The sequence below is a fragment of the Phalangium opilio genome, unplaced genomic scaffold (assembly GCF_054372755.1).
Source record: "Phalangium opilio isolate 3A_F unplaced genomic scaffold, DU_Popi_V2 ptg000037l_1, whole genome shotgun sequence".
Lineage (NCBI taxonomy): Eukaryota > Metazoa > Arthropoda > Arachnida > Opiliones > Phalangiidae > Phalangium > Phalangium opilio.
In genome coordinates, this window is record NW_028324160.1 from 1,403,014 (window position 1) to 1,691,371 (window position 288,358).

The 288,358-nt window shown below is 40.5% G+C and overlaps 1 protein-coding gene and 40 non-coding genes across 41 annotated transcripts; 17 read left to right on the top strand and 24 right to left on the bottom strand.

Moving 5' to 3' along the window:
• The first annotated feature begins 51,900 nt into the window (after window positions 1–51,900).
• Window positions 51,901–54,018, top strand: LOC149682876 (zinc finger MYM-type protein 1-like). Its single transcript, XM_089871187.1, has one exon. The coding sequence runs from the start codon at window positions 51,901–51,903 to the stop codon at window positions 54,016–54,018; it is 2,118 nt and encodes a 705-aa protein (XP_089727313.1).
• A 19,303-nt stretch (window positions 54,019–73,321) lies between these two features.
• TRNAG-GCC (transfer RNA glycine (anticodon GCC)) lies at window positions 73,322–73,394 on the bottom strand. The gene has a single exon. It is a non-coding gene; the product is annotated as a tRNA-Gly (tRNA).
• A 4,041-nt stretch (window positions 73,395–77,435) lies between these two features.
• Window positions 77,436–77,508, bottom strand: TRNAD-GUC (transfer RNA aspartic acid (anticodon GUC)). Its single transcript has one exon. It is a non-coding gene; the product is annotated as a tRNA-Asp (tRNA).
• Window positions 77,509–78,610: 1,102 nt separating this feature from the next.
• Window positions 78,611–78,683, bottom strand: TRNAD-GUC (transfer RNA aspartic acid (anticodon GUC)). Its single transcript has one exon. It is a non-coding gene; the product is annotated as a tRNA-Asp (tRNA).
• A 14,462-nt stretch (window positions 78,684–93,145) lies between these two features.
• Window positions 93,146–93,218, bottom strand: TRNAD-GUC (transfer RNA aspartic acid (anticodon GUC)). The gene has a single exon. It is a non-coding gene; the product is annotated as a tRNA-Asp (tRNA).
• Window positions 93,219–102,401: 9,183 nt separating this feature from the next.
• Window positions 102,402–102,474, bottom strand: TRNAD-GUC (transfer RNA aspartic acid (anticodon GUC)). Its single transcript has one exon. It is a non-coding gene; the product is annotated as a tRNA-Asp (tRNA).
• Window positions 102,475–105,487: 3,013 nt separating this feature from the next.
• On the bottom strand, window positions 105,488–105,560 carry TRNAD-GUC (transfer RNA aspartic acid (anticodon GUC)). Its single transcript has one exon. It is a non-coding gene; the product is annotated as a tRNA-Asp (tRNA).
• A 16,907-nt stretch (window positions 105,561–122,467) lies between these two features.
• TRNAT-GGU (transfer RNA threonine (anticodon GGU)) lies at window positions 122,468–122,540 on the bottom strand. Its single transcript has one exon. It is a non-coding gene; the product is annotated as a tRNA-Thr (tRNA).
• A 1,690-nt stretch (window positions 122,541–124,230) lies between these two features.
• On the bottom strand, window positions 124,231–124,303 carry TRNAT-GGU (transfer RNA threonine (anticodon GGU)). The gene has a single exon. It is a non-coding gene; the product is annotated as a tRNA-Thr (tRNA).
• Window positions 124,304–126,876: 2,573 nt separating this feature from the next.
• TRNAT-GGU (transfer RNA threonine (anticodon GGU)) lies at window positions 126,877–126,949 on the bottom strand. Its single transcript has one exon. It is a non-coding gene; the product is annotated as a tRNA-Thr (tRNA).
• Window positions 126,950–128,639: 1,690 nt separating this feature from the next.
• Window positions 128,640–128,712, bottom strand: TRNAT-GGU (transfer RNA threonine (anticodon GGU)). Its single transcript has one exon. It is a non-coding gene; the product is annotated as a tRNA-Thr (tRNA).
• A 1,395-nt stretch (window positions 128,713–130,107) lies between these two features.
• Window positions 130,108–130,180, bottom strand: TRNAT-GGU (transfer RNA threonine (anticodon GGU)). The gene has a single exon. It is a non-coding gene; the product is annotated as a tRNA-Thr (tRNA).
• Window positions 130,181–132,310: 2,130 nt separating this feature from the next.
• Window positions 132,311–132,383, bottom strand: TRNAT-GGU (transfer RNA threonine (anticodon GGU)). Its single transcript has one exon. It is a non-coding gene; the product is annotated as a tRNA-Thr (tRNA).
• Window positions 132,384–134,513: 2,130 nt separating this feature from the next.
• TRNAA-GGC (transfer RNA alanine (anticodon GGC)) lies at window positions 134,514–134,586 on the bottom strand. The gene has a single exon. It is a non-coding gene; the product is annotated as a tRNA-Ala (tRNA).
• A 2,120-nt stretch (window positions 134,587–136,706) lies between these two features.
• TRNAT-GGU (transfer RNA threonine (anticodon GGU)) lies at window positions 136,707–136,779 on the bottom strand. The gene has a single exon. It is a non-coding gene; the product is annotated as a tRNA-Thr (tRNA).
• A 1,397-nt stretch (window positions 136,780–138,176) lies between these two features.
• On the bottom strand, window positions 138,177–138,249 carry TRNAT-GGU (transfer RNA threonine (anticodon GGU)). The gene has a single exon. It is a non-coding gene; the product is annotated as a tRNA-Thr (tRNA).
• Window positions 138,250–139,340: 1,091 nt separating this feature from the next.
• TRNAT-GGU (transfer RNA threonine (anticodon GGU)) lies at window positions 139,341–139,413 on the bottom strand. The gene has a single exon. It is a non-coding gene; the product is annotated as a tRNA-Thr (tRNA).
• A 1,103-nt stretch (window positions 139,414–140,516) lies between these two features.
• On the bottom strand, window positions 140,517–140,589 carry TRNAT-GGU (transfer RNA threonine (anticodon GGU)). Its single transcript has one exon. It is a non-coding gene; the product is annotated as a tRNA-Thr (tRNA).
• Window positions 140,590–141,692: 1,103 nt separating this feature from the next.
• On the bottom strand, window positions 141,693–141,765 carry TRNAT-GGU (transfer RNA threonine (anticodon GGU)). The gene has a single exon. It is a non-coding gene; the product is annotated as a tRNA-Thr (tRNA).
• Window positions 141,766–142,574: 809 nt separating this feature from the next.
• On the bottom strand, window positions 142,575–142,647 carry TRNAT-GGU (transfer RNA threonine (anticodon GGU)). The gene has a single exon. It is a non-coding gene; the product is annotated as a tRNA-Thr (tRNA).
• A 1,544-nt stretch (window positions 142,648–144,191) lies between these two features.
• On the bottom strand, window positions 144,192–144,264 carry TRNAT-GGU (transfer RNA threonine (anticodon GGU)). Its single transcript has one exon. It is a non-coding gene; the product is annotated as a tRNA-Thr (tRNA).
• Window positions 144,265–145,073: 809 nt separating this feature from the next.
• TRNAT-GGU (transfer RNA threonine (anticodon GGU)) lies at window positions 145,074–145,146 on the bottom strand. Its single transcript has one exon. It is a non-coding gene; the product is annotated as a tRNA-Thr (tRNA).
• A 1,218-nt stretch (window positions 145,147–146,364) lies between these two features.
• TRNAD-GUC (transfer RNA aspartic acid (anticodon GUC)) lies at window positions 146,365–146,437 on the top strand. The gene has a single exon. It is a non-coding gene; the product is annotated as a tRNA-Asp (tRNA).
• A 6,972-nt stretch (window positions 146,438–153,409) lies between these two features.
• TRNAD-GUC (transfer RNA aspartic acid (anticodon GUC)) lies at window positions 153,410–153,482 on the bottom strand. Its single transcript has one exon. It is a non-coding gene; the product is annotated as a tRNA-Asp (tRNA).
• Window positions 153,483–157,819: 4,337 nt separating this feature from the next.
• On the bottom strand, window positions 157,820–157,892 carry TRNAD-GUC (transfer RNA aspartic acid (anticodon GUC)). Its single transcript has one exon. It is a non-coding gene; the product is annotated as a tRNA-Asp (tRNA).
• A 6,758-nt stretch (window positions 157,893–164,650) lies between these two features.
• On the top strand, window positions 164,651–164,723 carry TRNAD-GUC (transfer RNA aspartic acid (anticodon GUC)). Its single transcript has one exon. It is a non-coding gene; the product is annotated as a tRNA-Asp (tRNA).
• A 5,442-nt stretch (window positions 164,724–170,165) lies between these two features.
• TRNAD-GUC (transfer RNA aspartic acid (anticodon GUC)) lies at window positions 170,166–170,238 on the top strand. The gene has a single exon. It is a non-coding gene; the product is annotated as a tRNA-Asp (tRNA).
• A 957-nt stretch (window positions 170,239–171,195) lies between these two features.
• Window positions 171,196–171,268, top strand: TRNAD-GUC (transfer RNA aspartic acid (anticodon GUC)). Its single transcript has one exon. It is a non-coding gene; the product is annotated as a tRNA-Asp (tRNA).
• Window positions 171,269–172,666: 1,398 nt separating this feature from the next.
• TRNAT-GGU (transfer RNA threonine (anticodon GGU)) lies at window positions 172,667–172,739 on the top strand. The gene has a single exon. It is a non-coding gene; the product is annotated as a tRNA-Thr (tRNA).
• A 1,250-nt stretch (window positions 172,740–173,989) lies between these two features.
• TRNAD-GUC (transfer RNA aspartic acid (anticodon GUC)) lies at window positions 173,990–174,062 on the top strand. Its single transcript has one exon. It is a non-coding gene; the product is annotated as a tRNA-Asp (tRNA).
• A 1,839-nt stretch (window positions 174,063–175,901) lies between these two features.
• TRNAT-GGU (transfer RNA threonine (anticodon GGU)) lies at window positions 175,902–175,974 on the top strand. The gene has a single exon. It is a non-coding gene; the product is annotated as a tRNA-Thr (tRNA).
• A 1,250-nt stretch (window positions 175,975–177,224) lies between these two features.
• Window positions 177,225–177,297, top strand: TRNAD-GUC (transfer RNA aspartic acid (anticodon GUC)). The gene has a single exon. It is a non-coding gene; the product is annotated as a tRNA-Asp (tRNA).
• A 957-nt stretch (window positions 177,298–178,254) lies between these two features.
• TRNAD-GUC (transfer RNA aspartic acid (anticodon GUC)) lies at window positions 178,255–178,327 on the top strand. The gene has a single exon. It is a non-coding gene; the product is annotated as a tRNA-Asp (tRNA).
• Window positions 178,328–179,725: 1,398 nt separating this feature from the next.
• On the top strand, window positions 179,726–179,798 carry TRNAT-GGU (transfer RNA threonine (anticodon GGU)). The gene has a single exon. It is a non-coding gene; the product is annotated as a tRNA-Thr (tRNA).
• A 1,689-nt stretch (window positions 179,799–181,487) lies between these two features.
• On the top strand, window positions 181,488–181,560 carry TRNAT-GGU (transfer RNA threonine (anticodon GGU)). Its single transcript has one exon. It is a non-coding gene; the product is annotated as a tRNA-Thr (tRNA).
• Window positions 181,561–183,253: 1,693 nt separating this feature from the next.
• TRNAT-GGU (transfer RNA threonine (anticodon GGU)) lies at window positions 183,254–183,326 on the top strand. The gene has a single exon. It is a non-coding gene; the product is annotated as a tRNA-Thr (tRNA).
• Window positions 183,327–184,575: 1,249 nt separating this feature from the next.
• TRNAT-GGU (transfer RNA threonine (anticodon GGU)) lies at window positions 184,576–184,648 on the top strand. The gene has a single exon. It is a non-coding gene; the product is annotated as a tRNA-Thr (tRNA).
• Window positions 184,649–186,632: 1,984 nt separating this feature from the next.
• Window positions 186,633–186,705, top strand: TRNAT-GGU (transfer RNA threonine (anticodon GGU)). Its single transcript has one exon. It is a non-coding gene; the product is annotated as a tRNA-Thr (tRNA).
• Window positions 186,706–188,248: 1,543 nt separating this feature from the next.
• Window positions 188,249–188,321, top strand: TRNAT-GGU (transfer RNA threonine (anticodon GGU)). The gene has a single exon. It is a non-coding gene; the product is annotated as a tRNA-Thr (tRNA).
• A 515-nt stretch (window positions 188,322–188,836) lies between these two features.
• Window positions 188,837–188,909, top strand: TRNAH-GUG (transfer RNA histidin (anticodon GUG)). The gene has a single exon. It is a non-coding gene; the product is annotated as a tRNA-His (tRNA).
• Window positions 188,910–201,552: 12,643 nt separating this feature from the next.
• TRNAD-GUC (transfer RNA aspartic acid (anticodon GUC)) lies at window positions 201,553–201,625 on the bottom strand. Its single transcript has one exon. It is a non-coding gene; the product is annotated as a tRNA-Asp (tRNA).
• Between the last annotated feature and the right edge of the window lie 86,733 nt (window positions 201,626–288,358).

Here is a 288,358-nt window from a genome sequence, read left to right on the forward strand (position 1 = left end):
AATTAAATTTTCGTCAGGTATTGTGGAAAAACTTTGAATTTTTACGTTACATTTGAGATTTCACAACACCGCTCGGGGTTAGGCTCGAACCGAGGGGGTAATTACTTGTTTAATCTGGTGTACACTCGTTGAGTAATCCCGAATAAAATTCAGTAATCCAAGATAATTTTAATAATCTCAAGAAAAATCTGCAATTTCAAAATAATCTCCTTAATACTAAAAATTTAGGTTAATACCGTATAAATCTCCCTTAATACTTGAAAATTGCCGTTAATCACAAGAAAAACCACAATATTTCGTGAATCCCAGAAAAATTTTGATAATCCTTACTATTTTTATAATCATAAATTAATAGCAAATAATCCCCCTTAATCCATGAAAAATGTCGTTAATCCCAAATAAAACCGATGGATTCTTATTTTAATACCAGTGAATCCCTCCCAAAAATCGTAATACCGGTGAATCCCTCCCAAAAAACGTAATACCGGTGAATCCCTCCCAAAAAACGTAATACCTGTGAATCGCTGTGAATCTCTCTTTAAAAACGTAATAAACCCTTGAATCCCTCCCAAAAAAGCGTAATACCAGTGAATCCCTCCCAAAAAGCGTAATACCAGTCAATCCCTCCCAAAAAACGTAATACCGGTGAATCCCTCCCAAAAAACGTAATACCAGTGAATCGCTGTGAATCTCTCTTTAAAAACGTAATAAACCCCTGAATCCCTCCCAAAAAAGCGTAATACCAGTGAATCCCTTCCAAAAAGCGTAATACCAGTGAATCCCAGCTTGAAAATTTAATCCGATTTAATCTTACATAAACCTTATTAATCCTAATGAATCTTCGAATTAAAAGTGTAATCCCATTTAATCTTGCCTAATATCAAATTAACCGCCAAGAGATTACTTCGTCATTATTAATCCCACTTTTTGTTGAATAATCCCAAAATTTTTTTTAATACTTTGTAATATTTAATCCGGTGTACACCTTTTCAGGGAGTTATTTCCCCCTCGGCTCGAACCACCAACCTTTCGATTAACAGCCGAACGCGCTAACCATTGAGCCATGGAAGCTCAGAAAACATATGGTCGTGAGGTATTGTGGAAAAACTTTTGATTTTTACGTTACATATGAGATCTCACAACACCGCTCCCGAGTGGGCTCGAACCACCAACCTTTCTATTAACAGCTGAACGCGCTAACCATTGCGCAACGGAACCAAAAAATTAAATGTTCGTCAGGTATTGTGGAAATACTCTGACATTTTGCGTTACATCTGAGACCTCACAACACCGCTCCCGGATGGGCTCGAACCACCAACCTTTCGGTTAACACCCGAACGCGCTAACCATTGCGCAATGGAAGCCCAAAAATTAAATGTTCGTCAGGTATTGTGGAAAAACTTTCAATTTTTACGTTACATTTGAGATCTCACAACACCGCTCCCGGTTGGGCTCGAACCACCAACCTTCCGATTAACAGCCGAACGCGCTAACCATTGAGCCAAGGAAGCTCAGAAAATAAATGGTCGTCAGGTATTGTGGAAAAACTCTGACATTTTACGTTACATCTGAGACCTCACAACACCGCTCCCGGATGGGCTCGAAACACCAACCTTTCGGTTAACAGCCGAACGCGCAGACTATTGCACAACGGAAGCCCAAAAATTAAATGTTCGTCAGGTATTGTGGAAAAACTTTGACTTTTTACGTTACATTTGAGATCTCACAACACCGCTCCCGGGTGGGCTCGAACCACCAACCTTTCGGTTAACAGCCGAACGCGCTAACCTTTGCGCAAAAGAAGCCCAAAAATTAAATGTTCGACAGGTATTGTGGAAAAATTTTTGATTTTTACGTTACATTTGAGATCTCACAACACCGCTCCCGAGTGGGCTCGAACCACCAACCTTTCTATTAACAGCTGAACGCGCTAACCATTGCGCAACGGAACCAAAAAATTAAATGTTCGTCAGGTATTGTGGAAATACTCTGACATTTTACGTTACATCTGAGACCTCACAACACCGCTCCCGGATGGGCTCGAACCACCAACCTTTCGGTTAACACCCGAACGCGCTAACCATTGCGCAATGGAAGCCCAAAAATTAAATGTTCGTCAGGTATTGTGGAAAAACTTTGGATTTTTACGTTACATTTGAGATCTCACAACACCGCTCCCGAGTGGGCTCGAACCACCAAACTTTCTTTTAACAGCTGAACGCGCTAACCATTGCGCAACGGAAGCCCAAAAATTAAATTTTCGTCAGGTATTGTGGAAAAACTTTGAATTTTTACGTTACATTTGAGATCTCACAACACCGCTCGGGGTTGGGCTCGAACCACCAACCTTTCGAATAACAGCCGCACGCGCTAACCATTGAGCCATGGAAGCTCAGAAAACATATGGTCGTCAGGTATTGTGGAAAAACTTTTGATTTTTACGTTACATTTGAGATCTCACAACACCGCTCCCGAGTGGGCTCGAACCACCAACCTTTCTATTAACAGCTGAACGCGCTAACCATTGCGCAACGGAACCAAAAAATTAAATGTTCGTCAGGTATTGTGGAAATACTCTGACATTTTACGTTACATCTGAGACCTCACAACACCGCTCCCGGATGGGCTCGAACCACCAACCTTTCGGTTAACACCCGAACGCGCTAACCATTGCGCAATGGAAGCCCAAAAATTAAATGTTCGTCAGGTATTGTGGAAAAACTTTCAATTTTTACGTTACATTTGAGATCTCACAACACCGCTCCCGGTTGGGCTCGAACCACCAACCTTCCGATTAACAGCCGAACGCGCTAACCATTGAGCCATGGAAGCTCAGAAAATAAATGGTCGTCCGGTATTGTGGAAATACTCTGACATTTTACGTTACATCTGAGACCTCACAACACCGCTCCCGGATGGGCTCGAACCACCAACCTTTCGGTTAACAGCCGAACGCGCTAACAATCGCGCCACGAAAGCCCAAAAATTAAATGGTCGTCAGGTATTGTGGAAAAACTTTGAATTTTTACGTTACATTTGAGATCTCACAACACCGCTCGGGGTTGGGCTCGAACCACCAACCTTTCGATTTACAGCCGAACGCGCTAACCATTGAGCCATGGAAGCTCAGAAAACATATGGTCGTCAGGTATTGTGGAAAAACTTTTGATTTTTTCGTTACATTTGAGATCTCACAACACCGCTCCCGAGTGGGCTCGAACCACCAACCTTTCTATTAACAGCTGAACGCGCTAACCATTGCGCAACGGAACCCCAAAAATTAAATGTTCGTCAGGTATTGTGGAAAAACTTTGACTTTTTACGTCACATCTGAGACCTAACAACACCGCTCCCGGGTGGGCTCGAACCACCAACCTTTCGATTAACAGCTGAACGCGCTAACCATTGCAACACGGAAGCCCAAAATTAAATATTCGTCAGGTATTGTGGAAAAACTTTGGCTTTTTACGTTACATTTGAAACTTCACAACACCGCACCCGGGTGGGCCTGAACCACCAACCTTTTCTTTAACATCCGAACGGGCTAACCATGGAGCCAAAGAAGCCCAAAAATTAAATTGTCGTCAGGTGTTGTGGAAAAACTTTGAATTTTTACGTTACATCTGAGATCTCTCAACACCGCTCCCGGATGGGCTCGAACACCAAACCTTTCGATTGACAGCCGAACTCGCTAACCATTAAGCCATGGAAGCTCAGAAAATAAATGGTCGTCCGGTATTGTGGAAATACTCTGACATTTTACGTTACATCTGAGACCTCACAACACCGCTCCCGGATGGGCTCGAACCACCAACCTTTCGGTTAACACCCAAACGCGCTAACCATTGCGCAATGGAAGCCCAAAAATTAAATGTTCGTCAGGTATTGTGGAAAAACTTTGAATTTTTACGTTACATTTGAGATCTCACAACACCGCTCCCGGTTGGGCTCGAACCACCAACCTTCCGATTAACAGCCGAACGCGCTAACCATTGAGCCGTGGAAGCTCAGAAAATAAATGGTCGTCCGGTATTGTGGAAATACTCTGACATTTTACGTTACATCTGAGACCTCACAACACCGCTCCCGGATGGGCTCGAACCACCAACCTTTCGGTTAACACCCGAACGCGCTAACCATTGCGCAATGGAAGCCCAAAAATTAAATGTTCGTCAGGTATTGTGGAAAAACTTTGGATTTTTACGTTACATTTGAGATCTCACAACACCGCTCCCGAGTGGGCTCGAACCACCAAACTTTCTTTTAACAGCTGAACGCGCTAACCATTGCGCAACGGAAGCCCAAAAATTAAATTTTCGTCAGGTATTGTGGAAAAACTTTGAATTTTTACGTTACATTTGAGATCTCACAACACCGCTCGGGGTTAGGCTCGAACCACCAACCTTTCGATTAACAGCCGAACGCGCTAACCATTGAGCCATGGAAGCTCAGAAAACATATGGTCGTGAGGTATTGTGGAAAAACTTTTGATTTTTACGTTACATTTGAGATCTCACAACACCGCTCCCGAGTGGGCTCGAACCACCAACCTTTCTATTAACAGCTGAACGCGCTAACCATTGCGCAACGGAACCAAAAAATTAAATGTTCGTCAGGTATTGTGGAAATACTCTGACATTTTACGTTACATCTGAGACCTCACAACACCGCTCCCGGATGGGCTCGAACCACCAACCTTTCGGTTAACACCCGAACGCGCTAACCATTGCGCAATGGAAGCCCAAAAATTAAATGTTCGTCAGGTATTGTGGAAAAACTTTCAATTTTTACGTTACATTTGAGATCTCACAACACCGCTCCCGGTTGGGCTCGAACCACCAACCTTCCGATTAACAGCTGAACGCGCTAACCATTGAGCCATGGAAGCTCAGAAAATAAATGGTCGTCCGGTATTGTGGAAATACTCTGACATTTTACGTTACATCTGAGACCTCACAACACCGCTCCCGGATGGGCTTGAACCACCAACCTTTCGGTTAACAGCCGAACGCGCTAACAATCGCGCCACGAAAGCCCAAAAATTAAATGGTCGTCAGGTATTGTGGAAAAACTTTGAATTTTTACGTTACATTTGAGATCTCACAACACCGCTCGGGGTTGGGCTCGAACCACCAACCTTTCTATTAACAGCTGAACGCGCTAACCATTGCGCAACGGAACCCCAAAAATTAAATGTTCGTCAGGTATTGTGGAAAAACTTTGAATTTTTACGTTACATTTGAGATCTCACAACACCGCTCCCGGTTGGGCTCGAACCACCAACCTTCCGATTAACAGCCGAACGCGCTAACCATTGAGCCATGGAAGCTCAGAAAATAAATGGTCGTCCGGTATTGTGGAAATACTCTGACATTTTACGTTACATCTGAGACCTCACAACACCGCTCCCGGATGGGCTCGAACCGCCAACCTTTCGGTTAACACCCGAACGCGCTAACCATTGCGCAATGGAAGCCCAAAAATTAAATGTTCGTCAGGTATTGTGGAAAAACTTTGGTTTTTTACGTTACATTTGAGATCTCACAACACCGCTCCCGAGTGGGCTCGAACCACCAAACTTTCTTTTAACAGCTGAACGCGCTAACCATTGCGCAACGGAAGCCCAAAAATTAAATGTTCGTCAGGTATTGTGGAAATACTCTGACATTTTACGTTACATCTGAGACCTCACAACACCGCTCCCGGATGGGCTCGAACCACCAACCTTTCGGTTAACACCCGAACGCGCTAACCATTGCGCAATGGAAGCCCAAAAATTAAATGTTCGTCAGGTATTGTGGAAAAACTTTGAATTTTTACGTTACATTTGAGATCTCACAACACCGCTCCCGGTTGGGCTCGAACCACCAACCTTCCGATTAACAGCCGAACGCGCTAACCATTGAGCCATGGAAGCTCAGAAAATAAATGGTCGTCCGGTATTGTGGAAATACTCTGACATTTTACGTTACATCTGAGACCTCACAACACCGCTCCCGGATGGGCTCGAACCGCCAACCTTTCGGTTAACACCCGAACGCGCTAACCATTGCGCAATGGAAGACCAAAAATTAAATGTTCGTCAGGTATTGTGGAAAAACTTTGGTTTTTTACGTTACATTTGAGATCTCACAACACCGCTCCCGAGTGGGCTCGAACCACCAAACTTTCTTTTAACAGCTGAACGCGCTAACCATTGCGCAACGGAAGCCCAAAAATTAAATGTTCGTCAGGTATTGTGGAAAAACTTTGAATTTTTACGTTACATTTGAGATCTCACAACACCGCTCGGGGTTGGGCTCGAACCACCAACCTTTCGATTAACAGCCGAACGCGCTAACCATTGAGCCATGGAAGCTCAGAAAACATATGGTCGTCAGGTATTGTGGAAAAACTTTTGATTTTTACGTTACATTTGAGATCTCACAACACCGCTCCCGAGTGGGCTCGAACCACCAACCTTTCTATTAACAGCTGAACGCACTAACCATTGCGCAACGGAACCCCAAAAATTAAATGTTCGTCAGGTATTGTGGAAATACTCTGACATTTTACGTTACATCTGAGACCTCACAACACCGCTCCCGGATGGGCTCGAACCACCAACCTTTCGGTTAACACCCGAACGCGCTAACCATTGCGCAATGGAAGCCCAAAAATTAAATGTTCGTCAGGTATTGTGGAAAAACTTTGAATTTTTACGTTACATTTGAGATCTCACAACACCGCTCCCGAGTGGGCTCGAACCACCAAACTTTCTTTTAACAGCTGAACGCGCTAACCATTGCGCAACGGAAGCCCAAAAATTAAATGTTCGTCAGGTATTGTGGAAAAACTTTGAATTTTTACGTTACATTTGAGATCTCACAACACCGCTCGGGGTTGGGCTCGAACCACCAACCTTTCGATTAACAGCCGAACGCGCTAACCATTGAGCCATGGAAGCTCAGAAAACATATGGTCGTCAGGTATTGTGGAAAAACTTTTGATTTTTACGTTACATTTGAGATCTCACAACACCGCTCCCGAGTGGGCTCGAACCACCAACCTTTCTATTAACAGCTGAACGCGCTAACCATTGCGCAACGGAACCCCAAAAATTAAATGTTCGTCAGGTATTGTGGAAAAACTTTGAATTTTTACGTTACATTTGAGATCTCACAACACCGCTCCCGGTTGGGCTCGAACCACCAACCTTCCGATTAACAGCCGAACGCGCTAACCATTGAGCCATGGAAGCTCAGAAAATAAATGGTCGTCCGGTATTGTGGAAATACTCTGACATTTTACGTTACTTCTGAGACCTCACAACACCGCTCCCGGATGGGCTCGAACCACCAACCTTTCGGTTAACACCCGAACGCGCTAACCATTGCGCAATGGAAGCCCAAAAATTAAATGTTCGTCAGGTATTGTGGAAAAACTTTGGATTTTTACGTTACATTTGAGATCTCACAACACCGCTCCCGAGTGGGCTCGAACCACCAACCTTTCTATTAACAGCTGAACGCGCTAACCATTGCGCAATGGAACCCCAAAAATTAAATGTTCGTCAGGTATTGTGGAAAAACTTTGAATTTTTACGTTACATTTGAGATCTCACAACACCGCTCCCGGGTGGGCTCGAACCACCAACCTTTCGGTTAACAGCCGAACGCGCTAACCATTGAGCCATGGAAGCTCAGATAATAAATGGTCGTCAGGTATTGTGGAAAAACTTTGACTTTTTACGTCACATCTGAGACCTAACAACACCGCTCCCGGGTGGGCTCGAACCACCAACCTTTCGATTAACAGCTGAACGCGCTAACCATTGCAACACGGAAGCCCAAAAATTAAATGTTCGTCAGGTATTGTGGAAAAACTTTGGCTTTTTACGTTACATTTGAAACTTCACAACACCGCACCCGGGTGGGCCTGAACCACCAACCTTTTCTTTAACATCCGAACGGGCTAACCATAGAGCCAAAGAAGCCCAAAAATTAAATGGTCGTCAGGTGTTGTGGAAAACTTTGAATTTTTACGTTACATCTGAGATCTCTCAACACCGCTCCCCGATGGGCTCGAACACCAAACCTTTCGGTTAACACCCGAACCCGCTAACCATTGCGCAATGGAAGCCCAAAAATTAAATGTTCGTCAGGTATTGTGGAAAAACTTTGGATTTTTACGTTACATTTGAGATCTCACAACACCGCTCCCGGTTGGGCTCGAACCACCAACCTTCCGATTAACAGCCGAACGCGCTAACCATTGAGCCATGGAAGCTCAGAAAATAAATGGTCGTCCGGTATTGTGGAAATACTCTGACATTTTACGTTACATCTGAGACCTCACAACACCGCTCCCGGATGGGCTCGAACCGCCAACCTTTCGGTTAACACCCGAACGCGCTAACCATTGCGCAATGGAAGCCCAAAAATTAAATGTTCGTCAGGTATTGTGGAAAAACTTTGGATTTTTACGTTACATTTGAGATCTCACAACACCGCTCCCGAGTGGGCTCGAACCACCAAACTTTCTTTTAACAGCTGAACGCGCTAACCATTGCGCAACGGAAGCCCAAAAATTAAATGTTCGTCAGGTATTGTGGAAAAACTTTGAATTTTTACGTTACATTTGAGATCTCACAACACCGCTCGGGGTTGGGCTCGAACCACCAACCTTTCGATTAACAGCCGAACGCGCTAACCATTGAGCCATGGAAGCTCAGAAAACATATGGTCGTCAGGTATTGTGGAAAAACTTTTGATTTTTACGTTACATTTGAGATCTCACAACACCGCTCCCGAGTGGGCTCGAACCACCAACCTTTCTATTAACAGCTGAACGCGCTAACCATTGCGCAACGGAACCCCAAAAATTAAATGTTCGTCAGGTATTGTGGAAATACTCTGACATTTTACGTTACATCTGAGACCTCACAACACCGCTCCCGGATGGGCTCGAACCACCAACCTTTCGGTTAACACCCGAACGCGCTAACCATTGCGCAATGGAAGCCCAAAAATTAAATGTTCGTCAGGTATTGTGGAAAAACTTTGGATTTTTACGTTACATTTGAGATCTCACAACACCGCTCCCGAGTGGGCTCGAGCCACCAACCTTTCGATTAACAGCCAAACGCGCTAACCATTGAGCCATGGAAGCTCAGAAAACTTATGGTCGTCAGGTATTGTGGAAAAACTTTTGATTTTTACGTTACATTTGAGATCTCACAACACCGCTCCCGAGTGGGCTCGAACCACCAACCTTTGTATTAACAGCTGAACGCGCTAACCATTGCGCAACGGAACCCCAAAAATTAAATGTTCGTCAGGTATTGTGGAAAAACTTTGAATTTTTACGTTACATTTGAGATCTCACAACACCGCTCCCGGTTGGGCTCGAACCACCAACCTTTCGATTAACAGCCGAACGCGCTAACCATTGAGCCATGGAAGCTCAGAAAATAATTGGTCGTCCGGTATTGTGGAAATACTCTGACATTTTACGTTACATCTGAGACCTCACAACACCGCTCCCGGATGGGCTCGAACCTCCAACCTTTCGGTTAACACCCGAACGCGCTAACCATTGCGCAATGGAAGCCCAAAAATTAAATATTCGTCAGGTATTGTGGAAAAACTTTGGATTTTTACGTTACATTTGAGATCTCACAACACCGCTCCCGAGTGGGCTCGAACCACCAAACTTTCTTTTAACAGCTGAACGCGCTAACCATTGCGCAACGGAAGCCCAAAAATTAAACGTTCGTCAGGTATTGTGGAAAAACTTTGAATTTTTACGTTACATTTGAGATCTCACAACACCGCTCGGGGTTGGGCTCGAACCACCAACCTTTCTATTAACAGCTGAACGCGCTAACCATTGCGCAACGGAACCCCAAAAATTAAATGTTCGTCAGGTATTGTGGAAAAACTTTGGCTTTTTACGTTACATTTGAAACTTCACAACACCGCACCCGGGTGGGCCTGAACCACCAACCTTTTCTTTAACATCCGAACGGGCTAACCATGGAGCCAAAGAAGCCCAAAAATTAAATGGTCGTCAGGTGTTGTGGAAAAACTTTGAATTTTTACGTTACATCTGAGATCTCTCAACACCGCTCCCGGATGGGCTCGAACACCAAACCTTTCGATTGACAGCCGAACGCGCTAACCATTAAGCCATGGAAGCTCAGAAAATAAATGGTCGCCCGGTATTGTGGAAATACTCTGACATTTTACGTTACATCTGAGACCTCACAACACCGCTCCCGGATGGGCTCGAACCACCAACCTTTCGGTTAACACCCGAACGCGCTAACCATTGCGCAATGGAAGCCCAAAAATTAAATGTTCGTCAGGTATTGTGGAAAAACTTTGGATTTTTACGTTACATTTGAGATCTCACAACACCGCTCCCGAGTGGGCTCGAGCCACCAACCTTTCGATTAACAGCCAAACGCGCTAACCATTGAGCCATGGAAGCTTAGAAAACTTATGGTCGTCAGGTATTGTGGAAAAACTTTTGATTTTTACGTTACATTTGAGATCTCACAACACCGCTCCCGAGTGGGCTCGAACCACCAACCTTTCTATTAACAGCTGAACGCGCTAACCATTGCGCAACGGAACCCCAAAAATTAAATGTTCGTCAGGTATTGTGGAACAACTTTGAATTTTTACGTTACATTTGAGATCTCACAACACCGCTCCCGGTTGGGCTCGAACCACCAACCTTTCGATTAACAGCCGAACGCGCTAACCATTGAGCCATGGAAGCTCAGAAAATAATTGGTCGTCCGGTATTGTGGAAATACTCTGACATTTTACGTTACATCTGAGACCTCACAACACCGCTCCCGGATGGGCTCGAACCACCAACCTTTCGGCTAACACCCGAACGCGCTAACCATTGCGCAATGGAAGCCCAAAAATTAAATGTTCGTCAGGTATTGTGGAAAAACTTTGGATTTTTACGTTACATTTGAGATCTCACAACACCGCTCCCGAGTGGGCTCGAACCACCAAACTTTCTTTTAACAGCTGAACGCGCTAACCATTGCGCAACGGAAGCCCAAAAATTAAATGTTCGTCAGGTATTGTGGAAAAACTTTGAATTTTTACGTTACTTTTGAGATCTCGCAAAACCGCTCGGGGTTGGGCTCGAACCACCAACCTTTCGATTAACAGCCGAACGCGCTAACCATTGAGCCATGGAAGCTCAGAAAACATATGGTCGTCAGGTATTGTGGAAAAACTTTTGATTTTTACGTTACATTTGAGATCTCACAACACCGCTCCCGAGTGGGCTCGAACCACCAACCTTTCTGTTAACAGCTGAACGCGCTAACCATTGCGCAACGGAACCCCAAAAATTAAATGTTCGTCAGGTATTGTGGAAATACTCTGACATTTTACGTTACATCTGAGACCTCACGACACCGCTCCCGGATGGGCTCGAACCACCAACCTTTCGGTTAACACCCGAACGCGCTAACCATTGCGCAATGGAAGCCCAAAAATTAAATGTTCGTCAGGTATTGTGGAAAAACTTTCAATTTTTACGTTACATTTGAGATCTCACAACACCGCTCCCGGTTGGGCTCGAACCACCAACCTTCCGATTAACAGCCGAACGCGCTAACCATTGAGCCATGGAAGCTCAGAAAACATATGGTCGTCAGGTATTGTGGAAATACTCTGACATTTTACGTTACATCTGAGACCTCACAACACCGCTCCCGGATGGGCTCGAACCACCAACCTTTCGGTTAACACCCGAACGCGCTAGCCATTGCGCAATGGAAGCCCAAAAATTAAATGTTCGTCAGGTATTGTGGAAAAACTTTGGATTTTTACGTTACATTTGAGATCTCACAACACCGCTCCCGAGTGGGCTCGAACCACCAAACTTTCTTTTAACAGCTGAACGCGCTAACCATTGCGCAACGGAAGCCCAAAAATTAAATGTTCGTCAGGTATTGTGGAAAAACTTTGAATTTTTACGTTACTTTTGAGATCTCGCAAAACCGCTCGGGGTTGGGCTCGAACCACCAACCTTTCGATTAACAGCCGAACGCGCTAACCATTGAGCCATGGAAGCTCAGAAAACATATGGTCGTCAGGTATTGTGGAAAAACTTTTGATTTTTTCGTTACATTTGAGATCTCACAACACCGCTCCCGAGTGGGCTCGAACCACCAACCTTCCGATTAACAGCCGAACGCGCTAACCATTGAGCCATGGAAGCTCAGAAAATAAATGGTCGTCCGGTATTGTGGAAATACTCTGACATTTTACGTTACATCTGAGACCTCACAACACCGCTCCCGGATGGGCTCGAACCACCAACCTTTCGGTTAACACCCGAACGCGCTAACCATTGCGCAATGGAAGCCCAAAAATTAAATGTTCGTCAGGTATTGTGGAAAAACTTTAAATTTTTACGTTACATTTGAGATCTCACAACACCGCTCCCGAGTGGGCTCGAACCACCAACCTTTCTATTAACAGCTGAACGCGCTAACCATTGCGCAACGGAACCCCAAAAATTAAATGTTCGTCAGGTATTGTGGAAAAACTTTGAATTTTTACGTTACATTTGAGATCTCACAACACCGCTCCCGGTTGGGCTCGAACCACCAACCTTCCGATTAACAGCCGAACGCGCTAACCATTGAGCCATGGAAGCTCAAAAATTAAATGGTCGTCCGGTATTGTGGAAATACTCTGACATTTTAACTTACATCTGAGACCTCACAACACCGCTCCCGGATGGGCTCCAACCACCAGCCTTTCGGTTAACACCCGAACGCGCTAACCATTGCGCAATGGAAGCCCAAAAATTAAATGTTCGTCAGGTATTGTGGAAAAACTTTGGATTTTTACGTTACGTTTGAGATCTCACAACACCGCTCCCGGTTGGGCTCGAACCACCAACCTTTCGGTTAACACCCGAACGCGCTAACCATTGCGCAATGGAAGCCCAAAAATTAAATGTTCGTCAGGTATTGTGGAAAAACTTTAAATTTTTACGTTACATTTGAGATCTCACAACACCGCTCCCGAGTGGGCTCGAACCACCAACCTTTCTATTAACAGCTGAACGCGCTAACCATTGCGCAACGGAACCCCAAAAATTAAATTTTCGTCAGGTATTGTGGAAAAACTTTGAATTTTTACGTTACATTTGAGATCTCACAACACCGCTCGGGGTTGGGCTCGAACCACCAACCTTTCGATTAACAGCCGAACGCGCTAACCATTGAGCCATGGAAGCTCAGAAAACATATGGTCGTCAGGTATTGTGGAAAAACTTTTGATTTTTACGTTACATTTGAGATCTCACAACACCGCTCCCGAGTGGGCTCGAACCACCAACCTTTCGATTAACAGCCGAACGCGCTAACCATTGAGCCATGGAAGCTCAGAAAATAATTGGTCGTCCGGTATTGTGGAAATACTCTGACATTTTACGTTACATCTGAGACCTCACAACACCGCTCCCGGATGGGCTCGAACCACCAACCTTTCGGCTAACACCCGAACGCGCTAACCATTGCGCAATGGAAGCCCAAAAATTAAATGTTCGTCAGGTATTGTGGAAAAACTTTGGATTTTTACGTTACATTTGAGATCTCACAACACCGCTCCCGAGTGGGCTCGAACCACCAAACTTTCTTTTAACAGCTGAACGCGCTAACCATTGCGCAACGGAAGCCCAAAAATTAAATGTTCGTCAGGTATTGTGGAAAAACTTTGAATTTTTACGTTACTTTTGAGATCTCGCAAAACCGCTCGGGGTTGGGCTCGAACCACCAACCTTTCGATTAACAGCCGAACGCGCTAACCATTGAGCCATGGAAGCTCAGAAAACATATGGTCGTCAGGTATTGTGGAAAAACTTTTGATTTTTACGTTACATTTGAGATCTCACAACACCGCTCCCGAGTGGGCTCGAACCACCAACCTTTCTGTTAACAGCTGAACGCGCTAACCATTGCGCAACGGAACCCCAAAAATTAAATGTTCGTCAGGTATTGTGGAAATACTCTGACATTTTACGTTACATCTGAGACCTCACGACACCGCTCCCGGATGGGCTCGAACCACCAACCTTTCGGTTAACACCCGAACGCGCTAACCATTGCGCAATGGAAGCCCAAAAATTAAATGTTCGTCAGGTATTGTGGAAAAACTTTCAATTTTTACGTTACATTTGAGATCTCACAACACCGCTCCCGGTTGGGCTCGAACCACCAACCTTCCGATTAACAGCCGAACGCGCTAACCATTGAGCCATGGAAGCTCAGAAAACATATGGTCGTCAGGTATTGTGGAAATACTCTGACATTTTACGTTACATCTGAGACCTCACAACACCGCTCCCGGATGGGCTCGAACCACCAACCTTTCGGTTAACACCCGAACGCGCTAGCCATTGCGCAATGGAAGCCCAAAAATTAAATGTTCGTCAGGTATTGTGGAAAAACTTTGGATTTTTACGTTACATTTGAGATCTCACAACACCGCTCCCGAGTGGGCTCGAACCACCAAACTTTCTTTTAACAGCTGAACGCGCTAACCATTGCGCAACGGAAGCCCAAAAATTAAATGTTCGTCAGGTATTGTGGAAAAACTTTGAATTTTTACGTTACTTTTGAGATCTCGCAAAACCGCTCGGGGTTGGGCTCGAACCACCAACCTTTCGATTAACAGCCGAACGCGCTAACCATTGAGCCATGGAAGCTCAGAAAACATATTGTCGTCAGGTATTGTGGAAAAACTTTTGATTTTTTCGTTACATTTGAGATCTCACAACACCGCTCCCGAGTGGGCTCGAACCACCAACCTTCCGATTAACAGCCGAACGCGCTAACCATTGAGCCATGGAAGCTCAGAAAATAAATGGTCGTCCGGTATTGTGGAAATACTCTGACATTTTACGTTACATCTGAGACCTCACAACACCGCTCCCGGATGGGCTCGAACCACCAACCTTTCGGTTAACACCCGAACGCGCTAACCATTGCGCAATGGAAGCCCAAAAATTAAATGTTCGTCAGGTATTGTGGAAAAACTTTAAATTTTTACGTTACATTTGAGATCTCACAACACCGCTCCCGAGTGGGCTCGAACCACCAACCTTTCTATTAACAGCTGAACGCGCTAACCATTGCGCAACGGAACCCCAAAAATTAAATGTTCGTCAGGTATTGTGGAAAAACTTTGAATTTTTACGTTACATTTGAGATCTCACAACACCGCTCCCGGTTGGGCTCGAACCACCAACCTTCCGATTAACAGCCGAACGCGCTAACCATTGAGCCATGGAAGCTCAAAAATTAAATGGTCGTCCGGTATTGTGGAAATACTCTGACATTTTAACTTACATCTGAGACCTCACAACACCGCTCCCGGATGGGCTCCAACCACCAGCCTTTCGGTTAACACCCGAACGCGCTAACCATTGCGCAATGGAAGCCCAAAAATTAAATGTTCGTCAGGTATTGTGGAAAAACTTTGGATTTTTACGTTACGTTTGAGATCTCACAACACCGCTCCCGGTTGGGCTCGAACCACCAACCTTTCGGTTAACACCCGAACGCGCTAACCATTGCGCAATGGAAGCCCAAAAATTAAATGTTCGTCAGGTATTGTGGAAAAACTTTAAATTTTTACGTTACATTTGAGATCTCACAACACCGCTCCCGAGTGGGCTCGAACCACCAACCTTTCTATTAACAGCTGAACGCGCTAACCATTGCGCAACGGAACCCCAAAAATTAAATTTTCGTCAGGTATTGTGGAAAAACTTTGAATTTTTACGTTACATTTGAGATCTCACAACACCGCTCGGGGTTGGGCTCGAACCACCAACCTTTCGATTAACAGCCGAACGCGCTAACCATTGAGCCATGGAAGCTCAGAAAACATATGGTCGTCAGGTATTGTGGAAAAACTTTTGATTTTTACGTTACATTTGAGATCTCACAACACCGCTCCCGAGTGGGCTCGAACCACCAACCTTTCTATTAACAGCTGAACGCGCTAACCATTGCGCAACGGAACCCCAAAAATTAAATGTTCGTCAGGTATTGTGGAAATACTCTGACATTTTACGTTACATCTGAGACCTCACAACACCGCTCCCGGATGGGCTCGAACCACCAACCTTTCGGTTAACACCCGAACGCGCTAACCATTGCGCAATGGAAGCCCAAAAATTAAATGTTCGTCAGGTATTGTGGAAAAACTTTGGATTTTTACGTTACATTTGAGATCTCACAACACCGCTCCCGAGTGGGCTCGAGCCACCAACCTTTCGATTAACAGCCAAACGCGCTAACCATTGAGCCATGGAAGCTCAGAAAACTTATGGTCGTCAGGTATTGTGGAAAAACTTTTGATTTTTACGTTACATTTGAGATCTCACAACACCGCTCCCGAGTGGGCTCGAACCACCAACCTTTGTATTAACAGCTGAACGCGCTAACCATTGCGCAACGGAACCCCAAAAATTAAATGTTCGTCAGGTATTGTGGAAAAACTTTGAATTTTTACGTTACATTTGAGATCTCACAACACCGCTCCCGGTTGGGCTCGAACCACCAACCTTTCGATTAACAGCCGAACGCGCTAACCATTGAGCCATGGAAGCTCAGAAAATAATTGGTCGTCCGGTATTGTGGAAATACTCTGACATTTTACGTTACATCTGAGACCTCACAACACCGCTCCCGGATGGGCTCGAACCTCCAACCTTTCGGTTAACACCCGAACGCGCTAACCATTGCGCAATGGAAGCCCAAAAATTAAATATTCGTCAGGTATTGTGGAAAAACTTTGGATTTTTACGTTACATTTGAGATCTCACAACACCGCTCCCGAGTGGGCTCGAACCACCAAACTTTCTTTTAACAGCTGAACGCGCTAACCATTGCGCAACGGAAGCCCAAAAATTAAACGTTCGTCAGGTATTGTGGAAAAACTTTGAATTTTTACGTTACATTTGAGATCTCACAACACCGCTCGGGGTTGGGCTCGAACCACCAACCTTTCTATTAACAGCTGAACGCGCTAACCATTGCGCAACGGAACCCCAAAAATTAAATGTTCGTCAGGTATTGTGGAAAAACTTTGGCTTTTTACGTTACATTTGAAACTTCACAACACCGCACCCGGGTGGGCCTGAACCACCAACCTTTTCTTTAACATCCGAACGGGCTAACCATGGAGCCAAAGAAGCCCAAAAATTAAATGGTCGTCAGGTGTTGTGGAAAAACTTTGAATTTTTACGTTACATCTGAGATCTCTCAACACCGCTCCCGGATGGGCTCGAACACCAAACCTTTCGATTGACAGCCGAACGCGCTAACCATTAAGCCATGGAAGCTCAGAAAATAAATGGTCGCCCGGTATTGTGGAAATACTCTGACATTTTACGTTACATCTGAGACCTCACAACACCGCTCCCGGATGGGCTCGAACCACCAACCTTTCGGTTAACACCCGAACGCGCTAACCATTGCGCAATGGAAGCCCAAAAATTAAATGTTCGTCAGGTATTGTGGAAAAACTTTGGATTTTTACGTTACATTTGAGATCTCACAACACCGCTCCCGAGTGGGCTCGAGCCACCAACCTTTCGATTAACAGCCAAACGCGCTAACCATTGAGCCATGGAAGCTTAGAAAACTTATGGTCGTCAGGTATTGTGGAAAAACTTTTGATTTTTACGTTACATTTGAGATCTCACAACACCGCTCCCGAGTGGGCTCGAACCACCAACCTTTCTATTAACAGCTGAACGCGCTAACCATTGCGCAACGGAACCCCAAAAATTAAATGTTCGTCAGGTATTGTGGAACAACTTTGAATTTTTACGTTACATTTGAGATCTCACAACACCGCTCCCGGTTGGGCTCGAACCACCAACCTTTCGATTAACAGCCGAACGCGCTAACCATTGAGCCATGGAAGCTCAGAAAATAATTGGTCGTCCGGTATTGTGGAAATACTCTGACATTTTACGTTACATCTGAGACCTCACAACACCGCTCCCGGATGGGCTCGAACCACCAACCTTTCGGCTAACACCCGAACGCGCTAACCATTGCGCAATGGAAGCCCAAAAATTAAATGTTCGTCAGGTATTGTGGAAAAACTTTGGATTTTTACGTTACATTTGAGATCTCACAACACCGCTCCCGAGTGGGCTCGAACCACCAAACTTTCTTTTAACAGCTGAACGCGCTAACCATTGCGCAACGGAAGCCCAAAAATTAAATGTTCGTCAGGTATTGTGGAAAAACTTTGAATTTTTACGTTACTTTTGAGATCTCGCAAAACCGCTCGGGGTTGGGCTCGAACCACCAACCTTTCGATTAACAGCCGAACGCGCTAACCATTGAGCCATGGAAGCTCAGAAAACATATGGTCGTCAGGTATTGTGGAAAAACTTTTGATTTTTACGTTACATTTGAGATCTCACAACACCGCTCCCGAGTGGGCTCGAACCACCAACCTTTCTGTTAACAGCTGAACGCGCTAACCATTGCGCAACGGAACCCCAAAAATTAAATGTTCGTCAGGTATTGTGGAAATACTCTGACATTTTACGTTACATCTGAGACCTCACGACACCGCTCCCGGATGGGCTCGAACCACCAACCTTTCGGTTAACACCCGAACGCGCTAACCATTGCGCAATGGAAGCCCAAAAATTAAATGTTCGTCAGGTATTGTGGAAAAACTTTCAATTTTTACGTTACATTTGAGATCTCACAACACCGCTCCCGGTTGGGCTCGAACCACCAACCTTCCGATTAACAGCCGAACGCGCTAACCATTGAGCCATGGAAGCTCAGAAAACATATGGTCGTCAGGTATTGTGGAAATACTCTGACATTTTACGTTACATCTGAGACCTCACAACACCGCTCCCGGATGGGCTCGAACCACCAACCTTTCGGTTAACACCCGAACGCGCTAGCCATTGCGCAATGGAAGCCCAAAAATTAAATGTTCGTCAGGTATTGTGGAAAAACTTTGGATTTTTACGTTACATTTGAGATCTCACAACACCGCTCCCGAGTGGGCTCGAACCACCAAACTTTCTTTTAACAGCTGAACGCGCTAACCATTGCGCAACGGAAGCCCAAAAATTAAATGTTCGTCAGGTATTGTGGAAAAACTTTGAATTTTTACGTTACTTTTGAGATCTCGCAAAACCGCTCGGGGTTGGGCTCGAACCACCAACCTTTCGATTAACAGCCGAACGCGCTAACCATTGAGCCATGGAAGCTCAGAAAACATATGGTCGTCAGGTATTGTGGAAAAACTTTTGATTTTTTCGTTACATTTGAGATCTCACAACACCGCTCCCGAGTGGGCTCGAACCACCAACCTTCCGATTAACAGCCGAACGCGCTAACCATTGAGCCATGGAAGCTCAGAAAATAAATGGTCGTCCGGTATTGTGGAAATACTCTGACATTTTACGTTACATCTGAGACCTCACAACACCGCTCCCGGATGGGCTCGAACCACCAACCTTTCGGTTAACACCCGAACGCGCTAACCATTGCGCAATGGAAGCCCAAAAATTAAATGTTCGTCAGGTATTGTGGAAAAACTTTAAATTTTTACGTTACATTTGAGATCTCACAACACCGCTCCCGAGTGGGCTCGAACCACCAACCTTTCTATTAACAGCTGAACGCGCTAACCATTGCGCAACGGAACCCCAAAAATTAAATGTTCGTCAGGTATTGTGGAAAAACTTTGAATTTTTACGTTACATTTGAGATCTCACAACACCGCTCCCGGTTGGGCTCGAACCACCAACCTTCCGATTAACAGCCGAACGCGCTAACCATTGAGCCATGGAAACTCAGAAAATAAATGGTCGTCCGGTATTGTGGAAATACTCTGACATTTTACGTTACATCTGAGACCTCACAACACCGCTCCCGGATGGGCTCGAACCACCAACCTTTCGGTTAACACCCGAACGCGCTAACCATTGCGCAATGGAAGCCCAAAAATTAAATGTTCGTCAGGTATTGTGGAAAAACTTTAAATTTTTACGTTACATTTGAGATCTCACAACACCGCTCCCGAGTGGGCTCGAACCACCAACCTTTCTATTAACAGCTGAACGCGCTAACCATTGCGCAACGGAACCCCAAAAATTAAATGTTCGTCAGGTATTGTGGAAAAACTTTGAATTTTTACGTTACATTTGAGATCTCACAACACCGCTCCCGGTTGGGCTCGAACCACCAACCTTCCGATTAACAGCCGAACGCGCTAACCATTGAGCCATGGAAGCTCAAAAATTTAATGGTCGTCCGGTATTGTGGAAATACTCTGACATTTTACGTTACATCTGAGACCTCACAACACCGCTCCCGGATGGGCTCCAACCACCAGCCTTTCGGTTAACACCCGAACGCGCTAACCATTGCGCAATGGAAGCCCAAAAATTAAATGTTCGTCAGGTATTGTGGAAAAACTTTGGATTTTTACGTTACATTTGAGATCTCACAACACCGCTCCCGGTTGGGCTCGAACCACCAACCTTTCGGTTAACACCCGAACGCGCTTACCATTGCGCAATGGAAGCCCAAAAATTAAATGTTCGTCAGGTATTGTGGAAAAACTTTAAATTTTTACGTTACATTTGAGATCTCACAACACCGCTCCCGAGTGGGCTCGAACCACCAACCTTTCTATTAAGAGCTGAACGCGCTAACCATTGCGCAACGGAACCCCAAAAATTAAATGTTCGTCAGGTATTGTGGAAAAACTTTGAATTTTTACGTTACATTTGAGATCTCACAACACCGCTCCCGGTTGGGCTCGAACCACCAACCTTCCGATTAACAGCCGAACGCGCTAACCATTGAGCCATGGAAGCTCAGAAAATAAATGGTCGTCCGGTATTGTGGAAATACTCTGACATTTTACGTTACATCTGAGACCTCACAACACCGCTCCCGGATGGGCTCGAACCACCAACCTTTCGGTTAACACCCGAACGCGCTAACCATTGCGCAATGGAAGCCCAAAAATTAAATGTTCGTCAGGTATTGTGGAAAAACTTTGAATTTTTACGTTATATTTGAGATCTCACAACACCGCTCCCAAGTGGGCTCGAACCACCAAACTTTCTTTTAACAGCTGAACGCGCTAACCATTGCGCAACGGAAGCCCAAAATTTAAATGTTCGTCAGGTATTGTGGAAAAACTTTGAATTTTTACGTTACATTTGAGATCTCACAACACCGCTCCCGGTTGGGCTCGAACCACCAACCTTTCGATTAACAGCCAAACGCGCTAACCATTGAGCCATGGAAGCTCAGAAAACATATGGTCGTCAGGTATTGTGGAAAAACTTTTGATTTTTACGTTACATTTGAGATCTCACAACACCGCTCCCGAGTGGGCTCGAACCACCAACCTTTCTATTAACAGCTGAACGCGCTAACCATTGCGCAACGGAACCCCAAAAATTAAATGTTCGTCAGGTATTGTGGAAATACTCTGACATTTTACGTTACATCTGAGACCTCACAACACCGCTCCCGGATGGGCTCGAACCACCAACCTTTCGGTTAACACCCGAACGCGCTAACCATTGCGCAATGGAAGCCCAAAAATTAAATGTTCGTCAGGTATTGTGGAAAAACTTTGGATTTTTACGTTACATTTGAGATCTCACAACACCGCTCCCGAGTGGGCTCGAGCCACCAACCTTTCGATTAACAGCCAAACGCGCTAACCATTGAGCCATGGAAGCTCAGAAAACTTATGGTCGTCAGGTATTGTGGAAAAACTTTTGATTTTTACGTTACATTTGAGATCTCACAACACCGCTCCCGAGTGGGCTCGAACCACCAACCTTTGTATTAACAGCTGAACGCGCTAACCATTGCGCAACGGAACCCCAAAAATTAAATGTTCGTCAGGTATTGTGGAAAAACTTTGAATTTTTACGTTACATTTGAGATCTCACAACACCGCTCCCGGTTGGGCTCGAACCACCAACCTTTCGATTAACAGCCGAACGCGCTAACCATTGAGCCATGGAAGCTCAGAAAATAATTGGTCGTCCGGTATTGTGGAAATACTCTGACATTTTACGTTACATCTGAGACCTCACAACACCGCTCCCGGATGGGCTCGAACCTCCAACCTTTCGGTTAACACCCGAACGCGCTAACCATTGCGCAATGGAAGCCCAAAAATTAAATATTCGTCAGGTATTGTGGAAAAACTTTGGATTTTTACGTTACATTTGAGATCTCACAACACCGCTCCCGAGTGGGCTCGAACCACCAAACTTTCTTTTAACAGCTGAACGCGCTAACCATTGCGCAACGGAAGCCCAAAAATTAAACGTTCGTCAGGTATTGTGGAAAAACTTTGAATTTTTACGTTACATTTGAGATCTCACAACACCGCTCGGGGTTGGGCTCGAACCACCAACCTTTCTATTAACAGCTGAACGCGCTAACCATTGCGCAACGGAACCCCAAAAATTAAATGTTCGTCAGGTATTGTGGAAAAACTTTGGCTTTTTACGTTACATTTGAAACTTCACAACACCGCACCCGGGTGGGCCTGAACCACCAACCTTTTCTTTAACATCCGAACGGGCTAACCATGGAGCCAAAGAAGCCCAAAAATTAAATGGTCGTCAGGTGTTGTGGAAAAACTTTGAATTTTTACGTTACATCTGAGATCTCTCAACACCGCTCCCGGATGGGCTCGAACACCAAACCTTTCGATTGACAGCCGAACGCGCTAACCATTAAGCCATGGAAGCTCAGAAAATAAATGGTCGCCCGGTATTGTGGAAATACTCTGACATTTTACGTTACATCTGAGACCTCACAACACCGCTCCCGGATGGGCTCGAACCACCAACCTTTCGGTTAACACCCGAACGCGCTAACCATTGCGCAATGGAAGCCCAAAAATTAAATGTTCGTCAGGTATTGTGGAAAAACTTTGGATTTTTACGTTACATTTGAGATCTCACAACACCGCTCCCGAGTGAGCTCGAGCCACCAACCTTTCGATTAACAGCCAAACGCGCTAACCATTGAGCCATGGAAGCTTAGAAAACTTATGGTCGTCAGGTATTGTGGAAAAACTTTTGATTTTTACGTTACATTTGAGATCTCACAACACCGCTCCCGAGTGGGCTCGAACCACCAACCTTTCTATTAACAGCTGAACGCGCTAACCATTGCGCAACGGAACCCCAAAAATTAAATGTTCGTCAGGTATTGTGGAACAACTTTGAATTTTTACGTTACATTTGAGATCTCACAACACCGCTCCCGGTTGGGCTCGAACCACCAACCTTTCGATTAACAGCCGAACGCGCTAACCATTGAGCCATGGAAGCTCAGAAAATAATTGGTCGTCCGGTATTGTGGAAATACTCTGACATTTTACGTTACATCTGAGACCTCACAACACCGCTCCCGGATGGGCTCGAACCACCAACCTTTCGGCTAACACCCGAACGCGCTAACCATTGCGCAATGGAAGCCCAAAAATTAAATGTTCGTCAGGTATTGTGGAAAAACTTTGGATTTTTACGTTACATTTGAGATCTCACAACACCGCTCCCGAGTGGGCTCGAACCACCAAACTTTCTTTTAACAGCTGAACGCGCTAACCATTGCGCAACGGAAGCCCAAAAATTAAATGTTCGTCAGGTATTGTGGAAAAACTTTGAATTTTTACGTTACTTTTGAGATCTCGCAAAACCGCTCGGGGTTGGGCTCGAACCACCAACCTTTCGATTAACAGCCAAACGCGCTAACCATTGAGCCATGGAAGCTCAGAAAACATATGGTCGTCAGGTATTGTGGAAAAACTTTTGATTTTTACGTTACATTTGAGATCTCACAACACCGCTCCCGAGTGGGCTCGAACCACCAACCTTTCTATTAACAGCTGAACGCGCTAACCATTGCGCAACGGAACCCCAAAAATTAAATGTTCGTCAGGTATTGTGGAAATACTCTGACATTTTACGTTACATCTGAGACCTCACAACACCGCTCCCGGATGGGCTCGAACCACCAACCTTTCGGTTAACACCCGAACGCGCTAACCATTGCGCAATGGAAGCCCAAAAATTAAATGTTCGTCAGGTATTGTGGAAAAACTTTGGATTTTTACGTTACATTTGAGATCTCACAACACCGCTCCCGAGTGGGCTCGAGCCACCAACCTTTCGATTAACAGCCAAACGCGCTAACCATTGAGCCATGGAAGCTCAGAAAACTTATGGTCGTCAGGTATTGTGGAAAAACTTTTGATTTTTACGTTACATTTGAGATCTCACAACACCGCTCCCGAGTGGGCTCGAACCACCAACCTTTGTATTAACAGCTGAACGCGCTAACCATTGCGCAACGGAACCCCAAAAATTAAATGTTCGTCAGGTATTGTGGAAAAACTTTGAATTTTTACGTTACATTTGAGATCTCACAACACCGCTCCCGGTTGGGCTCGAACCACCAACCTTTCGATTAACAGCCGAACGCGCTAACCATTGAGCCATGGAAGCTCAGAAAATAATTGGTCGTCCGGTATTGTGGAAATACTCTGACATTTTACGTTACATCTGAGACCTCACAACACCGCTCCCGGATGGGCTCGAACCTCCAACCTTTCGGTTAACACCCGAACGCGCTAACCATTGCGCAATGGAAGCCCAAAAATTAAATATTCGTCAGGTATTGTGGAAAAACTTTGGATTTTTACGTTACATTTGAGATCTCACAACACCGCTCCCGAGTGGGCTCGAACCACCAAACTTTCTTTTAACAGCTGAACGCGCTAACCATTGCGCAACGGAAGCCCAAAAATTAAACGTTCGTCAGGTATTGTGGAAAAACTTTGAATTTTTACGTTACATTTGAGATCTCACAACACCGCTCGGGGTTGGGCTCGAACCACCAACCTTTCTATTAACAGCTGAACGCGCTAACCATTGCGCAACGGAACCCCAAAAATTAAATGTTCGTCAGGTATTGTGGAAAAACTTTGGCTTTTTACGTTACATTTGAAACTTCACAACACCGCACCCGGGTGGGCCTGAACCACCAACCTTTTCTTTAACATCCGAACGGGCTAACCATGGAGCCAAAGAAGCCCAAAAATTAAATGGTCGTCAGGTGTTGTGGAAAAACTTTGAATTTTTACGTTACATCTGAGATCTCTCAACACCGCTCCCGGATGGGCTCGAACACCAAACCTTTCGATTGACAGCCGAACGCGCTAACCATTAAGCCATGGAAGCTCAGAAAATAAATGGTCGCCCGGTATTGTGGAAATACTCTGACATTTTACGTTACATCTGAGACCTCACAACACCGCTCCCGGATGGGCTCGAACCACCAACCTTTCGGTTAACACCCGAACGCGCTAACCATTGCGCAATGGAAGCCCAAAAATTAAATGTTCGTCAGGTATTGTGGAAAAACTTTGGATTTTTACGTTACATTTGAGATCTCACAACACCGCTCCCGAGTGAGCTCGAGCCACCAACCTTTCGATTAACAGCCAAACGCGCTAACCATTGAGCCATGGAAGCTTAGAAAACTTATGGTCGTCAGGTATTGTGGAAAAACTTTTGATTTTTACGTTACATTTGAGATCTCACAACACCGCTCCCGAGTGGGCTCGAACCACCAACCTTTCTATTAACAGCTGAACGCGCTAACCATTGCGCAACGGAACCCCAAAAATTAAATGTTCGTCAGGTATTGTGGAACAACTTTGAATTTTTACGTTACATTTGAGATCTCACAACACCGCTCCCGGTTGGGCTCGAACCACCAACCTTTCGATTAACAGCCGAACGCGCTAACCATTGAGCCATGGAAGCTCAGAAAATAATTGGTCGTCCGGTATTGTGGAAATACTCTGACATTTTACGTTACATCTGAGACCTCACAACACCGCTCCCGGATGGGCTCGAACCACCAACCTTTCGGCTAACACCCGAACGCGCTAACCATTGCGCAATGGAAGCCCAAAAATTAAATGTTCGTCAGGTATTGTGGAAAAACTTTGGATTTTTACGTTACATTTGAGATCTCACAACACCGCTCCCGAGTGGGCTCGAACCACCAAACTTTCTTTTAACAGCTGAACGCGCTAACCATTGCGCAACGGAAGCCCAAAAATTAAATGTTCGTCAGGTATTGTGGAAAAACTTTGAATTTTTACGTTACTTTTGAGATCTCGCAAAACCGCTCGGGGTTGGGCTCGAACCACCAACCTTTCGATTAACAGCCGAACGCGCTAACCATTGAGCCATGGAAGCTCAGAAAACATATGGTCGTCAGGTATTGTGGAAAAACTTTTGATTTTTACGTTACATTTGAGATCTCACAACACCGCTCCCGAGTGGGCTCGAACCACCAACCTTTCTGTTAACAGCTGAACGCGCTAACCATTGCGCAACGGAACCCCAAAAATTAAATGTTCGTCAGGTATTGTGGAAATACTCTGACATTTTACGTTACATCTGAGACCTCACGACACCGCTCCCGGATGGGCTCGAACCACCAACCTTTCGGTTAACACCCGAACGCGCTAACCATTGCGCAATGGAAGCCCAAAAATTAAATGTTCGTCAGGTATTGTGGAAAAACTTTCAATTTTTACGTTACATTTGAGATCTCACAACACCGCTCCCGGTTGGGCTCGAACCACCAACCTTCCGATTAACAGCCGAACGCGCTAACCATTGAGCCATGGAAGCTCAGAAAACATATGGTCGTCAGGTATTGTGGAAATACTCTGACATTTTACGTTACATCTGAGACCTCACAACACCGCTCCCGGATGGGCTCGAACCACCAACCTTTCGGTTAACACCCGAACGCGCTAGCCATTGCGCAATGGAAGCCCAAAAATTAAATGTTCGTCAGGTATTGTGGAAAAACTTTGGATTTTTACGTTACATTTGAGATCTCACAACACCGCTCCCGAGTGGGCTCGAACCACCAAACTTTCTTTTAACAGCTGAACGCGCTAACCATTGCGCAACGGAAGCCCAAAAATTAAATGTTCGTCAGGTATTGTGGAAAAACTTTGAATTTTTACGTTACTTTTGAGATCTCGCAAAACCGCTCGGGGTTGGGCTCGAACCACCAACCTTTCGATTAACAGCCGAACGCGCTAACCATTGAGCCATGGAAGCTCAGAAAACATATGGTCGTCAGGTATTGTGGAAAAACTTTTGATTTTTTCGTTACATTTGAGATCTCACAACACCGCTCCCGAGTGGGCTCGAACCACCAACCTTCCGATTAACAGCCGAACGCGCTAACCATTGAGCCATGGAAGCTCAGAAAATAAATGGTCGTCCGGTATTGTGGAAATACTCTGACATTTTACGTTACATCTGAGACCTCACAACACCGCTCCCGGATGGGCTCGAACCACCAACCTTTCGGTTAACACCCGAACGCGCTAACCATTGCGCAATGGAAGCCCAAAAATTAAATGTTCGTCAGGTATTGTGGAAAAACTTTAAATTTTTACGTTACATTTGAGATCTCACAACACCGCTCCCGAGTGGGCTCGAACCACCAACCTTTCTATTAACAGCTGAACGCGCTAACCATTGCGCAACGGAACCCCAAAAATTAAATGTTCGTCAGGTATTGTGGAAAAACTTTGAATTTTTACGTTACATTTGAGATCTCACAACACCGCTCCCGGTTGGGCTCGAACCACCAACCTTCCGATTAACAGCCGAACGCGCTAACCATTGAGCCATGGAAGCTCAAAAATTAAATGGTCGTCCGGTATTGTGGAAATACTCTGACATTTTAACTTACATCTGAGACCTCACAACACCGCTCCCGGATGGGCTCCAACCACCAGCCTTTCGGTTAACACCCGAACGCGCTAACCATTGCGCAATGGAAGCCCAAAAATTAAATGTTCGTCAGGTATTGTGGAAAAACTTTGGATTTTTACGTTACGTTTGAGATCTCACAACACCGCTCCCGGTTGGGCTCGAACCACCAACCTTTCGGTTAACACCCGAACGCGCTAACCATTGCGCAATGGAAGCCCAAAAATTAAATGTTCGTCAGGTATTGTGGAAAAACTTTAAATTTTTACGTTACATTTGAGATCTCACAACACCGCTCCCGAGTGGGCTCGAACCACCAACCTTTCTATTAACAGCTGAACGCGCTAACCATTGCGCAACGGAACCCCAAAAATTAAATTTTCGTCAGGTATTGTGGAAAAACTTTGAATTTTTACGTTACATTTGAGATCTCACAACACCGCTCGGGGTTGGGCTCGAACCACCAACCTTTCGATTAACAGCCGAACGCGCTAACCATTGAGCCATGGAAGCTCAGAAAACATATGGTCGTCAGGTATTGTGGAAAAACTTTTGATTTTTACGTTACATTTGAGATCTCACAACACCGCTCCCGAGTGGGCTCGAACCACCAACCTTTCTATTAACAGCTGAACGCGCTAACCATTGCGCAACGGAACCCCAAAAATTAAATGTTCGTCAGGTATTGTGGAAATACTCTGACATTTTACGTTACATCTGAGACCTCACAACACCGCTCCCGGATGGGCTCGAACCACCAACCTTTCGGTTAACACCCGAACGCGCTAACCATTGCGCAATGGAAGCCCAAAAATTAAATGTTCGTCAGGTATTGTGGAAAAACTTTGGATTTTTACGTTACATTTGAGATCTCACAACACCGCTCCCGAGTGGGCTCGAGCCACCAACCTTTCGATTAACAGCCAAACGCGCTAACCATTGAGCCATGGAAGCTCAGAAAACTTATGGTCGTCAGGTATTGTGGAAAAACTTTTGATTTTTACGTTACATTTGAGATCTCACAACACCGCTCCCGAGTGGGCTCGAACCACCAACCTTTGTATTAACAGCTGAACGCGCTAACCATTGCGCAACGGAACCCCAAAAATTAAATGTTCGTCAGGTATTGTGGAAAAACTTTGAATTTTTACGTTACATTTGAGATCTCACAACACCGCTCCCGGTTGGGCTCGAACCACCAACCTTTCGATTAACAGCCGAACGCGCTAACCATTGAGCCATGGAAGCTCAGAAAATAATTGGTCGTCCGGTATTGTGGAAATACTCTGACATTTTACGTTACATCTGAGACCTCACAACACCGCTCCCGGATGGGCTCGAACCTCCAACCTTTCGGTTAACACCCGAACGCGCTAACCATTGCGCAATGGAAGCCCAAAAATTAAATATTCGTCAGGTATTGTGGAAAAACTTTGGATTTTTACGTTACATTTGAGATCTCACAACACCGCTCCCGAGTGGGCTCGAACCACCAAACTTTCTTTTAACAGCTGAACGCGCTAACCATTGCGCAACGGAAGCCCAAAAATTAAACGTTCGTCAGGTATTGTGGAAAAACTTTGAATTTTTACGTTACATTTGAGATCTCACAACACCGCTCGGGGTTGGGCTCGAACCACCAACCTTTCTATTAATAGCTGAACGCGCTAACCATTGCGCAACGGAACCCCAAAAATTAAATGTTCGTCAGGTATTGTGGAAAAACTTTGGCTTTTTACGTTACATTTGAAACTTCACAACACCGCACCCGGGTGGGCCTGAACCACCAACCTTTTCTTTAACATCCGAACGGGCTAACCATGGAGCCAAAGAAGCCCAAAAATTAAATGGTCGTCAGGTGTTGTGGAAAAACTTTGAATTTTTACGTTACATCTGAGATCTCTCAACACCGCTCCCGGATGGGCTCGAACACCAAACCTTTCGATTGACAGCCGAACGCGCTAACCATTAAGCCATGGAAGCTCAGAAAATAAATGGTCGCCCGGTATTGTGGAAATACTCTGACATTTTACGTTACATCTGAGACCTCACAACACCGCTCCCGGATGGGCTCGAACCACCAACCTTTCGGTTAACACCCGAACGCGCTAACCATTGCGCAATGGAAGCCCAAAAATTAAATGTTCGTCAGGTATTGTGGAAAAACTTTGGATTTTTACGTTACATTTGAGATCTCACAACACCGCTCCCGAGTGGGCTCGAGCCACCAACCTTTCGATTAACAGCCAAACGCGCTAACCATTGAGCCATGGAAGCTTAGAAAACTTATGGTCGTCAGGTATTGTGGAAAAACTTTTGATTTTTACGTTACATTTGAGATCTCACAACACCGCTCCCGAGTGGGCTCGAACCACCAACCTTTCTATTAACAGCTGAACGCGCTAACCATTGCGCAACGGAACCCCAAAAATTAAATGTTCGTCAGGTATTGTGGAACAACTTTGAATTTTTACGTTACATTTGAGATCTCACAACACCGCTCCCGGTTGGGCTCGAACCACCAACCTTTCGATTAACAGCCGAACGCGCTAACCATTGAGCCATGGAAGCTCAGAAAATAATTGGTCGTCCGGTATTGTGGAAATACTCTGACATTTTACGTTACATCTGAGACCTCACAACACCGCTCCCGGATGGGCTCGAACCACCAACCTTTCGGCTAACACCCGAACGCGCTAACCATTGCGCAATGGAAGCCCAAAAATTAAATGTTCGTCAGGTATTGTGGAAAAACTTTGGATTTTTACGTTACATTTGAGATCTCACAACACCGCTCCCGAGTGGGCTCGAACCACCAAACTTTCTTTTAACAGCTGAACGCGCTAACCATTGCGCAACGGAAGCCCAAAAATTAAATGTTCGTCAGGTATTGTGGAAAAACTTTGAATTTTTACGTTACTTTTGAGATCTCGCAAAACCGCTCGGGGTTGGGCTCGAACCACCAACCTTTCGATTAACAGCCGATCGCGCTAACCATTGAGCCATGGAAGCTCAGAAAACATATGGTCGTCAGGTATTGTGGAAAAACTTTTGATTTTTACGTTACATTTGAGATCTCACAACACCGCTCCCGAGTGGGCTCGAACCACCAACCTTTCTGTTAACAGCTGAACGCGCTAACCATTGCGCAACGGAACCCCAAAAATTAAATGTTCGTCAGGTATTGTGGAAATACTCTGACATTTTACGTTACATCTGAGACCTCACGACACCGCTCCCGGATGGGCTCGAACCACCAACCTTTCGGTTAACACCCGAACGCGCTAACCATTGCGCAATGGAAGCCCAAAAATTAAATGTTCGTCAGGTATTGTGGAAAAACTTTCAATTTTTACGTTACATTTGAGATCTCACAACACCGCTCCCGGTTGGGCTCGAACCACCAACCTTCCGATTAACAGCCGAACGCGCTAACCATTGAGCCATGGAAGCTCAGAAAACATATGGTCGTCAGGTATTGTGGAAATACTCTGACATTTTACGTTACATCTGAGACCTCACAACACCGCTCCCGGATGGGCTCGAACCACCAACCTTTCGGTTAACACCCGAACGCGCTAGCCATTGCGCAATGGAAGCCCAAAAATTAAATGTTCGTCAGGTATTGTGGAAAAACTTTGGATTTTTACGTTACATTTGAGATCTCACAACACCGCTCCCGAGTGGGCTCGAACCACCAAACTTTCTTTTAACAGCTGAACGCGCTAACCATTGCGCAACGGAAGCCCAAAAATTAAATGTTCGTCAGGTATTGTGGAAAAACTTTGAATTTTTACGTTACTTTTGAGATCTCGCAAAACCGCTCGGGGTTGGGCTCGAACCACCAACCTTTCGATTAACAGCCGAACGCGCTAACCATTGAGCCATGGAAGCTCAGAAAACATATGGTCGTCAGGTATTGTGGAAAAACTTTTGATTTTTTCGTTACATTTGAGATCTCACAACACCGCTCCCGAGTGGGCTCGAACCACCAACCTTCCGATTAACAGCCGAACGCGCTAACCATTGAGCCATGGAAGCTCAGAAAATAAATGGTCGTCCGGTATTGTGGAAATACTCTGACATTTTACGTTACATCTGAGACCTCACAACACCGCTCCCGGATGGGCTCGAACCACCAACCTTTCGGTTAACACCCGAACGCGCTAACCATTGCGCAATGGAAGCCCAAAAATTAAATGTTCGTCAGGTATTGTGGAAAAACTTTAAATTTTTACGTTACATTTGAGATCTCACAACACCGCTCCCGAGTGGGCTCGAACCACCAACCTTTCTATTAACAGCTGAACGCGCTAACCATTGCGCAACGGAACCCCAAAAATTAAATGTTCGTCAGGTATTGTGGAAAAACTTTGAATTTTTACGTTACATTTGAGATCTCACAACACCGCTCCCGGTTGGGCTCGAACCACCAACCTTCCGATTAACAGCCGAACGCGCTAACCATTGAGCCATGGAAGCTCAAAAATTAAATGGTCGTCCGGTATTGTGGAAATACTCTGACATTTTAACTTACATCTGAGACCTCACAACACCGCTCCCGGATGGGCTCCAACCACCAGCCTTTCGGTTAACACCCGAACGCGCTAACCATTGCGCAATGGAAGCCCAAAAATTAAATGTTCGTCAGGTATTGTGGAAAAACTTTGGATTTTTACGTTACGTTTGAGATCTCACAACACCGCTCCCGGTTGGGCTCGAACCACCAACCTTTCGGTTAACACCCGAACGCGCTAACCATTGCGCAATGGAAGCCCAAAAATTAAATGTTCGTCAGGTATTGTGGAAAAACTTTAAATTTTTACGTTACATTTGAGATCTCACAACACCGCTCCCGAGTGGGCTCGAACCACCAACCTTTCTATTAACAGCTGAACGCGCTAACCATTGCGCAACGGAACCCCAAAAATTAAATTTTCGTCAGGTATTGTGGAAAAACTTTGAATTTTTACGTTACATTTGAGATCTCACAACACCGCTCCCGGTTGGGCTCGAACCACCAACCTTCCGATTAACAGCCGAACGCGCTAACCATTGAGCCATGGAAGCTCAGAAAATAAATGGTCGTCCGGTATTGTGGAAATACTCTCACATTTTACGTTACATCTGAGACCTCACAACACCGCTCCCGGATGGGCTCGAACCACCAACCTTTCGGTTAACACCCGAACGCGCTAACCATTGCGCAATGGAAGTCCAAAAATTAAATGTTCGTCAGGTATTGTGGAAAAACTTTAAATTTTTACGTTACATTTGAGATCTCACAACACCGCTCCCGAGTGGGCTCGAACCACCAACCTTTCTATTAACAGCTGAACGCGCTAACCATTGCGCAACGGAACCCCAAAAATTAAATGTTCGTCAGGTATTGTGGAAAAACTTTGAATTTTTACGTTACATTTGAGATCTCACAACACCGCTCCCGGTTGGGCTCGAACCACCAACCTTCCGATTAACAGCCGAACGCGCTAACCATTGAGCCATGGAAACTCAGAAAATAAATGGTCGTCCGGTATTGTGGAAATACTCTGACATTTTACGTTACATCTGAGACCTCACAACACCGCTCCCGGATGGGCTCGAACCACCAACCTTTCGGTTAACACCCGAACGCGCTAACCATTGCGCAATGGAAGCCCAAAAATTAAATGTTCGTCAGGTATTGTGGAAAAACTTTAAATTTTTACGTTACATTTGAGATCTCACAACACCGCTCCCGAGTGGGCTCGAACCACCAACCTTTCTATTAACAGCTGAACGCGCTAACCATTGCGCAACGGAACCCCAAAAATTAAATGTTCGTCAGGTATTGTGGAAAAACTTTGAATTTTTACGTTACATTTGAGATCTCACAACACCGCTCCCGGTTGGGCTCGAACCACCAACCTTCCGATTAACAGCCGAACGCGCTAACCATTGAGCCATGGAAGCTCAAAAATTTAATGGTCGTCCGGTATTGTGGAAATACTCTGACATTTTACGTTACATCTGAGACCTCACAACACCGCTCCCGGATGGGCTCCAACCACCAGCCTTTCGGTTAACACCCGAACGCGCTAACCATTGCGCAATGGAAGCCCAAAAATTAAATGTTCGTCAGGTATTGTGGAAAAACTTTGGATTTTTACGTTACATTTGAGATCTCACAACACCGCTCCCGGTTGGGCTCGAACCACCAACCTTTCGGTTAACACCCGAACGCGCTTACCATTGCGCAATGGAAGCCCAAAAATTAAATGTTCGTCAGGTATTGTGGAAAAACTTTAAATTTTTACGTTACATTTGAGATCTCACAACACCGCTCCCGAGTGGGCTCGAACCACCAACCTTTCTATTAAGAGCTGAACGCGCTAACCATTGCGCAACGGAACCCCAAAAATTAAATGTTCGTCAGGTATTGTGGAAAAACTTTGAATTTTTACGTTACATTTGAGATCTCACAACACCGCTCCCGGTTGGGCTCGAACCACCAACCTTCCGATTAACAGCCGAACGCGCTAACCATTGAGCCATGGAAGCTCAGAAAATAAATGATCGTCCGGTATTGTGGAAATACTCTGACATTTTACGTTACATCTGAGACCTCACAACACCGCTCCCGGATGGGCTCGAACCACCAACCTTTCGGTTAACACCCGAACGCGCTAACCATTGCGCAATGGAAGCCCAAAAATTAAATGTTCGTCAGGTATTGTGGAAAGACTTTAAATTTTTACGTTACATTTGAGATCTCACAACACCGCTCCCGAGTGGGCTCGAACCACCAACCTTTCTATTAACAGCTGAACGCGCTAACCATTGCGCAACGGAACCCCAAAAATTAAATGTTCGTCAGGTATTGTGGAAAAACTTTGAATTTTTACGTTACATTTGAGATCTCACAACACCGCTCCCGGTTGGGCTCGAACCACCAACCTTCCGGTTAACAGCCGAACGCGCTAACCATTGAGCCATGTAAGCTCAGAAAATAAATGGTCGTCCGGTATTGTGGAAATACTCTGACATTTTACGTTACATCTGAGACCTCACAACACCGCTCCCGGATGGGCTCGAACCACCAACCTTTCGGTTAACACCCGAACGCGCTAACCATTGCGCAATGGAAGCCCAAAAATTAAATGTTCGTCAGGTATTGTGGAAAAACTTTGAATTTTTACGTTAAATTTGAGATCTCACAACACCGCTCCCGGTTGGGCTCGAACCACCAACCTTTCGATTAACAGCCAAACGCGCTAACCATTGAGCCATGGAAGCTCAGAAAACATGGTCGTCGGGTATTGTGGAAAAACTTTTGATTTTCACGTTACATTTGAGATCTCACAACACCGCTCCCGAGTGGGCTCGAACCACCAACCTTTCTATTAACAGCTGAACGCGCTAACCATTGCGAGACGGAACCCCAAAAATTAAATGTTCGTCAGGTATTGTGGAAATACTCTGACATTTTACGTTACATCTGAGACCTCACAACACCGCTCCCGGATAGGCTCGAACCACCAACCTTTCGGTTAACACCCGAACGCGCTATCCATTGCGCAATGGAAGCCCAAAAATTAAATGTTCGTCAGGTATTGTGGAAAAACTTTGGATTTTTACGTTACATTTGAGATCTCACAACACCGCTCCCGAGTGGGCTCGAACCACCAAACTTTCTTTTAACAGCTGATCGCGCTAACCATTGCGCAACGGAAGCCCAAAAATTAAATGTTCGTCAGGTATTGTGGAAAAACTTTGAATTTTTACGTTACATTTGAGATCTCACAACACCGCTCCCGGTTGGGCTCGAACCACCAACCTTCCGATTAACAGCCGAACGCGCTAGCCATTGAGCCATGGAAGCTCAGAAAATAAATGTTCGTCCGGTATTGTGGAAATACTCTGACATTTTACGTTACATTTGAGATCTCACAACACCGCTCCCGAGTGGGCTCGAACCACCAACCTTTCTATTAACAGCTGAACGCGCTAACCATTGCGAGACGGAACCCCAAAAATTAAATGTTCGTCAGGTATTGTGGAAATACTCTGACATTTTACGTTACATCTGAGACCTCACAACACCGCTCCCGGATAGGCTCGAACCACCAACCTTTCGGTTAACACCCGAACGCGCTAACCATTGCGCAATGGAAGCCCAAAAATTAAATGTTCGTCAGGTATTGTGGAAAAACTTTGGATTTTTACGTTACATTTGAGATCTCACAACACCGCTCCCGAGTGGGCTCGAACCACCAAACTTTCTTTTAACAGCTGAACGCGCTAACCATTGCGCAACGGAAGCCCAAAAATTAAATGTTCGTCAGGTATTGTGGAAAAACTTTGAATTTTTACGTTACATTTGAGATCTCACAACACCGCTCCCGGTTGGGCTCGAACCACCAACCTTCCGATTAACAGCCGAACGCGCTAGCCATTGAGCCATGGAAGCTCAGAAAATAAATGTTCGTCCGGTATTGTGGAAATACTCTGACATTTTACGTTACATCTGAGACCTCACAACACCGCTCCTGGATGGGCTCGAACCTCCAACCTTTCGGTTAACACCCGAACGCGCTAACCATTGCGCAATGGAAGCCCAAAAATTAAATGTTCGTCAGGTATTGTGGAAAAACTTTGGATTTTTACGTTACATTTGAGATCTCACAACACCGCTCCCGAGTGGGCTCGAACCACCAAACTTTCTTTTAACAGCTGAACGCGCTAACCATTGCGCAACGGAAGCCCAAAAATTAAATGTTCGTCAGGTATTGTGGAAAAACTTTGAATTTTTACGTTAAATTTGAGATCTCACAACACCGCTCCCGGTTGGGCTCGAACCACCAACCTTTCGATTAACAGCCAAACGCGCTAACCATTGAGCCATGGAAGCTCAGAAAACATATGGTCGCCGGGTATTGTGGAAAAACTTTTGATTTTCACGTTACATTTGAGATCTCACAACACCGCTCCCGAGTGGGCTCGAACCACCAACCTTTCTATTAACAGCTGAACGCGCTAACCATTGCGCAACGGAACCCCAAAAATTAAATGTTCGTCAGGTATTGTGGAAATACTCTGACATTTTACGTTACATCTGAGACCTCACAACACCGCTCCCGGATAGGCTCGAACCACCAACCTTTCGGTTAACACCCGAACGCGCTAACCATTGCGGAATGAAAGCCCAAAAATTAAATGTTCGTCAGGTATTGTGGAAAAACTTTGGATTTTTACGTTACATTTGAGATCTCACAACACCGCTCCCGAGTGGGCTCGAACCACCAAACTTTCTTTTAACAGCTGAACGCGCTAACCATTGCGCAACGGAAGCCCAAAAATTAAATGTTCGTCAGGTATTGTGGAAAAACTTTGAATTTTTACGTTACATTTGAGATCTCACAACACCGCTCCCGGTTGGGCTCGAACCACCAACCTTCCGATTAACAGCCGAACGCGCTAACCATTGAGCCATGGAAGCTCAGAAAATAAATGTTCGTCCGGTATTGTGGAAATACTCTGACATTTTACGTTACATCTGAGACCTCACAACACCGCTCCTGGATGGGCTCGAACCTCCAACCTTTCGGTTAACACCCGAACGCGCTAACCATTGCGCAATGGAAGCCCAAAAATTAAATGTTCGTCAGGTATTGTGGAAAAACTTTGGATTTTTACGTTACATTTGAGATCTCACAACACCGCTCCCGAGTGGGCTCGAACCACCAAACTTTCTTTTAACAGCTGAACGCGCTAACCATTGCGCAACGGAAGCCCAAAAATTAAATGTTCGTCAGGTATTGTGGAAAAACTTTGAATTTTTACGTTACATTTGAGATCTCACAACACCGCTCGGGGTTGGGCTCGAACCACCAACCTTTCGATTAACAGCCGAACGCGCTAACCATTGAGCCATGGAAGCTCAGAAAACATGGTCGTCAGGTATTGTGGAAAAACTTTTAATTTTTACGTTACATTTGAGATCTCACAACACCGCTCCCGGTTGGGCTCGAACCACAAACCTTCCGAATAACAGCCGAACGCGCTAACCATTGAGCCATGGAAGCTCAGAAAATAAATGGTCGTCCGGTATGGTTTAAATACTCTGACATTTTACGTTACATCTGAGACCTCACAACACCGCTCCCGAGTGGGCTCGAACCACCAAACTTTCTTTTAACAGCTGAACGCGCTAACCATTGCGCAACGGAAGCCCAAAAATTAAATGTTCGTCAGGTATTGTGGAAAAACTTTGAATTTTTACGTTACATTTGAGATCTCACAACACCGCTCGGGGTTGGGCTCGAACCACCAACCTTTCGATTAACAGCCGAACGCGCTAACCATTGAGCCATGGAAGCTCAGAAAACATATGGTCGTCAGGTATTGTGGAAAAACTTTCAATTTTTACGTTACATTTGAGATCTCACAACACCGCTCCCGGGTGGGCTCGAACCACCAACCTTTCGGTTAACAGCCGAACGCACTAACCATTGAGCCATGGAAGCTCAGAAAACATAGGGTCGTCAGGTATTGTGGAAAAACTTTTGATTTTTACGTTACATTTGAGATCTCACAACACCGCTCCCGAGTGGGCTCGAACCACCAACCTTTCTATTAACAGCTGAACGCGCTAACCATTGCGCAACGGAACCAAAAAATTAAATGTTCGTCAGGTATTGTGGAAATACTCTGACATTTTACGTTACATCTGAGACCTCACAACACCGCTCCCGGATGGGCTCGAACCACCAACCTTTCGGTTAACACCCGAACGCGCTAACCATTGCGCAATGGAAGCCCAAAAATTAAATGTTCGTCAGGTATTGTGGAAAAACTTTGGATTTTTACGTTACATTTGAGATCTCACAACACCGCTCCCGAGTGGGCTCGAACCACCAAACTTTCTTTTAACAGCTGAACGCGCTAACCATTGCGCAACGGAAGCCCAAAATTTAAATGTTCGTCAGGTATTGTGGAAAAACTTTGAATTTTTACGTTAAATTTGAGATCTCACAACACCGCTCCCGGTTGGGCTCGAACCACCAACCTTTCGATTAACAGCCAAACGCGCTAACCATTGAGCCATGGAAGCTCAGAAAACATACGGTCGTCGGGTATTGTGGAAAAACTTTTGATTTTCACTTTACATTTGAGATCTCACAACACCGCTCCCGAGTGGGCTCGAACCACCAACCTTTCTATTAACAGCTGAACGCGCTAACCATTGCGCAACGGAACCCCAAAAATTAAATGTTCGTCAGGTATTGTGGAAATACTCTGACATTTTACGTTACATCTGAGACCTCACAACACCGCTCCCGGATAGGCTCGAACCACCAACCTTTCGGTTAACACCCGAACGCGCTAACCATTGCGCAATGGAAGCCCAAAAATTAAATGTTCGTCAGGTATTGTGGAAAAACTTTGGATTTTTACGTTACATTTGAGATCTCACAACACCGCTCCCGAGTGGGCTCGAACCACCAAACTTTCTTTTAACAGCTGAACGCGCTAACCATTGCGCAACGGAAGCCCAAAAATTAAATGTTCGTCAGGTATTGTGGAAAAACTTTGAATTTTTACGTTACATTTGAGATCTCACAACACCGCTCCCGAGTGGGCTCGAACCACCAAACTTTCTTTTAACAGCTGAACGCGCTAACCATTGCGCAACGGAAGCCCAAAATTTAAATGTTCGTCAGGTATTGTGGAAAAACTTTGAATTTTTACGTTAAATTTGAGATCTCACAACACCGCTCCCGGTTGGGCTCGAACCACCAACCTTTCGATTAACAGCCAAACGCGCTAACCATTGAGCCATGGAAGCTCAGAAAACATACGGTCGTCGGGTATTGTGGAAAAACTTTTGATTTTCACGTTACATTTGAGATCTCACAACACCGCTCCCGAGTGGGCTCGAACCACCAACCTTTCTATTAACAGCTGAACGCGCTAACCATTGCGCAACGGAACCCCAAAAATTAAATGTTCGTCAGGTATTGTGGAAATACTCTGACATTTTACGTTACATTTGAGATCTCACAACACCGCTCCCGAGTGGGCTCGAACCACCAAACTTTCTTTTAACAGCTGAACGCGCTAACCATTGCGCAACGGAAGCCCAAAAATTAAATGTTCGTCAGATATTGTGGAAAAACTTTGAATTTTTACGTTACATTTGAGATCTCACAACACCGCTCCCGGTTGGGCTCGAACCACCAACCTTCCGATTAACAGCCGAACGCGCTAACCATTGAGCCATGGAAGCTCAGAAAATAAATGTTCGTCCGGTATTGTGGAAATACTCTGACATTTTACGTTACATCTGAGACCTCACAACACCGCTCCTGGATGGGCTCGAACCTCCAACCTTTCGGTTAACACCCGAACGCGCTAACCATTGCGCAATGGAAGCCCAAAAATTAAATGTTCGTCAGGTATTGTGGAAAAACTTTGGATTTTTACGTTACATTTGAGATCTCACAACACCGCTCCCGAGTGGGCTCGAACCACCAAACTTTCTTTTAACAGCTGAACGCGCTAACCATTGCGCAACGGAAGCCCAAAAATTAAATGTTCGTCAGGTATTGTGGAAAAACTTTGAATTTTTACGTTAAATTTGAGATCTCACAACACCGCTCCCGGTTGGGCTCGAACCACCAACCTTTCGATTAACAGCCAAACGCGCTAACCATTGAGCCATGGAAGCTCAGAAAACATGGTCGTCGGGTATTGTGGAAAAACTTTTGATTTTCACGTTACATTTGAGATCTCACAACACCGCTCCCGAGTGGGCTCGAACCACCAACCTTTCTATTAACAGCTGAACGCGCTAACCATTGCGAGACGGAACCCCAAAAATTAAATGTTCGTCAGGTATTGTGGAAATACTCTGACATTTTACGTTACATCTGAGACCTCACAACACCGCTCCCGGATAGGCTCGAACCACCAACCTTTCGGTTAACACCCGAACGCGCTATCCATTGCGCAATGGAAGCCCAAAAATTAAATGTTCGTCAGGTATTGTGGAAAAACTTTGGATTTTTACGTTACATTTGAGATCTCACAACACCGCTCCCGAGTGGGCTCGAACCACCAAACTTTCTTTTAACAGCTGAACGCGCTAACCATTGCGCAACGGAAGCCCAAAAATTAAATGTTCGTCAGGTATTGTGGAAAAACTTTGAATTTTTACGTTACATTTGAGATCTCACAACACCGCTCCCGGTTGGGCTCGAACCACCAACCTTCCGATTAACAGCCGAACGCGCTAGCCATTGAGCCATGGAAGCTCAGAAAATAAATGTTCGTCCGGTATTGTGGAAATACTCTGACATTTTACGTTACATTTGAGATCTCACAACACCGCTCCCGAGTGGGCTCGAACCACCAACCTTTCTATTAACAGCTGAACGCGCTAACCATTGCGAGACGGAACCCCAAAAATTAAATGTTCGTCAGGTATTGTGGAAATACTCTGACATTTTACGTTACATCTGAGACCTCACAACACCGCTCCCGGATAGGCTCGAACCACCAACCTTTCGGTTAACACCCGAACGCGCTAACCATTGCGCAATGGAAGCCCAAAAATTAAATGTTCGTCAGGTATTGTGGAAAAACTTTGGATTTTTACGTTACATTTGAGATCTCACAACACCGCTCCCGAGTGGGCTCGAACCACCAAACTTTCTTTTAACAGCTGAACGCGCTAACCATTGCGCAACGGAAGCCCAAAAATTAAATGTTCGTCAGGTATTGTGGAAAAACTTTGAATTTTTACGTTACATTTGAGATCTCACAACACCGCTCCCGGTTGGGCTCGAACCACCAACCTTCCGATTAACAGCCGAACGCGCTAGCCATTGAGCCATGGAAGCTCAGAAAATAAATGTTCGTCCGGTATTGTGGAAATACTCTGACATTTTACGTTACATCTGAGACCTCACAACACCGCTCCTGGATGGGCTCGAACCTCCAACCTTTCGGTTAACACCCGAACGCGCTAACCATTGCGCAATGGAAGCCCAAAAATTAAATGTTCGTCAGGTATTGTGGAAAAACTTTGGATTTTTACGTTACATTTGAGATCTCACAACACCGCTCCCGAGTGGGCTCGAACCACCAAACTTTCTTTTAACAGCTGAACGCGCTAACCATTGCGCAACGGAAGCCCAAAAATTAAATGTTCGTCAGGTATTGTGGAAAAACTTTGAATTTTTACGTTAAATTTGAGATCTCACAACACCGCTCCCGGTTGGGCTCGAACCACCAACCTTTCGATTAACAGCCAAACGCGCTAACCATTGAGCCATGGAAGCTCAGAAAACATATGGTCGTCGGGTATTGTGGAAAAACTTTTGATTTTCACGTTACATTTGAGATCTCACAACACCGCTCCCGAGTGGGCTCGAACCACCAACCTTTCAATTAACAGCTGAACGCGCTAACCATTGCGCAACGGAACCCCAAAAATTAAATGTTCGTCAGGTATTGTGGAAATACTCTGACATTTTACGTTACATCTGAGACCTCACAACACCGCTCCCGGATAGGCTCGAACCACCAACCTTTCGGTTAACACCCGAACGCGCTAACCATTGCGGAATGAAAGCCCAAAAATTAAATGTTCGTCAGGTATTGTGGAAAAACTTTGGATTTTTACGTTACATTTGAGATCTCACAACACCGCTCCCGAGTGGGCTCGAACCACCAAACTTTCTTTTAACAGCTGAACGCGCTAACCATTGCGCAACGGAAGCCCAAAAATTAAATGTTCGTCAGGTATTGTGGAAAAACTTTGAATTTTTACGTTACATTTGAGATCTCACAACACCGCTCCCGGTTGGGCTCGAACCACCAACCTTCCGATTAACAGCCGAACGCGCTAACCATTGAGCCATGGAAGCTCAGAAAATAAATGTTCGTCCGGTATTGTGGAAATACTCTGACATTTTACGTTACATCTGAGACCTCACAACACCGCTCCTGGATGGGCTCGAACCTCCAACCTTTCGGTTAACACCCGAACGCGCTAACCATTGCGCAATGGAAGCCCAAAAATTAAATGTTCGTCAGGTATTGTGGAAAAACTTTGGATTTTTACGTTACATTTGAGATCTCACAACACCGCTCCCGAGTGGGCTCGAACCACCAAACTTTCTTTTAACAGCTGAACGCGCTAACCATTGCGCAACGGAAGCCCAAAAATTAAATGTTCGTCAGGTATTGTGGAAAAACTTTGAATTTTTACGTTACATTTGAGATCTCACAACACCGCTCGGGGTTGGGCTCGAACCACCAACCTTTCGATTAACAGCCGAACGCGCTAACCATTGAGCCATGGAAGCTCAGAAAACATGGTCGTCAGGTATTGTGGAAAAACTTTTAATTTTTACGTTACATTTGAGATCTCACAACACCGCTCCCGGTTGGGCTCGAACCACAAACCTTCCGAATAACAGCCGAACGCGCTAACCATTGAGCCATGGAAGCTCAGAAAATAAATGGTCGTCCGGTATGGTTTAAATACTCTGACATTTTACGTTACATCTGAGACCTCACAACACCGCTCCCGAGTGGGCTCGAACCACCAAACTTTCTTTTAACAGCTGAACGCGCTAACCATTGCGCAACGGAAGCCCAAAAATTAAATGTTCGTCAGGTATTGTGGAAAAACTTTGAATTTTTACGTTACATTTGAGATCTCACAACACCGCTCGGGGTTGGGCTCGAACCACCAACCTTTCGATTAACAGCCGAACGCGCTAACCATTGAGCCATGGAAGCTCAGAAAACATATGGTCGTCAGGTATTGTGGAAAAACTTTCAATTTTTACGTTACATTTGAGATCTCACAACACCGCTCCCGGGTGGGCTCGAACCACCAACCTTTCGGTTAACAGCCGAACGCACTAACCATTGAGCCATGGAAGCTCAGAAAACATAGGGTCGTCAGGTATTGTGGAAAAACTTTTGATTTTTACGTTACATTTGAGATCTCACAACACCGCTCCCGAGTGGGCTCGAACCACCAACCTTTCTATTAACAGCTGAACGCGCTAACCATTGCGCAACGGAACCAAAAAATTAAATGTTCGTCAGGTATTGTGGAAATACTCTGACATTTTACGTTACATCTGAGACCTCACAACACCGCTCCCGGATGGGCTCGAACCACCAACCTTTCGGTTAACACCCGAACGCGCTAACCATTGCGCAATGGAAGCCCAAAAATTAAATGTTCGTCAGGTATTGTGGAAAAACTTTGGATTTTTACGTTACATTTGAGATCTCACAACACCGCTCCCGAGTGGGCTCGAACCACCAACCTTTCTATTAACAGCTGAACGCGCTAACCATTGCGCAATGGAACCCCAAAAATTAAATGTTCGTCAGGTATTGTGGAAAAACTTTGAATTTTTACGTTACATTTGAGATCTCACAACACCGCTCCCGGGTGGGCTCGAACCACCAACCTTTCGGTTAACAGCCGAACGCGCTAACCATTGAGCCATGGAAGCTCAGAAAATAAATGGTCGTCAGGTATTGTGGAAAAACTTTTACTTTTTACGTCACATCTGAGACCTAACAACACCGCTCCCGGGTGGGCTCGAACCACCAACCTTTCGATTAACAGCTGAACGCGCTAACCATTGCAACACGGAAGCCCAAAAATTAAATGTTCGTCAGGTATTGTGGAAAAACTTTGGCTTTTTACGTTACATTTGAAACTTCACAACACCGCACCCGGGTGGGCCTGAACCACCAACCTTTTCTTTAACATCCGAACGGGCTAACCATAGAGCCAAAGAAGCCCAAAAATTAAATGGTCGTCAGGTGTTGTGGAAAACTTTGAATTTTTACGTTACATCTGAGATCTCACAACACCGCTCCCGGTTGGGCTCGAACCACCAACCTTCCGATTAACAGCCGAACGCGCTAACCATTGCGCAACGGAACCCCAAAAATTAAATGTTCGTCAGGTATTGTGGAAATACTCTGACATTTTACGTTACATTTGAGATCTCACAACACCGCTCCCGAGTGGGCTCGAACCACCAAACTTTCTTTTAACAGCTGAACGCGCTAACCATTGCGCAACGGAAGCCCAAAAATTAAATGTTCGTCAGGTATTGTGGAAAAACTTTGGCTTTTTACGTTACATTTGAAACTTCACAACACCGCACCCGGGTGGGCTCGAACCACCAACCTTCCGATTAACAGCCGAACGCGCTAACCATTGAGCCATGGAAGCTCAGAAAATAAATGTTCGTCCGGTATTGTGGAAATACTCTGACATTTTACGTTACATCTGAGACCTCCCAACACCGCTCCTGGATGGGCTCGAACCTCCAACCTTTCGGTTAACACCCGAACACGCTAACCATTGCGCAATGGAAGCCCAAAAATTAAATGTTCGTCAGGTATTGTGGAAAAACTTTGGATTTTTACGTTACATTTGAGATCTCACAACACCGCTCCCGAGTGGGCTCGAACCACCAAACTTTCTTTTAACAGCTGAACGCGCTAACCATTGCGCAACGGAAGCCCAAAAATTAAATGTTCGTCAGGTATTGTGGAAAAACTTTGAATTTTTACGTTAAATTTGAGATCTCACAACACCGCTCCCGGTTGGGCTCGAACCACCAACCTTTCGATTAACAGCCAAACGCGCTAACCATTGAGCCATGGAAGCTCAGAAAACATATGGTCGTCGGGTATTGTGGAAAAACTTTTGATTTTCACGTTACATTTGAGATCTCACAACACCGCTCCCGAGTGGGCTCGAACCACCAACCTTTCAATTAACAGCTGAACGCGCTAACCATTGCGCAACGGAACCCCAAAAATTAAATGTTCGTCAGGTATTGTGGAAATACTCTGACATTTTACGTTACATCTGAGACCTCACAACACCGCTCCCGGATAGGCTCGAACCACCAACCTTTCGGTTAACACCCGAACGCGCTAACCATTGCGGAATGAAAGCCCAAAAATTAAATGTTCGTCAGGTATTGTGGAAAAACTTTGGATTTTTACGTTACATTTGAGATCTCACAACACCGCTCCCGAGTGGGCTCGAACCACCAAACTTTCTTTTAACAGCTGAACGCGCTAACCATTGCGCAACGGAAGCCCAAAAATTAAATGTTCGTCAGGTATTGTGGAAAAACTTTGAATTTTTACGTTACATTTGAGATCTCACAACACCGCTCCCGGTTGGGCTCGAACCACCAACCTTCCGATTAACAGCCGAACGCGCTAACCATTGAGCCATGGAAGCTCAGAAAATAAATGTTCGTCCGGTATTGTGGAAATACTCTGACATTTTACGTTACATCTGAGACCTCACAACACCGATCCTGGATGGGCTCGAACCTCCAACCTTTCGGTTAACACCCGAACGCGCTAACCATTGCGCAATGGAAGCCCAAAAATTAAATGTTCGTCAGGTATTGTGGAAAAACTTTGGATTTTTACGTTACATTTGAGATCTCACAACACCGCTCCCGAGTGGGCTCGAACCACCAAACTTTCTTTTAACAGCTGAACGCGCTAACCATTGCGCAACGGAAGCCCAAAAATTAAATGTTCGTCAGGTATTGTGGAAAAACTTTGAATTTTTACGTTACATTTGAGATCTCACAACACCGCTCGGGGTTGGGCTCGAACCACCAACCTTTCGATTAACAGCCGAACGCGCTAACCATTGAGCCATGTAAGCTCAGAAAACATATGGTCGTCAGGTATTGTGGAAAAACTTTCAATTTTTACGTTACATTTGAGATCTCACAACACCGCTCCCGGGTGGGCTCGAACCACCAACCTTTCGGTTAACAGCTGAACGCGCTAACCATTGCGCAACGGAACCCCAAAAATTAAATGTTCGTCAGGTATTGTGGAAATACTCTGACATTTTACGTTACATCTGAGACCTCACAACACCGCTCCCGGATAGGCTCGAACCACCAACCTTTCGGTTAACACCCGAACGCGCTAACCATTGCGCAATGGAAGCCCAAAAATTAAATGTTCGTCAGGTATTGTGGAAAAACTTTGGATTTTTACGTTACATTTGAGATCTCACAACACCGCTCCCGAGTGGGCTCGAACCACCAAACTTTCTTTTAACAGCTGAACGCGCTAACCATTGCGCAACGGAAGCCCAAAAATTAAATGTTCGTCAGGTATTGTGGAAAAACTCTGACATTTTACGTTACATCTGAGACCTCACAACACCGCTCCCGGATAGGCTCGAACCACCAACCTTTCGGTTAACACCCGAACGCGCTAACCATTGCGCAATGGAAGCCCAAAAATTAAATGTTCGTCAGGTATTGTGGAAAAACTTTGGATTTTTACGTTACATTTGAGATCTCACAACACCGCTCCCGAGTGGGCTCGAACCACCAAACTTTCTTTTAACAGCTGAACGCGCTAACCATTGCGCAACGGAAGCCCAAAAATTAAATGTTCGTCAGGTATTGTGGAAAAACTTTGAATTTTTACGTTACATTTGAGATCTCACAACACCGCTCCCGGTTGGGCTCGAACCACCAACCTTCCGATTAACAGCCGAACGCGCTAACCATTGAGCCATGGAAGCTCAGAAAATAAATGTTCGTCCGGTATTGTGGAAATACTCTGACATTTTACGTTACATCTGAGACCTCACAACACCGATCCTGGATGGGCTCGAACCTCCAACCTTTCGGTTAACACCCGAACGCGCTAACCATTGCGCAATGGAAGCCCAAAAATTAAATGTTCGTCAGGTATTGTGGAAAAACTTTGGATTTTTACGTTACATTTGAGATCTCACAACACCGCTCCCGAGTGGGCTCGAACCACCAAACTTTCTTTTAACAGCTGAACGCGCTAACCATTGCGCAACGGAAGCCCAAAAATTAAATGTTCGTCAGGTATTGTGGAAAAACTTTGAATTTTTACGTTACATTTGAGATCTCACAACACCGCTCGGGGTTGGGCTCGAACCACCAACCTTTCGATTAACAGCCGAACGCGCTAACCATTGAGCCATGGAAGCTCAGAAAACATATGGTCGTCAGGTATTGTGGAAAAACTTTCAATTTTTACGTTACATTTGAGATCTCACAACACCGCTCCCGGGTGGGCTCGAACCACCAACCTTTCGGTTAACAGCTGAACGCGCTAACCATTGCGCAACGGAACCCCAAAAATTAAATGTTCGTCAGGTATTGTGGAAATACTCTGACATTTTACGTTACATCTGAGACCTCACAACACCGCTCCCGGATAGGCTCGAACCACCAACCTTTCGGTTAACACCCGAACGCGCTAACCATTGCGCAATGGAAGCCCAAAAATTAAATGTTCGTCAGGTATTGTGGAAAAACTTTGGATTTTTACGTTACATTTGAGATCTCACAACACCGCTCCCGAGTGGGCTCGAACCACCAAACTTTCTTTTAACAGCTGAACGCGCTAACCATTGCGCAACGGAAGCCCAAAAATTAAATGTTCGTCAGGTATTGTGGAAAAACTTTGAATTTTTACGTTACATTTGAGATCTCACAACACCGCTCCCGGTTGGGCTCGAACCACCAACCTTCCGATTAACAGCCGAACGCGCTAACCATTGAGCCATGGAAGCTCAGAAAATAAATGTTCGTCCGGTATTGTGGAAATACTCTGACATTTTACGTTACATCTGAGACCTCACAACACCGCTCCTGGATGGGCTCGAACCTCCAACCTTTCGGTTAACACCCGAACGCGCTAACCATTGCGCAATGGAAGCCCAAAAATTAAATGTTCGTCAGGTATTGTGGAAAAACTTTGGATTTTTACGTTACATTTGAGATCTCACAACACCGCTCCCGAGTGGGCTCGAACCACCAAACTTTCTTTTAACAGCTGAACGCGCTAACCATTGCGCAACGGAAGCCCAAAAATTAAATGTTCGTCAGGTATTGTGGAAAAACTTTGAATTTTTACGTTACATTTGAGATCTCACAACACCGCTCGGGGTTGGGCTCGAACCACCAACCTTTCGATTAACAGCCGAACGCGCTAACCATTGAGCCATGGAAGCTCAGAAAACATATGGTCGTCAGGTATTGTGGAAAAACTTTCAATTTTTACGTTACATTTGAGATCTCACAACACCGCTCCCGGGTGGGCTCGAACCACCAACCTTTCGGTTAACAGCCGAACGCGCTAACCATTGAGCCATGGAAGCTCAGAAAATAAATAGTCGTCAGGTATTGTGGAAAAACTTTGACTTTTTACGTCACATCTGAGACCTAACAACACCGCTCCCGGGTGGGCTCGAACCACCAACCTTTCGATTAACAGCTGAACGCGCTAACCATTGCAACACGGAAGCCCAAAAATTAAATGTTCGTCAGGTATTGTGGAAAAACTTTGGCTTTTTACGTTACATTTGAAACTTCACAACACCGCACCCGGGTGGGCCTGAACCACCAACCTTTTCTTTAACATCCGAACGGGCTAACCATAGAGCCAAAGAAGCCCAAAAATTAAATGGTCGTCAGGTGTTGTGGAAAACTTTGAATTTTTACGTTACATCTGAGATCTCTCAACACCGCTCCCCGATGGGCTCGAACACCAAACCTTTCGGTTAACACCCGAACGCGCTAACCATTGCGCAATGGAAGCCCAAAAATTAAATGTTCGTCAGGTATTGTGGAAAAACTTTGGATTTTTACGTTACATTTGAGATCTCACAACACCGCTCCCGAGTGGGCTCGAACCACCAAACTTTCTTTTAACAGCTGAACGCGCTAACCATTGCGCAACGGAAGCCCAAAAATTAAATGTTCGTCAGGTATTGTGGAAAAACTTTGAATTTTTACGTTACATTTGAGATCTCACAACACCGCTCGGGGTTGGGCTCGAACCACCAACCTTTCGATTAACAGCCGAACGCGCTAACCATTGAGCCATGGAAGCTCAGAAAACATATGGTCGTCAGGTATTGTGGAAAAACTTTTGATTTTTACGTTACATTTGAGATCTCACAACACCGCTCCCGAGTGGGCTCGAACCACCAACCTTTCTATTAACAGCTGAACGCGCTAACCATTGCGCAACGGAACCCCAAAAATTAAATGTTCGTCAGGTATTGTGGAAATACTCTGACATTTTACGTTACATCTGAGACCTCACAACACCGCTCCCGGATGGGCTCGAACCACCAACCTTTCGGTTAACACCCGAACGCGCTAACCATTGCGCAATGGAAGCCCAAAAATTAAATGTTCGTCAGGTATTGTGGAAAAACTTTGAATTTTTACGTTACATTTGAGATCTCACAACACCGCTCCCGGTTGGGCTCGAACCACCAACCTTCCGATGAACAGCCGAACGCGCTAACCATTGAGCCATGGAAGCTCAGAAAATAAATGGTCGTCCGGTATTGTGGAAATACTCTGACATTTTACGTTACTTCTGAGACCTCACAACACCGCTCCCGGATGGGCTCGAACCACCAACCTTTCGGTTAACACCCGAACGCGCTAACCATTGCGCAATGGAAGCCCAAAAATTAAATGTTCGTCAGGTATTGTGGAAAAACTTTGGATTTTTACGTTACATTTGAGATCTCACAACACCGCTCCCGAGTGGGCTCGAACCACCAACCTTTCTATTAACAGCTGAACGCGCTAACCATTGCGCAATGGAACCCCAAAAATTAAATGTTCGTCAGGTATTGTGGAAAAACTTTGAATTTTTACGTTACATTTGAGATCTCACAACACCGCTCCCGGGTGGGCTCGAACCACCAACCTTTCGGTTAACAGCCGAACGCGCTAACCATTGAGCCATGGAAGCTCAGAAAATAAATGGTCGTCAGGTATTGTGGAAAAACTTTGACTTTTTACGTCACATCTGAGACCTAACAACACCGCTCCCGGGTGGGCTCGAACCACCAACCTTTCGATTAACAGCTGAACGCGCTAACCATTGCAACACGGAAGCCCTAAAATTAAATGTTCGTCAGGTATTGTGGAAAAACTTTGGCTTTTTACGTTACATTTGAAACTTCACAACACCGCACCCGGGTGGGCCTGAACCACCAACCTTTTCTTTAACATCCGAACGGGCTAACCATAGAGCGAAAGAAGCCCAAAAATTAAATGGTCGTCAGGTGTTGTGGAAAACTTTGAATTTTTACGTTACATCTGAGATCTCTCAACACCGCTCCCCGATGGGCTCGAACACCAAACCTTTCGGTTAACACCCGAACGCGCTAACCATTGCGCAATGGAAGCCCAAAAATTAAATGTTCGTCAGGTATTGTGGAAAAACTTTGGATTTTTACGTTACATTTGAGATCTCACAACACCGCTCCCGAGTGGGCTCGAACCACCAACCTTTCGATTAACAGCCGAACGCGCTAACCATTGAGCCATGGAAGCTCAGAAAACTTATGGTCGTCAGGTATTGTGGAAAAACTTTTGATTTTTACGTTACATTTGAGATCTCACAACACCGCTCCCGAGTGGGCTCGAACCACCAACCTTTCTATTAACAGCTGAACGCGCTAAGTTCCAGTGGCGTCGCTAGACCTTTTTTGGGGGGGCTATAGCCCCCCCCCCAAATTTCAATCTTAGCCCCCCCAAAATAATCTGAAAACCCTGCCAAAAAATGCTTGTAGCCCCACCAAATATTTGAAAGCAATATATAAAATATTATATTGATAGATTCGTTAAGTTTCATCTATGAAGAGATGAACTTCAATCTCAAACATTATAATTTTGAAGGGAAAAATCCCTCTACTATCCGCGAATGAACAAAAAACAAATAAAAAGAGCAGAACATTCAACAGATGGAGACATGTATCACGTCTTTCGAAAGGAGTCCCGGTAGTGGTGACTTAGCAAGCAAACCGAAACTAAAACTTAAAACAAAAACAACCCTATTCACTCACAAACTAGCATTGTAGAATCCAACGAATACAAAGTATAGATTAGCCATCTAGTTTTTTTCGCCATGGATAAGTTCGTGATCAGGAAAAAACATACAGACTCCTCAGATGGTCAAAATGCTTCTACTAGCGCAGTTGCTGCTAATCTTGCAAAATGTCAATGTGAAATACTGCAAGATTTTAATGATCCTTCTACCGAGGATATTACACTTACAGACGATCAAGACAAATCGGATATCGGTGCTTCAACGTCAAGGCAGAGTGCTCTTAGCAGAGAACCGATTTTGAAGCATTTGAATGTGAATGATTTAAGTAAGTCCCCAAATGATGACCCTCGGCAACCGATTCTTTTCAAATTCCCATCGAGAGAATTTGGAAAACAAAAGAGATCTTTTCTTGCATCGTGGTATAAAACTTTCAAGTGGTTGGAATATAGCAAAAGTCAAGATGCAGCGTTTTGTTACGCATGCAGACACTTTAAGACGAATACCGGAAAACAAGAAGACACCTTTGTATCAACTGGAATGAAAAACTGGAAACGCGGGCCTGAAAAATTCAAGGAACATGAAATTACACAGGTACATAAAACTGCGCTCGAAAAATGGACTGGATTCCAAGCTACTCAAAAGTCAGGATCAGTAGCGACTCTAACTGCAACTGCAAATATGGAACAGGTTATTAAAAGTCGTTCCTACCTTCGGCGGCTATGCGAAGTGTTATTACTTTCTGCCAGACAAGGTATTGCTCAACGTGGGCACGATGAATCAAAAGACTCTTTAAATAAAGGGAATTTTGTGGAGATTTTGAAGACCCTATCGAAATTTGATACAGTTTTTGGCGAGGCTCTTTTAGACTACATGCCAGGAAACGCTTCATATCTATCTCCTTCTTCTCAAAACGAAATAATTGAAATTTCCGCGAACATTGTACGCAATCAGATTATTGCCAAAGTTAAAGAAGCGGAGTTCTATTCAATAATGTGCGATGACACTAGGGATGTTAGTAAAATTGAGCAAATGAGCATTTGCATTCGCTTTTTTTCAAATAAAAATATAAACGAGCGATTTCTCTGCTTTCAAGATGTTCGAGACTTATCAGCAGCTGGTTTAAAAAAATCCATTTGTGATAAAATTTCAGAGTTCGGTCTTGATGCCGCCATTTGTGTTGGTCAGGGATATGATGGTGCTAATGTGATGAGTGGTAATTGCAGAGGAGTACAAACCCTATTTAAAGAAGATCATCCAATGGCAATTTATGTTCATTGTTTAGCTCATAGACTGAATTTGTTTCTAGTCGACACCTGCAGAGATATACAAGAAGCGAAGGATTTTTTCGATATTCTCAAGAGCTTGCACTCGTATTTCTCCATGTCTGGCATAGCACATCGAAACTTTCAAGAAATCCAGAAAGACTTAAACTTGGTACACACGGAACTTCAGGGTCTTAGCGACACACGCTGGGCTTGTCAAATTAGATCGATAAAAGCGGTGAAAAAAACTTACGCGGCTTTATTGCAATATTTGGAAAATCCCCAAGATGGTTCTGATCGATGCAAGGCACTAGGATTGTACACATTTTTGAGGAAGTTTTCAACTGTCGTTACTATGCTAGTTTTTCATAAAATCCTTTCTGTCACCGAATTATTAAATAATCAGCTTCAGTCAACCAACCTCGATTTATCTCAGGCTACAATGGCGGTACAAGCAGTTATTAATACTCTGAAAGAGTTCAGAAGTGAGAGCGCCTATAATTCTATTCTTGATGAAGCCAAAAAATTGGCAGGTGATCTTGACATTCCAGTAGAGTCTGAATTAACTGCAGTAGCCACGGGTTCCAACGCGGAGCCTGCTGCAAAGCGAGGTCGTCCAAAACGAAAAACAGCTTTACCGAAAGCAATGAGAAGTTTCGTAATTACCGAAAAAACCGGACAAAGAATAGACGAATCCAGCTCATCTTTAAAGTCCGGAATTTACTACGCCACATTGGATAGAATGATTAATGAAATGGAAGTGCGATTTATTAGCGGAAACAACACTGAAGTTCTCGAAGCTATAAGTGCAATGTCCCCTTTACTAATGACTAAAGACATTGACAGTTTTTTGTCTTCTGAACGACTGGGTGGATTTTGCTCGCAGTACAATATTGAAGTTCCTATAGCTGAAATACTAGTTGCTAAAAACTAATTGCGAAACCTAAAAGAAGATGAACGTCCAGGTTCCTTATTAGGTTTATTAAATACTTTACCAAGAAATGTTTTTCCAGGATTATGCAAAATGTTACAAATTGCTGTAACCCTCCCAGTCTCATCCGTTGTATGTGAACGCTCATTTTCTTTACTGAAGCGAATTAAAACTTACTTAAGAAATGCTATGGGTCAGGTGCGACTTTCATCATTAGCTATCCTAGCAATTGAAAGAGAAATATCGCAAAACATTTGTATTGATTGCATTATTGACCAGTTTGCGTCCACGACAGATCACTCAAGACGAGTAAAATTCCTTCACTCATTATTGCACCATAGTCATTAAATTCGGTTCCTTACTCTTTGTCAATAAAAGTTTGTATATCTTTAAAATGCGAATTATTTCACATTGACACCAAATTTCGGATAGTTATAAACATCTGCACATATTCCCACGAACAAATTATGCAAAATTGAGTAATACATTTCATATAATAACTTTCAAATAGTTTGCCCAGATTAGCCCCCCCAAATTTCAAACCCTAGCGACGCTACTGGCGCTAACCATTGCGCAACGGAACCCCAAAAATTAAATGTTCGTCAGGTATTGTGGAAAAACTTTGAATTTTTACGTTACATTTGAGATCTCAAAACACCGCTCCCGGTTGGGCTCGAACCACCAACCTTTCGATCAACTGCCGAACGCGCTAACCATTGAGCCATGGAAGCTCAGAAAACATATGGTCGTCAGGTATTGTGGAAAAACTTTTGATTTTTACGTTACATTTGAGATCTCACAACACCGCTCCCGAGTGGGCTCGAACCACCAACCTTTCTATTAACAGCTGAACGCGCTAACCATTGCGCAACGGAACCAAAAAATTAAATGTTCGTCAGGTATTGTGGAAATACTCTGACATTTTACGTTACATCTGAGACCTCACAACACCGCTCCCGGATGGGCTCGAACCACCAACCTTTCGGTAAACACCCGAACGCGCTAACCATTGCGCAATGGAAGCCCAAAAATTAAATGTTCGTCAGGTATTGTGGAAAAACTTTGGATTTTTACGTTACATTTGAGATCTCACAACACCGCTCCCGAGTGGGCTCGAACCACCAAACTTTCTTTTAACAGCTGACCGCGCTAACCATTGCGCAACGGAAGCCCAAAAATTAAATTTTCGTCAGGTATTGTGGAAAAACTTTGAATTTTTACGTTACATTTGAGATCTCACAACACCGCTCGGGGTTGGGCTCGAACCACCAACCTTTCGATTAACAGCCGAACGCGCTAACCATTGCGCAACGGAACCCCAAAAATTAAATGTTCGTCAGGTATTGTGGAAAAACTTTGACTTTTTACGTCACATCTGAGACCTAACAACACCGCTCCCGGGTGGGCTCGAACCACCAACCTTTCGATTAACAGCTGAACGCGCTAACCATTGCAACACGGAAGCCCAAAATTAAATGTTCGTCAGGTATTGTGGAAAAACTTTGGCTTTTTACGTTACATTTGAAACTTCACAACACCGCACCCGGGTGGGCCTGAACCACCAACCTTTTCTTTAACATCCGAACGGGCTAACCATGGAGCCAAAGAAGCCCAAAAATTAAATTGTCGTCAGGTGTTGTGGAAAAACTTTGAATTTTTACGTTACATCTGAGATCTCTCAACACCGCTCCCGGATGGGCTCGAACACCAAACCTATGAATTGACAGCCGAACTCGCTAACCATTAAGCCATGGAAGCTCAGAAAATAAATGGTCGTCCGGTATTGTGGAAATACTCTGACATTTTACGTTACATCTGAGACCTCACAACACCGCTCCCGGATGGGCTCGAACCACCAACCTTTCGGTTAACACCCAAACGCGCTAACCATTGCGCAATGGAAGCCCAAAAATTAAATGTTCGTCAGGTATTGTGGAAAAACTTCGAATTTTTACGTTACATTTGAGATCTCACAACACCGCTCCCGGTTGGGCTCGAACCACCAACCTTCCGATTAACAGCCGAACGCGCTAACCATTGAGCCATGGAAGCTCAGAAAATAAATGGTCGTCCGGTATTGTGGAAATACTCTGACATTTTACGTTACATCTGAGACCTCACAACACCGCTCCCGGATGGGCTCGAACCACCAACCTTTCGGTTAACACCCGAACGCGCTAACCATTGCGCAATGGAAGCCCAAAAATTAAATGTTCGTCAGGTATTGTGGAAAAACTTTGGATTTTTACGTTACATTTGAGATCTCACAACGCCGCTCCCGAGTGGGCTCGAACCACCAAACTTTCTTTTAACAGCTGAACGCGCTAACCATTGCGCAACGGAAGCCCAAAAATTAAATTTTCGTCAGGTATTGTGGAAAAACTTTGAATTTTTACGTTACATTTGAGATCTCACAACACCGCTCGGGGTTGGGCTCGAACCACCAACCTTTCGATTAACAGCCGAACGCGCTAACCATTGAGCCATGGAAGCTCAGAAAACATATGGTCGTCAGGTATTGTGGAAAAACTTTTGATTTTTACGTTACATTTGAGATCTCACAACACCGCTCCCGAGTGGGCTCGAACCACCAACCTTTCTATTAACAGCTGAACGCGCTAACCATTGCGCAACGGAACCAAAAAATTAAATGTTCGTCAGGTATTGTGGAAATACTCTGACATTTTACGTTATATCTGAGACCTCACAACACCGCTCCCGGATGGGCTCGAACCACCAACCTTTCGGTTAACACCCGAACGCGCTAACCATTGCGCAATGGAAGCCCAAAAATTAAATGTTCGTCAGGTATTGTGGAAAAACTTTCAATTTTTACGTTACATTTGAGATCTCACAACACCGCTCCCGGTTGGGCTCGAACCACCAACCTTCCGATTAACAGCCGAACGCGCTAACCATTGAGCCATGGAAGCTCAGAAAATAAATGGTCGTCCGGTATTGTGGAAATACTCTGACATTTTACGTTACATCTGAGACCTCACAACACCGCTCCCGGATGGGCTCGAACCACCAACCTTTCGGTTAACAGCCGAACGCGCTAACAATCGCGCCACGAAAGCCCAAAAATTAAATGGTCGTCAGGTATTGTGGAAAAACTTTGAATTTTTACGTTACATTTGAGATCTCACAACACCGCTTGGGGTTGGGCTCGAACCACCAACCTTTCGATTTACAGCCGAACGCGCTAACCATTGAGCCATGGAAGCTCAGAAAACATATGGTCGTCAGGTATTGTGGAAAAACTTTTGATTTTTACGTTACATTTGAGATCTCACAACACCGCTCCCGAGTGGGCTCGAACCACCAACCTTTCTATTAACAGCTGAACGCGCTAACCATTGCGCAACGGAACCCCAAAAATTAAATGTTCGTCAGGTATTGTGGAAAAACTTTGACTTTTTACGTCACATCTGAGACCTAACAACACCGCTCCCGGGTGGGCTCGAACCACCAACCTTTCGATTAACAGCTGAACGCGCTAACCATTGCAACACGGAAGCCCAAAATTAAATGTTCGTCAGGTATTGTGGAAAAACTTTGGCTTTTTACGTTACATTTGAAACTTCACAACACCGCACCCGGGTGGGCCTGAACCACCAACCTTTTCTTTAACATCCGAACGGGCTAACCATGGAGCCAAAGAAGCCCAAAAATTAAATTGTCGTCAGGTGTTGTGGAAAAACTTTGAATTTTTACGTTACATCTGAGATCTCTCAACACCGCTCCCGGATGGGCTCGAACCACCAACCTTCCGATTAACAGCCGAACGCGCTAACCATTGCGCAATGGAAGCCCAAAAATTAAATGTTCGTCAGGTATTGTGGAAATACTCTGACATTTTACGTTATATCTGAGACCTCACAACACCGCTCCCGGATGGGCTCGAACCACCAACCTTTCGGTTAACACCCGAACGCGCTAACCATTGCGCAATGGAAGCCCAAAAATTAAATGTTCGTCAGGTATTGTGGAAAAACTTTCAATTTTTACGTTACATTTGAGATCTCACAACACCGCTCCCGGTTGGGCTCGAACCACCAACCTTCCGATTAACAGCCGAACGCGCTAACCATTGAGCCATGGAAGCTCAGAAAATAAATGGTCGTCCGGTATTGTGGAAATACTCTGACATTTTACGTTACATCTGAGACCTCACAACACCGCTCCCGGATGGGCTCGAACCACCAACCTTTCGGTTAACACCCGAACGCGCTAACCATTGCGCAATGGAAGCCCAAAAATTAAATGTTCGTCAGGTATTGTGGAAAAACTTTGGATTTTTACGTTACATTTGAGATCTCACAACGCCGCTCCCGAGTGGGCTCGAACCACCAAACTTTCTTTTAACAGCTGAACGCGCTAACCATTGCGCAACGGAAGCCCAAAAATTAAATTTTCGTCAGGTATTGTGGAAAAACTTTGAATTTTTACGTTACATTTGAGATCTCACAACACCGCTCGGGGTTGGGCTCGAACCACCAACCTTTCGATTAACAGCCGAACGCGCTAACCATTGAGCCATGGAAGCTCAGAAAACATATGGTCGTCAGGTATTGTGGAAAAACTTTTGATTTTTACGTTACATTTGAGATCTCACAACACCGCTCCCGAGTGGGCTCGAACCACCAACCTTTCTATTAACAGCTGAACGCGCTAACCATTGCGCAACGGAACCAAAAAATTAAATGTTCGTCAGGTATTGTGGAAATACTCTGACATTTTACGTTATATCTGAGACCTCACAACACCGCTCCCGGATGGGCTCGAACCACCAACCTTTCGGTTAACACCCGAACGCGCTAACCATTGCGCAATGGAAGCCCAAAAATTAAATGTTCGTCAGGTATTGTGGAAAAACTTTCAATTTTTACGTTACATTTGAGATCTCACAACACCGCTCCCGGTTGGGCTCGAACCACCAACCTTCCGATTAACAGCCGAACGCGCTAACCATTGAGCCATGGAAGCTCAGAAAATAAATGGTCGTCCGGTATTGTGGAAATACTCTGACATTTTACGTTACATCTGAGACCTCACAACACCGCTCCCGGATGGGCTCGAACCACCAACCTTTCGGTTAACAGCCGAACGCGCTAACAATCGCGCCACGAAAGCCCAAAAATTAAATGGTCGTCAGGTATTGTGGAAAAACTTTGAATTTTTACGTTACATTTGAGATCTCACAACACCGCTTGGGGTTGGGCTCGAACCACCAACCTTTCGATTTACAGCCGAACGCGCTAACCATTGAGCCATGGAAGCTCAGAAAACATATGGTCGTCAGGTATTGTGGAAAAACTTTTGATTTTTACGTTACATTTGAGATCTCACAACACCGCTCCCGAGTGGGCTCGAACCACCAACCTTTCTATTAACAGCTGAACGCGCTAACCATTGCGCAACGGAACCCCAAAAATTAAATGTTCGTCAGGTATTGTGGAAAAACTTTGACTTTTTACGTCACATCTGAGACCTAACAACACCGCTCCCGGGTGGGCTCGAACCACCAACCTTTCGATTAACAGCTGAACGCGCTAACCATTGCAACACGGAAGCCCAAAATTAAATGTTCGTCAGGTATTGTGGAAAAACTTTGGCTTTTTACGTTACATTTGAAACTTCACAACACCGCACCCGGGTGGGCCTGAACCACCAACCTTTTCTTTAACATCCGAACGGGCTAACCATGGAGCCAAAGAAGCCCAAAAATTAAATTGTCGTCAGGTGTTGTGGAAAAACTTTGAATTTTTACGTTACATCTGAGATCTCTCAACACCGCTCCCGGATGGGCTCGAACCACCAACCTTCCGATTAACAGCCGAACGCGCTAACCATTGCGCAATGGAAGCCCAAAAATTAAATGTTCGTCAGGTATTGTGGAAATACTCTGACATTTTACGTTATATCTGAGACCTCACAACACCGCTCCCGGATGGGCTCGAACCACCAACCTTTCGGTTAACACCCGAACGCGCTAACCATTGCGCAATGGAAGCCCAAAAATTAAATGTTCGTCAGGTATTGTGGAAAAACTTTCAATTTTTACGTTACATTTGAGATCTCACAACACCGCTCCCGGTTGGGCTCGAACCACCAACCTTCCGATTAACAGCCGAACGCGCTAACCATTGAGCCATGGAAGCTCAGAAAATAAATGGTCGTCCGGTATTGTGGAAATACTCTGACATTTTACGTTACATCTGAGACCTCACAACACCGCTCCCGGATGGGCTCGAACCACCAACCTTTCGGTTAACACCCGAACGCGCTAACCATTGCGCAATGGAAGCCCAAAAATTAAATGTTCGTCAGGTATTGTGGAAAAACTTTGACTTTTTACGTCACATCTGAGACCTAACAACACCGCTCCCGGGTGGGCTCGAACCACCAACCTTTCTATTAACAGCTGAACGCGCTAACCATTGCGCAACGGAACCCCAAAAATTAAATGTTCGTCAGGTATTGTGGAAAAACTTTGACTTTTTACGTCACATCTGAGACCTAACAACACCGCTCCCGGGTGGGCTCGAACCACCAACCTTTCGATTAACAGCTGAACGCGCTAACCATTGCAACACGGAAGCCTAAAATTAAATGTTCGTCAGGTATTGTGGAAAAACTTTGGCTTTTTACGTTACATTTGAAACTTCACAACACCGCACCCGGGTGGGCCTGAACCACCAACCTTTTCTTTAACATCCGAACGGGCTAACCATGGAGCCAAAGAAGCCCAAAAATTAAATTGTCGTCAGGTGTTGTGGAAAAACTTTGAATTTTTACGTTACATCTGAGATCTCTCAACACCGCTCCCGGATGGGCTCGACCACCAAACCTTTCGATTGACAGCCGAACTCGCTAACCATTAAGCCATGGAAGCTCAGAAAATAAATGGTCGTCCGGTATTGTGGAAATACTCTGACATTTTACGTTACATCTGAGACCTCACAACACCGCTCCCGGATGGGCTCGAACCACCAACCTTTCGGTTAACACCCAAACGCGCTAACCATTGCGCAATGGAAGCCCAAAAATTAAATGTTCGTCAGGTATTGTGGAAAAACTTTGGATTTTTACGTTACATTTGAGATCTCACAACACCGCTCCCGAGTGGGCTCGAACCACCAACCTTTCTATTAACAGCTGAACGCGCTAACCATTGCGCAACGGAACCCCAAAAATTAAATGTTCGTCAGGTATTGTGGAAAAACTTTGGCTTTTTACGTTACATTTGAAACTTCACAACACCGCACCCGGGTGGGCCTGAACCACCAACCTTTTCTTTAACATCCGAACGGGCTAACCATGGAGCCAAAGAAGCCCAAAAATTAAATTGTCTTCAGGTGTTATGGAAAAACTTTGAATTTTTACGTTACATCTGAGATCTCTTAACACCGCTCCCTGATGGGCTCGAACACCAAACCTTTCGATTGACAGCCGTACTCGCTAACCATTAAGCCATGGAAGCTCAGAAAATAAATGGTCGTCCGGTATTGTGGAAATACTCTGACATTTTACGTTACATCTGAGACCTCACAACACCGCTCCCGGTTGGGCTCGAACCACCAACCTTCCGATTAACAGCCGAACGCGCTAACCATTGAGCCTTGGAAGCTCAGAAAATAAATGGTCGTCCGGTATTGTGGAAATACTCTGACATTTTACGTTACATCTGAGACCTCACAACACCGCTCCCGGATGGGCTCGAACCACCAACCTTTCGGTTAACACCCGAACGCGCTAACCATTGCGCAATGGAAGCCCAAAAATTAAATGTTCGTCAGGTATTGTGGAAAAACTTTGGATTTTTACGTTACATTTGAGATCTCACAACACCGCTCCCGAGTGGGCTCGAACCACCAACCTTTCTATTAACAGCTGAACGCGCTAACCATTGCGCAACGGAACCCCAAAAATTAAATGTTCGTCAGGTATTGTGGAAAAACTTTGAATTTTTACGTTACATTTGAGATCTCACAACACCGCTCCCTGGTGGGCTCGAACCACCAACCTTTCTATTAACAGCTGAACGCGCTAACCATTGCGCAACGGAACCCCAAAAATTAAATGTTCGTCAGGTATTGTGGAAAAACTTTGACTTTTTACGTCACATCTGAAACCTAACAACACCGCTCCCGGGTGGGCTCGAACCACCAACCTTTCGATTAACAGCTGAACGCGCTAACCATTGCAACACGGAAGCCCAAAATTAAATGTTCGTCAGGTATTGTGGAAAAACTTTGGCTTTTTACGTTACATTTGAAACTTCACAACACCGCACCCGGGTGGGCCTGAACCACCAACCTTTTCTTTAACATCCGAACGGGCTAACCATGGAGCCAAAGAAGCCCAAAAATTAAATTGTCGTCAGGTGTTGTGGAAAAACTTTGAATTTTTACGTTACATCTGAGATCTCTCAACACCGCTCCCGGATGGGCTCGAACACCAAACCTTTCGATTGACAGCCGAACTCGCTAACCATTAAGCCATGGAAGCTCAGAAAATAAATGGTCGTCCGGTATTGTGGAAATACTCTGACATTTTACGTTACATCTGAGACCTCACAACACCGCTCCCGGTTGGGCTCGAACCACAAACCTTCCGATTAACAGCCGAACGCGCTAACCATTGAGCCATGGAAGCTCAGAAAATAAATGGTCGTCCGGTATTGTGGAAATACTCTGACATTTTACGTTACATCTGAGACCTCACAACACCGCTCCCGGATGGGCTCGAACCACCAACCTTTCGGTTAACACCCGAACGCGCTAACCATTGCGCAATGGAAGCCCAAAAATTAAATGTTCGTCAGGTATTGTGGAAAAACTTTGAATTTTTACGTTACATTTGAGATCTCACAACACCGCTCGGGGTTGGGCTCGAACCACCAACCTTTCGATTAACAGCCGAACGCGCTAACCATTGAGCCATGGAAGCTCAGAAAACATATGGTCGTCAGGTATTGTGGAAAAACTTTTGATTTTTACGTTACATTTGAGATCTCACAACACCGCTCCCGAGTGGGCTCGAACCACCAACCTTTCTATTAACAGCTGAACGCGCTAACCATTGCGCAACGGAACCCCAAAAATTAAATGTTCGTTGGTATTGTGGAAATACTCTGACATTTTACGTTACATCTGAGACCTCACAACACCGCTCCCGGATGGGCTCGAACCACCAACCTTTCGGTTAACACCCGAACGCGCTAACCATTGCGCAATGGAAGCCCAAAAATTAAATGTTCGTCAGGTATTGTGGAAAAACTTTCAATTTTTACGTTACATTTGAGACCTCACAACACCGCTCCCGGTTGGGCTCGAACCACCAACCTTCCGATTAACAGCCGAACGCGCTAACCATTGAGCCTTGGAAGCTCAGAAAATAAATGGTCGTCCGGTATTGTGGAAATACTCTGACATTTTACGTTACATCTGAGACCTCACAACACCGCTCCCGGATGGGCTCGAACCACCAACCTTTCGGTTAACACCCGAACGCGCTAACCATTGCGCAATGGAAGCCCAAAAATTAAATGTTCGTCAGGTATTGTGGAAAAACTTTGGATTTTTACGTTACATTTGAGATCTCACAACACCGCTCCCGAGTGGGCTCGAACCACCAACCTTTCTATTAACAGCTGAACGCGCTAACCATTGCGCAACGGAACCCCAAAAATTAAATGTTCGTCAGGTATTGTGGAAAAACTTTGAATTTTTACGTTACATTTGAGATCTCACAACACCGCTCCCTGGTGGGCTCGAACCACCAACCTTTCTATTAACAGCTGAACGCGCTAACCATTGCGCAACGGAACCCCAAAAATTAAATGTTCGTCAGGTATTGTGGAAAAACTTTGACTTTTTACGTCACATCTGAAACCTAACAACACCGCTCCCGGGTGGGCTCGAACCACCAACCTTTCGATTAACAGCTGAACGCGCTAACCATTGCAACACGGAAGCCCAAAATTAAATGTTCGTCAGGTATTGTGGAAAAACTTTGGCTTTTTACGTTACATTTGAAACTTCACAACACCGCACCCGGGTGGGCCTGAACCACCAACCTTTTCTTTAACATCCGAACGGGCTAACCATGGAGCCAAAGAAGCCCAAAAATTAAATTGTCGTCAGGTGTTGTGGAAAAACTTTGAATTTTTACGTTACATCTGAGATCTCTCAACACCGCTCCCGGATGGGCTCGAACACCAAACCTTTCGATTGACAGCCGAACTCGCTAACCATTAAGCCATGAAAGCTCAGAAAATAAATGGTCGTCCGGTATTGTGGAAATACTCTGACATTTTACGTTACATCTGAGACCTCACAACACCGCTCCCGGTTGGGCTCGAACCACAAACCTTCCGATTAACAGCCGAACGCGCTAACCATTGAGCCATGGAAGCTCAGAAAATAAATGGTCGTCCGGTATTGTGGAAATACTCTGACATTTTACGTTACATCTGAGACCTCACAACACCGCTCCCGGATGGGCTCGAACCACCAACCTTTCGGTTAACACCCGAACGCGCTAACCATTGCGCAATGGAAGCCCAAAAATTAAATGTTCGTCAGGTATTGTGGAAAAACTTTGAATTTTTACGTTACATTTGAGATCTCACAACACCGCTCGGGGTTGGGCTCGAACCACCAACCTTTCGATTAACAGCCGAACGCGCTAACCATTGAGCCATGGAAGCTCAGAAAACATATGGTCGTCAGGTATTGTGGAAAAACTTTTGATTTTTACGTTACATTTGAGATCTCACAACACCGCTCCCGAGTGGGCTCGAACCACCAACCTTTCTATTAACAGCTGAACGCGCTAACCATTGCGCAACGGAACCCCAAAAATTAAATGTTCGTTGGTATTGTGGAAATACTCTGACATTTTACGTTACATCTGAGACCTCACAACACCGCTCCCGGATGGGCTCGAACCACCAACCTTTCGGTTAACACCCGAACGCGCTAACCATTGCGCAATGGAAGAACAAAAATTAAATGTTCGTCAGGTATTGTGGAAAAACTTTCAATTTTTACGTTACATTTGAGATCTCACAACACCGCTCCCGGTTGGGCTCGAACCACCAACCTTCCGATTAACAGCCGAACGCGCTAACCATTGAGCCATGGAAGCTCAGAAAATAAATGGTCGTCCGGTATTGTGGAAATACTCTGACATTTTACGTTACATCTGAGACCTCACAACACTGCTCCCGGATGGGCTCGAACCACCAACCTTTCGGTTAACAGCCGAACGCGCTAACAATCGCGCCACGAAAGCCCAAAAATTAAATGGTCGTCAGGTATTGTGGAAAAACTTTGAATTTTTACGTTACATTTGAGATCTCACAACACCGCTCCCGAGTGGGCTCGAACCACCAACCTTTCTATTAACAGCTGAACACGCTAACCATTTCGCAACGGAACCCCAAAAATTAAATGTTCGTCAGGTATTGTGGAAAAACTTTGACTTTTTACGTCACATCTGAGACCTAACAACACCACTCCCGGGTGGGCTCGAACCACCAACCTTTCGATTAACAGCTGAACGCGCTAACCATTGCAACACGGAAGCCCAAAATTAAATGTTCGTCAGGTATTGTGGAAAAACTTTGGCTTTTTACGTTACATTTGAAACTTCACAACACCGCACCCGGGTGGGCCTGAACCACCAACCTTTTCTTTAACATCCGAACGGGCTAACCATGGAGCCAAAGAAGCCCAAAAATTAAATTGTCGTCAGGTGTTGTGGAAAAACTTTGAATTTTTACGTTACATCTGAGATCTCTCAACACCGCTCCCGGATGGGCTCGAACACCAAACCTTTCGATTGACAGCCGAACTCGCTAACCATTAAGCCATGGAAGCTCAGAAAATAAATGGTCGTCCGGTATTGTGGAAATACTCTGACATTTTACGTTACATCTGAGACCTCACAACACCGCTCCCGGATGGGCTCGAACCACCAACCTTTCGGTTAACACCCAAACGCGCTAACCATTGCGCAATGGAAGCCCAAAAACTAAATGTTCGTCAGTTATTGTGGAAAAACTTTGAATTTTTACGTTACATTTGAGATCTCACAACACCGCTCCCGGTTGGGCTCGAACCACCAACCTTCCGATTAACAGCCGAACGCGCTAACCATTGAGCCATGGAAGCTCAGAAAATAAATGGTCGTCCGGTATTGTGGAAATACTCTGACATTTTACGTTACATCTGAGACCTCACAACACCGCTCCCGGATGGGCTCGAACCACCAACCTTTCGGTTAACACCCGAACGCGCTAACCATTGCGCAATGGAAGCCCAAAAATTAAATGTTCGTCAGGTATTGTGGAAAAACTTTGGATTTTTACGTTACATTTGAGATCTCACAACACCGCTCCCGAGTGGGCTCGAACCACCAACCTTTCTATTAACAGCTGAACGCGCTAACCATTGCGCAACGGAACCCCAAAAATTAAATGTTCGTCAGGTATTGTGGAAAAACTTTGAATTTTTACGTTACATCTGAGATCTCTCAACACCGCTCCCGGATGGGCTCGAACACCAAACCTTTCGATTGACAGCCGAACTCGCTAACCATTAAGCCATGGAAGCTCAGAAAATAAATGGTCGTCCGGTATTGTGGAAATACTCTGACATTTTACGTTACATCTGAGACCTCACAACACCGCTCCCGGATGGGCTCGAACCACCAACCTTTCGGTTAACACCCAAACGCGCTAACCATTGCGCAATGGAAGCCCAAAAACTAAATGTTCGTCAGTTATTGTGGAAAAACTTTGAATTTTTACGTTACATTTGAGATCTCACAACACCGCTCCCGGTTGGGCTCGAACCACCAACCTTTCTATTAACAGCTGAACGCGCTAACCATTGCGCAACGGAACCCCGAAAATTAAATGTTCGTCAGGTATTGTGGAAAAACTTTGAATTTTTACGTTACATTTGAGATCTCACAACACCGCTCCCTGGTGGGCTCGAACCACCAACCTTTCTATTAACAGCTGAACGCGCTAACCATTGCGCAACGGAACCCCAAAAATTAAATGTTCGTCAGGTATTGTGGAAAAACTTTGACTTTTTACGTCACATCTGAGACCTAACAACACCGCTCCCGGGTGGGCTCGAACCACCAACCTTTCGATTAACAGCTGAACGCGCTAACCATTGCAACACGGAAGCCCAAAATTAAATGTTCGTCAGGTATTGTGGAAAAACTTTGGCTTTTTACGTTACATTTGAAACTTCACAACACCGCACCCGGGTGGGCCTGAACCACCAACCTTTTCTTTAACATCCGAACGGGCTAACCATGGAGCCAAAGAAGCCCAAAAATTAAATGGTCGTCAGGTGTTGTGGAAAAACTTTGAATTTTTACGTTAAATCTGAGATCTCACAACACCGCTCCCTGGTGGGCTCGAACCACCAACCTTTCTATTAACAGCTGAACGCGCTAACCATTGCGCAACGGAACCCCAAAAATTAAATGTTCGTCAGGTATTGTGGAAAAACTTTGACTTTTTACGTCACATCTGAGACCTAACAACACCGCTCCCGGGTGGGCTCGAACCACCAACCTTTCGATTAACAGCTGAACGCGCTAACCATTGCAACACGGAAGCCCAAAATTAAATGTTCGTCAGGTATTGTGGAAAAACTTTGGCTTTTTACGTTACATTTGAAACTTCACAACACCGCACCCGGGTGGGCCTGAACCAACAACCTTTTCTTTAACATCCGAACGGGCTAACCATGGAGCCAAAGAAGCCCAAAAATTAAATGGTCGTCAGGTGTTGTGGAAAAACTTTGAATTTTTACGTTACATCTGAGATCTCTCAACACCGCTCCCGGATGGGCTCGAACACCAAACCTTTCGATTGACAGCCGAACGCGCTAACCATTAAGCCATGGAAGCTCAGAATATAAATGGTCGTCCGGTATTGTGGAAATACTCTGACATTTTACGTTACATCTGAGACCTCACAACACCGCTCCCGGATGGGCTCGAACCACCAACCTTTCAATCAACAGCCGAACGCGCTAACCATTGCGCAATGGAAGCCCAAAAATTAAATGTTCGTCAGGTATTGTGGAAAAACTTTGAATTTTTTCGTTACATTTGAGATCTCACAACACCGCTCCCGGTTGGGCTCGAACCACCAACCTTTCAATCAACAGCCGAACGCGCTAACCATTGAGCCATGGAAGCTCAGAAAACATATGGTCGTCCGGTATTGTGGAAATACTCTGACATTTTACGTTACATCTGAGACCTCACAACACCGCTCCCGGATGGGCTCGAACCACCAACCTTTCGGTTAACACCCAAACGCGCCAACCATTGCGCAATGGAAGCCCAAAAACTAAATGTTCGTCAGTTATTGTGGAAAAACTTTGAATTTTTACGTTACATTTGAGATCTCACAACACCGCTCCCGGTTGGGCTCGAACCACCAACCTTTCTATTAACAGCTGAACGCGCTAACCATTGCGCAACGGAACCCCAAAAATTAAATGTTCGTCAGGTATTGTGGAAAAACTTTGAATTTTTACGTTACATTTGAGATCTCACAACACCGCTCCCTGGTGGGCTCGAACCACCAACCTTTCTATTAACAGCTGAACGCGCTAACCATTGCGCAACGGAACCCCAAAAATTAAATGTTCGTCAGGTATTGTGGAAAAACTTTGACTTTTTACGTCACATCTGAGACCTAACAACACCGCTCCCGGGTGGGCTCGAACCACCAACCTTTCGATTAACAGCTGAACGCGCTAACCATTGCAACACGGAAGCCCAAAATTAAATGTTCGTCAGGTATTGTGGAAAAACTTTGGCTTTTTACGTTACATTTGAAACTTCACAACACCGCACCCGGGTGGGCCTGAACCACCAACCTTTTCTTTAACATCCGAACGGGCTAACCATGGAGCCAAAGAAGCCCAAAAATTAAATGGTCGTCAGGTGTTGTGGAAAAACTTTGAATTTTTACGTTAAATCTGAGATCTCACAACACCGCTCCCTGGTGGGCTCGAACCACCAACCTTTCTATTAACAGCTGAACGCGCTAACCATTGCGCAACGGAACCCCAAAAATTAAATGTTCGTCAGGTATTGTGGAAAAACTTTGACTTTTTACGTCACATCTGAGACCTAACAACACCGCTCCCGGGTGGGCTCGAACCACCAACCTTTCGATTAACAGCTGAACGCGCTAACCATTGCAACACGGAAGCCCAAAATTAAATGTTCGTCAGGTATTGTGGAAAAACTTTGGCTTTTTACGTTACATTTGAAACTTCACAACACCGCACCCGGGTGGGCCTGAACCAACAACCTTTTCTTTAACATCCGAACGGGCTAACCATGGAGCCAAAGAAGCCCAAAAATTAAATGGTCGTCAGGTGTTGTGGAAAAACTTTGAATTTTTACGTTACATCTGAGATCTCTCAACACCGCTCCCGGATGGGCTCGAACACCAAACCTTTCGATTGACAGCCGAACGCGCTAACCATTAAGCCATGGAAGCTCAGAATATAAATGGTCGTCCGGTATTGTGGAAATACTCTGACATTTTACGTTACATCTGAGACCTCACAACACCGCTCCCGGATGGGCTCGAACCACCAACCTTTCAATCAACAGCCGAACGCGCTAACCATTGCGCAATGGAAGCCCAAAAATTAAATGTTCGTCAGGTATTGTGGAAAAACTTTGAATTTTTTCGTTACATTTGAGATCTCACAACACCGCTCCCGGTTGGGCTCGAACCACCAACCTTTCAATCAACAGCCGAACGCGCTAACCATTGAGCCATGGAAGCTCAGAAAACATATGGTCGTCAGGTATTGTGGAAATACTCTGACATTTTACGTTACATCTGAGACCTCACAACACCGCTCCCGGATGGGCTCGAACCACCAACCTTTCGGTTAACACCCGAACGCGCTAACCATTGCGCAATGGAAGCCCAAAAATTAAATGTTCGTCAGGTATTGTGGAAAAACTTTGGATTTTTACGTTACATTTGAGATCTCACAACACCGCTCCCGAGTGGGCTCGAACCACCAACCTTTCTATTAACAGCTGAACGCGCTAACCATTGCGCAACGGAACCCCAAAAATTAAATGTTCGTCAGGTATTGTGGAAAAACTTTGAATTTTTACGTTACATTTGAGATCTCACAACACCGCTCGGGGTTGGGCTCGAACCACCAACCTTCCGATTAACAGCCGAACGCGCTAACCATTGAGCCATGGAAGCTCAGAAAACATATGGTCGTCAGGTATTGTGGAAAAACTTTTGATTTTTACGTTACATTTGAGATCTCACAACACCGCTCCCGTTGGGCTCGAACCACCAACCTTTCTATTAACAGCTGAACGCGCTAACCATTGCGCAACGGAACCCCAAAAATTAAATGTTCGTCAGGTATTGTGGAAATACTCTGACATTTTACGTTACATCTGAGACCTCACAACACCGCTCCCGGATGGGCTCGAACCACCAACCTTTCGGTTAACACCCGAACGCGCTAACCATTGCGCAATGGAAGCCCAAAAATTAAATGTTCGTCAGGTATTGTGGAAAAACTTTAAATTTTTACGTTACATTTGAGATCTCACAACACCGCTCCCGAGTGGGCTCGAACCACCAACCTTTCTATTAACAGCTGAACGCGCTAACCATTGCGCAACGGAACCCCAAAAATTAAATGTTCGTCAGGTATTGTGGAAAAACTTTGGATTTTTACGTTACATTTGAGATCTCACAACACCGCTCCCGAGTGGGCTCGAACAACCAAACTTTCTTTTAACAGCTGAACGCGCTAACCATTGCGCATCGGAAGCCCAAAAATTAAATGTTCGTCAGGTATTGTGGAAAAACTTTGAATTTTTACATTACATTTGAGATCTCACAACACCGCTCGGGGTTGGGCTCGAACCACCAACCTTTCGATTAACAGCCGAACGCGCTAACCATTGAGCCATGGTAGCTCAGAAAACATATGGTCGTCAGGTATTGTGGAAAAACTTTCAATTTTTACGTTACATTTGAGATCTCACAACACCGCTCCCGAGTGGGCTCGAACCACCAACCTTTCTATTAACAGCTGAACGCGCTAACCATTGCGCAACGGAACCCCAAAAATTAAATGTTCGTCAGGTATTGTGGAAAAACTTTGGATTTTTACGTTACATTTGAGATCTCACAACACCGCTCCCGAGTGGGCTCGAACCACCAACCTTTCGGTTAACACCCGAACGCGCTAACCATTGCGCAATGGAAGCCCAAAAATTAAATGTTCGTCAGGTATTGTGGAAAAACTTTGGCTTTTTAAGTTACATTTGAAACTTCACAACACCGCACCCGGGTGGGCCCGAACCACCAACCTTTTGTTTAACATCCGAACGCGCTAACCATGAAGCCAAAGAAGCCCAAAAATTAAATGGTCGTCAGGTATTGTGGAAAAACTTTGACGTTTTACGTTACATCTGAGATCTCACAACACCGCTCCCGGTTGGGCTCGAACCACCAACCTTTCGATTAACAGCAGAACGCGCTAACCATTGAGCCATGGAAGCTCAGAAAACATATGGTCGTCAGGTATTGTGGAAAAACTTTCGATTTTTACATTACATTTGAGATCTCACAACACCGCTCCCGAGTGGGCTCGAACCACCAACCTTTCTGTTAACAGCTGAACGCGCTAACCATTGCGCAACGGAACCCCAAAAATTAAATGTTGTCAGGTATTGTGGAAAAACTTTGAATTTTTACGTTACATTTGAGATCTCACAACACCGCTCCCGGTTGGGCTCGAACCACCAACCTTTCGATTAACAGCCGAACGCGCTGACCATTGCGCAACGGAAGCCCAAAAATTAAATGTTCGTCAGGTATTGTGGAAAAATTTTGGATTTTTACGTTACATTTGAGATATCACAACACCGTCCCGGGTGGGCTCGAACCACCAAACTTTCGGTTAACAGCCGAACGCGCTAACTATTGCGCAACGGAAGACGAAAATTTAAATGTTCGTCAGGTATTGTGGAAAATCTTTGGCTTTTTACGTTACATTTGAAACTTCACAACACCGCACCCGGGTGGGCCCGAACCACCAACCTTTTGTTTAACATCCGAACGCGCTAACCATGAAGCCAAAGAAGCCCAAAAATTAAATGTTCGTCAGGTATTGTGGAAAAACTTTGAATTTTTACGTTACATTTGAGATCTCACAACACCGCTCCCGGTTGGGCTCGAACCACCAACCTTTCGATTAACAGCCGAACGCGCTGACCATTGCGCAACGGAAGCCCAAAAATTAAATGTTCGTCAGGTATTGTGGAAAAATTTTGGATTTTTACGTTACATTTGAGATCTCACAACACCGTCCCGGGTGGGCTCGAACCACCAAACTTTCGGTTAACAGCCGAACGCGCTAACCATTGCGCAACGGAAGACGAAAAATTAAATGTTCGTCAGGTATTGTGGAAAAACTTTGAATTTTTACGTTACATTTGAGATCTCACAACACCGCTCCCGGTTGGGCTCAAACCACCAACCTTTCGATTAACAGGCCGAACGCGCTAACCATTGAGCCATGGAAGCTCAGAAAACATATGGTCGTCAGGTATTGTGGAAAAACTTTCGATTTTTACATTACATTTGAGATCTCACAACACCGCTCCCGAGTGGGCTCGAACCACCAACCTTTCTGTTAACAGCTGAACGCGCTAACCATTGCGCAACGGAACCCCAAAAATTAAATGTTGTCAGGTATTGTGGAAAAACTTTGAATTTTTACGTTACATTTGAGATCTCACAACACCGCTCCCGGTTGGGCTCGAACCACCAACCTTTCGATTAACAGCCGAACGCGCTGACCATTGCGCAACGGAAGCCCAAAAATTAAATGTTCGTCAGGTATTGTGGAAAAATTTTGGATTTTTACGTTACATTTGAGATATCACAACACCGTCCCGGGTGGGCTCGAACCACCAAACTTTCGGTTAACAGCCGAACGCGCTAACTATTGCGCAACGGAAGACGAAAATTTAAATGTTCGTCAGGTATTGTGGAAAATCTTTGGCTTTTTACGTTACATTTGAAACTTCACAACACCGCACCCGGGTGGGCCCGAACCACCAACCTTTTGTTTAACATCCGAACGCGCTAACCATGAAGCCAAAGAAGCCCAAAAATTAAATGGTCGTCAGGTATTGTGGAAAAACTTTGACGTTTTACGTTACATCTGAGATCTCACAACACCGCTCCCGGATGGGCTCGAACCACCAACCTTTCGATTGGCAGCCGAACGCGCTAACCATTGAGCCATGGAAGCTCAGAAAATAAATGGCCGTCAGGTATTGTGGAAAAACTTTGGATTTTTACGTTACATTTGAGATCTCACAACACCGCTCCCGAGTGGGCTCGAACCACCAACCTTTCTATTAACAGCTGAACGCGCTAACCATTGCGCAACGGAACCCCAAAAATTAAATGTTCGTCAGGTATTGTGGAAATACTCTGACATTTTACGTTACATCTGAGACCTCACAACACCGCTCCCGGATGGGCTCGAACCACCAACCTTTCGGTTAACACCCGAACGCGCTAACCATTGCGCAATGGAAGCCCAAAAATTAAATGTTCGTCAGGTATTGTGGAAAAACTTTGGATTTTTACGTTACATTTGAGATCTCACAACACCGCTCCCGAGTGGGCTCGAACCACCAGACTTTCTTTTAACAGCTGAACGCGCTAACCATTGCGCAACGGAAGCCCAAAAATTAAATGTTCGTCAGGTATTGTGGAAAAACTTTGAATTTTTACGTTACATTTGAGATCTCACAACACCGCTCCCGGTTGGGCTCGAACCACCAGCCTTTCGATTAACAGCCGAACGCGCTAACCATTGAGCCATGGAAGCTCAGAAAACATATGGTCGTCAGGTATTGTGGAAAAACTTTTGATTTTTACGTTACATTTGAGATCTCACAACATCGCTCCCGGGTGGGCTCGAACCACCAACCTTTCGGTTAACACCCGAACGCGCTAACCATTGCGCAATGGAAGCCCAAAAATTAAATGTTCGTCAGGTATTGTGGAAAAACTTTTGATTTTTACGTTACATTTGAGATCTCACAACACCGCTCCCGAGTGGGCTCGAACCACCAACCTTTCTATTAACAGCTGAACGCGCTAACCATTGCGAAACGGAACCCCAAAAATTAAATGTTCGTCAGGTATTGTGGAAAAACTTTGAATTTTTACGTTACATTTGAGATCTCACAACACCGCTCCCGGTTGGGCTCGAACCACCAACCTTCCGATTAACAGCCGAACGCGCTAACCATTGAGCCATGGAAGCTCAGAAAATAAATGGTCGTCCGGTATTGTGGAAATACTCTGACATTTTACGTTACATCTGAGACCTCACAACACCGCTCCCGGATGGGCTCGAACCACCAACCTTTCGGTTAACACCCGAACGCGCTAACCATTGCGCAATGGAAGCCCAAAAATTAAATGTTCGTCAGGTATTGTGGAAAAACTTTGGATTTTTACGTTACATTTGAGATCTCACAACACCGCTCCCGAGTGGGCTCGAACCACCAAACTTTCTTTTAACAGCTGAACGCGCTAAACATTGCGCAACGGAAGCCCAAAAATTAAATGTTCGTCAGGTATTGTGGAAATACTTTGAATTTTTACGTTACATTTGAGATCTCACAACACAGCTCCCGGTTGGGCTCGAACCACCAACCTTTCGATTAACAGCCGAACGCGCAAACCATTGAGCCATGGAAGCTCAGAAAACATATGGTCGTCAGGTATTGTGGAAAAACTTTTGATTTTTACGTTACATTTGAGATATCACAACACCGCTCCCGAGTGGGCTCGAACCACCAACCTTTCTATTAACAGCTGAACGCGCTAACCATTGCGCAACGGAACCCCAAAAATTAAATGTTCGTCAGGTATTGTGGAAAAACTTTGAATTTTTACGTTACATTTGAGATCTCACAACACCGCTCCCGGTTGGGCTCGAACCACCAACCTTTCGATTAACAGCCGAACGCGCTGACCATTGCGCAACGGAAGCCCAAAAATTAAATGTTCGTCAGGTATTGTGGAAAAATTTTGGATTTTTACGTTACATTTGAGATCTCACAACACCGTCCCGGGTGGGCTCGAACCACCAAACTTTCGGTTAACAGCCGAACGCGCTAACCATTGCGCAACGGAAGACGAAAAATTAAATGTTCGTCAGGTATTGTGGAAAAACTTTGGCTTTTTACGTTACATTTGAAACTTCACAACACCGCACCCGGGTGGGCCCGAACCACCAACCTTTTGTTTAACATCCGAACGCGCTAACCATGAAGCCAAAGAAGCCCAAAAATTAAATGGTCGTCAGGTATTGTGGAAAAACTTTGACTTTTTACGTTACATCTGAGATCTCACAACACCGCTCCCGGATGGGCTCGAACCACCAACCTTTCTTTTAACAGCTGAACGCGCTAACCATTGCGCAACGGAAGCCCAAAAATTAAATGTTCGTCAGGTATTGTGGAAAAACTTTGAATTTTTACGTTACATTTGAGATCTCACAACACCGCTCCCGGTTGGGCTCGAACCACCAACCTTTCGATTAACAGCCGAACGCGCTAACCATTGAGCCATGGAAGCTCTGAAAACATATGGTCGTCAGGTATTGTGGAAAAACTTTTGGTTTTTACGTTACATTTGAGATCTCACAACACCGCTCCCGAGTGGACTCGAACCACCAACCTTTCTATTAACAGCTGAACGCGCTAACCATTGCGCAACGGAACCCCAAAAATTAAATGTTCGTCAGGTATTGTGGAAAAACTTTGAATTTTTACGTTACATTGGAGATCTCACAACACCGCTCCCGGTTGGGCTCGAACCACCAACCTTCCGATTAACAGCCGAACGCGCTAACCATTGAGCCATGGAAGCTCAGAAAATAAATGGTCGTCCGGTATTGTGGAAATACTCTGACATTTTACGTTACATCTGAGACCTCACAACACCGCTCCCGGATGGGCTCGAACCACCAACCTTTCGGTTAACACCCGAACGCGCTAACCATTGCGCAATGGAAGCCCAAAAATTAAATGTTCGTCAGGTATTGTGGAAAAACTTTGGATTTTTACGTTACATTTGAGATCTCACAACACCGCTCCCGAGTGGGCTCGAACCACCAACCTTTCTATTAACAGCTGAACGCGCTAACCATTGCGCAACGGAACCCCAAAAATTAAATGTTCGTCAGGTATTGTGGAAAAACTTTGAATTTTTACGTTACATTTGAGATCTCACAACACCGCTCCCGGTTGGGCTCGAACCACCAACCTTTCGATTAACAGCCGAACGCGCTGACCATTGCGGCACGGAAGCCCAAAAATTAAATGTTCGTCAGGTATTGTGGAAAAATTTTGGATTTTTACGTTACATTTGAGATCTCACAACACCGTCCCGGGTGGGCTCGAACCACCAAACTTTCGGTTAACAGCCGAACGCGCTAACCATTGCGCAACGGAAGACGAAAAATTAAATGTTCGTCAGGTATTGTGGAAAAACTTTGAATTTTTACGTTACATTTGAGATCTCACAACACCGCTCCCGGTTGGGCTCAAACCACCAACCTTTCGATTAACAGGCCGAACGCGCTAACCATTGAGCCATGGAAGCTCAGAAAACATATGGTCGTCAGGTATTGTGGAAAAACTTTCGATTTTTACATTACATTTGAGATCTCACAACACCGCTCCCGAGTGGGCTCGAACCACCAACCTTTCTATTAACAGCTGAACGCGCTAACCATTGCGCAACGGAACCCCAAAAATTAAATGTTCGTCAGGTATTGTGGAAAAACTTTGAATTTTTACGTTACATTTGAGTACTCACAACACCGCTCCCGGTTGGGCTCGAACCACCAACCTTTCGATTAACAGCCGAACGCGCTGACCATTGCGCAACGGAAGCCCAAAAATTAAATGTTCGTCAGGTATTGTGGAAAAATTTTGGATTTTTACGTTACATTTGAGATATCACAACACCGTCCCGGGTGGGCTCGAACCACCAAACTTTCGGTTAACAGCCGAACGCGCTAACTATTGCGCAACGGAAGACGAAAATTTAAATGTTCGTCAGGTATTGTGGAAAATCTTTGGCTTTTTACGTTACATTTGAAACTTCACAACACCGCACCCGGGTGGGCCCGAACCACCAACCTTTTGTTTAACATCCGAACGCGCTAACCATGAAGCCAAAGAAGCCCAAAAATTAAATGGTCGTCAGGTATTGTGGAAAAACTTTGACGTTTTACGTTACATCTGAGATCTCACAACACCGCTCCCGGATGGGCTCGAACCACCAACCTTTCGATTGACAGCCGAACGCGCTAACCATTGAGCCATGGAAGCTCAGAAAATAAATGGCCGTCAGGTATTGTGGAAAAACTTTGGATTTTTACGTTACATTTGAGATCTCACAACACCGCTCCCGAGTAAGCTCGAACCACCAAACTTTCTTTTAACAGCTGAACGCGCTAACCATTGCGCAACGGAAGCCCAAAATTTAAATGTTCGTCAGGTATTGTGGAAAAACTTTGAATTTTTACGTTACATTTGAGATCTCACAACACCGCTCCCGGTTGGGCTCGAACCACCAACCTTTCGATTAACAGCCGAACGCGCTAACCATTGAGCCATGGAAGCTCAGAAAACATATGGTCGTCGGGTATTGTGGAAAAACTTTTGATTTTTACGTTACATTTGAGATCTCACAACACCGCTCCCGAGTGGGCTCGAACCACCAACCTTTCTATTAACAGCTGAACGCGCTAACCATTGCGCAACGGAACCCCAAAAAGTAAATGTTCGTCAGGTATTGTGGAAAAACTTTGAATTTTTACGTTACATTTGAGATCTCACAACACCGCTCCCGGTTGGGCTCGAACCACCAACCTTTCGATTAACAGCCGAACGCGCTAACCATTGAGCCATGGAAGCTCAGAAAATAAATTGTCGTCAGGTATTGTGGAAAAACTTTGAATTTTTACGTTACATTTGAGATCTCACAACACCGCTCCCGGTTGGGCTCGAACCACCAACCTTTCGATTAACAGCCGAACGCGCTGACCATTGCGCAACGGAAGCCCAAAAATTAAATGTTCGTCAGGTATTGTGGAAAAATTTTGGATTTTTACGTTACATTTGAGATATCACAACACCGTCCCGGGTGGGCTCGAACCACCAAACTTTCGGTTAACAGCCGAACGCGCTAACTATTGCGCAACGGAAAACGAAAATTTAAATGTTCGTCAGGTATTGTGGAAAATCTTTGGCTTTTTACGTTACATTTGAAACTTCACAACACCGCACCCGGGTGGGCCCGAACCACCAACCTTTTGTTTAACATCCGAACGCGCTAACCATGAAGCCAAAGAAGCCCAAAAATTAAATGGTCGTCAGGTATTGTGGAAAAACTTTGACGTTTTACGTTACATCTGAGATCTCACAACACCGCTCCCGGATGGGCTCGAACCACCAACCTTTCGATTGACAGCCGAACGCGCTAACCATTGAGCCATGGAAGCTCAGAAAATAAATGGCCGTCAGGTATTGTGGAAAAACTTTGGATTTTTACGTTACATTTGAGATCTCACAACACCGCTCCCGATTGGGCTCAAACCACCAACCTTCCGATTAACAGCCGATCGCGCTAACCATTGCGCAATGGAAGCCCAAAAATTAAATGTTCGTCAGGTATTGTGGAAAAACTTTGGATTTTTACGTTACATTTGAGATCTCACAACACCGCTCCCGAGTGGGCTCGAACCACCAACCTTTCTATTAACAGCTGAACGCGCTAGCCATTGCGCAACGGAACCCCAAAAATTGAATGTTCGTCAGGTATTGTGGAAAAACTTTGAATTTTTACGTTACATTTGAGATCTCACAACACCGCTCCCGGTTGGGCTCGAACCACCAACCTTTCGATTAACAGCCGAACGCGCTAACCATTGAGCCATGGAAGCTCAGAAAATAAATTGTCGTCAGGTATTGTGGAAAAACTTTGGATTTTTACGTTACATTTGAGATCTCACAACATCGCTCCCGGGTGGGCTCGAACCACCAACCTTTCGGTTAACAACCGAACGCGCTAACCATTGCGCAATGGAAGCCCAAAAATTAAATGTTCGTCAGGTATTGTGGAAAAACTTTGGATTTTTACGTTACATTTGAGATCTCACAACACCGCTCCCGGTTGGGCTCGAACCACCAACCTTTCGATTAACAGCCGAACGCGCTAACCATTGAGCCATGGAAGCTCAGAAAATAAATTGTCGTCAGGTATTGTGGAAAAACTTTGGATTTTTACGTTACATTTGAGATCTCACAACATCGCTCCCGGGTGGGCTCGAACCACCAACCTTTCGGTTAACAACCGAACGCGCTAACCATTGCGCAATGGTAGCCCAAAAATTAAATGTTCGTCAGGTATTGTGGAAAAACTTTGGATTTTTACGTTACATTTGAGATCTCACAACACCGCTCCCGAGTGGGCTCGAACCACCAACCTTTCTATTAACAGCTGAACGCGCTAACCATTGCGCAACGGAACCCCAAAAATTGAATGTTCGTCAGGTATTGTGGAAAAACTTTGAATTTTTATGTTACATTTGAGATCTCACAACACCGCTCCCGGTTGGGCTCGAACCACCAACTTTTCGATTAACAGCCGAACGCGCTAACCATTGAGCCATGGAAGCTCAGAAAATAAATTGTCGTCAGGTATTGTGGAAAAACTTTGGATTTTTACGTTACATTTGAGATCTCACAACATCGCTCCCGGGTGGGCTCGAACCACCAACCTTTCGGTTAACAACCGAACGCGCTAACCATTGCGCAACGGAACCCCAAAAATTGAATGTTCGTCAGGTATTGTGGAAAAACTTTGGATTTTTACGTAACATTTGAGATCTCACAACACCGCTCCCGAGTGGGCTCGAACCACCAACCTTTCTATTAACAGCTGAACGCGCTAACCATTGCGCAACGGAACCCCAAAAATTGAATGTTCGTCAGGTATTGTGGAAAAACTTTGAATTTTTACGTTACATTTGAGATCTCACAACACCGCTCTCGGTTGGGCTCGAACCACCAACCTTCCGATTAACAGCCGAACGCGCTAACCATTGAGCCATGGAAGCTCAGAAAATGAATGGTCGTCCGGTATTCTGGAAATACTCTGACATTTTACGTTACATCTGAGACCTCACAACACCGCTCCCGGATGGGCTCGAACCACCAACCTTTCGGTTAACACCCGAACGCGCTAACCATTGCGCAATGGAAGCCCAAAAATTAAATGTTCGTCAGGTATTGTGGAAAAACTTTGGATTTTTACGTTACATTTGAGATCTCACAACACCGCTCCCGAGTGGGCTCGAACCACCAAACTTTCTTTTAACAGCTGAACGCGCTAACCATTGCGCAACGGAAGCCCAAAAATTAAATGTTCCACAGGTATTGTGGAAATACTTTGAATTTTTACGTTACATTTGAGATCTCACAACACCGCTCCCGGTTGGGCTCGAACCACCAACCTTTCGATTAACAGCCGAACGCGCTAACCATTGAGCCATGGAAGCTCAGAAAACATATGGTCGTCAGGTATTGTGGAAAAACTTTTGATTTTTACGTTACATTTGAGATCTCACAACACCGCTCCCGAGTGGGCTCGAACCACCAACCTTTCTATTAACAGCTGAACGCGCTAACCATTGCGCAACGAAACCCCAAAAATTAAATGTTCGTCAGGTATTGTGGAAAAACTTTGAATTTTTACGTTACATTTGAGATCTTAAAACACCGCTCCCGGGTGGGCTCGAACCACCAGTCTTTTGAATAACAGCTGAACGTGCTAACCATTGCGCCACGGAAGCCCAAAAATTAAATGGTCGTCAGGTATTCTGGAAAAACTTTGGCTTTTTACGTTACATTTGAGACTTCACAACACCGCTCCCGGGTGGGCTCGAACCACCACCCTTTTGGTTAACATCCGAACGCGCTAACCATGGAGCCAAGGAAGCTCAGGAATGAAATGAACGTCAGGTATTGTGGAAAAACTTTGACTTTTTACGTCACATCTGAGACCTCACAACACTGCTCCCGGATGGGCTCGAACCACCATCCTTTCGGTTAACAGCCGAACGCGCTAACCATTGAGCCATGGAAGCTCAGAAAATAAATGGCCGTCAGGTATTGTGGAAAAACTCTGACATTTTACGTTACATCTGAGACCTCACAACACCGCTCCCGGATGGGCTCGAACCACCAACCTTTCTGTTAACAGCCGAACGCGCTAAACATTGCGTAATGGAAGCCCAAAAATTAAATGGTCGTCAGGTATTGTGGAAAAACTTTGGATTTTTACGTTACATTTGAGATCTCACAACACCGCTGCCGAGTGGGCTCGAACCACCAACCTTTCGGTTAACAGCCGAACGTGCTAACCATTGCGCCACGGAAGCCCAAAAAGTAAATGGTAGTCAGGTATTGTGGAAAAACTTTGGCTTTTTACGTTACATTTGAAACTTCACAACACCGCACCCGGGTGGAATCGAACCACCAACCTTTCGGTTAACATCCGAACGCGCTAACCATGGAGCCAAGGAAGCTTAGGAATGAAATGGTCGTAAGGTATTGTGGAAAAACTTTGGCTTTTTACGTTACATTTGAGACTTCACAACACCGCTCCCGGGTGGGCTAGAACCACCAACCTTTTGGTTAACATCCGAACGCGCTAACCATGGAGCCAAGGAAGCTCAGGAGTGAAATGGTCGTCAGGTATTGTGGAAAAAATTTGGCTTTTTACGTTACATTTGAGACTTCACAACACCGCTCTCGGGTGGTCTCGAACCACCAACCTTTCGATTAACAGCCGAACGCGCTAACCATTGAGCCATGGAAGCTCAGAAAACATATGGTCGTCAGGTATTGTGGAAAAACTTTTGATTTTTACGTTACATTTGAGATCTCACAACACCGCTCCCGGTTGGGCTCGAACCACCAACCTTTCGATTAACAGCCGAACGCGCTAACCATTGAGCCATGGAAGCTCAGAAAATAAATTGTAGTCAGGTATTGTGGAAAAACTTTGGATTTTTGCGTTACATTTGAGATCTCACAACATCGCTCCCGGGTGGGCTCGAACCACCAACCTTTCGGTTAACACCCGAACGCGCTAACCATTGCGCAATGGAAGCCCAAAAATTAAATGTTCGTCAGGTATTGTGGAAAAACTTTGAATTTTTCCGTTACATTTGAGATCTCACAACACCGCTCCCGGTTGGGCTCGAACCACCAACCTTTCGATTAACAGCCGAACGCGCTAACCATTGAGCCATGGAAGCTCGGAAAACATATGGTCGTCAGGTATTGTGGAAAAACTTTTGATTTTTACGTTACATTTGAGATCTCACAACACCGCTCCCGAGTGGGCTCGAACCACCAACCTTTCTATTAACAGCTGAACGCGCTAACCATTGCGCAACGGAACCCCAAAAATTAAATGTTCGTCAGGTATTGTGGAAAAACTTTGAATTTTTACGTTAAATTTGAGATCTCACAACACCGCTCCCGGTTGGGCTCGAACCACCAACCTTTCGATTAACAGCCGAACGCGCTAACCATTGAGCCATGGAAGCTCAGAAAAAAAATTGTCGTCAGGTATTGTGGAAAAACTTTGGATTTTTACGTTACATTTGAGATCTCACAACATCGCTCCCGGGTGGGCTCGAACCACCAACCTTTGGGTTAACACCCGAACGCGCTAACCATTGCGCAATGGAAGCCCAAAAATTAAATGTTCGTCAGGTATTGTGGAAAAACTTTTGATTTTTACGTTACATTTGAGATCTCACAACACCGCTCCCGAGTGGGCTCGAACCACCAACCTTTCTATTAACAACTGAACGAGCTAACCATTGCGCAACGGAACCCCAAAAATTAAATGTTCGTCAGGTATTGTGGAAAAATTTTGAATTTTTACGTTACATTTGAGATCTCACAACACCGCTCCCGGTTGGGCTCGAACCACCAACCTTCCGATTAACAGCCGAACGCGCTAACCATTGAGCCATGGAAGCTCAGAAAATAGATGGTCGTCCGGTATTGTGGAAATACTCTGACATTTTACGTTACATCTGAGACCTCACAACACCGCTCCCGGATGGGCTCGAACCACCAACCTTTCGGTTAACAGCCGAACGCGCTAACCATTGAGCCATGGAAGCTCAGAAAATAAATTGTAGTCAGGTATTGTGGAAAAACTTTGGATTTTTGCGTTACATTTGAGATCTCACAACATCGCTCCCGGGTGGGCTCGAACCACCAACCTTTCGGTTAACACCCGAACGCGCTAACCATTGCGCAATGGAAGCCCAAAAATTAAATGTTCGTCAGGTATTGTGGAAAAACTTTGAATTTTTCCGTTACATTTGAGATCTCACAACACCGCTCCCGGTTGGGCTCGAACCACCAACCTTTCGATTAACAGCCGAACGCGCTAACCATTGAGCCATGGAAGCTCGGAAAACATATGGTCGTCAGGTATTGTGGAAAAACTTTTGATTTTTACGTTACATTTGAGATCTCACAACACCGCTCCCGAGTGGGCTCGAACCACCAACCTTTCTATTAACAGCTGAACGCGCTAACCATTGCGCAACGGAACCCCAAAAATTAAATGTTCGTCAGGTATTGTGGAAAAACTTTGAATTTTTACGTTAAATTTGAGATCTCACAACACCGCTCCCGGTTGGGTTCGAACCACCAACCTTTCGATTAACAGCCGAACGCGCTAACCATTGAGCCATGGAAGCTCAGAAAAAAAATTGTCGTCAGGTATTGTGGAAAAACTTTGGATTTTTACGTTACATTTGAGATCTCACAACATCGCTCCCGGGTGGGCTCGAACCACCAACCTTTGGGTTAACACCCGAACGCGCTAACCATTGCGCAATGGAAGCCCAAAAATTAAATGTTCGTCAGGTATTGTGGAAAAACTTTTGATTTTTACGTTACATTTGAGATCTCACAACACCGCTCCCGAGTGGGCTCGAACCACCAACCTTTCTATTAACAACTGAACGAGCTAACCATTGCGCAACGGAACCCCAAAAATTAAATGTTCGTCAGGTATTGTGGAAAAATTTTGAATTTTTACGTTACATTTGAGATCTCACAACACCGCTCCCGGTTGGGCTCGAACCACCAACCTTCCGATTAACAGCCGAACGCGCTAACCATTGAGCCATGGAAGCTCAGAAAATAGATGGTCGTCCGGTATTGTGGAAATACTCTGACATTTTACGTTACATCTGAGACCTCACAACACCGCTCCCGGATGGGCTCGAACCACCAACCTTTCGGTTAACACCCGAACGCGCTAACCATTGCGCAATGGAAGCCCAAAAATTAAATGTTCGTCAGGTATTGTGGAAAAACTTTGAATTTTTACGTTACATTGAGATCTCACAACACCGCTCCCGGTTGGGCTCGAACCACCAACCTTTCGATTAACAGCCGAACGCGCTAACCATTGAGCCATGGAAGCTCAGAAAACATATGGTCGTCAGGTATTGTGGAAAAACTTTTGATTTTTACGTTACATTTGAGATCTCACAACACCGCTCCCGAGTTTGCTCGAACCACCAACCTTTCTATTAACAGCTGAACGCGCTAACCATTGCGCAACGGAACCCCAAAAATTAAATGTTCGTCAGGTATTGTGGAAAAACTTTGAATTTTTACGTTACATTTGAGATCTCACAACACCGCTCCCGGTTGGGCTCGAACCACCAACCTTTCGATTAACAGCCGAACGCGCTGACCATTGCGCAACGGAAGCCCAAAAATTAAATGTTCGTCAGGTATTGTTGAAAAATTTTGGATTTTTACGTTACATTTCAGATCTCACAACACCGTCCCGGGTGGGCTCGAACCTCCAAACTTTCGGTTAACAGCCGAACGCGCTAACCATTGCGCAACGGAAGACGAAAAAATAAATGTTCGTCAGGTATTGTGGAAAAACTTTGGCTTTTTACGTTACATTTGAAACTTCACAACACCGCACCCGGGTGGGCCCGAACCACCAACCTTTTGTTTAACATCCGAACGCGCTAACCATGAAGCCAAAGAAGCCCAAAAATTAAATGGTCGTCAGGTATTGTGGAAAAACTTTGACGTTTTACGCTACATCTGAGATCTCACAACACCGCTCCCGGATGGGCTCGAACCACCAACCTTTCTTTTAACAGCTGAACGCGCTAACCATTGCGCAACGGAAGCCCAAAAATTAAATGTTCGTCAGGTATTGTGGAAAAACTTTTGATTTTTACGTTACATTTGAGATCTCACAACACCGCTCCCGAGTGGGCTCGAACCACCAACCTTTCTATTAACAGCTGAACGCGCTAACCATTGCGCAACGGAACCCCAAAAATTAAATGTTCGTCAGGTATTGTGGAAATACTCTGACATTTTACGTTACTTCTGAGACCTCACAACACCGCTCCCGGATGGGCTCGAACCACCAACCTTTCGGTTAACACCCGAACGCGCTAACCATTGCGCAATGGAAGCCCAAAAATTAAATGTTCGTCAGGTATTGTGGAAAAACTTTGGATTCTTACGTTACATTTGAGATCTCACAACACCGCTCCCGGTTGGGCTCGAACCACCAACCTTTCGATTAACAGCCGAACGCGCTAACCATTGAGCCATGGAAGCTCAGAAAACATATGGTCGTCAGGTATTGTGGAAAAACTTTTGATTTTTACGTTACATTTGAGATCTCACAACACCGCTCCCGAGTGGGCTCGAACCACCAACCTTTCTATTAACAGCTGAACGCGCTAACCATTGCGCAACGGAACCCCAAAAATTAAATGTTCGTCAGGTATTGTGGAAAAACTTTGAATTTTTACGTTAAATTTGAGATCTCACAACACCGCTCCCGGTTGGGCTCGAACCACCAACCTTCCGATTAACAGCCGAACGCGCTAACCATTGAGCCATGGAAGCTCAGAAAATAAATGGTCGTCCGGTATTGTGGAAATACTCTGACATTTTACGTTACATCTGAGACCTCACAACACCGCTCCCGGATGGGCTCGAACCACCAAACTTTCTTTTAACAGCTGAACGCGCTAAACATTGCGCAACGGAAGCCCAAAAATTAAATGTTCGTCAGGTATTGTGGAAATACTTTGAATTTTTACGTTACATTTGAGATCTCACAACACCGCTCCCGGTTGGGCTCGAACCACCAACCTTTCGATTAACAGCCGAACGCGCTAACCATTGAGCCATGGAAGCTCAGAAAACATATGGTCGTCAGGTATTGTGGAAAAACTTTTGATTTTTACGTTACATTTGAGATCTCACAACACCGCTCCCGAGTGGGCTCGAACCACCAACCTTTCTATTAACAGCTGAACGCGCTAACCATTGCGCAACGGAACCCCAAAAATTAAATGTTCGTCAGGTATTGTGGAAATACTCTGACATTTTACGTTACATCTGAGACCTCACAACACCGCTCCCGGATGGGCTCGAACCACCAACCTTTCGGTTAACACCCGAACGCGCTAACCATTGCGCAATGGAAGCCCAAAAATTAAATGTTCGTCAGGTATTGTGGAAAAACTTTGGCTTTTTACGTTACATTTGAGATCTCACAACACCGCTCCCGGTTGGGCCCGAACCACCAACCTTTTGTTTAACATCCGAACGCGCTAACCATGAAGCCAAAGAAGCCCAAAAATTAAATGGTCGTCAGGTATTGTGGAAAAACTTTGACGTTTTACGTTACATCTGAGATCTCACAACACCGCTCCCGGATGGGCTCGAACCACCAACCTTTCTTTTAACAGCTGAACGCGCTAACCATTGCGCAACGGAAGCCCAAAAATTAAATGTTCGTCAGGTATTGTGGAAAAACTTTGAATTTTTACGTTACATTTGAGATCTCACAACACCGCTCCCGGTTGGGCTCGAACCACCAACCTTTCGATTAACAGCCGAACGCGCTAACCATTGAGCCATGGAAGCTCTGAAAACATATGGTCGTCAGGTATTGTGGAAAAACTTTTGATTTTTACGTTACATTTGAGATCTCACAACACCGCTCCCGAGTGGGCTCGAACCACCAACCTTTCTATTAACAGCTGAACGCGCTAACCATTGCGCAACGGAACCCCAAAAATTAAATGTTCGTCAGGTATTGTGGAAAAACTTTGAATTTTTACGTTACATTTGAGATCTCACAACACCGCTCCCGGTTGGGCTCGAACCACCAACCTTTCGATTAACAGCCGAACGCGCTGACCATTGCGCAACGGAAGCCCAAAAATTAAATGTTCGTCAGGTATTGTGGAAAAATTTTGGATTTTTACGTTACATTTGAGATATCACAACACCGTCCCGGGTGGGCTCGAACCACCAAACTTTCGGTTAACAGCCGAACGCGCTAACTATTGCGCAACGGAAGACGAAAATTTAAATGTTCGTCAGGTATCTTTGGCTTTTTACGTTACATTTGAAACTTCACAACACCGCACCCGGGTGGGCCCGAACCACCAACCTTTTGTTTAACATCCGAACGCGCTAACCATGAAGCCAAAGAAGGCCAAAAATTAAATGGTCGTCAGGTATTGTGGAAAAACTTTGAATTTTTACGTTACATTTGAGATCTCACAACACCGCTCCCGGTTGGGCTCGAACCACCAACCTTTCGATTAACAGCCGAACGCGCTAACCATTGAGCCATGGAAGCTCAGAAAACATATGGTCGTCGGGTATTGTGGAAAAACTTTTGATTTTTACGTTACATTTGAGATCTCACAACACCGCTCCCGAGTGGGCTCGAACCACCAACCTTTCTATTAACAGCTGAACGCGCTAACCATTGCGCAACGGAACCCCAAAAATTAAATGTTCGTCAGGTATTGTGGAAATACTCTGACATTTTACGTTACATCTGAGACCTCACAACACCGCTCCCGGATGGGCTCGAACCACCAACCTTTCGGTTAACACCCGAACGCGCTAACCATTGCGCAATGGAAGCCCAAAAATTAAATGTTCGTCAGGTATTGTGGAAAAACTTTGGATTTTTACGTTACATTTGAGATCTCACAACACCGCTCCCGGTTGGGCTCGAACCACCAACCTTTCGATTAACAGCCGAACGCGCTAACCAATGAGCCATGGAAGCTCAGAAAACATATGGTCGTCGGGTATTGTGGAAAAACTTTTGATTTTTACGTTACATTTGAGATCTCACAACACCGCTCCCGAGTGGGCTCGAACCACCAACCTTTATATTAACAGCTGAACGCGCTAACCATTGCGCAACGGAACCCCAAAAATTAAATGTTCGTCAGGTATTGTGGAAAAACTTTGGATTTTTACGTTACATTTGAGATTTCACAACATCGCTCCCGGGTGGGCTCGAACCACCAACCTTTCGGTTAACATCCGAACGCGCTAACCATTGCGCAATGGAAGCCCAAAATATAAATGTTCGTCAGGTATTGTGGAAAAACTTTGGATTTTTACGTTACATTTGAGATCTCACAACACCGCTCCCGAGTGGGCTCGAACCACCAACCTTTCTATTAACAGCTGAACGCGCTAACCATTGCGCAACGGAACCCCAAAAATTGAATGTTCGTCAGGTATTGTGGAAAAACTTTGAATTTTTACGTTACATTTGAGATCTCACAACACCGCTCCCGGTTGGGCTCGAACCACCAACCTTTCGATTAACAGCCGAACGCGCTAACCATTGAGCCATGGAAGCTCAGAAAATAAATTGTCGTCAGGTATTGTGGAAAAACTTTGGATTTTTACGTTACATTTGAGATCTCACAACATCGCTCCCGGGTGGGCTCGAACCACCAACCTTTCGGTTAACAACCGAACGCGCTAACCATTGCGCAATGGAAGCCCAAAAATTAAATGTTCGTCAGGTATTGTGGAAAAACTTTGGATTTTTACGTTACATTTGAGATCTCACAACACCGCTCCCGAGTGGGCTCGAACCACCAAACTTTCTTTTAACAGCTGAACGCGCTAACCATTGCGCAACGGAAGCCCAAAAATTAAATGTTCGTCAGGTATTGTGGAAATACTTTGAATTTTTACGTTACATTTGAGATCTCACAACACCGCTCCCGGTTGGGCTCGAACCACCAACCTTTCGATTAACAGCCGAACGCGCTAACCATTAAGCCATGGAAGCTCAGAAAACATATGGTCGTCAGGTATTGTGGAAAAACTTTTGATTTTTACGTTACATTTGAGATCTCACAACACCGCTCCCGAGTGGGCTCGAACCACCAACCTTTCTATTAACAGCTGAACGCGCTAACAATTGCGCAACGGAACCCCAAAAATTAAATGTTCGTCAGGTATTGTGGAAAAACTTTGAATTTTTACGTTACATTTGAGATCTTAAAACACCGCTCCCGGGTGGGCTCGAACCACCAGTCTTTTGAATAACAGCTGAACGTGCTAACCATTGCGCCACGGAAGCCCAAAAATTAAATGGTCGTCAGGTATTCTGGAAAAACTTTGGCTTTTTACGTTACATTTGAGACTTCACAACACCGCTCCCGGGTGGGCTCGAACCACCACCCTTTTGGTTAACATCCGAACGCGCTAACCATGGAGCCAAGGAAGCTCAGGAATGAAATGAACGTCAGGTATTGTGGAAAAACTTTGACTTTTTACGTCACATCTGAGACCTCACAACACTGCTCCCGGATGGGCTCGAACCACCATCCTTTCGGTTAACAGCCGAACGCGCTAACAATCGCGCCACGAAAGCCCAAAAATTAAATGGTCGTCAGGTATTGTGGAAAAACTCTGACATTTTACGTTACATTTGAAACTTCACAACACCGCCCCCGGGTGGGCCCGAACCACCAACCTTTTGTTTAACATCCGAAAGCGCTAACCATGTAGCCAAAGAAGCAAAAAATTAAATGGTCGTCAGGTATTATGGAAAAACTTTGACTTTTTACGTTACATCTGAGATCACACAACACCGCTCCCGGATGGGCTCGAACCACCAACCTTTCGATTAACAGCCGAACGCGCTAACCATTGAGCCATGTAAGCTCAGAAAATAAATGGCCGTCAGGTATTGTGGAAAAACTCTGACATTTTACGTTACATCTGAGACCTCACAACACCGCTCCCGGATGGGCTCGAACCACCAACCTTTCTGTTAACAGCCGAACGCGCTAACCATTGCGTAATGGAAGCCCAAAAATTAAATGGTCGTCAGGTATTGTGGAAAAACTTTGGATTTTTACGTTACATTTGAGATCTCACAACACCGCTGCCGAGTGGGCTCGAACCACCAACCTTTCGGTTAACAGCCGAACGTGCTAACCATTGCGCCACGGAAGCCCAAAAAGTAAATGGTAGTCAGGTATTGTGGAAAAACTTTGGCTTTTTACGTTACATTTGAAACTTCACAACACCGCACCCGGGTGGAATCGAACCACCAACCTTTCGGTTAACATTCGAACGCGCTAACCATGGAGCCAAGGAAGCTCAGGAATGAAATGGTCGTAAGGTATTGCGGAAAAACTTTGGCTTTTTACGTTACATTTGAGACTTCACAACACCGCTCCCGGGTGGGCTAGAACCACCAACCTTTTGGTTAACATCCGAACGCGCTAACCATGGAGCCAAGGAAGCTCAGGAGTGAAATGGTCGTCAGGTATTGTGGAAAAACTTTGGCTTTTTACGTTACATTTGAGACTTCACAACACCGCTCTCGGGTGGGCTCGAACCACCAACCTTTTGGTTAACATACGAACGCGCTGACCATGGAGCCACGGAAGCCCAAAAATTACATGGTCGTCAAGTATTGTGGAAAAACTTTGGCTTTTTACGTTACATTTAAGATCTTAAAACACCGCACCCGGGTGGGCCTGAACCACCAACCTTTTCTTTAACATCCGAACGCGCTAACCATGGAGCCAAAGAAGCCCAAAAATTAAATGGTCGTCAGGTGTTGTGGAAAAACTTTGACTTTTTACGTTACATCTGAGATCTCACAACACCGCTCCCGGATGGGCTCGGACCACCAACCTTTCGATTGACAGCCGAAGGAGCTAACCATTAAGCCATGGAAGCTCAGAAAATAAATGGTCATCCGGTATTGTGGAAAAACTCTGACAATTTACGTTACATCTGAGACCTCACAACACCGCTCCCGGATGGGCTCGAACCACCAACCTTTCTGTTAACAGCCGAACGCGCTAACCATTGCGCAATGGAAGCCCAAAAATTAAATGGTCGTCAGGTATTGTGGAAAAACTTTGGATTTTTACGTTACATTTGAGATCTCACAACACCGCTCCCGGGTGGGCTCGAACCACTAACCTTTCGATTAACAGCTGAAGGCGCTAACCATTGCAACACGGAAGCCCAAAAATTAAATGTTCGTCAGGTATTGTGGAAAAACTTTGGCTTTTTACGTTACATTTGAAACTTCACAACACCGCACCCGGGTGGGCCCGAACCACCAACCTTTTGTTTAACATCCGAACGCGCTAACCATGGAGCCAAAGAAGCAAAAAATTAAATGGTCGTCAGGTATTGTGGAAAAACTTTGACTTTTTACGTTACATCTGAGATCACACAACACCGCTCCCGGATGGGCTCGAACCACCAACCTTTCGATTAACAGCCGAACGCGCTAACCATTGAGCCATGGAAGCTCAGAAAATAAACGGCCGTCAGGTATTGTGGAAAAACTTTGGATTTTTACGTTACATTTGAGATCTCACAAAACCACTCCCGAGTGGGCTCGAACCACCAACCTTCTTTTAACAGCTGAACAAGCTAACCATTGCGCAACGGAAGCCCAAAAATTAAATGTTCGTCAGGTATTGTGGAAAAATTTTGGATTTTTACGTTACATTTGAGATCTCACAACACCGCTGCCGAGTGGGCTCGAACCACCAACCTTTCGGTTAACAGCCGAACGTGCTAACCATTGCGCCATGGAAGCCCAAAAAGTAAATGGTAGTCAGGTATTGTGGAAAAACTTTGGCTTTTTACGTTACATTTGAAACTTCACAACACCGCACCCGGGTGGAATCGAACCACCAACCTTTCGGTTAACATCCGAACGCGCTAACCATGGAGCCAAGGAAGCTCAGGAATGAAATGGTCGTAAGGTATTGTGGAAAAACTTTGGCTTTTTACGTTACATTTGAGACTTCACAACACCGCTCCCAGGTGGGCTCGAACCACCAAACTTTCGGTTAACAGCCGAACGCGCTAACCATTGCGCAACGGAAGACGAAAAATTAAATGTTCGTCAGGTACTGTGGAAAAACTTTGGATTTTTACGTTACATTTGAGATCTCACAACACCGCTCCCGGGTGGGCTCGAACCACCAACCTTTCGGTTACAGCCGAACACGCTAACCATTGAGCCATGGAAGCTCAGAAAATAAATGGTCGTCAGGTATTGTGGAAAAACTTTGACTTTTACGTCACATCTGAGACCTAACAACACCGCTCCCGGGTGGGCTCGAACCACCAACCTTTCGATTAACAGCTGAACGCGCTAACCATTGCAACACGGAAGCCCAAAAATTAAATGTTCGTCAGGTATTGTGGAAAAACTTTGGATTTTTACGTTACATCTGAGATCTCACAACACCGCTCCCGGGTGGGCTCGAACCACCAACCTTTCGATTAACAGCTGAACGCGCTAACCATTGCAACACGGAAGCCCAAAAATTAAATGTTCGTCAGGTATTGTGGAAAAACTTTGGCTTTTTACGTTACATTTGAAACTTCACAACACCGCACCCGGGTGGGCCTGAACCACCAACCTTTTCTTTAACTTCCGAACGCGCTAACCATGGGGCCAAAGAAGCCCAAAAATTAAATGTTCGTCAGGTATTGTGGAAAAACTTTGACGTTTTACGTTACATTTGAGATCTCACAACACCGCTCCCGGATGGGCTCGAACCACCAACCTTTCGATTGACAGCCGAACGCGCTAACCATTGAGCCATGGAAGCTCAGAAAATAAATGGCCGTCAGGTATTGTGGAAAAACTTTGGATTTTTACGTTACATTTGAGATCTCACAACACCGCTCCCGAGTGTGCTCGAACCACCAACCTTTCTTTTAACAGCTGAACGCGCTAACCATTGCGCAACGGAAGCCCCAAAAATTAAATGTTCGTCAGGTATTGTGGAAAAACTTTGGATTTTTACGTTACATTTGAGATCTCACAACACCGCTCCCGGGTGGGCTCGAACCACCAACCTTTCTCTTAACAGCTGAACGCGCTAACCATTGCGCAACGGAAGCCCAAAAATTATATGTTCGTCAGGTATTGTGGAAAAACTTTGGATTTTTACGTTACATTTGAGATCTCACAACACCGCTCCCGGGTGGGCTCGAACCACCAACCTTTCGGTTAACAGCCGAACGCGCTAACCATTGACCCATGGAAGCTCAGAAAGTAAATGGTCGTCAGGTATTGTGGAAAAACTTTGACTTTTTACGTCACATCTGAGACCTCACAACACCGCTCCCGGGTGGGCTCGAACCACCAACCTTTCGATTAACAGCTGAACGCGCTAACCATTGCAACACGGAAGCCCAAAAATTAAATGTTCGTCAGGTATTGTGGAAAAACTTTGGATTTTTACAATACATCTGAGATCTCACAACACCGCTCCCGGGTGAGCTCGAACCACCAACCTTTCGATTAACAGCTGAACGCGCTAACCATTGCAACACGGAAGCCCAAAAATTAAATGTTCGTCAGGTATTGTGGAAAAACTTTGGCTTTTAACGTTACATTTGAAACTTCACAACACCGCACCCGGGTGGGCCCGAACCACCAACCTTTTGTTTAACATCCGAACGCGCTAACCATGGAGCCAAGGAAGCTCAGGAGTGAAATGGTCGTCAGGTATTGTGGAAAAATTTTGGCTTTTTACGTTACATTTGAGACTTCACAACACCGCTCTCGGGTGGGCTCGAACCACCAACCTTTTGGTTAACATACGAACGCGCTAACCATGGAGCCAAGGAGGCTCAGAAATGAAATGGACGTCAGGTATTGTGGAAAAACCTTGACTTTTTTCGTCACATCTGAGACCTCACAACACCGCTCCCGGATGGGCTTGAACCACCAACCTTTCGGTTAACAGCCGAATGCGCTAACCATTGCGCCACGGAAGCCCAAAAATTAAATGGTCGTCCAGTATTGTGGAAAAACTTTGGCTTCTTACGTTACATTTGAGATCTTAAAACACCGCTCCCGCGTGGGCTCGAACCACCAACCTTTCGGTTAACAGCCGAATGCGCTAACCATTGCGCCACGGAAGCCCAAAAATTAAATGGTCGTCCAGTATTGTGGAAAAACTTTGGCTTTTTACGTTACATTTGAGATCTTAAAACACCGCTCCCGGGTGGGCTCGAACCACCAGGTTTTTGAATAAAAGCTGAACGCGCTAACCATTGCGCCACGGAAGCCCAAAAATTAAATAGTCGTCAGGTATTGTGGAAAAACTTTGGCTTTTTACGTTACATTTGAGACTTCACAACACCGCTCCCGGGTGGGCTCGAACCACCACCCTTTTGGTTAACATCCGAACGCGCTAACCATGGAGCCAAGGAAGCTCAGGAATGAAATGGTCGTCAGGTATTGTGGAAAAACTTTGACTTTTTACGTCACATCTGAGGCCTCACAACACTGCTCCCGGGTGGGCTCGAACCACCAACCTTTCAGTTAACAGCCGAACGCGCTAACCATTGAGCCACGGAAGCTAAGGATTTAAATGGTCGTCAAGTATTGTGGAAAAACTTTGGCTTTTTTACGTTACATTTGAGATCTTAAAACACCGCTCCCGGGTGGGCTCGAACCACCAGTCTTTTGGATAACAGCTGAACGCGCTAACCATTGCGCCACGGAAGCCCAAAAATTAAACGGTCGTCAGGTATTGTGGAAAAACTTTGGCTTTTTACGTTACATTTGAGACTTCACAACACCGCTCCCGGGTGGGCTCGAACCACCAACCTTTTGGTTAACATCCGAACGCGCTAACCATGGAGACAAGGAAGCTCAGGAATGAAATGGTCGTCAGGTATTGTGGAAAACTTTGTTTTTTACATCACATCTGAGACCTCACAACACCGCTCCCGGATGGGTTCGAACCACCAACCTTTCGTTTAACAGCCGAACGCGCTAACCATTGAGCCATGGAAGCTCTGAAAATAAATGGCCGTCAGGTATTGTGGAAAAACTTTGGATTTTTACGTTACATTTGAGATCTCACAACATCGCTCCCGAGTGGGCTCGAACCACCAACCTTTCTTTCAACATCTGAACGCGCTAACCATTGCGCAACGGAAGCCCAAAAATTAAATGGTCGTCAGGTATTGTGGAAAAACTTTGGCTTTTTACGTTACATTTGAGACTTCACAACACCGCTCCCGGGTGGGCTCGAACCACCAACCTTTTGGTTAACATCCGAACGCGCTAACCATGGAGCCAAGGAAGCTCAGGAGTGAAATGGTCGTCAGGTATTGTGGAAAAATTTTGGCTTTTTACGTTACATTTGAGACTTCACAACACCGCTCTCGGGTGGGCTCGAACCACCAACCTTTTGGTTAACATACGAACGCGCTAACCATGGAGCCAAGGAGGCTCAGAAATTAAATGGACGTCAGGTATTGTGGAAAAACCTTGACTTTTTTCGTCACATCTGAGACCTCACAACACCGCTCCCGGATGGGCTCGAACCACCAACCTTTCGGTTAACAGCCGAATGCGCTAACCATTGCGCCACGGAAGCCCAAAAATTAAATGGTCGTCCAGTATTGTGGAAAAACTTTGGCTTCTTACGTTACATTTGAGATCTTAAAACACCGCTCCCGGGTGGGCTCGAACCACCAGGTTTTTGAATAACAGCTGAACGCGCTAACCATTGCGCCACGGAAGCCCAAAAATTAAATGGTCGTCAGGTTTGTGGAAAAACTTTGGCTTTTTACGTTACATTTGAGACTTCACAACACCGCTCCCGGGTGGGCTCGAACCACCACCCTTTTGGTTAACATCCGAACGCGCTAACCATGGAGCCAAGGAAGCTCAGGAATGAAATGGTCGTCAGGTATTGTGGAAAAACTTTGACTTTTTACGTCACATCTGAGACCTCACAACACTGCTCCCGGATGGGCTCGAACCACCAACCTTTCGGTTAACAGCCGAACGCGCTAACAATCGCGCCACGAAAGCCAAAAAATTAAATGGTCGTCAGGTATTGTGGAAAAACTTTGGCTTTTTACGTTACATTTGAGATTACACAACACCGCTCCAGGGTGGGCTCGAACCACCAACCTTTTGGTTAACATCCGAACGCGCTAACCATGGAGCCAAGGAAGCTCAGGAATGAAATGGTCGTCAGGTATTGTGGAAAAACTTTGACTTTTTACGTCACATCTGAGACCTCACAACACTGCTCCCGGATGGGCTCGAACCACCAACCTTTCGGTTAACAGCCGAACGCGCTAACAATCGCGCCACGAAAGCCCAAAAATTAAATGGTCGTCAGGTATTGTGGAAAAACTTTGGCTTTTTACGTTACATTTGAGATTCCACAACACCGCTCCCAGATGGGCTCGAACCACCAACCTTTCGGTTAACAGCCGAATGCGCTAACCATTGCGCCACGGAAGCCCAAAAATTAAATGGTCGTCCAGTATTGTGGAAAAACTTTGGCTTTTTACGTTACATTTGAGATCTTAAAACACCGCTCCCGGGTGGGCTCGAACCACCAGGTTTTTGAATAAAAGCTGAACGCGCTAACCATTGCGCCACGGAAGCCCAAAAATTAAATAGTCGTCAGGTATTGTGGAAAAATTTTGGCTTTTTACGTTACATTTGAGACTTCACAACACCGCTCCCGGGTGGGCTCGAACCACCACCCTTTTGGTTAACATCCGAACGCGCTAACCATGGAGCCAAGGAAGCTCAGGAATGAAATGGTCGTCAGGTATTGTGGAAAAACTTTGACTTTTTACGTCACATCTGAGGCCTCACAACACTGCTCCCGGGTGGGCTCGAACCACCAACCTTTCAGTTAACAGCCGAACGCGCTAACCATTGAGCCACGGAAGCTAAGGATTTAAATGGTCGTCAAGTATTGTGGAAAAACTTTGGCTTTTTTACGTTACATTTGAGATCTTAAAACACCGCTCCCGGGTGGGCTCGAACCACCAGTCTTTTGGATAACAGCTGAACGCGCTAACCATTGCGCCACGGAAGCCCAAAAATTAAACGGTCGTCAGGTATTGTGGAAAAACTTTGGCTTTTTACGTTACATTTGAGACTTCACAACACCGCTCCCGGGTGGGCTCGAACCACCAACCTTTTGGTTAACATCCGAACGCGCTAACCATGGAGACAAGGAAGCTCAGGAATGAAATGGTCGTCAGGTATTGTGGAAAACTTTGTTTTTTACATCACATCTGAGACCTCACAACACCGCTCACGGATGGGTTCGAACCACCAACCTTTCGGTCAACAGCCGAACGCGCTAACCATTGAGCCATGGAAGCTCTGAAAATAAATGGCCGTCAGGTATTGTGGAAAAACTTTGGATTTTTACGTTACATTTGAGATCTCACAACACCGCTCCCGGGTGGGCTCGAACCACCAACCTTTCGGTTAACAGCCGAACGCGCTAACCATTGACCCATGGAAGCTCAGAAAGTAAATGGTCGTCAGGTATTGTGGAAAAACTTTGACTTTTTACGTCACATCTGAGACCTCACAACACCGCTCCCGGGTGGGCTCGAACCACCAACCTTTCGATTAACAGCTGAACGCGCTAACCATTGCAACACGGAAGCCCAAAAATTAAATGTTCGTCAGGTATTGTGGAAAAACTTTGGATTTTTACAATACATCTGAGATCTCACAACACCGCTCCCGGGTGAGCTCGAACCACCAACCTTTCGATTAACAGCTGAACGCGCTAACCATTGCAACACGGAAGCCCAAAAATTAAATGTTCGTCAGGTATTGTGGAAAAACTTTGGCTTTTAACGTTACATTTGAAACTTCACAACACCGCACCCGGGTGGGCCCGAACCACCAACCTTTTGTTTAACATCCGAACGCGCTAACCATGGAGCCAAGGAAGCTCAGGAGTGAAATGGTCGTCAGGTATTGTGGAAAAATTTTGGCTTTTTACGTTACATTTGAGACTTCACAACACCGCTCTCGGGTGGGCTCGAACCACCAACCTTTTGGTTAACATACGAACGCGCTAACCATGGAGCCAAGGAGGCTCAGAAATGAAATGGACGTCAGGTATTGTGGAAAAACCTTGACTTTTTTCGTCACATCTGAGACCTCACAACACCGCTCCCGGATGGGCTTGAACCACCAACCTTTCGGTTAACAGCCGAATGCGCTAACCATTGCGCCACGGAAGCCCAAAAATTAAATGGTCGTCCAGTATTGTGGAAAAACTTTGGCTTCTTACGTTACATTTGAGATCTTAAAACACCGCTCCCGCGTGGGCTCGAACCACCAACCTTTCGGTTAACAGCCGAATGCGCTAACCATTGCGCCACGGAAGCCCAAAAATTAAATGGTCGTCCAGTATTGTGGAAAAACTTTGGCTTTTTACGTTACATTTGAGATCTTAAAACACCGCTCCCGGGTGGGCTCGAACCACCAGGTTTTTGAATAAAAGCTGAACGCGCTAACCATTGCGCCACGGAAGCCCAAAAATTAAATAGTCGTCAGGTATTGTGGAAAAACTTTGGCTTTTTACGTTACATTTGAGACTTCACAACACCGCTCCCGGGTGGGCTCGAACCACCACCCTTTTGGTTAACATCCGAACGCGCTAACCATGGAGCCAAGGAAGCTCAGGAATGAAATGGTCGTCAGGTATTGTGGAAAAACTTTGACTTTTTACGTCACATCTGAGGCCTCACAACACTGCTCCCGGGTGGGCTCGAACCACCAACCTTTCAGTTAACAGCCGAACGCGCTAACCATTGAGCCACGGAAGCTAAGGATTTAAATGGTCGTCAAGTATTGTGGAAAAACTTTGGCTTTTTTACGTTACATTTGAGATCTTAAAACACCGCTCCCGGGTGGGCTCGAACCACCAGTCTTTTGGATAACAGCTGAACGCGCTAACCATTGCGCCACGGAAGCCCAAAAATTAAACGGTCGTCAGGTATTGTGGAAAAACTTTGGCTTTTTACGTTACATTTGAGACTTCACAACACCGCTCCCGGGTGGGCTCGAACCACCAACCTTTTGGTTAACATCCGAACGCGCTAACCATGGAGACAAGGAAGCTCAGGAATGAAATGGTCGTCAGGTATTGTGGAAAACTTTGTTTTTTACATCACATCTGAGACCTCACAACACCGCTCCCGGATGGGTTCGAACCACCAACCTTTCGTTTAACAGCCGAACGCGCTAACCATTGAGCCATGGAAGCTCTGAAAATAAATGGCCGTCAGGTATTGTGGAAAAACTTTGGATTTTTACGTTACATTTGAGATCTCACAACATCGCTCCCGAGTGGGCTCGAACCACCAACCTTTCTTTCAACATCTGAACGCGCTAACCATTGCGCAACGGAAGCCCAAAAATTAAATGGTCGTCAGGTATTGTGGAAAAACTTTGGCTTTTTACGTTACATTTGAGACTTCACAACACCGCTCCCGGGTGGGCTCGAACCACCAACCTTTTGGTTAACATCCGAACGCGCTAACCATGGAGCCAAGGAAGCTCAGGAGTGAAATGGTCGTCAGGTATTGTGGAAAAATTTTGGCTTTTTACGTTACATTTGAGACTTCACAACACCGCTCTCGGGTGGGCTCGAACCACCAACCTTTTGGTTAACATACGAACGCGCTAACCATGGAGCCAAGGAGGCTCAGAAATTAAATGGACGTCAGGTATTGTGGAAAAACCTTGACTTTTTTCGTCACATCTGAGACCTCACAACACCGCTCCCGGATGGGCTCGAACCACCAACCTTTCGGTTAACAGCCGAATGCGCTAACCATTGCGCCACGGAAGCCCAAAAATTAAATGGTCGTCCAGTATTGTGGAAAAACTTTGGCTTCTTACGTTACATTTGAGATCTTAAAACACCGCTCCCGGGTGGGCTCGAACCACCAGGTTTTTGAATAACAGCTGAACGCGCTAACCATTGCGCCACGGAAGCCCAAAAATTAAATGGTCGTCAGGTTTGTGGAAAAACTTTGGCTTTTTACGTTACATTTGAGACTTCACAACACCGCTCCCGGGTGGGCTCGAACCACCACCCTTTTGGTTAACATCCGAACGCGCTAACCATGGAGCCAAGGAAGCTCAGGAATGAAATGGTCGTCAGGTATTGTGGAAAAACTTTGACTTTTTACGTCACATCTGAGACCTCACAACACTGCTCCCGGATGGGCTCGAACCACCAACCTTTCGGTTAACAGCCGAACGCGCTAACAATCGCGCCACGAAAGCCAAAAAATTAAATGGTCGTCAGGTATTGTGGAAAAACTTTGGCTTTTTACGTTACATTTGAGATTACACAACACCGCTCCAGGGTGGGCTCGAACCACCAACCTTTTGGTTAACATCCGAACGCGCTAACCATGGAGCCAAGGAAGCTCAGGAATGAAATGGTCGTCAGGTATTGTGGAAAAACTTTGACTTTTTACGTCACATCTGAGACCTCACAACACTGCTCCCGGATGGGCTCGAACCACCAACCTTTCGGTTAACAGCCGAACGCGCTAACAATCGCGCCACGAAAGCCCAAAAATTAAATGGTCGTCAGGTATTGTGGAAAAACTTTGGCTTTTTACGTTACATTTGAGATTCCACAACACCGCTCCCAGATGGGCTCGAACCACCAACCTTTCGGTTAACAGCCGAATGCGCTAACCATTGCGCCACGGAAGCCCAAAAATTAAATGGTCGTCCAGTATTGTGGAAAAACTTTGGCTTTTTACGTTACATTTGAGATCTTAAAACACCGCTCCCGGGTGGGCTCGAACCACCAGGTTTTTGAATAAAAGCTGAACGCGCTAACCATTGCGCCACGGAAGCCCAAAAATTAAATAGTCGTCAGGTATTGTGGAAAAATTTTGGCTTTTTACGTTACATTTGAGACTTCACAACACCGCTCCCGGGTGGGCTCGAACCACCACCCTTTTGGTTAACATCCGAACGCGCTAACCATGGAGCCAAGGAAGCTCAGGAATGAAATGGTCGTCAGGTATTGTGGAAAAACTTTGACTTTTTACGTCACATCTGAGGCCTCACAACACTGCTCCCGGGTGGGCTCGAACCACCAACCTTTCAGTTAACAGCCGAACGCGCTAACCATTGAGCCACGGAAGCTAAGGATTTAAATGGTCGTCAAGTATTGTGGAAAAACTTTGGCTTTTTTACGTTACATTTGAGATCTTAAAACACCGCTCCCGGGTGGGCTCGAACCACCAGTCTTTTGGATAACAGCTGAACGCGCTAACCATTGCGCCACGGAAGCCCAAAAATTAAACGGTCGTCAGGTATTGTGGAAAAACTTTGGCTTTTTACGTTACATTTGAGACTTCACAACACCGCTCCCGGGTGGGCTCGAACCACCAACCTTTTGGTTAACATCCGAACGCGCTAACCATGGAGACAAGGAAGCTCAGGAATGAAATGGTCGTCAGGTATTGTGGAAAACTTTGTTTTTTACATCACATCTGAGACCTCACAACACCGCTCACGGATGGGTTCGAACCACCAACCTTTCGGTCAACAGCCGAACGCGCTAACCATTGAGCCATGGAAGCTCTGAAAATAAATGGCCGTCAGGTATTGTGGAAAAACTTTGGATTTTTACGTTACATTTGAGATCTCACAACATCGCTCCCGAGTGGGCTCGAACCACCAACCTTTCTTTCAACATCTGAACGCGCTAACCATTGCGCAACGGAAGCCCAAAAATTAAATGGTCGTCAGGTATTGTGGAAAAACTTTGGCTTTTTACGTTACATTTGAGACTTCACAACACCGCTCCCGGGTGGGCTCGAACCACCAACCTTTTGGTTAACATCCGAACGCGCTAACCATGGAGCCAAGGAAGCTCAGGAGTGAAATGGTCGTCAGGTATTGTGGAAAAATTTTGGCTTTTTACGTTACATTTGAGATCTCACAACACCGCTCCCGGATGGGCTCGAACCACCAACCTTTCGATTGACAGCCGAACGCGCTAACCATTGAGCCATGGAAGCTCAGAAAATAAATGGCCGTCAGGTATTGTGGAAAAACTTTGGATTTTTACGTTACATTTGAGATCTCACAACACCGCTCCCGAGTGTGCTCGAACCACCAACCTTTCTTTTAACAGCTGAACGCGCTAACCATTGCGCAACGGAAGCCCCAAAAATTAAATGTTCGTCAGGTATTGTGGAAAAACTTTGGATTTTTACGTTACATTTGAGATCTCACAACACCGCTCCCGGGTGGGCTCGAACCACCAACCTTTCTCTTAACAGCTGAACGCGCTAACCATTGCGCAACGGAAGCCCAAAAATTATATGTTCGTCAGGTATTGTGGAAAAACTTTGGATTTTTACGTTACATTTGAGATCTCACAACACCGCTCCCGGGTGGGCTCGAACCACCAACCTTTCGGTTAACAGCCGAACGCGCTAACCATTGACCCATGGAAGCTCAGAAAGTAAATGGTCGTCAGGTATTGTGGAAAAACTTTGACTTTTTACGTCACATCTGAGACCTCACAACACCGCTCCCGGGTGGGCTCGAACCACCAACCTTTCGATTAACAGCTGAACGCGCTAACCATTGCAACACGGAAGCCCAAAAATTAAATGTTCGTCAGGTATTGTGGAAAAACTTTGGATTTTTACAATACATCTGAGATCTCACAACACCGCTCCCGGGTGAGCTCGAACCACCAACCTTTCGATTAACAGCTGAACGCGCTAACCATTGCAACACGGAAGCCCAAAAATTAAATGTTCGTCAGGTATTGTGGAAAAACTTTGGCTTTTAACGTTACATTTGAAACTTCACAACACCGCACCCGGGTGGGCCCGAACCACCAACCTTTTGTTTAACATCCGAACGCGCTAACCATGGAGCCAAGGAGGCTCAGAAATGAAATGGACGTCAGGTATTGTGGAAAAACCTTGACTTTTTTCGTCACATCTGAGACCTCACAACACCGCTCCCGGATGGGCTTGAACCACCAACCTTTCGGTTAACAGCCGAATGCGCTAACCATTGCGCCACGGAAGCCCAAAAATTAAATGGTCGTCCAGTATTGTGGAAAAACTTTGGCTTCTTACGTTACATTTGAGATCTTAAAACACCGCTCCCGCGTGGGCTCGAACCACCAACCTTTCGGTTAACAGCCGAATGCGCTAACCATTGCGCCACGGAAGCCCAAAAATTAAATGGTCGTCCAGTATTGTGGAAAAACTTTGGCTTTTTACGTTACATTTGAGATCTTAAAACACCGCTCCCGGGTGGGCTCGAACCACCAGGTTTTTGAATAAAAGCTGAACGCGCTAACCATTGCGCCACGGAAGCCCAAAAATTAAATAGTCGTCAGGTATTGTGGAAAAACTTTGGCTTTTTACGTTACATTTGAGACTTCACAACACCGCTCCCGGGTGGGCTCGAACCACCACCCTTTTGGTTAACATCCGAACGCGCTAACCATGGAGCCAAGGAAGCTCAGGAATGAAATGGTCGTCAGGTATTGTGGAAAAACTTTGACTTTTTACGTCACATCTGAGGCCTCACAACACTGCTCCCGGGTGGGCTCGAACCACCAACCTTTCAGTTAACAGCCGAACGCGCTAACCATTGAGCCACGGAAGCTAAGGATTTAAATGGTCGTCAAGTATTGTGGAAAAACTTTGGCTTTTTTACGTTACATTTGAGATCTTAAAACACCGCTCCCGGGTGGGCTCGAACCACCAGTCTTTTGGATAACAGCTGAACGCGCTAACCATTGCGCCACGGAAGCCCAAAAATTAAACGGTCGTCAGGTATTGTGGAAAAACTTTGGCTTTTTACGTTACATTTGAGACTTCACAACACCGCTCCCGGGTGGGCTCGAACCACCAACCTTTTGGTTAACATCCGAACGCGCTAACCATGGAGACAAGGAAGCTCAGGAATGAAATGGTCGTCAGGTATTGTGGAAAACTTTGTTTTTTACATCACATCTGAGACCTCACAACACCGCTCACGGATGGGTTCGAACCACCACCCTTTTGGTTAACATCCGAACGCGCTAACCATGGAGCCAAGGAAGCTCAGGAATGAAATGGTCGTCAGGTATTGTGGAAAAACTTTGACTTTTTACGTCACATCTGAGGCCTCACAACACTGCTCCCGGGTGGGCTCGAACCACCAACCTTTCAGTTAACAGCCGAACGCGCTAACCATTGAGCCACGGAAGCTAAGGATTTAAATGGTCGTCAAGTATTGTGGAAAAACTTTGGCTTTTTTACGTTACATTTGAGATCTTAAAACACCGCTCCCGGGTGGGCTCGAACCACCAGTCTTTTGGATAACAGCTGAACGCGCTAACCATTGCGCCACGGAAGCCCAAAAATTAAACGGTCGTCAGGTATTGTGGAAAAACTTTGGCTTTTTACGTTACATTTGAGACTTCACAACACCGCTCCCGGGTGGGCTCGAACCACCAACCTTTTGGTTAACATCCGAACGCGCTAACCATGGAGACAAGGAAGCTCAGGAATGAAATGGTCGTCAGGTATTGTGGAAAACTTTGTTTTTTACATCACATCTGAGACCTCACAACACCGCTCACGGATGGGTTCGAACCACCAACCTTTCGGTCAACAGCCGAACGCGCTAACCATTGAGCCATGGAAGCTCTGAAAATAAATGGCCGTCAGGTATTGTGGAAAAACTTTGGATTTTTACGTTACATTTGAGATCTCACAACATCGCTCCCGAGTGGGCTCGAACCACCAACCTTTCTTTCAACATCTGAACGCGCTAACCATTGCGCAACGGAAGCCCAAAAATTAAATGGTCGTCAGGTATTGTGGAAAAACTTTGGCTTTTTACGTTACATTTGAGACTTCACAACACCGCTCCCGGGTGGGCTCGAACCACCAACCTTTTGGTTAACATCCGAACGCGCTAACCATGGAGCCAAGGAAGCTCAGGAGTGAAATGGTCGTCAGGTATTGTGGAAAAATTTTGGCTTTTTACGTTACATTTGAGATCTCACAACACCGCTCCCGGATGGGCTCGAACCACCAACCTTTCGATTGACAGCCGAACGCGCTAACCATTGAGCCATGGAAGCTCAGAAAATAAATGGCCGTCAGGTATTGTGGAAAAACTTTGGATTTTTACGTTACATTTGAGATCTCACAACACCGCTCCCGAGTGTGCTCGAACCACCAACCTTTCTTTTAACAGCTGAACGCGCTAACCATTGCGCAACGGAAGCCCCAAAAATTAAATGTTCGTCAGGTATTGTGGAAAAACTTTGGATTTTTACGTTACATTTGAGATCTCACAACACCGCTCCCGGGTGGGCTCGAACCACCAACCTTTCTCTTAACAGCTGAACGCGCTAACCATTGCGCAACGGAAGCCCAAAAATTATATGTTCGTCAGGTATTGTGGAAAAACTTTGGATTTTTACGTTACATTTGAGATCTCACAACACCGCTCCCGGGTGGGCTCGAACCACCAACCTTTCGGTTAACAGCCGAACGCGCTAACCATTGACCCATGGAAGCTCAGAAAGTAAATGGTCGTCAGGTATTGTGGAAAAACTTTGACTTTTTACGTCACATCTGAGACCTCACAACACCGCTCCCGGGTGGGCTCGAACCACCAACCTTTCGATTAACAGCTGAACGCGCTAACCATTGCAACACGGAAGCCCAAAAATTAAATGTTCGTCAGGTATTGTGGAAAAACTTTGGATTTTTACAATACATCTGAGATCTCACAACACCGCTCCCGGGTGAGCTCGAACCACCAACCTTTCGATTAACAGCTGAACGCGCTAACCATTGCAACACGGAAGCCCAAAAATTAAATGTTCGTCAGGTATTGTGGAAAAACTTTGGCTTTTAACGTTACATTTGAAACTTCACAACACCGCACCCGGGTGGGCCCGAACCACCAACCTTTTGTTTAACATCCGAACGCGCTAACCATGGAGCCAAGGAGGCTCAGAAATGAAATGGACGTCAGGTATTGTGGAAAAACCTTGACTTTTTTCGTCACATCTGAGACCTCACAACACCGCTCCCGGATGGGCTTGAACCACCAACCTTTCGGTTAACAGCCGAATGCGCTAACCATTGCGCCACGGAAGCCCAAAAATTAAATGGTCGTCCAGTATTGTGGAAAAACTTTGGCTTCTTACGTTACATTTGAGATCTTAAAACACCGCTCCCGCGTGGGCTCGAACCACCAACCTTTCGGTTAACAGCCGAATGCGCTAACCATTGCGCCACGGAAGCCCAAAAATTAAATGGTCGTCCAGTATTGTGGAAAAACTTTGGCTTTTTACGTTACATTTGAGATCTTAAAACACCGCTCCCGGGTGGGCTCGAACCACCAGGTTTTTGAATAAAAGCTGAACGCGCTAACCATTGCGCCACGGAAGCCCAAAAATTAAATAGTCGTCAGGTATTGTGGAAAAACTTTGGCTTTTTACGTTACATTTGAGACTTCACAACACCGCTCCCGGGTGGGCTCGAACCACCACCCTTTTGGTTAACATCCGAACGCGCTAACCATGGAGCCAAGGAAGCTCAGGAATGAAATGGTCGTCAGGTATTGTGGAAAAACTTTGACTTTTTACGTCACATCTGAGGCCTCACAACACTGCTCCCGGGTGGGCTCGAACCACCAACCTTTCAGTTAACAGCCGAACGCGCTAACCATTGAGCCACGGAAGCTAAGGATTTAAATGGTCGTCAAGTATTGTGGAAAAACTTTGGCTTTTTTACGTTACATTTGAGATCTTAAAACACCGCTCCCGGGTGGGCTCGAACCACCAGTCTTTTGGATAACAGCTGAACGCGCTAACCATTGCGCCACGGAAGCCCAAAAATTAAACGGTCGTCAGGTATTGTGGAAAAACTTTGGCTTTTTACGTTACATTTGAGACTTCACAACACCGCTCCCGGGTGGGCTCGAACCACCAACCTTTTGGTTAACATCCGAACGCGCTAACCATGGAGACAAGGAAGCTCAGGAATGAAATGGTCGTCAGGTATTGTGGAAAACTTTGTTTTTTACATCACATCTGAGACCTCACAACACCGCTCACGGATGGGTTCGAACCACCAACCTTTCGGTTAACAGCCGAACGCGCTAACCATTGAGCCATGGAAGCTCTGAAAATAAATGGCCGTCAGGTATTGTGGAAAAACTTTGGATTTTTACGTTACATTTGAGATCTCACAACATCGCTCCCGAGTGGGCTCGAACCACCAACCTTTCTTTCAACATCTGAACGCGCTAACCATTGCGCAACGGAAGCCCAAAAATTAAATGGTCGTCAGGTATTGTGGAAAAACTTTGGCTTTTTACGTTACATTTGAGACTTCACAACACCGCTCCCGGGTGGGCTCGAACCACCAACCTTTTGGTTAACATCCGAACGCGCTAACCATGGAGCCAAGGAAGCTCAGGAGTGAAATGGTCGTCAGGTATTGTGGAAAAATTTTGGCTTTTTACGTTACATTTGAGACTTCACAACACCGCTCTCGGGTGGGCTCGAACCACCAACCTTTTGGTTAACATACGAACGCGCTAACCATGGAGCCAAGGAGGCTCAGAAATTAAATGGACGTCAGGTATTGTGGAAAAACCTTGACTTTTTTCGTCACATCTGAGACCTCACAACACCGCTCCCGGATGGGCTCGAACCACCAACCTTTCGGTTAACAGCCGAATGCGCTAACCATTGCGCCACGGAAGCCCAAAAATTAAATGGTCGTCCAGTATTGTGGAAAAACTTTGGCTTCTTACGTTACATTTGAGATCTTAAAACACCGCTCCCGGGTGGGCTCGAACCACCAGGTTTTTGAATAACAGCTGAACGCGCTAACCATTGCGCCACGGAAGCCCAAAAATTAAATGGTCGTCAGGTTTGTGGAAAAACTTTGGCTTTTTACGTTACATTTGAGACTTCACAACACCGCTCCCGGGTGGGCTCGAACCACCACCCTTTTGGTTAACATCCGAACGCGCTAACCATGGAGCCAAGGAAGCTCAGGAATGAAATGGTCGTCAGGTATTGTGGAAAAACTTTGACTTTTTACGTCACATCTGAGACCTCACAACACTGCTCCCGGATGGGCTCGAACCACCAACCTTTCGGTTAACAGCCGAACACGCTAACAATCGCGCCACGAAAGCCAAAAAATTAAATGGTCGTCAGGTATTGTGGAAAAACTTTGGCTTTTTACGTTACATTTGAGATTACACAACACCGCTCCAGGGTGGGCTCGAACCACCAACCTTTTGGTTAACATCCGAACGCGCTAACCATGGAGCCAAGGAAGATCAGGAATGAAATGGTCGTCAGGTATTGTGGAAAAACTTTGACTTTTTACGTCACATCTGAGACCTCACAACACTGCTCCCGGATGGGCTCGAACCACCAACCTTTCGGTTAACAGCCGAACGCGCTAACAATCGCGCCACGAAAGCCCAAAAATTAAATGGTCGTCAGGTATTGTGGAAAAACTTTGGCTTTTTACGTTACATTTGAGATTCCACAACACCGCTCCCGGATGGGCTCGAACCACCAACCTTTCGGTTAACAGCCGAATGCGCTAACCATTGCGCCACGGAAGCCCAAAAATTAAATGGTCGTCCAGTATTGTGGAAAAACTTTGGCTTTTTACGTTACATTTGAGATCTTAAAACACCGCTCCCGGGTGGGCTCGAACCACCAGGTTTTTGAATAAAAGCTGAACGCGCTAACCATTGCGCCACGGAAGCCCAAAAATTAAATAGTCGTCAGGTATTGTGGAAAAACTTTGGCTTTTTACGTTACATTTGAGACTTCACAACACCGCTCCCGGGTGGGCTCGAACCACCACCCTTTTGGTTAACATCCGAACGCGCTAACCATGGAGCCAAGGAAGCTCAGGAATGAAATGGTCGTCAGGTATTGTGGAAAAACTTTGACTTTTTACGTCACATCTGAGGCCTCACAACACTGCTCCCGGGTGGGCTCGAACCACCAACCTTTCAGTTAACAGCCGAACGCGCTAACCATTGAGCCATGGAAGCTCTGAAAATAAATGGCCGTCAGGTATTGTGGAAAAACTTTGGATTTTTACGTTACATTTGAGATCTCACAACACCGCTCCCGAGTGGGCTCGAACCACCAACCTTTCTTTCAACATCTGAACGCGCTAACCATTGCGCAACGGAAGCCCAAAAATTAAATGGTCGTCAGGTATTGTGGAAAAACTTTGGCTTTTTACGTTACATTTGAGATTCCACAACACCGCTCCCGGGTGGGCTTGAACCACCAACCTTTTGGTTAACATCCGAACGCGCTAACCATGGAGCCAAGGAAGCTCAGGAATGAAATGGTCGTCAGGTATTGTGGAAAAACTTTGACTTTTTACGTCACATCTGAGACCTCACAACACTGCTCCCGGGTGGGCTCGAACCACCAACCTTTCAGTTAACAGCCGAACGCGCTAACCATTGAGCCACGGAAGCTCAGGAATTAAATGGTCGTCAAGTATTGTGGAAAAACTTTGGTTTTTACGTTACATTTGAGATCTTAAAACACCGCTCCCGGGTGGGCTCGAACCACCAGTCTTTTGAATAACAGCTGAACGCGCTAACCATTGCGCCACGGAAGCCCAAAAATTAAACGGTCGTCAGGTATTGTGGAAAAACTTTGGCTTTTTACGTTACATTTGAGGCTTCACAACACCGCTCCCGGGTGGGCTCGAACCACCAACCTTTTGGTTAACATCCGAACGCGCTAACCATGGAGCCAAGGAAGCTCAGGAATGAAATGGTCGTCAGGTATTGTGGAAAAACTTTGACTTTTTACATCACATCTGAGACCTCACAACACCGCTCACGGATGGGTTCGAACCACCAAGCTTTCTTTTAACAGCTGAACGCGCTAACCATTGCACAACGGAAGCCCAAAAACTAAATGTTCGTCAGGTATTGTGGAAAAACTTTGAATTTTTACGTTACATTTGAGATCTCACAACACCGCTCCCGGGTGGGCTCGAACCACCAACCTTTCGGTTAACAGCCGAACGCGCTAACCATTGAGCCATGGAAGCTCAGAAAATAAATGGTCGTCAGGTATTGTGGAAAAACTTTGACTTTTTACGTCACATCTGAGACCTCACAACACCGCTCACGGATGGGTTCGAACCACCAACCTTTCGGTTAACAGCCGAACGCGCTAACCATTGAGCCATGGAAGCTCATAAAACAAATGGCCGTCAGGTATTGTGGAAAAACTTTGGATTTTTACGTTACATTCGAGATCTCACAACACCGCTCCCGAGTGGGCTCGAACCACCAACCTTTCTTGTAACAGCTGAACGCGCTAACCATTGCGCAACGGAAGCCCAAAAATTAAATGTTCGTCAGGTATTGTGGAAAAACTTTGGCTTTTTACGTTACATTTGAGATCTTAAAACACCGCTCTCGGGTGGGCTCGAACCACCAGGTTTTTGAATAACAGCTGAACGCGATAACAATGGAGCCAAGGAAGCTCAGGAATGAAATGGTCGTCAGGTTTGTGGAAAAACTTTGGCTTTTTACGTTACATCTGAGACTTCACAACACCGCTCCCGGGTGGGCTCGAACCACCACCCTTTTGGTTAACATCCGAACGCGCTAACCATGGAGCCAAGGAAGCTCAGGAATGAAATGGTCGTCAGGTATTGTGGAAAAACTTTGGCTTTTTACGTTACATTTGAGACTTCACAACACCGCTCTCGGGTGGGCTCGAACCACCAACCTTTTGGTTAACATCCGAACGCGCTAACCATGGAGCCAAGGAAGCTCAGGAATGAAATGGTCGTCAGGTATTGTGGAAAAACTTTGACTTTTTACGTCACATCTGAGACCTCACAACACTGCTCCCGGGTGGGCTCGAACCACCAACCTTTCAGTTAACAGCCGAACGCGCTAACCATTGAGCCACGGAAGCTCAGGAATTAAATGGTCGTCAAGTATTGTGGAAAAACTTTGGCTTTTTACGTTACATTTGAGATCTTAAAACACCGCTCCCGGGTGGGCTCGAACCACCAGTCTTTTGAATAACAGCTGAACGCGCTAACCATTGCGCCACGGAAGCCCAAAAATTAAACGGTCGTCAGGTATTGTGGAAAAACTTTGGCTTTTTACGTTACATTTGAGATCTCACAACACCGCTCCCGGGTGGGCTCGAACCACCAACCTTTCGGTTAACAGCCGAACGCGCTAACCATTGAGCCATGGAAGCTCAGAAAATAAATGGTCGTCAGGTATTGTGGAAAAACTTTGACTTTTTACGTCACATCTGAGACCTCACAACACCGCTCACGGATGGGTTCGAACCACCAACCTTTCGGTTAACAGCCGAACGCGCTAACCATTGAGCCATGGAATCTCATAAAACAAATGGCCGTCAGGTATTGTGGAAAAACTTTGGATTTTTACGTTACATTTGAGATCTCACAACACCGCTCCCGAGTGGGCTCGAACCACCAACCTTTCTTGTAACAGCTGAACGCGCTAACCATTGCGCAACGGAAGCCCAAAAATTAAATGTTCGTCAGGTATTGTGGAAAAACTTTGGCTTTTTACGTTACATTTGAGATTCCACAACACCGCTCCCGGGTGGGCTTGAACTACCAACCTTTTGGTTAACATCCGAACGCGCTAACCATGGAGCCAAGGAAGCTCAGGAATGAAATGGTCGTCAGGTATTGTGGAAACACTTTGGCTTTTTACGTTACATTTGAGATCTTAAAACACCGCTCCCGGGTGGGCTCGAACAACCAGGTTTTTGAATAACAGCTGAACGCGCTAACACGTTACATTTGAGATCTTAAAACACCGCTCCCGGGTGGGCTCAAACCACCAGGTTTTTGAATAACAGCTGAACGCGCTAACCATTGCGCCACGGAGGCCCAAAAATTAAATAGTCGTCAGGTAATGTGGAAAAACCTTGACTTTTTTCGTCACATCTGAGACCTCACAACACCGCTCCCGGATGGGCTCGAACCACCAACCTTTTGGTTAACATCCGAACGCGCTAACCATGGAGCCAAGGAAGCTCAGGAATGAAATGGTCGTCAGGTATTGTGGAAAAACCTTGACTTTTTTCGTCACATCTGAGACCTCACAACACCGCTCCCGGATGGGCTCGAACCACCAACCTTTCGGTTAACAGCCGAATGCGCTAACCATTGCGCCACGGAAGCCCAAAAATTAAATGGTCGTCCAGTATTGTGGAAAAACTTTGGCTTTTTACGTTACATTTGAGATCTTAAAACACCGCTCCCGGGTGGGCTCGAACCACCAGGTTTTTGAATAACAGCTGAACGCGCTAACAATGGAGCCAAGGAAGCTCAGGAATGAAATGGTCGTCAGGTTTGTGGAAAAACTTTGGCTTTTTACGTTACATCTCAGACTTCACAACACCGCTCCCGGGTGGGCTCGAACCACCACCCTTTTGGTTAACATCCGAACGCGCTAACCATGGAGCCAAGGAAGCTCAGGAATGAAATGGTCGTCAGGTATTGTGGAAAAACTTTGGCTTTTTACGTTACATTTGAGATCTTAAAACACCGCTCCCGGGTGGGCTCGAACCACCAGGTTTTTGAATAACAGCTGAACGCGCTAACACGTTACATTTGAGATCTTAAAACACCGCTCCCGGGTGGGCTCGAACCACCAGGTTTTTGAATAACAGCTGAACGCGCTAACCATTGCGCCACGGAGGCCCAAAAATTAAATAGTCGTCAGGTAATGTGGAAAAACCTTGACTTTTTTCGTCACATCTGAGACCTCACAACACCGCTCCCGGATGGGCTCGAACCACCACCCTTTTGGTTAACATCCGAACGCGCTAACCATGGAGCCAAGGAAGCTCAGGAATGAAATGGTCGTCAGGTATTGTGGAAAAACTTTGACTTTTTACGTCACATCTGAGACCTCACAACACTGCTCCCGGATGGGCTCGAACCACCAACCTTTCGGTTAACAGCCGAACGCGCTAACAATCGCGCCACGAAAGCCCAAAAATTAAATGGTCGTCAGGTATTGTGGGAAAACTTTGGCTTTTTACGTCACATCTGAGACCTCACAACACTGCTCCCGGGTGGGCTCGAACCACCAACCTTTCAGTTAACAGCCGAACGCGCTAACCATTGAGCCACGGAAGCTCAGGAATTAAATGGTCGTCAAGTAGTGTGGAAAAACTTTGGCTTTTTACGTTACATTTGAGATCTTAAAACACCGCTCCCGGGTGGGCTCGAACCACCAGTCTTTTGGATAACAGCTGAACGCGCTAACCATTGCGCCACGGAAGCCCAAAAATTAAACGGTCGTCAGGTATTGTGGAAAAAATTTGGCTTTTTACGTTACATTTGAGACTTCACAACACCGCTCCCGGGTGGGCTCGAACCACCAACCTTTCGGTTAACAGCCGATCGCGCTAACCATTGAGCCATGGAAGCTCATAAAACAAATGGCCGTCAGGTATTGTGGAAAAACTTTGGATTTTTACGTTACATTTGAGATCTCACAACACCGCTCCCGAGTGGGCTCGAACCACCAACCTTTCTTGTAACAGCTGAACGCGCTAACCATTGCGCAACGGAAGCCCAAAAATTAAATGTTCGTCAGGTATTGTGGAAAAACTTTGGCTTTTTACGTTACATTTGAGATTCCACAACACCGCTCCCGGGTGGGCTTGAACCACCAACCTTTTGGTTAACATCCGAACGCGCTAACCATGGAGCCAAGGAAGCTCAGGAATGAAATGGTCGTCAGGTATTGTGGAAAAACTTTGGCTTTTTACGTTACATTTGAGATCTTAAAACACCGCTCCCGGGTGGGCTCGAACCACCAGGTTTTTGAATAACAGCTGAACGCGCTAACCATTGCGCCACGGAGGCCCAAAAATTAAATAGTCGTCAGGTATTGTGGAAAAACCTTGACTTTTTTCGTCACATCTGAGACCTCACAACACCGCTCCCGGATGGGCTCGAACCACCAACCTTTTGGTTAACATCCGAACGCGCTAACCATGGAGCCAAGGAAGCTCAGGAATGAAATGGTCGTCAGGTATTGTGGAAAAACCTTGACTTTTTTCGTCACATCTGAGACCTCACAACACCGCTCCCGGATGGGCTCGAACCACCAACCTTTCGGTTAACAGCCGAATGCGCTAACCATTGCGCCACGGAAGCCCAAAAATTAAATGGTCGTCCAGTATTGTGGAAAAACTTTGGCTTTTTACGTTACATTTGAGATCTTAAAACACCGCTCCCGGGTGGGCTCGAACCACCAGGTTTTTGAATAACAGCTGAACGCGCTAACAATGGAGCCAAGGAAGCTCAGGAATGAAATGGTCGTCAGGTTTGTGGAAAAACTTTGGCTTTTTACGTTACATCTCAGACTTCACAACACCGCTCCCGGGTGGGCTCGAACCACCACCCTTTTGGTTAACATCCGAACGCGCTAACCATGGAGCCAAGGAAGCTCAGGAATGAAATGGTCGTCAGGTATTGTGGAAAAACTTTGACTTTTTACGTCACATCTGAGACCTCACAACACTGCTCCCGGATGGGCTCGAACCACCAACCTTTCGGTTAACAGCCGAACGCGCTAACAATCGCGCCACGAAAGCCCAAAAATTAAATGGTCGTCAGGTATTGTGGGAAAACTTTGGCTTTTTACGTCACATCTGAGACCCCACAACACTGCTCCCGGGTGGGCTCGAACCACCAACCTTTCAGTTAACAGCCGAACGCGCTAACCATTGAGCCACGGAAGCTCAGGAATTAAATGGTCGTCAAGTAGTGTGGAAAAACTTTGGCTTTTTACGTTACATTTGAGATCTTAAAACCCCGCTCCCGGGTGGGCTCGAACCACCAGTCTTTTGGATAACAGCTGAACGCGCTAACCATTGCGCCACGGAAGCCCAAAAATTAAACGGTCGTCAGGTATTGTGGAAAAAATTTGGCTTTTTACGTTACATTTGAGACTTCACAACACCGCTCCCGGGTGGGCTCGAACCACCAACCTTTTGTTTAACATCCGAAAGCGCTAACCATGGAGCCAAGGAAGCTCAGGAATGAAATGGTCGTCAGGTATTGTGGAAAACTTTGCTTTTTTACATCACATCTGAGACCTTACAACACCGCTCACGGATGGGTTCGAACCACCAACCTTTTGGTTAACAGCCGAACGCGCTAACCATTGAGCCATGGAAGCTCTGAAAATAAATGGCCGTCAGGTATTGTGGAAAAACTTTGGATTTTTACGTTACATTTGAGATCTCACAACACCGCTCCCGAGTGGGCTCGAACCACCAACCTTTCTTTTAACAGCTGAACGCGCTAACCATTGCGCAACGGAAGCCCAAAAATTAAATGGTCGTCAGGTATTGTGGAAAAACTTTGGCTTTTTACGTTACATTTGAGATTCCACAACACCGCTCCCGGGTGGGCTTGAACCACCAACCTTTTGGTTAACATCCGAACGCGCTAACCATGGAGCCTAGGAAGCTCAGGAATGAAATGGTCGTCAGGTATTGTGGAAAAACTTTGACTTTTTACGTCACATCTGAGACCTCACAACACTGCTGCCGGGTGGGCTCGAACCACCAACCTTTCAGTTAACAGCCGAACGCGCTAACCATTGAGCCACGGAAGCTCAGGAATTATATGGTCGTCAAGTATTGTGGAAAAACTTTGGCTTTTTACGTTACATTTGAGATCTTAAAACACCGCTCCCGGGTGGGCTCGAACCACCAGGTTTTTGAATAACAGCTGAACGCGCTAACCATTGCGCCACGGAAGCCCAAAAATTAAATAGTCGTCAGGTATTGTGGAAAAACTTTGCCTTTTTACGTTACATTTGAGACTTCACAACACCGCTCCCGGGTGAACTCGAACCACCACCCTTTTGGTTAACATCCGAACGCGCTAACAATGGAGCCAAGGAAGCTCAGGAATGAAATGGTCGTCAGGTATTGTGGAAAACTTTGTTTTTTTACATCACATCTGAGACCTTACAACACCGCTCACGGATGGGTTCGAACCACCAACCTTTTGGTTAACAGCCGAACGCGCTAACCATTGAGCCATGGAAGCTCTGAAAATAAATGGCCGTCAGGTATTGTGGAAAAACTTTGGATTTTTACGTTACATTTGAGATCTCACAACACCGCTCCCGAGTGGGCTCGAACCACCAACCTTTCTTTTAACAGCTGAACGCGCTAACCATTGCGCAACGGAAGCCCAAAAATTAAATGGTCGTCAGGTATTGTGGAAAAACTTTGGCTTTTTACGTTACATTTGAGATTCCACAACACCGCTCCCGGGTGGGCTTGAACCACCAACCTTTTGGTTAACATCCGAACGCGCTAACCATGGGGCCAAGGAAGCTCAGGAATGAAATGGTCGTCAGATATTGTGGAAAAACTTTGACTTTTTACGTCACATCTGAGACCTCACACCACTGCTCCCGGGTGGGCTCGAACCACCAACCTTTCAGTTAACAGCCGAACGCGCTAACCATTGAGCCACGGAAGCTCAGGAATTAAATGGTCGTCAAGTATTGTGGAAAAACTTTGGCTTTTTACGTTACATTTGAGATCTTAAAACACCGCTCCCGGGTGGGCTCGAACCACCAGTCTTTTGAATAACAGCTGAACGCGCAAACCATTGCGCCACGGAAGCCCAAAAATTAAACGGTCGTCAGGTATTGTGGAAAAACTTTGGCTTTTTACGTTACATTTGAGATCTCACAACACCGCTCCCGGGTGGGCTCGAACCACCAACCTTTCGGTTAACAGCCGAACGCGCTAACCATTGAGCCATGGAAGCTCAGAAAATAAATGGTCGTCAGGTATTGTGGAAAAACTTTGACTTTTTACGTCACATCTGAGACCTCACAACACCGCTCACGGATGGGTTCGAACCACCAACCTTTCGGTTAACAGCCGAACGCGCTAACCATTGAGCCATGGAATCTCATAAAACAAATGGCCGTCAGGTATTGTGGAAAAACTTTGGATTTTTACGTTACATTTGAGATCTCACAACACCGCTCCCGAGTGGGCTCGAACCACCAACCTTTCTTGTAACAGCTGAACGCGCTAACCATTGCGCAACGGAAGCCCAAAAATTAAATGTTCGTCAGGTATTGTGGAAAAACTTTGGCTTTTTACGTTACATTTGAGATTCCACAACACCGCTCCCGGGTGGGCTTGAACTACCAACCTTTTGGTTAACATCCGAACGCGCTAACCATGGAGCCAAGGAAGCTCAGGAATGAAATGGTCGTCAGGTATTGTGGAAAAACTTTGGCTTTTTACGTTACATTTGAGATCTTAAAACACCGCTCCCGGGTGGGCTCGAACAACCAGGTTTTTGAATAACAGCTGAACGCGCTAACACGTTACATTTGAGATCTTAAAACACCGCTCCCGGGTGGGCTCGAACCACCAGGTTTTTGAATAACAGCTGAACGCGCTAACCATTGCGCCACGGAGGCCCAAAAATTAAATAGTCGTCAGGTAATGTGGAAAAACCTTGACTTTTTTCGTCACATCTGAGACCTCACAACACCGCTCCCGGGTGGGCTCGAACCACCAACCTTTCAGTTAACAGCCGAACGCGCTAACCATTGAGCCACGGAAGCTAAGGATTTAAATGGTCGTCAAGCAGGGCCGGATTAAGGGGGGGCAGAGGGGGCACCTGCCCCCGGGCGCCAGCAAAATAGGGGCGCCCAAGAAGTCTGGTGATACCCAAATCTGAACGATTGTTTTATTAAATTTTCGAAAAACTCAAAAACATGACGTTAGTTTTGAATGATTACGGGACTGTTTTTCGTTTTTAGCCATATCGTAGTATACGATAGGCTCTTAGTTTGACCCGAGCCGTAATAGTAGTAGTAGTAGTAGTAGTAGTAGTAGTAGTAGTAGTAGTAGTAGTAGTAGTAGTAGTAGTAGTAGTAGTTGTTGTGGCCGGAGTTTTCGCTTCGTTATCGTCAGATTTTAGCTTAAAAGGAACTTTATATTACCACAACCCACCCATAGGGGTTACTGGGCTCGGTTAGAGATTTAATTTTAATTAAAATTTTTTCAGGTCAGACCCGGGATTCGAACCCGGGCCGCTGGCGTAGTATACAAACACTCTACCCACTCAACCATAGAAACTTGATAGAAACTTCGAGGTTTTTTTTATTTATTCTTATCTCTAAAATGTCGGGGTGATGTGGGATGGGGTACCTCTTAATCTGTGGGGTCGGAAACTTTTGAATTTTTATCTGTGGGGTCGGATACTTATGAATTTGTATGTTTGGGGTTTTTATATTTATTTTCTTTTTATGTATGTGCTAATTAAATAGATAACGATTTTCCCCGTTTCGTTCTCGTTCGGTAGCTATCGTCATTTATGTTATGTTTGACTGGAACGTTTTGGCGGTTAATTCAAATGTGGGTTTAGATAGAGCTAACATAGTGTTAAATGAGCGTTATGCGTTTGATCATTTTAGCATTGCTAAAGGTAATTCGAGGGGATAATCACTAAAATGTTTAATCACTATAACTAAACTTTCTCTTTCAAAAGTTTCTGGGCATAAGTCCTTGTTAGAAATTTATAAGATGCGATAAGTGTGCTTCGGCATAAGTCTATGTTGTAAACTCATCGAGGGGATTATCACTAAAAACTATCTGTTCTTCGATTTGCCGGAATATTAGAATTACAGCATAAGTAAATTTATACGGTTATAATTTAATCACTGTTTAGAGTAGGGAATCGAGGGGCTATTCACTCTGATTTTATGCACGGTAAATCATTTAAGCATTGAAAAAGATAGCGCTATTCACTCATTAGGGTAAGGTATAGAGGGGTTATCCACTCATTAGGGTAGGGTATAGAGGGGCTATTCACTCGTACGATATGGCTACTATTACGAGCCCTTGGGCCGTCTTGTTAAATAGGTATATTAGCTATCGAGACCAATTTATTACACCAAATTAGTTGGGAGGAGACGATAAATAGATTTTCCGAGTCTAAATCTAGAAAAGCCTATTCAAAGACATAGGCAGGGCTGATACTAAGTCACTTTTCTCAAATTCGGTTACTAAAAGTCACTTTTCCAAAAATTAGTTACTATTTGTCACTTTTTTGGATTTTTGAGTCTTTCGGTGTTATTTATCTTCTCGACCACAAGGTTAAACGTAATATATTTGACTGTATGACGGTTTAAACGCAAAAAGAGCGAGATTACAGTTGATCAAACCCAAAAAATTGTGGAGCTCGCTTCGCTCGCTCATCAAATATTTAACTTAATATTTATAATCAATCCAAATTCAAATGAATGTTTTCGTTTTGATTTAAAACGACATCAATTACTTTGCTTTCTGAGCTGTGCTCCAAAATGGTTTAATTCAATTTCGCCGTAGAAATTTTATGATTGGTCCTTTCCTTTGACTGGAAATATCTAAAGCCCATAGATTGGGCTTCAATACGGCACCGACCTTTAAAATATCTTTAACTACTGAAAATAATTATGAAAATCGATCATGTCTGAAAACATTTCATTTAAAGTGCCCTTATTTTATAGCTTAATTTGCCCTTATTTAGTCACTTTTTGCTTACTATTTTTAAATTTATTAGTCACTTATTCAACTAAAATTGAGCGTATGAGTGAGTATCAGCCATGCATAGGGATACTTTTCACTTAACAAAATTACAATAGGGAGCTAACAGCTGGCTAGGGGGAAGAGATAGTCTGACGTCACGCAGCCGCCCTCTGGTTGGCATTTTTGCGCGTAGAATACTGTTTCCAACCGTTAGGGGGTATGAAACTCCAGTAAGAGATAGAAGGGTGTGACGTTTCAGGGTCAGAACTGTAAGCTCCCTATATTTCTAATAAAAACAAAATTGTTAAAATTTCTAGCTGGTTTTTATAAATTATGGGGCCAAGGGAGGGGGCGCCCATCGAGCCACTGCCCCCGGGCGAAAATCTTCTTAATCCGGCCCTGTCGTCAAGTATTGTGGAAAAACTTTGGCTTTTTACGTTACATTTGAGATCTTAAAACACCGCTCCCGGGTGGGCTCGAACCACCAGTCTTTTGGATAACAGCTGAACGCGCTAACCATTGCGCCACGGAAGCCCAAAAATTAAACGGTCGTCAGGTATTGTGGAAAAACTTTGGCTTTTTTCGTTACATTTGAGACTTCACAACACCGCTCCCGGGTGGGCTCGAACCACCAACCTTTTGGTTAACATCCGAACGCGCTAACCATGGAGCCAAGGAAGCTCAGGAATGAAATGGTCGTCAGGTATTGTGGAAAAACTTTGACTTTTTACGTCACATCTGAGACCTCACAACACTGCTCCCGGGTGGGCTCGAACCACCAACCTTTCAGTTAACAGCCGAACGCGCTAACCATTGAGCCACGGAAGCTAAGGATTTAAATGGTCGTCAAGTATTGTGGAAAAACTTTGGCTTTTTACGTTACATTTGAGATCTTAAAACACCGCTCCCGGGTGGGCTCGAACCACCAGTCTTTTGGATAACAGCTGAACGCGCTAACCATTGCGCCACGGAAGCCCAAAAATTAAACGGTCGTCAGGTATTGTGGAAAAACTTTGGCTTTTTACGTTACATTTGAGACTTCACAACACCGCTCCCGGGTGTGCTCGAACCACCAACCTTTTGGTTAACATCCGAACGCGCTAACCATGGAGACAAGGAAGCTCAGGAATGAAATGGTCGTCAGGTATTGTGGAAAAACTTTGACTTTTTACGTTACATCTGAGATCTCACAACACCGCTCCCGGATGGGCTCGAACCACCAACCTTTCTTTTAACAGCTGAACGCGCTAACCATTGCGCAACAGAAGCCCCAAAAATTAATTGTTCGTCAGGTATTGTGGAAAAACTTTGGATTTTTACGTTACATTTGAGATCTCACAACACCGCTCCCGAGTGGGCTCGATCCACCAACCTTTCTCTTAACAGCTGAACGCGCTAACCATTGCGCAACGGAAGCCTAAAAATGATATGTTCGTCAGGTATTGTGGAAAAACTTTGAATTTTTACGTTACATTTGAGATCTCACAACACCGTTCCCGGGTGGGCTCGAACCACCAACCTTTCGGTTAACAGCCGAACGCGCTAACCATTGAGCCATGGAAGCTCAGAAAATAAATGGTCGTCAGGTATTGTGGAAAAACTTTGACTTTTTACGTCACATCTGAGACCTCACAACACCGCTCCCGGGTGGGCTCGAACCACCAACCTTTCGATTAACAGCTGAACGCGCTAACCATTGCAAAACGGAAGCCCAAAAATTAAATGTTCGTCAGGTATTGTGGAAAAACTTTGGATTTTTACGTTACATCAGAGATCTCACAACACCGCTCCCGGGTGGGCTCGAACCACCAACCTTTCGATTAACAGCTGAACGCGCTAACCATTGCAAAAGGGAAGCCCAAAAATTAAATGTTCGTCAGGTATTGTGGAAAAACTTTGGCTTTTTACGTTACATTTGAAACTTCACAAAACCGCACCCGGGTGGGCCCGAACCACCAACCTTTTGTTTAAAATCCGAACGCGCTTACCATGGAGCCAAAGAAGCCCAAAAATTAAATGGTCGTCAGGTATTGTGGAAAAACTTTGGATTTTTACGTTACATTTGAAATCTCACAACACCGCTGCCGAGTGGGCTCGAACCACCAACCTTTCGGTTAACAGCCGAACGAGCTAACCATTGCGCCACGGAAGCCGAAAAGTTAATGGTCGTCAGGTATTGTGGAAAAACTTTGGCTTTTTACGTTACATTTGAGACTTCACAACACCGCTCTCGGGTGGGCTCGAACCACCAACCTTTTTGTTAACATACGAACGCGCTAACCCTGGAGCCAAGGAAGCTCAGAAATGAAATGGTCGTCAGGTATTGTGGAAAAACTTTGACTTTCTACATCACATCTGAGACCTCACAACACCGCTCACGGATGGGCTCGAACCACCAACCTTTCGGTTACCAGCCGAACGCGCTAACCATTGCGCCACGGAAGCCCAAAAATTACATGGTCGTCAAGTATTGTGGAAAAACTTTGGCTTTTTACGTTACATTTGAGATCTTAAAACACCGCTCCCGGGTGGGCTCGAACCACCAGTCTTTTGAATAACAGCTGAACGCGCTAACCATTGCGCCACGGAAGCCCAAAAATTAAACGGTCGTCAGGTATTGTGGAAAAACTTTGGCTTTTTACGTTACATTTGAGACTTCACAACACCGCTCCCGGGTGGGCTCGAACCACCGACCTTTTGGTTAACATCCGAACGCGCTGACCATGAAGCCAAGGAAGCTCAGGAATGAAATGGTCGTCCGGTATTGTGGAAATACTCTGACATTTTACGTTACATCTGAGACCTCACAACACCGCTCCCGGATGGGCTCGAACCACCAACCTTTCGGTTAACAGCCGAACGCGCTAACCATTGCGCAATGGAAGCCCAAAAATTAAATGTTCGTCAGGTATTGTGGAAAAACTTTGAACTTTTACGTTACATTTGAGATCTCACAACACCGCTCCCGGTTGGGCTCGAACCACCAACCTTTCGATTAACAGCCGAACGCGCTAACCATTGCGCAACGGAAGCCCCAAAAATTAATTGTTCGTCAGGTATTGTGGAAAAACTTTGGATTTTTACGTTACATTTGAGGACTCACAACACCGCTCCCGAGTGGGCTCGAACCACCAACCTTTCTCTTAACAGCTGAACGCGCTAACCATTGCGCAACGGAAGCCTAAAAATTATATATTCGTCAGGTATTGTGGAAAAACTTTGAATTTTTACGTTACATTAGAGATCTCGCAACACCGCTCCCGGATGGGCTCGTACCACCAACCTTTCGGTTAACAGCCGAACGCGCTAACCATTGAGCCATGGAAGCTCAGAAAATAAATGGTCGTCAGGTATTGTGGAAAAACTTTGACTTTATACGTCACATCTGAGACCTCACAACACCGCTCCCGGGTGGGCTCGAACCACCAACCTTTCGATTAACAGCTGAACGCGCTAACCATTGCAACACGGAAGCCCAAAAATTAAATGTTCGTCAGGTATTGTGGAAAAACTTTGGCTTTTTACGTTACATTTGAAACTTCACAAAACCGCACCCGGGTGGGCCCGAACCACCAACCTTTTGTTTAAAATCGAACGCGCTTACCATGGAGCCAAAGAAGCCCAAAAATTAAATGGTCGTCAGGTATTGTGGAAAAACTTTGGATTTTTACGTTACATTTGAAATCTCACAACACCGCTGCCGAGTGGGCTCGAACCACCAACCTTTCGGTTAACAGCCGAACGTGCTAACCATTGCGCCACGGAAGCCGAAAAGTAAATGGTTGTCAGGTATTGTGGAAAAACTTTGGCTTTTTACGTTACATTTGAAACTTCACAACACCGCACCCGGGTGGAATCGAACCTCCAACCTTTCGGTTAACATCCGAACGCGCTAACCATGGAGCCAAGGAAGCTCAGGAATGAAATGGTCGTCAGGTATTGTGGAAAAACTTTGGCTTTTTACGTTACATTTGAGACTTCACAACACCGCTCTCGGGTGGGCTCGAACCACCAACCTTTTTGTTAACATAAGAACGCGCTAACCATGGAGCCAAGGAAGCTCAGAAATGAAATGGTCGTCAGGTATTGTGGAAAAACTTTGACTTTCTACATCACATCTGAGACCTCACAACACCGCTCACGGATGGGCTCGAACCACCAACCTTTCGGTTACCAGCCGAACGCGCTAACCATTGCGCCACGGAAGCCCAAAAATTACATGGTCGTCAAGTATTGTGGAAAAACTTTGGCTTTTTACGTTACATTTGAGATCTTAAAACACCGCTCCCGGGTGGGCTCGAACCACCAGTCTTTTGAATAAAAGCTGAACGCGCTAACCATTGCGCCACGGAAGCCCGAAAATTAAACGGTCGTCAGGTATTGTGGAAAAACTTTGGCTTTTTACGTTACATTTGAGACTTCACAACACCGCTCCCGGGTGGGCTCGAACCACCGACCTTTTGGTTAACATCCGAACGCGCTGACCATGAAGCCAAGGAAGCCCAGGAATGAAATGGTCGTCCGGTATTGTGGAAATACACTGACCTTTTACGTTACATCTGAGACCTCACAACACCGCTCCCGGATGGGCTCGAACCACCAACCTTTCGGTTAACAGCCGAACGCGCTAACCATTGCGCAATGGAAGCCCAATAATTAAATGTTCGTCAGGTATTGTGGAAAAACTTTGAATTTTTACGTTACATTTGAGATCTCACAACACCGCTCCCGGTTGGGCTCGAACCACCAACCTTTCGATTAACAGCCGAACGCGCTAACCATTGAGCCATGAAAGCTAAGAAAACATATGGTTGTCAGGTATTGTGGAAAAACTTTGAATTTTTACGTTACATTTGAGATCTCACAACACCGCTCCCGGTTGGGCTCGAACCACCAACCTTTCGATTAACAGCCGAACGCGCTAACCATTGAGCCATGGAAGCTCAGATAATAAATGGTCGTCAGGTATTGTGGGAAAACTTTGGATTTTTACGTTACATTTGAGATCTCACAACATCGCTCCCGAGAGGGCTCGAACCACCAACCTTTCGGTTAACAGCCGAACGCGCTGACCATTGCGCAACGGAAGCCCAAAAATTAAATGTTCGTCAGGTATTGTGGAAAAATTTTGGATTTTTACGTTACATTTGAGATCTCACAACACCGCTCCCGGTTGGGCTCGAACCACCAACCTTTCGATTAACAGCCGAACGCGCTAACCATTGCGCAATGGAAGCCCAAAAATTAAATGTTCGTCAGGTATTGTGGAAAAACTTTGAATTTTTACGTTACATTTGAGATCTCACAACACCGCTCCCGGTTGGGCTCGAACCACCAACCTTTCGATTAACAGCCGAACGCGCTAACCATTGAGCCATGAAAGCTAAGAAAACATATGGTTGTCAGGTATCGTGGAAAAACTTTGGATTTTTACGTTTAATTTGAGATCTCACAACACCGCTCCCGAGTGGGCTCGAACCACCAACCTTTCTATTAACAGCTGAACGCGCTAACCATTGCGCAACGGAACCCCAAAAATTAAATGTTCGTCAGGTATTGTGGAAAAACTTTGAATTTTTACGTTACATTTGAGATCTCACAACACCGCTCCCGGTTGGGCTCGAACCACCAACCTTTCGATTAACAGCTGAACGCGCTAACCATTGCAACACGGAAGCCCAAAAATTAAATGTTCGTCAGGTATTGTGGAAAAACTTTGGATTTTTACGTTACATCTGAGATCTCACAACACCGCTCCCGGATGGGCTCGAACCACCAACCTTTCTTTTAACAGCTGAACGCGCTAACCATTGCGCAACGGAAGCCCCAAAAATTAATTGTTCGTCAGGTATTGTGGAAAAACTTTGGATTTTTACGTTACATTTGAGATCTGACAACACCGCTCCCGAGTGGGCTCGATCCACCAACCTTTCTCTTAACAGCTGAACGCGCTAACCATTGCGCAACGGAAGCCTAAAAATTATATGTTCGTCAGGTATTGTGGAAAAACTTTGAATTTTTACGTTACATTTGAGATCTCACAACACCGCTCCCGGGTGGGCTCGAACCACCAACCTTTCGATTAACAGCTGAACGCGCTAACCATTGCAAAACGGAAGCCCAAAAATTAAATGTTCGTCAGGTATTGTGGAAAAACTTTGGATTTTTACGTTACATCAGAGATCTCACAACACCGCTCCCGGGTGGGCTCGAACCACCAACCTTTCGATTAACAGCTGAACGCGCTAACCATTGCAAAAGGGAAGCCCAAAAATTAAATGTTCGTCAGGTATTGTGGAAAAACTTTGGCTTTTTACGTTACATTTGAAACTTCACAAAACCGCACCCGGGTGGGCCCGAACCACCAACCTTTTGTTTAAAATCCGAACGCGCTTACCATGGAGCCAAAGAAGCCCAAAAATTAAATGGTCGTCAGGTATTGTGGAAAAACTTTGGATTTTTACGTTACATTTGAAATCTCACAACACCGCTGCCGAGTGGGCTCGAACCACCAACCTTTCGGTTAACAGCCGAACGAGCTAACCATTGCGCCACGGAAGCCGAAAAGTTAATGGTCGTCAGGTATTGTGGAAAAACTTTGGCTTTTTACGTTACATTTGAGACTTCACAACACCGCTCTCGGGTGGGCTCGAACCACCAACCTTTTTGTTAACATACGAACGCGCTAACCCTATAGCCAAGGAAGCTCAGAAATGAAATGGTCGTCAGGTATTGTGGAAAAACTTTGACTTTCTACATCACATCTGAGACCTCACAACACCGCTCACGGATGGGCTCGAACCACCAACCTTTCGGTTACCAGCCGAACGCGCTAACCATTGCGCCACGGAAGCCCAAAAATTACATGGTCGTCAAGTATTGTGGAAAAACTTTGGCTTTTTACGTTACATTAGAGATCTTAAAACACCGCTCCCGGGTGGGCTCGAACCACCAGTCTTTTGAATAACAGCTGAACGCGCTAACCATTGCGCCACGGAAGCCCAAAAATTAAACGGTCGTCAGGTATTGTGGAAAAACTTTGGCTTTTTACGTTACATTTGAGACTTCACAACACCGCTCCCGGGTGGGCTCGAACCACCGACCTTTTGGTTAACATCCGAACGCGCTGACCATGAAGCCAAGGAAGCTCAGGAATGAAATGGTCGTCCGGTATTGTGGAAATACTCTGACATTTTACGTTACATCTGAGACCTCACAACACCGCTCCCGGATGGGCTCGAACCACCAACCTTTCGGTTAACAGCCGAACGCGCTAACCATTGCGCAATGGAAGCCCTAAAATTAAATGTTCGTCAGGTATTGTGGAAAAACTTTGAACTTTTACGTTACATTTGAGATCTCACAACACCGCTCCCGGTTGGGCTCGAACCACCAACCTTTCGATTAACAGCCGAACGCGCTAACCATTGCGCAACGGAAGCCCCAAAAATTAATTGTTCGTCAGGTATTGTGGAAAACTTTGGATTTTTACGTTACATTTGAGGACTCACAACACCGCTCCCGAGTGGGCTCGAGCCACCAACCTTTCTCTTAACAGCTGAACGCGCTAACCATTGCGCAACGGAAGCCTAAAAATTATATATTCACCAGGTATTGTGGAAAAACTTTGAATTTTTACGTTACATTAGAGATCTCGCAACACCGCTCCCGGATGGGCTCGTACCACCAACCTTTCGGTTAACAGCCGAACGCGCTAACCATTGAGCCATGGAAGCTCAGAAAATAAATGGTCGTCAGGTATTGTGGAAAAACTTTGACTTTATACGTCACATCTGAGACCTCACAACACCGCTCCCGGGTGGGCTCGAACCACCAACCTTTCGATTAACAGCTGAACGCGCTAACCATTGCAACACGGAAGCCCAAAAATTAAATGTTCGTCAGGTATTGTGGAAAAACTTTGGCTTTTTACGTTACATTTGAAACTTCACAAAACCGCACCCGGGTGGGCCCGAACCACCAACCTTTTGTTTAAAATCCGAACGCGCTTACCATGGAGCCAAAGAAGCCCAAAAATTAAATGGTCGTCAGGTATTGTGGAAAAACTTTGGATTTTTACGTTACATTTGAAATCTCACAACACCGCTGCCGAGTGGGCTCGAACCACCAACCTTTCGGTTAACAGCCGAACGTGCTAACCATTGCGCCACGGAAGCCGAAAAGTAAATGGTCGTCAGGTATTGTGGAAAAACTTTGGCTTTTTACGTTACATTTGAAACTTCTCAACATCACACCCGGGTGGGATCGAACCTCCAACCTTTCGGATAACATCCGAACGCGCTAACCATGGAGCCAAGGAAGCTCAGGAATGAAATGGTCGTCAGGTATTGTGGAAAAACTTTGGCTTTTTACGTTACATTTGAGACTTCACAACACCGCTCTCAGGTGGGCTCGAACCACCAACCTTTTTGTTAACATACGAACGCGCTAACCATGGAACCAAGGAAGCTCAGAAATGAAATGGTCGTCAGGTATTGTGGAAAAACTTTGACTTTCTACATCACATCTGAGACCTCACAACACCGCTCACGGATGGGCTCGAACCACCAACCTTTCGGTTACCAGCCGAACGCGCTAACCATTGCGCCACGGAAGCCCAAAAATTACATGGTCGTCAAGTATTGTGGAAAAACTTTGGCTTTTTACGTTACATTTGAGATCTTAAAACACCGCTCCCGGGTGGGCTCGAACCACCAGTCTTTTGAATAACAGCTGAACGCGCTAACCATTGCGCCACGGAAGCCCAAAAATTAAACGGTCGTCAGGTATTGTGGAAAAACTTTGGCTTTTTACGTTACATTTGAGACTTCACAACACCGCTCCCGGGTGGGCTCGAACCACCGACCTTTTGGTTAACATCCGAACGCGCTGACCATGAAGCCAAGGAAGCTCAGGAACGAAATGGTCGTCCGGTATTGTGGAAATACTCTGACATTTTACGTTACATCTGAGACCTCACAACACCGCTCCCGGATGGGCTCGAACCACCAACCTTTCGGTTAACAGCTGAACGCGCTAACCATTGCGCAATGGAAGCCCAAAAATTAAATGTTCGTCAGGTATTGTGGAAAAACTTTGAATTTTTACGTTACATTTGAGATCTCACAACACCGCTCCCGGTTGGGCTCGAACCACCAACCTTTCGATTAACAGCTGAACGCGCTAACCATTGCAACACGGAAGCCCAAAAATTAAATGTTCGTCAGGTATTGTGGAAAAACTTTGGATTTTTACGTTACATCAGAGATCTCACAACACCGCTCCCGGGTGGGCTCGAACCACCAACCTTTCGATTAACAGCTGAACGCGCTAACCATTGCAACACGGAAGCTCAAAAATTAAATGTTCGTCTGGTATTGTGGAAAAACTTTGGCTTTTTACGTTACATTTGAAACTTCACAAAACCGCACCCGGGTGGGCCCGAACCACCAACCTTTTGTTTAAAATCGAACGCGCTTACCATGGAGCCAAAGAAGCCCAAAAATTAAATGGTCGTCAGGTATTGTGGAAAAACTTTGGATTTTTACGTTACATTTGAAATCTCACAACACCGCTGCCGAGTGGGCTCGAACCACCAACCTTTCGGTTAACAGCCGAACGTGCTAACCATTGCGCCACGGAAGCCGAAAAGTAAATGGTTGTCAGGTATTGTGGAAAAACTTTGGCTTTTTACGTTACATTTGAAACTTCACAACACCGCACCCGGGTGGAATCGAACCTCCAACCTTTCGGTTAACATCCGAACGCGCTAACCATGGAGCCAAGGAAGCTCAGGAATGAAATGGTCGTCAGGTATTGTGGAAAAACTTTGGCTTTTTACGTTACATTTGAGACTTCACAACACCGCTCTCGGGTGGGCTCGAACCACCAACCTTTTTGTTAACATACGAACGCGCTAACCATGGAGCCAAGGAAGCTCAGAAATGAAATGGTCGTCAGGTATTGTGGAAAAACTTTGACTTTCTACATCACATCTGAGACCTCACAACACCGCTCACGGATGGGCTCGAACCACCAACCTTTCGGTTACCAGCCGAACGCGCTAACCATTGCGCCACGGAAGCCCAAAAATTACATGGTCGTCAAGTATTGTGGAAAAACTTTGGCTTTTTACGTTACATTTGAGATCTTAAAACACCGCTCCCGGGTGGGCTCGAACCACCAGTCTTTTGAATAAAAGCTGAACGCGCTAACCATTGCGCCACGGAAGCCCGAAAATTAAACGGTCGTCAGGAATTGTGGAAAAACTTTGGCTTTTTACGTTACATTTGAGACTTCACAACACCGCTCCCGGGTGGGCTCGAACCACCGACCTTTTGGTTAACATCCGAACGCGCTGACCATGAAGCCAAGGAAGCCCAGGAATGAAATGGTCGTCCGGTATTGTGGAAATACACTGACATTTTACGTTACATCTGAGACCTCACAACACCGCTCCCGGATGGGCTCGAACCACCAACCTTTCGGTTAACAGCCGAACGCGCTAACCATTGCACAATGGAAGCCCAATAATTAAATGTTCGTCAGGTATTGTGGAAAAACTTTGAATTTTTACGTTACATTTGAGATCTCACAACACCGCTCCCGGTTGGGCTCGAACCACCAACCTTTCGCTTAACAGCCGAACGCGCTAACCATTGAGCCATGAAAGCTAAGAAAACATATGGTTGTCAGGTATTGTGGAAAAACTTTGAATTTTTACGTTACATTTGAGATCTCACAACACCGCTCCCGGTTGGGCTCGAACCACCAACCTTTCGATTAACAGCCGAACGCGCTAACCATTGAGCCATGGAAGCTCAGATAATAAATGGTCGTCAGGTATTGTGGGAAAACTTTGGATTTTTACGTTACATTTGAGATCTCACAACATCGCTCCCGAGAGGGCTCGAACCACCAACCTTTCGGTTAACAGCCGAACGCGCTGACCATTGCGCAACGGAAGCCCAAAAATTAAATGTTCGTCAGGTATTGTGGAAAAATTTTGGATTTTTACGTTACATTTGAGATCTCACAACACCGCTCCCGGTTGGGCTCGAACCACCAACCTTTCGATTAACAGCCGAACGCGCTAATCATTGCGCAATGGAAGCCCAAAAATTAAATGTTCGTCAGGTATTGTGGAAAAACTTTGAATTTTTACGTTACATTTGAGATCTCACAACACCGCTCCCGGTTGGGCTCGAACCACCAACCTTTCGATTAACAGCCGAACGCGCTAACCATTGAGCCATGAAAGCTAAGAAAACATATGGTTGTCAGGTATCGTGGAAAAACTTTGGATTTTTACGTTTAATTTGAGATCTCACAACACCGCTCCCGAGTGGGCTCGAACCACCAACCTTTCTATTAACAGCTGAACGCGCTAACCATTGCGCAACGGAACCCCAAAAATTAAATGTTCGTCAGGTATTGTGGAAAAACTTTGAATTTTTACGTTACATTTGAGATCTCACAACACCGCTCCCGGTTGGGCTCGAACCACCAACCTTTCGATTAACAGCTGAACGCGCTAACCATTGCAACACGGAAGCCCAAAAATTAAATGTTCGTCAGGTATTGTGGAAAAACTTTGGCTTTTTACGTTACATTTGGAACTTCACAAAACCGCACCCGGGTGGGCCCGAACCACCAACCTTTTGTTTAAAATCGAACGCGCTTACCATGGAGCCAAAGAAGCCCAAAAATTAAATGGTCGTCAGGTATTGTGGAAAAACTTTGGATTTTTACGTTACATTTGAAATCTCACAACACCGCTGCCGAGTGGGCTCGAACCACCAACCTTTCGGTTAACAGCCGAACGTGCTAACCATTGCGCCACGGAAGCCGAAAAGTAAATGATTGTCAGGTATTGTGGAAAAACTTTGGCTTTATACGTTACATTTGAAACTTCACAACACCGCACCCGGGTGGAATCGAACCTCCAACCTTTCGGTTAACATCCGAACGCGCTAACCATGGAGCCAAGGAAGCTCAGGAATGAAATGGTCGTCAGGTATTGTGGAAAAACTTTGGCTTTTTACGTTACATTTGAGACTTCACAACACCGCTCTCGGGTGGGCTCGAACCACCAACCTTTTTGTTAACATACGAACGCGCTAACCATGGAGCCAAGGAAGCTCAGAAATGAAATGGTCGTCAGGTATTGTGGAAAAACTTTGACTTTCTACATCACATCTGAGACCTCACAACACCGCTCACGGATGGGCTCGAACCACCAACCTTTCGGTTACCAGCCGAACGCGCTAACCATTGCGCCACGGAAGCCCAAAAATTACATGGTCGTCAAGTATTGTGGAAAAACTTTGGCTTTTTACGTTACATTTGAGATCTTAAAACACCGCTCCCGGGTGGGCTCGAACCACCAGTCTTTTGAATAAAAGCTGAACGCGCTAACCATTGCGCCACGGAAGCCCGAAAATTAAACGGTCGTCAGGTATTGTGGAAAAACTTTGGCTTTTTACGTTACATTTGAGACTTCACAACACCGCTCCCGGGTGGGCTCGAACCACCGACCTTTTGGTTAACATCCGAACGCGCTGACCATGAAGCCAAGGAAGCCCAGGAATGAAATGGTCGTCCGGTATTGTGGAAATACACTGACATTTTACGTTACATCTGAGACCTCACAACACCGCTCCCGGATGGGCTCAAACCACCAACCTTTCGGTTAACAGCCGAACGCGCTAACCATTGCGCAATGGAAGCCCAATAATTAAATGTTCGTCAGGTATTGTGGAAAAACTTTGAATTTTTACGTTACATTTGAGATCTCACAACACCGCTCCCGGTTGGGCTCGAACCACCAACCTTTCGATTAACAGCCGAACGCGCTAACCATTGAGCCATGGAAGCTCAGATAATAAATGGTCGTCAGGTATTGTGGGAAAACTTTGGATTTTTACGTTACATTTGAGATCTCACAACATCGCTCCCGAGAGGGCTCGAACCACCAACCTTTCGGTTAACAGCCGAACGCGCTGACCATTGCGCAACGGAAGCCCAAAAATTAAATGTTCGTCAGGTATTGTGGAAAAATTTTTAATTTTTACGTTACATTTGAGATCTCACAACACCGCTCCCGGTTGGGCTCGAACCACCAACCTTTCGATTAACAGCCGAACGCGCTAACCATTGCGCAATGGAAGCCCAAAAATTAAATGTTCGTCAGGTATTGTGGAAAAACTTTGAATTTTTACGTTACATTTGAGATCTCACAACACCGCTCCCGGTTGGGCTCGAACCACCAACCTTTCGATTAACAGCCGAACGCGCTAACCATTGAGCCATGAAAGCTAAGAAAACATATGGTTGTCAGGTATCGTGGAAAAACTTTGGATTTTTACGTTTAATTTGAGATCTCACAACACCGCTCCCGAGTGGGCTCGAACCACCATCCTTTCTATTAACAGCTGAACGCGCTAACCATTGCGCAACGGAACCCCAAAAATTAAATGTTCGTCAGGTATTGTGGAAAAACTTTGAATTTTTACGTTACATTTGAGATCTCACAACACCGCTCCCGGTTGGGCTCGAACCACCAACCTTTCGATTAACAGCTGAACGCGCTAACCATTGCAACACGGAAGCCCAAAAATGAAATGTTCGTCAGGTATTGTGGAAAAACTTTGGATTTTTACGTTACATCAGAGATCTCACAACACCGCTCCCGGGTGGGCTCGAACCACCAACCTTTCGATTAACAGCTGAACGCGCTAACCATTGCAACACGGAAGCCCAAAAATTAAATGTTCGTCAGGTATTGTGGAAAAACTTTGGCTTTTTACGTTACATTTGAAACTTCACAAAACCGCACCCGGGTGGGCCCGAACCACCAACCTTTTGTTTAAAATCGAACGCGCTTACCATGGAGCCAAAGAAGCCCAAAAATTAAATGGTCGTCAGGTATTGTGGAAAAACTTTGGATTTTTACGTTACATTTGAAATCTCACAACACCGCTGCCGAGTGGGCTCGAACCACCAACCTTTCGGTTAACAGCCGAACGTGCTAACCATTGCGCCACGGAAGCCGAAAAGTAAATGGTTGTCAGGTATTGTGGAAAAACTTTGGCTTTTTACGTTACATTTGAAACTTCACAACACCGCACCCGGGTGGAATCGAACCTCCAACCTTTCGGTTAACATCCGAACGCGCTAACCATGGAGCCAAGGAAGCTCAGGAATGAAATGGTTGTCAGGTATTGTGGAAAAACTTTGGCTTTTTACGTTACATTTGAGACTTCACAACACCGCTCTCGGGTGGGCTCGAACCACCAACCTTTTTGTTAACATACGAACGCGCTAACCATGGAGCCAAGGAAGCTCAGAAATGAAATGGTCGTCAGGTATTGTGGAAAAACTTTGACTTTCTACATCACATCTGAGACCTCACAACACCGCTCACGGATGGGCTCGAACCACCAACCTTTCGGTTGCCAGCCGAACGCGCTAACCATTGCGCCACGGAAGCCCAAAAATTACATGGTCGTCAAGTATTGTGGAAAAACTTTGGCTTTTTACGTTACATTTGAGATCTTAAAACACCGCTCCCGGGTGGGCTCGAACCACCAGTCTTTTGAATAAAAGCTGAACGCGCTAACCATTGCGCCACGGAAGCCCGAAAATTAAACGGTCGTCAGGTATTGTGGAAAAACTTTGGCTTTTTACGTTACATTTGAGACTTCACAACACCGCTCCCGGGTGGGCTCGAACCACCGACCTTTTGGTTAACATCCGAACGCGCTGACCATGAAGCCAAGGAAGCCCAGGAATGAAATGGTCGTCCGGTATTGTGGAAATACACTGACATTTTACGTTACATCTGAGACCTCACAACACCGCTCCCGGATGGGCTCGAACCACCAACCTTTCGGTTAACAGCCGAACGCGCTAACCATTGCGCAATGGAAGCCCAAAAATTAAATGTTCGTCAGGTATTGTGGAAAAACTTTGAATTTTTACGTTACATTTGAGATCTCACAACACCGCTCCCGGTTGGGCTCGAACCACCAACCTTTCGATTAACAGCCGAACGCGCTAACCATTGAGCCAAGAAAGCTAAGAAAACATATGGTTGTCAGGTATTGTGGAAAAACTTTGAATTTTTACGTTACATTTGAGATCTCACAACACCGCTCCCGGTTGGGCTCGAACCACCAACCTTTCGATTAACAGCCGAACGCGCTAACCATTGAGCCATGGAAGCTCAGATAATAAATGGTCGTCAGGTATTGTGGGAAAACTTTGGATTTTTACGTTACATTTGAGATCTCACAACATCGCTCCCGAGAGGGCTCGAACCACCAACCTTTCGGTTAACAGCCGAACGCGCTGACCATTGCGCAACGGAAGCCCAAAAATTAAATGTTCGTCAGGTATTGTGGAAAAATTTTGGATTTTTACGTTACATTTGAGATCTCACAACACCGCTCCCGGTTGGGCTCGAACCACCAACCTTTCGATTAACAGCCGAACGCGCTAACCATTGCGCAATGGAAGCCCAAAAATTAAATGTTCGTCAGGTATTGTGGAAAAACTTTGGATTTTTACGTTTAATTTGAGATCTCACAACACCGCTCCCGAGTGGGCTCGAACCACCAACCTTTCTATTAACAGCTGAGCGCGCTAACCATTGCGCAACGGAACCCCAAAAATTAAATGTTCGTCAGGTATTGTGGAAAAACTTTGAATTTTTACGTTACATTTGAGATCTCACAACACCGCTCCCGGTTGAGCTCGAACCACCAACCTTTCGATTAACAGCTGAACGCGCTAACCATTGCAACACGGAAGCCCAAAAATTAAATGTTCGTCAGGTATTGTGGAAAAACTTTTGATTTTAACGTTACATCAGAGATCTCACAACACCGCTCCCGGGTGGGCTCGAACCACCAACCTTTCGATTAACAGCTGAACGCGCTAACCATTGCAACACGGAAGCCCAAAAATTCAGGTATTGTGGAAAAACTTTGGCTTTTTACGTTACATTTGAAACTTCACAAAACCGCACCCGGGTGGGCCCGAACCACCAACCTTTTGTTTAAAATCGAACGCGCTTACCATGGAGCCAAAGAAGCCCAAAAATTAAATGGTCGTCAGGTATTGTGGAAAAACTTTGGATTTTTACGTTACATTTGAAATCTCACAACACCGCTGCCGAGTGGGCTCGAACCACCAACCTTTCGGTTAACAGCCGAACGTGCTAACCATTGCGCCACGGAAGCCGAAAAGTAAATGGTTGTCAGGTATTGTGGAAAAACTTTGGCTTTTTACGTTACATTTGAAACTTCACAACACCGCACCCGGGTGGAATCGAACCTCCAACCTTTCGGTTAACATCCGAACGCGCTAACCATGGAGCCAAGGAAGCTCAGGAATGAAATGGTCGTCAGGTATTGTGGAAAAACTTTGGCTTTTTACGTTACATTTGAGACTTCACAACACCGCTCTCGGGTGGGCTCGAACCACCAACCTTTTTGTTAACATACGAACGCGCTAACCATGGAGCCAAGGAAGCTCAGAAATGAAATGGTCGTCAGGTATTGTGGAAAAACTTTGACTTTCTACATCACATCTGAGACCTCACAACACCGCTCACGGATGGGCTCGAACCACCAACCTTTCGGTTACCAGCCGAACGCGCTAACCATTGCGCCACGGAAGCCTAAAAATTACATGGTCGTCAAGTATTGTGGAAAAACTTTGGCTTTTTACGTTACATTTGAGATCTTAAAACACCGCTCCCGGGTGGGCTCGAACCACCAGTCTTTTGAATAAAAGCTGAACGCGCTAACCATTGCGCCACGGAAGCCCGAAAATTAAACGGTCGTCAGGTATTGTGGAAAAACTTTGGCTTTTTACGTTACATTTGAGACTTCACAACACCGCTCCCGGGTGGGCTCGAACCACCAACCTTTTGGTTAACATCCGAACGCGCTGACCATGAAGCCAAGGAAGCCCAGGAATGAAATGGTCGTCCGGTATTGTGGAAATACACTGACATTTTACGTTACATCTGAGACCTCACAACACCGCTCCCGGATGGGCTCGAACCACCAACCTTTCGGTTAACAGCCGAACGCGCTAACCATTGCGCAATGGAAGCCCAAAAATTAAATGTTCGTCAGGTATTGTGGAAAAACTTTGAATTTTTACGTTACATTTGAGATCTCACAACACCGCTCCCGGTTGGGCTCGAACCACCAACCTTTCGATTAACAGCCGAACGCGCTAACCATTGAGCCATGAAAGCTAAGAAAACATATGGTTGTCAGGTATTGTGGAAAAACTTTGGATTTTTACGTTACATTTGAGATCTCACAACATCGCTCCCGAGAGGGCTCGAACCACCAACCTTTCGGTTAACAGCCGAACGCGCTGACCATTGCGCAACGGAAGCCCAAAAATTAAATGTTCGTCAGGTATTGTGGAAAAATTTTGGATTTTTACGTTACATTTGAGATCTCACAACACCGCTCGCGGGTGGGCTCGAACCACCAAACTTTCGGTTAACAGCCGAACGCGCTAACCATTGCGCAACGGAAGACGAAAAATTAAATATTCGTCAGGTATTGTGGAAAAACTTTGGCTTTGTACGTTACATTTGAAACTTCACAACACCGCACCCGGGTGGGCCCGAACCACCAACCTTTTGTTGAACATCCGAACGCGCTATCCATGGAGCCAAAGAAGCTCAAAAATGAAATGGTCGTCAGGTATTGTGGAAAAACTTTGGCTTTTTACGTTACATTTGAAACTTCACATCACCGCACCCGGGTGGAATCGAACATCCAACCTTTCGGTTAACATCCGAACGCGCTAACCATGGAGCCAAGGAAGCTCAGGAATGAAATGGTCGTCAGGTATTGTGGAAAAACTTTGGCTTTTTACGTTACATTTGAGACTTCACAACACCGCTCTCGGGTGGGCTCGAACCACCAACCTTTTTGTTAACATACGAACGCGCTAACCATGGAGCCAAGGAAGCTCAGAAATGAAATGGTCGTCAGGTATTGTGGAAAAACTTTGACTTTCTACATCACATCTGAGACCTCACAACACCGCTCACGGATGGGCTCGAACCACCAACCTTTCGGTTACCAGCCGAACGCGCTAACCATTGCGCCACGGAAGCCCAAAAATTGCATGGTCGTCAAGTATTGTGGAAAAACTTTGGCTTTTTACGTTACATTTGAGATCTTAAAACACCGCTCCCGGGTGGGCTCGAACCACCAGTCTTTTGAATAACAGCTGAACGCGCTAACCATTGCGCCACGGAAGCCCGAAAATTAAACGGTCGTCAGGTATTGTGGAAAAACTTTGGCTTTTTACGTTACATTTGAGACTTCACAACACCGCCCCCGGGTGGGCTCGAACCACCAACCTTTCGATTAACAGCTGAACGCGCTAACCATTGCAACACGGAAGCCCAAAAATTAAATGTTCGTCAGGTATTGTGGAAAAACTTTTGATTTTAACGTTACATCAGAGATCTCACAACACCGCTCCCGGGTGGGCTCGAACCACCAACCTTTCGATTAACAGCTGAACGCGCTAACCATTGCAACACGGAAGCCCAAAAATTCAGGTATTGTGGAAAAACTTTGGCTTTTTACGTTACATTTGAAACTTCACAAAACCGCACCCGGGTGGGCCCGAACCACCAACCTTTTGTTTAAAATCGAACGCGCTTACCATGGAGCCAAAGAAGCCCAAAAATTAAATGGTCGTCAGGTATTGTGGAAAAACTTTGGATTTTTACGTTACATTTGAAATCTCACAACACCGCTGCCGAGTGGGCTCGAACCACCAACCTTTCGGTTAACAGCCGAACGTGCTAACCATTGCGCCACGGAAGCCGAAAAGTAAATGGTTGTCAGGTATTGTGGAAAAACTTTGGCTTTTTACGTTACATTTGAAACTTCACAACACCGCACCCGGGTGGAATCGAACCTCCAACCTTTCGGTTAACATCCGAACGCGCTAACCATGGAGCCAAGGAAGCTCAGGAATGAAATGGTCGTCAGGTATTGTGGAAAAACTTTGGCTTTTTACGTTACATTTGAGACTTCACAACACCGCTCTCGGGTGGGCTCGAACCACCAACCTTTTTGTTAACATACGAACGCGCTAACCATGGAGCCAAGGAAGCTCAGAAATGAAATGGTCGTCAGGTATTGTGGAAAAACTTTGACTTTCTACATCACATCTGAGACCTCACAACACCGCTCACGGATGGGCTCGAACCACCAACCTTTCGGTTACCAGCCGAACGCGCTAACCATTGCGCCACGGAAGCCTAAAAATTACATGGTCGTCAAGTATTGTGGAAAAACTTTGGCTTTTTACGTTACATTTGAGATCTTAAAACACCGCTCCCGGGTGGGCTCGAACCACCAGTCTTTTGAATAAAAGCTGAACGCGCTAACCATTGCGCCACGGAAGCCCGAAAATTAAACGGTCGTCAGGTATTGTGGAAAAACTTTGGCTTTTTACGTTACATTTGAGACTTCACAACACCGCTCCCGGGTGGGCTCGAACCACCAACCTTTTGGTTAACATCCGAACGCGCTGACCATGAAGCCAAGGAAGCCCAGGAATGAAATGGTCGTCCGGTATTGTGGAAATACACTGACATTTTACGTTACATCTGAGACCTCACAACACCGCTCCCGGATGGGCTCGAACCACCAACCTTTCGGTTAACAGCCGAACGCGCTAACCATTGCGCAATGGAAGCCCAAAAATTAAATGTTCGTCAGGTATTGTGGAAAAATTTTGGATTTTTACGTTACATTTGAGATCTCACAACACCGCTCGCGGGTGGGCTCGAACCACCAAACTTTCGGTTAACAGCCGAACGCGCTAACCATTGCGCAACGGAAGACGAAAAATTAAATATTCGTCAGGTATTGTGGAAAAACTTTGGCTTTGTACGTTACATTTGAAACTTCACAACACCGCACCCGGGTGGGCCCGAACCACCAACCTTTTGTTGAACATCCGAACGCGCTATCCATGGAGCCAAAGAAGCTCAAAAATGAAATGGTCGTCAGGTATTGTGGAAAAACTTTGGCTTTTTACGTTACATTTGAAACTTCACATCACCGCACCCGGGTGGAATCGAACATCCAACCTTTCGGTTAACATCCGAACGCGCTAACCATGGAGCCAAGGAAGCTCAGGAATGAAATGGTCGTCAGGTATTGTGGAAAAACTTTGGCTTTTTACGTTACATTTGAGACTTCACAACACCGCTCTCGGGTGGGCTCGAACCACCAACCTTTTTGTTAACATACGAACGCGCTAACCATGGAGCCAAGGAAGCTCAGAAATGAAATGGTCGTCAGGTATTGTGGAAAAACTTTGACTTTCTACATCACATCTGAGACCTCACAACACCGCTCACGGATGGGCTCGAACCACCAACCTTTCGGTTACCAGCCGAACGCGCTAACCATTGCGCCACGGAAGCCCAAAAATTGCATGGTCGTCAAGTATTGTGGAAAAACTTTGGCTTTTTACGTTACATTTGAGATCTTAAAACACCGCTCCCGGGTGGGCTCGAACCACCAGTCTTTTGAATAACAGCTGAACGCGCTAACCATTGCGCCACGGAAGCCCGAAAATTAAACGGTCGTCAGGTATTGTGGAAAAACTTTGGCTTTTTACGTTACATTTGAGACTTCACAACACCGCCCCCGGGTGGGCTCGAACCACCAACCTTTCGATTAACAGCCGAACGCGCTAACCATTGAGCCATGGAAGCTCAGATAATAAATGGTCGTCAGGTATTGTGGGAAAACTATGGATTTTTACGTTACATTTGAGATCTCACAACACCGCTCCCGAGTGGGCTCGAACCACCAACCTTTCGGTTAACAGCCGAACGCGCTGACCATTGCGCAACGGAAGCCCAAAAATTAAATGTTCGTCAGGTATTGTGGAAAAATTTTGGATTTTTACGTTACATTTGAGATCTCACAACACCGCTCGCGGGTGGGCTCGAACCACCACATTTTCGGTTAACAGCCGAACGCGCTAACCATTGCGCAACGGAAGACGAAATATTAAATGTTCGTCAGGTATTGTGGAAAAACTTTGGCTTTTTACGTTACATTTGAAACTTCACAACACCGCACCCGGGTGGGCCCGAACCACCAACCTTTTGTTGAACATCCGAACGCGCTATCCATGGAGCCAAAGAAGCTCAAAAATGAAATGGTCGTCAGGTATTGTGGAAAAACTTTGGCTTTTTACGTTACATTTGAAACTTCACATCACCGCACCCGGGTGGAATCGAACCTCCAACCTTTCGGTTAACATCCGAACGCGCTAACCATGGAGCCAAGGAAGCTCAGGAATGAAATGGTCGTCAGGTATTGTGGAAAAACTTTGGCTTTTTACGTTACATTTGAGACTTCACAACACCGCTCTCGGGTGGGCTCGAACCACCAACCTTTTTGTTAACATACGAACGCGCTAACCATGGAGCCAAGGAAGCTCAGAAATGAAATGGTCGTCAGGTATTGTGGAAAAACTTTGACTTTCTACATCACATCTGAGACCTCACAACACCGCTCACGGATGGGCTCGAACCACCAACCTTTCGGTTACCAGCCGAACGCGCTAACCATTGCGCCACGGAAGCCCAAAAATTACATGGTCGTCAAGTATTGTGGAAAAACTTTGGCTTTTTACGTTACATTTGAGATCTTAAAACACCGCTCCCGGGTGGGCTCGAACCACCAGTCTTTTGAATAAAAGCTGAACGCGCTAACCATTGCGCCACGGAAGCCCGAAAATTAAACGGTCGTCAGGTATTGTGGAAAAACTTTGGCTTTTTACGTTACATTTGAGACTTCACAACACCGCTCCCGGGTGGGCTCGAACCACCGACCTTTTGGTTAACATCCGAACGCGCTGACCATTGCGCAACGGAAGACGAAATATTAAATGTTCGTCAGGTATTGTGGAAAAACTTTGGCTTTTTACGTTACATTTGAAACTTCACAACACCGCACCCGGGTGGGCCCGAACCACCAACCTTTTGTTGAACATCCGAACGCGCTATCCATGGAGCCAAAGAAGCTCAAAAATGAAATGGTCGTCAGGTATTGTGGAAAAACTTTGGCTTTTTACGTTACATTTGAAACTTCACATCACCGCACCCGGGTGGAATCGAACCTCCAACCTTTCGGTTAACATCCGAACGCGCTAACCATGGAGCCAAGGAAGCTCAGGAATGAAATGGTCGTCAGGTATTGTGGAAAAACTTTGGCTTTTTACGTTACATTTGAGACTTCACAACACCGCTCTCGGGTGGGCTCGAACCACCAACCTTTTTGTTAACATACGAACGCGCTTACCATGGAGCCAAGGAAGCTCAGAAATGAAATGGTCGTCAGGTATTGTGGAAAAACTTTGACTTTCTACATCACATCTGAGACCTCACAACACCGCTCACGGATGGGCTCGAACCACCAACCTTTCGGTTACCAGCCGAACGCGCTAACCATTGCGCCACGGAAGCCCAAAAATTACATGGTCGTCAAGTATTGTGGAAAAACTTTGGCTTTTTACGTTACATTTGAGATCTTAAAACACCGCTCCCGGGTGGGCTCGAACCACCAGTCTTTTGAATAAAAGCTGAACGCGCTAACCATTGCGCCACGGAAGCCCGAAAATTAAACGGTCGTCAGGTATTGTGGAAAAACTTTGGCTTTTTACGTTACATTTGAGACTTCACAACACCGCTCCCGGGTGGGCTCGAACCACCGACCTTTTGGTTAACATCCGAACGCGCTGACCATGAAGCCAAGGAAGCCCAGGAATGAAATGGTCGTCCGGTATTGTGGAAATACACTGACATTTTACGTTACATCTGAGACCTCACAACACCGCTCCCGGATGGGCTCGAACCACCAACCTTTCGGTTAACAGCCGAACGCGCTAACCATTGCGCAATGGAAGCCCAAAAATTAAATGTTCGTCAGGTATTGTGGAAATACTTTGAATTTTTACGTTACATTTGAGATCTCACAACACCGCTCCCGGTTGGGCTCGAACCACCAACCTTTCGATTAACAGCCGAACGCGCTAACCATTGAGCCATGAAAGCTAAGAAAACATATGGTTGTCAGGTATTGTGGAAAAACTTTGAATTTTTACGTTGCATTTGAGATCTCACAACACCGCTCCCGGTTGGGCTCGAACCACCAACCTTTCGATTAACAGCCGAACGCGCTAACCATTGAGCCATGGAAGCTCAGATAATAAATGGTCGTCAGGTATTGTGGGATAACTTTGGATTTTTACGTTACATTTGAGATCTCACAACATCGCTCCCGAGAGGGCTCGAACCACCAACCTTTCGGTTAACAGCCGAACGCGCTGACCATTGCGCAACGGAAGCCCAAAAATTAAATATTCGTCAGGTATTGTGGAAAAATTTTGGATTTTTACGTTACATTTGAGATCTCACAACACCGCTCGCGGGTGGGCTCGAACCACCAAACTTTCGGTTAACAGCCGAACGCGCTAACCATTGCGCAACGGAAGACGAAAAATTAAATGTTCGTCAGGTATTGTGGAAAAACTTTGGCTTTGTACGTTACATTTGAAACTTCACAACACCGCACCCGGGTGGGCCCGAACCACCAACCTTTTGTTGAACATCCGAACGCGCTATCCATGGAGCCAAAGAAGCTCAAAAATGAAATGGTCGTCAGGTATTGTGGAAAAACTTTGGCTTTTTACGTTACATTTGAAACTGCACATCACCGCACCCGGGTGGAATCGAACCTCCAACCTTTCGGTTAACATCCGAACGCGCTAACCATGGAGCCAAGGAAGCTCAGGAATGAAATGGTCGTCAGGTATTGTGGAAAAACTTTGGCTTTTTACGTTACATTTGAGACTTCACAACACCGCTCTCGGGTGGGCTCGAACCACCAACCTTTTTGTTAACATACGAACGCGCTAACCATGGAGCCAAGGAAGCTCAGAAATGAAATGTTCGTCAGGTATTGTGGAAAAACTTTGACTTTCTACATCACATCTGAGACCTCACAACACCGCTAACGGATGGGCTCGAACCACCAACCTTTCGGTTACCAGCCGAACGCGCTAACCATTGCGCCACGGAAGCCCAAAGATTACATGGTCGTCAAGTATTGTGGAAAAACTTTGGCTTTTTACGTTACATTTGAGATCTTAAAACACCGCTCCCGGGTGGGCTCGAACCACCAGTCTTTTGAATAACAGCTGAACGCGCTAACCATTGCGCCACGGAAGCCCGAAAATTAAACGGTCGTCAGGTATTGTGGAAAAACTTTGGCTTTTTACGTTACATTTGAGACTTCACAACACCGCCCCCGGGTGGGCTCGAACCACCAACCTTTCGATTAACAGCCGAACGCGCTAACCATTGAGCCATGGAAGCTCAGATAATAAATGGTCGTCAGGTATTGTGGGAAAACTATGGATTTTTACGTTACATTTGAGATCTCACAACATCGCTCCCGAGAGGGCTCGAACCACCAACCTTTCGGTTAACAGCCGAACGCGCTGACCATTGCGCAACGGAAGCCCAAAAATTAAATGTTCGTCAGGTATTGTGGAAAAACTTTGGCTTTTTACGTTACATTTGAAACTTCACAACACCGCACCCGGGTGGGCCCGAACCACCAACCTTTTGTTGAACATCCGAACGCGCTATAAATGGAGCCAAAGAAGCTCAAAAATGAAATGGTCGTCAGGTATTGTGGAAAAACTTTGGCTTTTTACGTTACATTTGAAACTTCACATCACCGCACCCGGGTGGAATCGAACCTCCAACCTTTCGGTTAACATCCGAACGCGCTAACCATGGAGCCAAGGAAGCTCAGAAATGAAATGGTCGTCAGGTATTGTGGAAAAACTTTGACTTTCTACATCACATCTGAGACCTCACAACACCGCTAACGGATGGGCTCGAACCACCAACCTTTCGGTTACCAGCCGAACGCGCTAACCATTGCGCCACGGAAGCCCAAAGATTACATGGTCGTCAAGTATTGTGGAAAAACTTTGGCTTTTTACGTTACATTTGAGATCTTAAAACACCGCTCCCGGGTGGGCTCGAACCACCAGTCTTTTGAATAACAGCTGAACGCGCTAACCATTGCGCCACGGAAGCCCGAAAATTAAACGGTCGTCAGGTATTGTGGAAAAACTTTGGCTTTTTACGTTACATTTGAGACTTCACAACACCGCCCCCGGGTGGGCTCGAACCACCGACCTTTTGGTTAACATCCGAACGCGCTGACCATGAAGCCAAGGAAGCTCAGGAATGAAATGGTCGTCCGGTATTGTGGAAATACTCTGACATTTTACGTTACATCTGAGACCTCACAACACCGCTCCCGGATGGGCTCGAACCACCAACCTTTCGGTTAACAGCCGAACGCGCTAACCATTGCGCAATGGAAGCCCAAAAATTAAATGTTCGTCAGGTATTGTGGAAAAACTTTGGATTTTTACGTTACATTTGAGATCTCACAACACCGCTCCCGGTTGGGCTTGAACCACCAACCTTTCGATTAACAGCCGAACGCGCTAACCATTGAGCCATGAAAGCTAAGAAAACATATGGTTGTCAGGTATCGTGGAAAAATTTTGGATTTTTACGTTTTATTTGAGATCTCACAACACCGCTCCCGAGTGGGCTCGAACCACCAACCTTTCTATTAACAGCTGAACGCGCTAACCAGTGCGCAACGGAACCCCAAAAATTAAATGTTCGTCAGGTATTGTGGAAAAACTTTGACTTTTTACGTCACATCTGGGACCTCACAACACCGCACCCGGATGGGCTCGAACCACCAACCTTTCGGTTAACAGCCGAACGCGCTAACCATTGCGCCACGGAAGCCCGAAAATGATATGGTCGTCAGGTATTGTGGAAAAACTTTGGATTTTACAATACATCTAAGACCTCACAACACCGCTCCCGAATGGGCTCGAACCACCAACCTTTCGGTTAACAGCCGAACGCGCTAACCATTGCGCAACAAAAGCCCAAAAATTAAATGTTCGTCAGGTATTGTGGAAAAACTTTGGATTTTTACGTTACATTTGAGATCTCACAACACCGCTCCCGGGTGGGCTCGAACCACCAACCTTTCGGTTAACAGCCGAACGCGCTAACCAAATGTAACGTAAAAATCCAAAGTTTTTCCACAATACCTGACGGCCATTTATTTTCTGAGCTTCCATGGCTCAATGGTTAGCGCGTTCGTCTGTCAATCGAAAGGTTGATGGTTCGAGCCCATCCGGGAGCGGTGTTGTGAGATATCAGATGTAACGTAAAAAGTCAAAGTTTTTTCCACAATACCTGACGACCATTTAGTTTTTGGGCTTCCGTGTTGCAATGGTTAGCGCGTTCAGCTGTTAATCGAAAGGTTGGTGGTTCGAGCCCACCCGGGAGCAGTGTTGTTAGGTCTCAGATGTGACGTAAAAAGTCAAAGTTTTTCCACAATACCTGACGACCATTTATTTTCTGAGCTTCCATGGCTCAATGGTTAGCGCGTTCGGCTGTTAACCGAAAGGTTGGTGGTTCGAGCCCACCCGGGAGCGGTGTTGTGAGATCTCAAATGAAATGTAAAAATCCAAAGTTTTTCCACAATACCTGACGAACATTTAATTTTTGGGCTTCCGTTGCGCAATGGTTAGCGCGTTCGGCTGTTAACCGAAAGGTTGGTGGTTCGAGCCCACCCGGGAGCGGTGTTGTTAGGTCTCAGATGTGACGTAAAAAGTCAAAGTTTTTCCACAATACCTGACGACCATTTATTTTCTGAGCTTCCATGGCTCAATGGTTAGCGCGTTCGGCTGTTAACCGAAAGGTTGGTGGTTCGAGCCCACCCGGGAGCGGTGTTGTGAGATCTCAAATGAAATGTAAAAATCCAAAGTTTTTCCACAATACCTGACGAACATTTAATTTTTGGGCTTCCGTTGCGCAATGGTTAGCGCGTTCGGCTGTTAACCAAAAGGTTGGTGGTTCGAGCCCATCCGGGAGCGGTGTTGTGAGGTCCCAGATGTGACGTAAAAACTCAAAGTTTTTCCACAATACCTGACGACCATTTCATTTTTGAGCTTCTTTGGCTCTATGGTTAGCGCGTTCGGATGTTCAACAAAAGGTTGGTGGTTCGGGCCCACCCGGGTGCGGTGTTGGTAAGTTTCAAATGTAACGTAAAAAGCCAAAGTTTTTCCACAATACCTGATGAACATTTAATTTTTCGTCTTCCGTTGCGCAATGGTTAGCGCGTTCGACTGTTAACCGAAAGTTTGGTGGTTCGAGCCCACCCGGGAGCGGTGTTGTGAAGTTTCAAATGTAACGTAAAAAGCCAAAGTTTTTCCACAATACCTGATGAACATTTAATTTTTCGTCTTCCGTTGCGCAATGGTTATCGCGTTCGGCTGTTAACCGAAAGTTTGGTGGTTCGAGCCCACCCGGGAGCGGTGTTGTGAGATCTCAAATGTAACGTAAAAATCCAAAGTTTTTCCACAATACCTGACGACTATTTATTTTCTGAGCTTCCATGGCTCAATGGTTAGCGCGTTCGGCTGTTAATCGAAAGGTTGGTGGTTCGAGCCAAACCGGGAGCGGTGTTGTGAGATCTCAAATGTAACGTAAAAATTCAAAGTTTTTCCACAATACCTTACGAACATTTAATTTTTGGGGTTCCGTTGCGCAATGGTTAGCGCGTTCAGCTGTTAATAGAAAGGTTGGTGGTTCGAGCCCACTCGGGAGCGGTGTTGTGAGATCTCAAATAAAACGTAAAAATCCAAAGTTTTTCCACGATACCTGACAACCATATGTTTTCTGAGCTTTCATGGCTCAATGGTTAGCGCGTTCGGCTGTTAATCGAAAGGTTGGTGGTTCGAGCCCATCCGGGAGCGGTGTTGTGAGATCTCAGATGTAACGTAAAAAGTCAAAGTTTTTTCCAAAATACCTGACGAACATTTAATTTTTGGGCTTCCGTTGCGCAATGGTTAGCGCGTTCGGATGTTAAAGAAAAGGTTGGTGGTTCAGGGCCACCCGGGTGCGGTGTTGTGAAGTTTCAAATGTAACATAAAAAGCCAAAGTTTTTCCACAATACCTGACGAACATTTAATTTTTGGGCTTCCGTGTTGCAATGGTTAGCGCGTTCAGCTGTTAATCGAAAGGTTGGTGGTTCGAGCCCACCCGGGAGCAGTGTTGTGAGATCTCAGATGAAACGTAAAAATCCAAAGTTTTTCCACAATACCTGACGAACATTTAATTTTTCGTCTTCCGTTGCGCAATGGTTAGCGCGTTCGGCTGTTAACCGAAAGTTTGGTGGTTCGAGCCCACCCGGGAGCGGTGTTGTGAGATCTCAAATGTAACGTAAAAATCCAAAGTTTTTCCACAATACCTGACGACCATTTATTTTCTGAGCTTCCATGGCTCAATGGTTAGCGCGTTCGGCTGTTAATCGAAAGGTTGGTGGTTCGAGCCAAACCGGGAGCGGTGTTGTGAGATCTCAAATGTAACGTAAAAATTCAAAGTTTTTCCACAATACCTGACGAACATTTAATTTTTGGGCTTCCGTTGCGCAATGGTTAGCGCGTTCAGCTGTTAAAAGAAAGTTTGGTGGTTCGAGCCCATCCGGGAGCGGTGTTGTGAGATCTCAGATGTAACGTAAAAAGTCAAAGTTTTTTCCACAATACCTGACGACCATTTAATTTTTGGGCTTCCTTGGCTCCATGGTTAGCGCGTTCGGATGTTAAAGAAAAGGTTGGTGGTTCAGGGCCACCCGGGTGCGGTGTTGTGAAGTTTCAAATGTAACGTAAAAAGCCAAAGTTTTTCCACAATACCTGACGAACATTTAATTTTTGGGCTTCCGTGTTGCAATGGTTAGCGCGTTCAGCTGTTAATCGAAAGGTTGGTGGTTCGAGCCCACCCGGGAGCAGTGTTGTGAGATCTCAGATGAAACGTAAAAATCCAAAGTTTTTCCACAATACCTGACGAACATTTAATTTATGGGCTTCCGTGTTGCAATGGTTAGCGCGTTCGGCTGTTAACCGAAAGGTTGGTGGTTCGAGCCCACCCGGGACCGGTGTTGTGAGATCTCAAATGAAACGTAAAAATCCAAAGTTTTTCCACAATACCTGACGAACATTTAATTTTTGGGCTTCCGTTGCGCAATGGTTAGCGCGTTCGGCTGTTAACCGAAAGGTTGGTGGTTCGAGCCCATCCGGGAGCGGTGTTGTGAGGTCCCAGATGTGACGTAAAAACTCAAAGTTTTTCCACAATACCTGACGACCATTTCATTTTTGAGCTTCTTTGGCTCCATGGTTTGCGCGTTCGGATGTTCAACAAAAGGTTGGTGGTTCGGGCCCACCCGGGTGCGGTGTTGTGAAGTTTCAAATGTAACGTAAAAAGCCAAAGTTTTTCCACAATACCTGACGAACATTTTATTTTTGGGCTTCCGTTGCGCAATGGTTAGCGCGTTCGGCTGTTAACCGAAAGTTTGGTGGTTCGAGCCCACCCGGGAGCGGTGTTGTGAGATCTCAAATGTAACGTAAAAATCCTAAATGTTTCCACAATACCTGACGAACATTTTTTTCTGAGCTTCCATGGCTCAATGGTTAGCGCGTTCGGCTGTTAATTGAAAGGTTGGTGGTTCGAGCCCAACCGGGAGCGGTGTTGTGAGATCTCAATTGTAACGTAAAAATTCAAAGTTTTTCCACAATACCTGACGAACATTTAATTTTTGGGGTTCCGTTGCGCAATGGTTAGCGCGTTCAGCTGTTAATAGAAAGGTTGGTGGTTCGAGCCCACTCGGGAGCGGTGTTGCGAGATCTCAAATAAAACGTAAAAATCCAAAGTTTTTCCACGATACCTGACAACCATATGTTTTCTGAGCTTTCATGGCTCAATGGTTAGCGCGTTCGGCTGTTAATCGAAAGGTTGGTGGTTCGAGCCCAACCAGGAGCGGTGTTGTGAGATCTCAAATGTAACGTAAAAATTCAAAGTTTTTCCACAATACCAAACGAACATTTAATTTTTGGGCTTCCGTTGCGCAATGGTTAGCGCGTTCAGCTGATAAAAGAAAGTTTGGTGGTTCGAGCCCACTCGGGAGCAGTGTTGTGAGATCTCAAATGTAACGTAAAAATCCAAAGTTTTTCCACAATACCTGACGAACATTTAATTTTTGGGCTTCCATTGCGCAATGGTTAGCGCGTTCGGCTGTTAACCGAAGGTTGGTGGTTCGAGCCCATCCGGGAGCGGTGTTGTGAGGTCTCAGATGTAACGTAAGATGTCAGAGTATTTCCACAATACCGGACGACCATTTATTTTCTGAGCTTCCATGGCTCAATGGTTAGCGCGTTCGGCTGTTAATCGAAAGGTTGGTGGTTTGAGCCAAACCGGGAGCGGTGTTGTGAGATCTCAAATGTAACGTAAAAATTCAAAGTTTTTCCACAATACCTGACGACCATTTCATTTCTGAGCTTCCTTGGCTCCATGGTTAGCGCGTTCGTATGTTAACCAAAAGGTTGGTGGTTCGAGCCCACCCGAGAGCGGTGTTGTGAAGTCTCAAATGTAACGTAAAAAGCCAAAGTTTTTCCACAATACCTGACGACCATTTCATTCCTGAGCTTCCTTGGCTCCATGGTTAGCGCGTTCGGATGTTAACCGAAAGGTTGGTGGTTCGATTCAACCCGGGTGCGGTGTTGTGAAGTTTTAAATGTAACGTAAAAAGCCAAAGTTTTTCCACAATACCTGACGACCATTAACTTTTTGGGCTTCCTTGGCGCAATGGTTAGCACGTTCGGCTGTTAACCGAAAGGTTGGTGGTTCGAGCCCACTCGGCAGCGGTGTTGTGAGATATCAAATGTAACGTAAAAATCCAAAGTTTTTCCACAATACCTGACGGCCATTTATTTTCTGAGCTTCCATGGCTCAATGGTTAGCGCGTTCGGCTGTTAAGCGAAAGCTTGGTGGTTCGAGCCCATCCGGGAGCGGTGTTGTGAGATCTCAGATGTAAATTAAAAAGTCAAAGTTTTTCCACAATACCTGACGACCATTTAATTTTTGGGCTTCTTTGGCTCCATGGTAAGGGCGTTCGGATGTTAAACAAAAGGTTGGTGGTTCGGGTCCACCTGGGTGCGGTGTTGTGAAGTTTCAAATGTAACGTAAAAAGCCAAAGTTTTTCCACAATACCTGACGAAGATTTAATTTTTGGGCTTCCGTGTTGCAATGGTTAGCGCGTTCAGCTGTTAATCGAAAGGTTGGTGGTTCGAGCCCACCCGGGAGCGGTGTTGTGAGATCTCTGATGTAACGTAAAAAGTCAAAGTTTTTCCACAATACCTGACGACCATTTATTTTCTGAGCTTCCATGGCTCAATGGTTAGCGCGTTCGGCTGTTAACCGAAAGGTTGGTGGTTCGAGCCCACCCGGGAGCGGTGTTGTGAGATCTCAAATGTAACGTAAAAATTCAAAGTTTATCCACAATACCTGACGAACATATAATTTTTAGGCTTCCGTTGCGCAATGGTTAGCGCGTTCAGCTGTTAAGAGAAAGGTTGGTGGTTCGAGCACACTCGGGAGCGGTGTTGTGAGATCACAAATGTAACGTAAAAATCCAAAGTTTTTCCACAATACCTGACGGCCATTTATTTTCTGAGCTTCCATGGCTCAATGTTTAGCGCGTTCAGCTGTTAAAAGAAAGGTTGGTGGTTCGAGCCCATCCGGGAGCGGTGTTGTGAGATCTCAGATGTAACGTAAAAAGTCAAAGTTTTTCCACAATACCTGACGACCATTTAATTTTTGGGCTTCTTTGGCTCCATGGTTAGCGCGTTCGGATGTTAAAGAAAAGGTTGGTGGTTCAGGGCCACCCGGGTGCGGTGTTGTGAAGTTTCAAATGTAACGTAAAAAGCCAAAGTTTTTCCACAATACCTGACGAACATTTAATTTTTGGGCTTCCGTTGCGCAATGGTTAGCGCGTTCAGCTGTTAAAAGAAAGTTTGGTGGTTCGAGCCGACTCGGGAGCGGTGTTGTGAGATCTCAAATGTAACGTAAAAATCCAAAGTTTTTCCACAATACCTGACGAACATTTAATTTTTGGGCTTCCATTGCGCAATGGTTAGCGCGTTCGGCTGTTAACCGAAAGGTTGGTGGTTCGAGCCCATCCGGGAGCGGTGTTGTGAGGTCTTAGATGTATTGTAAAATCCAAAGTTTTTCCACAATACCTGACGACCATATCATTTTCGGGCTTCCGTGGCGCAATGGTTAGCGCGTTCGGCTGTTAACCGAAAGGTTGGTGGTTCGAGCCCATCCGGGTGAGGTGTTGTGAGGTCCCAGATGTGACGTAAAAACTCAAAGTTTTTCCACAATACCTGACGACCATTTCATTTTTGAGCTTCTTTGGCTCCATGGATAGCGCGTTCGGATGTTAAACAAAAGGTTGGTGGTTCGGGTCCACCCGGGTGCGGTGTTGTGAGATCCCAAATGTAACGTAAAAAGCCAAAGTTTTTCCACAATACCTGACGAACATTTAATTTTTCGTCTTCCGTTGCGCAATGGTTAGCGCGTTCGGCTGTTAACCGAAAGTTTGGTGGTTCGAGCCCACCCGGGAGCGGTGTTGTGAGATCTCAAATGTAACGTAAAAATCCAAAATTTTTCCACAATACCTGACGAAATTTAATTTTTGGGCTTCCGTTGCGCAATAGTTAGCGCGTTCGGCTGTTAACCGAAAGGTTGGTGGTTCGAGCCCACCCGAGAGCGATGTTGTGAGATCTCAAATGTAACGTAAAAATCCAAAGTTTTTCCACAATACCTGACGACCATTTATTTTCTGAGCTTCCATGGCTCAATGGTTAGCGCGTTCGGCTGTTAATCGCTAACCATTGCAACACGGAAGCCCAAAAATTAAATGTTCGTCAGGTATTGTGGAAAAACTTTGGATTTTTACGTTACATCTGAGATCTCACAACACCGCTCCCGGGTGGACTCGAACAACCAACCTTTCGATTAACAGCTGAACGCGCTAACCATTGCAACACGGAAGCCCAAAAATTAAATGTTCGTCAGGTATTGTGGAAAAACTTTGGCTTTTTACGTTACATTTGAAACTTCACAACACCGCACCCGGGTGGCCCTGAACCACCAACCTTTTCTTTAACATCCGAACGCGCTAACCATGGAGCCAAAGAAGCCCAAAAATTAAATGGTCGTCAGGTATTGTGGAAAAACTTTGACTTTTTACGTTACATCTGAGATCTCACAACACCTCTCCCGGATGGGCTCGAACCACCAACCTTTCGATTGACAGTCGAACGCGCTAACCATTGAGCCATGGAAGCTCAGAAAATAAATGGCCGTCAGGTATTGTGGAAAAACTTTGGATTTTTACGTTACATTTGAGATCTCACAACACCGCTCCCGAGTGTGCTCGAACCACCAACCTTTCTTTTAACAGCTGAACGCGCTAACCATTGCGCAACGGAAGCCCCAAAAATTAAAAGTTCGTCAGGTATTGTGGAAAAACTTTGGATTTTTTCGTTACATTTGAGATCTCACAACACCGCTCCCGACTGGGCTCGAACCACCAACCTTTCTCTTAACAGCTGAACGCGCTAACCATTGCGCAACGGAAGCCCAAAAATTATATGTTCGTCAGGTATTGTGGAAAAACTTTGAATTTTTACGTTACATTTGAGATCTCACAACACCGCTCCCGGGTGGGCTCGAACCACCAACCTTTCGGTTAACAGCCGAACGCGCTAACCATTGAGCCATGGAAGCTCAGAAAATAAATGGTCGTCAGGTATTGTGGAAAAACTTTGACTTTTTACGTCACATCAGAGATCTCACAACACCGCTCCCGGGTGGGCTCGAACCACCAACCTTTCGATTAACAGCTGAACGCGCTAACCATTGCAACACGGAAGCCCAAAAATTAAATGTTCGTCAGGTATTGTGGAAAAACTTTGGCTTTTTACGTTACATTTAAAACTTCACAACACCGCACCCGGGTGGAGTCGAACCACCAACCTTTCGGTTAACATCCGAACGCGCTAACCATGGAGCCAAGGAAGCTCAGGAATGAGATGGTCGTCAGGTATTGTGGAAAAACTTTGGCTTTTTACGTTACATTTGAAACTTCACTACACCGCACCCGGGTGGGCCCGAACCACCAACCTTTTGTTTAACATCCGAACGCGCTTACCATGGAGCCAAAGAAGCCCAAAAATTAAATGGTCGTCAGGTATTGTGGAAAAACTTTGACTTTTTAACTTACATCTGAGATCTCACAACACCGCTCCCGGATGGGCTCGAACCACCAACCTTTCGCTTATCAGCCGAACGCGCTAACCCTTGAGCCATGGAAGCTCAGAAAATAAATGGCCGTCTGGTATTGTGGAAAAACTTTGGATTTTTACGTTACATTTGAGATCTCACAACACCGCTGCCGAGTGGGTTCGAACCACCAATCTTTCGATTAACAGCTGAACGCGCTAACCATTGCAACACGGAAGCCCAAAAATTAAATGTTCGTCAGGTATTGTGGAAAAAATTTGGATTTTTACGTTACATTTGAGACTTCACAACACCGCTCCCGGGTGGGCTTGAACCACCGACCTTTTGGTTAACATCCGAACGCGCTGACCATGAAGCCAAGGAAGCTCGGGAATGAAATGGTCGTTAGGTATTGTGGAAAAACTTTGAATTTTTACGTTACATTTGAGATCTCACAACACCGCTCCCGGTTGGGCTCGAACCACCAACCTTTCTATTAACAGCTGAACGCGCTAACCATTGCGCAACGGAACCCCAAAAATTAAATGTTCGTCAGGTATTGTGGAAAAACTTTGGATTTTTACGTTACATTTGAGATCACACAACACCGCTCCCGAGTGGGCTCGAACCACCAAACTTTCTTTTAACAGCTGAACGCGCTAACCATTGCGCAACGGAAGCCCAAAAATTTAATGTTCGTCAGGTATTGTGGAAAAACTTTGAATTTTTACGTTACATTTGAGATCTCACAACAGCGCTCTCGGTTGGGCTCGAACCACCAACCTTTCGATTAACAGCCGAACGCGCTAACAATGGAGCCATGAAAGCTCAGAAAACATATGGTTGTCAGGTATCGTGGAAAAACTTTGGATTTTTACGTTACATTTGAGATCTCACAACACCGCTCCCGAGTGGGCTCGAACCACCAACCTTTCTATTAACAGCTGAACGCGCTAACCATTGCGCAACGGAACCCCAAAAATTAAATGTTCGTCAGGTATTGTGGAAAAACTTTGAATTTTTACGTTACATTTGAGATCTCACAACACCGCTCCCGGTTGGGCTCGAACCACCAACCTTTCGGTTAACAGCCGAACGCGCTAACCATTGCGCAATGGAAGCCCAAAAATTAAACGTTCGTCAGGTATTGTGGAAAAACTTTGGATTTTTACGTTACATTTGAGATCTCACAACACCGCTCCCGAGTGGGCTCGAACCACCAAACTTTCTTTTAACAGCTAAACGCGCTAACCATTGCGCAACGGAAGCCCAAAAATTAAATGTTCGTCAGGTATTGTGGAAAAACTTTGAATTTTTACGTTACATTTGAGATCTCACAACACCGCTCCCGGTTGGGCTCGAACCACCAACCTTTCGATTAACAGCCGAACGCGCTAACCATGGAGCCATGAAAGCTCAGAAAACATATGGTTGTCAGGTATCGTGGAAAAACTTTGGATTTTTACGTTACATTTGAGATCTCACAACACCGCCCCCGAGTGGGCTCGAACCACCAACCTTTCTATTAACAGCTGAACGCGCTAACCATTGCGCAACGGAAGCCCAAAAATAAAATGTTCGTCAGGTATTGTGGAAAAATTTTGGATTTTTACGTTACATTTGAGATCTCACAACACCGCTCCCGGTTGGGCTCGAACCACCAACCTTTCGGTTAACAGCCGAACGCGCTAACCATTGCGCAATGGAAGCCCAAAAATTACATGGTCGTCAAGTATTGTGGAAAAACTTTGGCTTTTTACGTTACATTTGAGATCTTAAAACACCGCTCCCGGGTGGGCTCGAACCACCAAACTTTCTTTTAACAGCTGAATGCGCTAACCATTGCGCAACGGAAGCCCAAAAATTAAATGTTCGTCAGGTATTGTGGAAAAACTTTGAATTTTTACGTTACATTTGAGATCTCACAACACCGCTCCCGGTTGGGCTCGAACCACCAACCTTTCGATTAACAGCCGAACGCGCTAACCATTGAGCCATGGAAGCTCAGAAAATAAATGGTCGTCAGGTATTGTGGAAAAACTTTGGATTTTTACGTTACATTTGAGATCTCACAACATCGCTCCCGGGTGGGCTCGAACCACCAACCTTTCGGTTAACAGCCGAACGCGCTGACCATTGCGCAACGGAAGCCCAAAAATTAAATGTTCGTCAGGTATTGTGGAAAAATTTTGGATTTTTACGTTACATTTGAGATCTCACAACACCGCTCCCGGGTGGGCTCGAACCACCAAACTTTCGGTTAACAGCCGAACGCGCTAACCATTGCGCAACGGAAGACGAAAAATTAAATGTTCGTCAGGTATTGTGGAAAAACTTTGGCTTTTTACGTTACATTTGAAACTTCACAACACCGCACTCGGGTGGGCCCGAACCACCAACCTTTTGTTGAACATCCGAACGCGCTAACCATGGAGCCAAAGAAGCTCAAAAATGAAATGGTCGTCAGGTATTGTGGAAAAACTTTGAGTTTTTACGTCACATCTGGGACCTCACAACACCGCACCCGGATGGGCTCGAACCACCAACCTTTCGGTTAACAGCCGAACGCGCTAACCATTGCGCCACGGAAGCCCGAAAATGATATTGTCGTCAGGTATTGTGAAAAAACTTTGGATTTTACAATACATCTAAGACCTCACAACACCGCTCCCGGATGGGCTCGAACCACCAACCTTTCGGTTAACAGCCGAACGCGCTAACCATTGCGCAACGGAAGCCCAAAAATTAAATGTTCGTCAGGTATTGTGGAAAAACTTTGGATTTATACGTTACATTTGAGATCTCACAACACCGCTCCCGGGTGGGCTCGAATCACCAACCTTTCGGTTAACAGCCGAACGCGCTAACCATTGAGCCATGGAAGCTCAGAAAATAAATGGTCGTCAGGTATTGTGGAAAAACTTTGACTTTTTACGTCACATCTGAGACCTAACAACACCGCTCCCGGGTGGGCTCGAACCACCAACCTTTCGATTAACAGCTGAACGCGCTAACCATTGCAACACGGAAGCCCAAAAATTAAATGTTCGTCAGGTATTGTGGAAAAAATTTGGATTTTTACGTTACATCTGAGATCTCACAACACTGCTCCCGGGTGGGCTCGAACCACCAACCTTTCGATTAACAGCTGAACGCGCTAACCATTGCAACACGGAAGCCCAAAAATTAAATGTTTGTCAGGTATTGTGGAAAAACTTTGGCTTTTTACGTTACATTTGAAACTTCACAACACCACACCCGGGTGGCCCTGAACCACCAACCTTTTCTTTAACATCCGAACGCGCTAACCATGGAGCCAAAGAAGCCCAAAAATTAAATGGTCGTCAGGTTTTGTGGAAAAACTTTGACTTTTTACGTTACATCTGAGATCTCACAACACCGCTCCCGGATGGGCTCGAACCACCAACCTTTCGATTGACAGTCGAACGCGCAAACCATTGAGCCATGGAAGCTCAGAAAATAAATGGCCGTCAGGTATTGTGGAAAAACTTTGGATTTTTACGTTACATTTGAGATCTCACAACACCGCTCCCGAGTGTGCTCGAACCACCAACCTTTATTTTAACAGCTGAACGCGCTAACCATTGCGCAACGGAAGCCCCAAAAATTAAATGTTCGTCAGGTATTGTGGAAAAACTTTGGATTTTTTCGTTACATTTGAGATCTCACAACACCGCTCCCGAGTGGGCTCGAACCACCAACCTTTCTCTTAACAGCTGAACGCGCTAACCATTGCGCAAAGGAAGCCCCAAAAATTAAATGTTCGTCAGGTATTGTGGAAAAACTTTGGATTTTTACGTTACATTTGAGATCTCACAACACCGCTCCCGGGTGGGCTCGAACCACCAACCTTTCGGTTAACAGCCGAACGCGCTAACCATTGAGCCATGGAAGCTGAGAAAATAAATGGTCGTCAAGTATTGTAGAAAAACTTTGACTTTTTACGTCACATCTGAGACCTCACAACACCGCTCCCGGGTGGGCTCGAACACCAAACCTTTCGATTAACAGCTGAACGCGCTAACCATTGCAACACGGAAGCCCAAAAATTAAATGTTCGTCGGGTATTGTGGAAAAACTTTGGCTTTTTACGTTACATTTGAAACTACACAACACCGCACCCGGGTGGGCCCGAACCACCAACCTTTTGTTTAACATTCCTAACGCGCTAACCATGGAGCCAAAGAAGCCCAAAAATTAAATGGTCGTCAGGTATTGTGGAAAAACTTTGACTTTTTAAGTTACATCCGTGCGCGGTGTTGTGAAGTCTCAAATGTAACGTAAAAAGCCAAAGTTTTTCCACAATACCTGACGACCATTTCATTCCTGAGCTTCCATGGCTCCATGGTTAGCGCGTTCGGATGTTAACCGAAAGGTTGGTGGTTCGATTCCACCCGGGTGCGGTGTTGTGAAGTTTCAAATGTAACGTAAAAAGCGAAAGTTTTTCCACAATACCTGACGACCATTTACTTTTTGGGCTTCCGTGGCGAAATGGTTAGCACGTTCGGCTGTTAACCGAAAGGTTGGTGGTTCGAGCCCACTCGGCAGCGGTGTTGTGAGATCTCAAATGTAACGTAAAAATCCAAAGTTTTTCCACAATACCTGACGGCCATTTATTTTCTGAGCTTCAATGGCTCAATGGTTAGCGCGTTCGGCTGTTAAGCGAAAGGTTGGTGGTTCGAGCCCCATCCGGGAGCGGTGTTGTGAGATCTCAGATGTAACTTAAAAATTCAAAGTTTTTCCACAATACCTGACGAACATTTAATTTTTGGGCTTCCGTTGCGCAATGGTCAGCGCGTTCGGCTGTTAACCGAAAGGTTGGTAGTTCGAGCCTACTCGGGAGCGGTGTTGTGAGATCTCAAATGTAACGTAAAAATCCAAAGTTTTTCCACAATACCTGACGGCCATTTGTTTTCTGAGCTTCCATGGCTCAATGGTTAGCGCGTTCGGCTGTTAAGCGAAAGGTTGGTGGTTCGAGCCCATCCGGGAGCGGTGTTGTAAGATCTCAGATGTAACTTAAAAAGTCAAAGTTTTACCACAATACCTGACGAACATTTAATTTTTGGGCTTCCGTGTTGCAATGGTTAGCGCGTTCAGCTGTTAATCGAAAGGTTGGTGGTTCGAGCGCACCCGGGAGCGGTGTTGTGAGATTTCTGATGTAACGTAAAAATTCAAAGTTTTTCCACAATACCTGACGACCATTTTTTTTTCTGAGCTTCCCCATGGCTCAATGGTTAGCGCGTTCGGCTGTTAACCGAAAGGTTGGTGGTTCGAGCCCACCCGGGACCGGTGTTGTGAGATCTCAAATGTAACGTAAAAATTAAAAAAATTTTCCACAATACCTGACGAACATTTAATTTTTGGGCTTCCGTTGCGCAATGGTTGGCGCGTTCAGCTGTTAAAAGAAAGGTTGGTGGTTCGAGCCCACTCGGGAGCGGTGTTGTGAGATCTCAAATGTAACGTAAAAATTTAAATCTTTTCCACAATATCTGACGAACATTTAATTTTTGGGGCTTCCGTTGCGCAATGGTTAGCGCGTTCAGCTGTTAAAAGAAAGGATGGTGGTTCGAGCACACTCGGGAGCGGTGTTGTGAGATCTCAAATGTAACGTAAAAATCCAAAATTTTTCTACAATACCTGACGAACATTTAATTTTTGGGCTTCCGTTGCGCAATGGTCAGCGCGTTCGGCTGTTAATCGAAAGGTTGGTGGTTCGAGCACATCCGGGTGCGGTGTTGTGAGGTCCCAGATGTGACGTAAAAAGTCAAAGTTTTTCCACAATACCTGACGACCATTTCATTTTTGAGCTTCTTTGGCTCCATGGTTAGCGCGTTCGGATGTTAAATAAAAGGTTGGTAGTTCGAGCCCACCCGGGTGCGGTGTTGTGAAGTTTCAAATGTAACGTAAAAAGCCAAAGTTTTTCCACAATACCTGACGACCATTTACTTTTTGGGCTTTCGTGGCGCAATGGTTAGCACGTTCAGCTGTTAATAGAAAGGTTGGTGGTTCGAGCCCACTCGGGAGCGGTGTTGTGAGATCTCAAATGTAACGTATAAATCCAAAGTTTTTCCACAATACCTGACGAACATTGAATTTTTGGGCTTCCGATGCGCAGTAATTAGCGCGTTCGGCTTTTAACCGAAAGGTTGGTGGTTCGAGCCCATCCGGAAGCGGTGTTGTGAGGTCTTAGATTTAACGTAAAATCCAAAGTTTTTCCACAATACCTGACGACCATATCACTTTCGGGCTTCCGTGGCGCAATGGTTAGCGCGTTCGGCTGTTAACCGAAAGGTTGGTGGTTCGAGCCCATCCGGGTGCGGTGTTGTGAGGTCCCAGATGTGACGTAAAAAGTCAAAGTTTTTCCACAATACCTGACGACCATTTCATTTTTGAGCTTCTTTGGCTCCATGGTTAGCGCGTTCGGATGTTAAATAAAAGGTTGGTAGTTCGAGCCCACCCGGGTGCGGTGTTGTGAAGTTTCAAATGTAACGTAAAAAGCCAAAGTTTTTCCACAATACCTGACGACCATTTACTTTTTGGGCTTTCGTGGCGCAATGGTTAGCACGTTCAGCTGTTAATAGAAAGGTTGGTGGTTCGAGCCCACTCGGGAGCGGTGTTGTGAGATCTCAAATGTAACGTATAAATCCAAAGTTTTTCCACAATACCTGACGAACATTGAATTTTTGGGCTTCCGATGCGCAGTAATTAGCGCGTTCGGCTTTTAACCGAAAGGTTGGTGGTTCGAGCCCATCCGGAAGCGGTGTTGTGAGGTCTTAGATTTAACGTAAAATCCAAAGTTTTTCCACAATACCTGACGACCATATCACTTTCGGGCTTCCGTGGCGCAATGGTTAGCGCGTTCGGCTGTTAGCCGAAAGGTTGGTGGTTCGAGCCCATCCGGGTGCGGTGTTGTGAGGTCCCAGATGTGACGTAAAAAGTCAAAGTTTTTCCACAATACCTGACGACCATTTCATTTTTGAGCTTCTTTGGCTCCATGGTTAGCGCGTTCGGATGTTAAATAAAAGGTTGGTAGTTCGAGCCCACCCGGGTGCGGTGTTGTGAAGTTTCAAATGTAACGTAAAAAGCCAAAGTTTTTCCACAATACCTGACGACCATTTACTTTTTGGGCTTTCGTGGCGCAATGGTTAGCACGTTCAGCTGTTAATAGAAAGGTTGGTGGTTCGAGCCCACTCGGGAGCGGTGTTGTGAGATCTCAAATGTAACGTATAAATCCAAAGTTTTTCCACAATACCTGACGAACATTGAATTTTTGGGCTTCCGATGCGCAGTAATTAGCGCGTTCGGCTTTTAACCGAAAGGTTGGTGGTTCGAGCCCATCCGGAAGCGGTGTTGTGAGGTCTTAGATTTAACGTAAAATCCAAAGTTTTTCCACAATACCTGACGACCATATCACTTTCGGGCTTCCGTGGCGCAATGGTTAGCGCGTTCGGCTGTTAACCGAAAGGTTGGTGGTTCGAGCCCATCCGGGTGCGGTGTTGTGAGGTCCCAGATGTGACGTAAAAAGTCAAAGTTTTTCCACAATACCTGACGACCATTTCATTTTTGAGCTTCTTTGGCTCCATGGTTAGCGCGTTCGGATGTTAAATAAAAGGTTGGTAGTTCGAGCCCACCCGGGTGCGGTGTTGTGAAGTTTCAAATGTAACGTAAAAAGCCAAAGTTTTTCCACAATACCTGACGACCATTTACTTTTTGGGCTTTCGTGGCGCAATGGTTAGCACGTTCAGCTGTTAATAGAAAGGTTGGTGGTTCGAGCCCACTCGGGAGCGGTGTTGTGAGATCTCAAATGTAACGTATAAATCCAAAGTTTTTCCACAATACCTGACGAACATTGAATTTTTGGGCTTCCGATGCGCAGTAATTAGCGCGTTCGGCTTTTAACCGAAAGGTTGGTGGTTCGAGCCCATCCGGAAGCGGTGTTGTGAGGTCTTAGATTTAACGTAAAATCCAAAGTTTTTCCACAATACCTGACGACCATATCACTTTCGGGCTTCCGTGGCGCAATGGTTAGCGCGTTCGGCTGTTAACCGAAAGGTTGGTGGTTCGAGCCCATCCGGGTGCGGTGTTGTGAGGTCCCAGATGTGACGTAAAAAGTCAAAGTTTTTCCACAATACCTGACGACCATTTCATTTTTGAGCTTCTTTGGCTCCATGGTTAGCGCGTTCGGATGTTAAATAAAAGGTTGGTAGTTCGAGCCCACCCGGGTGCGGTGTTGTGAAGTTTCAAATGTAACGTAAAAAGCCAAAGTTTTTCCACAATACCTGACGACCATTTACTTTTTGGGCTTTCGTGGCGCAATGGTTAGCACGTACAGCTGTTAATAGAAAGGTTGGTGGTTCGAGCCCACTCGGGAGCGGTGTTGTGAGATCTCAAATGTAACGTATAAATCCAAAGTTTTTCCACAATACCTGACGAACATTGAATTTTTGGGCTTCCGATGCGCAGTAATTAGCGCGTTCGGCTTTAAACCGAAAGGTTGGTGGTTCGAGCCCATCCGGAAGCGGTGTTGTGAGGTCTTAGATTTAACGTAAAATCCAAAGTTTTTCCACAATACCTGACGACCATATCACTTTCGGGCTTCCGTGGCGCAATGGTTAGCGCGTTCGGCTGTTAACCGAAAGGTTGGTGGTTCGAGCCCATCCGGGTGCGGTGTTGTGAGGTCCCAGATGTGACGTAAAAAGTCAAAGTTTTTCCACAATACCTGACGACCATTTCATTTTTGAGCTTCTTTGGCTCCATGGTTAGCGCGTTCGGATGTTAAATAAAAGGTTGGTAGTTCGAGCCCACCCGGGTGCGGTGTTGTGAAGTTTCAAATGTAACGTAAAAAGCCAAAGTTTTTCCACAATACCTGACGACCATGTACTTTCTGAGCTTCCATGGCTCAATGGTTAGCGCGTTCGGCTGTTAACCGAATGGTTGTTGGTTCGAATACCCGGGAGCGGTCTTGTGAGATCTAAGATGTAACGTAAAAATCCAAAGTTTTTTCCACAATACCTGACGAACATTTAATTTTTCGTCTTCCGTTGCGCAATGGTTAGCGCGTTCGGCTGTTAACCGAAAGTTTGATGGTTCGAGCCCACCCGGGAGCGGTGTTGTGAGACCTCAAATTTAACGTAAAAATTCAAAGTTTTTCCACAATACCTGACGAACAGTTAATTTTTGGGCTTCCGTTGTGCAATGGTTAGCGCGTTCAGCTGTTAAAAGAAAGTTTGGTGGTTCGAGCCCACTCGGGAGCGGTGTTGTGAGATCAAAATGAAACGTAAAAATCCAAAGTTTTTCCACAATACCTGACGACCATATGTTTTCTGAGCTTCCATGGCTCAATGGTTAGCGCGTTCGGCTGTTAACCGAATGGTTGTTGGTTCGAATACCCGGGAGCGGTGTTGTGAGATTTAAGATGTAACGTAAAAATCCAAAGTTTTTTCCACAATACCTGACGAACATTTAATTTTTGGGCTTCCGTTGCGCAATGGTTAGCGCGTTCAGCTGTTAAAAGAAAGTTTGGTGGTTCGAGCCCAACCGGGAGCGGTGTTATGAGATCTCAAATGTAACGTAAAAATCCAAAATTTTTCTACAATACCTTACGAACATTTAATTTTTGGGCTTCCGTGTTGCAATGGTTAGCGCGTTCAGCTGTTAATCGAAAGGTTTGGTGTTCGAGCCCACCCGGGAGCGGTGTTGTGAGGTCTCAGATGTGACGTAAAAAGTCAAAGTTTTTCTACAATACTTGACGACCATTTATTTTCTCAGCTTCCATGGCTCAATGGTTAGCGCGTTCGGCTGTTAACCGAAAGGTTGGTGGTTCGAGCCCACCCGGGAGCGGTGTTGTGAGATCTCAAATGTAACGTAAAAATCCAAAGTTTTTCCACAATACCTGACGAACATTTAATTTTTGGGGCTTCCTTTGCGCAATGGTTAGCGCGTTCAGCTGTTAAGAGAAAGGTTGGTGGTTCGAGCCCACTCGGGAGCGGTGTTGTGAGATCTCAAATGTAACGAAAAAATCCAAAGTTTTTCCACAATACCTGACGAACATTTAATTTTTGGGGCTTCCGTTGCGCAATGGTTAGCGCGTTCAGCTGTTAAAATAAAGGTTGGTGGTTCGAGCACACTCGGGAGCGGTGTTGTGAGATCTCAAATGTAACGTAAAAATCCAAAGTTTTTCCACAATACCTGACGGCCATTTATTTTCTGAGCTTCCATGGCTCAATGGTTTGCGCGTTCGACTGTCAATCGAAAGGTTGGTGGTTCGAGCCCATCCGGGAGCGGTGTTGTGAGATCTCAGATGTAACGTAAAAAGTCAAAGTTTTTCCACAAAACCTGACGACCATTTAATTTTTGGGCTTCTTTGGCTCCATGGTTAGCGCGTTCGGATGTTAAAGAAAAGGTTGGTGGTTCAGGGCCACCCGGGTGTGGTGTTGTGAAGTTTCAAATGTAACGTAAAAAGCCAAAGTTTTTCCACAATACCTGACAAACATTTAATTTTTGGGCTTCCGTGTTGCAATGGTTAGCGCGTTCAGCTGTTAATCGAAAGGTTGGTGGTTCGAGCCCACCCGGGAGCAGTGTTGTGAGATCTCAGATGTAACGTAAAAATCCAAATTTTTTCCACAATACCTGACGAACATTTAATTTTTGGGCTTCCGTGTTGCAATGGTTAGCGCGTTCAGCTGTTAATCGAAAGGTTGGTGGTTCGAGCCCACCCGGGAGCGGTGTTGTTAGGTCTCAGATGTGACGTAAAAAGTCAAAGTTTTTCCACAATACCTGACGACCATTTATTTTCTGAGCTTCCATGGCTCAATGGTTAGCGCGTTCGGCTGTTAACCGAAAGGTTGGTGATTCGAGCCCACCCGGGAGCGGTGTTGTGAGATCTCAAATGTAACGTAAAAATCCAAAGTTTTTTCACAATACCTGACGACAATATCATTTTCGGGCTTCCGTGGCGCAATGGTTAGCGCGTTCGGCTGTTAACCGAAAGGTTGGTGGTTCGAGCCCATCCGGGTGCGGTGTTGTGAGGTCCCAGATGTGACGTAAACACTCAAAGTTTTTCCACAATACCTGACGACCATTTCATTTTTGAGCTTCTTTGGCTCCATGGTTAGCGCGTTCGGATGTTCAACAAAAGGTTGGTGGTTCGGGCCCACCCGAGTGCGGTGTTGTGAAGTTTCAAATGTAACGTAAAAAGCCAAAGTTTTTCCACAATACCTGACGAACATTTAATTTTTCGTCTTCCGTTGCGCAATGGTTAGCGCGTTCAGCTGTTTACGTTACATTTGAGATTTCACAACACCGCACCCGGGTGGGCTCGAACCACCAACCTTTTGTTTAACATCCGAACGCGCTAACCATTGCGCCACGGAAGCCCGAAAGTGATATGGTCGTCAGGTATTGTGGAAAAACTTTGAATTTTTACGTTACAATTGAGATCTCACAACACCGCTCCCGGTTGGGCTCGAACCACCAACCTTTCGATTAACAGCTGAACGCGCTAACCATTGAGCCATGGAAGCTCAGAAAATAAATGTTCGTCAGGTATTGTGGAAAAATTTTGGATTTTTACGTTACATTTGAGATCTCACAACACCGCTCCCGGGTGGGCTCGAACCACCAAACTTTCGGTTAACAGCCGAACGCGCTAACCATTGCGCAACGGAAGACGAAAAATTAAATGTTCGTCAGGTATTGTGGAAAAAACTTTGGATTTTTACGTTACATCTTAGATCTCACAATACCGCTCCCGGGTTTTCGAACCAACAACCTTTCGGTTAACAGCCGAACGCGCTAACCATTGAGCCATGGAAGCTCAGAAAATAAATGGTCGTCCGGTATTGTGGAAATACTCTGACATTTTACGTTACATCTGAGACCTCACAACACCGCTCCCGGATGGGCTCGAACCACCAACCTTTCGGTTAACAGCCGAACGCGCTAACCATTGCGCAATGGAAGCCCAAAAATTAAATGTTCGTCAGGTACTGTGGAAAAACTTTGGATTTTTACGTTACATTTGAGATCTCACAACACCGCTCCCGAGTGGGCTCGAACCACCAAACTTTCTTTTAACAGCTGAACGCGCTAACCATTGCGCAACGGAAGCCCAAAAATTAAATGTTCGTCAGGTATTGTGGAAAAATTTTGGATTTTTACGTTACATTTGAGATCTCACAACACCGCTCCCGAGTGGGCTCGAACCACCAAACTTTCTTTTAACAGCTGAACGCGCTAACCATTGCGCCACGGAAGCCCAAAAAGTAAATGGTCGTCAGGTATTGTGGAAAAACTTTGGCTTTTTACGTTACATTTGAAACTTCACAACACCGCACCCGGGTGGGCTCGAACTACCAACCATTTATTTAACATCCGAACGCGCTAACCATGGAGCCAAAGAAGCTCAAAAATAAAATGGTCGTCAGGTATTGTGGAAAAACTTTGACTTTTTACGTCACATCTGGGACCTCACAACACCGCACCAGGATGGGCTCGAACCACCAACCTTTCGGTTAACAGCCGAACGCGCTAACCATTGCGCCACGGAAGCCCGAAAGTGATATGGTCGTCAGGTATTGTGGAAAAACTTTGAATTTTTACGTTACAATTGAGATCTCACAACACCGCTCCCGGTTGGGCTCGAACCACCAACCTTTCAATTAACAGCTGAACGCGCTAACCATTGAGCCATGGAAGCTCAGAAAATAAATGTTCGTCAGGTATTGTGGAAAAATTTTGGATTTTTACGTTACATTTGAGATCTCACAACACCGCTCCCGGGTGGGCTCGAACCACCAAACTTTCGGTTAACAGCCGAACGCGCTAACCATTGCGCCACGGAAGCCCGAAAGTGATATGGTCGTCAGGTATTGTGGAGAAACTTTGGATTTTACGTTAAATCTAAGACCTCACAACACCGCTTCCGGATGGGCTCGAACCACCAACCTTTCGGTTAAAAGCCGAACGCGCTAATTATTGCGCAACGGAAGCCCAAAAATTTAATGTTCGTCAGGTATTGTGGAAAAACTTTGGATTTTTACGTTACATTTGAGATCTCACAACCGCTCCCGAGTGGGCTCGAACCACCAACCTTTCTATTAACAGCTGAACGCGCTAACCATTGCGCAACGGAACCCCAAAAATTAAATGTTCGTCAGGTATTGTGGAAAAACTTTGAATTTTTACGTTACAATTGAGATCTCACAACACCGCTCCCGGTTGGGCTCGAACCACCAACCTTTCAATTAACAGCCGAACGCGCTAACCATTGAGCCATGGAAGCTCAGAAAAAAATGTTCGTCAGGTATTGTGGAAACATTTTGGATTTTTACGTTACATTTGAGATCTCACAACACCGCTCCCGGGTGGGCTCGAACCACCAAACTTTCGGTTAACAGCCGAACGCGCTAACCATTGAGCCATGGAAGCTCAGAAAATAAATGGTCGTCCGGTATTGTGGAAATACTCTGACATTTTACGTTACATCTGAGACCTCACAACACCGCTCCCGGATGGGCTCGAACCACCAACCTTTCGGTTAACATCCGAACGCGCTAACCATTGCGCAATGGAAGCCCAAAAATTAAAAGTTCGTCAGGTATTGTAGAAAAATTTTGGATTTTTACGTTACATTTGAGATCTCACAACAATGCACCCGGGTGGTCTCGACCCACCAACCTTTTGTTTAACATCCGAACACGCTAACCATGGAGCCAAAGAAGCTCAAAAATGAAATGGTCGTCAGGTATTGTGGAAAAACTTTGACTTTTTACGTCACATCTAGGACCTCACAACACCGCACCCGGATGGGCTCGAACCACCAACCTTTCGGTTAACAGCCGAACGCGCTAACCATTGCGCCACGGAAGCTCAGAAAATAAATGTTCGTCCGGTATTGTGGAAAAATTTTGGATTTTTACGTTACATTTGAGATCTCACAACACCGCTCCCGGGTGGGCTCGAACCACCAAACTTTCGGTTAACAGCCGAACGCGCTAACCATTGCGCAACGGAAGACGAAAAATTAAATGTTCGTCAGGTATTGTGGAAAAAACTTTGGATTTTTATGTTACATCTTAGATCTTACAATACCGCTCCCGGGTTTTCGAACCAACAACCTTTCGGTTAACAGCCGAACGCGCTAACTATTGAGCCATGGAAGCTCAGAAAATAAATGGTCGTCCGGTATTGTGGAAATACTCTGACATTTTACGTTACATCTGAGACCTCACAACACCGCTCCCGGATGGGCTCGAACCACCAATCTTTCGGTTAACAGCCGAACGCGCTAACCATTGCGCAATGGAAGCCCAAAAATTAAATGTTCGTCAGGTATTGTGGAAAAACTTTGGATTTTTACGTTACATTTGAGATCTCATACCTGACGACCATTTCCTTTTTGGGCTTCCGTGGCGCAATGGTTAGCACGTTCGGCTGTTAACCGAAAGGTTGGTGGTTCGAGCCCACTCGGGAGCGGTGTTGTGAGATCTCAAATGTAACGTAAAAATCCAAAATTTTTCCACAATACCGGACGAACATTTATTTTCTGAGCTTCCGTGGCGCAATGGTTAGCGCGTTCGGCTGTTAACCGAAAGGTTGGTGGTTCGAGCCCATCCGGGTGCGGTGTTGTGAGGTCCTAGATGTGACGTAAAAAGTCAAAGTTTTTCCACAATACCTGACGACCATTTCATTTTTGAGCTTCTTTGGCTCCATGGTTAGCGTGTTCGGATGTTAAACAAAAGGTTGGTGGGTCGAGACCACCCGGGTGCAGTGTTGTGAGATCTCAAATGTAACGTAAAAATCCAAAATTTTTCTACAATACCTGACGAACATTTAATTTTTGGGCTTCCATTGCGCAATGGTTAGCGCGTTCGGATGTTAACCGAAAGGTTGGTGGTTCGAGCCCATCCGGGAGCGGTGTTGTGAGGTCTCAGATGTAACGTAAAATGTCAGAGTATTTCCACAATACCGGACGACCATTTATTTTCTGAGCTTCCATGGCTCAATGGTTAGCGCGTTCGGCTGTTAACCGAAAGTTTGGTGGTTCGAGCCCACCCGGGAGCGGTGTTGTGAGATCTCAAATGTAACGTAAAAATCCAAAATGTTTCCACAATACCTGACGGCCATTTATTTTCTAAGCTTCTATGGCTCAATGGTTAGCGCGTTCGGCTGTTAAGCGAAAGGTTGGTGGTTCGAGCCCATCCGGGAGCGGTGTTGTGAGATCTCAGATGTAACTTAAAAAGTCAAAGTTTTTCCACAATACCTGACGACCATTTAATTTTTGGGCTTCTTTGGCTCCATGGTTAGCGCGTTCGGATGTTAAACAAAAGGTTGGTGGTTCGGGCCCACCCGGGTGCGGTGTTGTGAAGTTTCAAATGTAACGTAAAAAGCCAAAGTTTTTCCACAATACCTGACGAACATTTAATTTTTGGGCTTCCGTGTTGCAATGGTTAGCGCGTTCAGGTGTTAATCGAAAGGTTGGTGGTTCGAGCCCAACCGGGATCGGTGTTGTGAGATATCTGATGTAACGTAAAAATCCAAAGTTTTTCCACAATACCTGACGAACATTTAATTTTTGGGCTTCCGTGTTGCAATGGTTAGCGCGTTCAGCTGTTAATCGAAAGGTTGGTGGTTCGAGTCCACCCGGGAGCGGTGTTGTGAGGTCTCAAATGTAACGTAAAAATCCAAAGTTTTTCCACAATACCTGACGGCCATTTATTTTCTGAGCTTCCATGGCTCAATGGTTAGCGCGTTCGACTGTCAATCGAAAGGTTGGTGGTTCGAGCCCATCCGGGAGCGGTGTTGTGAGATCTCAGATGTAACGTAAAAAGTCAAAGTTTTTTCCACAATACCTGACGACCATTTAATTTTTGGGCTTCTTTGGCTCCATGGTTAGCGCGTTCGGATGTTAAAGAAAAGGTTGGTGGTTCAGGCCCACCCGGGTGCGGTGTTGTGAAGTTTCAAATGTAACGTAAAAAGCCAAAGTTTTTCCACAATACCTGACGAACATTTAATTTTTGGGCTTCCGTGTTGCAATGGTTAGCGCGTTCAGCTGTTAATCGAAAGGTCGGTGGTTCGAGCCCACCCGGGAGCGGTGTTGTTAGGTCTCAGATGTGACGTAAAAAGTCAAAGTTTTTCCACAATACCTGCCGACCATTTATTTTCTGAGCTTCCATGGCTCAATGGTTAGCGCGTTCGGCTGTTAACCGAAAGGTTGGTGGTTCGAGCCCACCCGGGAGCGGTGTTGTGAGATCTCAGATGTAACTTAAAGAGTCAAAGTTTTTCCACAATACCTGACGACCATTTAATTTTTGGGCTTCTTTGGCTCCATGGTTAGCGCGTTCGGATGTTAAACAAAAGGTTGGTGGTTCGGGCCCACCCGGGTGCGGTGTTGTGAAGTTTCAAATGTAACGTAAAAAGCCAAAGTTTTTCCACAATACCTGACGAACATTTAATTTTTGGGCTTCCGTGTTGCAATGGTTAGCGCGTTCAGGTGTTAATCGAAAGGTTGGTAGTTCGAGCCCACCCGGGATCGGTGTTGTGAGATATCTGATGTAACGTAAAAATCCAAAGTTTTTCCACAATACCTGACGAACATTTAATTTTTGGGCTTCCGTGTTGCAATGGTTAGCGCGTTCAGCTGTTAATCGAAAGGTTGGTGGTTCGAGTCCACCCGGGAGCGGTGTTGTGAGGTCTCAAATGTAACGTAAAAATCCAAAGTTTTTCCACAATACCTGACGGCCATTTATTTTCTGAGCTTCCATGGCTCAATGGTTAGCGCGTTCGACTGTCAATCGAAAGGTTGGTGGTTCGAGCCCATCCGGGAGCGGTGTTGTGAGATCTCAGATGTAACGTAAAAAGTCAAAGTTTTTTCCACAATACCTGACGACCATTTAATTTTTGGGCTTCTTTGGCTCCATGGTTAGCGCGTTCGGATGTTAAAGAAAAGGTTGGTGGTTCAGGCCCACCCGGGTGCGGTGTTGTGAAGTTTCAAATGTAACGTAAAAAGCCAAAGTTTTTCCACAATACCTGACGAACATTTAATTTTTGGGCTTCCGTGTTGCAATGGTTAGCGCGTTCAGCTGTTAATCGAAAGGTCGGTGGTTCGAGCCCACCCGGGAGCGGTGTTGTTAGGTCTCAGATGTGACGTAAAAAGTCAAAGTTTTTCCACAATACCTGCCGACCATTTATTTTCTGAGCTTCCATGGCTCAATGGTTAGCGCGTTCGGCTGTTAACCGAAAGGTTGGTGGTTCGAGCCCACCCGGGAGCGGTGTTGTGAGATCTCAAATGTAACGTAAAAATCCAAAGTTTTTCGACAATACCTGACGACAATTTTATTTTTGGGCTTCCGTGGCGCAATGGTCAGCGCGTTCAGCTGTTATTCAAAAGACTGGTGGTTCGAGCCCACCCGGGAGCGGTGTTTTAATATCTCAAATGTAACGTAAAAAGCCAAAGTTTTTCCACAATACTTGACGACCATTTAATTTTTGGGCTTCCGTGGCGCAATGGTTAGCGCGTTCGGCTGTTAACCGAAAGGTTGGTGGTTCGAGCCCATCCGGGAGCGGTGTTGTGAGGTCTCAGATGTGACGAAAAAAGTCAAGGTTTTTCCACAATACCTGACGTCCATTTAATTTTTGGGCTTCCGTGGCGCAATGGTTAGCGCGTTCAGCTGTTAACCGAAAGGTTTGTGGTTCGAGCCCTTCCGGGAGAGGTGTTGTGGGGTCTCAGATGTAGCGTAAAAATTCAAAACTTTTCCACAATACATGATAACCATTTAATTTCTGAGTTTCCGTGGCTCAATGGTTAGCGCGTTCGGCTGTTAACCAATAGGTCGGTGGTTAGAGCCCACTCGGTAGCGGTGTTGTGGAATCTCAAATGTAACGTAAATAGCCAAAGTTTTTCCACAATACCTAACGACCATTTCATTCCTGAGCTTCCTTGGCTTCATGGTCTGCGCGTTCGGATGTTAACCAAAAGGTCGGTGGTTCGAGCCCACCCGGGAGCGGTGTTGTAAAGTCTCAAATGTAACGTAAAAAGCCAAAGTTTTTCCACAATACCTGACGACCGTTTAATTTTTGGGCTTCCGTGGCGCAATGGTTAGCGCGTTCAGCTGTTATTCAAAAGACTGGTGGTTCGAGCCCACCCGGGAGCGGTGTTTTAAGATCTCAAATGTAACGTAAAAAGCCAAAGTTTTTCCACAATACTTGACGACCATGTAATTTTTGGGCTTCCGTGGCGCAATGGTTAGCGCGTTCGGCTGGTAAACGAAAGGTTGGTGGTTCGAGCCCATCCGTGAGCGGTGTTGTGAGGTCTCAGATGTGATGTAAAAAGTCAAAGTTTTTCCACAATACCTGACGACCATTTCATTTCTGAGCTTCCTTGGCTCCATGGTTAGCGCGTTCGTATGTTAACCAAAAGGTTGGTGGTTCGAGCCCACCCGAGAGCGGTGTTGTGAAGTCTCAAATGTAACGTAAAAAGCCAAAGTTTTTCCACAATACCTGACGACCATTTCATTTTTGAGCTTTTTTGGCTCCATGGTTAGCGTGTTCGGATGTTAAACAAAAGGTTGGTGGGTCGAGACCACCCGGGTGCAGTGTTGTGAGATCTCAAATGTAACGTAAAAATCCAAAATTTTTCTACAATACCTGACGAACATTTAATTTTTGGGCTTCCATTGCGCAATGGTTAGCGCGTTCGGATGTTAACCGAAAGGTTGGTGGTTCGAGCCCATCCGGGAGCGGTGTTGTGAGGTCTCAGATGTAACGTAAAATGTCAGAGTATTTCCACAATACCGGACGACCATTTATTTTCTGAGCTTCCATGGCTCAATGGTTAGCGCGTTCGGCTGTTAACCGAAAGTTTGGTGGTTCGAGCCCACCCGGGAGCGGTGTTGTGAGATCTCAAATGTAACGTAAAAATCCAAAATGTTTCCACAATACCTGACGGCCATTTATTTTCTAAGCTTCTATGGCTCAATGGTTAGCGCGTTCGGCTGTTAAGCGAAAGGTTGGTGGTTCGAGCCCATCCGGGAGCGGTGTTGTGAGATCTCAGATGTAACTTAAAGAGTCAAAGTTTTTCCACAATACCTGACGACCATTTAATTTTTGGGCTTCTTTGGCTCCATGGTTAGCGCGTTCGGATGTTAAACAAAAGGTTGGTGGTTCGGGCCCACCCGGGTGCGGTGTTGTGAAGTTTCAAATGTAACGTAAAAAGCCAAAGTTTTTCCACAATACCTGACGAACATTTAATTTTTGGGCTTCCGTGTTGCAATGGTTAGCGCGTTCAGGTGTTAATCGAAAGGTTGGTGGTTCGAGCCCAACCGGGATCGGTGTTGTGAGATATCTGATGTAACGTAAAAATCCAAAGTTTTTCCACAATACCTGACGAACATTTAATTTTTGGGCTTCCGTGTTGCAATGGTTAGCGCGTTCAGCTGTTAATCGAAAGGTTGGTGGTTCGAGTCCACCCGGGAGCGGTGTTGTGAGGTCTCAAATGTAACGTAAAAATCCAAAGTTTTTCCACAATACCTGACGGCCATTTATTTTCTGAGCTTCCATGGCTCAATGGTTAGCGCGTTCGACTGTCAATCGAAAGGTTGGTGGTTCGAGCCCATCCGGGAGCGGTGTTGTGAGATCTCAGATGTAACGTAAAAAGTCAAAGTTTTTTCCACAATACCTGACGACCATTTAATTTTTGGGCTTCTTTGGCTCCATGGTTAGCGCGTTCGGATGTTAAAGAAAAGGTTGGTGGTTCAGGCCCACCCGGGTGCGGTGTTGTGAAGTTTCAAATGTAACGTAAAAAGCCAAAGTTTTTCCACAATACCTGACGAACATTTAATTTTTGGGCTTCCGTGTTGCAATGGTTAGCGCGTTCAGCTGTTAATCGAAAGGTCGGTGGTTCGAGCCCACCCGGGAGCGGTGTTGTTAGGTCTCAGATGTGACGTAAAAAGTCAAAGTTTTTCCACAATACCTGCCGACCATTTATTTTCTGAGCTTCCATGGCTCAATGGTTAGCGCGTTCGGCTGTTAACCGAAAGGTTGGTGGTTCGAGCCCACCCGGGAGCGGTGTTGTGAGATCTCAGATGTAACTTAAAGAGTCAAAGTTTTTCCACAATACCTGACGACCATTTAATTTTTGGGCTTCTTTGGCTCCATGGTTAGCGCGTTCGGATGTTAAACAAAAGGTTGGTGGTTCGGGCCCACCCGGGTGCGGTGTTGTGAAGTTTCAAATGTAACGTAAAAAGCCAAAGTTTTTCCACAATACCTGACGAACATTTAATTTTTGGGCTTCCGTGTTGCAATGGTTAGCGCGTTCAGCTGTTAATCGAAAGGTCGGTGGTTCGAGCCCACCCGGGAGCGGTGTTGTTAGGTCTCAGATGTGACGTAAAAAGTCAAAGTTTTTCCACAATACCTGCCGACCATTTATTTTCTGAGCTTCCATGGCTCAATGGTTAGCGCGTTCGGCTGTTAACCGAAAGGTTGGTGGTTCGAGCCCACCCGGGAGCGGTGTTGTGAGATCTCAAATGTAACGTAAAAATCCAAAGTTTTTCGACAATACCTGACGACAATTTTATTTTTGGGCTTCCGTGGCGCAATGGTCAGCGCGTTCAGCTGTTATTCAAAAGACTGGTGGTTCGAGCCCACCCGGGAGCGGTGTTTTAATATCTCAAATGTAACGTAAAAAGCCAAAGTTTTTCCACAATACTTGACGACCATTTAATTTTTGGGCTTCCGTGGCGCAATGGTTAGCGCGTTCGGCTGTTAACCGAAAGGTTGGTGGTTCGAGCCCATCCGGGAGCGGTGTTGTGAGGTCTCAGATGTGACGAAAAAAGTCAAGGTTTTTCCACAATACCTGACGTCCATTTAATTTTTGGGCTTCCGTGGCGCAATGGTTAGCGCGTTCAGCTGTTAACCGAAAGGTTTGTGGTTCGAGCCCTTCCGGGAGAGGTGTTGTGGGGTCTCAGATGTAGCGTAAAAATTCAAAACTTTTCCACAATACATGATAACCATTTAATTTCTGAGTTTCCGTGGCTCAATGGTTAGCGCGTTCGGCTGTTAACCAATAGGTCGGTGGTTAGAGCCCACTCGGTAGCGGTGTTGTGGAATCTCAAATGTAACGTAAATAGCCAAAGTTTTTCCACAATACCTAACGACCATTTCATTCCTGAGCTTCCTTGGCTTCATGGTCTGCGCGTTCGGATGTTAACCAAAAGGTCGGTGGTTCGAGCCCACCCGGGAGCGGTGTTGTAAAGTCTCAAATGTAACGTAAAAAGCCAAAGTTTTTCCACAATACCTGACGACCGTTTAATTTTTGGGCTTCCGTGGCGCAATGGTTAGCGCGTTCAGCTGTTATTCAAAAGACTGGTGGTTCGAGCCCACCCGGGAGCGGTGTTTTAAGATCTCAAATGTAACGTAAAAAGCCAAAGTTTTTCCACAATACTTGACGACCATGTAATTTTTGGGCTTCCGTGGCGCAATGGTTAGCGCGTTCGGCTGGTAAACGAAAGGTTGGTGGTTCGAGCCCATCCGTGAGCGGTGTTGTGAGGTCTCAGATGTGATGTAAAAAGTCAAAGTTTTTCCACAATACCTGACGACCATTTCATTTCTGAGCTTCCTTGGCTCCATGGTTAGCGCGTTCGTATGTTAACCAAAAGGTTGGTGGTTCGAGCCCACCCGAGAGCGGTGTTGTGAAGTCTCAAATGTAACGTAAAAAGCCAAAGTTTTTCCACAATACCTGACGACCATTTCATTTTTGAGCTTTTTTGGCTCCATGGTTAGCGTGTTCGGATGTTAAACAAAAGGTTGGTGGGTCGAGACCACCCGGGTGCAGTGTTGTGAGATCTCAAATGTAACGTAAAAATCCAAAATTTTTCTACAATACCTGACGAACATTTAATTTTTGGGCTTCCATTGCGCAATGGTTAGCGCGTTCGGATGTTAACCGAAAGGTTGGTGGTTCGAGCCCATCCGGGAGCGGTGTTGTGAGGTCTCAGATGTAACGTAAAATGTCAGAGTATTTCCACAATACCGGACGACCATTTATTTTCTGAGCTTCCATGGCTCAATGGTTAGCGCGTTCGGCTGTTAACCGAAAGTTTGGTGGTTCGAGCCCACCCGGGAGCGGTGTTGTGAGATCTCAAATGTAACGTAAAAATCCAAAATGTTTCCACAATACCTGACGGCCATTTATTTTCTAAGCTTCTATGGCTCAATGGTTAGCGCGTTCGGCTGTTAAGCGAAAGGTTGGTGGTTCGAGCCCATCCGGGAGCGGTGTTGTGAGATCTCAGATGTAACTTAAAGAGTCAAAGTTTTTCCACAATACCTGACGACCATTTAATTTTTGGGCTTCTTTGGCTCCATGGTTAGCGCGTTCGGATGTTAAACAAAAGGTTGGTGGTTCGGGCCCACCCGGGTGCGGTGTTGTGAAGTTTCAAATGTAACGTAAAAAGCCAAAGTTTTTCCACAATACCTGACGAACATTTAATTTTTGGGCTTCCGTGTTGCAATGGTTAGCGCGTTCAGGTGTTAATCGAAAGGTTGGTGGTTCGAGCCCAACCGGGATCGGTGTTGTGAGATATCTGATGTAACGTAAAAATCCAAAGTTTTTCCACAATACCTGACGAACATTTAATTTTTGGGCTTCCGTGTTGCAATGGTTAGCGCGTTCAGCTGTTAATCGAAAGGTTGGTGGTTCGAGTCCACCCGGGAGCGGTGTTGTGAGGTCTCAAATGTAACGTAAAAATCCAAAGTTTTTCCACAATACCTGACGGCCATTTATTTTCTGAGCTTCCATGGCTCAATGGTTAGCGCGTTCGACTGTCAATCGAAAGGTTGGTGGTTCGAGCCCATCCGGGAGCGGTGTTGTGAGATCTCAGATGTAACGTAAAAAGTCAAAGTTTTTTCCACAATACCTGACGACCATTTAATTTTTGGGCTTCTTTGGCTCCATGGTTAGCGCGTTCGGATGTTAAAGAAAAGGTTGGTGGTTCAGGCCCACCCGGGTGCGGTGTTGTGAAGTTTCAAATGTAACGTAAAAAGCCAAAGTTTTTCCACAATACCTGACGAACATTTAATTTTTGGGCTTCCGTGTTGCAATGGTTAGCGCGTTCAGCTGTTAATCGAAAGGTCGGTGGTTCGAGCCCACCCGGGAGCGGTGTTGTTAGGTCTCAGATGTGACGTAAAAAGTCAAAGTTTTTCCACAATACCTGCCGACCATTTATTTTCTGAGCTTCCATGGCTCAATGGTTAGCGCGTTCGGCTGTTAACCGAAAGGTTGGTGGTTCGAGCCCACCCGGGAGCGGTGTTGTGAGATCTCAGATGTAACTTAAAGAGTCAAAGTTTTTCCACAATACCTGACGACCATTTAATTTTTGGGCTTCTTTGGCTCCATGGTTAGCGCGTTCGGATGTTAAACAAAAGGTTGGTGGTTCGGGCCCACCCGGGTGCGGTGTTGTGAAGTTTCAAATGTAACGTAAAAAGCCAAAGTTTTTCCACAATACCTGACGAACATTTAATTTTTGGGCTTCCGTGTTGCAATGGTTAGCGCGTTCAGGTGTTAATCGAAAGGTTGGTAGTTCGAGCCCACCCGGGATCGGTGTTGTGAGATATCTGATGTAACGTAAAAATCCAAAGTTTTTCCACAATACCTGACGAACATTTAATTTTTGGGCTTCCGTGTTGCAATGGTTAGCGCGTTCAGCTGTTAATCGAAAGGTTGGTGGTTCGAGTCCACCCGGGAGCGGTGTTGTGAGGTCTCAAATGTAACGTAAAAATCCAAAGTTTTTCCACAATACCTGACGGCCATTTATTTTCTGAGCTTCCATGGCTCAATGGTTAGCGCGTTCGACTGTCAATCGAAAGGTTGGTGGTTCGAGCCCATCCGGGAGCGGTGTTGTGAGATCTCAGATGTAACGTAAAAAGTCAAAGTTTTTTCCACAATACCTGACGACCATTTAATTTTTGGGCTTCTTTGGCTCCATGGTTAGCGCGTTCGGATGTTAAAGAAAAGGTTGGTGGTTCAGGCCCACCCGGGTGCGGTGTTGTGAAGTTTCAAATGTAACGTAAAAAGCCAAAGTTTTTCCACAATACCTGACGAACATTTAATTTTTGGGCTTCCGTGTTGCAATGGTTAGCGCGTTCAGCTGTTAATCGAAAGGTCGGTGGTTCGAGCCCACCCGGGAGCGGTGTTGTTAGGTCTCAGATGTGACGTAAAAAGTCAAAGTTTTTCCACAATACCTGCCGACCATTTATTTTCTGAGCTTCCATGGCTCAATGGTTAGCGCGTTCGGCTGTTAACCGAAAGGTTGGTGGTTCGAGCCCACCCGGGAGCGGTGTTGTGAGATCTCAAATGTAACGTAAAAATCCAAAGTTTTTCGACAATACCTGACGACAATTTTATTTTTGGGCTTCCGTGGCGCAATGGTCAGCGCGTTCAGCTGTTATTCAAAAGACTGGTGGTTCGAGCCCACCCGGGAGCGGTGTTTTAATATCTCAAATGTAACGTAAAAAGCCAAAGTTTTTCCACAATACTTGACGACCATTTAATTTTTGGGCTTCCGTGGCGCAATGGTTAGCGCGTTCGGCTGTTAACCGAAAGGTTGGTGGTTCGAGCCCATCCGGGAGCGGTGTTGTGAGGTCTCAGATGTGACGAAAAAAGTCAAGGTTTTTCCACAATACCTGACGTCCATTTAATTTTTGGGCTTCCGTGGCGCAATGGTTAGCGCGTTCAGCTGTTAACCGAAAGGTTTGTGGTTCGAGCCCTTCCGGGAGAGGTGTTGTGGGGTCTCAGATGTAGCGTAAAAATTCAAAACTTTTCCACAATACATGATAACCATTTAATTTCTGAGTTTCCGTGGCTCAATGGTTAGCGCGTTCGGCTGTTAACCAATAGGTCGGTGGTTAGAGCCCACTCGGTAGCGGTGTTGTGGAATCTCAAATGTAACGTAAATAGCCAAAGTTTTTCCACAATACCTAACGACCATTTCATTCCTGAGCTTCCTTGGCTTCATGGTCTGCGCGTTCGGATGTTAACCAAAAGGTCGGTGGTTCGAGCCCACCCGGGAGCGGTGTTGTAAAGTCTCAAATGTAACGTAAAAAGCCAAAGTTTTTCCACAATACCTGACGACCGTTTAATTTTTGGGCTTCCGTGGCGCAATGGTTAGCGCGTTCAGCTGTTATTCAAAAGACTGGTGGTTCGAGCCCACCCGGGAGCGGTGTTTTAAGATCTCAAATGTAACGTAAAAAGCCAAAGTTTTTCCACAATACTTGACGACCATGTAATTTTTGGGCTTCCGTGGCGCAATGGTTAGCGCGTTCGGCTGGTAAACGAAAGGTTGGTGGTTCGAGCCCATCCGTGAGCGGTGTTGTGAGGTCTCAGATGTGATGTAAAAAGTCAAAGTTTTTCCACAATACCTGACGACCATTTCATTTCTGAGCTTCCTTGGCTCCATGGTTAGCGCGTTCGTATGTTAACCAAAAGGTTGGTGGTTCGAGCCCACCCGAGAGCGGTGTTGTGAAGTCTCAAATGTAACGTAAAAAGCCAAAGTTTTTCCACAATACCTGACGACCATTTCATTCCTGAGCTTCCTTGGCTCCATGGTTAGCGCGTTCGGATGTTAACCGAAAGGTTGGTGGTTCGATTCCACCCGGGTGCGGTGTTGTGAACTTTCAAATGTAACGTAAAAAGCCAAAGTTTTTCCACAATACCTGACGACCATTTCCTTTTTGGGCTTCCGTGGCGCAATGGTTAGCACGTTCGGCTGTTAACCGAAAGGTTGGTGGTTCGAGTCCACCCGGGAGCGGTGTTGTGAGATCTCAGATGTAACGTAAAAAGTCAAAGTTTTTCCACAATACCTGACGACCATTTAATTTTTGGGCTTCTTTGGCTCCATGGCTAGCGCGTTCGGATGTTTAAGGAAAGGTTGGTGGTTCAGGCCCACCCGGGTGCGGTGTTGTGAAGTTTCAAATGTAACGTAAAAAGCCAAAGTTTTTCCACAATACCTGACGAACATTTAATTTTTGGGCTTCCGTGTTGCAATGGTTAGCGCGTTCAGCTGTTAATCGAAAGGTCGGTGGTTCGAGCCCACCCGGGAGCGGTGTTGTTAGGTCTCAGATGTGACGTAAAAAGTCAAAGTTTTTCCACAATACCTGACGACCATTTATTTTCTGAGCTTCCATGGCTCAATGGTTAGCGCGTTCGGCTGTTAACCGAACGGTTGGTGGTTCGAGCCCACCCGGGAGCGGTGTTGTGAGATCTCAAATGTAACGTAAAAATCCAAAGTTTTTCCACAATACCTGACGACAATTTAATTTTTGGCTTCCGTGGCGCAATGGTCAGCGCGTTCAGCTGTTATTCAGAAGACTGGTGGTTCGAGCCCACCCGGGAGCGGTGTTTTAAGATCTCAAATGTAACGTAAAAAGCCAAACTTTTCCACAATACTTGACGACCATTTAATTTTTGGGCTTCCGTGGCGCAATGGTTTGCGCGTTCGGGTGTTAACCGAAAGGTTGGTGGTTCGAGCCCACCCGGGAGCGGTGTTGTGAGATCTCAAATGTAACGTAAAAATCCAAAGTTTTTCCACAATACCTGACGACAATTCAATTTTTGGGCTTCCGTGGCGCAATGGTCAGCGCGTTCAGCTGTTATTCAAAAGACTGGTGGTTCGAGCCCACCCGGGAGCGGTGTTTTAAGATCTCAAATGTAACGTAAAAAGCCAAAGTTTTTCCACAATACTTGACGACCATTTAATTTTTGGGCTTCCGTGGCGCAATGGTTAGCGCGTTCGGGTGTTAACCGAAAGGTTGGTGGTTCGAGCCCACCCGGGAGCGGTGTTGTGAGATCTCAAATGTAACGTAAAAATCCAAAGTTTTTCCACAATACCTGACGACAATTTAATTTTTGGGCTTCCGTGGCGCAATGGTCAGCGCGTTCAGCTGTTATTCAAAAGACTGGTGGTTCGAGCCCACCCGGGAGCGGTGTTTTAAGATCTCAAATGTAACGTAAAAAGCCAAAGTTTTTCCACGATACTTGACGACCATTTAATTTTTGGGCTTCCGTGGCGCAATGGTTAGCGCGTTCGGCTGGTAACCGAAAGGTTGGTGGTTCGAGCCCATCCGTGAGCGGTGTTGTGAGGTCTCAGATGTGATGTAAAAAGTCAAAGTTTTTCCACAATACCTGACGACCATTTCATTTCTGAGCTTCCTTGGCTCCATGGTTAGCGCGTTCGTATGTTAACCAAAAGGTTGGTGGTTCGAGCCCACCCGAGAGCGGTGTTGTGAAGTCTCAAATGTAACGTAAAAAGCCAAAGTTTTTCCACAATACCTGACGACCATTTCATTCCTGAGCTTCCTTGGCTCCATGGTTAGCGCGTTCGGATGTTAACCGAAAGGTTGGTGGTTCGATTCCACCCGGGTGCGGTGTTGTGAACTTTCAAATGTAACGTAAAAAGCCAAAGTTTTTCCACGATACCTGACGACCATTTCCTTTTTGGGCTTCCGTGGCGCAATGGTTAGCACGTTCGACTGTTAACCGAAAGGTTGGTGGTTCGAGCCCACTCGGCAGCGGTGTTGTGAGATCTCAAATGTAACGTAAAAATTTAAAAAAAATTTCCACAATACCTGACGAACATTTAATTTTTGGGCTTCCGTTGCGCAATGGTTAGCGCGTTCAGCTGTTAAAAGAAAGGTTGGTGTTTCGAGGCCACTCGGGAGCGGTGTTGTGAGATCTCAAATGTAACGTAAAAATCCAAAGTTTTTCCACAATACCTGACGGCCATTTATTTTCTGAGCTTCTATGGCTCAATGGTTAGCGCGTTCGGCTGTTAAGCGAAAGGTTGGTGGTTCGAGCCCATCCGGGAGCGGTGTTGTGAGATCTCAGATGTAACTTAAAGAGTCAAAGTTTTTCCACAATACCTGACGACCATTTAATTTTTGGGCTTCTTTGGCTCCATGGTTAGCGCGTTCGGATGTTAAACAAAAGGTTGGTGGTTCGGGCCCACCCGGGTGCGGTGTTGTGAAGTTTCAAATGTAACGTAAAAAGCCAAAGTTTTTCCACAATACCTGACGAACATTTAATTTTTGGGCTTCCGTGTTGCAATGGTTAGCGCGTTCAGCTGTTAATCGAAAGGTTGGTGGTTCGAGCCCACCCGGGAGCGGTGTTGTGAGATCTCTGATGTAACGTAAAAATCCAAAGTTTTTCCACAATGCCTGACGAACATTTAATTTTTGGGCTTCCGTGTTGCAATGGTTAGCGCGTTGAGCTGTTAACCGAAAGGTTGGTGGTTCGAGCCCTTCCGGGAGAGGTGTTGTGGGGTCTCAGATGTAGCGTAGAAATTCAAAACTTTTCCACAATACATGATAACCATTTAATTTCTGAGCTTCCGTGGCTCAATGGTTAGCGCGTTCGGCTGTTAACCAATAGGTCGGTGGTTAGAGCCCACTCGGTAGCGGTGTTGTGGAATCTCAAATGTAACGTAAAAAGCCAAAGTTTTTCCACAATACCTGACGACCATTTCATTCCTGAGCTTCCTTGGCTCCATGGTCGGCGCGTTCGGATGTTAACCAAAAGGTCGGTGGTTCGAGCCCACCCGGGAGCGGTGTTGTGAAGTCTCAAATGTAACGTAAAAAGCCAAAGTTTTTCCACAATACCTGACGACCGTTTAATTTTTGGGCTTCCGTGGCGCAATGGTTAGCGCGTTCAGCTGTTATTCAAAAGACTGGTGGTTCGAGCCCACCCGGGAGCGGTGTTTTAAGATCTCAAATGTAACGTAAAAAGCCAAAGTTTTTCCACAATACTTGACGACCATGTAATTTTTGGGCTTCCGTGGCGCAATGGTTAGCGCGTTCGGCTGGTAACCGAAAGGTTGGTGGTTCGAGCCCATCCGTGAGCGTTGTTGTGAGGTCTCAGATGTGATGTAAAAAGTCAAAGTTTTTCCACAATACCTGACGACCATTTCATTTCTGAGCTTCCTTGGCTCCATGGTTAGCGCGTTCGTATGTTAACCTAAAGGTTGGTGGTTCGAGCCCACCCGAGAGCGGTGTTGTGAAGTCTCAAATGTAACGTAAAAAGCCAAAGTTTTTCCACAATACCTGACGAACATTTAATTTATGGGCTTCCGTGTTGCAATGGTTAGCGCGTTCAGCTGTTAATCGAAAGGTCGGTGGTTCGAGCCCACCCGGGAGCGGTGTTGTTAGGTCTCAGATGTGACGTAAAAAGTCAAAGTTTTTCCACAATACCTGACGACCATTTATTTTCTGAGCTTCCATGGCTCAATGGTTAGCGCGTTCGGCTGTTAACCGAACGGTTGGTGGTTCGAGCCCACTCGGGAGCGGTGTTGTGAGATCTCAAATGTAACGTAAAAAGCCAAAGTTTTTCCACAATACATGACGACCATTTAATTTTCGGGCTTCCGTGGCGCAATGGTTAGCGCGTTCGGGTGTTAACCGAAAGGTTGGTGGTTCGAGCCCATCCGGGAGCGGTGTTGTGAGGTCTCAGATGTGACGAAAAAGTCAAGGTTTTTCCACAATACCTGACGTCCATTTAATTTTTGGGCTTCCGTGGCGCAATGGTTAGCGCGTTCAGCTGTTAACCGAAAGGTTGGTGGTTCGAGCCCTTCCGGGAGAGGTGTTGTGGGGTCTCAGATGTAGCGTAAAAATTCAAAACTTTTCCACAATACATGATAACCATTTAATTTCTGAGCTTTCGTGGCTCAATGGTTAGCGCGTTCGGCTGTTAACCAATAGGTCGGTGGTTAGAGCCCACTCGGTAGCGGTGTTGTGGAATCTCAAATGTAACGTAAATAGCCAAAGTTTTTCCACAATACCTAACGACCATTTCATTCCTGAGCTTCCTTGGCTTCATGGTCAGCGCGTTCGGATGTTAACCAAAAGGTCGGTGGTTCGAGCCCACCCGGGAGCGGTGTTGTGAAGTCTCAAATGTAACGTAAAAAGCCAAAGTTTTTCCACAATACCTGACGACCGTTTAATTTTTGGGCTTCCGTGGCGCAATGGTTAGCGCGTTCAGCTGTTATTCAAAAGACTGATGGTTCGAGCCCACCCGGGAGCGGTGTTTTAAGATCTCAAATGTAACGTAAAAAGCCAAAGTTTTTCCACAATACTTGACGACCATATAATTTTCGGGCTTCCGTGGCGCAATGGTTAGCGCGTTCGGCTGGTAACCGAAAGGTTGGTGGTTCGAGCCCATCCGTGAGCGGTGTTGTGAGGTCTCAGATGTGATGTAAAAAGTCAAAGTTTTTCCACAATACCTGACGACCATTTCATTTCTGAGCTTCCTTGGCTCCATGGTTAGCGCGTTCGTATGTTAACCAAAAGGTTGGTGGTTCGAGCCCACCCGAGAGCGGTGTTGTGAAGTCTCAAATGTAACGTAAAAAGCCAAAGTTTTTCCACAATACCTGACGACCATTTCATTCCTAGGCTTCCTTGGCTCCATGGTTAGCGCGTTCGGATGTTAACCGAAAGGTTGGTGGTTCGATTCCACCCGGGTGCGGTGTTGTGAACTTTCAAATGTAACGTAAAAAGCCAAAGTTTTTCCACAATACCTGACGACCATTTCCTTTTTGGGCTTCCGTGGCGCAATGGTTAGCACGTTCGGCTGTTAACCGAAAGGTTGCTGGTTCGAGCCCACTCGGCAGCGGTGTTGTGAGATCTCAAATGTAACGTAAAAATTTAAAAAAAGTTTCCACAATACCTGACGAACATTTAATTTTTGGGCTTCCGTTGCGCAATGGTTAGCGCGTTCAGCTGTTAAAAGAAAGGTTGGTGTTTCGAGCCCACTCGGGAGCGGTGTTGTGAGATCTCAAATGTAACGAAAAATCCAAAGTTTTTCCACAATACCTGACGGCCATTTGTTTTCTGAGCTTCTATGGCTCAATGGTTAGCGCGTTCGGCTGTTAAGCGAAAGGTTGGTGGTTCGAGCCCATCCGGGAGCGGTGTTGTGAGATCTCAGATGTAACTTAAAGAGTCAAAGTTTTTCCACAATACCTGACGACCATTTAATTTTTGGGCTTCTTTGGCTCCATGGTTAGCGCGTTCGGATGTTAAACAAAAGGTTGGTGGTTCGGGCCCACCCGGGTGCGGTGTTGTGAAGTTTCAAATGTAACGTAAAAAGCCAAAGTTTTTCCACAATACCTGACGAACATTTAATTTTTGGGCTTCCGTGTTGCAATGGTTAGCGCGTTCAGCTGTTAATCGAAAGGTTGGTGGTTCGAGAGCACCCGGGAGCGGTGTTGTGAGATCTCTGATGTAACGTAAAAATCCAAAGTTTTTCCACAATACCTGACGAACATTTAATTTTTGGGCTTCCGTGTTGCAATGGTTAGCGCGTTCAGCTGTTAATCGAAAGGTTGGTGGTTCGAGCCCACCTGGGAGCGGTGTTGTGAGGTCTCAAATGTAACGTAAAAAGCCAAAGTTTTCCACAATACTTGACGACCATTTAATTTTTGGGCTTCCGTAGCGCAATGGTTAGCGCGTTCGGCTGTTAACCGAAAGGTTGGTGGTTCGAGCCCATCCGGGAGCGGTGTTGTGAGGTCTCAGATGTGACGAAAAAAGTCAAGGTTTTTCTACAATACCTGACGTCCATTTAATTTTTGGGCTTCCGTGGCGCAATGGTTAGCGCGTTCAGCTGTTAACCGAAAGGTTGGTGGTTCGAGCCCTTCCGGGAGAGGTGTAGTGGGGTCTCAGATGTAGCGTAAAAATTCAAAACTTTTCCACAATACATGATAACCATTTAATTTCTGAGCTTCCGTGGCTCAATGGTTAGCGCGTTCGGCTGTTAACCAATAGGTCGGTGGTTAGACCCCACTCGGTAGCGGTGTTGTGGAATCTCAAATGTAACGTAAAAAGCCAAAGTTTTTCCACAATACCTGACGACCATTTCATTCCTGAGCTTCCTTGGCTCCATGGTCAGCGCGTTCGGATGTTAACCAAAAGGTCGGTGGTTCGAGCCCACCCGGGAGCGGTGTTGTGAAGTCTCAAATGTAACGTAAAAAGCCAAAGTTTTTCCACAATACCTGACGACCGTTTAATTTTTGGGCTTCCGTGGCGCAATGGTTAGCGCGTTCAGCTGTTATTCAAAAGACTGGTGGTTCGAGCCCACCCGGGAGCGGTGTTTTAAGATCTCAAATGTAACGTAAAAAGCCAAAGTTTTTCACAATACTTGACGACCATGTAATTTTTGGGCTTCCGTGGCGCAATGGTTAGCGCGTTCGGCTGGTAACCGAAAGGTTGGTGGTTCGAGCCCATCCGTGAGCGTTGTTGTGAGGTCTCAGATGTGATGTAAAAAGTCAAAGTTTTTCCACAATACCTGACGACCATTTCATTTCTGAGCTTCCTTGGCTCCATGGTTAGCGCGTTCGTATGTTAACCAAAAGGTTGGTGGTTCGAGCCCACCCGAGAGCGGTGTTGTGAAGTCTCAAATGTAACGTAAAAAGCCAAAGTTTTTCCACAATACCTGACGACCATTTCACTCCTGAGCTTCCTTGGCTCCATGGTTAGCGCGTTCGGATGTTAACCAAGAGGTTGGTGGTTCGAGCCCACCCGGGAGCGGTGTTGTGAGATCTCGAATGTAACGTAAAAATCCAAAGTGTTTCCACAATACCTGAAGAACGTTTAATTTTTGGGCTTCCGTAGCGCAATGGTTAGCGCGTTCGGATGTTAACCGAAAGGTTGGTGGTTCGATTCCACCCGGGTGCGGTGTTGTGAAGTTTCAAATGTAACGTAAAAAGCCAAAGTTTTTCCACAATACCTGACGACCATTTACTTTTTGGGCTTCCGTGGCGCAATGGTTAGCACGTTCGGCTGTTAACCGAAAGGTTGGTGCTTCGAGCCCACTCGGCAGCGGTGTTTTGAGATCTCAAATGTAACGTAAAAATCCAAAATTTTTCCACAATACCTGACGAACATTTAATTTATGGGCTTCTTTGGCTCCATGGTTAGCGCGTTCGGATGTTAAACAAAAGGTTGGTGGTTCGGGCCCACCCGGGTGCGGTGTTGTGAAGTTTCAAATGTAACGTAAAAAGCCAAAGTTTTTCCACAATACCTGACGAACATTTAATTTTTGGGCTTCCGTGTTGCAATGGTTAGCGCGTTCAGCTGTTAATCGAAAGGTTGGTGGTTCGAGCCCACCCGGGAGCGGTGTTGTGAGGTCTCAGATGTGACGAAAAAGTCAAGGTTTTTCCACAATACCTGACGTCCATTTAATTTTTGGGCTTCCGTGGCGCAATGGTTAGCGCGTTCAGCTGTTAACCGAAAGGTTGGTGGTTCGAGCCCTTCCGGGAGAGGTGTTGTGGGGTCTCAGATGTAGCGTAAAAATTCAAAACTTTTCCACAATTCATGATAACCATTTAATTTCTGAGCTTTCGTGGCTCAATGGTTAGCGCGTTCGGCTGTTAACCAATAGGTCGGTGGTTAGAGCCCACTCGGTAGCGGTGTTGTGGAATCTCAAATGTAACGTAAATAGCCAAAGTTTTTCCACAATACCTAACGACCATTTCATTCCTGAGCTTCCTTGGCTTCATGGTCAGCGCGTTCGGATGTTAACCAAAAGGTCGGTGGTTCGAGCCCACCCGGGAGCGGTGTTGTGAAGTCTCAAATGTAACGTAAAAAGCCAAAGTTTTTCCACAATACCTGACGACCGTTTAATTTTTGGGCTTCCGTGGCGCAATGGTTAGCGCGTTCAGCTGTTATTCAAAAGACTGATGGTTCGAGCCCACCCGGGAGCGGTGTTTTAAGATCTCAAATGTAACGTAAAAAGCCAAAGTTTTTCCACAATACTTGACGACCATATAATTTTCGGGCTTCCGTGGCGCAATGGTTAGCGCGTTCGGCTGGTAACCGAAAGGTTGGTGGTTCGAGCCCATCCGTGAGCGGTGTTGTGAGGTCTCAGATGTGATGTAAAAAGTCAAAGTTTTTCCACAATACCTGACGACCATTTCATTTCTGAGCTTCCTTGGCTCCATGGTTAGCGCGTTCGGATGTTAACCAAGAGGTTGGTGGTTCGAGCCCACCCGGGAGCGGTGTTGTGAGATCTCGAATGTAACGTAAAAATCCAAAGTTTTTCCACAATACCTGACGACCATTTAATTTTTGGGCTTCTTTGGCTCCATGGTTAGCGCGTTCGGATGTTAAAGAAAAGGTTGGTGGTTCAGGCCCACCCGGGTGCGGTGTTGTGAAGTTTCAAATGTAACGTAAAAAGCCAAAGTTTTTCCACAATACCTGACGAACATTTAATTTTTGGGCTTCCGTGTTGCAATGGTTAGCGCGTTCAGCTGTTAATCGAAAGTTTGGTGGTTCGAGACCACCCGGGAGCGGTGTTGTGAGATCTCAAATGTAACGTAAAAATCCAAAGTTTTTCCACAATACCTGACGAACATTTAATTTTTGGGCTTCCGTTGCGCAATGGTTAGCGCGTTCGGCTGTGAACCGAAAGGTTGGTGGTTGGAGCCCATCCGGGAGCGGTGTTGTGAGGTCTTAGATGTATTGTAAAATCCAAAGTTTTTCCACAATACCTGACGACCATATCATTTTCGGGCTTCCGTGGCGCAACGGTTAGCGCGTTCGGTTGTTAACCGAAAGGTTGGTGGTTCGAGCCCATCCGGGTGCGGTGTTGTGAGGTCTCAGATGTAACGTAAAATGACAGAGTATTTCCACAATACCGGACGACCATTTATTATCTGAGCTTCCATGGCTCAAAGGTTAGCGCGTTCGGCTGTCAATCGAAAGGTTGGTGGTTCGAGCCCATCCGGGAGCGGTGTTGTGAGATCTCAGATGTAACGTAAAAAGTCAAAGTTTTTCCACAACACCTGACGACCATTTAATTTTTGGGCTTCTTTGGCTCCATGGTTCGCGCGTTCGGATGTTAAAGAAAAGGTTGGTGGTTCAGGCCCTCCCGGGTGCGGTGTTGTGAAATTTCAAATGTAACGTAAAAAGCCAAAGTTTTTCCACAATACCTGACGACCATTTCATTTTTGAGCTTCTTTGGCTCCATGGTTAGCGCGTTCGGATGTTAAACAAAAGGTTGGTGGTTCGGGCCCACACGGGTGCGGTGTTGTGAAGTTTCAAATGTAACGTAAAAAGCAAAAGTTTTTCCACAATACCTGACGAACATTTAATTTTTCGTCTTCCGTTGCGTAATGGTTAGCGCGTTCGGCTGTTAACCGAAAGTTTGGTGGTTCGAGCCCACCCGGGAGCGGTGTTGTGAGATCTCAAATGTAACGTAAAAATCCAAAATTTTTCCACTATACCTGACGAACATTTAATTTTTGGGCTTCCGTTGCGCAATGGTCAGCGCGTTCGGCTGTTAACCAAAACTTTGGTGGTTCGAGCCCACCCGGGAGCGGTGTTATGAGATCTCAAATGTAACGTAAAAATTCAATGTTTTTCCACAATACCTGACGATAATTTAATTTTTGGGCTTCCGTTGCGCAATGGTTAGAGCGTTCAGCTGTTAAAAGAAAGTTTGGTGGTTCGAGCCCACTCGGGAGCGGTGTTGTGAGATCTCAAATGTAACGTAAAAATTCAATGTTTTTCCACAATACCTGACGATAATTTAATTTTTGGGCTTCCGTTGCGCAATGGTTAGAGCGTTCAGCTGTTAAAAGAAAGTTTGGTGGTTCGAGCCCATCCGGGAGCGGTGTTTAAGGTCTCAGATGTAACGTAAAATGTCAGAGTATTTCCACAATACCGGACGATCATTTATTTTATGAGCTTCCATGGCTCAATGGTTAGCGCGTTCGGCTGTTAATCGAAAGGTTGGTGGTTCGAGCCCAACCGGGGCGGTGTTGTGAGATCTCAAATGTAACGTAAAAATTCAAAGTTTTTCCACAATACCTGACGAACATTTAATTTTTGGGCTTCCGTGGCGCAATGGTTAGCGCGTTCGGCTGTTAACCGAAAGGTTGGTGGTTCGAGCTCATCCGGGTGCGGTGTTGTGAGGTCCCAGATGTGACGTTAAAAGTCAAAGTTTTTCCACAATACCTGACGACCATTTTATTTTTGAGCTTCTTTGGCTCCATGGTTAGCGCGTTCGGATGTTAAACAAAAGGTTGGTGGTTCAAGCCCACCCGGGTGCGGTGTTGTGAGATCTCAAATGTAACGTAAAAATCCAAAGTTTTTCCACAATACCTGACGACCATTTCATTTTTGAGCTTCTTTGGCTCCATGGTTAGCGCGTTCGGATGTTAAACAAAAGGTTGGTGGTTCGAGCCCACCCGGGTGCGGTGTGGTGAAGTTTCAAATGTAACACCGCTCCCGGGTATTCGAACCAACAACCTTTCGGTTAACAGCCGAACGCGCTAACCATTGAGCCATGGAAGCTCAGAAAATAAATGGTCGTCCGGTATTGTGGAAATACTCTGACATTTTACGTTACATTTGAGATCTCACAACACCGCTCCCGGGTGGGCTCGAACCACCAACCTTTCGGTTAACAGCCGAACGTGCTAACCATTGCGCCACGGAAGCCCAAAAAGTAAATGGTCGTCAGTCATTGTGGAAAAACATTGGCTTTTTACGTTACATTTGAAACTTCACAACACCGCACCCGGGTGGGCTCGAACTACCAACCTTTTGTTTAACATCCGAACGCGCTAACCATGGAGCCAAAGAAGCTCAGAAAATAAATGGTCGTCAGGTATTGTGGAAAAACTTTGACTTTTTACGTCACATTTGGGACCTCACAACACCGCACCCGGATGGGCTCGAACCACCAACCTTTCGATTAACAGCCGAACGCGCTGACCATTGCGCAACGGAAGCCCAAAAATTAAATGTTCGTCAGGTATTGTAGAAAATTTTTGGATTTTTACGTTACATTTGAGATCTCACAACACCGCACCCGGGTGGGCTCGAACCACCAAACTTTCGGTTAACAGCCGAACGCGCTAACCATTGCGCAACGGAAGACGAAAAATTAAATGTTCGTCAGGTATTGTGGAAAAAACTTTGGATTTTTACGTTACATCTTAGATCTCACAACACCGCTCCCAGGTATTCGAACCAACAACCTTTTGGTTAACAGCCGAACGCGCTAACCATTGAGCCATGGAAGCTCAGAAAATAAATGGTCGTCCGGTATTGTGGAAATACTCTGACATTTTACGTTACATCTGAGACCTCACAACACCGCTCCCGGATGGGCTCGAACCACCAACCTTTCGGTTAACAGCCGAACGCGCTAACCTATGCGCAATGGAAGCCCAAAAATTAAATGTTCGTCAGGTATTGTGGAAAAACTTTGGATTTTTACGTTACATTTGAGATCTCACAACACCGCTCCCGAGTGGGCTCGAACCACCAAACTTTCTTTTAACAGCTGAACGCGCTAACCATTGCGCAACGGAAGCCCAAAAATTAAATGTTCGTCAGGTATTGTGGAAAAATTTTGGATTTTTACGTTACATTTGAGATCTCACAACACCGCTCCCGAGTGGGCTCGAACCACCAACCTTTCGGTTAACAGCCGAACGTGCTAACCATTGCGCCACGGAAGCCCAAAAAGTAAATGGTCGTCAGGTATTGTGGAAAAACTTTGGCTTTTTACGTTACATTTGAAACTTCACAACACCGCACCCGGGTGGGCTCGAACCACCAACCTTTTGTTTAACATCCGAACGCGCTAACCATGGAGCCAAAGAAGCTCATAAATGAAATGGTCGTCAGGTATTGTGGAAAAACTTTGACTTTTTACGTCACATCTGGGACTTCACAACACCGCACCCGGATGGGCTCGAACCACCAACCTTTCGATTAACAGCCGAACGCGCTGACCATTGCGCTACGGAAGCCCAAAAATTAAATGTTCGTCAGGTATTGTAGAAAAATTTTGGATTTTTACGTTACATTTGAGATCTCACAACACCGCACCCGGGTGGGCTTGAACCACCAACCTTTTGTTTAACATCCGAACGCGCTAACCATGGAGCCAAAGAAGCTCAAAAATAAAATGGTCGTCAGGTATTGTCGAAAAACTTTGACTTTTAACGTCACATCTGGGACCTCACAACACCGCACCCGGATGGGCTCGAACCACCAACCTTTCGGTTAACAGCCGAACGCGCTAACCATTGCGCCACGGAAGCCCGAAAATGATATGGTCGTCAGGTATTGTGGAAAAACTTTGGATTTTACGTTAAATCTAAGACCTCACAACACCGCTTCCGGATGGGCTCGAACCACCAACCTTTCTATTAAAAGCTGAACGCGCTAACCATTGCGCAACGGAACCCCAAAAATTAAATGTTCGTCAGGTATTGTGGAAAAACTTTGAATTTTTACGTTACATTTGAGATCTCACAACACCGCTCCCGGTTGGGCTCGAACCACCAACCTTTCGATTAACAGCCGAACGCGCTAACCATTGAGCCATGGAAGCTCAGAAATTAAATGTTCGTCAGGTATTGTGGAAAAATTTTGGATTTTTACGTTACATTAGAGATCTCACAACACCGCTCCCGGGTGGGCTCGAACCACCAAACTTTCGGTTAACAGCCGAACGCGCTAACCATTGCGCAACGGAAGACGAAAAATTAAATGTTCGTCAGGTATTGTGGAAAAACTTTGGATTTTTACGTTACATTTGAGATCTCACAACACCGCTCCCGAGTGGGCTCGAACCACCAAACTTTCTTTTAACAGCTGAACGCGCTAACCATTGCGCAACGGAAGCCCAAAAATTAAATGTTCGTCAGGTATTGTGGAAAAATTTTGGATTTTTACGTTACATTTGAGATCTCACAACACCGCTCCCGAGTGGGCTCGAACCACCAACCTTTCGGTTAACAGCCGAACGTGCTAATTATTGCGCCACGGAAGCCCAAAAAGTAAATGGTCGTCAGGTATTGTGGAAAAACTTTGGCTTTTTACGTTACATTTGAAACTTCACAACACCGCACCCGGGTGGGCTCGAACCACCAACCTTTCGATTAACAGCCGAACGCGCTGACCATTGCGCTACGGAAGCCCAAAAATTAAATGTTCGTCAGGTATTGTAGAAAAATTTTGGATTTTTACGTTACATTTGAGATCTCACAACACCGCACCCGGGTGGGCTTGAACCACCAACCTTTTGTTTAACATCCGAACGCGCTAACCATGGAGCCAAAGAAGCTCAAAAATAAAATGGTCGTCAGGTATTGTCGAAAAACTTTGACTTTTAACGTCACATCTGGGACCTCACAACACCGCACCCGGATGGGCTCGAACCACCAACCTTTCGGTTAACAGCCGAACGCGCTAACCATTGCGCCACGGAAGCCCGAAAATGATATGGTCGTCAGGTATTGTGGAAAAACTTTGGATTTTACGTTAAATCTAAGACCTCACAACACCGCTTCCGGATGGGCTCGAACCACCAACCTTTCTATTAAAAGCTGAACGCGCTAACCATTGCGCAACGGAACCCCAAAAATTAAATGTTCGTCAGGTATTGTGGAAAAACTTTGAATTTTTACGTTACATTTGAGATCTCACAACACCGCTCCCGGTTGGGCTCGAACCACCAACCTTTCGATTAACAGCCGAACGCGCTAACCATTGAGCCATGGAAGCTCAGAAATTAAATGTTCGTCAGGTATTGTGGAAAAATTTTGGATTTTTACGTTACATTAGAGATCTCACAACACCGCTCCCGGGTGGGCTCGAACCACCAAACTTTCGGTTAACAGCCGAACGCGCTAACCATTGCGCAACGGAAGACGAAAAATTAAATGTTCGTCAGGTATTGTGGAAAAACTTTGGATTTTTACGTTACATTTGAGATCTCACAACACCGCTCCCGAGTGGGCTCGAACCACCAAACTTTCTTTTAACAGCTGAACGCGCTAACCATTGCGCAACGGAAGCCCAAAAATTAAATGTTCGTCAGGTATTGTGGAAAAATTTTGGATTTTTACGTTACATTTGAGATCTCACAACACCGCTCCCGAGTGGGCTCGAACCACCAACCTTTCGGTTAACAGCCGAACGTGCTAATTATTGCGCCACGGAAGCCCAAAAAGTAAATGGTCGTCAGGTATTGTGGAAAAACTTTGGCTTTTTACGTTACATTTGAAACTTCACAACACCGCACCCGGGTGGGCTCGAACCACCAACCTTTTGTTTAACATCCGAACGCGCTAACCATGGAGCCAAAGAAGCTCAAAAATGAAATGGTCGTCAGGTATTGTGGAAAAACTGACTTTTTACGTCACATCTGGGACTTCACAACACCGCACCCGGATGGGCTCGAACCACCAACCTTTCGATTAACAGCCGAACGCGCTGACCATTGCGCTACGCAAGCCCAAAAATTAAATGTTCGTCAGGTATTGTAGAAAAATTTTGGATTTTTACGTTACATTTGAGATCTCACAACACCGCACCCGGGTGGGCTTGAACCACCAACCTTTTGTTTAACATCCGAACGCGCTAACCATGGAGCCAAAGAAGCTCAAAAATAAAATGGTCGTCAGGTATTGTGGAAAAACTTTGACTTTTAACGTCACATCTGGGACCTCACAACACCGCACCCGGATGGGCTCGAACCACCAACCTTTCGGTTAACAGCCGAACGCGCTAACCATTGCGCCACGGAAGCCCGAAAATGATATTGTCGTCAGGTATTGTGGAAAAACTTTGATTTTTTACGTTAGATTTGAGATCTCACAACACCGCTCCCGGTTGGGCTCGAACCACCAACCTTTCGATTAACAGCCGAACGCGCTAACCATTGAGCCATGGAAGCTCAGAAAATAAATGTTCGTCAGGTATTGTGGAAAAATTTTGGATTTTTACGTTACATTAGAGATCTCACAACACCGCTCCCGGGTGGGCTCGAACCACCAAACTTTCGGTTAACAGCCGAACGCGCTAACCATTGCGCAACGGAAGACGAAAAATTAAATGTACGTCAGGTATTGTGGAAAAACTTTGGATTTTTACGTTACATCTTAGATCTCACAACACCGCTCCCGGGTATTCTAACCAACAACCTTTCGGTTAACAGCCGAACGCGCTAACCATTGAGCCATGGAAGCTCATAAAATAAATGATCGTCCGGTATTGTGGAAATACTCTGACATTCTACGTTACATCTGAGACCTTAAACACCGCTCCCGGATGGGCTCGAACCACCAGCCTTTCGGTTAACAGCCGAACGCGCTAACCATTGCGCAATGGAAGCCCAAAAATTAAATGTTCGTCAGGTATTGTGGAAAAACTTTGGATTTTTACGTTACATTTGAGATCTCACAACACCGCTCCCGAGTGGGCTCGAACCACCAAACTTTCTTTTAACAGCTGAACGCTCTAACCATTGCGCAACCGAAGCCCAAAAATTAAATTATCGTCAGGTATTGTGGAAAAACATTGAATTTTTACGTTACATTTGAGATCTCACAACACCGCACCCGTGTGGGCCCGAACCACCAACCTTTTGTTTAACATCCGAACGCGCTAACCATGGAGCCAAAGAAGCTCAAAAATGAAATGGTCGTCAAGTATTGTGGAAAAACTTTGGCTTTTTACGTTACATTTGAAATTTCACAACACCGCACCCGGGTGGGCCTGAACCACCAACCTTTTCTTTAACATCCGAACGCGCGAACCATGGAGCCAAAGAAGCCCAAAAATTAAATGGTTCTCAGGTGTTGTGGAAAAACTTTGACTTTTACGTTACATCTGAGGTCTCACAACACCGCTCCCGGATGGGCTCGAACCACCAACCTTTCGATTGACAGCCGAACGCGCTAACCTTTGAGCCATGGAAGCTTAGATAATAAATGGTCGTCCGGTATTGTGGAAATACTCTGTCATTTTACGTTACATCTGAGACCTCACAACACCGCACCCGGATGGGCTCGAACCACCAACCTTTCGGTTAACAACCGAACGCACTAACCATTGCGCCACGGAAGCCCGAAAATGATATGGTCGTCAGGTATTGTGGAAAAACTTTGGATTTTACAATACATCTAAGACCTCACAACACCGCTCCCGGATGGGCTCCAACCACCAACCTTTCGGTTAACAGCCGAACGCGCTAACCATTGCGCAACGGAAGCCCAAAAATTAAATGTTCGTCACGTATTGTGGGAAAACTTTGGATTTTTACGTTACATTTGATATCTCACAACACCGCTCCCGGGTGGGCTCGAACCATCAAACTTTCGGTTAACAGCCGAACGCGCTAACCATTGAGCCATGGAAGCTCAGAAAATAAATGGTCGTCAGGTATTGTGGAAAAACTTTGGATTTTTACGTTACATCTGAGATCTCACAACACCGCTCCCGGATGGGCTCCAACCACCAACCTTTCGGTTAACAGCCGAACGCGCTAACCATTGCGCAACGGAAGCCCAAAAATTAAATGTTCGTCACGTATTGTGGGAAAACTTTGGATTTTTACGTCACATCTGAGACCTAACAACACCGCTCCCGGGTGGGCTCGAACCACCAACCTTTCGATTAACAGCTGAACGCGGCAACCATTGCAACATGGAAGCCCAAAAATTAAATGTTCGTCAGGTATTGTGGAAAAACTTTTTATTTTTACGTTACATCTGAGATCTCACAACACCGCTCCCGGGTGGGCTCGAACCACCAACCTTTCGATTAACAGCTGAACGCGCTAACCATTGCAACACGGAAGCCCAAAAATTAAATGTTCGTCAGGTATTGTGGAAAAACTTTGGCTTTTTACGTTACATTTGAAACTTCACAACACCGCACCCGGGTGGGCCTGAACCACCAACCTTTTCTTTAACATCCGAACGCGCTAACCATGGAGCCAAAGAAGCCCAAAAATTAAATGGTCGTCAGGTATTGTGGAAAAACTTTGACGTTTTACGTTACATCTGAGATCTCACAACACCGCTCCCGGATGGGCTCGAACCACCAACCTTTCGGTTAACAGCCGAACGCGCTAACAATCGCGCCACGAAAGCCCAAAAATTAAATGGTCGTCAGGTATTGTGGAAAAACTTTGGCTTTTTACGTTACATTTGAGATTCCACAACACCGCTCCCGGGTGGGCTCGAACCACCAACCTTTTGGTTAACATCCGAACGCGCTAACCATTGAGCCATGGAAGCTCAGAAATTGAACGGTTATCACGTATTGTGGAAAAGTTTTGAATTTTTACGCTACATCTGAGACCCCACAACACCTTTCCCGGGTGGGCTCGAACCACCAACCTTTCAGTTAACAGCTTAACGCGCTAACCATTGCGCCACGGAAGAACAAAAATTAAATTTTCGTCAGGTATTGTGGAAAAACTCTGACTTTTTACGTTACATCTGAGACCTCACAACACCGCTCCCGGGTGGGCTCGAACCACCAACTTATTGGTTAACAGCCGTACGCGCTAACCATTGAGCCACGGAAGCTCAGAAATAAAATGGTTGTCACGTATTGTGGAAAAGTTTTGACTTTTTACGCTACGTCTGAGACCCCACAACACCCCCCCCCGGGTGGGCTCGAACCACCAACCTTTTGGTTAACATCCGAACACGCTAACCATTGAGCCATGGAAGCTCAGAAATTGAACGGTTATCACGTATTGTGGAAAAGTTTTGAATTTTTACGCTACATCTGAGACCCCACAACACCTTTCCCGGGTGGGCTCGAACCATCAACCTTTCGGTTAACAGCTGAACGCGCTAACCATTGCGCCACGGAAGCCTAAAAATGAAATGGTCGTCAGGTATTGTGGAAAAACTTTGACTTTTTACGTCACATCTGAGACCCCACAACACCCCTCTCGGGTGGGCTCGAACCACCAGCCTTTCGGTTAACAGCCGAACGCGCTAACCATTGCGCAACGGAAGACGAAAATTAAATGTTCGTCAGGTATTGTGGAAAAACTTTGGATTTTTACGTTACATCTTAGATCTCACAACACCGCTCCCGGGTATTCGAACCAACAAACTTTCGGTTAACAGCCGAACGCGCTAACCATTGAGCCATGGAAGCTCAGAAATTGAACGGTTATCACGTATTGTGGAAAAGTTTTGAATTTTTACGCTACATCTGAGACCCCACAACACCTTTCCCGGGTGGGCTCGAACCACCAACCTTTCAGTTAACAGCTTAACGCGCTAACCATTGCGCCACGGAAGAACAAAAATTAAATTTTCGTCAGGTATTGTGGAAAAACTCTGACTTTTTACGTTACATCTGAGACCACACTACACCGCTCCCGGATGAGCTCGAACCACCAACCTTTCGGTTAACAGCCGAACGCGCTAACCATTGCGCAATGGAAGCCCAAAAATTAAATGTTCGTCAGGTATTGTGGAAATACTCTGACATTTTACGTTACATCTGAGACCTCACAACACCGCTCCCGGATGGGCTCGAACCACCAACCTTTCGGTTAACAGCCGAACGCGCTAACCATTGAGCCATGGAAGCTCAGAAAATAAGTGGTCGTCAGGTATTGTGGAAAAACTTTGACTTTTTACGTCACATCTGAGACCTAACAACACCGCTCCCGGGTGGGCTCGAACCACCAACCTTTCGATTAACAGCTGAACGCGCTAACCATTGAGCCATGGAAGCTCAGAAATTGAACGGTTATCACGTATTGTGGAAAAGTTTTGAATTTTTACGCTACATCTGAGACCCCACAACACCTTTCCCGGGTGGGCTCGAACCACCAACCTTTCAGTTAACAGCTTAACGCGCTAACCATTGCGCCACGGAAGAACAAAAATTAAACTTTCGTCAGGTATTGTGGAAAAACTCTGACTTTTTACGTTACATCTGAGACCTCACAACACCGCTCCCGGGTGGGCTCGAACCACCAACTTATTGGTTAACAGCCGAACGCGCTAACCATTGAGCCACGGAAGCTCAGAAATAAAATGGTTGTCACGTATTGTGGAAAAGTTTTGACTTTTTACGCTACATCTGAGACCCCACAACACCTTTCCCGGGTGGGCTCGAACCATCAACCTTTCGGTTAACAGCTGACCGCGCTAACCATTGCGCCACGGAAGCCTAAAAATGAAATGGTCGTCAGGTATTGTGGAAAAACTTTGACTTTTTACGTCACATCTGAGACCCCACAACACCCCTCTCGGGTGGGCTCGAACCACCAGCCTTTCGGTTAACAGCCGAACGCGCTAACCATTGAGCCATGGAAGCTCAGAAAATAAATGGTTATCACGTATTGTGGAAAAGTTTTGACTTTTTACGCTACATCTGAGACCCCACAACACCTTTCCCGGGTGGGCTCGAACCATCAACCTTTCGGTTAACAGCTGACCGCGCTAACCATTGCGCCACGGAAGCCTAAAAATGAAATGGTCGTCAGGTATTGTGGAAAAACTTTGACTTTTTACGTCACATCTGAGACCCCACAACACCCCTCTCGGGTGGGCTCGAACCACCAGCCTTTCGGTTAACAGCCGAACGCGCTAACCATTGAGCCATGGAAGCTCAGAAAATAAATGGTTATCACGTATAGTGGAAAAGTTTTTAATTTTTACGCTACATCTGAGACTCCACAACACCTCTCCCGGGTGGGCTCGAACCACCAACCTATTGGTTAACAGCCGAACGCGCTAACCATTGAGCCACGGAAGCTCAGAAATTAAATGGTTGTCACGTATTGTGGAAACGTTTTGAATTTTTACGCTACATCTGAGACCCCACAACACCTCTCCCGGGTGGGCTCGAACCACCAACCTTTCGGTTAACAGCTGAACCGCTAACCATTGCGCCACGGAAGCCCAAAAATTAATTTTCGTCGGGTATTGTGGAAAAACTCTGACATTTTACGTTACATCTGAGAGCTCACAACACCGCTCCCGGGAGGGTTCAAACCACCAGTTTTTGAATAACAGCGATCGCGATAACCATTGCGCCACGGTAGCCCAAAAATTAAATGGTCGTTGGTATTGTGGTAAAACCTTGACTTTTTACGTCACATCTGAGACCTCACAACACCGCTCCTGGGTGGGCTCGAACCACCAACCTTTCGGTTAACAGCCGAACGCGCTAACCATTGCGCAACAGAAGCCCAAAAATCAAATGTTCGTCAGGTATTGTGGAAAAATTTTGGATTTTTACGTTACATTTGAGATCTCACAACACCGCTCCCGGGTGCGCTCGAACCACCAAACTTTCGGTTAACAGCCGAACGCGCTAACCATTGCGCAACGGAAGACGAAAATTAAATGTTCGTCAGGTATTGTGGAAAAACTTTGGATTTTTACGTTACATCTTAGATCTCACAACACCGCTCCCGGGTATTCGAACCAACAAACTTTCGGTTAACAGCCGAACGCGCTAACCATTAAGCCATGGAAGCTCAGAAAATAAATGGTCGTCCGATATTGTGGAAATACTCTGACATTTTACGTTACATCTGAGACCACACTACACCGCTCCCGGATGGGCTCGAACCACCAACCTTTCGGTTAACAGCCGAACGCGCTAACCATTGCGCAATGGAAGCCCAAAAATTAAATGTTCGTCAGGTATTGTGGAAATACTCTGACATTTTACGTTACATCTGAGACCTCACAACACCGCTCCCGGATGGGCTCGAACCACCAACCTTTCGGTTAACAGCCGAACGCGCTAACCATTGAGCCATGGAAGCTCAGAAAATAAATGGTCGTCAGGTATTGTGGAAAAACTTTGACTTTTTACGTCACATCTGAGACCTAACAACACCGCTCCCGGGTGGGCTCGAACCACCAACCTTTCGATTAACAGCTGAACGCGCTAACCATTGCAACACGGAAGCCCAAAAATTAAATGTTCGTCAGGTATTGTGGAAAAACTTTGGATTTTTACGTTACATCTGAGATCTCACAACACCGCTCCCGGGTGGGCTCGAACCACCAACCTTTCGATTAACAGCTGAACGCGCTAACCATTGCAACACGGAAGCCCAAAAATTAAATGTTCGTCAGGTATTGTGGAAAAACTTTGGCTTTTTACGTTACATTTGAAACTTCACAACACCGCACCCGGGTGGGCCTGAACCACCAACCTTTTCTTTAACATCCGAACGCGCTAACCATGGAGCCAAAGAAGCCCAAAAATTAAATGGTCGTCAGGTATGGTGGAAAAACTTTGACGTTTTACGTTACATCTGAGATCTCACAACACCGCTCCCGGATGGGCTCGAACCACCAACCTTTCGATTGACAGCCGAACGCGCTAACCATTGAGCCATGGAAGCTCAGAAAATATATGGCCGTCAGGTATTGTGGAAAAACTTTGGCTTTTTACGTTACATTTGAAACTTCACAACACCGCACCCGGGTTGGCCCGAACCACCAACCTTTCTTTTAACAGCTGAACGCGCTAACCATGGAGCCAAAGAAGCCCAAAAATTAAATGGTCGTCAGGTATTGTGGAAAAACTTTGACTTTTTACGTTACATCTGAGATCTCACAACACCGCTCCCGGATGGACTCGAACCTCCAACCTTTCGGTTAACAGCCGAACGCGCTAACAATCGCGCCACGAAAGCCCAAAAATTAAATGGTCGTCAGGTATTGAGAAAAACTTTGGCTTTTTACGTTACATTTGAGATTCCACAACACCGCTCCCGGGTGGGCTCGAACCACCAACCTTTTGGTTAACATCCGAACGCGCTAACCATTGAGCCATGGAAGCTCAGAAATTGAACGGTTATCACGTATTGTGGAAAAGTTTTGACTTTTTACGCTACGTCTGAGACCCCACAACACCCCCCCTCCCCGGGTGGGCTCGAACCACCAACCTTTTGGTTAACATCCGAACACGCTAACCATTGAGCCATGGAAGCTCAGAAATTGAACGGTTATCACGTATTGTGGAAAAGTTTTGAAATTTTACGCTACATCTGAGACCCCACAACACCTCTCCCGGGTGGGCTCGAACCACCAACCTATTGGTTAACAGCCGAACGCGCTAACCATTGAGCCACGGAAGCTCAGAAATTAAATGGTTGTCACGTATTGTGGAAACGTTTTGAATTTTTACGCTACATCTGAGACCCCACAACACCTCTCCCGGGTGGGCTCGAACCACCAACCTTTCGGTTAACAGCTGAACGCGCTAACCATTGCGCAACAGAAGCCCAAAAATCAAATGTTCGTCAGGCATTGTGGAAAAATTTTGGATTTTTACGTTACATTTGAGATCTCACAACACCGCTCCCGGGTGCGCTTGAACCACCAAACTTTCGGTTAACAGCCGAACGCGCTAACCATTGCGCAACGGAAGACGAAAATTAAATGTTCGTCAGGTATTGTGGAAAAACTTTGGATTTTTACGTTACATCTTAGATCTCACAACACCGCTCCCGGGTATTCGAACCAACAAACTTTCGGTTAACAGCCGAACGCGCTAACCATTGAGCCATGGAAGCTCAGAAAATAAATGGTCGTCCGATATTGTGGAAATACTCTGACATTTTACGTTACATCTGAGACCACACTACACCGCTCCCGGATGGGCTCGAACCACCAACCTTTCGGTTAACAGCCGAACGCGCTAACCATTGCGCAATGGAAGCCCAAAAATTAAATGTTCGTCAGGTATTGTGGAAAAACCTTGACTTTTTACGTCACATCTGAGACCTCACAACACCGCTCCCGGGTATTCGAACCAACAAACTTTCGGTTAACAGCCGAACGCGCTAACCATTGAGCCATGGAAGCTCAGAAAATAAATGGTCGTCCGATATTGTGGAAATACTCTGACATTTACGTTACATCTGAGACCACACTACACCGCTCCCGGATGGGCTCGAACCACCAACCTTTCGGTTAACCGCCGAACGCGCTAACCATTGCTCAATGGAAGCCCAAAAATTAAATGTTCGTCAGGTATTGTGGAAAAACTTTGGATTTTTACGTTACATTTGTGATCTCACAACACCTTTCCCGGGTGGGCTCGAACCACCAACCTTTCGGTTAACAGCTGAACGCGCTAACCATTGCGCCACGGAAGCCCAAAAATTAAATGGTCGTCAGGTATTGTGGAAAAACCTTGACTTTTTACGTCACATCTGAGACCTCACAACACCGCTCCCGGATGGGCTCGAACCACCAAACTTTCGGTTAACAGCCGAACGCGCTAACCATTGCGCAACGGAAGACGAAAATTAAATGTTCATCAGGTATTGTGGAAAAACTTTGGATTTTTACGTTACATCTTAGATCTCACAACACCGCTCCCGGGTATTCGAACCAACAAACTTTCGGTTAACAGCCGAACGCGCTAACCATTGAGCCATGGAAGCTCAGAAAATAAATGGTCGTCCGATGTTGTGGAAATACTCTGACATTTTACGTTACATCTGAGACCTCACAACACCGCTCCCGTATGGGCTCGAACCACCAACCTTTCGGTTAACAGCCGAACGCGCTAACCATGGCGCAATGGAAGCCCAAAAATTAAATGTTCGTCAGGTATTGTGGAAATACTCTGACATTTTACGTTACATCTGAGACCTCACAACACCGCTCCCGGATGGGCTCGAACCACCAACCTTTCGGTTAACAGCCGAACGCGCTAACCATTGCGCAATGGAAGCCCAAAAATTAAATGTTCGTCAGGTATTGTGGAAAAACTTTGGATTTTTAAGTTACATTTGAGATCTCACAGCACCTTTCCCGGGTGGGCTCGAACCACCAACCTTTCGGTTAACAGCTGAACGCGCTAACCATTGCGCCACGGAAGCCCAAAAATTAAATGGTCGTCAGGTATTGTGGAAAAACCTTGACTTTTTACGTCACATCTGAGACCTCACAACACCGCTCCTGGGTGGGCTCGAACCACCAACCTTTCGGTTAACAGCCGAACGCGCTAACCATTGCGCAACAGAAGCCCAAAAATCAAATGTTCGTCAGGTATTGTGGAAAAATTTTGGATTTTTACGTTACATTTGAGATCTCACAACACCGCTCCCGGATGCGCTCGAACCACCAAACTTTCGGTTAACAGCCGAACGCGCTAACCATTGCGCAACGGAAGACGAAAAATTAAATGTTCGTCAGGTATTGTGGAAAAACTTTGGATTTTTACGTTACATCTTAGATCTCACAACACCCTTCCCGGGTATTCGAACCAACCAACTTTCGGTTAACAGCCGAACGCGCTAACCATTGCGCAACGGAAGACGAAAAATTAAATGTTCGTCAGGTATTGTGGAAAAACTTTGGATTTTTACGTTACATCTTAGATCTCACAACACCCTTCCCGGGTATTCGAACCAACCAACTTTCGGTTAACAGCCGAACGCGCTAACCATTGAGCCATGGAAGCTCAGAAAATAAATGGTCGTCCGATATTGTGGAAATACTCTGACATTTTACGTTACATCTGAGACCTCACAACACCGCTCCCGGATGGGCTCGAACCACCAACCTTTCGGTTAACAGCCGAACGCGCTAACCATTGCGCAATGGAAGCCCAAAAATTAAATGTTCGTCAGGTATTGTGGAAAGACTCTGACATTTTACGTTACATCTGAGACCTCACAACACCGCTCCCGGATGGGCTCGAACCACCAACCTTTCGGTTAACAGCCGAACGCGCTAACCATTGCGCAATGGAAGCCCAAAAATTAAATGTTCGTCAGGTATTGTGGAAAAACTTTGGATTTTTACGTTACATATGAGATCTCACAACACCGCTCCCGAGTGGGCTCGAACCACCAAACTTTCGATTAACAGCTGAACGCGCTAACCATTGCGCAACGGAAGCCCAAAAATTAAATGTTCGTCAGGTATTGTGGGAAAACTTTGGATTTTTACGTTACATTTGAGATCTCACAACACCGCTCCCGGTTGGGCTCGAACCACCAACCTTTCGATTAACAGCCGAACGCGCTAACCATTGAGCCATGGAAGCTCAGAAAATAAATGGTCGTCCGGTATTGTGGAAATACTCTGACATTTTACGTTACATCTGAGACCTCACAACACCGCTCCCGGATGGGCTCGAACCACCAACCTTTCGGTTAACAGCCGAACGCGCTAACCATTGAGCCATGGAAGCTCAGAAAATAAATGGTCTTCCGGTATTGTGGAAATACTCTGACATTTTACGTTACATTTGAGATCTCACAACACCGCTCCCGAGTGGGCTCGAACCACCAACCTTTCTTTTAACAGCTGAACGCGCTAACCATTGCGCAACGGAAGCCCAAAAATTAAATGTTCGTCAGGTATTGTAGAAAAATTTTGGATTTTTACGTTACTTTTGAGATCTCACAACACCGCTCCCGAGTGGGCTCGAACCACCAACCTTTCGGTTAACATCCGAACGCGCTAACCATGGAGCCAAAGAATCTCAAATATGAAAATATGCTTCTCTGGCCGTGAAACGTCGATTTTGAAAATGTTATTAAAAATCGAGGTTCATTTTTATTTATTGTTCATTCGAGATGAAATCACTTTCAATGAGTATTTTATAAGGAATTAAGCTGAATTCGGTCAAAAATTTGTCCAGAAAAAAATGCATTCAAAAGTGTACCGAAAAAATCGCATGTTTTTTCCTTCAATATACAAAATCCGTGACAACTATTTCTTATTGACAATTGAATTTAGACATTTTTTGAGTGAATATCGTGACATTTGCTTGAATTAAAGCAAAAAGTACAAAAATTATGGTTTCAGTGGTTATATTTGAAAATAGTGAGGAAATGCTCAAAATATGCTTCTCTGGCCGTGAAACGTCGATTTTGAAAATGTTATTAAAAATAAAGGTACATTTTAATTTATTGTTCAATCGAGATGAAATCACTTTTAACGAGTTATTCATAAGGAATTAAGCTGAATTCGGCCAAAAATTTGTCCAGAAAAAAATGCATTCAAAAGTGTACCGAAAAAATTGCATGTTTTTTCTCTTAAAGATACAAAATCTGTGACAACGATTTCTGGTTGAAAATTGAATTTTAACAGTTTTTTTGAATGAATATCGTTATATTTGCTTGAATTAAAGCAAAAAGTACAAAAATAATGGTTTCAATGGTTATATTTGAAAATAGTGAAGAAATACTCAAAATATGTTTCTCTGGCCGTGAAACGTCGATTTTGAAAATGTTATTAAAAATCTAGGTACATTTTTATTTATTGTTCAATCGAGATGAAATCACTTTTAATGAGTATTTTATAAGGAATTAAGTTGAATTCGGTCAAAAATTTGTCCAGAAAAAAATGCATTCAAACGTATACCGAAAAAATCGCATGTTTTTTTCGTTCAAGATACAAAATCCGTGACAACGATTTCTTATTGAAAATTGAATTTTAAAAGTTTTTTGAATGAATATCGTTACATTTGCTTGAATTAAAGCAAAAAGTACAAAAATTATGGTTTTAGTGGTTATATTTGAAAATTGTGAGAAATACTCAAAATACGCTTCTTTGGCCGTGAAACGTCGATTTTGAAAATGTTATTAAAAATCGAGGTACATTTTAATTTATTGTTCAATCGAGATGAATTCACTTTTAACGAGTATTTTATAAGGAATTGCGCTGAATTCGGCCAAAAATTTGTCCAGAAAAAAATGCATTCAAAAGTGTACCGAAAAAAATTCATGTTTTTTCTCTTAAAGATACAAAATCTGTGACAACGATTTCTTATTGAAAATTGAATTTTAACAGTTTTTTTTGAATGAATATCGTTACATTTGCTTGAATTAAAGCAAAAAGTATAAAAATAATGGGTTTCAATGGTTATATTTGAAAATAGTGAAGAAATACTCAAAATATGTTTCTCTGGCCTCGAAACGTCGATTTTGAAAAAGTTATTAAAAATCGAGGTACATTTTTATTTATTGTTCAATCGAGATGAAATCACTTTTAATGAGTATTTTATAAGGAATTTAGCTGAATTCGGTCAAAATTTTGTCCAGAAAAAAATGCATTCAAACGTGTACCGATAAAATCGCTTTTTTTTCCTTCAAGATACAAAATCCGTGACAACGATTTCTTATTGTAATTTGAATTTTAACAGTTTTTTGAATGAATATCGTTACATTTGCTTGAATTGAAGCAAAAAGTACAAAAATAATGGTTTCAATGGTTATATTTGAAAATAGTGAAGAAATACTCAAAATATGTTTCTCTGGCCGTGAAACGTCGATTTTGAAAATGTTATTAAAAATCTAGGTACATTTATATTTATTGTACAATCGATATGAAATCACTTTTAATGAGTATTTTATAAGGAATTAATTTGAATTCGGTCAAAAATTTGTCAAGAAAAAAATGCATTCGAACGTGTACCGAAAAAATCGCATGTTTTTTTCGTTCAAGATACAAAATCCGTGACAACGATTTCTTATTGAAAATTGAATTTTAACAGATTTTTGAATGAATATCGTTACATTTGCTTAAATTAAAGCAAAAAGTACAAAAATAATGGTTTCAATGGTTATATTTGAAAAAAGTGAAGAAATACTCAAAATATGTTTCTCTGGCCTCGAAACGTCGATTTTGAAAAAGTTATTAAAAATCGAGGTACATTTTTATTTATTGTTCAATCGAGATGAAATCACTTTTAATGAGTATTTTATAGGGAATTAAGCTGAATTCGGCCAAAAATTTGTCAAGAAAAAAATTCATTCAAAAGTTTACCGAAAAAATCGCATGTTTTTTTCTTCAAGATACAAAATCTGTGACCACGACTTCTTATTGAAAATTGAATTTTAACAGTTTTTTGAATGAATATCGTTACATTTGCTTGAATTAAAGCAAAAAGTACAAAAATAATGGTTTCAGTGGTTATATTTGAAAATAGTGAAGAAATACCCAAAATATGCTTCTCTGGCCGTGAAACGTCGATTTTGAAAATGTTATTAAAAATCTAGGTACATTTTAATTTATTGTTCAATCGAGATGAAATCACTTTTAATGAGTATTTTATAAGGAATTAAGTTGAATTCGGTCAAAAATTTGTCCTGAAAAAAATGCATTCAAACGTGTACCGAAAAAATCGCATGTTTTTTCGTTAGAGATACAAAATCCGTGACAACGATTTCTTATTGAAAATTGAATTTTAACAGTTTTTTGAATGAATATCGTTACATTTGCTTGAATTAAGGCAAAAAGTACAAAAATAATGGTTTCAATGGTTATATTTGAAAATAGTGAAGAAATACTCAAAATATGTTTCTCTGGCCTCGAAACGTCGATTTTGAAAAAAGTTATTAAAAATCGAGGTACATTTTTATTTATTGTTCAATCGAGATGAAATCACTTTTAATGAGTATTTTATAGGGAATTAAGCTGAATTCGGCCAAAAATTTGTCAAGAAAAAAATTCATTCAAAAGTTTACCGAAAAAATCGCATGTTTTTTTCTTCAAGATACAAAATCCGTTACAACGATTTCTTATTGAAAATTGAATTTTAACAGTTTTTTTGAATGAATATCGTTACATTTGCTTGAATTCAAGCAAAAAGTACAAAAATAATGGTTTCAGTGGTTATATTTGAAAATAGTGAAGAAATACTCAAAATATGCTTCTCTGGCCGTGAAACGTCGATTTTGAAAATGTTATTAAAAATCTAGGTACATTTTTATTTATTGTTCAATCGAGATGAAATCACTTTTAATGAGTATTTTATAAGGAATTAAGTTGAATTCGGTCAAAAATTTGTCCTGAAAAAAATGCATTCAAACGTGTACCGAAAAAATCGCATGTTTTTTTCGTTCAAGATACAAAATCCGTGACAACGATTTCTTATTGAAAATTGAATTTTAAAAGTTTTTTGAATGAATATCGTTACATTTGCTTGAATTAAAGCAAAAAGTACAAAAATTATGGTTTTAGTGGTTATATTTGAAAATAGTGAGAAATACTCAAAATACGCTTCTTTGGCCGTGAAACGTCGATTTTGAAAATGTTATTAAAAATCGCGGTACATTTTTATTTATGGTTCAATCGAGATGAAATCACTTTTAACGAGTATTTTATAAGGAATTAAGCTGAATTCGGCCAAAAATTTGTCCTGAAAAAAATGCATTCAAAAGTGTACCGAAAAATTGCATGTTTTGACTCTTAAAGATACAAAATCTGTGACCACGATTTCTTATTGAAAATTGAATTTTAACAGTTTTTTGAATGAATATCGTTATATTTGCTTGAATTAAAGCAAAAAGTACAAAAATTATGGTTTCAGTGGTTATATTTGAAAATAGTGAGAAATACTCAAAATACGCTTCTTTGGCCGTGAAACGTCGATTTTGAAAATGTTATTAAAAATCGAGGTACATTTTTATTTATGGTTCAATCGAGATGAAATCACTTTTAACGAGTATTTTAGAAGGAATTAAGCTGAATTCGGCCAAAAATTTGTCCAGAAAAAAATGCATTCAAAAGTGTACCGAAAAAATTGCATGTTTTGACTCTTAAAGATACAAAATCTGTGACCACGATTTCTTATTGAAAATTGAATTTTAACAGTTTTTTTGAATGAATATCGTTATATTTGCTTGAATTAAAGCAAAAAGTACAAAAATAATGGTTTCAATGGTTATATTTGAAAATCGTGAAGAAATGCTCAAAATATGTTTCTCTGGCCGTGAAACTTCGATTTTGAAAATGTTATTAAAAATCTAGGTACATTTTTATTTGTTGTTCAATCGAGATGAAATCACTTTTAATTAGTATTTTATAAGGAATTAATTTGAATTCGGTCAAAAATTTGTCCAGAAAAAAATGCATTCAAACGTGTACCGAAAAAATCGCATGTTTTTTCGTTAGAGATACAAAATCCGTGACAACGATTTCTTATTGAAAATTGAATTTTAAAAGTTTTTTGAATGAATATCGTTACATTTGCTTGAATTAAAGCAAAAAAGACAAAAATAATGGTTTCAATGGTTATATTTGAAAAAAGTGAAGAAATACTCAAAATATGTTTCTCTGGCCTCGAAACGTCGATTTTGAAAAAGTTATTAAAAATCGAGGTACATTTTTATTTATTGTTCAATCGAGATGAAATCACTTTTAATGAGTATTTTATAAGGAATTTTGCTGAATTCGGTCAAAATTTTGTCCAGAAAAAAATGCATTCAAACGTGTACCGATAAAATCGCTTTTTTTCTTCAAGATACAAAATCCGTGACAACGATTTCTTATTGAAAATTGAATTTTAACAGTTTTTTGAATGAATATCGTTACATTTGCTTGAATTAAAGCAAAAAGTACAAAAATTATGGTTTTAGTGGTTATATTTGAAAATAGTGAGAAATACTCAAAATATGCATCTCTGGCCGTGAAACGTCGATTTTGAAAATGTTATTAAAAATCGAGGTACATTTTTATTTATTGTTCAATCGAGATTAAATCCCTTTTAATGAGTATTTTATAAGGAATTTAGCTGAATTCGGTCAAAAATTTGTCCAGTTAAAAATGCATTCAAAAGTGTAACGAAAAAATCGCATGTTTTTTTCCTTCAAGATACAAAATGCGTGACAACGATTTCTTATTGAAAATTGAATTTTAACAGTTTTTTGAATGAATATCGTTACATTTGCTTGAATTAAAGCAAAAAGTCCAAAAATTATGGTTTCAGTGGTTATATTTGGAAATAGTGAGAAATACTCAAAATACGCTTCTTTGGCCGTGAAACGTCGATTTTGAAAATGTTATTAAAAATCGAGGTACATTTTTATTTATGGTTCAATCGAGATGAAATCACTTTTAACGAGTATTTAAGAAGGAATTAAGCTGAATTCGGCCAAAAATTTGTCCAGTAAAAAATGCATTCAAAAGTGTACCGAAAAAATTGCATGTTTTTTCTCTTAAAGATACAAAATCTGTGACAACGATTTCTTGTTGAAAATTGAATTTTAACAGTTTTTTGAATGAATATCGATATATTTGCTTGAATTAAAGCAAAAAGTACGAAAATAATGGTTTCAATGGTTATATTTGAAAATAGTGAAGAAATACTCAAAATATGTTTCTCTGGCCGTGAAACGTCGATTTTGAAAAAGTTATTAAAAATCGAGGTACATTTTTATTTATTGTTCAATCGAGATGAAATCACTTTTAATGAGTATTTTATAAGGAATTTAGCTGAATTCGGTCAAAAATTTGTCCAGTAAAAAATGCATTCAAAAGTGTACCGAAAAAATTGCATGTTTTTTCTCTTAAAGATACAAAATCTGTGACAACGATTTCTTGTTGAAAATTGAATTTTAACAGTTTTTTTGAATGAATATCGTTATATTTGCTTGAATTAAAGCAAAAAGTACAAAAATAATGGTTTCAATGGTTATATTTGAAAATCGTGAAGAAATGCTCAAAATATGTTTCTCTGGCCGTGAAACTTCGATTTTGAAAATGTTATTAAAAATCTAGGTACATTTTTATTTGTTGTTCAATCGAGATGAAATCACTTTTAATTAGTATTTTATAAGGAATTAATTTGAATTCGGTCAAAAATTTGTCCAGAAAAAAATGCATTCAAACGTGTACCGAAAAAATCGCATGTTTTTTCGTTAGAGATACAAAATCCGTGACAACGATTTCTTATTGAAAATTGAATTTTAAAAGTTTTTTGAATGAATATCGTTACATTTGCTTGAATTAAAGCAAAAAAGACAAAAATAATGGTTTCAATGGTTATATTTGAAAAAAGTGAAGAAATACTCAAAATATGTTTCTCTGGCCTCGAAACGTCGATTTTGAAAAAGTTATTAAAAATCGAGGTACATTTTTATTTATTGTTCAATCGAGATGAAATCACTTTTAATGAGTATTTTATAAGGAATTTTGCTGAATTCGGTCAAAATTTTGTCCAGAAAAAAATGCATTCAAACGTGTACCGATAAAATCGCTTTTTTTCTTCAAGATACAAAATCCGTGACAACGATTTCTTATTGAAAATTGAATTTTAACAGTTTTTTGAATGAATATCGTTACATTTGCTTGAATTAAAGCAAAAAGTACAAAAATTATGGTTTTAGTGGTTATATTTGAAAATAGTGAGAAATACTCAAAATATGCATCTCTGGCCGTGAAACGTCGATTTTGAAAATGTTATTAAAAATCGAGGTACATTTTTATTTATTGTTCAATCGAGATTAAATCCCTTTTAATGAGTATTTTATAAGGAATTTAGCTGAATTCGGTCAAAAATTTGTCCAGTTTAAAATGCATTCAAAAGTGTAACGAAAAAATCGCATGTTTTTTTCCTTCAAGATACAAAATGCGTGACAACGATTTCTTATTGAAAATTGAATTTTAACAGTTTTTTGAATGAATATCGTTACATTTGCTTGAATTAAAGCAAAAAGTCCAAAAATTATGGTTTCAGTGGTTATATTTGGAAATAGTGAGAAATACTCAAAATACGCTTCTTTGGCCGTGAAACGTCGATTTTGAAAATGTTATTAAAAATCGAGGTACATTTTTATTTATGGTTCAATCGAGATGAAATCACTTTTAACGAGTATTTAAGAAGGAATTAAGCTGAATTCGGCCAAAAATTTGTCCAGTAAAAAATGCATTCAAAAGTGTACCGAAAAAATTGCATGTTTTTTCTCTTAAAGATACAAAATCTGTGACAACGATTTCTTGTTGAAAATTGAATTTTAACAGTTTTTTGAATGAATATCGATATATTTGCTTGAATTAAAGCAAAAAGTACGAAAATAATGGTTTCAATGGTTATATTTGAAAATAGTGAAGAAATACTCAAAATATGTTTCTCTGGCCGTGAAACGTCGATTTTGAAAAAGTTATTAAAAATCGAGGTACATTTTTATTTATTGTTCAATCGAGATGAAATCACTTTTAATGAGTATTTTATAAGGAATTTAGCTGAATTCGGTCAAAAATTTGTCCAGTAAAAAATGCATTCAAAAGTGTACCGAAAAAATTGCATGTTTTTTCTCTTAAAGATACAAAATCTGTGACAACGATTTCTTGTTGAAAATTGAATTTTAACAGTTTTTTTGAATGAATATCGTTATATTTGCTTGAATTAAAGCAAAAAGTACAAAAATAATGGTTTCAATGGTTATATTTGAAAATCGTGAAGAAATGCTCAAAATATGTTTCTCTGGCCGTGAAACTTCGATTTTGAAAATGTTATTAAAAATCTAGGTACATTTTTATTTGTTGTTCAATCGAGATGAAATCACTTTTAATTAGTATTTTATAAGGAATTAATTTGAATTCGGTCAAAAATTTGTCCAGAAAAAAATGCATTCAAACGTGTACCGAAAAAATCGCATGTTTTTTCGTTAGAGATACAAAATCCGTGACAACGATTTCTTATTGAAAATTGAATTTTAAAAGTTTTTTGAATGAATATCGTTACATTTGCTTGAATTAAAGCAAAAAGTACAAAAATAATGGTTTCAATGGTTATATTTGAAAAAAGTGAAGAAATACTCAAAATATGTTTCTCTGGCCTCGAAACGTCGATTTTGAAAAAGTTATTAAAAATCGAGGTACATTTTTATTTATTGTTCAATCGAGATGAAATCACTTTTAATGAGTATTTTATAAGGAATTTTGCTGAATTCGGTCAAAATTTTGTCCAGAAAAAAATGCATTCAAACGTGTACCGATAAAATCGCTTTTTTTCTTCAAGATACAAAATCCGTGACAACGATTTCTTATTGAAAATTGAATTTTAACAGTTTTTTGAATGAATATCGTTACATTTGCTTGAATTAAAGCAAAAAGTACAAAAATTATGGTTTTAGTGGTTATATTTGAAAATAGTGAGAAATACTCAAAATACGCTTCTTTGGCTGTGAAACGTCGATTTTGAAAATGTTATTAAAAATCGAGGGACATTTTTATTTATGGTTCAATCGAGATGAAATCACTTTTAACGAGTATTTTATAAGGAATTAAGCTGAATTCGGCCAAAAATTTGTCCTGAAAAAAATGCATTCAAAAGTGTACCGAAAAAATTGCTTGTTTTTTTCTTCAAGATACAAAATCCGTTACAACGATTTCTTATTGAAAATGGAATTTTAACAGTTTTTTGAATGAATATCGTTACATTTGCTTGAATTAAAGCAAAAAGTACAAAAATAATGGTTTCAGTGGTTATATTTGAAAATAGTGAAGAAATACTCAAAATATGCATCTCTGGCCGTGAAACGTCGATTTTGAAAATGTTATTAAAAATCGAGGTACATTTTTATTTATTGTTCAATCGAGATTAAATCCCTTTTAATGAGTATTTTATAAGGAATTTAGCTGAATTCGGTCAAAAATTTGTCCAGTTAAAAATGCATTCAAAAGTGTAACGAAAAAATCGCATGTTTTTTCTCTTAAAGATACAAAATCTGTGACAACGATTTCTTGTTGAAAATTGAATTTTAACAGTTTTTTGAATGAATATCGATATATTTGCTTGAATTAAAGCAAAAAGTACAAAAATAATGGTTTCAATGGTTATATTTGAAAAAAGTGAAGAAATACTCAAAATATGTTTCTCTGGCCTCGAAACGTCGATTTTGAAAAAGTTATTAAAAATCGAGGTACATTTTTATTTATGGTTCAATCGAGATGAAATCACTTTTAACGAGTATTTTAGAAGGAATTAAGCTGAATTCGGCCAAAAATTTGTCCAGAAAAAAATGCATTCAAAAGTGTACCGAAAAAATCGCAAGTTTTTTTTCTTCAAGATACAAAATCCGTGACAACGATTTCTTATTGAAAATTGAATTTTAACAGTTTTTTGAATGAATATCGTTACATTTGCTTGAATTAAAGCAAAAAGTACAAAAATTATGGTTTTAGTGGTTATATTTGAAAATAGTGAGAAATACTCAAAATACGCTTCTTTGGCTGTGAAACGTCGATTTTGAAAATGTTATTAAAAATCGAGGGACATTTTTATTTATGGTTCAATCGAGATGAAATCACTTTTAACGAGTATTTTATAAGGAATTAAGCTGAATTCGGCCAAAAATTTGTCCTGAAAAAATGCATTCAAAAGTGTACCGAAAAAATTGCATATTTTTTTCTTCAAGATACAAAATCCGTTACAACGATTTCTTATTGAAAATGGAATTTTAACAGTTTTTTGAATGAATATCGTTACATTTGCTTGAATTAAAGCAAAAAGTACAAAAATAATGGTTTCAGTGGTTATATTTGAAAATAGTGAAGAAATACTCAAAATATGCATCTCTGGCCGTGAAACGTCGATTTTGAAAATGTTATTAAAAATCGAGGTACATTTTTATTTATTGTTCAATCGAGATTAAATCCCTTTTAATGAGTATTTTATAAGGAATTTAGCTGAATTCGGTCAAAAATTTGTCCAGTTAAAAATGCATTCAAAAGTGTAACGAAAAAATCGCATGTTTTTTTCCTTCAAGATACAAAATGCGTGACAACGATTTCTTATTGAAAATTGAATTTTAACAGTTTTTTGAATGAATATCGTTACATTTGCTTGAATTAAAGCAAAAAGTCCAAAAATTATGGTTTCAGTGGTTATATTTGGAAATAGTGAGAAATACTCAAAATACGCTTCTTTGGCCGTGAAACGTCGATTTTGAAAATGTTATTAAAAATCGAGGTACATTTTTATTTATGGTTCAATCGAGATGAAATCACTTTTAACGAGTATTTAAGAAGGAATTAAGCTGAATTCGGCCAAAAATTTGTCCAGTAAAAAATGCATTCAAAAGTGTACCGAAAAAATTGCATGTTTTTTCTCTTAAAGATACAAAATCTGTGACAACGATTTCTTGTTGAAAATTGAATTTTAACAGTTTTTTGAATGAATATCGATATATTTGCTTGAATTAAAGCAAAAAGTACGAAAATAATGGTTTCAATGGTTATATTTGAAAATAGTGAAGAAATACTCAAAATATGTTTCTCTGGCCGTGAAACGTCGATTTTGAAAAAGTTATTAAAAATCGAGGTACATTTTTATTTATTGTTCAATCGAGATGAAATCACTTTTAATGAGTATTTTATAAGGAATTTAGCTGAATTCGGTCAAAAATTTGTCCAGTAAAAAATGCATTCAAAAGTGTACCGAAAAAATTGCATGTTTTTTCTCTTAAAGATACAAAATCTGTGACAACGATTTCTTGTTGAAAATTGAATTTTAACAGTTTTTTGAATGAATATCGATATATTTGCTTGAATTAAAGCAAAAAGTACGAAAATAATGGTTTCAATGGTTATATTTGAAAATAGTGAAGAAATACTCAAAATATGTTTCTCTGGCCGTGAAACGTCGATTTTGAAAAAGTTATTAAAAATCGAGGTACATTTTTATTTATGGTTCAATCGAGATGAAATCACTTTTAACGAGTATTTTAGAAGGAATTAAGCTGAATTCGGCCAAAAATTTGTCCAGAAAAAAATGCATTCAAAAGTGTACCGAAAAAATTGCATGTTTTGACTCTTAAAGATACAAAATCTGTGACCACGATTTCTTATTGAAAATTGAATTTTAACAGTTTTTTTGAATGAATATCGTTATATTTGCTTGAATTAAAGCAAAAAGTACAAAAATAATGGTTTCAATGGTTATATTTGAAAATCGTGAAGAAATGCTCAAAATATGTTTCTCTGGCCGTGAAACTTCGATTTTGAAAATGTTATTAAAAATCTAGGTACATTTTTATTTGTTGTTCAATCGAGATGAAATCACTTTTAATTAGTATTTTATAAGGAATTAATTTGAATTCGGTCAAAAATTTGTCCAGAAAAAAATGCATTCAAACGTGTACCGAAAAAATCGCATGTTTTTTCGTTAGAGATACAAAATCCGTGACAACGATTTCTTATTGAAAATTGAATTTTAAAAGTTTTTTGAATGAATATCGTTACATTTGCTTGAATTAAAGCAAAAAGTACAAAAATAATGGTTTCAATGGTTATATTTGAAAAAAGTGAAGAAATACTCAAAATATGTTTCTCTGGCCTCGAAACGTCGATTTTGAAAAAGTTATTAAAAATCGAGGTACATTTTTATTTATTGTTCAATCGAGATGAAATCACTTTTAATGAGTATTTTATAAGGAATTTTGCTGAATTCGGTCAAAATTTTGTCCAGAAAAAAATGCATTCAAACGTGTACCGATAAAATCGCTTTTTTTCTTCAAGATACAAAATCCGTGACAACGATTTCTTATTGAAAATTGAATTTTAACAGTTTTTTGAATGAATATCGTTACATTTGCTTGAATTAAAGCAAAAAGTACAAAAATTATGGTTTTAGTGGTTATATTTGAAAATAGTGAGAAATACTCAAAATACGCTTCTTTGGCTGTGAAACGTCGATTTTGAAAATGTTATTAAAAATCGAGGGACATTTTTAGTTATGGTTCAATCGAGATGAAATCACTTTTAACGAGTATTTTATAAGGAATTAAGCTGAATTCGGCCAAAAATTTGTCCTGAAAAAAATGCTTTCAAAAGTGTACCGAAAAAATTGCATGTTTTTTTCTTCAAGATACAAAATCCGTTACAACGATTTCTTATTGAAAATGGAATTTTAACAGTTTTTTGAATGAATATCGTTACATTTGCTTGAATTAAAGCAAAAAGTACAAAAATAATGGTTTCAGTGGTTATATTTGAAAATAGTGAAGAAATACTCAAAATATGCATCTCTGGCCGTGAAACGTCGATTTTGAAAATGTTATTAAAAATCGAGGTACATTTTTATTTATTGTTCAATCGAGATTAAATCCCTTTTAATGAGTATTTTATAAGGAATTTAGCTGAATTCGGTCAAAAATTTGTCCAGTTAAAAATGCATTCAAAAGTGTAACGAAAAAATCGCATGTTTTTTTCCTTCAAGATACAAAATGCGTGACAACGATTTCTTATTGAAAATTGAATTTTAACAGTTTTTTGAATGAATATCGTTACATTTGCTTGAATTAAAGCAAAAAGTCCAAAAATTATGGTTTCAGTGGTTATATTTGGAAATAGTGAGAAATACTCAAAATACGCTTCTTTGGCCGTGAAACGTCGATTTTGAAAATGTTATTAAAAATCGAGGTACATTTTTATTTATGGTTCAATCGAGATGAAATCACTTTTAACGAGTATATAAGAAGGAATTAAGCTGAATTCGGCCAAAAATTTGTCCAGTAAAAAATGCATTCAAAAGTGTACCGAAAAAATTGCATGTTTTTTCTCTTAAAGATACAAAATCTGTGACAACGATTTCTTGTTGAAAATTGAATTTTAACAGTTTTTTGAATGAATATCGATATATTTGCTTGAATTAAAGCAAAAAGTACGAAAATAATGGTTTCAATGGTTATATTTGAAAATAGTGAAGAAATACTCAAAATATGTTTCTCTGGCCGTGAAACGTCGATTTTGAAAAAGTTATTAAAAATCGAGGTACATTTTTATTTATTGTTCAATCGAGATGAAATCACTTTTAATGAGTATTTTATAAGGAATTTAGCTGAATTCGGTCAAAAATTTGTCCAGTAAAAAATGCATTCAAAAGTGTACCGAAAAAATTGCATGTTTTTTCTCTTAAAGATACAAAATCTGTGACAAAAATTTCTTGTTGAAAATTGAATTTTAACAGTTTTTTGAATGAATATCGATATATTTGCTTGAATTAAAGCAAAAAGTACGAAAATAATGGGTTCAATGGTTATATTTGAAAATAGTGAAGAAATACTCAAAATATGTTTCTCTGGCCGTGAAACGTCGACTTTGAAAAAGTTATTAAAAATCGAGGTACATTTTTATTTATTGTTCAATCGAGATGAAATCACTTTTAATGAGTATTTTATAAGGAATTTAGCTGAATTCGGTCAAAAATTTGTCCAGTAAAAAATGCATTCAAAAGTGTACCGAAAAAATTGCATGTTTTTTCTCTTAAAGATACAAAATCTGTGACAACGATTTCTTGTTGAAAATTGAATTTTAACAGTTTTTTGAATGAATATCGATATATTTGCTTGAATTAAAGCAAAAAGTACGAAAATAATGGTTTCAATGGTTATATTTGAAAATAGTGAAGAAATACTCAAAATATGTTTCTCTGGCCGTGAAACGTCGATTTTGAAAAAGTTATTAAAAATCGAGGTACATTTTTATTTATTGTTCAATCGAGATGAAATCACTTTTAATGAGTATTTTATAAGGAATTTAGCTGAATTCGGTCAAAAATTTGTCCAGTAAAAAATGCATTCAAAAGTGTACCGAAAAAATTGCATGTTTTTTCTCTTAAAGATACAAAATCTGTGACAACGATTTCTTGTTGAAAATTGAATTTTAACAGTTTTTTGAATGAATATCGATATATTTGCTTGAATTAAAGCAAAAAGTACGAAAATAATGGTTTCAATGGTTATATTTGAAAATAGTGAAGAAATACTCAAAATATGTTTCTCTGGCCGTGAAACGTCGATTTTGAAAAAGTTATTAAAAATCGAGGTACATTTTTATTTATGGTTCAATCGAGATGAAATCACTTTTAACGAGTATTTTAGAAGGAATTAAGCTGAATTCGGCCAAAAATTTGTCCAGAAAAAAATGCATTCAAAAGTGTACCGAAAAAATTGCATGTTTTGACTCTTAAAGATACAAAATCTGTGACCACGATTTCTTATTGAAAATTGAATTTTAACAGTTTTTTTGAATGAATATCGTTATATTTGCTTGAATTAAAGCAAAAAGTACAAAAATAATGGTTTCAATGGTTATATTTGAAAATCGTGAAGAAATGCTCAAAATATGTTTCTCTGGCCGTGAAACTTCGATTTTGAAAATGTTATTAAAAATCTAGGTACATTTTTATTTGTTGTTCAATCGAGATGAAATCACTTTTAATTAGTATTTTATAAGGAATTAATTTGAATTCGGTCAAAAATTTGTCCAGAAAAAAATGCATTCAAACGTGTACCGAAAAAATCGCATGTTTTTTCGTTAGAGATACAAAATCCGTGACAACGATTTCTTTTTGAAAATTGAATTTTAAAAGTTTTTTGAATGAATATCGTTACATTTGCTTGAATTAAAGCAAAAAGTACAAAAATAATGGTTTCAATGGTTATATTTGAAAAAAGTGAAGAAATACTCAAAATATGTTTCTCTGGCCTCGAAACGTCGATTTTGAAAAAGTTATTAAAAATCGAGGTACATTTTTATTTATTGTTCAATCGAGATGAAATCACTTTTAATGAGTATTTTATAAGGAATTTTGCTGAATTCGGTCAAAATTTTGTCCAGAAAAAAATGCATTCAAACGTGTACCGATAAAATCGCTTTTTTTCTTCAAGATACAAAATCCGTGACAACGATTTCTTATTGAAAATTGAATTTTAACAGTTTTTTGAATGAATATCGTTACATTTGCTTGAATTAAAGCAAAAAGTACAAAAATTATGGTTTTAGTGGTTATATTTGAAAATAGTGAGAAATACTCAAAATACGCTTCTTTGGCTGTGAAACGTCGATTTTGAAAATGTTATTAAAAATCGAGGGACATTTTTATTTATGGTTCAATCGAGATGAAATCACTTTTAACGAGTATTTTATAAGGAATTAAGCTGAATTCGGCCAAAAATTTGTCCTGAAAAAAATGCATTCAAAAGTGTACCGAAAAAATTGCATGTTTTTTTCTTCAAGATACAAAATCCGTTACAACGATTTCTTATTGAAAATGGAATTTTAACAGTTTTTTGAATGAATATCGTTACATTTGCTTGAATTAAAGCAAAAAGTACAAAAATAATGGTTTCAGTGGTTATATTTGAAAATAGTGAAGAAATACTCAAAATATGCATCTCTGGCCGTGAAACGTCGATTTTGAAAATGTTATTAAAAATCGAGGTACATTTTTATTTATTGTTCAATCGAGATTAAATCCCTTTTAATGAGTATTTTATAAGGAATTTAGCTGAATTCGGTCAAAAATTTGTCCAGTTAAAAATGCATTCAAAAGTGTAACGAAAAAATCGCATGTTTTTTTCCTTCAAGATACAAAATGCGTGACAACGATTTCTTATTGAAAATTGAATTTTAACAGTTTTTTGAATGAATATCGTTACATTTGCTTGAATTAAAGCAAAAAGTCCAAAAATTATGGTTTCAGTGGTTATATTTGGAAATAGTGAGAAATACTCAAAATACGCTTCTTTGGCCGTGAAACGTCGATTTTGAAAATGTTATTAAAAATCGAGGTACATTTTTATTTATGGTTCAATCGAGATGAAATCACTTTTAACGAGTATATAAGAAGGAATTAAGCTGAATTCGGCCAAAAATTTGTCCAGTAAAAAATGCATTCAAAAGTGTACCGAAAAAATTGCATGTTTTTTCTCTTAAAGATACAAAATCTGTGACAACGATTTCTTGTTGAAAATTGAATTTTAACAGTTTTTTGAATGAATATCGATATATTTGCTTGAATTAAAGCAAAAAGTACGAAAATAATGGTTTCAATGGTTATATTTGAAAATAGTGAAGAAATACTCAAAATATGTTTCTCTGGCCGTGAAACGTCGATTTTGAAAAAGTTATTAAAAATCGAGGTACATTTTTATTTATTGTTCAATCGAGATGAAATCACTTTTAATGAGTATTTTATAAGGAATTTAGCTGAATTCGGTCAAAAATTTGTCCAGTAAAAAATGCATTCAAAAGTGTACCGAAAAAATTGCATGTTTTTTCTCTTAAAGATACAAAATCTGTGACAAAAATTTCTTGTTGAAAATTGAATTTTAACAGTTTTTTGAATGAATATCGATATATTTGCTTGAATTAAAGCAAAAAGTACGAAAATAATGGGTTCAATGGTTATATTTGAAAATAGTGAAGAAATACTCAAAATATGTTTCTCTGGCCGTGAAACGTCGATTTTGAAAAAGTTATTAAAAATCGAGGTACATTTTTATTTATTGTTCAATCGAGATGAAATCACTTTTAATGAGTATTTTATAAGGAATTTAGCTGAATTCGGTCAAAAATTTGTCCAGTAAAAAATGCATTCAAAAGTGTACCGAAAAAATTGCATGTTTTTTCTCTTAAAGATACAAAATCTGTGACAACGATTTCTTGTTGAAAATTGAATTTTAACAGTTTTTTGAATGAATATCGATATATTTGCTTGAATTAAAGCAAAAAGTACGAAAATAATGGTTTCAATGGTTATATTTGAAAATAGTGAAGAAATACTTAAAATATGTTTCTCTGGCCGTGAAACGTCGATTTTGAAAAAGTTATTAAAAATCGAGGTACATTTTTATTTATTGTTCAATCGAGATGAAATCACTTTTAATGAGTATTTTATAAGGAATTTAGCTGAATTCGGTCAAAAATTTGTCCAGAAAAAAATGCATTCAAAAGTGTACCGAAAAAATCGCAAGTTTTTTTTCTTCAAGATACAAAATCCGTTACAACGATTTCTTATTGAAAATTGAATTTTACAAGTTTTTTGAATGAATATCGTTACATTTGCTTGAATTAAGGCAAAAAGTACAAAAATTATGGTTTCAGTGGTTATATTTGAAAATAGTGAGAAATACTCAAAATACGCTTCTTTGGCCGTGAAACGTCGATTTTGAAAATATTATTAAAAATCGAGGTACATTTTTATTTATGGTTCAATCGAGATGAAATCACTTTTAACGAGTATTTTAGAAGGAATTAAGCTGAATTCGGCCAAAAATTTGTCCAGAAAAAAATGCATTCAAAAGTGTACCGAAAAAATCGCAAGTTTTTTTTCTTCAAGATACAAAGTCCGTTACAACGATTTCTTATTGAAAATTGAATTTTAACAGTTTTTTGAATGAATATCATTACATTTGCTTGAATTAAAGCAAAAACTACAAAAATTATGGTTTCAGTGGTTATATTTGAAAATAATGAGAAATACTTAAAATACGCTTCTCTGGCCGTGAAACGTCGATTTTGAAAAAGTTATTAAAAATCGAGGTACATTTTTATTTATGGTTCAATCGAGATGAAATCACTTTTAATGAGTATTTTATAAGGAATTTAGCTGAATTCGGTCAAAAATTTGTCCAGAAAAAAATGCATTCAAAAGTGTACCGAAAAAATCGCAAGTTTTTTCTTCAAGATACAAAGTCCGTTACAACGATTTCTTATTGAAAATTGAATTTTAACAGTTTTTTGAATGAATATCATTACATTTGCTTGAATTAAAGCAAAAACTACAAAAATTATGGTTTCAGTGGTTATATTTGAAAATAATGAGAAATACTCAAAATACGCTTCTTTGGCCGTGAAACGTCGATTTTGAAAATGTTATTAAAAATCGAGGTACATTTTTATTTATGGTTCAATCGAGATGAAATCACTTTTAACGAGTATTTTAGAAGCAATTAAGCTGAATTCGGCCAAAAATTTGTCCAGAAAAAAATGCATTCAAAAGTGTACCGAAAAAATTGCATGTTTTTTTTCTTCAAGATACAAATTCCGTTACAACGATTTCTTATTGAAAATGGAATTTTAACAGTTTTTTGAATGAATATCGTTACATTTGCTATAATTTAAGAAAAAAGTACAAAAATAATGGTTTCAGTGGTTATATTTGAAAATAGTGAAGAAATACTCAAAATATGCTTCTCTGGCCGTGAAACGTCGATTTTGAAAATGTTATTAAAAATCGAGGTACATTTTTATTTATTGTTCAATCGAGTTGAAATCACTTTTAATGAGTATTTTATAGGGAATTAAGCTGAATTCGGCCAAATATTTGTCCAGAAAAAAAATACATTCAAAAGTGTACCGAAAAAATTGCATGTTTTTTTTCTTCAAGATACAAAATCCGTTACAACGATTTCTTATTGAAAATGGAATTTTAACAGTTTTTTGAATGAATATCGTTACATTTGCTTGAATTAAAGCAAAAAGTACAAAAATTATGGTTTCAGTGGTTATATTTGAAAATAGTGAGAAATACTCAAAATACGCTTCTTTGGCCATGAAACGTCGATTTTGAAAATGTTATTAAAAATCGAGGGACATTTTTATTTATGGTTCAATCGAGATGAAATCACTTTTAACGAGTATTTTAGAAGGAATTAAGCTGAATTCGGCCAAAAATTTGTCCAGAAAAAAATGCATTCAAAAGTGTACCGAAAAAATTGCATGTTTTTTTTCTTCAAGATACAAAATCCGTTACAACGATTTCTTATTGAAAATGGAATTTTAACAGTTTTTTGAATGAATATCGTTACATTTGCTTGAATTAAAGCAAAAAGTACAAAAATTATGGTTTCAGTGGTTATATTTGAAAATAGTGAGAAATACTCAAAATACGCTTCTTTGGCCGTGAAACGTCGATTTTGAAAATGTTATTAAAAATCGAGGTACATTTTTATTTATGGTTCAATCGAGATGAAATCTCTTTTAACGAGTATTTTAGAAGCAATTAAGCTGAATTCGGCCAAAAATTTGTCCAGAAAAAAATGCATTCAAAAGTGTACCGAAAAAATCGCAAGTTTTTTTTCTTCAAGATACAAAATCCGTTACAACGATTTCTTATTGAAAATTGAATTTTACAAGTTTTTTGAATGAATATCGTTACATTTGCTTGAATTAAAGCAAAAAGTACAAAAATTATGGTTTCAGTGGTTATATTTGAAAATAGTGAGAAATACTCAAAATACGCTTCTTTGGCCGTGAAACGTCGATTTTGAAAATGTTATTAAAAATCGAGGGACATTTTTATTTATGGTTCAATCGAGATGAAATCACTTTTAACGAGTATTTTAGAAGGAATTAAGCTGAATTCGGCCAAAAATTTGTCCAGAAAAAAATGCATTCAAAAGTGTACCGAAAAAATTGCATGTTTTTTTTTCTTCAAGATACAATATCCGTTACAACGATTTCTTATTGAAAATGGAATTTTAACAGTTTTTTGAATGAATATCGTTACATTTGCTTGAATTAAAGCAAAAAGTACAAAAATTATGGTTTCAGTGGTTATATTTGAAAATAGTGAGAAATACTCAAAATACGCTTCTTTGGCCGTGAAACGTCGATTTTGAAAATGTTATTAAAAATCGAGGTACATTTTTATTTATGGTTCAATCGAGATGAAATCACTTTTAACGAGTATTTTAGAAGCAATTAAGCTGAATTCGGCCAAACATTTGTCCAGAAAAAAATGCATTCAAAAGTGTACCGAAAAAATCGCAAGTTTTTTTTCTTCAAGATACAAATTCCGTGACAACGATTTCTTATTGAAAATTGAATTTTAACAGTTTTTTGAATGAATATCGTTACATTTGCTTGAATTAAAGCAAAAAGTACAAAAATTATGGTTTCAGTGGTTATATTTGAAAATAGTGAGAAATACTCAAAATACGCTTCTTTGGCCGTGAAACGTCGATTTTGAAAATGTTATTAAAAATCGAGGGACATTTTTATTTATGGTTCAATCGAGATGAAATCACTTTTTACGAGTATTTTAGAAGGAATTAAGCTGAATTCGGCCAAAAATTTGTCCAGAAAAAAATGCATTCAAAAGTGTACCGAAAAAATTGCATGTTTTTTTTCTTCAAGATACAAATTCCGTTCCAACGATTTCTTATTGAAAATGGAATTTTAACAGTTTTTTGAATGAATATCGTTACATTTGCTATAATTTAAGAAAAAAGTACAAAAATAATGGTTTCAGTGGTTATATTTGAAAATAGTGAAGAAATACTCAAAATATGCTTCTCTGGCCGTGAAACGTCGATTTTGAAAATGTTATTAAAAATCGAGGTACATTTTTATTTATTGTTCAATCGAGTTAAAATCACTTTTAATGAGTATTTTATAGGGAATTAAGCTGAATTCGGCCAAATATTTGTCCAGAAAAAAAATACATTCAAAAGTGTACCGAAAAAATCGCAAGTTTTTTTTCTTCAAGATACAAAATCCGTTACAACGATTTCTTATTGAAAATTGAATTTTAACAGTTTTTTGAATGAATATCGTTACATTTGCTTGAATTAAAGCAAAAAGTACAAAAATTATGGTTTCAGTGGTTATATTTGAAAATAGTGAGAAATACTCAAAATACGCTTCTTTGGCCGTGAAACGTCGATTTTGAAAATGTTATTAAAAATCGAGGTACATTTTTATTTATGGTTCAATCGAGATGAAATCACTTTTAACGAGTATTTTAGAAGCAATTAAGCTGAATTCGGCCAAAAATTTGTCCAGAAAAAAATGCATTCAAAAGTGTACCGAAAAAATCGCAAGTTTTTTTTCTTCAAGATACAAATTCCGTGACAACGATTTCTTATTGAAAATTGAATTTTAACAGTTTTTTGAATGAATATCGTTACATTTGCTTGAATTAAAGCAAAAAGTACAAAAATTATGGTTTCAGTGGTTATATTTGAAAATAGTGAGAAATACTCAAAATACGCTTCTTTGGCCGTGAAACGTCGATTTTGAAAATGTTATTAAAAATCGAGGGACATTTTTATTTATGGTTCAATCGAGATGAAATCACTTTTAACGAGTATTTTAGAAGGAATTAAGCTGAATTCGGCCAAAAATTTGTCCAGAAAAAAATGCATTCAAAAGTGTACCGAAAAAATTGCATGTTTTTTTTCTTCAAGATACAATATCCGTTACAACGATTTCTTATTGAAAATGGAATTTTAACAGTTTTTTGAATGAATATCGTTACATTTGCTTGAATTAAAGCAAAAAGTACAAAAATTATGGTTTCAGTGGTTATATTTGAAAATAGTGAGAAATACTCAAAATACGCTTCTTTGGCCGTGAAACGTCGATTTTGAAAATGTTATTAAAAATCGAGGTACATTTTTATTTATGGTTCAATCGAGATGAAATCACTTTTAACGAGTATTTTAGAAGCAATTAAGCTGAATTCGGCCAAACATTTGTCCAGAAAAAAATGCATTCAAAAGTGTACCGAAAAAATCGCAAGTTTTTTTTCTTCAAGATACAAATTCCGTGACAACGATTTCTTATTGAAAATTGAATTTTAACAGTTTTTTGAATGAATATCGTTACATTTGCTTGAATTAAAGCAAAAAGTACAAAAATTATGGTTTCAGTGGTTATATTTGAAAATAGTGAGAAATACTCAAAATACGCTTCTTTGGCCGTGAAACGTCGATTTTGAAAATGTTATTAAAAATCGAGGGACATTTTTATTTATGGTTCAATCGAGATGAAATCACTTTTAACGAGTATTTTAGAAGGAATTAAGCTGAATTCGGCCAAAAATTTGTCCAGAAAAAAATGCATTCAAAAGTGTACCGAAAAAATTGCATGTTTTTTTTCTTCAAGATACAATATCCGTTACAACGATTTCTTATTGAAAATGGAATTTTAACAGTTTTTTGAATGAATATCGTTACATTTGCTTGAATTAAAGCAAAAAGTACAAAAATTATGGTTTCAGTGGTTATATTTGAAAATAGTGAGAAATACTCAAAATACGCTTCTTTGGCCGTGAAACGTCGATTTTGAAAATGTTATTAAAAATCGAGGTACATTTTTATTTATGGTTCAATCGAGATGAAATCACTTTTAACGAGTATTTTAGAAGCAATTAAGCTGAATTCGGCCAAACATTTGTCCAGAAAAAAATGCATTCAAAAGTGTACCGAAAAAATCGCAAGTTTTTTTTCTTCAAGATACAAATTCCGTGACAACGATTTCTTATTGAAAATTGAATTTTAACAGTTTTTTGAATGAATATCGTTACATTTGCTTGAATTAAAGCAAAAAGTACAAAAATTATGGTTTCAGTGGTTATATTTGAAAATAGTGAGAAATACTCAAAATACGCTTCTTTGGCCGTGAAACGTCGATTTTGAAAATGTTATTAAAAATCGAGGGACATTTTTATTTATGGTTCAATCGAGATGAAATCACTTTTAACGAGTATTTTAGAAGGAATTAAGCTGAATTCGGCCAAAAATTTGTCCAGAAAAAAATGCATTCAAAAGTGTACCGAAAAAATTGCATGTTTTTTTTCTTCAAGATACAATATCCGTTACAACGATTTCTTATTGAAAATGGAATTTTAACAGTTTTTTGAATGAATATCGTTACATTTGCTTGAATTAAAGCAAAAAGTACAAAAATTATGGTTTCAGTGGTTATATTTGAAAATAGTGAGAAATACTCAAAATACGCTTCTTTGGCCGTGAAACGTCGATTTTGAAAATGTTATTAAAAATCGAGGTACATTTTTATTTATGGTTCAATCGAGATGAAATCACTTTTAACGAGTATTTTAGAAGCAATTAAGCTGAATTCGGCCAAACATTTGTCCAGAAAAAAATGCATTCAAAAGTGTACCGAAAAAATCGCAAGTTTTTTTTCTTCAAGATACAAATTCCGTGACAACGATTTCTTATTGAAAATTGAATTTTAACAGTTTTTTGAATGAATATCGTTACATTTGCTTGAATTAAAGCAAAAAGTACAAAAATTATGGTTTCAGTGGTTATATTTGAAAATAGTGAGAAATACTCAAAATACGCTTCTTTGGCCGTGAAACGTCGATTTTGAAAATGTTATTAAAAATCGAGGGACATTTTTATTTATGGTTCAATCGAGATGAAATCACTTTTAACGAGTATTTTAGAAGGAATTAAGCTGAATTCGGCCAAAAATTTGTCCAGAAAAAAATGCATTCAAAAGTGTACCGAAAAAATTGCATGTTTTTTTTCTTCAAGATACAAATTCCGTTCCAACGATTTCTTATTGAAAATGGAATTTTAACAGTTTTTTGAATGAATATCGTTACATTTGCTATAATTTAAGAAAAAAGTACAAAAATAATGGTTTCAGTGGTTATATTTGAAAATAGTGAAGAAATACTCAAAATATGCTTCTCTGGCCGTGAAACGTCGATTTTGAAAATGTTATTAAAAATCGAGGTACATTTTTATTTATTGTTCAATCGAGTTAAAATCACTTTTAATGAGTATTTTATAGGGAATTAAGCTGAATTCGGCCAAATATTTGTCCAGAAAAAAAATACATTCAAAAGTGTACCGAAAAAATCGCAAGTTTTTTTTCTTCAAGATACAAAATCCGTTACAACGATTTCTTATTGAAAATTGAATTTTAACAGTTTTTTGAATGAATATCGTTACATTTGCTTGAATTAAAGCAAAAAGTACAAAAATTATGGTTTCAGTGGTTATATTTGAAAATAGTGAGAAATACTCAAAATACGCTTCTTTGGCCGTGAAACGTCGATTTTGAAAATGTTATTAAAAATCGAGGTACATTTTTATTTATGGTTCAATCGAGATGAAATCACTTTTAACGAGTATTTTAGAAGCAATTAAGCTGAATTCGGCCAAAAATTTGTCCAGAAAAAAATGCATTCAAAAGTGTACCGAAAAAATCGCAAGTTTTTTTTCTTCAAGATACAAATTCCGTGACAACGATTTCTTATTGAAAATTGAATTTTAACAGTTTTTTGAATGAATATCGTTACATTTGCTTGAATTAAAGCAAAAAGTACAAAAATTATGGTTTCAGTGGTTATATTTGAAAATAGTGAGAAATACTCAAAATACGCTTCTTTGGCCGTGAAACGTCGATTTTGAAAATGTTATTAAAAATCGAGGGACATTTTTATTTATGGTTCAATCGAGATGAAATCACTTTTAACGAGTATTTTAGAAGGAATTAAGCTGAATTCGGCCAAACATTTGTCCAGAAAAAATGCATTCAAAAGTGTACCGAAAAAATCGCATGTTTTTTTTCTTCAAGATACAAATTCCGTGACAACGATTTCTTATTGAAAATTGAATTTTAACAGTTTTTTGAATGAATATCGTTACATTTGCTATAATTTAAGAAAAAAGTACAAAAATAATGGTTTCAGTGGTTATATTTGAAAATAGTGAAGAAATACTCAAAATATGCTTCTCTGGCCGTGAAACGTCGATTTTGAAAATGTTATTAAAAATCGAGGTACATTTTTATTTATTGTTCAATCGAGTTAAAATCACTTTTAATGAGTATTTTATAGGGAATTAAGCTGAATTCGGCCAAAAATTTGTCCAGAAAAAAATGCATTCAAAAGTGTACCGAAAAAATTGCATGTTTTTTTTCTTCAAGATACAATATCCGTTACAACGATTTCTTATTGAAAATGGAATTTTAACAGTTTTTTGAATGAATATCGTTACATTTGCTTGAATTAAAGCAAAAAGTACAAAAATTATGGTTTCAGTGGTTATATTTGAAAATAGTGAGAAATACTCAAAATACGCTTCTTTGGCCGTGAAACGTCGATTTTGAAAATGTTATTAAAAATCGAGGTACATTTTTATTTATGGTTCAATCGAGATGAAATCACTTTTAACGAGTATTTTAGAAGCAATTAAGCTGAATTCGGCCAAAAATTTGTCCAGAAAAAAATGCATTCAAAAGTGTACCGAAAAAATCGCAAGTTTTTTTTCTTCAAGATACAAATTCCGTGACAACGATTTCTTATTGAAAATTGAATTTTAACAGTTTTTTGAATGAATATCGTTACATTTGCTTGAATTAAAGCAAAAAGTACAAAAATTATGGTTTCAGTGGTTATATTTGAAAATAGTGAGAAATACTCAAAATACGCTTCTTTGGCCGTGAAACGTCGATTTTGAAAATGTTATTAAAAATCGAGGGACATTTTTATTTATGGTTCAATCGAGATGAAATCACTTTTAACGAGTATTTTAGAAGGAATTAAAATGAATTCGGCCAAAAATTTGTCCAGAAAAAAATGCATTCAAAAGTGTACCGAAAAAATCGCATGTTTTTTTTCTTCAAGATACAAATTCCGTGACAACGATTTCTTATTGAAAATTGAATTTTAACAGTTTTTTGAATGAATATCGTTACATTTGCTATAATTTAAGAAAAAAGTACAAAAATAATGGTTTCAGTGGTTATATTTGAAAATAGTGAAGAAATACTCAAAATATGCTTCTCTGGCCGTGAAACGTCGATTTTGAAAATGTTATTAAAAATCGAGGTACATTTTTATTTATTGTTCAATCGAGTTAAAATCACTTTTAATGAGTATTTTATAGGGAATTAAGCTGAATTCGGCCAAATATTTGTCCAGAAAAAAAATACATTCAAAAGTGTACCGAAAAAATCGCAAGTTTTTTTTCTTCAAGATACAAAATCCGTTACAACGATTTCTTATTGAAAATTGAATTTTAACAGTTTTTTGAATGAATATCGTTACATTTGCTTGAATTAAAGCAAAAAGTACAAAAATTATGGTTTCAGTGGTTATATTTGAAAATAGTGAGAAATACTCAAAATACGCTTCTTTGGCCATGAAACGTCGATTTTGAAAATGTTATTAAAAATCGAGGGACATTTTTATTTATGGTTCAATCGAGATGAAATCACTTTTAACGAGTATTTTAGAAGGAATTAAGCTGAATTCGGCCAAAAATTTGTCCAGAAAAAAATGCATTCAAAAGTGTACCGAAAAAATTGCATGTTTTTTTTCTTCAAGATACAATATCCGTTACAACGATTTCTTATTGAAAATGGAATTTTAACAGTTTTTTGAATGAATATCGTTACATTTGCTTGAATTAAAGCAAAAAGTACAAAAATTATGGTTTCAGTGGTTATATTTGAAAATAGTGAGAAATACTCAAAATACGCTTCTTTGGCCGTGAAACGTCGATTTTGAGAATGTTATTAAAAATCGAGGTACATTTTTATTTATGGTTCAATCGAGATGAAATCACTTTTAACGAGTATTTTAGAAGCAATTAAGCTGAATTCGGCCAAAAATTTGTCCAGAAAAAAATGCATTCAAAAGTGTACCGAAAAAATTGCATGTTTTTTTTCTTCAAGATACAAATTCCGTTACAACGATTTCTTATTGAAAATGGAATTTTAACAGTTTTTTGAATGAATATCGTTACATTTGCTATAATTTAAGAAAAAAGTACAAAAATAATGGTTTCAGTGGTTATATTTGAAAATAGTGAAGAAATACTCAAAATATGCTTCTCTGGCCGTGAAACGTCGATTTTGAAAATGTTATTAAAAATCGAGGTACATTTTTATTTATTGTTCAATCGAGTTAAAATCACTTTTAATGAGTATTTTATAGGGAATTAAGCTGAATTCGGCCAAATATTTGTCCAGAAAAAAAATACATTCAAAAGTGTACCGAAAAAATCGCAAGTTTTTTTTCTTCAAGATACAAAATCCGTTACAACGATTTCTTATTGAAAATTGAATTTTAACAGTTTTTTGAATGAATATCGTTACATTTGCTTGAATTAAAGCAAAAAGTACAAAAATTATGGTTTCAGTGGTTATATTTGAAAATAGTGAGAAATACTCAAAATACGCTTCTTTGGCCGTGAAACGTCGATTTTGAAAATGTTATTAAAAATCGAGGTACATTTTTATTTATGGTTCAATCGAGATGAAATCACTTTTAACGAGTATTTTAGAAGCAATTAAGCTGAATTCGGCCAAAAATTTGTCCAGAAAAAAATGCATTCAAAAGTGTACCGAAAAAATCGCAAGTTTTTTTTCTTCAAGATACAAATTCCGTGACAACGATTTCTTATTGAAAATTGAATTTTAACAGTTTTTTGAATGAATATCGTTACATTTGCTTGAATTAAAGCAAAAAGTACAAAAATTATGGTTTCAGTGGTTATATTTGAAAATAGTGAGAAATACTCAAAATACGCTTCTTTGGCCGTGAAACGTCGATTTTGAAAATGTTATTAAAAATCGAGGTACATTTTTATTTATGGTTCAATCGAGATGAAATCACTTTTAACGAGTATTTTAGAAGCAATTAAGCTGAATTCGGCCAAAAATTTGTCCAGAAAAAAATGCATTCAAAAGTGTACCGAAAAAATCGCAAGTTTTTTTTCTTCAAGATACAAAATCCGTTACAACGATTTCTTATTGAAAATTGAATTTTACAAGTTTTTTGAATGAATATCGTTACATTTGCTTGAATTAAGGCAAAAAGTACAAAAATTATGGTTTCAGTGGTTATATTTGAAAATAGTGAGAAATACTCAAAATACGCTTCTTTGGCCGTGAAACGTCGATTTTGAAAATGTTATTAAAAATCGAGGTACATTTTTATTTATGGTTCAATCGAGATGAAATCACTTTTAACGAGTATTTTAGAAGGAATTAAGCTGAATTCGGCCAAAAATTTGTCCAGAAAAAAATGCATTCAAAAGTGTACCGAAAAAATTGCATGTTTTTTTTCTTCAAGATACAAATTCCGTTCCAACGATTTCTTATTGAAAATGGAATTTTAACAGTTTTTTGAATGAATATCGTTACATTTGCTATAATTTAAGAAAAAGTACAAAAATAATGGTTTCAGTGGTTATATTTGAAAATAGTGAAGAAATACTCAAAATATGCTTCTCTGGCCGTGAAACGTCGATTTTGAAAATGTTATTAAAAATCGAGGTACATTTTTATTTATTGTTCAATCGAGTTAAAATCACTTTTAATGAGTATTTTATAGGGAATTAAGCTGAATTCGGCCAAATATTTGTCCAGAAAAAAAATACATTCAAAAGTGTACCGAAAAAATCGCAAGTTTTTTTTCTTCAAGATACAAAATCCGTTACAACGATTTCTTATTGAAAATTGAATTTTAACAGTTTTTTGAATGAATATCGTTACATTTGCTTGAATTAAAGCAAAAAGTACAAAAATTATGGTTTCAGTGGTTATATTTGAAAATAGTGAGAAATACTCAAAATACGCTTCTTTGGCCATGAAACGTCGATTTTGAAAATGTTATTAAAAATCGAGGGACATTTTTATTTATGGTTCAATCGAGATGAAATCACTTTTAACGAGTATTTTAGAAGGAATTAAGCTGAATTCGGCCAAAAATTTGTCCAGAAAAAAATGCATTCAAAAGTGTACCGAAAAAATTGCATGTTTTTTTTCTTCAAGATACAATATCCGTTACAACGATTTCTTATTGAAAATGGAATTTTAACAGTTTTTTGAATGAATATCGTTACATTTGCTTGAATTAAAGCAAAAAGTACAAAAATTATGGTTTCAGTGGTTATATTTGAAAATAGTGAGAAATACTCAAAATACGCTTCTTTGGCCGTGAAACGTCGATTTTGAAAATGTTATTAAAAATCGAGGTACATTTTTATTTATGGTTCAATCGAGATGAAATCACTTTTAACGAGTATTTTAGAAGCAATTAAGCTGAATTCGGCCAAAAATTTGTCCAGAAAAAAATGCATTCAAAAGTGTACCGAAAAAATCGCAAGTTTTTTTTCTTCAAGATACAAATTCCGTGACAACGATTTCTTATTGAAAATTGAATTTTAACAGTTTTTTGAATGAATATCGTTACATTTGCTATAATTTAAGAAAAAAGTACAAAAATAATGGTTTCAGTGGTTATATTTGAAAATAGTGAAGAAATACTCAAAATATGCTTCTCTGGCCGTGAAACGTCGATTTTGAAAATGTTATTAAAAATCGAGGTACATTTTTATTTATTGTTCAATCGAGTTAAAATCACTTTTAATGAGTATTTTATAGGGAATTAAGCTGAATTCGGCCAAATATTTGTCCAGAAAAAAAATACATTCAAAAGTGTACCGAAAAAATCGCAAGTTTTTTTTCTTCAAGATACAAAATCCGTTACAACGATTTCTTATTGAAAATTGAATTTTAACAGTTTTTTGAATGAATATCGTTACATTTGCTTGAATTAAAGCAAAAAGTACAAAAATTATGGTTTCAGTGGTTATATTTGAAAATAGTGAGAAATACTCAAAATACGCTTCTTTGGCCATGAAACGTCGATTTTGAAAATGTTATTAAAAATCGAGGGACATTTTTATTTATGGTTCAATCGAGATGAAATCACTTTTAACGAGTATTTTAGAAGGAATTAAGCTGAATTCGGCCAAAAATTTGTCCAGAAAAAAATGCATTCAAAAGTGTACCGAAAAAATTGCATGTTTTTTTTCTTCAAGATACAATATCCGTTACAACGATTTCTTATTGAAAATGGAATTTTAACAGTTTTTTGAATGAATATCGTTACATTTGCTTGAATTAAAGCAAAAAGTACAAAAATTATGGTTTCAGTGGTTATATTTGAAAATAGTGAGAAATACTCAAAATACGCTTCTTTGGCCGTGAAACGTCGATTTTGAGAATGTTATTAAAAATCGAGGTACATTTTTATTTATGGTTCAATCGAGATGAAATCACTTTTAACGAGTATTTTAGAAGCAATTAAGCTGAATTCGGCCAAAAATTTGTCCAGAAAAAAATGCATTCAAAAGTGTACCGAAAAAATTGCATGTTTTTTTTCTTCAAGATACAAATTCCGTTACAACGATTTCTTATTGAAAATGGAATTTTAACAGTTTTTTGAATGAATATCGTTACATTTGCTATAATTTAAGAAAAAAGTACAAAAATAATGGTTTCAGTGGTTATATTTGAAAATAGTGAAGAAATACTCAAAATATGCTTCTCTGGCCGTGAAACGTCGATTTTGAAAATGTTATTAAAAATCGAGGTACATTTTTATTTATTGTTCAATCGAGTTAAAATCACTTTTAATGAGTATTTTATAGGGAATTAAGCTGAATTCGGCCAAATATTTGTCCAGAAAAAAAATACATTCAAAAGTGTACCGAAAAAATCGCAAGTTTTTTTTCTTCAAGATACAAAATCCGTTACAACGATTTCTTATTGAAAATTGAATTTTAACAGTTTTTTGAATGAATATCGTTACATTTGCTTGAATTAAAGCAAAAAGTACAAAAATTATGGTTTCAGTGGTTATATTTGAAAATAGTGAGAAATACTCAAAATACGCTTCTTTGGCCGTGAAACGTCGATTTTGAAAATGTTATTAAAAATCGAGGTACATTTTTATTTATGGTTCAATCGAGATGAAATCACTTTTAACGAGTATTTTAGAAGCAATTAAGCTGAATTCGGCCAAAAATTTGTCCAGAAAAAAATGCATTCAAAAGTGTACCGAAAAAATCGCAAGTTTTTTTTCTTCAAGATACAAATTCCGTGACAACGATTTCTTATTGAAAATTGAATTTTAACAGTTTTTTGAATGAATATCGTTACATTTGCTTGAATTAAAGCAAAAAGTACAAAAATTATGGTTTCAGTGGTTATATTTGAAAATAGTGAGAAATACTCAAAATACGCTTCTTTGGCCGTGAAACGTCGATTTTGAAAATGTTATTAAAAATCGAGGTACATTTTTATTTATGGTTCAATCGAGATGAAATCACTTTTAACGAGTATTTTAGAAGCAATTAAGCTGAATTCGGCCAAAAATTTGTCCAGAAAAAAATGCATTCAAAAGTGTACCGAAAAAATCGCAAGTTTTTTTTCTTCAAGATACAAAATCCGTTACAACGATTTCTTATTGAAAATTGAATTTTACAAGTTTTTTGAATGAATATCGTTACATTTGCTTGAATTAAGGCAAAAAGTACAAAAATTATGGTTTCAGTGGTTATATTTGAAAATAGTGAGAAATACTCAAAATACGCTTCTTTGGCCGTGAAACGTCGATTTTGAAAATGTTATTAAAAATCGAGGTACATTTTTATTTATGGTTCAATCGAGATGAAATCACTTTTAACGAGTATTTTAGAAGGAATTAAGCTGAATTCGGCCAAAAATTTGTCCAGAAAAAAATGCATTCAAAAGTGTACCGAAAAAATTGCATGTTTTTTTTCTTCAAGATACAAATTCCGTTCCAACGATTTCTTATTGAAAATGGAATTTTAACAGTTTTTTGAATGAATATCGTTACATTTGCTATAATTTAAGAAAAAGTACAAAAATAATGGTTTCAGTGGTTATATTTGAAAATAGTGAAGAAATACTCAAAATATGCTTCTCTGGCCGTGAAACGTCGATTTTGAAAATGTTATTAAAAATCGAGGTACATTTTTATTTATTGTTCAATCGAGTTAAAATCACTTTTAATGAGTATTTTATAGGGAATTAAGCTGAATTCGGCCAAATATTTGTCCAGAAAAAAAATACATTCAAAAGTGTACCGAAAAAATCGCAAGTTTTTTTTCTTCAAGATACAAAATCCGTTACAACGATTTCTTATTGAAAATTGAATTTTAACAGTTTTTTGAATGAATATCGTTACATTTGCTTGAATTAAAGCAAAAAGTACAAAAATTATGGTTTCAGTGGTTATATTTGAAAATAGTGAGAAATACTCAAAATACGCTTCTTTGGCCATGAAACGTCGATTTTGAAAATGTTATTAAAAATCGAGGGACATTTTTATTTATGGTTCAATCGAGATGAAATCACTTTTAACGAGTATTTTAGAAGGAATTAAGCTGAATTCGGCCAAAAATTTGTCCAGAAAAAAATGCATTCAAAAGTGTACCGAAAAAATTGCATGTTTTTTTTCTTCAAGATACAATATCCGTTACAACGATTTCTTATTGAAAATGGAATTTTAACAGTTTTTTGAATGAATATCGTTACATTTGCTTGAATTAAAGCAAAAAGTACAAAAATTATGGTTTCAGTGGTTATATTTGAAAATAGTGAGAAATACTCAAAATACGCTTCTTTGGCCGTGAAACGTCGATTTTGAAAATGTTATTAAAAATCGAGGTACATTTTTATTTATGGTTCAATCGAGATGAAATCACTTTTAACGAGTATTTTAGAAGCAATTAAGCTGAATTCGGCCAAAAATTTGTCCAGAAAAAAATGCATTCAAAAGTGTACCGAAAAAATTGCATGTTTTTTTTCTTCAAGATACAAATTCCGTTACAACGATTTCTTATTGAAAATGGAATTTTAACAGTTTTTTGAATGAATATCGTTACATTTGCTATAATTTAAGAAAAAAGTACAAAAATAATGGTTTCAGTGGTTATATTTGAAATTAGTGAAGAAATACTCAAAATATGCTTCTCTGGCCGTGAAACGTCGATTTTGAAAATGTTATTAAAAATCGAGGTACATTTTTATTTATTGTTCAATCGAGTTAAAATCACTTTTAATGAGTATTTTATAGGGAATTAAGCTGAATTCGGCCAAATATTTGTCCAGAAAAAAAATACATTCAAAAGTGTACCGAAAAAATTGCATGTTTTTTTTCTTCAAGATACAAAATCCGTTACAACGATTTCTTATTGAAAATTGAATTTTAACAGTTTTTTGAATGAATATCGTTACATTTGCTTGAATTAAAGCAAAAAGTACAAAAATTATGGTTTCAGTGGTTATATTTGAAAATAGTGAGAAATACTCAAAATACGCTTCTTTGGCCATGAAACGTCGATTTTGAAAATGTTATTAAAAATCGAGGGACATTTTTATTTATGGTTCAATCGAGATGAAATCACTTTTAACGAGTATTTTAGAAGGAATTAAGCTGAATTCGGCCAAAAATTTGTCCAGAAAAAAATGCATTCAAAAGTGTACCGAAAAAATTGCATGTTTTTTTTCTTCAAGATACAATATCCGTTACAACGATTTCTTATTGAAAATGGAATTTTAACAGTTTTTTGAATGAATATCGTTACATTTGCTTGAATTAAAGCAAAAAGTACAAAAATTATGGTTTCAGTGGTTATATTTGAAAATAGTGAGAAATACTCAAAATACGCTTCTTTGGCCGTGAAACGTCGATTTTGAAAATGTTATTAAAAATTGAGGTACATTTTTATTTATGGTTCAATCGAGATGAAATCACTTTTAACGAGTATTTTAGAAGCAATTAAGCTGAATTCGGCCAAAAATTTGTCCAGAAAAAAATGCATTCAAAAGTGTACCGAAAAAATTGCATGTTTTTTTTCTTCAAGATACAAATTCCGTTACAACGATTTCTTATTGAAAATGGAATTTTAACAGTTTTTTGAATGAATATCGTTACATTTGCTATAATTTAAGAAAAAAGTACAAAAATAATGGTTTCAGTGGTTATATTTGAAAATAGTGAAGAAATACTCAAAATATGCTTCTCTGGCCGTGAAACGTCGATTTTGAAAATGTTATTAAAAATCGAGGTACATTTTTATTTATTGTTCAATCGAGTTAAAATCACTTTTAATGAGTATTTTATAGGGAATTAAGCTGAATTCGGCCAAATATTTGTCCAGAAAAAAAATACATTCAAAAGTGTACCGAAAAAATTGCATGTTTTTTTTCTTCAAGATACAAAATCCGTTACAACGATTTCTTATTGAAAATTGAATTTTAACAGTTTTTTGAATGAATATCGTTACATTTGCTTGAATTAAAGCAAAAAGTACAAAAATTATGGTTTCAGTGGTTATATTTGAAAATAGTGAGAAATACTCAAAATACGCTTCTTTGGCCATGAAACGTCGATTTTGAAAATGTTATTAAAAATCGAGGTACATTTTTATTTATGGTTCAATCGAGATGAAATCACTTTTAACGAGTATTTTAGAAGGAATTAAGCTGAATTCGGCCAAAAATTTGTCCAGAAAAAAATGCATTCAAAAGTGTACCGAAAAAATTGCATGTTTTTTTCTTCAAGATACAAAATCCGTTACAACGATTTCTTATTGAAAATTGAATTTTAACAGTTTTTTGAATGAATATCGTTACATTTGCTTGAATTAAAGCAAAATGTACAAAAATTATGGTTTCAGTGGTTATATTTGAAAATAGTGAGAAATACTCAAAATACGCTTCTTTGGCCGTGAAACGTCGATTTTGAAAATGTTATTAAAAATCGAGGTACATTTTTATTTATGGTTCAATCGAGATGAAATCACTTTTAACGAGTATTTTAGAAGGAATTAAGCTGAATTCGGCCAAAAATTTGTCCAGAAAAAAATGCATTCAAAAGTGTACCGAAAAAATCGCATGTTTTTTTTCTTCAAGATACAAATTCCGTGACAACGATTTCTTATTGAAAATTGAATTTTAACAGTTTTTTGAATGAATATCGTTACATTTGCTATAATTTAAGAAAAAAGTACAAAAATAATGGTTTCAGTGGTTATATTTGAAAATAGTGAAGAAATACTCAAAATATGCTTCTCTGGCCGTGAAACGTCGATTTTGAAAATGTTATTAAAAATCGAGGTACATTTTTATTTATTGTTCAATCGAGTTAAAATCACTTTTAATGAGTATTTTATAGGGAATTAAGCTGAATTCGGCCAAATATTTGTCCAGAAAAAAAATACATTCAAAAGTGTACCGAAAAAATCGCAAGTTTTTTTTCTTCAAGATACAAAATCCGTTACAACGATTTCTTATTGAAAATTGAATTTTAACAGTTTTTTGAATGAATATCGTTACATTTGCTTGAATTAAAGCAAAAAGTACAAAAATTATGGTTTCAGTGGTTATATTTGAAAATAGTGAGAAATACTCAAAATACGCTTCTTTGGCCATGAAACGTCGATTTTGAAAATGTTATTAAAAATCGAGGGACATTTTTATTTATGGTTCAATCGAGATGAAATCACTTTTAACGAGTATTTTAGAAGGAATTAAGCTGAATTCGGCCAAAAATTTGTCCAGAAAAAAATGCATTCAAAAGTGTACCGAAAAAATTGCATGTTTTTTTTCTTCAAGATACAATATCCGTTACAACGATTTCTTATTGAAAATGGAATTTTAACAGTTTTTTGAATGAATATCGTTACATTTGCTTGAATTAAAGCAAAAAGTACAAAAATTATGGTTTCAGTGGTTATATTTGAAAATAGTGAGAAATACTCAAAATACGCTTCTTTGGCCGTGAAACGTCGATTTTGAAAATGTTATTAAAAATCGAGGTACATTTTTATTTATGGTTCAATCGAGATGAAATCACTTTTAACGAGTATTTTAGAAGCAATTAAGCTGAATTCGGCCAAAAATTTGTCCAGAAAAAAATGCATTCAAAAGTGTACCGAAAAAATTGCATGTTTTTTTTCTTCAAGATACAAATTCCGTTACAACGATTTCTTATTGAAAATGGAATTTTAACAGTTTTTTGAATGAATATCGTTACATTTGCTATAATTTAAGAAAAAAGTACAAAAATAATGGTTTCAGTGGTTATATTTGAAAATAGTGAAGAAATACTCAAAATATGCTTCTCTGGCCGTGAAACGTCGATTTTGAAAATGTTATTAAAAATCGAGGTACATTTTTATTTATTGTTCAATCGAGTTAAAATCACTTTTAATGAGTATTTTATAGGGAATTAAGCTGAATTCGGCCAAATATTTGTCCAGAAAAAAAATACATTCAAAAGTGTACCGAAAAAATCGCAAGTTTTTTTTCTTCAAGATACAAAATCCGTTACAACGATTTCTTATTGAAAATTGAATTTTAACAGTTTTTTGAATGAATATCGTTACATTTGCTTGAATTAAAGCAAAAAGTACAAAAATTATGGTTTCAGTGGTTATATTTGAAAATAGTGAGAAATACTCAAAATACGCTTCTTTGGCCGTGAAACGTCGATTTTGAAAATGTTATTAAAAATCGAGGTACATTTTTATTTATGGTTCAATCGAGATGAAATCACTTTTAACGAGTATTTTAGAAGCAATTAAGCTGAATTCGGCCAAAAATTTGTCCAGAAAAAAATGCATTCAAAAGTGTACCGAAAAAATCGCAAGTTTTTTTTCTTCAAGATACAAATTCCGTGACAACGATTTCTTATTGAAAATTGAATTTTAACAGTTTTTTGAATGAATATCGTTACATTTGCTTGAATTAAAGCAAAAAGTACAAAAATTATGGTTTCAGTGGTTATATTTGAAAATAGTGAGAAATACTCAAAATACGCTTCTTTGGCCGTGAAACGTCGATTTTGAAAATGTTATTAAAAATCGAGGGACATTTTTATTTATGGTTCAATCGAGATGAAATCACTTTTAACGAGTATTTTAGAAGGAATTAAGCTGAATTCGGCCAAAAATTTGTCCAGAAAAAAATGCATTCAAAAGTGTACCGAAAAAATCGCATGTTTTTTTTCTTCAAGATACAAATTCCGTGACAACGATTTCTTATTGAAAATTGAATTTTAACAGTTTTTTGAATGAATATCGTTACATTTGCTATAATTTAAGAAAAAAGTACAAAAATAATGGTTTCAGTGGTTATATTTGAAAATAGTGAAGAAATACTCAAAATATGCTTCTCTGGCCGTGAAACGTCGATTTTGAAAAAGTTATTAAAAATCGAGGTACATTTTTATTTATTGTTCAATCGAGTTAAAATCACTTTTAATGAGTATTTTATAGGGAATTAAGCTGAATTCGGCCAAATATTTGTCCAGAAAAAAAATACATTCAAAAGTGTACCGAAAAAATTGCATGTTTTTTTTCTTCAAGATACAAAATCCGTTACAACGATTTCTTATTGAAAATTGAATTTTAACAGTTTTTTGAATGAATATCGTTACATTTGCTTGAATTAAAGCAAAAAGTACAAAAATTATGGTTTCAGTGGTTATATTTGAAAATAGTGAGAAATACTCAAAATACGCTTCTTTGGCCGTGAAACGTCGATTTTGAAAATGTTATTAAAAATCGAGGTACATTTTTATTTATGGTTCAATCGAGATGAAATCACTTTTAACGAGTATTTTAGAAGCAATTAAGCTGAATTCGGCCAAAAATTTGTCCAGAAAAAAATGCATTCAAAAGTGTACCGAAAAAATCGCAAGTTTTTTTTCTTCAAGATACAAATTCCGTGACAACGATTTCTTATTGAAAATTGAATTTTAACAGTTTTTTGAATGAATATCGTTACATTTGCTTGAATTAAAGCAAAAAGTACAAAAATTATGGTTTCAGTGGTTATATTTGAAAATAGTGAGAAATACCCAAAATACGCTTCTTTGGCCGTGAAACGTCGATTTTGAAAATGTTATTAAAAATCGAGGGACATTTTTATTTATGGTTCAATCGAGATGAAATCACTTTTAACGAGTATTTTAGAAGGAATTAAGCTGAATTCGGCCAAAAATTTGTCCAGAAAAAAATGCATTCAAAAGTGTACCGAAAAAATCGCATGTTTTTTTTCTTCAAGATACAAATTCCGTGACAACGATTTCTTATTGAAAATTGAATTTTAACAGTTTTTTGAATGAATATCGTTACATTTGCTATAATTTAAGAAAAAAGTACAAAAATAATGGTTTCAGTGGTTATATTTGAAAATAGTGAAGAAATACTCAAAATATGCTTCTCTGGCCGTGAAACGTCGATTTTGAAAATGTTATTAAAAATCGAGGTACATTTTTATTTATTGTTCAATCGAGTTAAAATCACTTTTAATGAGTATTTTATAGGGAATTAAGCTGAATTCGGCCAAATATTTGTCCAGAAAAAAAATACATTCAAAAGTGTACCGAAAAAATTGCATGTTTTTTTTCTTCAAGATACAAAATCCGTTACAACGATCTCTTATTGAAAATTGAATTTTAACAGTTTTTTGAATGAATATCGTTACATTTGCTTGAATTAAAGCAAAAAGTACAAAAATTATGGTTTCAGTGGTTATATTTGAAAATAGTGAGAAATACTCAAAATACGCTTCTTTGGCCATGAAACGTCGATTTTGAAAATGTTATTAAAAATCGAGGGACATTTTTATTTATGGTTCAATCGAGATGAAATCACTTTTAACGAGTATTTTAGAAGGAATTAAGCTGAATTCGGCCAAAAATTTGTCCAGAAAAAAATGCATTCAAAAGTGTACCGAAAAAATTGCATGTTTTTTTTCTTCAAGATACAAAATCCGTTACAACGATTTCTTATTGAAAATGGAATTTTAACAGTTTTTTGAATGAATATCGTTACATTTGCTTGAATTAAAGCAAAAAGTACAAAAATTATGGTTTCAGTGGTTATATTTGAAAATAGTGAGAAATACTCAAAATACGCTTCTTTGGCCGTGAAACGTCGATTTTGAAAATGTTATTAAAAATCGAGGTACATTTTTATTTATGGTTCAATCGAGATGAAATCACTTTTAACGAGTATTTTAGAAGCAATTAAGCTGAATTCGGCCAAAAATTTGTCCAGAAAAAAATGCATTCAAAAGTGTACCGAAAAAATCGCAAGTTTTTTTTCTTCAAGATACAAATTCCGTGACAACGATTTCTTATTGAAAATTGAATTTTAACAGTTTTTTGAATGAATATCGTTACATTTGCTTGAATTAAAGCAAAAAGTACAAAAATTATGGTTTCAGTGGTTATATTTGAAAATAGTGAGAAATACTCAAAATACGCTTCTTTGGCCATGAAACGTCGATTTTGAAAATGTTATTAAAAATCGAGGGACATTTTTATTTATGGTTCAATCGAGATGAAATCACTTTTAACGAGTATTTTAGAAGGAATTAAGCTGAATTCGGCCAAAAATTTGTCCAGAAAAAAATGCATTCAAAAGTGTACCGAAAAAATTGCATGTTTTTTTTCTTCAAGATACAATATCCGTTACAACGATTTCTTATTGAAAATGGAATTTTAACAGTTTTTTGAATGAATATCGTTACATTTGCTTGAATTAAAGCAAAAAGTACAAAAATTATGGTTTCAGTGGTTATATTTGAAAATAGTGAGAAATACTCAAAATACGCTTCTTTGGCCGTGAAACGTCGATTTTGAAAATGTTATTAAAAATCGAGGTACATTTTTATTTATGGTTCAATCGAGATGAAATCACTTTTAACGAGTATTTTAGAAGCAATTAAGCTGAATTCGGCCAAAAATTTGTCCAGAAAAAAATGCATTCAAAAGTGTACCGAAAAAATTGCATGTTTTTTTTCTTCAAGATACAAATTCCGTTACAACGATTTCTTATTGAAAATGGAATTTTAACAGTTTTTTGAATGAATATCGTTACATTTGCTATAATTTAAGAAAAAAGTACAAAAATAATGGTTTCAGTGGTTATATTTGAAAATAGTGAAGAAATACTCAAAATATGCTTCTCTGGCCGTGAAACGTCGATTTTGAAAATGTTATTAAAAATCGAGGTACATTTTTATTTATTGTTCAATCGAGTTAAAATCACTTTTAATGAGTATTTTATAGGGAATTAAGCTGAATTCGGCCAAATATTTGTCCAGAAAAAAAATACATTCAAAAGTGTACCGAAAAAATCGCAAGTTTTTTTTCTTCAAGATACAAAATCCGTTACAACGATTTCTTATTGAAAATTGAATTTTAACAGTTTTTTGAATGAATATCGTTACATTTGCTTGAATTAAAGCAAAAAGTACAAAAATTATGGTTTCAGTGGTTATATTTGAAAATAGTGAGAAATACTCAAAATACGCTTCTTTGGCCGTGAAACGTCGATTTTGAAAATGTTATTAAAAATCGAGGTACATTTTTATTTATGGTTCAATCGAGATGAAATCACTTTTAACGAGTATTTTAGAAGCAATTAAGCTGAATTCGGCCAAAAATTTGTCCAGAAAAAAATGCATTCAAAAGTGTACCGAAAAAATCGCAAGTTTTTTTTCTTCAAGATACAAATTCCGTGACAACGATTTCTTATTGAAAATTGAATTTTAACAGTTTTTTGAATGAATATCGTTACATTTGCTTGAATTAAAGCAAAAAGTACAAAAATTATGGTTTCAGTGGTTATATTTGAAAATAGTGAGAAATACTCAAAATACGCTTCTTTGGCCGTGAAACGTCGATTTTGAAAATGTTATTAAAAATCGAGGGACATTTTTATTTATGGTTCAATCGAGATGAAATCACTTTTAACGAGTATTTTAGAAGGAATTAAGCTGAATTCGGCCAAAAATTTGTCCAGAAAAAAATGCATTCAAAAGTGTACCGAAAAAATCGCATGTTTTTTTTCTTCAAGATACAAATTCCGTGACAACGATTTCTTATTGAAAATTGAATTTTAACAGTTTTTTGAATGAATATCGTTACATTTGCTATAATTTAAGAAAAAAGTACAAAAATAATGGTTTCAGTGGTTATATTTGAAAATAGTGAAGAAATACTCAAAATATGCTTCTCTGGCCGTGAAACGTCGATTTTGAAAAAGTTATTAAAAATCGAGGTACATTTTTATTTATTGTTCAATCGAGTTAAAATCACTTTTAATGAGTATTTTATAGGGAATTAAGCTGAATTCGGCCAAATATTTGTCCAGAAAAAAAATACATTCAAAAGTGTACCGAAAAAATTGCATGTTTTTTTTCTTCAAGATACAAAATCCGTTACAACGATTTCTTATTGAAAATTGAATTTTAACAGTTTTTTGAATGAATATCGTTACATTTGCTTGAATTAAAGCAAAAAGTACAAAAATTATGGTTTCAGTGGTTATATTTGAAAATAGTGAGAAATACTCAAAATACGCTTCTTTGGCCATGAAACGTCGATTTTGAAAATGTTATTAAAAATCGAGGGACATTTTTATTTATGGTTCAATCGAGATGAAATCACTTTTAACGAGTATTTTAGAAGGAATTAAGCTGAATTCGGCCAAAAATTTGTCCAGAAAAAAATGCATTCAAAAGTGTACCGAAAAAATTGCATGTTTTTTTTCTTCAAGATACAAAATCCGTTACAACGATTTCTTATTGAAAATGGAATTTTAACAGTTTTTTGAATGAATATCGTTACATTTGCTTGAATTAAAGCAAAAAGTACAAAAATTATGGTTTCAGTGGTTATATTTGAAAATAGTGAGAAATACTCAAAATACGCTTCTTTGGCCGTGAAACGTCGATTTTGAAAATGTTATTAAAAATCGAGGTACATTTTTATTTATGGTTCAATCGAGATGACATCACTTTTAACGAGTATTTTAGAAGCAATTAAGCTGAATTCGGCCAAAAATTTGTCCAGAAAAAAATGCATTCAAAAGTGTACCGAAAAAATTGCATGTTTTTTTTCTTCAAGATACAAATTCCGTTACAACGATTTCTTATTGAAAATGGAATTTTAACAGTTTTTTGAATGAATATCGTTACATTTGCTATAATTTAAGAAAAAAGTACAAAAATAATGGTTTCAGTGGTTATATTTGAAAATAGTGAAGAAATACTCAAAATATGCTTCTCTGGCCGTGAAACGTCGATTTTGAAAATGTTATTAAAAATCGAGGTACATTTTTATTTATTGTTCAATCGAGTTAAAATCACTTTTAATGAGTATTTTATAGGGAATTAAGCTGAATTCGGCCAAATATTTGTCCAGAAAAAAAATACATTCAAAAGTGTACCGAAAAAATCGCAAGTTTTTTTTCTTCAAGATACAAAATCCGTTACAACGATTTCTTATTGAAAATTGAATTTTAACAGTTTTTTGAATGAATATCGTTACATTTGCTTGAATTAAAGCAAAAAGTACAAAAATTATGGTTTCAGTGGTTATATTTGAAAATAGTGAGAAATACTCAAAATACGCTTCTTTGGCCGTGAAACGTCGATTTTGAAAATGTTATTAAAAATCGAGGTACATTTTTATTTATGGTTCAATCGAGATGAAATCACTTTTAACGAGTATTTTAGAAGCAATTAAGCTGAATTCGGCCAAAAATTTGTCCAGAAAAAAATGCATTCAAAAGTGTACCGAAAAAATCGCAAGTTTTTTTTCTTCAAGATACAAATTCCGTGACAACGATTTCTTATTGAAAATTGAATTTTAACAGTTTTTTGAATGAATATCGTTACATTTGCTTGAATTAAAGCAAAAAGTACAAAAATTATGGTTTCAGTGGTTATATTTGAAAATAGTGAGAAATACTCAAAATACGCTTCTTTGGCCGTGAAACGTCGATTTTGAAAATGTTATTAAAAATCGAGGGACATTTTTATTTATGGTTCAATCGAGATGAAATCACTTTTAACGAGTATTTTAGAAGGAATTAAGCTGAATTCGGCCAAAAATTTGTCCAGAAAAAAATGCATTCAAAAGTGTACCGAAAAAATCGCATGTTTTTTTTCTTCAAGATACAAATTCCGTGACAACGATTTCTTATTGAAAATTGAATTTTAACAGTTTTTTGAATGAATATCGTTACATTTGCTATAATTTAAGAAAAAAGTACAAAAATAATGGTTTCAGTGGTTATATTTGAAAATAGTGAAGAAATACTCAAAATATGCTTCTCTGGCCGTGAAACGTCGATTTTGAAAAAGTTATTAAAAATCGAGGTACATTTTTATTTATTGTTCAATCGAGTTAAAATCACTTTTAATGAGTATTTTATAGGGAATTAAGCTGAATTCGGCCAAATATTTGTCCAGAAAAAAAATACATTCAAAAGTGTACCGAAAAAATTGCATGTTTTTTTTCTTCAAGATACAAAATCCGTTACAACGATTTCTTATTGAAAATTGAATTTTAACAGTTTTTTGAATGAATATCGTTACATTTGCTTGAATTAAAGCAAAAAGTACAAAAATTATGGTTTCAGTGGTTATATTTGAAAATAGTGAGAAATACTCAAAATACGCTTCTTTGGCCATGAAACGTCGATTTTGAAAATGTTATTAAAAATCGAGGGACATTTTTATTTATGGTTCAATCGAGATGAAATCACTTTTAACGAGTATTTTAGAAGGAATTAAGCTGAATTCGGCCAAAAATTTGTCCAGAAAAAAATGCATTCAAAAGTGTACCGAAAAAATTGCATGTTTTTTTTCTTCAAGATACAAAATCCGTTACAACGATTTCTTATTGAAAATGGAATTTTAACAGTTTTTTGAATGAATATCGTTACATTTGCTTGAATTAAAGCAAAAAGTACAAAAATTATGGTTTCAGTGGTTATATTTGAAAATAGTGAGAAATACTCAAAATACGCTTCTTTGGCCGTGAAACGTCGATTTTGAAAATGTTATTAAAAATCGAGGTACATTTTTATTTATGGTTCAATCGAGATGAAATCACTTTTAACGAGTATTTTAGAAGCAATTAAGCTGAATTCGGCCAAAAATTTGTCCAGAAAAAAATGCATTCAAAAGTGTACCGAAAAAATTGCATGTTTTTTTTCTTCAAGATACAAATTCCGTTACAACGATTTCTTATTGAAAATGGAATTTTAACAGTTTTTTGAATGAATATCGTTACATTTGCTATAATTTAAGAAAAAAGTACAAAAATAATGGTTTCAGTGGTTATATTTGAAAATAGTGAAGAAATACTCAAAATATGCTTCTCTGGCCGTGAAACGTCGATTTTGAAAATGTTATTAAAAATCGAGGTACATTTTTATTTATTGTTCAATCGAGTTAAAATCACTTTTAATGAGTATTTTATAGGGAATTAAGCTGAATTCGGCCAAATATTTGTCCAGAAAAAAAATACATTCAAAAGTGTACCGAAAAAATCGCAAGTTTTTTTTCTTCAAGATACAAAATCCGTTACAACGATTTCTTATTGAAAATTGAATTTTAACAGTTTTTTGAATGAATATCGTTACATTTGCTTGAATTAAAGCAAAAAGTACAAAAATTATGGTTTCAGTGGTTATATTTGAAAATAGTGAGAAATACTCAAAATACGCTTCTTTGGCCGTGAAACGTCGATTTTGAAAATGTTATTAAAAATCGAGGTACATTTTTATTTATGGTTCAATCGAGATGAAATCACTTTTAACGAGTATTTTAGAAGCAATTAAGCTGAATTCGGCCAAAAATTTGTCCAGAAAAAAATGCATTCAAAAGTGTACCGAAAAAATCGCAAGTTTTTTTTCTTCAAGATACAAATTCCGTGACAACGATTTCTTATTGAAAATTGAATTTTAACAGTTTTTTGAATGAATATCGTTACATTTGCTTGAATTAAAGCAAAAAGTACAAAAATTATGGTTTCAGTGGTTATATTTGAAAATAGTGAGAAATACTCAAAATACGCTTCTTTGGCCGTGAAACGTCGATTTTGAAAATGTTATTAAAAATCGAGGGACATTTTTATTTATGGTTCAATCGAGATGAAATCACTTTTAACGAGTATTTTAGAAGGAATTAAGCTGAATTCGGCCAAAAATTTGTCCAGAAAAAAATGCATTCAAAAGTGTACCGAAAAAATCGCATGTTTATTTTCTTCAAGATACAAATTCCGTTACAACGATTTCTTATTGAAAATGGAATTTTAACAGTTTTTTGAATGAATATCGTTACATTTGCTATAATTTAAGAAAAAAGTACAAAAATAATGGTTTTAGTGGTTATATTTGAAAATAGTGAAGAAATACTCAAAATATGCTTCTCTGGCCGTGAAACGTCGATTTTGAAAATGTTATTAAAAATCGAGGTACATTTTTATTTATTGTTCAATCGAGTTAAAATCACTTTTAATGAGTATTTTATAGGGAATTAAGCTGAATTCGGCCAAATATTTGTCCAGAAAAAAAATACATTCAAAAGTGTACCGAAAAAATTGCATGTTTTTTTTCTTCAAGATACAAAATCCGTTACAACGATTTCTTATTGAAAATTGAATTTTAACAGTTTTTTGAATGAATATCGTTACATTTGCTTGAATTAAAGCAAAAAGTACAAAAATTATGGTTTCAGTGGTTATATTTGAAAATAGTGAGAAATACTCAAAATACGCTTCTTTGGCCATGAAACGTCGATTTTGAAAATGTTATTAAAAATCGAGGGACATTTTTATTTATGGTTCAATCGAGATGAAATCACTTTTAACGAGTATTTTAGAAGGAATTAAGCTGAATTCGGCCAAAAATTTGTCCAGAAAAAAATGCATTCAAAAGTGTACCGAAAAAATTGCATGTTTTTTTTCTTCAAGATACAAAATCCGTTACAACGATTTCTTATTGAAAATGGAATTTTAACAGTTTTTTGAATGAATATCGTTACATTTGCTTGAATTAAAGCAAAAAGTACAAAAATTATGGTTTCAGTGGTTATATTTGAAAATAGTGAGAAATACTCAAAATACGCTTCTTTGGCCGTGAAACGTCGATTTTGAAAATGTTATTAAAAATCGAGGTACATTTTTATTTATGGTTCAATCGAGATGAAATCACTTTTAACGAGTATTTTAGAAGCAATTAAGCTGAATTCGGCCAAAAATTTGTCCAGAAAAAAATGCATTCAAAAGTGTACCGAAAAAATTGCATGTTTTTTTTCTTCAAGATACAAATTCCGTTACAACGATTTCTTATTGAAAATGGAATTTTAACAGTTTTTTGAATGAATATCGTTACATTTGCTATAATTTAAGAAAAAAGTACAAAAATAATGGTTTCAGTGGTTATATTTGAAAATAGTGAAGAAATACTCAAAATATGCTTCTCTGGCCGTGAAACGTCGATTTTGAAAATGTTATTAAAAATCGAGGTACATTTTTATTTATTGTTCAATCGAGTTAAAATCACTTTTAATGAGTATTTTATAGGGAATTAAGCTGAATTCGGCCAAATATTTGTCCAGAAAAAAAATACATTCAAAAGTGTACCGAAAAAATCGCAAGTTTTTTTTCTTCAAGATACAAAATCCGTTACAACGATTTCTTATTGAAAATTGAATTTTAACAGTTTTTTGAATGAATATCGTTACATTTGCTTGAATTAAAGCAAAAAGTACAAAAATTATGGTTTCAGTGGTTATATTTGAAAATAGTGAGAAATACTCAAAATACGCTTCTTTGGCCGTGAAACGTAGATTTTGAAAATGTTATTAAAAATCGAGGGACATTTTTATTTATGGTTCAATCGAGATGAAATCACTTTTAACGAGTATTTTAGAAGGAATTAAGCTGAATTCGGCCAAAAATTTGTCCAGAAAAAATGCATTCAAAAGTGTACCGAAAAAATCGCAAGTTTTTTTTCTTCAAGATACAAATTCCGTGACAACGATTTCTTATTGAAAATTGAATTTTAACAGTTTTTTGAATGAATATCGTTACATTTGCTTGAATTAAAGCAAAAAGTACAAAAATTATGGTTTCAGTGGTTATATTTGAAAATAGTGAGAAATACTCAAAATACGCTTCTTTGGCCGTGAAACGTCGATTTTGAAAATGTTATTAAAAATCGAGGGACATTTTTATTTATGGTTCAATCGAGATGAAATCACTTTTAACGAGTATTTTAGAAGGAATTAAGCTGAATTCGGCCAAAAATTTGTCCAGAAAAAAATGCATTCAAAAGTGTACCGAAAAAATCGCATGTTTATTTTCTTCAAGATACAAATTCCGTTACAACGATTTCTTATTGAAAATGGAATTTTAACAGTTTTTTGAATGAATATCGTTACATTTGCTATAATTTAAGAAAAAAGTACAAAAATAATGGTTTCAGTGGTTATATTTGAAAATAGTGAAGAAATACTCAAAATATGCTTCTCTGGCCGTGAAACGTCGATTTTGAAAAAGTTATTAAAAATCGAGGTACATTTTTATTTATTGTTCAATCGAGATGAAATCACTTTTAATGAGTATTTTATAAGGAATTAAGCTGAATTCGGTCAAAAATTTGTCCAGAAAAAAATGCATTCAAAAGTGTACCGAAAAAATCGCAAGTTTTTTTCTTCAAGATACAAAATCCGTTACAACGATTTCTTATTGAAAATTGAATTTTAACAGTTTTTTGAATGAATATCGTTACATTTGCTTGAATTAAAGCAAAAAGTACAAAAATTATGGTTTCAGTGGTTATATTTGAAAATAGTGAGAAATACTCAAAATACGCTTCTTTGGCCATGAAACGTCGATTTTGAAAATGTTATTAAAAATCGAGGGACATTTTTATTTATGGTTCAATCGAGATGAAATCACTTTTAACGAGTATTTTAGAAGGAATTAAGCTGAATTCGGCCAAAAATTTGTCCAGAAAAAAATGCATTCAAAAGTGTACCGAAAAAATTGCATGTTTTTTTTCTTCAAGATACAATATCCGTTACAACGATTTCTTATTGAAAATGGAATTTTAACAGTTTTTTGAATGAATATCGTTACATTTGCTTGAATTAAAGCAAAAAGTACAAAAATTATGGTTTCAGTGGTTATATTTGAAAATAGTGAGAAATACTCAAAATACGCTTCTTTGGCCGTGAAACGTCGATTTTGAAAATGTTATTAAAAATCGAGGTACATTTTTATTTATGGTTCAATCGAGATGAAATCACTTTTAACGAGTATTTTAGAAGCAATTAAGCTGAATTCGGCCAAAAATTTGTCCAGAAAAAAATGCATTCAAAAGTGTACCGAAAAAATTGCATGTTTTTTTTCTTCAAGATACAAATTCCGTTACAACGATTTCTTATTGAAAATGGAATTTTAACAGTTTTTTGAATGAATATCGTTACATTTGCTATAATTTAAGAAAAAAGTACAAAAATAATGGTTTCAGTGGTTATATTTGAAAATAGTGAAGAAATACTCAAAATATGCTTCTCTGGCCGTGAAACGTCGATTTTGAAAATGTTATTAAAAATCGAGGTACATTTTTATTTATTGTTCAATCGAGTTAAAATCACTTTTAATGAGTATTTTATAGGGAATTAAGCTGAATTCGGCCAAATATTTGTCCAGAAAAAAAATACATTCAAAAGTGTACCGAAAAAATTGCATGTTTTTTTTCTTCAAGATACAAAATCCGTTACAACGATTTCTTATTGAAAATTGAATTTTAACAGTTTTTTGAATGAATATCGTTACATTTGCTTGAATTAAAGCAAAAAGTACAAAAATTATGGTTTCAGTGGTTATATTTGAAAATAGTGAGAAATACTCAAAATACGCTTCTTTGGCCATGAAACGTCGATTTTGAAAATGTTATTAAAAATCGAGGTACATTTTTATTTATGGTTCAATCGAGATGAAATCACTTTTAACGAGTATTTTAGAAGGAATTAAGCTGAATTCGGCCAAAAATTTGTCCAGAAAAAAATGCATTCAAAAGTGTACCGAAAAAATTGCATGTTTTTTTCTTCAAGATACAAAATCCGTTACAACGATTTCTTATTGAAAATTGAATTTTAACAGTTTTTTGAATGAATATCGTTACATTTGCTTGAATTAAAGCAAAATGTACAAAAATTATGGTTTCAGTGGTTATATTTGAAAATAGTGAGAAATACTCAAAATACGCTTCTTTGGCCGTGAAACGTCGATTTTGAAAATGTTATTAAAAATCGAGGTACATTTTTATTTATGGTTCAATCGAGATGAAATCACTTTTAACGAGTATTTTAGAAGGAATTAAGCTGAATTCGGCCAAAAATTTGTCCAGAAAAAAATGCATTCAAAAGTGTACCGAAAAAATCGCATGTTTTTTTTCTTCAAGATACAAATTCCGTGACAACGATTTCTTATTGAAAATTGAATTTTAACAGTTTTTTGAATGAATATCGTTACATTTGCTATAATTTAAGAAAAAAGTACAAAAATAATGGTTTCAGTGGTTATATTTGAAAATAGTGAAGAAATACTCAAAATATGCTTCTCTGGCCGTGAAACGTCGATTTTGAAAATGTTATTAAAAATCGAGGTACATTTTTATTTATTGTTCAATCGAGTTAAAATCACTTTTAATGAGTATTTTATAGGGAATTAAGCTGAATTCGGCCAAATATTTGTCCAGAAAAAAAATACATTCAAAAGTGTACCGAAAAAATCGCAAGTTTTTTTTCTTCAAGATACAAAATCCGTTACAACGATTTCTTATTGAAAATTGAATTTTAACAGTTTTTTGAATGAATATCGTTACATTTGCTTGAATTAAAGCAAAAAGTACAAAAATTATGGTTTCAGTGGTTATATTTGAAAATAGTGAGAAATACTCAAAATACGCTTCTTTGGCCATGAAACGTCGATTTTGAAAATGTTATTAAAAATCGAGGGACATTTTTATTTATGGTTCAATCGAGATGAAATCACTTTTAACGAGTATTTTAGAAGGAATTAAGCTGAATTCGGCCAAAAATTTGTCCAGAAAAAAATGCATTCGAAAGTGTACCGAAAAAATTGCATGTTTTTTTTCTTCAAGATACAATATCCGTTACAACGATTTCTTATTGAAAATGGAATTTTAACAGTTTTTTGAATGAATATCGTTACATTTGCTTGAATTAAAGCAAAAAGTACAAAAATTATGGTTTCAGTGGTTATATTTGAAAATAGTGAGAAATACTCAAAATACGCTTCTTTGGCCGTGAAACGTCGATTTTGAAAATGTTATTAAAAATCGAGGTACATTTTTATTTATGGTTCAATCGAGATGAAATCACTTTTAACGAGTATTTTAGAAGCAATTAAGCTGAATTCGGCCAAAAATTTGTCCAGAAAAAAATGCATTCAAAAGTGTACCGAAAAAATTGCATGTTTTTTTTCTTCAAGATACAAATTCCGTTACAACGATTTCTTATTGAAAATGGAATTTTAACAGTTTTTTGAATGAATATCGTTACATTTGCTATAATTTAAGAAAAAAGTACAAAAATAATGGTTTCAGTGGTTATATTTGAAAATAGTGAAGAAATACTCAAAATATGCTTCTCTGGCCGTGAAACGTCGATTTTGAAAATGTTATTAAAAATCGAGGTACATTTTTATTTATTGTTCAATCGAGTTAAAATCACTTTTAATGAGTATTTTATAGGGAATTAAGCTGAATTCGGCCAAATATTTGTCCAGAAAAAAAATACATTCAAAAGTGTACCGAAAAAATCGCAAGTTTTTTTTCTTCAAGATACAAAATCCGTTACAACGATTTCTTATTGAAAATTGAATTTTAACAGTTTTTTGAATGAATATCGTTACATTTGCTTGAATTAAAGCAAAAAGTACAAAAATTATGGTTTCAGTGGTTATATTTGAAAATAGTGAGAAATACTCAAAATACGCTTCTTTGGCCGTGAAACGTCGATTTTGAAAATGTTATTAAAAATCGAGGTACATTTTTATTTATGGTTCAATCGAGATGAAATCACTTTTAACGAGTATTTTAGAAGCAATTAAGCTGAATTCGGCCAAAAATTTGTCCAGAAAAAAATGCATTCAAAAGTGTACCGAAAAAATCGCAAGTTTTTTTTCTTCAAGATACAAATTCCGTGACAACGATTTCTTATTGAAAATTGAATTTTAACAGTTTTTTGAATGAATATCGTTACATTTGCTTGAATTAAAGCAAAAAGTACAAAAATTATGGTTTCAGTGGTTATATTTGAAAATAGTGAGAAATACTCAAAATACGCTTCTTTGGCCGTGAAACGTCGATTTTGAAAATGTTATTAAAAATCGAGGGACATTTTTATTTATGGTTCAATCGAGATGAAATCACTTTTAACGAGTATTTTAGAAGGAATTAAGCTGAATTCGGCCAAAAATTTGTCCAGAAAAAAATGCATTCAAAAGTGTACCGAAAAAATCGCATGTTTTTTTTCTTCAAGATACAAATTCCGTGACAACGATTTCTTATTGAAAATTGAATTTTAACAGTTTTTTGAATGAATATCGTTACATTTGCTATAATTTAAGAAAAAAGTACAAAAATAATGGTTTCAGTGGTTATATTTGAAAATAGTGAAGAAATACTCAAAATATGCTTCTCTGGCCGTGAAACGTCGATTTTGAAAATGTTATTAAAAATCGAGGTACATTTTTATTTATTGTTCAATCGAGTTAAAATCACTTTTAATGAGTATTTTATAGGGAATTAAGCTGAATTCGGCCAAATATTTGTCCAGAAAAAAAATACATTCAAAAGTGTACCGAAAAAATTGCATGTTTTTTTTCTTCAAGATACAAAATCCGTTACAACGATTTCTTATTGAAAATTGAATTTTAACAGTTTTTTGAATGAATATCGTTACATTTGCTTGAATTAAAGCAAAAAGTACAAAAATTATGGTTTCAGTGGTTATATTTGAAAATAGTGAGAAATACTCAAAATACGCTTCTTTGGCCATGAAACGTCGATTTTGAAAATGTTATTAAAAATCGAGGGACATTTTTATTTATGGTTCAATCGAGATGAAATCACTTTTAACGAGTATTTTAGAAGGAATTAAGCTGAATTCGGCCAAAAATTTGTCCAGAAAAAAATGCATTCAAAAGTGTACCGAAAAAATTGCATGTTTTTTTTCTTCAAGATACAAAATCCGTTACAACGATTTCTTATTGAAAATGGAATTTTAACAGTTTTTTGAATGAATATCGTTACATTTGCTTGAATTAAAGCAAAAAGTACAAAAATTATGGTTTCAGTGGTTATATTTGAAAATAGTGAGAAATACTCAAAATACGCTTCTTTGGCCGTGAAACGTCGATTTTGAAAATGTTATTAAAAATCGAGGTACATTTTTATTTATGGTTCAATCGAGATGAAATCACTTTTAACGAGTATTTTAGAAGCAATTAAGCTGAATTCGGCCAAAAATTTGTCCAGAAAAAAATGCATTCAAAAGTGTACCGAAAAAATTGCATGTTTTTTTTCTTCAAGATACAAATTCCGTTACAACGATTTCTTATTGAAAATGGAATTTTAACAGTTTTTTGAATGAATATCGTTACATTTGCTATAATTTAAGAAAAAAGTACAAAAATAATGGTTTCAGTGGTTATATTTGAAAATAGTGAAGAAATACTCAAAATATGCTTCTCTGGCCGTGAAACGTCGATTTTGAAAATGTTATTAAAAATCGAGGTACATTTTTATTTATTGTTCAATCGAGTTAAAATCACTTTTAATGAGTATTTTATAGGGAATTAAGCTGAATTCGGCCAAATATTTGTCCAGAAAAAAAATACATTCAAAAGTGTACCGAAAAAATCGCAAGTTTTTTTTCTTCAAGATACAAAATCCGTTACAACGATTTCTTATTGAAAATTGAATTTTAACAGTTTTTTGAATGAATATCGTTACATTTGCTTGAATTAAAGCAAAAAGTACAAAAATTATGGTTTCAGTGGTTATATTTGAAAATAGTGAGAAATACTCAAAATACGCTTCTTTGGCCGTGAAACGTCGATTTTGAAAATGTTATTAAAAATCGAGGTACATTTTTATTTATGGTTCAATCGAGATGAAATCACTTTTAACGAGTATTTTAGAAGCAATTAAGCTGAATTCGGCCAAAAATTTGTCCAGAAAAAAATGCATTCAAAAGTGTACCGAAAAAATCGCAAGTTTTTTTTCTTCAAGATACAAATTCCGTGACAACGATTTCTTATTGAAAATTGAATTTTAACAGTTTTTTGAATGAATATCGTTACATTTGCTTGAATTAAAGCAAAAAGTACAAAAATTATGGTTTCAGTGGTTATATTTGAAAATAGTGAGAAATACTCAAAATACGCTTCTTTGGCCGTGAAACGTCGATTTTGAAAATGTTATTAAAAATCGAGGGACATTTTTATTTATGGTTCAATCGAGATGAAATCACTTTTAACGAGTATTTTAGAAGGAATTAAGCTGAATTCGGCCAAAAATTTGTCCAGAAAAAAATGCATTCAAAAGTGTACCGAAAAAATCGCATGTTTATTTTCTTCAAGATACAAATTCCGTTACAACGATTTCTTATTGAAAATGGAATTTTAACAGTTTTTTGAATGAATATCGTTACATTTGCTATAATTTAAGAAAAAAGTACAAAAATAATGGTTTTAGTGGTTATATTTGAAAATAGTGAAGAAATACTCAAAATATGCTTCTCTGGCCGTGAAACGTCGATTTTGAAAATGTTATTAAAAATCGAGGTACATTTTTATTTATTGTTCAATCGAGTTAAAATCACTTTTAATGAGTATTTTATAGGGAATTAAGCTGAATTCGGCCAAATATTTGTCCAGAAAAAAAATACATTCAAAAGTGTACCGAAAAAATTGCATGTTTTTTTTCTTCAAGATACAAAATCCGTTAGAACGATTTCTTATTGAAAATTGAATTTTAACAGTTTTTTGAATGAATATCGTTACATTTGCTTGAATTAAAGCAAAAAGTACAAAAATTATGGTTTCAGTGGTTATATTTGAAAATAGTGAGAAATACTCAAAATACGCTTCTTTGGCCATGAAACGTCGATTTTGAAAATGTTATTAAAAATCGAGGGACATTTTTATTTATGGTTCAATCGAGATGAAATCACTTTTAACGAGTATTTTAGAAGGAATTAAGCTGAATTCGGCCAAAAATTTGTCCAGAAAAAAATGCATTCAAAAGTGTACCGAAAAAATTGCATGTTTTTTTTCTTCAAGATACAAAATCCGTTACAACGATTTCTTATTGAAAATGGAATTTTAACAGTTTTTTGAATGAATATCCTTACATTTGCTTGAATTAAAGCAAAAAGTACAAAAATTATGGTTTCAGTGGTTATATTTGAAAATAGTGAGAAATACTCAAAATACGCTTCTTTGGCCGTGAAACGTCGATTTTGAAAATGTTATTAAAAATCGAGGTACATTTTTATTTATGGTTCAATCGAGATGAAATCACTTTTAACGAGTATTTTAGAAGCAATTAAGCTGAATTCGGCCAAAAATTTGTCCAGAAAAAAATGCATTCAAAAGTGTACCGAAAAAATTGCATGTTTTTTTTCTTCAAGATACAAATTCCGTTACAACGATTTCTTATTGAAAATGGAATTTTAACAGTTTTTTGAATGAATATCGTTACATTTGCTATAATTTAAGAAAAAAGTACAAAAATAATGGTTTCAGTGGTTATATTTGAAAATAGTGAAGAAATACTCAAAATATGCTTCTCTGGCCGTGAAACGTCGATTTTGAAAATGTTATTAAAAATCGAGGTACATTTTTATTTATTGTTCAATCGAGTTAAAATCACTTTTAATGAGTATTTTATAGGGAATTAAGCTGAATTCGGCCAAATATTTGTCCAGAAAAAAAATACATTCAAAAGTGTACCGAAAAAATCGCAAGTTTTTTTTCTTCAAGATACAAAATCCGTTACAACGATTTCTTATTGAAAATTGAATTTTAACAGTTTTTTGAATGAATATCGTTACATTTGCTTGAATTAAAGCAAAAAGTACAAAAATTATGGTTTCAGTGGTTATATTTGAAAATAGTGAGAAATACTCAAAATACGCTTCTTTGGCCGTGAAACGTAGATTTTGAAAATGTTATTAAAAATCGAGGGACATTTTTATTTATGGTTCAATCGAGATGAAATCACTTTTAACGAGTATTTTAGAAGGAATTAAGCTGAATTCGGCCAAAAATTTGTCCAGAAAAAAATGCATTCAAAAGTGTACCGAAAAAATCGCAAGTTTTTTTTCTTCAAGATACAAATTCCGTGACAACGATTTCTTATTGAAAATTGAATTTTAACAGTTTTTTGAATGAATATCGTTACATTTGCTTGAATTAAAGCAAAAAGTACAAAAATTATGGTTTCAGTGGTTATATTTGAAAATAGTGAGAAATACTCAAAATACGCTTCTTTGGCCGTGAAACGTCGATTTTGAAAATGTTATTAAAAATCGAGGGACATTTTTATTTATGGTTCAATCGAGATGAAATCACTTTTAACGAGTATTTTAGAAGGAATTAAGCTGAATTCGGCCAAAAATTTGTCCAGAAAAAAATGCATTCAAAAGTGTACCGAAAAAATCGCATGTTTATTTTCTTCAAGATACAAATTCCGTTACAACGATTTCTTATTGAAAATGGAATTTTAACAGTTTTTTGAATGAATATCGTTACATTTGCTATAATTTAAGAAAAAAGTACAAAAATAATGGTTTCAGTGGTTATATTTGAAAATAGTGAAGAAATACTCAAAATATGCTTCTCTGGCCGTGAAACGTCGATTTTGAAAAAGTTATTAAAAATCGAGGTACATTTTTATTTATTGTTCAATCGAGATGAAATCACTTTTAATGAGTATTTTATAAGGAATTAAGCTGAATTCGGTCAAAAATTTGTCCAGAAAAAAATGCATTCAAAAGTGTACCGAAAAAATCGCAAGTTTTTTTCTTCAAGATACAAAATCCGTTACAACGATTTCTTATTGAAAATTGAATTTTAACAGTTTTTTGAATGAATATCGTTACATTTGCTTGAATTAAAGCAAAAAGTACAAAAATTATGGTTTCAGTGGTTATATTTGAAAATAGTGAGAAATACTCAAAATACGCTTCTTTGGCCATGAAACGTCGATTTTGAAAATGTTATTAAAAATCGAGGGACATTTTTATTTATGGTTCAATCGAGATGAAATCACTTTTAACGAGTATTTTAGAAGGAATTAAGCTGAATTCGGCCAAAAATTTGTCCAGAAAAAAATGCATTCAAAAGTGTACCGAAAAAATTGCATGTTTTTTTTCTTCAAGATACAAAATCCGTTACAACGATTTCTTATTGAAAATGGAATTTTAACAGTTTTTTGAATGAATATCGTTACATTTGCTTGAATAAAAGCAAAAAGTACAAAAATTATGGTTTCAGTGGTTATATTTGAAAATAGTGAGAAATACTCAAAATACGCTTCTTTGGCCGTGAAACGTCGATTTTGAAAATGTTATTAAAAATCGAGGTACATTTTTATTTATGGTTCAATCGAGATGAAATCACTTTTAACGAGTATTTTAGAAGCAATTAAGCTGAATTCGGCCAAAAATTTGTCCAGAAAAAAATGCATTCAAAAGTGTACCGAAAAAATCGCAAGTTTTTTTTCTTCAAGATACAAAATCCGTTACAACGATTTCTTATTGAAAATTGAATTTTACAAGTTTTTTGAATGAATATCGTTACATTTGCTTGAATTAAGGCAAAAAGTACAAAAATTATGGTTTCAGTGGTTATATTTGAAAATTGTGAGAAATACTCAAAATACGCTTCTTTGGCCGTGAAACGTCGATTTTGAAAATGTTATTAAAAATCGAGGTACATTTTTATTTATGGTTCAATCGAGATGAAATCACTTTTAACGAGTATTTTAGAAGGAATTAAGCTGAATTCGGCCAAAAATTTGTCCAGAAAAAAATGCATTCAAAAGTGTACCGAAAAAATTGCATGTTTTTTTTCTTCAAGATACAAAATCCGTTACAACGATTTCTTATTGAAAATTGAATTTTACAAGTTTTTTGAATGAATATCGTTACATTTGCTTGAATTAAGGCAAAAAGTACAAAAATTATGGTTTCAGTGGTTATATTTGAAAATAGTGAGAAATACTCAAAATACGCTTCTTTGGCCGTGAAACGTCGATTTTGAAAATGTTATTAAAAATCGAGGTACATTTTTATTTATTGTTCAATCGAGTTAAAATCACTTTTAATGAGTATTTTATAGAGAATTAAGCTGAATTCGGCCAAATATTTGTCCAGAAAAAAAATACATTCAAAAGTGTACCGAAAAAATCGCAAGTTTTTTTTCTTCAAGATACAAAATCCGTTACAACGATTTCTTATTGAAAATTGAATTTTAACAGTTTTTTGAATGAATATCGTTACATTTGCTTGAATTAAAGCAAAAAGTACAAAAATTATGGTTTCAGTGGTTATATTTGAAAATAGTGAGAAATACTCAAAATACGCTTCTTTGGTCATGAAACGTCGATTTTGAAAATGTTATTAAAAATCGAGGGACATTTTTATTTATGGTTCAATCGAGATGAAATCACTTTTAACGAGTATTTTAGAAGGAATTAAGCTGAATTCGGCCAAAAATTTGTCCAGAAAAAAATGCATTCAAAAGTGTACCGAAAAAATTGCATGTTTTTTTTCTTCAAGATACAAAATCCGTTACAACGATTTCTTATTGAAAATGGAATTTTAACAGTTTTTTGAATGAATATCGTTACATTTGCTTGAATTAAAGCAAAAAGTACAAAAATTATGGTTTCAGTGGTTATATTTGAAAATAGTGAGAAATACTCAAAATACGCTTCTTTGGCCGTGAAACGTCGATTTTGAAAATGTTATTAAAAATCGAGGGACATATTTATTTATGGTTCAATTGAGATGAAATCACTTTTAACGAGTATTTTAGAAGGAATTAAGCTGAATTCGGCCAAAAATTTGTCCAGAAATAAATGCATTCAAAAGTGTACCGAAAAAATCGCATGTTTATTTTCTTCAAGATACAAATTCCGTGACAACGATTTCTTATTGAAAATTGAATTTTAACAGTTTTTTGAATGAATATCGTTACATTTGCTTGAATTAAAGCAAAAAGTACAAAAATTATGGTTTCAGTGGTTATATTTGAAAATAGTGAGAAATACTCAAAATACGCTTCTTTGGCCGTGAAACGTCGATTTTGAAAATGTTATTAAAAATCGAGGGACATTTTTATTTATGGTTCAATCGAGATGTAATCACTTTTAACGAGTATTTTAGAAGGAATTAAGCTGAATTCGGCCAAAAATTTGTCCAGAAAAAAATGCATTCAAAAGTGTACCGAAAAAATCGCAAGTTTTTTTTCTTCAAGATACAAATTCCGTGACAACGATTTCTTATTGAAAATTGAATTTTAACAGTTTTTTGAATGAATATCGTTACATTTGCTTGAATTAAAGCAAAAAGTACAAAAATTATGGTTTCAGTGGTTATATTTGAAAATAGTGAGAAATACTCAAAATACGCTTCTTTGGCCGTGAAACGTCGATTTTGAAAATGTTATTAAAAATCGAGGGACATTTTTATTTATGGTTCAATCGAGATGAAATCACTTTTAACGAGTATTTTAGAAGGAATTAAGCTGAATTCGGCCAAAAATTTGTCCAGAAAAAAATGCATTCAAAAGTGTACCGAAAAAATCGCATGTTTATTTTCTTCAAGATACAAATTCCGTGACAACGATTTCTTATTGAAAATTGAATTTTAACAGTTTTTTGAATGAATATCGTTACATTTGCTTGAATTAAAGCAAAAAGTACAAAAATTATGGTTTCAGTGGTTATATTTGAAAATAGTGAGAAATACTCAAAATACGCTTCTTTGGCCGTGAAACGTCGATTTTGAAAATGTTATTAAAAATCGAGGTACATTTTTATTTATGGTTCAATAGAGATGAAATCTCTTTTAACGTGTATTTTAGAAGGAATAAAGCTGAATTCGGCCAAAAATTTGTCCAGAAAAAAATGCATTCAAAAGTGTACCGAAAAAATCGCATGTTTTTTTCTTCAAGATACAAAATCCGTTACAACGATTTCTTATTGAAAATTGAATTTCAACAGTTTTTTGAATGAATATCGTTACATTTGCTTGAATTAAAGCAAAAAGTACAAAAATTATGGTTTCAGTGGTTATATTTGAAAATAGTGAAGAAATACTCAAAATATGCTTCTCTGGCCGTGAAACGTCGATTTTGAAAATGTTATTAAAAATCGAGGTACATTTTTATTTATGTTTCAATCGAGATGAAATCACTTTTAACGAGTATTTTAGAAGGAATTAAGCTGAATTCGGCCAAACATTTGTCCAGAAAAAAGTGCATTCAAAAGTGTACCGAAAAAATTGCATGTTTTTTTTCTTCAAGATACAAAATCCGTTACAACGATTTCTTATTGAAAATTGAATTTTAACAGTTTTTTGAATGAATATCGTTACATTTGCTTGAATTAAAGTAAAAAGTACAAAAATAATGGTTTCAGTGGTTATATTTGAAAATAGTGAAGAAATACTCAAAATATGCTTCTCTGGCCGTGAAACGTCGATTTTGAAAAAGTTATTAAAAATCGAGGGACATTTTTATTTATGGTTCAATCGAGATGAAATCACTTTTAACGAGTATTTTAGAAGGAATTAAGCTGAATTCGGCCAAAAATTTGTCCAGAAAAAAATGCATTCAAAAGTGTACCGAAAAAATCGCAAGTTTTTTTTCTTCAAGATACAAATTCCGTGACAACGATTTCTTATTGAAAATTGAATTTTAACAGTTTTTTGAATGAATATCGTTACATTTGCTTGAATTAAAGCAAAAAGTACAAAAATTATGGTTTCAGTGGTTATATTTGAAAATAGTGAGAAATACTCAAAATACGCTTCTTTGGCCGTGAAACGTCGATTTTGAAAATGTTATTAAAAATCGAGGGACATTTTTATTTATGGTTCAATCGAGATGTAATCACTTTTAACGAGTATTTTAGAAGGAATTAAGCTGAATTCGGCCAAAAATTTGTCCAGAAAAAAATGCATTCAAAAGTGTACCGAAAAAATCGCAAGTTTTTTTTCTTCAAGATACAAATTCCGTGACAACGATTTCTTATTGAAAATTGAATTTTAACAGTTTTTTGAATGAATATCGTTACATTTGCTTGAATTAAAGCAAAAAGTACAAAAATTATGGTTTCAGTGGTTATATTTGAAAATAGTGAGAAATACTCAAAATACGCTTCTTTGGCCGTGAAACGTCGATTTTGAAAATGTTATTAAAAATCGAGGGACATTTTTATTTATGGTTCAATCGAGATGAAATCACTTTTAACGAGTATTTTAGAAGGAATTAAGCTGAATTCGGCCAAAAATTTGTCCAGAAAAAAATGCATTCAAAAGTGTACCGAAAAAATCGCATGTTTATTTTCTTCAAGATACAAATTCCGTGACAACGATTTCTTATTGAAAATTGAATTTTAACAGTTTTTTGAATGAATATCGTTACATTTGCTTGAATTAAAGCAAAAAGTACAAAAATTATGGTTTCAGTGGTTATATTTGAAAATAGTGAGAAATACTCAAAATACGCTTCTTTGGCCGTGAAACGTCGATTTTGAAAATGTTATTAAAAATCGAGGTACATTTTTATTTATGGTTCAATAGAGATGAAATCTCTTTTAACGTGTATTTTAGAAGGAATAAAGCTGAATTCGGCCAAAAATTTGTCCAGAAAAAAATGCATTCAAAAGTGTACCGAAAAAATCGCATGTTTTTTTCTTCAAGATACAAAATCCGTTACAACGATTTCTTATTGAAAATTGAATTTCAACAGTTTTTTGAATGAATATCGTTACATTTGCTTGAATTAAAGCAAAAAGTACAAAAATTATGGTTTCAGTGGTTATATTTGAAAATAGTGAAGAAATACTCAAAATATGCTTCTCTGGCCGTGAAACGTCGATTTTGAAAATGTTATTAAAAATCGAGGTACATTTTTATTTATGTTTCAATCGAGATGAAATCACTTTTAACGAGTATTTTAGAAGGAATTAAGCTGAATTCGGCCAAACATTTGTCCAGAAAAAAGTGCATTCAAAAGTGTACCGAAAAAATTGCATGTTTTTTTTCTTCAAGATACAAAATCCGTTACAACGATTTCTTATTGAAAATTGAATTTTAACAGTTTTTTGAATGAATATCGTTACATTTGCTTGAATTAAAGTAAAAAGTACAAAAATAATGGTTTCAGTGGTTATATTTGAAAATAGTGAAGAAATACTCAAAATATGCTTCTCTGGCCGTGAAACGTCGATTTTGAAAAAGTTATTAAAAATCGAGGTACATTTTTATTTATTGTTCAATCGAGATGAAATCACTTTTTATGAGTATTTTATAAGGAACTTAGCTGAATTCGGCCAAAAATTTGTCCAGAAAAAAATGCATTCAAATGTGTACCAAAAAAATCGCATGTTTTTTTTCTTCAAGATACAAAATCCGTTACAACGATTTCTTATTGAAAATTGAATTTTAACAGTTTTTTGAATGAATATCGTTACATTTGCTTGAATTAAGGCAAAAAGTACAAAAATTATGGTTTCAGTGGTTATATTTGAAAATAGTGAGAAATACTCAAAATACTCTTCTTTGGCCGTGAAACGTCGATTTTGAAAATGTTATTAAAAATCGAGGTACATTTTTATTTATGGCTCAATCGAGATGAAATCACTTTTAACGAGTATTTTAGAAGGAATTAACTTGAATTCGGGGAAAAATTTGTCCAGAAAAAAATGCATTCAAAAGTGTACCGAAAAAATCGCATGTTTTTTTCTTCAAGATACAAAATCCGTTACAACGATTTCTTATTGAAAATTGAATTTTAACAGTTTTTTGAATGAATATCATTACATTTGCTTGAATTAAAGCAAAAAGTACAAAAATTATGGTTTCAGTGGTTATATTTGAAAATAGTGAGAAATACTCAAAATACGCTTCTTTGGAAGTGAAACGTCGATTTTGAAAATGTTATTAGAAATCGAGGTACATTTTTATTTATGGTTCAATCGAGATGAAATCACTTTAAACGAGTATTTTAGAAGGAATTAAGCTGAATTCGGCCAAAGATTTGTCCAGAAAAAAATGCATTCAAAAGTGTACCGAAAAAATCGCATGTTTTTTTTCTTCAAGATACAAAATCCGTTACAACGATTTCTTATTGAAAATTGAATTTTAACAGTTTTTTGAATGAATATCGTTACATTTGCTTGAATTAAAGCAAAAAGTACAAAAATAATGGTTTCAGTGGTTATATTTGAAAATAGTATAGAAACACTCAAAATATGCTTCTCTGGCCGTGAAACGTCGATTTTGAAAAAGTTATTAAAAATCAGGGTACATTTTTATTTATTGTTCAATCGAGATGAAATCACTTTTAATGAGTATTTTATAAGGAATTTAGCTGAATTCGGCCAAAAACTTGTCCAGAAAAAATGCATTCAAAAGTGTACCGAAAAAATCGCATGTTTTTTGTCTTCAAGATACAAAATCCGTTACAACGATTTCTTATTGAAAATTGAATTTTAACAGTTTTTTGAATGAATATCGTTACATTTGCTATAATTTAAGAAAAAAGTACAAAAATAATGGTTTCAGTGGTTATATTTGAAAATAGTGAAGAAATACTCAAAATATGCTTCTCTGGCCGTGAAACGTCGATTTTGAAAATGTTATTAAAAATCGAGGTACATTTTTATTTATTGTTCAATCGAGTTGAAATCACTTTTAATGAGTATTTTATAGGAAATTAAGCTGAATTCGGCCAAATATTTGTCCAGAAAAAAATGCATTCAAAAGTGTACCGAAAAAATCGCAAGTTTTTTTTCTTCAAGATACAAAATCCGTTACAACGATTTCTTATTGAAAATTGAATTTTAACAGTTTTTTGAATGAATATCGTTACATTTGCTTGAATTAAAGCAAAAATTACAAAAATAATGGTTTCAGTGGTTATATTTGAAATTAGTATAGAAATACTCAAAATATGCTTCTCTGGCCTGAAACGTCGATTTTGAAAAAGTTATTAAAAATCGAGGTAAACTTTTATTTATTGTTCAATCGAGTTGAAATCACTTTTAATGAGTATTTTATAGGAAATTAAGCTGAATTCGGCCAAATATTTGTCCAGAAAAAAATGCATTCAAAAGTGTACCGAAAAAATCGCAAGTTTTTTTTCTTCAAGATACAAAATCCGTTACAACGATTTCTTATTGAAAATTGAATTTTAACAGTTTTTTGAATGAATATCGTTACATTTGCTTGAATTAAAGCAAAAAGTACAAAAATTATGGTTTCAGTGGTTATATTTGAAAATAGTGAGAAATACTCAAAATACGCTTCTTTGGAAGTGAAACGTCGATTTTGAAAATGTTATTAGAAATCGAGGTACATTTTTATTTATGGTTCAATCGAGATGAAATCACTTTAAACGAGTATTTTAGAAGGAATTAAGCTGAATTCGGCCAAAAATTTGTCCAGAAAAAAATGCATTCAAAAGTGTACCGAAAAAATCGCATGTTTTTTTTCTTCAAGATACAAAATCCGTTACAACGATTTCTTATTGAAAATTGAATTTTAACAGTTTTTTGAATGAATATCGTTACATTTGCTATAATTTAAGAAAAAAGTACAAAAATAATGGTTTCAGTGGTTATATTTGAAAATAGTGAAGAAATACTCAAAATATGCTTCTCTGGCCGTGAAACGTCGATTTTGAAAATGTTATTAAAAATCGAGGTACATTTTTATTTATTGTTCAATCGAGTTGAAATCACTTTTAATGAGTATTTTATAGGAAATTAAGCTGAATTCGGCCAAATATTTGTCCAGAAAAAAATGCATTCAAAAGTGTACCGAAAAAATCGCAAGTTTTTTTTCTTCAAGATACAAAATCCGTTACAACGATTTCTTATTGAAAATTGAATTTTAACAGTTTTTTGAATGAATATCGTTACATTTGCTTGAATTAAAGCAAAAATTACAAAAATAATGGTTTCAGTGGTTATATTTGAAATTAGTATAGAAATACTCAAAATATGCTTCTCTGGCCTGAAACGTCGATTTTGAAAAAGTTATTAAAAATCGAGGTAAACTTTTATTTATTGTTCAATCGAGTTGAAATCACTTTTAATGAGTATTTTATAGGAAATTAAGCTGAATTCGGCCAAATATTTGTCCAGAAAAAAATGCATTCAAAAGTGTACCGAAAAAATCGCAAGTTTTTTTTCTTCAAGATACAAAATCCGTTACAACGATTTCTTATTGAAAATTGAATTTTAACAGTTTTTTGAATGAATATCGTTACATTTGCTTGAATTAAAGCAAAAAGTACAAAAATTATGGTTTCAGTGGTTATATTTGAAAATAGTGAGAAATACTCAAAATACGCTTCTTTGGCCATGAAACGTCGATTTTGAAAATGTTATTAAAAATCGAGGGACATTTTTATTTATGGTTCAATCGAGATGAAATCACTTTTAACGAGTATTTTAGAAGGAATTAAGCTGAATTCGGCCAAAAATTTGTCCAGAAAAAAATGCATTCAAAAGTGTACCGAAAAAATTGCATGTTTTTTTTCTTCAAGATACAATATCCGTTACAACGATTTCTTATTGAAAATGGAATTTTAACAGTTTTTTGAATGAATATCGTTACATTTGCTTGAATTAAAGCAAAAAGTACAAAAATTATGGTTTCAGTGGTTATATTTGAAAATAGTGAGAAATACTCAAAATACGCTTCTTTGGCCGTGAAACGTCGATTTTGAAAATGTTATTAAAAATCGAGGTACATTTTTATTTATGGTTCAATCGAGATGAAATCACTTTTAACGAGTATTTTAGAAGCAATTAAGCTGAATTCGGCCAAAAATTTGTCCAGAAAAAAATGCATTCAAAAGTGTACCGAAAAAATTGCATGTTTTTTTTCTTCAAGATACAAATTCCGTTACAACGATTTCTTATTGAAAATGGAATTTTAACAGTTTTTTGAATGAATATCGTTACATTTGCTATAATTTAAGAAAAAAGTACAAAAATAATGGTTTCAGTGGTTATATTTGAAAATAGTGAAGAAATACTCAAAATATGCTTCTCTGGCCGTGAAACGTCGATTTTGAAAATGTTATTAAAAATGGAGGTACATTTTTATTTATTGTTCAATCGAGTTAAAATCACTTTTAATGAGTATTTTATAGGGAATTAAGCTGAATTCGGCCAAATATTTGTCCAGAAAAAAAATACATTCAAAAGTGTACCGAAAAAATCGCAAGTTTTTTTTCTTCAAGATACAAAATCCGTTACAACGATTTCTTATTGAAAATTGAATTTTAACAGTTTTTTGAATGAATATCGTTACATTTGCTTGAATTAAAGCAAAAAGTACAAAAATTATGGTTTCAGTGGTTATATTTGAAAATAGTGAGAAATACTCAAAATACGCTTCTTTGGCCGTGAAACGTCGATTTTGAAAATGTTATTAAAAATCGAGGTACATTTTTATTTATGGTTCAATCGAGATGAAATCACTTTTAACGAGTATTTTAGAAGCAATTAAGCTGAATTCGGCCAAAAATTTGTCCAGAAAAAAATGCATTCAAAAGTGTACCGAAAAAATCGCAAGTTTTTTTTCTTCAAGATACAAATTCCGTGACAACGATTTCTTATTGAAAATTGAATTTTAACAGTTTTTTGAATGAATATCGTTACATTTGCTTGAATTAAAGCAAAAAGTACAAAAATTATGGTTTCAGTGGTTATATTTGAAAATAGTGAGAAATACCCAAAATACGCTTCTTTGGCCGTGAAACGTCGATTTTGAAAATGTTATTAAAAATCGAGGGACATTTTTATTTATGGTTCAATCGAGATGAAATCACTTTTAACGAGTATTTTAGAAGGAATTAAGCTGAATTCGGCCAAAAATTTGTCCAGAAAAAAATGCATTCAAAAGTGTACCGAAAAAATCGCATGTTTTTTTTCTTCAAGATACAAATTCCGTGACCACGATTTCTTATTGAAAATTGAATTTTAACAGTTTTTTGAATGAATATCGTTACATTTGCTATAATTTAAGAAAAAAGTACAAAAATAATGGTTTCAGTGGTTATATTTGAAAATAGTGAAGAAATACTCAAAATATGCTTCTCTGGCCGTGAAACGTCGATTTTGAAAATGTTATTAAAAATCGAGGTACATTTTTATTTATTGTTCAATCGAGTTAAAATCACTTTTAATGAGTATTTTATAGGGAATTAAGCTGAATTCGGCCAAATATTTGTCCAGAAAAAAAATACATTCAAAAGTGTACCGAAAAAATTGCATGTTTTTTTTCTTCAAGATACAAAATCCGTTACAACGATTTCTTATTGAAAATTGAATTTTAACAGTTTTTTGAATGAATATCGTTACATTTGCTTGAATTAAAGCAAAAAGTACAAAAATTATGGTTTCAGTGGTTATATTTGAAAATAGTGAGAAATACTCAAAATACGCTTCTTTGGCCATGAAACGTCGATTTTGAAAATGTTATTAAAAATCGAGGGACATTTTTATTTATGGTTCAATCGAGATGAAATCACTTTTAACGAGTATTTTAGAAGGAATTAAGCTGAATTCGGCCAAAAATTTGTCCAGAAAAAAATGCATTCAAAAGTGTACCGAAAAAATTGCATGTTTTTTTTCTTCAAGATACAAAATCCGTTACAACGATTTCTTATTGAAAATGGAATTTTAACAGTTTTTTGAATGAATATCGTTACATTTGCTTGAATTAAAGCAAAAAGTACAAAAATTATGGTTTCAGTGGTTATATTTGAAAATAGTGAGAAATACTCAAAATACGCTTCTTTGGCCGTGAAACGTCGATTTTGAAAATGTTATTAAAAATCGAGGTACATTTTTATTTATGGTTCAATCGAGATGAAATCACTTTTAACGAGTATTTTAGAAGCAATTAAGCTGAATTCGGCCAAAAATTTGTCCAGAAAAAAATGCATTCAAAAGTGTACCGAAAAAATCGCAAGTTTTTTTTCTTCAAGATACAAATTCCGTGACAACGATTTCTTATTGAAAATTGAATTTTAACAGTTTTTTGAATGAATATCGTTACATTTGCTTGAATTAAAGCAAAAAGTACAAAAATTATGGTTTCAGTGGTTATATTTGAAAATAGTGAGAAATACTCAAAATACGCTTCTTTGGCCATGAAACGTCGATTTTGAAAATGTTATTAAAAATCGAGGGACATTTTTATTTATGGTTCAATCGAGATGAAATCACTTTTAACGAGTATTTTAGAAGGAATTAAGCTGAATTCGGCCAAAAATTTGTCCAGAAAAAAATGCATTCAAAAGTGTACCGAAAAAATTGCATGTTTTTTTTCTTCAAGATACAATATCCGTTACAACGATTTCTTATTGAAAATGGAATTTTAACAGTTTTTTGAATGAATATCGTTACATTTGCTTGAATTAAAGCAAAAAGTACAAAAATTATGGTTTCAGTGGTTATATTTGAAAATAGTGAGAAATACTCAAAATACGCTTCTTTGGCCGTGAAACGTCGATTTTGAAAATGTTATTAAAAATCGAGGTACATTTTTATTTATGGTTCAATCGAGATGAAATCACTTTTAACGAGTATTTTAGAAGCAATTAAGCTGAATTCGGCCAAAAATTTGTCCAGAAAAAAATGCATTCAAAAGTGTACCGAAAAAATTGCATGTTTTTTTTCTTCAAGATACAAATTCCGTTACAACGATTTCTTATTGAAAATGGAATTTTAACAGTTTTTTGAATGAATATCGTTACATTTGCTATAATTTAAGAAAAAAGTACAAAAATAATGGTTTCAGTGGTTATATTTGAAAATAGTGAAGAAATACTCAAAATATGCTTCTCTGGCCGTGAAACGTCGATTTTGAAAATGTTATTAAAAATCGAGGTACATTTTTATTTATTGTTCAATGGAGTTAAAATCACTTTTAATGAGTATTTTATAGGGAATTAAGCTGAATTCGGCCAAATATTTGTCCAGAAAAAAAATACATTCAAAAGTGTACCGAAAAAATCGCAAGTTTTTTTTCTTCAAGATACAAAATCCGTTACAACGATTTCTTATTGAAAATTGAATTTTAACAGTTTTTTGAATGAATATCGTTACATTTGCTTGAATTAAAGCAAAAAGTACAAAAATTATGGTTTCAGTGGTTATATTTGAAAATAGTGAGAAATACTCAAAATACGCTTCTTTGGCCGTGAAACGTCGATTTTGAAAATGTTATTAAAAATCGAGGTACATTTTTATTTATGGTTCAATCGAGATGAAATCACTTTTAACGAGTATTTTAGAAGCAATTAAGCTGAATTCGGCCAAAAATTTGTCCAGAAAAAAATGCATTCAAAAGTGTACCGAAAAAATCGCAAGTTTTTTTTCTTCAAGATACAAATTCCGTGACAACGATTTCTTATTGAAAATTGAATTTTAACAGTTTTTTGAATGAATATCGTTACATTTGCTTGAATTAAAGCAAAAAGTACAAAAATTATGGTTTCAGTGGTTATATTTGAAAATAGTGAGAAATACTCAAAATACGCTTCTTTGGCCGTGAAACGTCGATTTTGAAAATGTTATTAAAAATCGAGGGACATTTTTATTTATGGTTCAATCGAGATGAAATCACTTTTAACGAGTATTTTAGAAGGAATTAAGCTGAATTCGGCCAAAAATTTGTCCAGAAAAAAATGCATTCAAAAGTGTACCGAAAAAATCGCATGTTTTTTTTCTTCAAGATACAAATTCCGTGACAACGATTTCTTATTGAAAATTGAATTTTAACAGTTTTTTGAATGAATATCGTTACATTTGCTATAATTTAAGAAAAAAGTACAAAAATAATGGTTTCAGTGGTTATATTTGAAAATAGTGAAGAAATACTCAAAATATGCTTCTCTGGCCGTGAAACGTCGATTTTGAAAATGTTATTAAAAATCGAGGTACATTTTTATTTATTGTTCAATCGAGTTAAAATCACTTTTAATGAGTATTTTATAGGGAATTAAGCTGAATTCGGCCAAATATTTGTCCAGAAAAAAAATACATTCAAAAGTGTACCGAAAAAATTGCATGTTTTTTTTCTTCAAGATACAAAATCCGTTACAACGATTTCTTATTGAAAATTGAATTTTAACAGTTTTTTGAATGAATATCGTTACATTTGCTTGAATTAAAGCAAAAAGTACAAAAATTATGGTTTCAGTGGTTATATTTGAAAATAGTGAGAAATACTCAAAATACGCTTCTTTGGCCATGAAACGTCGATTTTGAAAATGTTATTAAAAATCGAGGGACATTTTTATTTATGGTTCAATCGAGATGAAATCACTTTTAACGAGTATTTTAGAAGGAATTAAGCTGAATTCGGCCAAAAATTTGTCCAGAAAAAAATGCATTCAAAAGTGTACCGAAAAAATTGCATGTTTTTTTTCTTCAAGATACAAAATCCGTTACAACGATTTCTTATTGAAAATGGAATTTTAACAGTTTTTTGAATGAATATCGTTACATTTGCTTGAATTAAAGCAAAAAGTACAAAAATTATGGTTTCAGTGGTTATATTTGAAAATAGTGAGAAATACTCAAAATACGCTTCTTTGGCCGTGAAACGTCGATTTTGAAAATGTTATTAAAAATCGAGGTACATTTTTATTTATGGTTCAATCGAGATGAAATCACTTTTAACGAGTATTTTAGAAGCAATTAAGCTGAATTCGGCCAAAAATTTGTCCAGAAAAAAATGCATTCAAAAGTGTACCGAAAAAATCGCAAGTTTTTTTTCTTCAAGATACAAATTCCGTGACAACGATTTCTTATTGAAAATTGAATTTTAACAGTTTTTTGAATGAATATCGTTACATTTGCTTGAATTAAAGCAAAAAGTACAAAAATTATGGTTTCAGTGGTTATATTTGAAAATAGTGAGAAATACTCAAAATACGCTTCTTTGGCCGTGAAACGTCGATTTTGAAAATGTTATTAAAAATCGAGGGACATTTTTATTTATGGTTCAATCGAGATGAAATCACTTTTAACGAGTATTTTAGAAGGAATTAAGCTGAATTCGGCCAAAAATTTGTCCAGAAAAAAATGCATTCAAAAGTGTACCGAAAAAATCGCATGTTTATTTTCTTCAAGATACAAATTCCGTTACAACGATTTCTTATTGAAAATGGAATTTTAACAGTTTTTTGAATGAATATCGTTACATTTGCTATAATTTAAGAAAAAAGTACAAAAATAATGGTTTCAGTGGTTATATTTGAAAATAGTGAAGAAATACTCAAAATATGCTTCCCTGGCCGTGAAACGTCGATTTTGAAAAAGTTATTAAAAATCGAGGTACATTTTTATTTATTGTTCAATCGAGATGAAATCACTTTTAATGAGTATTTTATAAGGAATTAAGCTGAATTCGGTCAAAAATTTGTCCAGAAAAAAATGCATTCAAAAGTGTACCGAAAAAATCGCAAGTTTTTTTCTTCAAGATACAAAATCCGTTACAACGATTTCTTATTGAAAATTTAATTTTAACAGTTTTTTGAATGAATATCGTTACATTTGCTTGAATTAAGGCAAAAAGTACAAAAATTATGGTTTCAGTGGTTATATTTGAAAATTGTGAGAAATACTCAAAATACGCTTCTTTGGCCGTGAAACGTCGATTTTGAAAATGTTATTAAAAATCGAGGTACATTTTTATTTATGGTTCAATCGAGATGAAATCACTTTTAACGAGTATTTTAGAAGGAATTAAGCTGAATTCGGCCAAAAATTTGTCCAGAAAAAAATGCATTCAAAAGTGTACCGAAAAAATTGCATGTTTTTTTTCTTCAAGATACAAAATCCGTTACAACGATTTCTTATTGAAAATGGAATTTTAACAGTTTTTTGAATGAATATCGTTACATTTGCTTGAATTAAAGCAAAAAGTACAAAAATTATGGTTTCAGTGGTTATATTTGAAAATAGTGAGAAATACTCAAAATACGCTTCTTTGGCCGTGAAACGTCGATTTTGAAAATGTTATTAAAAATCGAGGGACATTTATATTTATGGTTCAATCGAGATGAAATCACTTTTAACGAGTATTTTAGAAGGAATTAAGCTGAATTCGGCCAAAAATTTGTCCAGAAAAAAATGCATTCAAAAGTGTACCGAAAAAATCGCAAGTTTTTTTTCTTCAAGATACAAATTCCGTGACAACGATTTCTTATTGAAAATTGAATTTTAACAGTTTTTTGAATGAATATCGTTACATTTGCTTGAATTAAAGCAAAAAGTACAAAAATTATGGTTTCAGTGGTTATATTTGAAAATAGTGAGAAATACTCAAAATACGCTTCTTTGGCCGTGAAACGTCGATTTTGAAAATGTTATTAAAAATCGAGGGACATTTTTATTTATGGTTCAATCGAGATGAAATCACTTTTAACGAGTATTTTAGAAGGAATTAAGCTGAATTCGGCCAAAAATTTGTCCAGAAAAAAATGCATTCAAAAGTGTACCGAAAAAATCGCATGTTTATTTTCTTCAAGATACAAATTCCGTTACAACGATTTCTTATTGAAAATGGAATTTTAACAGTTTTTTGAATGAATATCGTTACATTTGCTATAATTTAAGAAAAAAGTACAAAAATAATGGTTTCAGTGGTTATATTTGAAAATAGTGAAGAAATACTCAAAATATGCTTCTCTGGCCGTGAAACGTCGATTTTGAAAAAGTTATTAAAAATCGAGGTACATTTTTATTTATTGTTCAATCGAGATGAAATCACTTTTAATGAGTATTTTATAAGGAATTAAGCTGAATTCGGTCAAAAATTTGTCCAGAAAAAAATGCATTCAAAAGTGTACCGAAAAAATTGCAAGTTTTTTTCTTCAAGATACAAAATCCGTTACAACGATTTCTTATTGAAAATTGAATTTTAACAGTTTTTTGAATGAATATCGTTACATTTGCTTGAATTAAAGCAAAAAGTACAAAAATTATGGTTTCAGTGGTTATATTTGAAAATAGTGAGAAATACTCAAAATACGCTTCTTTGGCCGTGAAACGTCGATTTTGAAAATGTTATTAAAAATCGAGGGACATTTTTATTTATGGTTCAATCGAGATGAAATCACTTTTAACGAGTATTTTAGAAGGAATTAAGCTGAATTCGGCCAAAAATTTGTCCAGAAAAAAATGCATTCAAAAGTGTACCGAAAAAATCGCATGTTTATTTTCTTCAAGATACAAATTCCGTTACAACGATTTCTTATTGAAAATGGAATTTTAACAGTTTTTTGAATGAATATCGTTACATTTGCTATAATTTAAGAAAAAAGTACAAAAATAATGGTTTCAGTGGTTATATTTGAAAATAGTGAAGAAATACTCAAAATATGCTTCTCTGGCCGTGAAACGTCGATTTTGAAAAAGTTATTAAAAATCGAGGTACATTTTTATTTATTGTTCAATCGAGATGAAATCACTTTTAATGAGTATTTTATAAGGAATTAAGCTGAATTCGGTCAAAAATTTGTCCAGAAAAAAATGCATTCAAAAGTGTACCGAAAAAATTGCAAGTTTTTTTCTTCAAGATACAAAATCCGTTACAACGATTTCTTATTGAAAATTGAATTTTAACAGTTTTTTGAATGAATATCGTTACATTTGCTTGAATTAAAGCAAAAAGTACAAAAATTATGGTTTCAGTGGTTATATTTGAAAATAGTGAGAAATACTCAAAATACGCTTCTTTGGCCATGAAACGTCGATTTTGAAAATGTTATTAAAAATCGAGGGACATTTTTATTTATGGTTCAATCGAGATGAAATCACTTTTAACGAGTATTTTAGAAGGAATTAAGCTGAATTCGGCCAAAAATTTGTCCAGAAAAAAATGCATTCAAAAGTGTACCGAAAAAATTGCATGTTTTTTTTCTTCAAGATACAAAATCCGTTACAACGATTTCTTATTGAAAATGGAATTTTAACAGTTTTTTGAATGAATATCGTTACATTTGCTTGAATAAAAGCAAAAAGTACAAAAATTATGGTTTCAGTGGTTATATTTGAAAATAGTGAGAAATACTCAAAATACGCTTCTTTGGCCGTGAAACGTCGATTTTGAAAATGTTATTAAAAATCGAGGTACATTTTTATTTATGGTTCAATCGAGATGAAATCACTTTTAACGAGTATTTTAGAAGCAATTAAGCTGAATTCGGCCAAAAATTTGTCCAGAAAAAAATGCATTCAAAAGTGTACCGAAAAAATCGCAAGTTTTTTTTCTTCAAGATACAAAATCCGTTACAACGATTTCTTATTGAAAATTGAATTTTACAAGTTTTTTGAATGAATATCGTTACATTTGCTTGAATTAAGGCAAAAAGTACAAAAATTATGGTTTCAGTGGTTATATTTGAAAATTGTGAGAAATACTCAAAATACGCTTCTTTGGCCGTGAAACGTCGATTTTGAAAATGTTATTAAAAATCGAGGTACATTTTTATTTATGGTTCAATCGAGATGAAATCACTTTTAACGAGTATTTTAGAAGGAATTAAGCTGAATTCGGCCAAAAATTTGTCCAGAAAAAAATGCATTCAAAAGTGTACCGAAAAAATTGCATGTTTTTTTTCTTCAAGATACAAAATCCGTTACAACGATTTCTTATTGAAAATTGAATTTTACAAGTTTTTTGAATGAATATCGTTACATTTGCTTGAATTAAGGCAAAAAGTACAAAAATTATGGTTTCAGTGGTTATATTTGAAAATAGTGAGAAATACTCAAAATACGCTTCTTTGGCCGTGAAACGTCGATTTTGAAAATGTTATTAAAAATCGAGGTACATTTTTATTTATTGTTCAATCGAGTTAAAATCACTTTTAATGAGTATTTTATAGAGAATTAAGCTGAATTCGGCCAAATATTTGTCCAGAAAAAAAATACATTCAAAAGTGTACCGAAAAAATCGCAAGTTTTTTTTCTTCAAGATACAAAATCCGTTACAACGATTTCTTATTGAAAATTGAATTTTAACAGTTTTTTGAATGAATATCGTTACATTTGCTTGAATTAAAGCAAAAAGTACAAAAATTATGGTTTCAGTGGTTATATTTGAAAATAGTGAGAAATACTCAAAATACGCTTCTTTGGTCATGAAACGTCGATTTTGAAAATGTTATTAAAAATCGAGGGACATTTTTATTTATGGTTCAATCGAGATGAAATCACTTTTAACGAGTATTTTAGAAGGAATTAAGCTGAATTCGGCCAAAAATTTGTCCAGAAAAAAATGCATTCAAAAGTGTACCGAAAAAATTGCATGTTTTTTTTCTTCAAGATACAAAATCCGTTACAACGATTTCTTATTGAAAATGGAATTTTAACAGTTTTTTGAATGAATATCGTTACATTTGCTTGAATTAAAGCAAAAAGTACAAAAATTATGGTTTCAGTGGTTATATTTGAAAATAGTGAGAAATACTCAAAATACGCTTCTTTGGCCGTGAAACGTCGATTTTGAAAATGTTATTAAAAATCGAGGGACATATTTATTTATGGTTCAATTGAGATGAAATCACTTTTAACGAGTATTTTAGAAGGAATTAAGCTGAATTCGGCCAAAAATTTGTCCAGAAATAAATGCATTCAAAAGTGTACCGAAAAAATCGCATGTTTATTTTCTTCAAGATACAAATTCCGTGACAACGATTTCTTATTGAAAATTGAATTTTAACAGTTTTTTGAATGAATATCGTTACATTTGCTTGAATTAAAGCAAAAAGTACAAAAATTATGGTTTCAGTGGTTATATTTGAAAATAGTGAGAAATACTCAAAATACGCTTCTTTGGCCGTGAAACGTCGATTTTGAAAATGTTATTAAAAATCGAGGGACATTTTTATTTATGGTTCAATCGAGATGTAATCACTTTTAACGAGTATTTTAGAAGGAATTAAGCTGAATTCGGCCAAAAATTTGTCCAGAAAAAAATGCATTCAAAAGTGTACCGAAAAAATCGCAAGTTTTTTTTCTTCAAGATACAAATTCCGTGACAACGATTTCTTATTGAAAATTGAATTTTAACAGTTTTTTGAATGAATATCGTTACATTTGCTTGAATTAAAGCAAAAAGTACAAAAATTATGGTTTCAGTGGTTATATTTGAAAATAGTGAGAAATACTCAAAATACGCTTCTTTGGCCGTGAAACGTCGATTTTGAAAATGTTATTAAAAATCGAGGGACATTTTTATTTATGGTTCAATCGAGATGAAATCACTTTTAACGAGTATTTTAGAAGGAATTAAGCTGAATTCGGCCAAAAATTTGTCCAGAAAAAAATGCATTCAAAAGTGTACCGAAAAAATCGCATGTTTATTTTCTTCAAGATACAAATTCCGTGACAACGATTTCTTATTGAAAATTGAATTTTAACAGTTTTTTGAATGAATATCGTTACATTTGCTTGAATTAAAGCAAAAAGTACAAAAATTATGGTTTCAGTGGTTATATTTGAAAATAGTGAGAAATACTCAAAATACGCTTCTTTGGCCGTGAAACGTCGATTTTGAAAATGTTATTAAAAATCGAGGTACATTTTTATTTATGGTTCAATAGAGATGAAATCTCTTTTAACGTGTATTTTAGAAGGAATAAAGCTGAATTCGGCCAAAAATTTGTCCAGAAAAAAATGCATTCAAAAGTGTACCGAAAAAATCGCATGTTTTTTTCTTCAAGATACAAAATCCGTTACAACGATTTCTTATTGAAAATTGAATTTCAACAGTTTTTTGAATGAATATCGTTACATTTGCTTGAATTAAAGCAAAAAGTACAAAAATTATGGTTTCAGTGGTTATATTTGAAAATAGTGAAGAAATACTCAAAATATGCTTCTCTGGCCGTGAAACGTCGATTTTGAAAATGTTATTAAAAATCGAGGTACATTTTTATTTATGTTTCAATCGAGATGAAATCACTTTTAACGAGTATTTTAGAAGGAATTAAGCTGAATTCGGCCAAACATTTGTCCAGAAAAAAGTGCATTCAAAAGTGTACCGAAAAAATTGCATGTTTTTTTTCTTCAAGATACAAAATCCGTTACAACGATTTCTTATTGAAAATTGAATTTTAACAGTTTTTTGAATGAATATCGTTACATTTGCTTGAATTAAAGTAAAAAGTACAAAAATAATGGTTTCAGTGGTTATATTTGAAAATAGTGAAGAAATACTCAAAATATGCTTCTCTGGCCGTGAAACGTCGATTTTGAAAAAGTTATTAAAAATCGAGGGACATTTTTATTTATGGTTCAATCGAGATGAAATCACTTTTAACGAGTATTTTAGAAGGAATTAAGCTGAATTCGGCCAAAAATTTGTCCAGAAAAAAATGCATTCAAAAGTGTACCGAAAAAATCGCAAGTTTTTTTTTCTTCAAGATACAAATTCCGTGACAACGATTTCTTATTGAAAATTGAATTTTAACAGTTTTTTGAATGAATATCGTTACATTTGCTTGAATTAAAGCAAAAAGTACAAAAATTATGGTTTCAGTGGTTATATTTGAAAATAGTGAGAAATACTCAAAATGCGCTTCTTTGGCCGTGAAACGTCGATTTTGAAAATGTTATTAAAAATCGAGGGACATTTTTATTTATGGTTCAATCGAGATGTAATCACTTTTAACGAGTATTTTAGAAGGAATTAAGCTGAATTCGGCCAAAAATTTGTCCAGAAAAAAATGCATTCAAAAGTGTACCGAAAAAATCGCAAGTTTTTTTTCTTCAAGATACAAATTCCGTGACAACGATTTCTTATTGAAAATTGAATTTTAACAGTTTTTTGAATGAATATCGTTACATTTGCTTGAATTAAAGCAAAAAGTACAAAAATTATGGTTTCAGTGGTTATATTTGAAAATAGTGAGAAATACTCAAAATACGCTTCTTTGGCCGTGAAACGTCGATTTTGAAAATGTTATTAAAAATCGAGGGACATTTTTATTTATGGTTCAATCGAGATGAAATCACTTTTAACGAGTATTTTAGAAGGAATTAAGCTGAATTCGGCCAAAAATTTGTCCAGAAAAAAATGCATTCAAAAGTGTACCGAAAAAATCGCATGTTTATTTTCTTCAAGATACAAATTCCGTGACAACGATTTCTTATTGAAAATTGAATTTTAACAGTTTTTTGAATGAATATCGTTACATTTGCTTGAATTAAAGCAAAAAGTACAAAAATTATGGTTTCAGTGGTTATATTTGAAAATAGTGAGAAATACTCAAAATACGCTTCTTTGGCCGTGAAACGTCGATTTTGAAAATGTTATTAAAAATCGAGGTACATTTTTATTTATGGTTCAATAGAGATGAAATCTCTTTTAACGTGTATTTTAGAAGGAATAAAGCTGAATTCGGCCAAAAATTTGTCCAGAAAAAAATGCATTCAAAAGTGTACCGAAAAAATCGCATGTTTTTTTCTTCAAGATACAAAATCCGTTACAACGATTTCTTATTGAAAATTGAATTTCAACAGTTTTTTGAATGAATATCGTTACATTTGCTTGAATTAAAGCAAAAAGTACAAAAATTATGGTTTCAGTGGTTATATTTGAAAATAGTGAAGAAATACTCAAAATATGCTTCTCTGGCCGTGAAACGTCGATTTTGAAAATGTTATTAAAAATCGAGGTACATTTTTATTTATGTTTCAATCGAGATGAAATCACTTTTAACGAGTATTTTAGAAGGAATTAAGCTGAATTCGGCCAAACATTTGTCCAGAAAAAAGTGCATTCAAAAGTGTACCGAAAAAATTGCATGTTTTTTTTCTTCAAGATACAAAATCCGTTACAACGATTTCTTATTGAAAATTGAATTTTAACAGTTTTTTGAATGAATATCGTTACATTTGCTTGAATTAAAGTAAAAAGTACAAAAATAATGGTTTCAGTGGTTATATTTGAAAATAGTGAAGAAATACTCAAAATATGCTTCTCTGGCCGTGAAACGTCGATTTTGAAAAAGTTATTAAAAATCGAGGTACATTTTTATTTATTGTTCAATCGAGATGAAATCACTTTTTATGAGTATTTTATAAGGAACTTAGCTGAATTCGGCCAAAAATTTGTCCAGAAAAAAATGCATTCAAATGTGTACCGAAAAAATCGCATGTTTTTTTTCTTCAAGATACAAAATCCGTTACAACGATTTCTTATTGAAAATTGAATTTTAACAGTTTTTTGAATGAATATCGTTACATTTGCTTGAATTAAGGCAAAAAGTACAAAAATTATGGTTTCAGTGGTTATATTTGAAAATAGTGAGAAATACTCAAAATACTCTTCTTTGGCCGTGAAACGTCGATTTTGAAAATGTTATTAAAAATCGAGGTACATTTTTATTTATGGCTCAATCGAGATGAAATCACTTTTAACGAGTATTTTAGAAGGAATTAACTTGAATTCGGGGAAAAATTTGTCCAGAAAAAAATGCATTCAAAAGTGTACCGAAAAAATCGCATGTTTTTTTCTTCAAGATACAAAATCCGTTACAACGATTTCTTATTGAAAATTGAATTTTAACAGTTTTTTGAATGAATATCATTACATTTGCTTGAATTAAAGCAAAAAGTACAAAAATTATGGTTTCAGTGGTTATATTTGAAAATAGTGAGAAATACTCAAAATACGCTTCTTTGGAAGTGAAACGTCGATTTTGAAAATGTTATTAGAAATCGAGGTACATTTTTATTTATGGTTCAATCGAGATGAAATCACTTTAAACGAGTATTTTAGAAGGAATTAAGCTGAATTCGGCCAAAAATTTGTCCAGAAAAAAATGCATTCAAAAGTGTACCGAAAAAATCGCATGTTTTTTTTCTTCAAGATACAAAATCCGTTACAACGATTTCTTATTGAAAATTGAATTTTAACAGTTTTTTGAATGAATATCGTTACATTTGCTTGAATTAAAGCAAAAAGTACAAAAATAATGGTTTCAGTGGTTATATTTGAAAATAGTATAGAAACACTCAAAATATGCTTCTCTGGCCGTGAAACGTCGATTTTGAAAAAGTTATTAAAAATCAGGGTACATTTTTATTTATTGTTCAATCGAGATGAAATCACTTTTAATGAGTATTTTATAAGGAATTTAGCTGAATTCGGCCAAAAACTTGTCCAGAAAAAATGCATTCAAAAGTGTACCGAAAAAATCGCATGTTTTTTTTCTTCAAGATACAAAATCCGTTACAACGATTTCTTATTGAAAATTGAATTTTAACAGTTTTTTGAATGAATATCGTTACATTTGCTATAATTTAAGAAAAAAGTACAAAAATAATGGTTTCAGTGGTTATATTTGAAAATAGTGAAGAAATACTCAAAATATGCTTCTCTGGCCGTGAAACGTCGATTTTGAAAATGTTATTAAAAATCGAGGTACATTTTTATTTATTGTTCAATCGAGTTGAAATCACTTTTAATGAGTATTTTATAGGAAATTAAGCTGAATTCGGCCAAATATTTGTCCAGAAAAAAATGCATTCAAAAGTGTACCGAAAAAATCGCAAGTTTTTTTTCTTCAAGATACAAAATCCGTTACAACGATTTCTTATTGAAAATTGAATTTTAACAGTTTTTTGAATGAATATCGTTACATTTGCTTGAATTAAAGCAAAAATTACAAAAATAATGGTTTCAGTGGTTATATTTGAAATTAGTATAGAAATACTCAAAATATGCTTCTCTGGCCTGAAACGTCGATTTTGAAAAAGTTATTAAAAATCGAGGTAAACTTTTATTTATTGTTCAATCGAGTTGAAATCACTTTTAATGAGTATTTTATAGGAAATTAAGCTGAATTCGGCCAAATATTTGTCCAGAAAAAAATGCATTCAAAAGTGTACCGAAAAAATCGCAAGTTTTTTTTCTTCAAGATACAAAATCCGTTACAACGATTTCTTATTGAAAATTGAATTTTAACAGTTTTTTGAATGAATATCGTTACATTTGCTTGAATTAAGGCAAAAAGTACAAAAATTATGGTTTCAGTGGTTATATTTGAAAATAGTGAGAAATACTCAAAATACTCTTCTTTGGCCGTGAAACGTCGATTTTGAAAATGTTATTAAAAATCGAGGTACATTTTTATTTATGGCTCAATCGAGATGAAATCACTTTTAACGAGTATTTTAGAAGGAATTAACTTGAATTCGGGGAAAAATTTGTCCAGAAAAAAATGCATTCAAAAGTGTACCGAAAAAATCGCATGTTTTTTTCTTCAAGATACAAAATCCGTTACAACGATTTCTTATTGAAAATTGAATTTTAACAGTTTTTTGAATGAATATCGTTACATTTGCTTGAATTAAAGCAAAAAGTACAAAAATTATGGTTTCAGTGGTTATATTTGAAAATAGTGAGAAATACTCAAAATACGCTTCTTTGGAAGTGAAACGTCGATTTTGAAAATGTTATTAGAAATCGAGGTACATTTTTATTTATGGTTCAATCGAGATGAAATCACTTTAAACGAGTATTTTAGAAGGAATTAAGCTGAATTCGGCCAAAAATTTGTCCAGAAAAAAATGCATTCAAAAGTGTACCGAAAAAATCGCATGTTTTTTTTCTTCAAGATACAAAATCCGTTACAACGATTTCTTATTGAAAATTGAATTTTAACAGTTTTTTGAATGAATATCGTTACATTTGCTTGAATTAAAGCAAAAAGTACAAAAATAATGGTTTCAGTGGTTATATTTGAAAATAGTATAGAAACACTCAAAATATGCTTCTCTGGCCGTGAAACGTCGATTTTGAAAAAGTTATTAAAAATCAGGGTACATTTTTATTTATTGTTCAATCGAGATGAAATCACTTTTAATGAGTATTTTATAAGGAATTTAGCTGAATTCGGCCAAAAACTTGTCCAGAAAAAATGCATTCAAAAGTGTACCGAAAAAATCGCATGTTTTTTTTCTTCAAGATACAAAATCCGTTACAACGATTTCTTATTGAAAATTGAATTTTAACAGTTTTTTGAATGAATATCGTTACATTTGCTATAATTTAAGAAAAAAGTACAAAAATAATGGTTTCAGTGGTTATATTTGAAAATAGTGAAGAAATACTCAAAATATGCTTCTCTGGCCGTGAAACGTCGATTTTGAAAATGTTATTAAAAATCGAGGTACATTTTTATTTATTGTTCAATCGAGTTGAAATCACTTTTAATGAGTATTTTATAGGAAATTAAGCTGAATTCGGCCAAATATTTGTCCAGAAAAAAATGCATTCAAAAGTGTACCGAAAAAATCGCAAGTTTTTTTTCTTCAAGATACAAAATCCGTTACAACGATTTCTTATTGAAAATTGAATTTTAACAGTTTTTTGAATGAATATCGTTACATTTGCTTGAATTAAAGCAAAAATTACAAAAATAATGGTTTCAGTGGTTATATTTGAAATTAGTATAGAAATACTCAAAATATGCTTCTCTGGCCTGAAACGTCGATTTTGAAAAAGTTATTAAAAATCGAGGTAAACTTTTATTTATTGTTCAATCGAGTTGAAATCACTTTTAATGAGTATTTTATAGGAAATTAAGCTGAATTCGGCCAAATATTTGTCCAGAAAAAAATGCATTCAAAAGTGTACCGAAAAAATCGCAAGTTTTTTTTCTTCAAGATACAAAATCCGTTACAACGATTTCTTATTGAAAATTGAATTTTAACAGTTTTTTGAATGAATATCGTTACATTTGCTTGAATTAAAGCAAAAAGTACAAAAATTATGGTTTCAGTGGTTATATTTGAAAATAGTGAGAAATACTCAAAATACGCTTCTTTGGCCGTGAAACGTCGATTTTGAAAATGTTATTAAAAATCGAGGGACATTTTTATTTATGGTTCAATCGAGATGAAATCACTTTTAACGAGTATTTTAGAAGGAATTAAGCTGAATTCGGCCAAAAATTTGTCCAGAAAAAAATGCATTCAAAAGTGTACCGAAAAAATCGCAAGCTTTTTTTCCTCAAGATACAAATTCCGTGACAACGATTTCTTATTGAAAATTGAATTTTAACAGTTTTTTGAATGAATATCGTTACATTTGCTTGAATTAAAGCAAAAAGTACAAAAATTATGGTTTCAGTGGTTATATTTGAAAATAGTGAGAAATACTCAAAATACGCTTCTTTGGCCGTGAAACGTCGATTTTGAAAATGTTATTAAAAATCGAGGGACATTTTTATTTATGGTTCAATCGAGATGTAATCACTTTTAACGAGTATTTTAGAAGGAATTAAGCTGAATTCGGCCAAAAATTTGTCCAGAAAAAAATGCATTCAAAAGTGTACCGAAAAAATCGCAAGTTTTTTTTCTTCAAGATACAAATTCCGTGACAACGATTTCTTATTGAAAATTGAATTTTAACAGTTTTTTGAATGAATATCGTTACATTTGCTTGAATTAAAGCAAAAAGTACAAAAATTATGGTTTCAGTGGTTATATTTGAAAATAGTGAGAAATACTCAAAATACGCTTCTTTGGCCGTGAAACGTCGATTTTGAAAATGTTATTAAAAATCGAGGTAAACTTTTATTTATTGTTCAATCGAGTTGAAATCACTTTTAATGAGTATTTTATAGGAAATTAAGCTGAATTCGGCCAAATATTTGTCCAGAAAAAAATGCATTCAAAAGTGTACCGAAAAAATCGCAAGTTTTTTTTCTTCAAGATACAAAATCCGTTACAACGATTTCTTATTGAAAATTGAATTTTAACAGTTTTTTGAATGAATATCGTTACATTTGCTTGAATTAAGGC

Excerpts from the sequence above, each read along its gene's own strand:
- LOC149682876 (XM_089871187.1), top strand. The coding sequence starts at position 51,901 with ATGGATAAGTTCGTGATCAGGAAAAAACATACAGACTCCTCAGATGGT.